Here is a 288,358-nt window from a genome sequence, read left to right as displayed (position 1 = left end):
TTCTATACCGATATTAGTGGGGACATCATATCGGTTTACATCAAACATGTAGGATGGAAAATACATAGAACAGGGTAATGAGGAGGGAGCAAAAAGGAACTCATAGATCATAGGTATGAAGAAGTACATAAGAGTGAGGCTATTCGAGAATAACTGAGCAACTAAAAAAGTTAACATAACAGTATAACATCTGTGACCAAAAAAATGTACAAGGGTTCAGGGTGTGTTGGCTAGAAGGGGAGGGGGGGGGGGAATTATTGCTGATAGGCTTGTTTGAAAAGCCAGGTTTTTAAGTTGGCTCTGAATTTAGAGGTGCAGGTCTCGAGCCGGAGGTTGGGGAGTAGAGTATTCCAGAGTGTGGGACCAGCAATAGAGAGGGCACGGTCCCTTGTGGAGGGTAAGGTATGCTTTTTTTAGTGAGGGCACGTGGAGGGTCCCATTATTGGAGGCTCTGGTGGATTTGTTAGACCGTATGGGGCAGAATGGCTTGACGAGCCAGTTTGAGTTATGAGTGTGTATAGCTTTATGGATCAGTGTTAGGGTTTTATATAAAATGCGAGAGGGGATCGGGAGCCAGTGCAAGTTTCTGAGGAGGGGCGTGATATGGTCATATTTACAGGCGTTAGAAATAGTTCTCACTACTGCATTCTGCAGCATTTGGAGGGGTTTTATTGATGAATAGGGGAGGCCTAGGAAGAGGGCATTGCAATAGTCCATTTTTGCCGAGAGGGTGGCTTGAATGACAATGTGAAAATCACTGGCATGAAGTAAGGGCTTTAGTTTTTTCATGACATTGAGTTTGAAGAAGCCGTCCTTAAGGATTACATTGATATGTTTTTTTAGATTCAGTTGTTGGTCAATCTGAACCCCGAGGTTTCGTGCACAGGGCTGCCTAATGAAGATGTCATATGCAGGATCATTTGCAATGGCAGGTTTAGGGGGTGAGTGTTGTGAAATGAGGAGGAATTCCATTTTAAATGTGTTTAAATCTAGGTGAAGGTCAGAGAGGAGAGCATTGATGGATTCAAGGCAATTTTTCCAGAGATCCAGTGCGTTGGTCAAGGTATCCTGGATGGGTATGATGATTTGCACATCGTCAGCGTATAGGAAGAATTTGAGGCTGAGGTCAGATAGGAATTGGCAGAGGGGGGTAAGGTATATGTTGAAAAGGGTGGAGGAGAGGGAGGAGCCCTGGGGGACTTCCTGGGAGAACTTTCTGTTGGTGAGAATTTTCTGTTGGTGAGATATGATGGGAACCAGAGGAGTGCAGTGCCAGAGAGGCTAATGTAGGCTAGGTGGGTGAGGAGGAGCTTATGGCTTATAGTGTCAAAGGCGGCAGAGATGTCCAAGAGGGCTAGAATGTAGCAGCATCCTTGGTCCATGCCTCTGAGAAGGAAGTCAGTAAGGGAGAGAAGGAGGGTTTCTGTGTTGAAGTGCTTGCGGAAGCCGAATTGGGTAGAGTGCAAGATCTTGTTTTCTTCCAGATAGTCTGTTAGTTGAGTGTTGACTACCTTTTCCATGATTTTTGAGATGAAGGGGAGATTGGAAATAGGACGAAAGTTGGCTGGGTCTTGCGGGTCTAAGGATGTTTTTTAGCAGGGGTTTGACTGCAGCATGCTTGAGTGAGTCAGGGACTATGCCTGAGGATAGGGAGTAGTTGATAATGTCAGCAAATGGTTTGGCTATGGTGTCAGGTATTGTAAGGAGGGCTTTTGTGGGAACGGTGTCGGAGGGGTGGATGGTTGGTCTAGTCTTTTTGAGGATTGAGGCTATTTTGATGGAGGAAGTAAGGTCAAGGGAGTTGAGGGAAGCAGTATTTAGGTGTGGGCCTAGGGATGGGGGTTGAGGGTCTGGGGTGAATCTGAGAAGGATGTTTTCTATTTTGTTATGGAAAGTATAGTGCCAGTTCTTCGCATTTGCTGCCTGCCTCTTTGTCAGGGATGACTGGCAGGGCTGACTTTGTAAGTTCAGTGACGTGGGAGAAAAGGGCTTTTGGGTTGTATATGTAATTGTGAATTTTCTTGGCGTAGAAGTCGCATTTGGCATTGAGAGTGGAGGTTCTGTAATAATGCAAAGCTGATTTGAATGCAGACAAAGCTACATAAATCTGACATTAGAAATGGCAAAGTCTAGAAACCAATAGAAAAAAATTGCAACCTTCCAGGACATTCTCTATCTGACCTTAAGGTTGCCATACTCCTAAAAAGAAACACTCTAGCATGAAACTACTGAACTGGAACTCATCAAAAAATTTAACACTATCACTCTAGGTCTGAACAGAGACAATGGCTTCATGGCACAATACAATTATCTATGAACTTAACTGTTGGCAGATCATTCTGTTTTTCACACTTACCTCAGTTGTCAGTAGGCTGGACTATAATGCTGTTAGCACTCTGTTTCCACACCCTGCCTGCCTAATTCAGTACCTTTTCTTTTCTGTATCCTCACTCTATCCCTATATGTTTAACCCATCTCCTTCACAACACTTTATGCATCTGATGAAGAGGACTCTATCCTCGAAAGATCAATAAATTCATGAGTCTATATCATACCTATAGCAGTAATGAAGAGGCCTCAGACAGTTTTCATGGCAGGCAGGCAGGCAGAGAGAGAAGGCAAAGAGGCAAAGAGGGTTTGTCCTCCCGAGCCTCTTCCTTTTATTGTACATTCATACAAAGGCAGATGATGTGTCATTACATGATTGGCTACTTTCCCATAGCAACAGAAGAGTCATTACACCATTGGCTTTGGCTCAGGGGGTGTGCACGGATCATATCATTGGCTGCTGAAATCTATACCTCCTAACTTTGTCCTGCCTCTGACTAGGGAAAACCCAGCCCCTCCCCCAGGAATTCAGGGCCAACAGGTATCCTTTCCCAGGCAGAGACTTAAGCACAAGTGATGCTTTTATTCAGGCAAAGGTCAGGGAGAAGGGAAGTTAGTGTTTAAACCCTGAAATGGCTTGCTGGCAAGCGCATATTTCCCACAATACCACCCACCTCTTGTCATTTTTGCTATACCAGACTAACACAGCTGAAGATCTAAAGCATAATTAATGAGTTGCTTTGCATGATTTTGCATCACAGAAGCTCATTTTCTGTGAATTAGCATAACATTTTGCAAGAATAAACTTACTGTATGTGAAGACAAAATTTTTTTTCAAAATCTGTTTTGGACATAAAGGGCTTGATTGACAAAGCTACTTAATGCACAAAAAGAACCTTGTTTTATGCATCCAATGGCACTTTGAAGTATATTGGGGGTTGTGCCTGTAAGAAGCATCTACAAAGCTCTATTTTGTGCATACTTTTACCTGCCTTAGAAAGAGGCATTCAGTAGAGGGGGGGAGGGGATGGAATCAGGATGGGGAATGCACTACATGCTTTCACTTTTCAAAAGCATGCCTGTAAGTATGCATGTAGAAAGTTACAGCCACGAAGTAGCAGTTGCATCATTCTGAATATGTGTTGTGCACTAGGGATGTGAATCGTTTTAGGACGATTAAAATTATCGTCCGATAATTTTAATATCGTCTTAAACCGTTATGGAACACAATACAATACAGATTCTAATGATTTATCGTTATAAATCGTTAGAATCGTGAGCCGGCACACTAAAACCCCCTAAAACCCACCCCCGACCCTTTAAATTAAATCCCCCACCCTCCCAAACCCCCCCCAAATAACTTAAATAACCTGCGGGTCCAGCGGTGGTCCGGAACGGCAGCGGTCCGGAACGGGCTCCTGCTCTGAATCTTGTCGTCTTCAGCCGGCGCCATTTTCCAAAATGGCGCCGAAAAATGGCGGCGGCCATAGACGAAAAAGATTGGATGGCAGGAGGTCCTTCCGGACCCCCGCTGGACTTTTGGCAAGTCTCGTGGGGGTCAGGAGGCCCCCCACAAGCTGGCCAAAAGTTCCTGGAGGTCCAGCGGGGGTCAGGGAGCGATTTCCCGCCGCGAATCGTTTTCGTACGGAAAATGGCGCCGGCAGGAGATCGACTGCAGGAGGTCGTTCAGCGAGGGTTCCGGCGCCTCGCTGAACGACCTCCTGCAGTCGATCTCCTGCCGGCGCCATTTTCCGTACGAAAACGATTCGCGGCGGGAAATCGCTCCCTGACCCCCGCTGGACCTCCAGGAACTTTTGGCCAGCTTGTGGGGGGCCTCCTGACCCCCATGAGACTTGCCAAAAGTCCAGCGGGGGTCCGGAAGGACCTCCTGCCGTCCAATCTTTTTCGTCTATGGCCGCCGCCATTTTTCGGCGCCATTTTGGAAAATGGCGCCGGCTGAAGACGACAAGATTCAGAGCAGGAGCCCGTTCCGGACCGCTGCCGTTCCGGACCGCCGCTGGACCCGCAGGTTATTTAAGTTATTTGGGGGGGGGTTCGGGAGGGTGGGGGATTTAATTTAAAGGGTCGGGGGTGGGTTTTAGGGGGTTTTAATGTGCCGGTTTTTCGATTTTTCGATTTTTAACGATTTTTAACGATTTTTCACGATATTTTACCCCCCCAAACGGCAACAATACGATTCCCTCCCCCTCCCAGCCGAAATCGATCGTTAAGACGATCGAGGACACGATTCACATCCCTATTGTGCACCCATATATAATACAGGACAACCTGCAAATTTTCTAAGAAGACTTATGCACTTAGAGGTAGATCTTAAAAACATACTCACGCGCGTACTTCACGCGCGTACTTTTGTTTGCGCCACCGGGGTCGGCGTGCGCAAGGCTGCACAAAATCGGCAGCCTGCACAGCCTGCCTCCGTTCCCTCCGAGGACGCTCCGAAATAGGAGCTGCCTCGGAGGGAACTTTCCTTCTGCGTCCCCCCACCTTCCCCTCCCTTCCCCTATCTACCCCACCCTCCAGCCCTATCTAAATCCCCCCCTACGTTTTGTTGTGCAAGTTACGCCTGCTGGAAGCAGGCGTAACTTGCTTGCGCTGCCTCAGCATCCCCCGGCACAGGCTGCAGTGCTGGGGGACTCGGGATCACCCTCCCGGCCCGCCCCCGAACATCACCACGCTCCCGGACCCGCCCCCGGACCCGCCCCGGACCGCCCCCTGACCACCCGGGACTTACGTGCGTCCCAGGGCTTTTAAAATCTAGCCCTTAGGGTCTGCTTTGAACACTGGGCTAAAGTCAGAGCAGACTTTAGGCCTACATGGGCTGCTATAAAATTATTCTCAAAAATGGATAATTGTGAGCCTAAGCTCAACTTAAATACACAAGTTGCTGTTTTTTATGTGCACAATGGACTTTGCAAAATTCAGTACACTTTAATACATCAGCCCCATAGTGATCTGAATCTTTTATTTTTGTAATTACATGGATCGCAAACACTGGAAAGTGTCTGTAAAAATAATTCTGACTTAACAGTAGATCTGTGGAGAGATGATGGCCAGGTTCTTGAACCAGAATTCTCAATTTCTGGAATGTGGAACAAAATCTTTTGTAGAAAGTCCTCTGAATCCCTTGTTTGTTTAGGAGAAAAAAAACCCCCACTGTAAATGCAGAACTGACTGATGGGTTAAATAATGTATTCCTAGAATTATTGATGCTGTGTTTGCAATAAGAATGTAAGATATATTAATGATTATCAACATACCTCTTTTGATTCTTGCAGAAAAAATATTTTCAGTGCTGTTTGTGAAGTTAAGGGCATGAAAGGCTGGGTAGAAGCCTGTTACCATGAGAGCACTCATCAGTGCAATGGCTATTGATTACTGAGTGGAATCTGATGTTCCACGCTCACAGTTTCTAGCCTGATATACGCAGTGATTATTTTACCTTTTTTTTATGATCTTGAACAAATTATTGTGGAACTGGTTCAGATCCATTCAGCAGATGCTCATTGGTCACACACACACACACACACCTTGAAAAGCTCAAACTGTAACACGCACAATCCAGTCTTATGGAATACATGAAGCCCCTCCATGCCGGAAGCTCAGGTTGACAGGAAACGCTTGATAGCAAAGCCAGCATTTTTATGCTTAATTCTGTTTTGGTATTCATAGATGCCGATGCCAAATGTGCTGCTGAGAATCATGGATTCAAATCTGTTTGCATCATCTGCTCTAAAACCACATTGAACAGAAATAAAAGAGAGAATGAAACTGAACACATTGTGGTTGCTGCTCTAATATTAATTTTTTTTTTCACCCAGGATATACGGTCTCTAGGTAATGAGCGTGACAGAGTGATGATAGGTTGATTATCCTGCTGTTGCCATTGTTGCAGGGGCACTGATGAATCCTTTTGCAGCTTTTTACTGTCTCAGTCCAGTGTCACTGGGGTGGACAAGAGAGGCCCATAAAGATGATATGTTTGCTCTCCAGTTCCCCGATGAGACTTCAATGTGTTACCTGGATCTAATTATCTCATCTCCAGTTGACAGAGAGGTTTCCACGAAATGCTTTCCATCATTGGGAACCTCACCCGGGCTTCCAATGTTTTAAATTGTTTAAAAACACCAGGGAGATTATACTGTGCAACCTATATCCTGGGCTGTCTAATGGCTTGATATATTTTTGAACCTCTTGCTCATTGGATGACCAAGCTAGAGCAAATCATGTATTGACCTCAAAGCATTTATAAACTGTAGAACATTATATTCTCATCAGAGCCATAGGGGCAGTAAACTATAGTTTCTCTGGTGTGAAACATTGCTTTTGTTATGCACTGTGTTACTAGTGTTGTACCTAAACAATAATATATCATTTGTGGCACATGTCGCCTTCTTTATTGAAAGGCAAAACAAAGAGTTGAAGACAAAAATCATTACTTCTTTAGCAATTTTTCACAAAATGCTTTTGTTTTGTACTTGACACACAGAAGGGACGTTGCACCGCAATGGAAATGATGTATAGCAGCGTGACAAATTTAATTTCCTTTATAAAACAAGAACCAGAAGGGTGAGCAAATTTTCACCAAGTTGTCTTACATTTTCCTTTTCTGAAATTTGACTCTAAAACAAAAGTCCTGTGGGATTTTGTGAAAAAAAAAATATGTTTGACCACATTCATTTTCTGAGCAACTATTGATTATGGTGCTTAAATCCCAGTATACAGAACAGGAAAGTAGCTTGTTCTACAGCTTTTGTATCAGAACGAAAACCAAAAGCAGGAAACAGGAATAAGCACATAAAGTCTCTTTCCCTCAAATTAATTACGAACCGAGGACAGAGGGCAATATTCCCGGTTTGCCAAACAGCAACTGTTGCCAAAGCAGATATTCACCAGATATCTGCCACAAGGAAAGATCTTTGTCACCACCAGGGGACTCCCCCCAGATATTCACAGCTTGCAGTAGGTGGATTTACAATATGCTACTACTACTTCTACTGCTAAACATATAGATATACTACACAGCACTGTACGGGATGCACATATGAGATCATCCCTGCTGTGCAGAGTTAAAATTCTAGTCAAGAAAGACAGACAGAAAAAGTAAAATAAGCTTTGATGAAATGAAACTGTCAAAGGTGGGTTAATAGGTGGAGTTTAATTGATGATAGGGATTATTTTATGTAATACGGGAAGGCTGTGAGAAGTGAATCCTTTTCCACAATCAATCTATATTAAAAAAAAAAAAGGAAATAGGGTGGGTGGTTAAGGATTAGGGCAAGAAGGCATATAGAGAAAGATGATCCAGTCAAACACCTGCCTACATGCACCTTCACATTCCTCCGAATACCTCTATATCTTTTGTTTGCCTCCTAATGCATAACTATGTTTAACCCTCTCTTAGGGGCCGATGCAATACAGTGCACTCAGCCGAGCGCACTGTATAACCCACAGTTGGACGCGGATTGAATAGGTGCTAATCAATCTCCTAAAGCAATAAGGGGATTAGCGCCTATTCAACGCAGAGTGAATCTAATAGCGCTCATCACATGCAAATGCATGTGAATGAGACTATTCAGCATTCACTCCGATGCAAAAAAAAAAAATGTGCGTCTCGGACGCACATTTAGCAATCAGCTATTAACACCTGCCTGGAGCAGGCGTTACTAGCTGAGCGCATTTAAAACAAGTACAGAAAAGCAGAAAAAACTGCTTTTCTGTACTTCCTCCTACTTAATATCATTGCAATTTTAAATAGGAGGAAAACCTTTAAGAAACAAGTTTAAAAAAAACAAACACGTGACAGTCTGGTGCAGGAAACAGATGCTCAATTAACAAGTGTCCATTTCCTGAACCCCCGGCATCGGTTTCCCTAACCGGCGGATGGCCGAGTTAGGAAAACTGACACCGTTAAACTCGGCTTCAGTTTTCCTAACCGGCAGACAGCCAAGTTAGGAAAACCGATCGGGTTCTCGTTAGCAAGGAGGCACTAGGGGCATGCAAGTGTCCCTAGTGCCTCCTTGCTAACACGACCCCCTAATTTAAATATTGCAAGGCGCCCCCCTTGGGGGCAGCTGGGGCACGTTAAGAAAGTGGGCGCTGACTGTTCGGTGTCCATTTTCTTCGCACATTTATTGCATCGGCCCCTTAGTCAGGAATAATCCTGGACCGTAACACTGTCTCAGGCACACAGCTCCAATGGGAGTAATTTGGGAATAAATAAATAATTGAGAAAACCTTGCTTTACCATAACACTCTTATTTTGCTCTATCAAATATTTCACAAACAAAAATAGTTGTCTTTTCCCTAATTTGAATAGCAACCTATCCTTTATTTGATGCAAGAGATACTTGTAAAGGAATCATTGTCACTTTTCCCACAGGAGATCACAGAGCTTGCCTTAAGAACTTCTTTGGTCTATCCTAGCACCTACATTACCCTATACCACATTCACACATCCTCTCACATCCAAAATTTGTATTCATTTTATTCCTATCTTTCCTTCCTCTCTCTCATATTTTCTTTCAGTTATATATGACTCATTCATACTTATATTCCTTGTACCTTCTACAGGCATGCAAATTATTCCAGTTAAACGGCAGAGTTAAACATAAGCACACCTGAGGGTTCCTGGAGGCAAACAAAAGACGCAGAGGTGTTTGGAGAAAGAGGTGTTTTTAGGCAAGTTTCTCAGTTGAGTGGAGAGAGGTCAATAGTGGAGTGCCCCAGGGATCTGTGCTGGGTCCAGAGCTGTTTAACATATTCATTAATATCTTAGAAAAGGGAGCAAAAAGTAAGGTAATGATATCTGCAGATGACAGAAAATTACTCAGTGCGCTCAATCTGCGAGGTGATGGTGAGGAACGGTTAGAGGTCCTTGTAAGACTAGGGAACAGAGCACAGAAGTGGTCAGATGACATTTAGAAGGCAATTTTATAAGTGTGCATGTAATTATTGCGCTCACAGTTTAACCTATACTTTCAAAGCAAACATATGCACATAAGTTCGCTTTGAAAATTCTTGGCTAATTGTCCTTCACTGCACAGAAAGGAACCCACACAAAGTTTCATCTGCTGGTTGTAAGGTGTTAACATGAGCAAGTTCACTTATGTGCATGCTTTTGAAAATAAAAATCCGTATGTTTGTAAATCCCATCTCCAAATCCTGGCATGCTTAGCCCCAGTGTGCATAAAAGCATACATGAAATCGGGTTACACGCATACTGTAACACAGGCTGAGCCCAAGGCAATTTTATAAAAGCCAGTTACATGCATGAAACTGTTTTATCTATGTCCCATCTTTCCTAACTTACAACATAAATCCATAGATCCCCAAAAATGTATGGATATGAAAAGTGGCAATATAACAACTAGGCTGAACTGATATATATATATATCTAGCCCCTCTTCTAGTATTATCCAAGAAGGCAGAGGTCACACTTAGTCCTGGGACTAAGTCTCTGTACAGTCCAACAGCCCAGGGGTGTGCATCCTCTGAAATGGAGGGGGGGAAGGACTAGACTTCCAGGGCCTAAGGCAGGGGTGGTGGGGTGGGGGAAGCAGGGAACTCTGCTTTGGATGTTCTTTGCTGTCGGGATATAGGGGACAGAATAAACAAACTGGACAAATCTGTATGGACATTCCAACTTAAACTTTACTGCAGATCTTCCAAGGTAATCATTTGGCAACATACACATTTATCTCTGATTGTATCCATGTCTCAACATTTTTCTTCCAATACCTCTCTATCAATACTGTGGTCCTGAAATGTTTTATCCTACAAGGCATGAAATAGCAAGCATCCCAAATGGGCCAAGTGGTTCTTAGATGTTGTGAACTCCCTTCCCAGATAGTATTATGAGCCAGATCTACTGCAGATTCTTCAAACTCTCAAATCTCCTTTGTTTTCCTGGGCAGAGACTCCGGTGGTGGGTCTCCAGGTGAATAGAACATCTTATTTTCACTTCTCCTCTCCAGATGGTGACTTGGAATATTTTGGATAAAATGTCCAAGGCAGTAGAGAAAAAAAAAATACTCTTCTCCTTTCCCCATATTTGGGAGGGAAGGGCAGCAGAAAATTTCCTCCTGAAACTAAAGGAAAAATCTTCACCATATATACGCAGTCACCCTTTCCATCCACTGGATAAGATGGAACCTAAAAAAACATCTCTCGAGGGATTTTCTCTCCTTGAACAAGGACTAGGGAATACAGAAAAACACCAATAAGTAAAGTCCAGACTTTCTCAAATTACAAATACTGAGGCAACCTCTCCATCCAGATTATGACCTCAAAAGTTGCTTCCTTCCTATTGTGGATACACCACACCGTGAGAAATAGGCAACCCAAAGAAAAATGTAATGCTTCTCCTTCTAGCTCCAACAAAAAATGCCATTTAGAACTCCTACTCTGCCTGCTTTTCAGCAGACAAGAGTCAGATCACTACCACTCCAGAAGACCTCACAAGGGGTGCTGTAGAAAGTGGTATACTCCTCTACCCTATGTCTTAGACAAGGGCCACCAAGTGGAATGGGTCTCAAAATAGACAAAACAGTTATACTATTGCATGAGCAATCTCTACAGAAACCACATGAATTGAGGCTGACCTGACCGTCATTGACAGTACTGCATGCTACTCTGCAGGAGACCTGGGTTTTATTGTCAGGTCAGCCAAGTATGGAGATACTGAGTAGGCAGTGCTCATAGCCATACCAACCACACTGACACCTAGTGGCCAAATTCAGATTTTACAACTACTGAGTTTTTGATGAAGCCATGTTTCATGGACCCTTGTCAAAGACTGTCTCTGTGAGGGCAGTGCTAGATGGAAAGGAAAGAAGGTTACAAAATTGGAAAAATACCCTGGTATTTATAAATGAAAACTCATGGAACCACAGCCCCGAGTGAGGCAATTTCATCTACAATCACAAATGAGCAGGAGGAAACTGCCAGGCTGCAAGGAATAAAGACAGCATATAAATTCACACTTGCAGTCTGACACACATATACATGTCCTAGCATTCAAAATAATGAAAAATTTGTACTCACTAGCCATATGTACATGATGCACCAGAGTCACCTCAGTGGCACAAGACACTCAACTGGGATACCCTGCTATTCAAGCAAATGTTCCAGTGGCATATGATCCAGTTACTCCCCTCAAAACAGGAAGATTGTCTTGGTCTATGCTAGTCTGAAAAACAAATAGAATGGAAAGCCTACTGAGGAGGGCTTTAAACTAGAACTATCGGGGATGGGTGAACAAAACCCCAACGGGTAAATTTTTATTCACCGGCAAGCGCAAATACTGGGAGATATGCAGGGGCTGGGCAGTGCATGTGCCGAGCACATTTTAGAAATGGCCCAGCCACGCGCCATTCAATGGACTGGCACATCTGCATGTATCTTTTGATACACGCTGACTTGCCAGGCCACTAAAAAGGGGCAGGCTGGGGGTGGGGTCTGGGTGGGGCAGGGGCCAACCGGGTCAGTGCCATTTTGCACTGTCCCGGTGACTCATGCACCGGCAGCCGACTGGCACGTGCAACTTACTTCTACTCCGAGGAGGAAGGAAGTTAGAAAACAAAAATAAAAAGGACAGGTAGAGTAGATTTTGGGGTCAGGGTAGAAAGCAGAAAAGGGAAGAAGGTTAGGTAGAGGGGTAGGGAAGTTCCCTCCAGGTCTACTCCTTAATTGGAGTGGACTAGGAGGGAACTGGGAAAAGGCCCGATTGCGTCACCGCGGGTGCTTTACAAAATCCTCCTCCCGTATCAGCACTTGCTCATATGCACGTGCTGATACAAAATCAGGCGCACATGTGCGGGCGGACATCGTATTCTATAACATACACACGGTGACGTGGACGCATGCGCATGTTTAAAATTTACCTCTAAGTAAGGAAAACATTAAATACTCATATAGAAGAGATATAGGAAAAAAAGGGCAATAGTTGGAAAGCTATGCACACTAATGGGGAATAAAGTCCAGATCTAGAGGAAGTCATGGAAGAAGCTGATTTACTTATAATTGCTGTCACGGAGACCTGGTACATGGAAAACCATGACGGGGATATAGTTATGCCCAGCCATGATCTACTCAGAAAGGACTGGGTAGGAAGGAAAGGAGGAGGCAAGATATTATATATAAAGAATAGTATTAAAGCACTGTCAGTTAACCTGGAAAAAGGGAATGGAACATCTATTTATATTGGTGTAATATAAAGCCCTCCATCACAGACAGAAAGATGTATAGAGATTTAATGGAGGATACCCACAGGATTGCTGTGAAAGAGGAAGTGCTGCTGCTAGAGTATCTTCCCAGGTATAGTATCTTCGAGAAGATACTATACCTGGGACATCCCAGGTATATTATCTTCTCGAAGCAGGTAGATCCTGGATTCTATGCAATGAGAACTGTTCTGTCAACTGGCAACAGAACCCACATGGGAGGGGACAATACTGGACTTGGTGCTTACCAACTGGGACAGTATTCTGATTTTATAGTGGATGATCATCTGGGAACCAGTGACTATCAGACAGTGTGGTTTAATATTAGGAAGCAAGAGGTGAAAGTTCATTCTAAGGTGAGGATCCTAGACTTCAGGAAAACTTTCTCAAAATAGAGGAGTACTTCAAGGAGTTGTTAGCTGGATGGAAAATTCTAGGGGAAGTAAAAGGGCAGTGGGCAAAACTAAAAGGAGATATCAAAAGAGTAACAAATCTTTTTGTTAGGAATGTAAATAAAGGGAAGAGGAAAAAGAGACCATTATAGTTTTCTGCAGAAGTAGCTGATATGATAAGGGAGAAAAGATTAGCATTCATAAACTATAGGAGATTGCAGAAAGATGAAGATTAGGCAACAATATCTGGAAAAATTAAGAGAAGCTGGGAAAATAGTCAGGAATGTGAAATTCAAATAGAAGAAAAAATAGAAAATGCGGTAAAATGGAAGGACAAGACTTTTTTTTAGATATATTAATGATAGAATGAAGTGCAAAAGGGGCATTGTGAGACTCAAAGGTGAAGGGGAGGAATATGTAGAAGCTGATAAGGAAAAATATTTCCTTATCAAATATTTCTGTTTGATGTTCACTATGAAAGGGTCTGGAGTATGACCACATAAAACAAATACAAATAAAATTGGAAAGTAAAACTCAATCGATTTTCAAAACAGAGTGTTCTTGAGGAGCTAACTAAATTTAAAGTAGATAAGGAGATGGGGCCAGATGGGATACATCTGAGGATACTAAGGGAACTTAGAGATGTCCTGGTAGTTCCGCTGGCTGACCTTTTCAATGCTTCCTTATTGACTGGAGTAGTTCCATAGGATTGAAAAAGGGCAGATGTGGTTCCTATTCATAAAAGTGGAAGTAAGGAGGAGGTTGGGAACTATAGGCGGTTAGTTTGACCTCTGTGATGAGCAAACTAATGGAATCGCTGCTAAAACTAAGGATAGGATAGTACAATTTTTGGAATTCAATGGATTGCAAGATCCGAGGCAGCATGGTTTTACCAAAGGTAAATTTTGTCAGACGAGTCTGATCAATTTCTTTGATTGGGTGACCAGAGAATTGGATCAAGAAAGAGCACTAGATGTAGTGTAATTGGATTTCAGCAAGTCTTTGACATGGTTCCGCTCAGAAGACTTATATATAAATTGTGCACCCTTGGTATGGATCCTAGAGTGACTGACTGGCTGAGTAGGAGGCAAAAAAGGGAAGTGGTAAATGTAGTTTTCACTGAAGAGGGAGTTGTTACTAGTGGTGTACTTCTGGGATTGGTCCTTGGACCAGTTCCTTTCAACATTTTTGTGAGCTACATAATGGAAGGATTGTCAGGAAAGGTTTGTCTTTTTGCCAATGATACCAAAATCTATAACAGGGTGGATTGCCAGGAAGGAGTGGAAAACATGAGGAATTATCTAGCAAAGCTTGAGGAATGATCTAAGGTCTGGCAGCTAAGATTTAATGCTAAAAAATGCAGATAAATGCATTTAGGATGCAAAAACCCAAGGGAAAGGTACAGTATTTGAGGTGAAATTATTCTAAGCACAAAGGAAAAGTAGGATTTGGGGGTAACTGATGAACTTAAGGTAGGTAAATCAGGCCCTTAGATTGTGACCCCTCTGGGGATAGGAAAATACCTGCATGTAATACAGTTTGAAGTGCCTGCAAAAGCAGAATATAAATCAAATACAAATAAAATATATTTTTATCACCAGTAAAATGTCCAACAAAGTGGACCAAAAATGCATTTTAAACATTTCTTTTAATGTAGTATATTCTACATTAATATATGCAAAACTAAGGCATGACAAACTTTTGGCATTTATAATGTGAAGCAGTGTAATAATCTTTAAAAAAAAATGCAGTTAGTGTTGCATTACTCTAGAAAGACACTGTGGTCAGTATTAAAAAGGATCTAATCTATTTATTTATGTATTTATGTATGTATGTATTTATTTATTTATTTATTTGCTTTGATTTATTTATTGACATTTAGACCCCACATATTCACTTGCAGTAAATGGCAGTTTACATCAATCATATGCATAATCATTGTTACACATAGATGAAAACCCATAATCACAGATTAGAACATTACATAGCTGATGAGAAATCAAGGTGGACCCATGCTATTTTGCATGGGCCTGTATAAAAAGATACATTTTTAAGGCTGACTTGAAGGACTCATATGACGAGGCTGTCCAAAGAGACTCAGATAATAAGTTCCAGAAACATGAGAATGCTGTTTCTAGTAGCTTACAATTGTGCTATTTTTGGTGCTGGGACTCCCAGGAGATTTTTCTCTGCTGAACATAGCTGATGAGAAGTTTTATATAGACAAAGGGATGAAGCCAGCCAGGTGGATGATTCTCATTCAGTAGACTATAGATGAGATTGGTCATTTTGTACTGTGACCGACATGCAATTGGTAACCAGAGTAATTTGAAGAGAGTCGGTGTTATATGTTCTCGGACTTTTGCTCCACATTATAATCTCGCAGTGGCATTTTGTATGACTTATAATGGGCAGATAATATTCATAGGTAAACCTAGATACAAGAAGTTGCAATAACTAAATGCATTTAGAATTAGTGCTTGCAGTACAGGTTGAAAATTCCGAGGTTCTAGTAAAAGTTTCAGATTCCTTTATAGATGCAATTTATAGAATGAGGATTTTACAACCTTAGGCCTAGATTTATCAAAATGCTATAAATATGATGGAAAAAGTGCCCATGTTTAAAAAAAGAGCATGGTTAGGCTAATTACTCTACTCCCGCATCCGCAATTTCCACAAGGCACGATACATTTTTACTTTGCACACTGATATATGAAAAAGAGAGAGAGAAGGAAAGAGAAAGAGAGAAAGAGCCTCTATACAGAGTCAGTATAACACTCTCTCTATGTATGCACCACTGTAGAGGGGCACTTTGAATTGGGGTGGGTTTCAGAAGGGGGGAGGGGTTAGGGTGATAGTGTTACATAAACATTCTGAAGTATTCATAGTAAAATTGACATCACTAAAGAATTGTAGTTATTATAATGGATGACAAGTATAAATAAAGGAGTTTATTTGCATTGTACATTATTATTATCTATTAATCAAGCTGAATTAGGAACATACAATCTGGTAATTTGTTTTTTTTTCTGACGGATTGTACATTCAAAAAGAAAATTGACAAAACAGATAAGAACATAAGAAAATAAGACTTGCTATACTGGGTCAGACCAAAGATCCAAAAAGCCTAGTATCCTGTTTCCAGCAGTGGCCAATCCAGGTCACAAGTACCTGGCAGGATCCCAAGGGGTAGATATATTTCAAAGTTGCTTATCAGAGTGATAGGAAGTGGATTTCTACAACTCCACCTTAATAATGATTTATGGACTTTTCCTTCAGGAACTTGTTCAACCTTTTTTAAATACAGCTACACTAATAGCTTTCACCACATCCTCTGGCAGAGCTTAACTATGCTTTGAGTAAAAAAATATTTACTCTTATTAATTTTAAATGATTCACCTAGTAACTTCATTTTGTGTCCCATATTCTTCGTAATTTTTGAAAGAGTAAACAACCACTGAACTCCACTCCTCCTGCACTCGAATCGTGTTGCCGTATGGCCGGCCATTTTAAGCAAAATGGCGCCGGCCATATTGCCGTACAGCAAAATGGCGCCGGCCGGCAACACGATTCGAGTGCAGGAGGTCATTCCCGGACCCCCGCTGGACTTTTGGCAAGTCTTGTGGGGTCAGGAGGCCCCCCCAAGCTGACCAAAAGTCCCTGGGGGTCCAGCGGGGGTCCGGGAGCGATCTCCTACGCTCGTGACGTCGGGGAACAGGAACCAAAATGGCGCCGGCGCTACCTTTGCCCTGTCATATGACAGGGCAAAGGTAGCGCCGGCACCATTTTCTATCAACGCGCCCGACGCCCGAGAGTGGAAGATCACAACGGGACCCCCCCCACTGGACCCCAGGTAATTTAAGACATTTTGGGGGGGTTCGGGAGGGTGGGGGATTTATTTTAAAGGGTCGGGGTGGGTTTTAGGGATGTTTTAGTGTGCCGGTTTTCCCGCCCTCCCCCGATTTACAATTTACACGATATTTAAAAACACAAAACCGCGACGATCCGATTCCCTCCCCCCCCAGCCGAAATTGATCGTTAAGACGATCGATCACACGATACACATCTCTAGTGATGACCAGTACTGCACATAAAACTCAAGATGAGGATGCACCATGAAGCAATTCAGAGGTATTATGATATTCTCTGTTTTATCCTCCATTTCTTTCCTGATAATTCCTAGCATTCTATTTGTTTTCTTGGCTGCTTGCTGCACACTGAGCAGAAGATTTCAAAGTATTATCAACGATGATGCTTAGATCCTTTTCCTGGATGGTGACTCCTAATGTGGAACCTTGGAGGAGCTAAACTACAACAGGTTTTTCTGGCTGAATTCAACTGCAGAGACTTTACTTTGAAGGGGGATACTTTTTATCAACAACCTTTCGTTCTTTTAATTTTTGAAAAATAGATTTTTTTCCATTGCATTGCATTATATTGCATTTTTTGTTTCTTAGGCATGTTTTCTACTTAGTTTTAGAAAAGAAAAGTAGAAGGGAAGGGATTGCCTTGTTCTAGTGTCTTTTTGTTTTTGCCTTTGGATTTAGTAGTTCAAAGGGACAGCTTTTTCTTTGAAGCTTAGGAGTTGAAAGGAACTCATTGCCAGTGTTAATTGGATCAGGATCTGAGCTCTGTATATAGGTCACCAAGGCTAAGAACTAATCTGCTGTAATTGGAGGAGCTAAACTAAAACAGTAAACTATTGGACATATTCTTTAGTGTGTTTGTGTGTCTGTTCTAAATAGCTAGTCAGAAGGCAGATGGAAGCTAAGAGTCTGTGTGTCTGTATTAAATAGCTAGTCAGAAGGCAGGCAGAAGCCAGGAGTTTGGATGGTTTGATTTCCCTCCCATCCACTCCTACCTCATCCTTTGATTTCACTCCCTCCCACCCACCCCTAGCTCATTCTTTGATTTCACCCCCTCCCACCCACCACTTTGATTTATAGGTAGGAGGCATTTTCAATTAAATTAAAAAAAATCAGCCTTTTAAATTAAACACAGGATTGCCCCCAGGCCTTATCAAGAGTTTAATCATCCCCCTTGTAGGTCTCTATCAGATAAATAGTTAATACACTAATAAATTTAAAGGACTCAAATTATGTGCATTCCTACTCCCATAGCAACCTAAACTTAAGAAGGAACTGAACAAAATTAAGAGGAAGGCAACAGTCCAGCAGCAAGGTGTGTGTGTGTGTGGGGGGGGGGGGGCTTCCAGTCTTTTGCATCTAGTGTCACATGTATGACTTTTAACCCACTGGTGAGAGGTTGTATGTGTGCATCTGGTGTAAAGCGCTCCTGGTGTAAAGAGTCCAATCTCTGGAGGATAGAGTTGCAAACATGGAGGAGCTGAGGCAGACAGAGAGGTATATAGATGAGACCTTCAGGAAGATAGTAGCCAAGACCCAAATCCAGTCTGTCAGTCATGGTGCTGCCTTGGAGGAAGAAGGTCTCCTGGATGGAGATCATCAACCTGGTATGACAGGAAATGACCCTGTAGCAAGGAAATGCTCTCCAGGTGATGCATTGTCCTCTCGCACCAAGGATGTGCCTCCCAGGGCTACAGCCCAGGAGGAAGGGTTAGGTCGGCTGTCATAGTTGGTGATTTGGTTATTAGGAATGTAGATTGCTGGGTGGTTGATGGGCATGAGGATCACTTGGTAACATGCCTACCTGGTGTGAAGGTGGGGGACCTCATGTATCACCTAGATAGGATTTTAAACAGTGCTGGGGAGGAGCCGGCTGTCATTGTACATGTGGGCACCAATGACATAGAAAAATGTGGGAGGAAGGTTCTGGAAGCCAAATTTAGGCTTTTGGAAAGCTGAAAACCAGAACTTCTAGGGTAGTATTCAATGAAATACTCCCTATTCCATGTGCAGGTCCCCAGAGGTAGGCAGAGCTCTGAAATCTCAATGTGTGGATGAAAGGGATTCCATTTTGTAAGAAACTGGGGAACCTTTTGGGGAAGGGGGAGTCTTTCCTGAATGGATGGGCTCCACCTTAATCAGGGTAGAATCAGGCTGCTGGCACTAACTCTTAAAAAGGAGATAGAGCAACTTTTAAACTAGAACAAAGGGGAAAGCCAACAGTCACTCAGTAGCACATGGTTCAGAGGAAGGTATCATCAAGGATACTAATGAAGCATTAGAGTTAGGGCATCCCAACATCCCAAGATACTATATGAACATTCAAATCTTTATGGGTAGAAATCCCTTGTATATGGGGGAAGAGTACAGCAATGAGACAGACAGTGAAATGCTAAGGGAAATTAGGGAAGCTAACCAGATTGGAAGTCCAGTAATAATGGGAAATTTCAATTACACCAATATTGACTGGAAAAATGTAATATCAGGACATACTAGAGAGATAAAGTTACTGGATGGAATAAATGACAGTTTTATGGATCAATTGGCTCAGGAATCAACAAGAGAGACAACAATTTTAGATCTAATTCTCAGTGGAGACCATGATCTGGTGAGAGAGTTAATGGTAGTGGGGCCACTTGGCAATAGGTTTTCGCAGTGGAAAAAGGTAAACAGTGGAGTGCCTCAGGGATCTGTACTAGGACTGGTGCTTTTTAATATATTTATAAATGATCTGGAAAGAGGCACGATGAGTGAGGTGCTTAAATTTGTGGATGACACAAAATTATGCAGAGTAGTTGAATCTCAAGCGGATTGTGATAAATTGCAGGAGGACCTTGTGAGACTGGAAGATTGGGCATCCAAATGGCAGATGCAATTTAATGTGGACAAGTGCAAGGTGATGCACATAGGAAAAAGTAACCCTTGCTGTAGTTACACAATGTTAGGTTCTGTCTTAGGAGAACCACACAAGAAAGAGATCTAAGTGTCATAGTGGATAATACATTGAAACTGTTGTCTCAATTTTACTGTGGCAGTCAAAAAAGCAAACAGAATGTTAGGAATTATTAGGAAGGGAATGGTTAAAAAAATGGTGGATGGCATAATGCCTCTGTATCACTCCATGGTGAGACTGCACCTTGAATACTGTGTGCAATTCTGCTCGCCGCATCTCAAAAAATATATAGTTGCACTGGAGAAAGTTCAGAGAAAGGTGACCAAAATGATAAAGGGGATGGAACTGATCCCTATGAGGAAAAGCTAAAGAGTTTAGGTCTGTTCAGCTTGGAGAAGAAAAGGCTGAAGGGGGACATGACAAAGGTCTACAAAATCATGAAAAGACTTGAATAGGTAAATAATACGAATCGGTTATTTACTCTTTTAGATATTACAGAGACTAGGGGGCACTACATGAATTTAGCAAGTAGCTCATTTAAAACAAATCGGAGAAAATTATTTTTCACTCAATGCATAATTAAGCTCTGGAATTCATTGCCAGAGGATGTGGTTATGACAGTTAGTGTAACTGGGTCTAAAAAAGGTTTGGATAAGTTCATAGAGCAGAAGTCCATAAACTGCTATTAATCAAAAAGGTTTAGTATCTTGAGATCTATTTATTTGGGGATAGATTTTTTAAAGAATACATGCGTACGTCCATGGGCGAGCAGTTCCTGGCGTGCGCACATACACGCACTGATTTTATAACATTTGTGTGGCAACACACATATGTTATGAAATCCGATATCATCCGATATCATCCGGCGCCATCTTAAAAAATAGTGTGGGCCATCTATTGCTCCTACCATGTGATAGGGGCCGGCCAATGGCACCAATAGTCCCTGTCACATGGAAACGGCAAAGGGCCAACGGCACCATTTAGATTAGTGGCAGCCGACAGCCCGAGAGTGGGAGATTGCTCCCGGAACCCCCACTGGACCACCAGGTACTTTAGGAAGGTTTTTGGGGGGTCGGAAGGATGGGAAATTCTAAATAATTAGATTGAAAGGGTCGGGGTGGGTTTGGGGTTTTTTTTTCTGTGTGCCCTCCAGAGATCAGACTCTTTACACCAGGATCTTTACACTAGGTGCACACATACAACCTCTCAACAGTGGGTTAAAAGTCATACATGTGACACTAGATGCAAAAGACTGGAAGCCCCCCTTACTGCTGGACTGCTGCCTTGCTCTTAATTTTGTTCAGTTCCTTCTTAAGTTTAGGTTGCTATGGGAGTAGGAATGCACATAATTTGAGTCCTTTAAATGTATTAGTGTATTAACTATTTATCTGATAGTGACCTACAAGGGGATGATTAAACTCTTGATAAGGCCTGGGGGCAATCCTGTGTTTAATTTAAAAGGCTGATTTTTTTTAAATTTAATTGAAAATGCCTCCTACCTATAAATCAAAGGATGAGCTGGGGTGGGTGGGAGGAAGTGAAATCAAAGGATGAGCTAGGAGTGGGTGGGAGGGAAATCAAACCGTCCAAACTCCTGGCTTGTGCCTGCCTTCTGACTAGCTATTTAATACAGACACACGAACACACTAAAGAATATGTCCAATAGTTTACTGTTTTAGTTTAGCTCCTCCAATTACGGCATATATTTTATGTACAAAATTATCATGACACTGCATGAATAAATACCAAGAGTTAAACATGGAGGCAGGTATTTTATAAAGCATGTGCATTTACCATTTTAAATGTACTTGCACGTGTATTTAAAATCACCAGTTCACCGATAACTTTACCAGTTCACCCAGATCTTTTCCAGTGCACCCAGATCCTCTGGCGCTTTATGATGAACCCCCACCAGTTTATCCTAATCCCCCACCCAAGAACTATAGACAATAAACAAGTCCAATTTCACTTGTGCTTTTTGGATGTCTCAACTGTCAATATGGTAAAGTTGGCTAAGTCAAGGGAGAACTTGTTTGCTGTAGTTGGCCCTATCCTTTGGAAATAGCTGCTGGACACACATCATCTTGAGCATTGTTTTAAAACTTTTAAGAAAGATTATAAAACATTTTAGTTTGGGAAGGCATTTTATCTTCCTGGTTAACCAGTGATCTATGATTTAATTTAGCCATTGGTTACTACTGTTTATAATGGAAAATGGTACCATGGTCTGTTATATGTGTTTTAGTACTGTACGATTATGAATGTTTTTATTGTGAGACATTTTGAATATGAAGAGGCATAAAAATGTGGCAAATTAATAAATAAATTGGCAGGTGTAAAAGTGTACAAATAAGTTTGGTAATGCATATATGTATACATTAGGGATGTGCAGAGCAAAATTTTATGTTCATATTTTTTATGTCCGAAAGGGGGTCCCACTTGCGGCCAATATGGACATAAAAAAAATCCAATGAGTTGGGTATATGTACATATGTGCAAAAAAAAAATTTAAACCCCCTCACCCTCCTTAATCCCCCCCCAGACTTACCACAACTCCCTGGTGATCGAGCGAGGAGTGAGGACGTCATTTCTGCAATCCTTGGCGAGAAGCATGTGACGTCGGTGGCACGTCGAGTGACGCGGCGTCACGTGATTCCCGGCTCGTTCGCGCCGGACGGCTCGTTCGGCCCAAAAACAACTTTTGGCCAGCTTGGGGGGGTCAGGAGGCCCCCCCAAGCTGGCCAAAAGTTCTTTTGGGCCGAACGAGCCGTCCGGTGCGAACGAGCCGGGAATCACGTGGCGCCGCGTCACTCAGACGCGACGTCACGTGATTCCCAGCAAGTTCGCGCCGGACGGCTCGTTCGGCCCAAAAAGAACTTTTGGCCAGCTTGGGGGGGCCTCCTGACCCCCCCAAGCTGGCCAAAAGTTCTTTTTGGGCCGAACGAGCCGTCCGGCGCGAACGAGCCGGGAATCACGTGACGCCGGCGTCACTCGACGTGCCGCCGACGTCACATGCTTCTCGCCAAGGATTGCAGAAATGGCGTCCTCACTCCTCGCTCCATCACCAGGGAGTTGTGGTAAGTCGGGGGGGGGGGGGGATTAAGGAGGGTGAGGGGGTTTATATTTTTATTTTGGCTCAACAATCGCGATTTCCCACATATCGAACATATCTATGTTCGATATGTGGGAAATCCGATCGTTTATGTCGAATCAATTTTTTAAGTAAAAAAAAAATATGAGTTGCGTTTTACTAATGCGGTCAATCCGAATGCACACCCCTAGTATACATTATCTCTTACATTATAGCAGCTACTGCGCATACTTCTGAACCCTGCCCCAGAATGTCCCTAGACTGCTTCTTTTATATATAAGAACATAAGAAATTGCCATACTGGGTCAGACCAAGGGTCCATCAAGCCCAGTATCCTGTTTCCAATAGTGGCCAAGCTAGGTCATAAGTATCTGGCAGTAGGGATGTGAATCGTGTGCCATATCGTCTTAACGATTGAAATAGTCTGGCAGGAGAAGAAAATCATGTTTGGCACGATTTTTTAGTTAAAAAATCGTTAAAAATCGTTTTTTCCGATTAGTGTGCACTAACTCGAGTTAATATGTATTCCTATTGGCTGCCCTCTTATGTATTTATGTTACCAAGGTTCCCACTGACAGTATATGGGGGATGGGAAATGGAAACAGTTGGTAGCTTGACAAAAAAAGTAATGTGATCAGTCAATGTGACTAGAACTTGTGCCCTAACCCTGATACCAGGGGTGTTGTGATCTTCCTGCACACAGTGCCCTAACCCTGGCACCAGGGGTGTTGTGATCTTCCTGCACACAGTGCCCTATCCCTATTAATACCAGGAGTTTTGTGATCTTCCTGCACACAGTGCCCTAACCCTGATACCAGGGGTGTTATGATCTTCCTGCACTCAGTGCCCTATCCCTATTAATACCAGGAGTGTTGTGATCTTCCTGCACACAGTGCCCTAACCCTGACACCAGGGGTGTTGTGATCTTCCTGCACACAGTGCCCTATCCCTAATAATACCAGGAGTGTTGTGATCTTCCTGCACACAGTGCCCTATCCCTATTAATACCAGGAGTGTTGTGATCTTCCTGCACACAGTGCCCTATCCCTATTAATTAATACCAGGAGTGTTGTGATCTTCCTGCACACAGTGCCCTAACCCTGACACCAGGGGTGTTGTGATCTTCCTGCACACAGTGCCCTATCCCTATCAATACCAGGAGTGTTGTGATCTTCCTGCACACAGTGCCCTAACCCTGACACCAGGGGTGTTGTGATATTCCTGCACACAGTGCCCTATCCCTATTAATACCAGGAGTGTTGTGATCTTCCTGCACACAGTGCCCTAACAATGATACCAGGGGTGTTGTGATCTTTCTGCACACAGTGCCCTATCCCTATCAATACCAGGAGTGTTGTGATCTTCCTGCACACAGTGCCCTATACCTATTAATACCAGGAGTGTTGTGATCTCCAGACTGGCTGGGAGCAGGGATGCAGCTCTGCATGGAGTACAGGGACAGGCAGCCCCAGACTGGCTGGGAGCAGGGATGCAGCTCTGCATGGATTACAGGGACAGACAGCCCCAGACTGGCTGGGAGCAGGGATACAGCTCTGCATGGATGACTGGGACAGGCAGCCCCAGACTGGCTGGGAGCAGGGATGCAGCTCTGCATGGATTACAGGGACAGGCAGCCCCAGACTGGCTGGGAGCAGGGTTGCAGCTCTGCATGGATTACTGGGACAGGCAGCCCCAGACTGGCTGGGAGCAGGGATGCAGCTCTGCATGGATTACAGGGACAGACAGCCCCAGACTGGCTGGGAGCAGGGATACAGCTCTGCATGGATGACTGGGACAGGCAGCCCCAGACTGGCTGGGAGCAGGGATGCAGCTCTGCATGGATTACAGGGACAGGCAGCCCCAGACTGGCTGAGAGCAGGGCTGCAGCCCTCCATGGATGACTGGGACAGGCAGCCCCAGACTGGCTGGGAGCAGGGATGCAGCTCTCCGTGATCCGTGATCTGGTGGCCAGTGTGGCTACTTAAAAAATACACTTACCAACAATCAATTACCACATATATTTGAACTGTGTAGTTCCAGCCAGGACCACCTTTCTAAAATGCACAGTGATTGGCAAATTCAACATGCACTAGCATTTCACATGCCTGCTAACAAAAATAATAAACAAACAAGTTCTAGTACATGAGTGATGATCATCACGTTACTTTTTTTGTCAAGCTTCCAACTGTTTCCATTTCACATCCCCCCAACCATTACCTCAGTGGGAACCTTGGTAACATCAATAGATAAGAGCACAGCCAGCCAATAGGAATACATATTCATTCCTAAGTGACCTTTACTGACCTGGGAAGTGTCAACAATTTGTATCATTTTCTGTTGGTGTTCGTGAGTTTCCAGTTCCATTTCCCATCCCCCCAACCATCACCTCAGTGGGAACCTTGGTAACATCAATAGATAAGAGGGCAGCCAGCCAATAGGAATACATATTCATTCCTAACTGACCTTCAGTGACCTGGAAAGTGTCAATTTGTATCATTTTCTGTTAGTGCGCACTAACGGGAGTTAGTGCACACTAACTGGGAGTTAGTGAGCACTAACTCCCGTTAGTGCGCACTAACACGATTTAACGATTTTTAACGATAAATCGTTAGAATTTCTATTGTATTGTGTTCTATAACGATTTAAGATGATATTAACATTATCGGAAGATAATTTTAATCGTTGAAAAACAATTCACATCCCTATCTGGCAGTATCCCAAGGGGTAGACAGATTCCAAGCTGTTTATCCCAGGAATAAGCAGTGGATTTCTGCAACTCTTCCTTAATAATTGTAAATTTGTTACAATCTCTAACCGTGGGGGCCTGATGGTGGCCGCACTCACCTGCTGACGCTGGCCTAGCCTAGCGGTCCCGGGTGCCCTGGTCTTGGCTCCCAGCCATCATTGCCCTCTCACCCTTCAGCCATTGTCTGGCTCACCAGCCGCCACCTCAGACCCCGTGGGAACTGAGTAGCCTTCCCCGCTTTGACATTCCACGCGCGGTCCCTCCAGGAACGCTGCCACCACCGCTGCTGCATCAGGCTGTGCACCCTCATAGGCGCACGTGAGGAATCTCTTCAAATTTAAAGGGCCTGCAGCAGGAAATCCACCCGCAGCCCCTTCTGATGACGTTTCCAGCTCCTCCTTTTATAAGGCAAGCTCCGACTTCCAGAGCTTGCCTCGGCAACAATTCCCTTAGCTCTGTTGAGCTGCATAACTGTTTCCAGTATTCCTGTTACCAACTTCCCTGCTCTCCGTTCCCTTCTTCTGCCCTGCTTTCTCTCTTGGATGGACCTCCTGGCTCCTGACCTCTGGCCTAAACCTTGACTATGAGTATCGCCGTCTGCCCTGACTTCTGGCCTGAACCTTGACTAAAAGCAGCACCTCCTGGCTTCTTACCTCTGTCTTCAACCTTGTCATCGAGAACCATCACCTGTCTCTTTCTTCAGTCAGGACCCAGCCTTTCTGTTCACTGTGCCACCCATCGCGGGATCATCCGCGCAGAGGCCCACTTAAGACCAGCTGGCCCCGGTACCTAAGGGCTCAACCTGCAGAGAATGCAGGCTGGTATTGGCAAAGCTCCAGCTGGCCTCTGCTTCCTATCTGGCCTTGCCTGCTGATGGGAGGAGCCTGAAGGGGCCTCCCTTCAGGCAGAGTCAAATCCTCCCTTGGCCATAGGGTACACTCTTACAACAAAATTAACTTTTCCTCCAAGAACTTGTCCAAACCTATTTTAAATGCAGCTATACTACTAGCTTTCACCACATCCTCTGTCAACAAATTTGAGAACATAATTATATGCTGAGTAAAAAAATATTTTCTCTTATTAGTTTTAAATGTATTATCCAATAATTTCATTGTATGTCCCATAGTCTTTGTACTTTTCAAAAGAGTAGACAACTAACGTTTAATTGTTCCATTGCACTCATTATTTAATAGTCCTCTTTCATATGTCCCCCTCAGCCATCTCTTCTCCAAGCTGAAGAGTCCTAACCTCTTTAGCCTTTCTTCATAGGGGAATTGTTCTATCCCCTTTATCATCTTGGTCACCCTTCCCTGTACCTTTACTAATTCTGCTATATCTTTTTTGAGATGTGGTAACCAAAACTAAACACAATACTCAAGATGAAGTCGCACCATGGAGCGATACAGAGGCATTATGATATAGAGATGTGAATCGGAACCGGAATTGGTTCGGTTCCAGTTCTGATTCAAATCTTATAATTTTTATCGTCCAGCCCAATTGTTTTTTTGTTTATCGGCTGAGCCCGATCCGATAAACAAAAAACCCACCATGACCCTTTAAAACTGACCCCTTAGCCTCCCCCACCCTCCCGACCCCCCCAAAAAAAACATTTTAAAATTACCTGGTGGTCCAGTGGGGGCAAGGGGAGCAATTTCCTGCTCTCAGACCATCGGCTGCGCTAATAAAAATAGCGCTGATGGCCCTTTGCCGGCCATCCAGGAACACTGGATGGCCTGCACCATCTTTAAAAATGGCGCGGGCCATGGCTGGCGCCATCTTTAAAGATGGCGCCAGCCATCCAGTGCTCCTACCATGTGACAGGGGCCGGCCAATGGCATGGATACCCTGTCACATGGTAAGGGCAAAGGGCCATCGGCGCCATTTTTATTAGTGACAACCGTCGGCCCGAGAGTGGGTGATTGGTCCCGGGGCTTCCACTGGAACACCAGGTGATTTTAAAATGTTTTTTGGGGGGGGGGGTTTGGGAGGGTGGGGGAAGGTAAGGGATTAGTTTTAAAGGGTCGGGGTGGGTTTAGGGGTTGTTTTGGTGTGCCGGTTTTCCTGCCCCCCCCCCCAAATAACTCCCGTTAGTGGACACAAACCCGATTAACGATTTTTCAAGATAAATTGGGGAATTTCTATTGTATCGCACTCTTTACCAATTTTTGACGATTTAAAAAATATCAGACGATATTTTAAATCATCAAAAAACAATTCACATCCCTATTATGATATTCTCTGTTTTATTCTCCATTCCTTTCCTAATAATCCCTCGCATTCTATTTGCTTTCTTGGCTGCTGCTCCACACTGAGCTGAAGATTTCAACGTATTTTCACTGATGACAACTAGGTCCTTTTCCTGAGTGGTGACTTCTAATGTGGAACCTTGCATTTTGTAGCTATAATTTGGGTTACTCTTCCCTAAGTGCATCACTTTACACTTGTCTATACTTGCATGCCCAGTCTCTCAGTTTTGCAGTGTCCTCTTGCAATTTCTCACTATTCTCTTGTATTTGACAAATTTGAATTGCTTTGTGTCATTGGCAAATGTGATCACTTGTGGTTCCCATTTTCAGGTCATTTATATATGTATTAAAAAGCATTGGTCCCAGAGCAGATCCCTGGGGCACTCCACTATTCACTTTTTCCTTTTGGAAAATTTACCATTTAGCACTACTCTCTGTTTTCTAACTTTTAACCAGTTGGCAATCCACAATAGAACACTGTCCCCTATCCATGACTTTCTAATTTCCTTAGAAGTCTCTCATGAGGGACTTTGTCAAATGCTTTCTGGAAATCCAGATACACCATATCAACTGGCTCACCTTTATCCACATTGTTTATTTATGCCTTCAAAAAAATGTAGCAAAGTTTTGAGGCAAGACTTCCCTTGGCTAAATCCATGTTGGCTTTGTCCCATTAAACTATTCCTATCTATATGTTCAGCATATACCATTTTATACCATATACCAGTTTATACCATTTTGCCTGGCACAGACATCAGACTCACAGGTCTGTAATTTCCTGGATCACCACTTGATTCCTTTTTAAAAATTGGCATTAAATTGGCAACCTTCCAGTCTTCAGGTACCATAGATGATGTTATTGATAGTTTACAATTTTCCAATAGCAGGTCCACAATTTCATTTCTCAGTTCTTTCAGCACTCTGGGATGTATACCATCTGGTCCAGGTGATTTGCTACTCTTTAGTTTATCAATTTCCCTTAGTACATCTCCCAGGTTCACTGAGATTTGTTTCAGTTCCTCTGAATCATCACCTTTGAATATAATTTCTGGCATGGGTATATCTCTTACATCTTATTTATTTATTTTATTTATTTGTTTGTTTATTTATGTATTTATTTAATGGCTTTATATACCGACATTTATCAGAGATATCACATCGGTTTACAATAAACGAGAAACTGCGCATAAGGTGTGCTTGACAAGTAACATCTTCCTCAGTGAATACTGAAGCAAAGAAGCAAAGAATTCATTTAGTCTCTCTACTATGGCTTTGTCATCCCTAAGTGCTCCTTTTACCCCTTGAACATCTAATCATCCAACTGACTCACTTGCAGGCTTTTTACCTTGAATGTACCTGAAAAGGTTTCCTATTTTCTTCATTCATATCCCTTTTCTTTTTGTGGAAAAATGTTCTTTTAGATACTATAGCCTCTCTCACCTCACATTTTAACCATCGTGGTAAAATTTAGTCTTTTTTCAATCTTTTGTAATGCGTAGAATAAATTTGTTCTGGGCTTCAAAGATGGTATTTTTAAACAACATCCATACCTGAACTAGACTTATAATATTTGCAGTTGCTCCTTTCAGTTTTTTCCTAACCATTTTCCTCATTTTATCATAGTCACCTTTTTGAAAGTTAAATGCTGTCATAGTAGATTTCTTTTTTGTGCTTCCTCCAGTTAAGCCAAATTTTATAATGTTATGATTATTATTACCAAGTGGCCCCAACACTGTTAGCGCTCACACCAAATCCTGTGTTCCACTAAGGACGAGGTATAAAATAGTTTCCTCTCTTGTTGGTTCTTGTACTAGCTGCTCCATGAAGCAGTAATTTATTTCATCTAGGAACTTTACTTCTCTAGAGTGTCCTGATGGAACATTCACCCAGTCAATACTGGGGTAACTGAAATCACCCATTATTACTGTGCTGCTGATTTTGTTAGCTTCCCTAATTTCTTTTACCATTTCAATGTCTGTTAGTTCATTCTGGCCAGGTGGACAGTAAACACCCCTTCATTACTATTTTATTTCTTTTTTCACCTGGAATTTCTATCCATAAAGATTCAGCATTGCATTTTCTCCTGGTAAAACATACGTTTGAAACAAAAAATATGCATGTATTCTCAACATTCATAAATAGCATATACACATGTAAATGTTACTATAGGTTATTTTTACACACAAAACACCTTTGAAAATTCATTGTTATGTGCATAAGTTCATCTGCTCAAGTTTTGTCTTGTATAGAGTAGGTGTAACATTCTATAGGAAAGTTTGTTTGTGTACTGAGGCACTTATGAACAAATTTTCAAAGCAAACTTGTGCACAGATTTTCACATTGAAAATTTGTGTTTTAAGTCTGCACAAAAAATGTACATGCAGACTTTCCCCCCATGCATGCTTATAAAATTACCCTTAATATGGCTAGAATATATGTTGTGAAACCCTGCACATATCTTAACCAGATGGATTGAGGGTATTTTTCAGACAGCAAATCTACATGGTAGATTGCTATTTACCTTGGTAAATAGCTTTGAAAACTCTGAGAGGCATATTTAAATAAGTTTAATTTTCCTGCCAGCTTGAACAATCCAGTGACTAGTTAGAAAAAATATATCCAGGTATAGTATGTTGCGCTGAGACGGAAGAGCGCTAGGGGGTGAGAGGTGTGTGCCCCTGCGGTAGGACATATCTCGTCTGGGAGTGGAGATGGCCAAGCCCCTGCTGACCTGCACACCTTGGTGAGACCAACCACGCAAGGTTGGCCTCTGAGTGGTCCTCCAACTACTCCAAGCCTTTCGGACCTGCCGCAGGGAGAAGCAGAGACAGCAGGCCAGACATGAGGCAGGGAGCAAGGTAGACGAAGGCCAAAGGCACTGGATCTTGGATATTGGAATGAAGATGAAGACTTGGAACTTGCACATGGAGGAGACAGAGGTAAGAGCAAGGAGCTCCGAAGACCCGGACACAGTTCAAGGAAGAAGTTTGGAGACTGGACTCAGAGTCAGGTGCACTGAGGCGGGACTCTGAGCTGGAGCACTGAGGCGGGACTCAGTGGAAGGGAGGTTAAAAGCATCCAAGGAGACAAGGACGTCAGGAACACTTGGAATATGGAACATCAGGACCACTTGGAAGACGAAGCATCAGGACAACTTGGAAGACGAGACATGGATCACTTGGAAAGACGAGAAATGGAATCCAAGAACAGGAACACCAGGCAGGAACAGGAAGCGGAGGAGTCCTAGGGAGGACTAGTCCCAGATGACTAGCTCATTGCCAAGGCCCTGAAGGAATGGCTGAAGGACCCTTATATAGGGCAGAGGCAGCAACTCCCTGTGAGGAGCTACCAGGTGGACCACACCTCCATGTCCCTTTAAGAAGGGGAGAGAGGCACGGCCTCACCCCTTAGGAGGGGGCAGGAACAGGAAGCCCAGGACAATGGACAACGGCGTCCCTGCTGCTGCTGTGTAGGAGAAGAGGAGGAGCTGGAGAAAGGCCGCAGGCAGGCCCCAACGCTGGAGTTGAAGTGTCCTGTGGTTGAAATCAGGCTGGGGGCGGTCCCAGCTGCAGCTGAGGTCAGGGATAAGGCCCTCCCAGGCCGTGGAGTGAGGACAATGTCAGAGGCTCCTGCCACGAAGAAGAGGACTTACTTGGGCAGTCTGGGGGCGGCTCCTGCTGTGGGAAAGGCCCCGGCTTTAGTGGCCTCTGGGCCTTGAAGGTAAGAGGTGGCTCATGGACCCTGCCAAGGGCCAAATCGCAACAGCACCCCCCTCAAAGGGGGTTCCCTCCCCTTCTTCAGGAGGTCGTAAACCAGGCACAAAACAAGAGGGAACAAGCTAGGAATGGAAAGGGCAACACTGGAACAAGGAACCAACAAAGGGACAATGGAACACGGAAACAAGCAAGGAACAAGAGGAACACAGAAACAAGCAAGGAACAAGAGGAGCACAGAAACAAAGGAACAAACAAAGGAACAAGGAAACAAACAAAGGAACAATGGAAAACCCAAGGGAATAGAGCAAGGAAACATGGTAAGGAACAGAACTGCGGAGCAGAAGGAACAGCTGAGCACAAGGAACAGCGGAACACAAGGAACAAGAAACAGCAGAGCAGAGAACAAGGAACAGCAGAGCAGAAAAAAAGGAACAGCAGAGCAGAGAAAAAGGAAAAGCAGAGCAAAGGACAAGGAACAAGGGAACAAGGAAGAATAAAGGAACAGTGGAGAATAAGAAACAAATGGGGAACAAGAAAACAACGGAGAACAAAAATGCAATGGAGAAGACCCAGGAGGGAATCCAGGGTGGGAATAGGCCACACCGGTAACACCAGGTGGGGTGCAGTGCCTCCTGCAGGTCATGAATCCCCAACCTGGAAATGATGTAGAAAGAAGGTCTGGATGCAAGCATCTCCTTCAGGTCGAAGAATCCAGACAGCTGGCACCTCCAGCAGGTCATGAAGGAAGGAAGTCCCAAAAAAACATTCTGGGGTTTGGACATAGGTCCAGGAACAAACCCGGGACAAGGCAGACCCACAGGGCACATGGCTTTGGCAAACTGTTGCACTGGGATGGAAGAGCGCTAGGGAGTGAGAGTTGTGTGCCCCTGCGGTAGGATGTACCTACATAAGAAGAAGAAAATGCCATACTGGGTCAGACCAAGAGTCCATCAAGCCCAGCATCCTGTTTCCAACAGTGGCCAATCCAGGCCATAAGAACCTGGCAAGTATCCAAAAACCAAGTCTATTCCATGTTACCATTGCTAACGGCAGTGGCTATTCTCTAAGTGAACTTAATAGCAGGTAATGGACTTCTCCTCCAATAACTTATCCAATCCTTTTTTAAACACAGCTATACTAACTACACTAACCACATCCTCTGGCAACAAATTCCAGAGTTTAATTGAGCATTGAGTAAAAAAGAACTTTCTCCGATTAGTTTTAAATGTGCCCCATGCTAACTTCATGGAGTGCCGCCTAGTCTTTCTACTATCCAAAAGAGTAAATAACCGATTCACATCTACCCGTTCTAGACCTCTCATGATTTTAAACATCTCTATCATATCCCCCCTCAGCCGTCTCTTCTCCAAGCTGAAAAGTCCTAACTTCTTTAGTCTTTCCTCGTAGGGGAGCTGTTCCATTCCCCTTATCATTTTGGTAGCCCTTCTCTGTACCTTCTCCATCGCAATTATATCTTTTTTGAGATGCGGCGACCAGAATTGTACACAGTATTCAAGGTGCGGTCTCACCATGGAGCGATACAGAGGCATTATGACATTTTCTGTTTTATTCACCATTCCCTTTCTAATAATTCCCAACATTCGGTTTGCTTTTTTGACTGCAGCAGCACACTGAACCGATGATTTCAATGTGTTATCCACTATGACGCCTAGATCTCTTTCTTGGGTTATAGCACCTAATATGGAACCTAACATTGTTTAACTATAGCATGGGTTATTTTTCTCTATATGCATCACCTTGCACTTATCCACATTAAATCTCATCTGCCATTTTGATGCCCAATTTTCCAGTCTCACAAGGTCTTCCTGCAATTTATCACAATCTGCTTGTGATTTAACTACTCTGAACAATTTTGTATCATCTGCAGATTTGATTATCTCACTCGTCGTATTTCTTTCCAGATCATTTATAAATATATTGAAAAGTAAGGGTCCCAATACATGTCCCTGAGGCACTCCACTGCCCACTCCCTTCCACTGAGAAAATTGTCCATTTAATCCTACTCTCTGTTTCCTGTCTTTTAGCCAGTTTGCAATCCATGAAAGGACATTGCCACCTACCCCATGACTTTTTAATTTTCCTAGAAGCCTCTCATGAGGAACTTTGTCAACTGCCTTCTGAAAATCCAAGTATACTACATCTACCGGTTCACCTTTATCCACATGTTTATTAACTCCTTCAAAAAGTGAAGCAGATTTGTGAGGCAAGACTTGCCTTGGGTAAAGCCATGCTTTGTTCCATTAAACCATTTGTTCTGTGATTTTGATGTTTAGAACACGTTCCACTATTTTTCCTGGCACTGAAGTCAGGCTAACTGGTCTATAGTTTCCCGGATCGCCCCTGGAGCCCTTTTTAAAAAATTGGGTTATATTTGCTATCCTCCAGTCTTCAGGTACAAAGGATGATTTTAATTATAGGTTACAAATTTTTACTAATAGGTCTGAAATTTCATTTTTTAGTTCCTTCAGAACTCTGGGTTGTATACCATCCGGTCCAGATGATTTACTTCTCTTCAGTTTGTCAATCAGGTCTATCACATCATCTAGGTTCACCGTGATTTGATTCAGTCCATCTGAATCATTACCCATGAAAACCTTCTCCAGTACAGGTACCTCCCCAACATCCTCTTCAGTAAATACCGAAGCAAAGAAATCATTTAATCTTTCCACAATGGCCTTATCTTCTCTAAGTGCCCCTTTAACCCCTCGATCATCTAACGGTCCAACTGATTCCCTCACAGGCTTTTTGCTTCGGATATATTTTAAAACAATTTTACTGTGAGTTTTTGCCTCTACGGCCAACTTCTTTTCAAATTCTCTCTTAGCCTGTCTTATCAATGTCTTACATTTAACTTGCCAATGTTTATGCATTATCCTATTTTCTTCTGTTGGATCCTTCTTCCAATTTTTGAATGAAGATCTTTTGGCTAAAATAGCTTCTTTCACCTCCCCTTTTAACCATGCCGGTAATTGTTTTGCCTTCTTTCCACCTTTTTTAATGTGTGGAATACATCTGGAATGTGCTTCTAGAATGGTATTTTTTAACAATGACCATGCCTCTTGCACATTTTTTACATTTGTAGCTGCTCCTTTCAGTTTTTTTCTAACACGTTTTCTCATTTTATCAATGGTTTCTCTTATGAATCCCTTAGCACAGAGCTTGCTTATCTGTTGTTTACTTTTCCTTCTCCCATACATGTTTTACAGTCAATTGATGTAGGGTCACTGTGGGAACACTGAAGCCTATTTTCTGAATTCATCCTTGCCAAAGCTTGTCAGGCTAAGCAATCCTCTTATAAGCATGCAGATTGCAGTTGACAATATGCCTACCAGCAATTAATTGCAATAGTCCAAGATGAGCAAAATTAAAGCTTGTACCACAGAGAGAAATTCAGAATACCCAAGCAATGGCTTTAGTGGACTCAATAACCTCAATTTGAAGAAGCTGGCCTTCACCATCAATCTAATTTGGTTACACCTGTTTAAACTCTTATCCAGGAAAACACCTATATTCTTTGCCTGCATAACTACAGGGATCACAAGATTCTCAAAACAGAATGAGGATGGAATGAGAAGATTATTTGTCATCTGCAACACCATCATAACAGTTTTTTTTTCAGATTCTGTGCTAGTCTATTATGTATCATCCACTGTTTTACAGCAGAGAAGCAAATGCATACTGTGTCAAAGGTGGTAGTTCAGGTAGCTAAAACATGTATAAAGAACAGTATATCATCTGTATAAAGGCTGTTTCCAGTACAGAACCCAACCAAAAGTCTGCAGACTGGAATCAGGTAAATATTAAACAATGTTTCAGACTTTGCCAAGCCCTCTGGGATACCCTTTGTCAATGTTTGCCATGCAGAACACTTGTATCCAATATCTGACCCTGTGTATTCTTTCAGTAAGTTAATATTTAAATCATAAGAACATAAGAACATAAGAAATTGCCATGCTGGGTCAGACCAAGGGTCCATCAAGCCCAGCATCCTGTTTCCAACAGTGGCTAATCCAGGCCACAAGAACCTGGCAATTACCCAAACACTAAGAAGATCCCAGGCTACTGATGCAATTAATAGCAGTGGCTATTCTCTAAGTCAACTTGATTAATAGCAGTTAATGGACTTCTCCTCCAAGAACTTATCCAAACCTTTTTTAAACCCAGCTACACTAACTGCACTAACCACATCCTCTGGCACTAAACAACTACTCCAGATATGCCATATTCCCTCAATTGATACAACTGATACAACAAAATGTGGTGATTGAGGGGGATCAAAAGCAGCAAACATATCAGATAGCACTAAAACAAAACTTTGGTCTTCTGAAAACATCGAGACTTGACAAAAGTAATGGCTCAGTGCTCAATGATTTTCTAAATCCAAATTGAAACTGATCAAGCACCTGATGATCTTGTATGTAACAGATAAAAGGTTGTTGACAGAAAGATCTGTTCATTAGTGGTAAAAAAAATTACATGAAATCATATAGATGAACGAAGTCTAAAGAATAATTAGACATAAAGTTGATTGTTAACCCCAAGCAAGTATCATCTGCTATGAGGAATGCTCATCAGAAATTGTGTAGGTGAGATATTGTCATCCCATGTGGCTTCTAACTAGCCAGACACAAATGTCTCAGTAAAGTGATGTTATCTTCTATCTCACTTTTCGTAATAACTAACTGTCTCAGTGCTGACATACACAGTTGTATTGAAAGCTTCAATGTAGTTGTGCCTTTTAATATGCCAGTTTTGGAACACAGAGAGTAAGGTAACAGAGACACAGTGCTCAATATGGGTCACTGAATGGGAAATAATGATCTTTACATACTATACACCAACAGAGCAATAAAAACCCCAAAGCAGGAAGGGGAGGAGGGAACTGGGCAGAAGCTAAAATCTCTGCCATAATACTTTGGCAAAAACCTGACATAGTATTTATATCACAGCAGTGTAATGTGATTAAAATTGCAGTTACTCTTTGTATTGATTCTTTCTGCCCTAGGGAAACTGCTGGTACAGAACAAAATGTTGGCTAATAAAATACCAGTAGTCCTGGCAATAAAATGAACTCCTTTTGAAGGCCGAGAGAAGAAATATACGTTTTAATGGAAATGGGGAGAGGACAGCATAAAGATGTGGAAATACAATGGATAACCTATCTGTCACTAGAAATGTGTCAGATAGTTTTTGGTTACTGGTTCAGTGACTTTGTGTTTTGTTGGTAGACTTTTCATTACCATTCTCACTTATATCATTACCTCTGTTTTATCAAAGATGCAAACGACTATGATATGCTGAAGGAAGAATTTAATGGTCTTACATTTGGAGGGTTTACTAAATTCACTAAAACATGACAGAGTATTATGGTATCATGAGCATTCATCAAGAGATGAATGCTCATGATGCCATAACACCCTGCCATCATCTATGGAACTCCATTCCTCCGGAACTTCGTCAAAAACCGTGCCTTCAAACATTCAGAAAAAGGCTTAAGACGTGGTTGTTCAAACAAGCATTTCCAGACCCTATCTGAATCGTATATTAACGACAACCACAATCAGACATTCTTATAATACTGTAAATAATAGCTCTTACCGTTAAGTTCCTTTAGACTTTCCTCCACCCAGTTTTAGCATCCTGTTTTATTGTAACTTCAGAGTTTTTCTTCATTACACTTGTTACAGTTCTGTTTAGTTATTTATATTACACCCCCTTATTTAATGTAAACCAGCATGATGTGATACTAATCTTGAATGTCGGTATAGAAAAACGCTTAAATAAGTAAATAAATAAGTAAATAAATAAATAAGAGAATAAATCCAAATAGGCCTGATTATCAATGGTTTTCTTCTATTCTCTACCTATGAAAAATATTCCATTGCCAACACTGGGAGATTTCAAGTCTTTCTTTATTTCAAATAAATTATAAGATTAAATATATCCTTGGGTACTCAATGATGGGCATTTTAAAAAAAGAATAGAATTGGCTTAAAAAGTTTCAGATGGCTTGGATTTAGTTACCAGGTTACTTTAATGGTGCTAGCTAGTGTTAGGAAACTTCCCTTCCTCATGGACACCAATCTAGTTGGAATTTGTGATATCCCCAATGAAAAAGCATGAGAAGTCAGAATACAGTGTTCCATGTCGTTTCTTGTTTTATCATGTACTAAATAATTTTGGTATGTGCTTAAATATTTTACCATGTACTAAATGGTTTTAGCATGCGCTAAAACAAATAAAAAACAAAATGAATATTTGTTTTTTGTTTTACATTTAAAATGAAACATAACAAAACAACAAATATTGATGATGCACTCATGTTGTTTCTGCATGAAAAAACATTGCTACAGATTTGTTACATGGGTGGGTGTGCATCAGCTTGAACAGAATCGCATCATGTTATTGATGGAGAAACATCAATTCCTAAAAGCAACATTTTATCTACCTAAAATTTTTTTTAATGTGAGCTGTGTGGTTAAAGAATTGACTTACATTTATACAAGCATAATTGTTAAAGGATCTGTCAATTAACAATTCAGTCCAGATTGCCTTTTTTTATGAATTTTATAAATGTATTGCCTTTGCTTTACTTATAGCCAGTGTACTGTATATGTCAATATATTTGGCTGGTTCTGTCTGTGTGTTTGGGACAGGAACTGCCAGGAGTTGGAGACAGAATCCAGGAAGAGAGGAATGCATTTGGCAGCCCTGCAATCAGTTCTTTACCCTCAAGAGGAAAAAACAGAAGTCTGCACTATGAGGAAATAGAGAGACAGACAGTGCTTTTTGCTTCAAAGCTAAGGTACATGTAAAATCCCGACAAGGAAAAGAAGAGTGGGAGCTGAAAGACCTTTAAACTTCCTTTCCAGAGATATCCAAGCCCAGGAACACATGGCTGGATAACCCTCATAAGAGACTGTTAAGTAATAAATACTTTTCAGAGACAGTATCTTAGCAGAGGAGGGAGAAGGTTTATTTCTTTGCCTTTTACCACAAACTTAGTATCTCATCTTAACTGCTTCAGCCTTTCAGCTGAAGTCAAGCATAAATCCTTTCTGGCAAGTCAAGCCATATGAGATAGGGCTAGGACACAGAAAGTGATAGACCATTGTCTTTCTGTAAGAGGCTGAAACCAGGTGAGCTTTCTGTTTAGTACCAAGTAAACCATTTGGGGAAGCTTCCCAGGAGAGAAAGATCTTTCATATATTGCAGTGCTCATCTATTTGATTTGTCATCTAACCAGTTCCACCATTAACAGAGACTTCTTCATTTTCTTGATTGTTTTTTTCCACACAATATTGTGTTTGGGAAAGGGTGCACCCTTTACAAACTGATTACATTGGGGTGGATCTGTTTCCCCACTCCTCTTTTTGAGTATTCATAGGTAAAGACAATTTTTGAAAGCTGTGTACTTCACTGCTTTTTCCCCCAACCTTTCTCTGTTAGCATTTCTTATTTTTTTTTAATTATCCACATGAGTATGTGGATTGCCCTGGCTAACAGACCATACACAGTGTTATTTATGCATTGCTTGATTTAAAATAAGAAAACTGTAAATTTATATTATAGTTCACTACTGTACTTTTTCCATTTAGACCTGGGTTTATCAAAATGTGAAAAATATTGCATGTGATAGGAAAAGGGGTGTGTTTTGTGGTAATAGGCAGTTTATTACAAAGTGCACTAATACCTATGCAAAGCACTAATTTTTTCACTACATTTCAGAATTGTGTATTTCCTGCATACAACCACTGGGTGGACCATTTTTAGTAGTTTTTAAGTGTGGGGGGGGGGAGAGGGAGAGAGAGAGCCTAGCTGTAATGTCTGCACACTAGATAGTAGAGGTGTGAATCGTGTAATCGATCGTCTTAACGATAGATTTTGGCTGGGGGGGGAGGGAAATCTGATCGTCGAGTTGTTTTTTTTCTAAAAATCATTAAAAATCGAAAATCGGGGGAGGGCGGGAAAACCGGCACACCAAAAAAACCCTAAAACCCACCCGAACCTTTAAAATAAAACCCCCACCCTCCCGAACCCCCCCCCCCAAATGTTTTAAATTACCTGGGGTCCAGTGGGGGGGTCCCGACGTGATCTCCTCCCGCTCTCTGGCCACCGCTGCGTTGAGAAATGACGCCGGTGGCCCTTTGCCCTTATCATGTGACAGGGTAAAGGTAGCGCCGGCAGCATTTTGTTTCCTGGCTCCCGACGTCACGCGTGCGGGAGATCACCCCCGGACCCCCGCTGGACCCCCAGGGACTTTTGGCCAGCTTGGGGGGGCCTCCTAACCCCCACAAGACTTGCCAAAAGTCCAGCGGGGGTCCGGGAGCGACCTCCTGCACATGGGCCGTATTGCCAATCTTCAAAATGGCGCCGGCGCTACCTTTGCCCTCCCTATGTCATACGGGCATACTAGCTTGATGGACTCTCTACCTGGGTAACATCAAGCTAGGTTGAGAGAACATTACACAAATCTCAACTTTGGGTGAGTTTCCTCACTCCGAAGGTCCTCAAATCTTCACAAGAGAGCACTGTGCTGTTCGTACATCTCACTTTGAATGTCAAAGTGGCCCCTAACCCCTACAGTAATACCTAAACCTCACCTCGCATTACTAACTGGGCCTCCAATAGAGATATAAATACCTATCTAGCATTGGGGTATTAGGGCTAGTCTCTCTCTCTCTCTCCCTCTCTTTCTCTCATACACATAGCTAGACTGGTTTTCTGGGAGCTTCAATACTACTAAAACTAGCACCTGGGAACACCCCTCACGCCTCCTCTTTTTCAGATTTGCATTACACCATGCGTTATGGTGCTATCACATGCGTTAAAGGCACTTAACGCATGCAAAACACCATAACGTGATTTGATAAATGACCCCCTTAGTGTTATGGTTGGATTTACTGTCTACTTACACAATATTAGTAAAAGGGTTAATTACTGTTTTATTCTGATGTGATCATTTTATCTGATCTGAGAGATTGTTTGGGAAGGGCATAGAATTGTGGTATCAGAATGACTGGGACCCTGCTCATCCCTACTCAGGCAACACAACTGAAAATGAATCATATTAGTAAATATAATTTCTTATGTGGTACTCCCTACCCCAAGCATAGGGATAAGTCATAGTCTGGACTAAGTTGGGGCTATACTGATATATCTTCCTCTATCTTTTGCAGTGTTCAAGATTTTACCGATTTTGAAGACAATTTTCAAAGCCATTGAACCATGTAAATAATGATTTATCTTGGGAAAACTGTCTGTATGAACTAGCAAACAGGTTAAAGTACACATGTTAATTTACAATGCATGTCTGTTTAGCTACATTTAAATGAGGTCTTCCCTGGGACATGTTTTGGGAACAATTGGAAAATAAAGTGCACAGATTGTATTTTCAAATCAGTGCTCATTATTTTCCATTAAAATTTTACCCACACAAAAAGCAGATGCAAATGTACATGGATATTCTGTACCAATAGCAATTGTCAAAGAAAATGTGTGTGCATACTTTCCCTTGGATTATAGGTACCTGTGGACTTTGCTCCTAACTGGAAACTTTGAAAATTGTCCCATACTATTTGCCTGTTGTCTTGTATACCTATTTTTTGCATGCATTTGTCCTTTTTATCATTCATTTTATTAACAGGGTTTTTTAGTGTATCTGGATTTCCAGAAAGCATTTGACAAAGTCCTTCATGAGAGACTATGGAAATTAGAAAGTCATGGCATAGGGGGCAGTGTCCTATTGTGGATTGGGAACTGGTTAAAAGATTGAAAACAGAGAGAGTGGGACTAAATGGTAAATGTTCCCAAGGGAGAAAGATGAACAGTGAAGAGCCTCAAGGATCTGTTCTGAGACTCCTGCTTTTTAATATATTTATAAATGATCTGGAAATGAGAATAATGAGTGAGGTGATACAATTTTCCGATGACACAATATTATTCAATGTTGTTAAATCACAAAAGTATTGTGAGAAATTGCAAGAGGACCTTGCAAAACTGAAAGGCTGGGCATGCAAATGTCAAATGAAATTTAATGTTGAGAAGTGCAAAGTGATGCACTTAGGGAAGAATAACTCAAATTATAGATACACAATGAAAGATTCCACTTTAGGAGTCACCATTCAGGAAAAGGATCTAAGATTCATCGTTGATAATCTTCTGTGCAGTGTGCAGCCGCAGCCAAAAAAGCAAATACAATGCTAGGAATTATTAGGAAAGGAATGGAGAAGAAAACAGAAATATCAGAATGCCTCTGTATAACTGCATCGTGCGACCTCATATTGAATATTGTGTGCAGTTCTGGTCACTGCAATATAGCAGAAGTTGAAAATGTACAGAGAAGGGTGACTGTCACAAAGCACAAGTGGTTTATGGCTGGCTGGAGGACAGATTACAGTCTGGACTCCAGTTTTCTCTTACACTATTTTATTATACACACTCAAAAGATACATAAGCAGCTTAGCTCAGCAATACTTTTGGGCATGAATTTGCTAGCTCTAATAGTCTGGCTGGCCTCTCAAGCTGCCAAACCTCAAGCCTCAGTTTCTCCATCTCACTCAACCTTTGAAACACAGAAATACATTGCTATGCACTTACTCTAAACCCTCTGGCTTTTGTTTCTTTTTTTCCCCAGGAAATAAAGCCCTACACATTAGGGATGTGAATCGTTTTTTGACGATTTAAAATATCGTCTAATATATTTTAAATCGTCAAAAATCGTTAGAGCCGCGATACAATAACAATTCCCCCGATTTATCGTCAAAAAATCATAAATCGGGGGAAGGGGGAGGGGAAGGGGGAGGGCGGGAAAACCGGCACACTAAAACAACCCTAAAACCCACCCCGACCCTTTAAAATAAATCCCCCACCCTCCCGAACCCCCCCAAAATGCCTTAAATTACCTGGGGTCCAGAGGAAGGGTCCCGGTGTGATCTTTCACTCTCGGACCTCCGTGCGTTGTAGAAATGGTGCCGGCGCTACCTTTGACCTGTCATATGACAGGGCAAAGGTAGCGCCGGCGCCATTTTGTTTTTTTGTCCCCCGGCCGGCGCCATTTTGCGCAAAATGGCGCCGGCCGTACGGCAACCCGATTCGACTGCAGGAGGTCATTCCGGACCCCTGTTGGACTTTTGGCAAGTCTTGTGGGGGTCAGGAGGCCCCCCCCCAAGCTGGCCAAAAGTCCCTGGCCAAAAGTCCCTGGGGGTCCAGCGGGGGTCCGGAACGACCTCCTGCAGTCGAATCGTTTTTCCGTACGGAAAAACGATTCGCGGTAGGAGATCATTCCGGACCCCCGCTGGACTTTTGGCAAGTCTTGTGGGGGTCAGGAGGCCCGCCCAAGCTGGCCAAAAGTCCCTGGGGGTCCGGGAGCGATCTCCTACGCTCCTGCCATTGGGGGACAAAAAAACAAAATGGCGCCAGCGCTACCTTTGCCCTGTCATATGACAGGTCAAAGGTAGCGCCGGCGCCATTTCTACAACGCACGGAGGTCCGAGAGTGAAAGATCACACCGGGACCCTTCCTCTGGACCCCAGGTAATTTAAGGCATTTTGGGGGGGTTCGGGAGGGTGGGGGATTTATTTTAAAGGGTCAGGTGGGTTTTAGGGTTGTTTTAGTGTGCCGGTTTTTCCACCCTCCCCCCCCACTGGACCCCAGGTAATTTAAGGCATTTTGGGGGGGGTTCGGGAGGGTGGGGGATTTATTTTAAAGGGTCTGGGTGGGTTTTAGGGATGTTTTAGTGTGCCGGTTTTCGATTTACACGATTTACACGATATTTAAAAAACCCAAACTGCGACGATCCGATTCCCTCCCACTCCCAGCCGAAATCGATCGTTAAGATGATCGATCACATGATTCACATCTCTACTACACATGTCTCTCCCGGGATAGAAAAACAAAAAAAAAACCTGATGGCCTCTCCAGCCCTTACTCACTGCTGGACCCCTGACTATACAGGCATGGATAGCCCCCTTGGCCTATTGTGCCAAAACTGGGTGTGGAAGTGGGAGGCCCCAGGAAAAGAACAAAAAAAAATCTACAGGGTTTATTTATTTATTTATTTATTTAATTAATTAATTTTATTTAATTTATTTAATAATTTTTATATACCAACTTTTTATGCTTCCTTATGCTTTTTTTGTACTGGTGTTTCTCCTTGAGGTGCTTAGAGCAAACACTTTCTCAAAAAAAAAAATGCTCTGTTCTTTCACTTTGAAGCAGAGTTCCTGCCAGTGCAGACACTTTCTACAAACTCCTCTCTTTTCAGACACTTCTAGGGGGCTTGGACTTCTGCCTGTGCAGTTGCTTAGTGCAGAACATTCCCGACCTGACAGCGTATATCACAGAGCACAAATGGTCTATGGCTGGCTGGATTATAGATTACAGTCTGGAGTCCAGTTTTCTCTTGCACAGTTTTATTACACAAAACTCAAAACATAAGAACAAAAGAAATTACCATACTAGGTCCTTAATTGGAGTGGACTGGGAGGGAACTGGGGAAGGCCCCGATGCGTTGCCGCGTGTATTAGAAAATTTATAGTCCCCTTGCGCGCGCCTACCCGAAATTGTATAACATGCGCTCACCAGCGCACTCATGTTATAAAATCGCTCGTCCTTGTGTGCGCACCGGGAAGCGTGCACACATGAACGCGTGCGTGTAAGTTTGAAAATCTACCCCAAAGCTTTATCATGCACTTTATACTGGGGTCATAAGATGTTAGTATGTGAAAGCTAAAGTTAACATGCCTGCATATGAACATGAAGGCATGCCAAACACATGCACACAGAATAGGGACATTTTCAAAGCTATTTCTGTGGTTAAACAGCTGTTCACTTGTGGGGAATGCCACATTGAACATTTCCTCGCCCCCATTACTGTGAACAAAACTACCCCCAGTGTTGACAAGATGGGCATTTTTACCAGTGTCAGAAGAGGGGGTGGAGGAAAATAGGGGGATGGAAGTCTGTGAGGAATTCCTTTAGGTGCATTTTTACCTGCATCAAAGAAGGTGACACTCCTGGGGGAATTCAGCAGAAAAAAAATGTAAAATTCTGCACACAAAAACTTAAAATTCTTCAAAACTCTGCATACTTTATATTGGTCAAAATAACACAAAATACATGACAATCTTTAAGTAATTAAATTAAAATATAATAAACAAAAATGTTATTACTTAAAAATGCAGAGTTTTAAATATTTTGAGCAAAATTTCTCTAGACGTTCACTGTAAGAGTGTCTCTTCCACCTTCTCTCCCACCTCTCCTGGCCAGTCTCCTTTCACTTTACCATCTCCTCCATCTGCCACTATCTTTCCGCTCCCCCTCTAGGCTCAACCCCTTCCACTCTATATCCACCTTCAGAGTTTGACACCTCTCTCTGTATTGCCCCTCACACAGTGTCCCTCTCTCTCTGTCTCTCACTCACACACACACACACACACACACACACACACACACACACACACACACACACAGGCTTACTCTTTCTATTGCACATACACACCCCCTCATACAGGTTCCCTCTCTCTTTCTTGCACACACAACTACACAGGCTCCCTTTCTCTCTCACGCACCAACCCTCACACAGGTGCCCTATGTCTCTCAATCACACACGCGCATGTTATCAAATCCAGGGTCGGCGTGTGCAAGGGGGTGCACACTTGTTCACCTTACGCACGCCGAGCCCTAGGGGAGCCCCGATGGCTTTCTCTGTTCCGAGGCCGATCCGAAATCGGAGCGGGCCTCGGAGGGAACTTTCCTTCCAGCCCCCTCACCTTCCCCTCACTTCCCCTACCTAAACCGCCCCCCAGCCCTACCTAAATCCCGCCCTAACCTTTGTTTTGAAAGTTGTACCTGCCTTTGGGCAAGCGTAGGTTGCGCATGCCGACCAAGTGCTGGCGCGCGATCCCCTGGCCTAGAGACCCTACGGAGGCCTCTGGCCATGCCCCCATCCCACCCATGCCCCGTCCCTTTTTTCAAGCCCCGGGACATATGCATGTCCCGGGGCTTGCGCGCATCGCTGGGCCTATGCAAAATAGGCTCGGCAAGCATAGGGTTTTTAAAATCTGCCCCTTAGTGTTTAATAGTTAAGATTTATTGCCAGTTCTCCCTGATCCTGGGGAGAGTGTACTACAAGTTGCAAGATGCACTTCTCTCCAAAACACATCTCACCAATAGGTTCCTTTTATTTGGCTATCCTTTGTTACATCCCAATGTCCAGCCTCCACCTGTTCACACCAGTTCGTTATTGCTGACCATATGCTCTCTTCTTTCCGATGTGCTTTAGATTTGCTTTGATCTTCTGGAAAAAAACATTATATCCCTAAAATCCCCCTTTCCTGAGGGCACTCTGGCTGCTAGCTCAAGGCACGTTTTCTTCCAGGGCTGCTCAGGGTTCTATATGTTGATAATACTTTTTTTTTGTACCTGTATGTTCTGTCCATCAATATCCTTCTGTTTAGTGAAACAGAACTGGCCAGGCCCTGCCACCCAAGGACTAATCATTCTTTGAACTCACAGCTGTGCCAGAGCAGTGCATATTTCTACAGGATGTGTTTCGGGACCTCCTCACACAGCATGTAAAGGTCTACCTTGAGAACATCCTTTTTTTTTCCAGACATGACCACTCATTGGCAGCATGTTACAGAAGTCTTCTTTCAACGTTGTGAACACCAATTATTCGCTAAATTTGAACTATTTGTGTTTGAAAATGTGAATCCATTTCTTGGGTTATATAATCTCAGGCCAAGACCTTGAAATGTATCCAGATAAGGTTCTTGCACTACTTAGCTGGCCAGTACCTTCAGGCCTAAAGGCTCTCCAGCACTTTCTGTATTTTGCCAACTACTATCAGCAGTTTATTCAGGATTTCTCAAGCCTTGACCTGTAAAGAGATCCCAGGAAATGCTTAGAACCCTCAAGCCCAGCAAGCCTTCAAGAGATCGAAACAGCTCTTTGTATCAGCTTCAATCGTATATCATCCTGATCCATCCAGAAGTTGACAGCTCTGAAATGGGAGCCAGAGCAATATTGTCTCAAAGACCAGATCCAGGTTCCCAACTCAACCCATGTATCTACCTCTCTAAGAAATTATCTCCACCAGAATGCAATTATCACATTGGAAATTAGGATTCCTTGCATAAAATGGGTTTTGGAAAAGTGGTGACATCTGTTGGAAGGAGCTACCTTTCTAGTCATAATCCTTAAGGATCATAAGAACAGTAAAAATTTACTTTACATTGAGGCTACTAGGCAATTTAATCTTCAGTAGGCTCAATGGGTCATGTTCTTTACCTGATTCCAGATTATTCTTTTTCACCATCCAGGTTCAAAGAATATCAAGGCTGATGTCTTTTGTGACAATTCTCCTCAGGGCAGCCCCCACACCTCAGAATAAGAGCCCTGTTATATCAGTTTCTTAGATTGTTGTAAATACCATAAAGAATGACTTCTTGGAAAAGATTCTTCAAGAATCTGTTACTCAGGAACTTTCAGTATTGATTCTAACTGGCTGTACCTTTGATTTAGATAAATGTCACCCAGATTTTTCAAATGAAGACATGGTTCAAAGGTCTTGGGACATCTGGGAATTAAGAAAACGAATTAATTAATTAATTTCTAGAACATAAGGATTGTAAGACATGCCTTAGCCTGTCCAGTGTGTACCAAAAGCAAGTTTCCCATAAAAGCTCTTATGGTGAATTATAATCACTCCCAGTTCCTTCAGTTCTATGGAATCATCTCTCCATAGACTTTATTACTGATCTTATGACTTTGTCCAAATGTAAATTGATCCTGGTGATGGTGAATCATTTTTTATACATTTTGTTTTCATACTCAAACTGCATCAGCAACACAACTTGCCATGACAACTTACAAATTTCATTGTTTCATATTGAGGGTCTCAAAAACATTACCATTACCATGTTTTTGAAGGCCTTTTGTAAGGACTTAGATATTAAACAGTTCTTTTCAGGATACCATCCTCAGACTAATGGCCTGACAGAGAGGGTCAATAAAGACCTTGAACCATTCCTCCAATTCTTTGTTCTGCTTAACAGAACGAATGGGTGAAGTTACTTCCCTGGGCAGAGTTTCACCACAATAACCATGTAAGTGAATCTAGAGGGATGTCCCAGTTCTTTATGATCTATGGTTAGCATCTTGTTTCTTTCTGGTCCAGTTACTGAAATTTCTGCAGCTGATAATCTCATCTGGTACTCCCAGAGAATCTGGACCCGTGTGTAGCACATGGAGAGAGTGCCATAACTTGGCAAGAAAAATTTGCAGACCATGATCACTGATGAGTACCCTAATACCAGGTGGGTGATAAAGTCTGGTTGTCTAACAAAAACCTATGCTTGAATCTTTCCTGAACCAAGCTAGGTCCTAAATTTATAGGACCTAATGCCATTAATCAACTTTGTGATGATGTATTTCCAGTTTCCTGACTACCTCAAATTTCCTTCCTTATTTCATGTTTCTTTATTGAAACCAGCTATACTACATCCTTTTACTAGACTCTAAATAATTCCAGCTCTAACCTTGATCAAATGTCAATCAGAAAGGTTATAGTTCTGAGGAGAACTTTTGGGTTGATGGTAGCAATTTTCATGTACCTTGTCTTCTAAGACATTTTCTTGCAAGACAGTCAAAGGGATATTTGGAGGCTGTTCTCAAAAGAGGGGAGAGGGCTACTGTGAGGTCTAGATAGACAGTTAGGGGTAGATTTTATAAATTTGCGCGAGGGCGTACTTTTGTTCGCGCACCAGGCGTGAACAAAAGTAAGCTGGATTTTATAAGATACGCGCGTAGCCACTCATATCTTATAAAATCTGGGGTCGGCGCGCGCAAGGGGGTGCACATTTGTGCAACCTGCGTATGCCGAGTCCGGCGCACGTTGCCTGTTCCCTCCGAGGCCGCTCCGAAATCGGAGCAGCCTCGGAGGGAACTTTCCTTCGCCCTTCCCCCACCTTCCACTCCCTTCCCCTACCTAACCCACCCCCCCCAGCCCTATCTAAACCCCCCCTACCTTTGTTGCCAGATTTACGCCTGCTTTCAGCAGGCGTAAATCTGCGCGCACCAGCAGGCTGCTGGCACGCCATCACCCGACCCAGGGGCTGGTCCAGAGGCCTCGACCACGCCCCCGGGCCGGTGCCACGCCTCCGGTCCCGCCCCGAACTGCCCCCTGACCCCGGTCCCACCCCCGGACATGCCCCCTCCCCGCCCCTTTTAGGAAGCCCCAGGACTTACACGCGTCCCAGGGCTGTGCGCACTAGAGATGTGCATTCGTTTTTGCCGAATTGGAAAATTGCAACGAAATTGTCCAATTCGGCATGTTTCAGGGAGCCTGAAAAAAATCAGGTTTTTCCTGTTTTTTCGCAAAAATTCGTTTTTCCGATTAGTGCGCACCTACGGGAGTCAGTGCGCGCTAACTTCCCGTTAGCGCGCACTAACAAAAACTAACAAAAAATAACAAAAAGTAACAAAAAATAACAAAATCTAACGGTTTTTCCGATTAGTGCGCACCAACGGGAGTCAGTGCGCGCTAACTTCCCGTTAGCGCGCACTAACAAAAACTAACAAAAACTAACAAAAAGTAACAAAAAATAACAAAATCTAACGGTTTTTGTTAGTGCGCGCTAACGGGAGTTAGCGCGCGCTAACGGGGAGTTAGCGCGCGCTAACTAAAAATTGATTTTTCGCGAAAAAAAAGACCCGAACCGGAAAAAAACGACAATTTCCATGGCGGCCGAAAAACAAAGAACGACACGAACACAAAAAACGATGCACATCTCTAGTGCGCACGCCGGCGGCCTATGCAAAATAGGCACGCCGGCGCGCAAGGGCCCTGCGCACGTAAATCCGGCCGGATTTACGCGCGCAGGGCATTTAAAATCCGGCCCTTAATATTTCCGACCTCCAGCAGTCTCTGTGAGCTTTGGGGCCTAACTGGACAGTTCTCTAAGCTCCATGGACTACACTTGCTGCAGCAATCTGTTTTTCTATTCTATTGGTTGTCTAACAGTTTTTTTTTTTTTATTACTTTATTTATCATTTTCAATAAATGCAAACTAAGTTTGCATCAGAAACACATGATCTGATTGCGGTTCACAAAAAACAAGAAAACATTTATATTATAAATTCAATGGACTTTCACCTCCATTAAATAAAAAACTACAAACATTTTACCGCAGCCAGTTTCCATTCAGTATTAATCACATTTGAGGGCTCATTGCACTATGGGGCGGATTTTCAGAGCCCTGCTCGCGTAAATCCGCCCAAAACCGGGCGGATTTACGCGAGCAGGGCCCTGCGCGCCGGGAAGCCTATTTTACATAGGCCTACCGGCGCGCGCAGAGCCCCGGGACTCGCGTAAGTCCCGGGGTTTTCGGAGGGGGCGTGTCGGGGGGCGTGTCAGGGGGCGGGCCCGAACAACGCGGCGTTTTCGGGGCGTGTCGGGAGCGTTCCGGGGGCATGGCTATGGCCCGGGGCGGCCCGGGGGCGTGGCCGCGCCCTCCGGACCCGCCCCCAGGTCGCGTCCCGGCGCGCAGGAGGCCCGCTGACGCGCGGGGATTTACGCCTCCCTCTGGGAGGCGTAAATCCCCCGACAAAGGTAAGGGGGGGGGGTTTAGACAGGGCCGGGCGGGTGGGTTAGGTAGGGGAAGGGAGGGGAAGGTGAGGGGAGGGCAAAGGAAAGTTCCCTCCGAGGCCGCTCCGATTTCGGAGCGGCCTTGGAGGGAACGGGGGTAGGCTGCGCGGCTCGGCGCGCGCCGGCTATACGAAATCGATAGCCTTGCGCGCGCCGATCCAGGATTTTAGCGGATACGCGCGGCTCCGCGCGTATCTACTAAAATCCAGCGTACTTTTGTTTGCGCCTGGAGCGCAAACAAAAGTAGGCTATTCGCGCTCGTTTTAAAATCCGCCCCTATATGTGGAAACCATTAGGAGTTTTACATCAAATATAAACAATAAAGGCACATATATACCTGCTTACTTTCTATTTCCTTTATTTCTTAACTCTATATTGGGGATGAGGCTGGAATTTTTCTCTGTTCCAAAAATTCTTTAAGTTGGTCCGGGGAGAAAAAGATAAATAAATCATTTTGTTTTCTCAAGACACACTTACACGGAAATCTTAAAGTGAAGGTAAATCCCATATTAATTACCTCCTGGCCTATAGCCAGAAAGGCTTTCCTACGTAATTGTGTTGAGAGAGCAAGATCGGGAAATATCTTAATCTGTTTTCCATTAAAGTTGACAGGATATTTTTGGAAATAGTTTTTCATTATCAAGTTTATATCCTCTAATATGGAGAAATTAACCAAAAGAGTTCCCCAATCAATTATTTGATTACTAGACTCAAGGAAATTTGTCAAGTCACCCTGAAAGGGCTGTTCTAATCTATCTTCTGGATTACTTTTTTTAGGTATGAAATAACAATTAACTACAGTTATTTTATCTCCAGCAACAGAGCCAAGTATTTCCTTAAGCAAACTTTTTAGAGTAATATAGGGTAATTCCCCTATTACTCTAGGAAAATTCATAATTCTCAAATTATATTTCTTAGCTGTGTTTTCTAGAGATTCTAGTCTCCTAGAGATTATGTCTCTGTCTTTAATGACAGCTACATGAAATTCAATATTTTTCTTTCGGGAGTTCTCCAATTCTTTAGTCCTGTCAGCCAACTCTTTAATTTGTTTCTGTGTTTGTAGTGTGTCTTGTTGAGTTCCTATTATCAAACTATCAACTTTCTTTTCTAACCCTTTAATATTTAGAAGCATTCCTTCCATCATTCCCCAAAGTGAATCAAGAGTTACCACTGCTGGGCGAGTAGGGAGGCCACTACTGCTGCTATTCTGGGACTTTTGATCTAACTTCCCTTCCTCAGGGATTTCCAACTTCAAGTCTCCCGTTCCACTTCTTGAAGTTGTGTCCACAATAGCAGACGCCCCCTCTACGATAGTCTCTACAATAGCCTCATGGCTACTGTCTGCCGGTCTTTGTGCAGGGGGAATGCCGATGTTCGGGCTCAATGAAGCCTCGTCTGTAGGCCCGCTCAGCCCTCCCTGACTGAGAGGCACATCAGAGTCTTTAGACATCCATTCATTTGACGCAGGTGAGAGGAGAAATCTGCTAATTTCTTGTTGAATCAGAGAAGGCAAAGGGAGTGAAGGAAACACTCGTACTTTGCCTTTTCGTTTTGGAGGCATTATCACGTTATTTTAGGTAAAGAGCAGTTTCTCACAATTTATGACGCCGCTAGTCTCTATGTGCAATAGATGGTAAGCAGAGAAGGTAATCATTCAAATAAGCAAAATATCTAACAATACCTTGGTAACATCCAACAGATGTTTGCCGTCGTCCGGCGATTCCGGGCGAAGCCGGGCAAAGCCGTATCGCTGCGCGCCCCTTAAGCGCGCGCGGCTTTAGCAGCGCGCCGGCTCTGCTGCGCGCCGCTAGGTACCTCACTTAAGAAGGGAACTTCGAGACTCCGCCTCTCGGGTCCGCCCCTCCACGTCTCGGCGTCGGTGATTCAGCTGGAGCTCACTTACAGGCGAAAACGCTGTCCTCTGCCCCGTACTCTACAGCTGATCAGGAGAATGTTACCAGCTCTTTCTCTCTGCACCCTCGATTGGGAAACCCGTTCGCTCCGCTTAAGAAGGGAACTTCCAGACTCCGCCTCTCGGGTCCGCCCCTCCACGTCTCGGCGTCGGCGATTCAGCTGGAGCTCACTTACGGGCGAAAACGCTGTCCTCTGCCCCGTACTCTACAGCTGATCAGGAGAATGTTACCAGCTCTTTCTCTCTGCACCCTCCCTAACAGTTTAGAATTAAATCAATTCTTGTGTGGGGAGGAAACATAATAATAGTGTGGATGATTATCTCCCTTGTGTGGGAGATGTGAAATGGTGAGATCCTCTGATATATAATTCTCTGACCACCATTTAATGTTGTGGAGATTTTGTTACCCTTCTGAGGAGCGGCATGTCATGGCTGTCCTCCATTCTGGATATGTTGAAGGGGTAAGGACTCTGGGGTTCTCAAAAGTGAGACCTGGAATGGATGTTGAGTTAGAGAGCCTTCCTTTATTTTGAAGCACCACTTTTAATACCACTTGTTTTTTCCAAGCTAGGAGTTTTTCCACTCACCTGGACTCATGTATTTTTTCTTCTTTTTATAAAAAGTCTTTAACTTTACTTTTTCTGGGTTCCCATCAACTATGGGCTTACTCTTGTGATATGACTTCCAAAAAGGGAGAGATTCCCTTCACTGTGAAGGAACCTTGGATCATCTGCATCAATAGGAGGGGTGACTTACAGTCATCCAGAAGAGAGAAGGAATGAGGAGAAAAGTAGTTCTAATGGACCCCTTCAAAAGCTCACTTACCAGGGATGTGCAGAGCAAAATTTTATGTTCATATTTCTTATGTCCAAAAGGGGGTCCCACTTGCGGCCAATATGGACATAAAAAAAATCCAATGAGTTGGGTATATGTACATATGTGCAAAAAAAAAATTTAAACCCCCTCACCCTCCTTAATCCCCCCCCAGACTTACCACAACTCCCTGGTGATGGAGCGAGGAGTGAGGACGTCATTTCTGCAATCCTTGGCGAGAAGCATGTGACGTCGGCGGCACGTCGAGTGACGCCGGCGTCACGTGATTCCCGGCGAGTTCGCGCCGGACGGCTCGTTCGGCCCAAAAAGAACTTTTGGCCAGCTTGGGGGGGTCAGGAGTGCAACAAGTATCTATTTGATACTATGAGGAGGAAGAGAAAAGTGAAAGAAAACTACTGGAGAAGTAAAAGATGCCTGTGATTATTTGGATACTTAAAAGATTAACTCTACAGGAAGAAAGCTTGCAACTACCTCTTACCATAGGAAAGGAGAGATAAGATACATTTCAAGAATTTGGGTAATTGGCTTTTACATCTATTAATAAATTAAAGACCTGAAGAAGTCCCAAATGTATTAAGGAAATAAATTATAACATGTATATATGAAAATATAGTCAAGAGTATTGCTTTCAGTTGGCTTTTATATAGGTTCTTCTGTTTTATGCATAAGGTATGATTTTTGTTTTGACATGTGTCTTGTACTATGATTATTTTATATTATTTGTCTTGTATTTTATATCTTGTTGTAAACCACTTAGCACAGTTTTTATGAATAGGTGGTATTAAAAAAAATAATTCTGAAAATAAATAAATAAATACATAAAGATAGTTTCATCATTGCACATCAATTCAGTAAAAACATTGTTGGAGACCAAACCTGCTTTCAACGGGTTTCCTAATTCAAACAGATATCAGTGCTCAACTCTGCATATATAAGAACTTTATTATGAGAGATAAGCACATACATCATAGGACCTAGAAGACTTGCCTTCCCCCCACTCAGGGAAATCCTGACCACTCAAATCTTGCAACATCATGGGAAGTTGTAGCATAAAACCTATGTGTGAGATATGGCCTCTCAGACCTTATACTGTATCTGGATCTACCAGCCCAGAGGTTAAATCTAATTTCCAGGCTTCCAGTCAGCAGATTGACAGAGTTTGGTTGTCATTCTCCAGCCCTCTCATTGGAATCCTGCTTCCAGGGCTCATTATGCTGCATTGACTCCAGTGCATTCCTTGTTTTTCCAGATCTGCTGATTTGTCTCATCTGGTCTTTCTGTTTACAGTATTAATTTGTGATTCATACTGTGTTCCTGCTTAGTCCTGGCTCAGGACCTACTATCTGTGCCCTGCAACCAGCAACCAAAGACTCATTCCGAGGGGAAGGTGGCCAATGCAGGCAGAGGATACCTTGCTACTGTTTTGGTTGGAACCCAGCTGACTTGCTTTGCCAGTGTACCGACCACTCCAGCCTTGGGGGTCACATCCCCAGAAGACTACACTGTCACAGTGAGCTGTGGAGGAAGACTGCCATACTTTAAACTGCACTGAATTTAGAATGGGTCCAGTTGGCCTACAGTAGTAGAGTCCTTCGTTTTCAGTTAAAACCTATTTTCACCCAAAAATTCCAGGACTTTTCCAAAAGTAAAAATCAGTTAAAACTGATTTTCACCCTGCAGGCTTCCTGGCTCCACACAAAAGCAGACGTGCAGTACTGCAGAGCATGACAGCCTCAGTATGCTGCTGAAGGAGAGAGAAGCCTGGAGCCACCATTAGTAAGGATGAGTGCTGCTGCTATTGGGAAGGGGGGGAGGGAGGAAGATTCTTGAGGGAATAGGGAAAGGGACATGCTAGGCAGGGAATCGGGATAGGGGAAGGAATGCTGCTGAGTGGGTGAGTGGAAGAATCTGCTTAATGTTGTTTTATTGTCCTGGCTTCTGTCCACCAAAATAAACTCAGATAATTACCCAGAAAAATAATGTCACATTTCTCTACTGATTTTCTCCTGTTTTTGTTCTTGACATAATAAACCCCGATAAATTCCCGTGAAAATTTAAAAATGAAAATGAAGGACCCTAAATATTAGCTTCAGCAGCTTCAAGGAAGCTGCAGAGTTATTTGTGGATGGAGCGCCATATTATGACTTCAAATACTTCTATATCTAATAGCAGCAGCAGCAGCAAAAGCCAGTCTATAGTGCAGGACAACTGGCAGACATATTTGTAGTCCTGTTAAAAAATAAAATATTTAAATACCTGCAACTCAAGGTAGGAATCCCCTAAAAAAACAAGTTTTGCATTATTGGAAAGGGCATAAAAATCCTTTCCAACAATATATTTCTTGAGGGAAGAAGGTTTTGAAATTTTCTCAAAAACTTCCACTGTACTACAATAAACAATAGTAATCTCCTTTCTGGAGGAAATTATTAGATAATTTCATGGGATTCTTTTTCACTTACATCCTTAAGTTGATAAGACTCTGGAGTACAAAATGACATAATTAGCATAATCCTGTTTAGCCTAATTTAAAAAAACCATGATTTCCTGGACTTCCATTAATTCCTATGGGTCTGAGAGAAACTGACAGTTGGCACAAGCTAAATTTTATTCAAAGATTCCTCCTACTCTGTTATTAGTTAACAATTGTATCATAAATGAAAATGTGCAAAATACACTTTTAATATTTGTGTTAAAGCAAATGATTAATACTTAAAGGGAAGCAAGAATTAAAAAATAGATTTTTGAAAGAAATATTAATTCAATTACTTTGAGAATTTACAATTTGTGATTATGATCTTATTTGAATTGATTTCTGTTCTTGACCTTTACTAGTGTTATGGTATTTTGAATTAAAAGTCAAAGAATTCTAAGCTCTGTGTGTTATGGTATTTTAGCACCTCTATTAGCTGGTTTTCTCTCAGCTTCTCCTCCATAAAAATGGAAGATAGCATGTATTCTCATGGTCTACGTGTAGAGAGCAGACCACAACGGAACACAGACATGGAGGATTCAACTGAAGTAAATGAGGTGATTTTTTTTTTTTTTTATGTTTCATGTGCTGTGACTTTATGCACATGAATGTTTATTTTTGTCTTCTAGTTTGAGAGTCAGTGTTTGTCTGTTACGCACAGTCACTGTCAAGTTTTGGCAGTGCGTGTATAATTTAATTTAATTTACAAAATATATAACCTTCCTTCCACTATGAAAGATCTCACCAAAGTTGGATAACAACATATTATATATGCAGGGACTTTCAATTTACTTATATATTTACACCTTCTCAATCGACAATGCTCGGAGGTTTACAATTCTCATAGGTCCCCACTATCTATTTTTGTCCCTCGCTCAATCCCAAAGTTAGGATAGAGGTAGGAGGTAGGAGTTGGCAGACCATCCCTGAGAGGTGCCTCCTGCTAGGTACCTGGATTGGTCCGCTAGCCTGTATAAATGCAGAAAGTGCAGGGAAGAGCTGTGGCACTTTTAGTTACATTTTGAGGAAAGAGGAGAATCTCAGTGGTGCTCCCAACTTAAGACCCCACGGCCTGATACCAAGAAGATAAGGAGGAGGCAGATTCCTGGTCCTCTACTGAATCGGGCAGGGGTTGTCTCCGGGGGAAGTAGAGTTTGAAAGTTTCTTTTTAGCGGGGTCTTTATATTTTTTGGTGTGAATCCTGGTCGAACCTCTGGGAGGATCTTTCCCACCTTCTTGGAGGAGGTCAGGTAAAAAAGCTGTATTGCCCTGCCTGCATTACAGGGGCGGCTCAAGAGAATCTGCTGCCTGAGGCAAGGGATGAGATGGTGCTCCCCCAGTCCCACCTGACCTCACCCCGCCAGGGAATGGCACAGGTCAAATCATCAAGAGGGGAGTTTCTATGCAGTCTGGCCCTTTTAGTGATTTGAAATGTTGCAGATGGGGAAAGAAGGGGGTCAGAGTTCCCAGAGGAGAGGCAGAGTGATAATGTTTCTGGGAAGCTGGCAAACCCACCATATTCCCAGGAACCCTAAGACCTGCCTCCCACTTTTCTCTAGCATTTTCCCCCTGCAGAAGTGGGAGATAGGTAAATGGTGGTGCTCCATGTGTGGCGCACTCTCTCTGAGCCATTGCAAGGGCATAAGGCAGACTAGGCCATGTCACATGCTTGTGCCCACACCCCCCTGCCCACACCCCCCTGCCCTCACCACTCACAATTACAAATTCTGCATTTATAATAATTCATTTTACACGAAAAAGGACATTCAAAATTCAGTCTTCTGAGGTAAAGATATCAAAATAACATCCTGTATATATTATTTTTACATGCATTGCTGTGTGCCAATCAGAAAACCCTGCAAAAAAAGCAAAAAATACACTTGGAATGCATATGGTATTAGGTTATTGTAATACGTGTTGGGTGTGGGCTTTGTCCTTAGAAAGCCATGAGTTAACTCAATTATAATATAGTAAACCCTCCTGACTCAAAACAGCACTAAATGCCAGCACTCAAACATTAAAAACCCTACCTAAGAAAAAGCAACACTGCAAATATTACTCCAGATCCTACACATCAATACACCACCTATTAGAAAAGTTGAACAAGAGAGACTGCCATAGATCCCTACACAGAAATTATTTGCTGGTAAAATACCTCACCTAGGTCATACATGCAGAACACAGACAGAAAAAAAATGATCGTAAAGTATAAATAGAAACGTGAAGTTGGAAATTGCAACAAGTCAGACAGTGTATATTGCTCAAGAATGGAAAAACAGAAATATCACCATTCCTCACAAAACAAAGAATAAAACCATGAAATATAAAACATTATAATAGGAAAACCATGCTAATAAGAATAAATATTTCAGAACAGGAGTCGAATAGAATAACATCCAATAATTAACTCATATAAACATTTATTTGAATTTACCAAACACCAATAAAATATTTCAAAACAGCAGATACATCAAATAAAGTCCAATATTTAAAACAAGGCTAAAAATTATTCTGTGCTCTCCATGCCTGGGAACTTTTGATTTCCATTCACCCTGAGATTTTCATGGACTAGTTGGGGAAAGAGAGAATGCATACTTTATCCTCGGTTTCTCTCTATATATACTAGAGATGTGAATCGGAACCGGAATCGGCTCGGATTCCGGTTCCAATTCACATCGTGGTTTTTTTTTCGTCCGGCCCGATCACGGTTTTGTCTATCGGCTGTGCCCGAGCCGATAAACAAAAAACCCACCCCAACCCTTTAAAACTAACCCCTTAGCTTCCCCCACCCTCCTGACCCCCCCCCCAAAAAAAAAAACATTTTACAGGTACCTGGTGGTCCAGTTGGGGTCCCGGGAGCGATCTCCCGCTCCCAGGCCGTCGGCTGCCACTAATCAAAATGGTGCCGATGGCCCTTTGCCCTTACCATGTGACAGGGTATCCGTGCCATTGGCCGGCCCCTGTCACATGGTAGGAGCACTGGATGGCCCGCACCATTCTTAAAGATGAGGGTAGTGGACCAGCACAAAGGTAAGGGCAATATTTTCCAAGCAAGAAAAGGAAACCCAACCACACCTGTTTCCCCTCTGTGACCCCCTCTGACTGCTTCTTTCCCTTCCTTCAGCTTTGATACCAGCCCCTGTCAAATGCATGCCTTGGGATAAAGGAGGGTCTCACCCACAAAGATATCATCAAACAAACAAAACTGGTATTTCTGGGGTCTCCAGTAGTCAGAATATACAAAATATCAAGGGATGTTAAAAAATACTGATTTAATCAAGACTCACAGGCTTCCATGGCAAGGCTTCTGTATTAGCAACAACACATAAAACATTAACACAATATTTTTCCTTCAACTATACACTTCTTATTCTTCCATAGAGAAATGCACAAATGTATTTCCCTACTATCCATTTCAGTAGGCTCTCCACAGCCCTTTCAGTGTTCACCTCGACATCAGTTACATCAGTTATCACTCATTTGAAACCGTATGTCTCTTCTCACCAAGCTCCAGAATTCTCCTTAAGGAATATGCAAGGAATTCCCTGTCTTCCCAAACTCACACCCCCCTGAACCTCTGCACTCCCAGGATTTCCATGGATGATAGGATCTCAGATCACCTCTCAATCTTCAGGACCAAAATTTGATCCCTTAGTCATCTCCTCTTGAGGGGGAAAGCCCCTGAGGAGACCTCTTCTTAAGGAGAGGCACTCTGGGCACCACAACCTTCTTGTGGGTCCCTCCAATCTCCTCCTACCAAATTCTGAATACCAGTTTGTATAGTTTTCATAATAGGTTCTAGTGGAACCTTTTACCACAGCTACTTAAAGGAGACACACAATAGACACTTGGTTCATAAATTTCCCATTCATTAACATATATGATTTTCTTCTACCATATACTCTGCCATCTAGTAGTTGTTTAAGAAACTGTCTTATCGGTTCTTTACCATGAAGCTCACTTTCCCAGTCAACATTCAATAACATCCTTGATAATTTTTAAGAACCTCAGGAAAGAAGTCATGTGACTTTCTTTCTCAGACTTTCTCTAGATGTTATAATTAAATAGCACAGGGCCTAATCTAAAGCCCTCATAGGGGAATCATTACATCCCCTTTAAAAAGGTACTGTTCTCTCTGTACCTTTTCTAATTCTGCTATATCTTTTATGAGATGTAGTAACCAGTAGGGATGTGAATCATTTTTGAACGATTAAAATTATCGTCCGATAATTTTAAAATCGTTCTAAACCGTTAGAGTACACGATACAATACAAATGCCCATGATTTATCGCCAGGAGTATTTATATTGTATCGTTAAATAGGGCACGGGAATTATTTTGGGGAGGGCGGGAAAACCGGCACACCAAAACAACCCCTAAACCCACCCCGACCTTTTAAAAGAAATTCCTTACCCTCCCGAACCCCCCCAAAATGTTAAGTTACCTGGTGGTCCAGTGGGGGGGGGGGGGGTCCCGGCATGATCTCCCGCTCTCGGGCCATCGGCGCAATTTTGGCTACCACTGATAAAAAGGCGTCGATGGCCCGAAAAAAAACCCCCACCCTGACCCTTTTCAAATTACCCCTTTGCTTCTCCCATCCTCCCGACCCCCCAAAAAACTTTTTACATGTACCTGGTGGTCTAGCCGATCGCCTTTGCCCTTACCTTGTCACAGGGAGCGACCGTCGCTCCCTGTGACAAGGTAAGGGCAAAGGCGATCGGCGCCATTTTGAAACCTCCAGCACCGGCACCGGCACAATTGAAGGGATGGCTCCAGGACCCCCCGCTAGACCACCAGGTACATGTAAAAGGTTTTTGGGGGGGTCGGGAGGGTGGGAGAAGCAAAGGGGTAATTTGAAAAGGGTCGGGGTGGGGTTTTTTTTTGGGCCATCGGCGCCTTTTTATCAGTGGTAGCCAAAATGGCGCCGATGGCCCGAGAGCAGGAGATCGTGCCGGGAACCCCCCCCCCCCCACTGGACCACCAGGTAATTTAACATTTTTTTGGGGGGGGGGGGTTCGGTGGGGTTTTGTTTATCTGCTCAGGCCTCACTAAAAAATTAACAATGTGAATTGGAATCGGAACGATTCCAATTCACAATCTCTAACGATCCAATTTTTCCCTCCCACCATCCGAACCTGATCGTTAAGACGATCGGGCACATGATTCACATCTCTAGTGACCAGTATTGCACACAATACTCAAGATGGAGTGATACAGAGGCATTATGATATTCTCTATTTTATTCTCCTATCTGTAAGTGATGTAAACCCTTGTGGCTGTGGTGAGGTTGACACAGCCTATGGGTCAAACTCCGTAGGCCCTGACCAATATCTGGCAGAGCTTTCTGGCAAGAGACTGGTCACCTATATAAGCCCCTTTCCCTGCAGGCCACAGGAATTTGGCGATGGTCTCTTGTAGGATGCCAGAGGTCCAGGGCCAGAGGTAGATGGCAATCATAATAGTTTGACTCCAGGCAAAGGGCAGTGACAGGTGACAATCAGGATATTCCATGCAAGGCAAAGGGTTCATGGTGGGTGGCAGACAAAAGTAGGCAAAGTCCAGGCAAGGGTTCAAATTCAGTGGTCAATCCAAGCAGGTCATGAGGAACAGACAAGAGGGACTGACACAAAAGGGTGGGATTTGTTGAGGTAGGACAGTCTGTAGAGATGAGACAAGGATGAATGAGGCAGGATAGGCTCGGGGAGAAGAGGTAAGGCTAGATGCAGGATACATGACACTGACAACACACACTGCCAAAGACAGGAAGACTTGTTTCTCAGAGAAGTGGGAAGACTGAGGAGGCCTTTTATAAGGCCACAGATGCTGACGTCATCAACGGGCACCATGGCCTATTCCTGCCATGGGCCCTTTAAATATCAAGGAATCAGCATGCATGTGCGCCTAAGGAAGACAGAAGAAGGAGCTGAGATGGTTGCATTTTGTGCCACAAGAGTGAGACCTAGATGTCAGCAGTATCCTGGCCATGGTACGTTGCTGTAGCCATTGGGATGAGTCTGGCAGCTCATGGGCACAGTCATAACACAGTCATAACACAATTTCTTCCTAATAATTTATAGTATTCTATTTGCTTTCAAATCCACCACTGCAGACTGAGCAGAGGATTTCAATACATTATCCAAAATAGTACCTAGATTCTTTTCCTGGGTGGTGACTCATAATGTGGAACCCTGAATTATCTAGCTATAATATGGGTTACTCTTTCCTATGTTCATCAATTTGCAATTGTTCACATTAAACTTAATCTGCCACTTGGATGCCCAGTCGCCCAGTCTCACAAGGACCTCTTGCAATTTCAAACATTTCTCTTGTGATTTAACAACTATGAATAATTTTGATCACCTCACACATTGTTCCTATTTTCAGGTCATTTATAAATGTAGTAAAAAGCTGTGATCCCAGTAGAGATCCCTGTGACAATCCACTATTCCACTCTCTCCATTAAGAAAATTGACCATTTAGCCCTACTCTCTTTTTTTCTATCTTTTAATCAGCTCCCATTCTACAATAGGACATTGACTCCTATCCCATGAATTTTTTATTTCCTCAGAAGACTCTCATAAAATACATTGTCAAACACATCCAGATACACTATATCAACTGGCTCACCTTTATCCATGTGTTTACTCATGCCTTCAACAAAAGCAGCAGATTGGTGAGGCAAGGCTTTCCTTGGCTAAATCCATGTTGGCTTTGTCTCATTAAACTATGACTATCTATACATTCAGGATACTAGGGGTGTGCATTCGTTTTGAACTTAAATGGAAAACGCAACTTTTTTTTTTTTTTTTGACTTAAAAAAAAGATGAGGCGTAAACGATCGGATTTCCAACTTATTCAACATAGCTATGTTGGATACGTTGGAAATCGCGATTGTTGATCTAAATACAAATTTAAACCCCTCACCCTCCTTAATCCCCCCCCCCCCAAGACTTACCAAAGCTGGCCAAAAGTTCCGTGAGGGTCCGGGAGCGACGCGTGGGGAATCACGTGACGCCGCGTCACTCTGACGTGGCGCCAATGTCACGTGATTCCCCTCGGGTTCGCTCCCGGAACCCTCGTTGGGCTCAAAAGCCACTTTTGGCCAGCTTGGGGGGCGTCAGGAGGCCCCCCCAAGCTGGCCAAAAGTGCCAGCTTGGGGGGGCGTCACGTGATTCCCCTCGGGTTCACTCCCAGGTACCTTCGTTGGGCTCAAAAGAAACTTTTGGCCAGCTTGGGGTGGCCTCCTGACCCCCCCAAGCTGGCCAAAAGTGCCTTTTGGGCCCAACGAGGTTTCCGGGAGCGAACCCGAGGGGAATCACGTGACGCCGCGTCACTCTGACGTGGCGCCGACGTCACGTGATTCCCCTCGGGTTCGCTCCCGGAACCCTCGTTGGGCGCCGCGTCACTCTGACGTGGCGCCGACGTCACGTGCTCCTTGCAAAGGAGTTCAGGAATGGCGTCCTTACCCCGCTGGACCACCAGGGAGTTTTGGTAAGTCTTTGGGGGGGGGGATTAAGGCGGGTGAGGGGTTTAAATTTTTATTTGCACATATGGACATAGACTCAACTTATGGAATTCTCCATAAGTCCATATTGACCGCAAATGGGACCCCCATTCGACTTATGGACTTATGAACTTAAACTTTTGGTCTGCACATCCCTACAGGATACACCATGAAGATATTAAAAGCACATTTAAAACAAATTGGAGAAAATTAACATATAATTAAGCTCTGAAATTCATTGCTGGATAATGTGGAACAGACAATTAGCATAGCTGGATTTTAAAAAGTTTAAACAAGTTCCTGGTGAAAAAATCTATAATCTGTTATTAACCAGGAGATTAGCCAATGCATATGCCTGGGTTTAAGCAGCATGGAATCTATTTACTATTTGGGATCCTGCAAGGTGTTTGTGATCTGAATTGACTACTGTTGGAAAAAGGATAATGGATTTGATGGCTGTTTGTGGATGACACAAAATTATGGAGAGTAGTTAAATCTCAAGCGGATTGTGATAAATTGCAGAAGGAACTTGCAACACTGGAAGATTGGGCTTCCAAATGGTAGATGAAATTTAACATGGACAAGTGCAAAGTGATGCATATAGAGAAAAGTAACTCTTACTGTAGTTACACAATGTTAAGATCTTTCTTAGGAGTTACCACCCAGGAAAGAGATCTAGGAGTCATAGTGGATAATAAATTGAAATTGTCAGCTCAGTGTGATGTGGTGATCAAAAAAACAAGCAAAATGTTAGGAATTATTAGGAAGGGAATGGCAATTCAAACAATGGCTGTCATAATGCCTCTGTATCACTCCATAGTGAGATTGCATCTTGAATACTGTGTGCAATTCTTGTTGATGCATCTCAAAAAAGAGATAGTTGCACTGGAGAAAGTGCAGAGAAGGGCAACCAAAATGATAAGGGGCATGGAACAGCTGCCCTGTGAGGAAAGGCTAAGGCAATTTGGAGAATAGATGATGGAGGGGGAATTTGATAGAGCTCTACAAAATCATGAAAGAACCGTTAGATGATTGAGGGGTTAAAGGGGCACGTAGAGAAGATAAGAACATTGCGGAAAGATTAAATGCTTTATTTGCTTCGGTGTGTACTGAAGAGGATGTTGGGGAGGTACCCATACTGGAGAAGGTTTTCATGGGTAATGATTCAGATGGACTGAACCAAATCGCGATGAACCTAGAAGATGTGGTAGGCCTGATTAACAAACTAAAGAGTAGTAAATCACCTGGACTGGATGGTATACACCCCAGGGTTCTGAAGGAACTAAAAAATGAAATTTCAGACCTATTAGTAAAAATGTGTAACCTATCATTAAAATCATCCATTGTACCTGAAGACTGGAGGGTAGCTAATATAACCCCAATATTTAAAAAGGGCTCCAGGGGCGATCCGGGAAACTACAAACCGGTTAGCCTGATTTCAGTGCCAGGAAAAACAGTAGAAAGTGTTCTAAATATCAAAATCACAGAACATATAGAAATACATGGTTCAATGGAACAAAGTCAGCATGGCTTTACCCAAAGTAAGTCTTGCCTCACAAATCTGATTCACTTTTTTGAAGGAGTTAATAAAAATGTAGATAAAGGTGAACTGGTAGATGTAGTGTATTTGGATATTCAGAAAGCATTTGACAAAGTTCCTCATGGGAGGCTTCTAGGAAAAGTAAAAAGTCATGGGATAGGTGGCGATGTCCTTTTGTGGATTACAAACTGGTTAAAAGACAGGAAACAGAGAGTAGTATTAAATGGACAGTTTTCTCAGTGGAAGGGAGTGGGCAGTGGAGTGCCTAAGGGATCTGCATTGGGACCCATACTTTTCAATATATTTATAAATGATCTGGAAAGAAATACGACGAGTGTGGTAATCAAATTTGCAGATGATACAAAATTGTTCAGAGTAATTAAATCACAAGCAGATTGTGATAAATTGCAAGAAGACCTTGTGAGACTGGAAAATTGGGCATCCAAATGGCAGATGAAATTTAATGTGGATAAGTGCAAAGTGATGCATATATGGAAAAATAACCCATGCAATAGTTACACAATGTTAGCTTCCATATTAGGAGCTAGCACCCAAGAAAGAGATTAAGGCGTCATAATGGATAACACATTGAAAACATTGGTTCAGTGTGCTGCGGCAGTCAAAAAAGCAAACAGAATGTTGGGAATTATTAGAAAGGGAATGGTGAATAAAACGGAAAATGTCATAATGCCTCTGTATCGCTCCATGGTGAGACCGCACCTTGAATATTGCGTACAATTCTGGTCGCCGCATCTCAAAAAAGATATAGTTTTGATGGAGAAGGTACAGAGAAGGGCGACCAAAATGCTAAAGGGAATGGAACAGCTCCCCTATGAGGAAGACTAAAGAGGTTAAGACTTTTCAGCTTGGAGAAGAGATGGCTAAGGGGGGATATGATAGAGGTGTTTAAAATCATGAGAGTCTAGAACAAATAAATGTGAATCAGTTATTTACTCTTTCAGATAATAGAAAGACTAGGGGGCACTCCATGAAGTTAGAATGTGGAACATTTAAAACTAATCAGAGAAAGTTTTTTTTCACTCAACACACAAACTCTGAAATTTGTTGCCAGCGGATGTGGTTAGTGCAGTTAGTGTAGCTGTGTTTAAAAAAGGATTGGATCAGTTCTTGGAGGAGAAGTCCATTACCTGCTATTAATTAAGTTGACTTAGAAAATAGCCACTGCTATTACTAGCAACAGTAGCACTTAGTTTTTGGGTACTTGCCAGGTTCTTATGGCCTGGATTGGCCACTGTTGGAAATAGGAGTCTGGGCTTGATGGACCCTTGGTCTGACCCAGTATGGCATGTTCTTATGTTCTTATGGCTTGAACTGGTTAATGTAAATCGGTTATTTATTCTCTCAGATAATTGAAGGGCTAGGGGTTCATTTAAAACAAATCAAAGACAATTCAAAGCAAGAAGTTCATTTAAAACAAATCAAAGACAATTCTTTTTCACTCAGTGCATAGTTAAGCTCTGGAATTCATTGCCAGAGGATGTGGTTACAGGAGTTAGTGTAACTGGGTTTTAAAATGGTTTGGATAAGTTCCTAGAGGAAAAATCCATAAACTGCTATTAATTAATACGCATTAGTAGCTTGGGATTTATTTAATGTTTGGGTACTTGCGGCTTGGATTGGCTGTTGTTGGAAACAGGATACTGGGCTTGACAGACCCTTGGTCTGACCCAGTACGGCATATCTTATGTTCTTATGTTCATTCTCCCCAATCCATGAATTAACCTCCTCTCTTCTCCCCAACCTGAACTTTGCATTCTCATGATCCACTTCTCCCCCAGGTGCCTTCAAAGATGTTTCTCCTGAATTCTACCTGCTTCCCAGGCCTGTTGACATAGTTTACCTGCTTAGTTTTTTATTTTTTGTTTTTTTAGGGGGGAGGTTTAGATTGGCAGAGGGGGTGTACATTTTCTCTCCCCCTCTCCACTAAAATTGATTATTGGCTTGAATTAGCAGGAATGGGGAGGAGAGGTGCAAACTTTCTTTCTCCCCCCCCCCCCCCCACACACACATACATACACACTCTCTTTCTCTCTTACACACACTTTCACATACTCTCTCTAACCCCTCTGCAGGTTTGACCCCAACACTCTCATTCTTACCCTTGAGATAAGACTTGACCCCATCAACCTCTTCTGCCTCCTTCAGGCCCACACAATGCAATGCTACTCCTCTGGCCCCTTCCGCACCCTCCAGCCTAATGGGTAGGTTTGTCAAATCTAGCTTGTTTCTTTTCTCTTTTACCCCACCTTTCACCGCCAACAGATTAGTCAGGTCCTAGCACAGGCTTGCTGTTTCTTGGGGGCGAGGTATGGAAGAAGTGAAGGTCCGCCTCCTTGAAAGAAATAGTGCAGGAAGCAGCAGCAGGGATGTTGGAAAATCCATGGTTCCCAGCAGCAGAGAGAGACCAGCAGCAGGGGCAGTGAGGAGAAACCCAAACTGCGGTGGCATAAGGAAGTTGTGGGGGGTGGGAAGAAAGAGAAATCTCTATGCTGCAGTGTCAAAAAGATGTCACTGGCTGTGGACGAAGAGGAATCTCTGGGTCCCGGCTGGAGATGGAGGCCATAGAGGCAAGGGATCTCCCCTAGACTATAACAACAGAAAAAGCCTGGAGGGATGGGAAGGAAAAGGAATCCCAGGGCTCCTGCAGAAGAACGAGGTCATGAGGGAACAAATATATTCCTTGGTCCCAAGCCACCCTCCCCAGTCACATCAACTCTTCATGTCAGCAGAGAAAAGCAGTGTCTTGTAAATGGGTTTGGAGCAGTGGCGTAGCCAGAATTGATTTTTTGGGTGGGCACAAGGTTAACATAGGTGGGCACAAGGCATGCAGGTCTACTAGTTGTTTTCTTACTGATAAATAATGCCATATACTGCACCTTAGAATGGCTTTCTAAGTAGTTTGCAACAGCCATTATGTGTCATGTATGAAACTTTAAAATAATTTACTTCAATTATTTCAAGTATAGAAAACAATCAAATCCAATCATATAATAAAACAAAAATTAATGTATTCTTTCATGAACCATCTTTGCAGAAACCCAGAAATCTTCATAAATACAATAAAATATAATTAATCATCAGAACAGGTGCAGCGCAGAGCTAGGGCAATTCACATTACAAGTAACATGAAAAAAAAAAATTCAAATTCTGGTGTAATCTCAGCAAAAAATAACCCTCCACTGCTATTTTGTGAAGTAACAAACTCTTGCAAAGAAAGAGGCATCTGGAACCTTGCCAAACAATCACAGCACTGACTCTCAGGATTCAAACAGCAACCTTATGAAAAAGCAGCAATGCAAATACTACACCAGGCCCTAGAACATTAATACATCACCTACAGGAATAACATTCAATAGCATTTTTTTCATTTTTTGTGTGTCATTTCACCTTAATATAAGTTAACTTCTTTTGTGTCAGTTCACCTTAATAAAACTCATGAATCCTTATAAGTTCTTCAATCGTAGCTTATTTTCATAATATCATATCGCTACTTAGCTTATTCAAATGGCGTGAAGAAACTGTTCGACTCTGTGCCATTTGAATAAGCTAAGTAGCGATATGATATTATGAAAATAAGCTACGATTGAAGAACTTATAAGGATTCATGAGTTTTATTGAGGTGAACTGACACAAAAGAAGTTAACATATTAAGGTGAAATGACACACAAAAAATGAAAAAAATGCTATTGAATGACCAATGATTATACATTGAGTGGTAGTGCGATACATACCATTTGGCATACTCCTTTACATGAAGGCTCCGTTTTATATTTGCCTATATGAGGTCATTTATTTAGAGTAAAACAAATCATCAATGTCTTTTGAATGCATTGAAAAAAGAGGTGTTTTTGGTCTCCTATTTGTGATCGCATCTAATTGACTGAAACCTCGAGAAAAAAATTAGAGAAGCTTTTTCCACCTATATTTAAATTGCTAACATCTCCCTCTCTCTCTCTCTCTCTCTCTATATATATATATTTTTTTTTACCTTTGTTGTCTGATCTTTGTATTTTTCTAATCAGTTGGTCCTGGTCTCTCTTTCCCATTTTTTCCCTTGTCGCTCATTTCCTAATTCCTCTTCAGTGTCTTTTCTACTACTGTCTTCTTCCCTTCCACACACACACACATATATACATAAATGCTTTCTCTCACAGACTCCCTCACACACTCAGGCTCTCACTCTCATATGCTCTCCCCCCCCCCCCCCCCAGCTCACATTCTCTGCAGACACACATACAAGCTCTCACTTTCTCACCCCTCCCCAGGCTTATATTCTTATGCACACACAGACGCACATCCAGGCACACATTCTCATCCACACACACAAACCCATTCTCCCATTCTCACCCACACATACACACATTTAAGGTCCCATTCTCACCCACACATACACACTTTCAAGCACCCATTCTTACCCACATATTCAAGCTTTCATTCTCACCCACACACACAAACCCAGGCTCCCATTCTCACCCATATACATACACATTCAAGCTTCCATCCTCACCCATATATACACACATTCAAGCTTCCAACCTCACCCACATATTCAAGCTTCCATTATCACCCACACACATTCAAGACTCCATTCTCACTCCCATACCCACCCAGGGTCCGATTTTCACCCACACACACACAACAAGGCTCCCATTCTCATCCTCACATACACATTCAAGCCTGTGCACAGTTTCCGCTTCCTCCCCCCAGAGCAGGAAGATCAGCTGGCCTCTCCTGCTGCCACTGGCCTCCTGCTATCTTCGAGCCATACGGCCGACCGATCTTCCTGCTGGGAGGGGGGAGCGGAAGCTGTGCCGGGCGCTTCTGCTCGCCCCCCCCCCAACAGGAAGATCGGTCGGCTGTACGCAGGAGGCCAGTGGCAGCAGGAGAGGCCAGCTGATCTTCCTGCTCTGGGGGAGGAAGCGGAAACTGTGCGCGGCGCTTCCGCTCCCCCCCCTCACCCCGCAAACAGGAAGATCGGTCGGCCATATGGTTGTAGGACCGCTTCCCCACGTGTGCCATGATGGCGTGCCAAGCATGGGTTCTCCTCTTCACTGTCGCGGGGATGGGATCCCGCGACAGCCTTGCAGTTCTGGTGTCAGTTGGGTGGGCCTGGGTCTAAATTGGGTGGGCAGCTGCCCACCCAGGCCCACCCGTGGCTACGCCACTGGTTTGGAGCATACTCAAAAAATCCCCTCTCTTGTCCCTCCTCCACCAGGGTCTTCTTCCAAGAAGGAATCGGGAGGTGGAGGAGAAAGTGGAGCCTGTGTGGGGTTTTACTGACATGTGCTGGGCTCCAAAGTTCGCACTCATTTAGAACACGCCACTTCTGCCGCCTCCGCTCTTGCCTAGTCACCACCGCTAGCCAGAGCTCAACTGAGAAAGTGGAAAACTGGGGAAGTAATATTATTAGTTGGGAACTGGACCAAAGAAGAAAATAGAGAAACACTAGCAGCAAGATGAGCAGGTTAGAAGTGGCAGTCCCACTCTCCTGTTGGGTGAGTAATGGAGGGAGGGAGGGAGGGAAGAGATGGCGTGGAGTTGGGAGATCATGGCTGCATTTACATCATTGGCTCCACTGATGGGGGGGGGGGGGGGGGGGGGGGGAGGAGCAGAGCGATGGCAGGCAGAGACTGCAGCAGCTTTTCTTTCTTCAGCGCAGACCGTATTGGAGGGATGGTAGGTAGAGGAAGAGAAGCAGGGCATCAGTGGCTCTTTTTTTTTTTTTTTCTTCCGCCCTATAGGCCCATCAGGAGGAGGCTTGGGCAGTGGCCTGGTGATGGCCTTTCAGGCACTAGTCCTAATCTCCTCCTCAGTCTCAGTCTGAGTGTCTCCTACGGTGCTGTTCCCCAGATTGTCATGTCTAGGTGACTGCCTAATACACCTCATGCGGGGGAGGCCAACTCCAGTCCTCAGGTGCCACAAACAGGTTTGAGTTTCAGGATATCCACAATGAATTTGCATGAGATAGATTTGCATGCACTGCCTCCATTATCTACAAATATATCTCATGTATATTCATTATGGATATCCTGAAAACCACATTTGTTTGTCGCTCTTGATGATCGGAGTTGCCGACACTTGATTATGGTGTTCTACATAATACATGAACACTATGCATAGCATTAGTTTACTACATTGGTTGCAAAATGAAGGGGTAGTTTTCAAAGCCATAACCTGATTCTGTGCATATTTTTAAGTCATACTAAATAAATGTTCAGGGAGGCAGAGTTGGGGGCAGGACTGGAATTTAGGTACATATTTTCGATTTTCTAACGTATGCATGTAAATCTACATGCATAAAGTTACACCTGCTCCTGAGGTGTAAACTTGTGCGTATATGCCACACACCTGCAAATTTTCACAATGGATTTATGCGCACTAATCCATTTTGAACATTTTGGATAAAGTCCACAGATAAAAAGCACCCTCAGACTTTAGCCTATGAAGGCTGTTTGAAAGTCACCCTTTTAATGACGAATGACTGCAATTAAAAAAATGTACCTTAAATTTTAGTGCATATATTGTAGCTCTGTTTTTCGTTTATCTGCCCCACTGAGTAGTGAGGATGGTTAAAGTCTTTCTAGCATAAACCAGATGTCTGATGCCGCAACTATTAATCATATTTCTTTGTCTCATATTCCCAACCGTTAAATGTACAGCATGCTACACCCATACCTTTTAAGTCTGATGTAACCTTAGTCTTGAAGACTGCAAACCTTGAAGATGTAAACCTTAGTTTTTGTAGATGTAAACCTTTTGAAGATGCAAAGCTTAGATTTTGAAAACTGTAATTTGTAAGCATTTGTATTTATTGTTTAGCTATTTACATTGATCTGTAACCACTTTATGTCTTGTTCTCTCCTTTACCTTAAGTTCTAAGTTCCTACGAAGTTAGCCTTGTTATTTTGTACCCACTTGTTTGATGTAATTTCCAATTTTGGTTCTATGAAAACCGAAGCGGTATGTACTAGTACATGAACTCCGGTATATAAAAGCCTTTAAATAAAATAAATAAATAAATAGCCACATCCATATTTAAGGAGGTTATTTCCATTTGAACTCTCTGTAGAAATCTAACGTTCAAACTAGAAACGCCCACGACATCAGAATTTTGTTGAGGTCTGTGACCTACTTATGTAACCTCTGCAAGAAGGGGAGAATTTTTTTTTTTTTTTAATCATGATCATCAATGTATTCGTATTGTGCTCTTTCCCAATTTTAGAAAAGTTCAAAAGGTGAAGACCAGCCTTTTTTTGGGACAGCATACTCCCAATTCTCTGTTGGAAAATATGTATGGAGGTGACGTGCCCAGCTCCAGGTGGCTTGTTTCTTGGCTGATATTTTCAGAGACATACGTATGGTATATTATGTGTCTCGATATGTAAAGAAAAAAAAAAAAAGGAAAAAAGAAAAAAAATTGTTCTGTTTCAAATAATGAGCATGTGCACCTTTTTGCCTCAGGCCTTCACACACAATTTAGCTAGAGAGCCAGGGGCTGATCATGATTTAGCTTTTGACATCTTCTGCCTTCAGGCCAATAGAGACTAATACAGATTTCTGACTCTCAGCTCACCATGGAAAAAAAAAAAAAGTGAGAGAGGCCTTTTATTGACTAAATGATAAAGAGGTTTGTAATGATAAATAACAGTCATTTTATTGTGGAATTCCCAGAAAAGATACATTTGGTCATGTCCAAAGGATTCTAAAAGCTAGGGCCTGCTCCCTGTGGACACGATCCTGTTAAACTCTAACCTTGGAGGGCAGAAAAAAAAAAAAAAGGCTGCAAATTAGCTGCTGCCACACTAAGAAAGCTGCATAAATATAGCACCTAATCATCCTGGTGTGCTGGCTGGCTAGCACAAACAGAATGAGCTGAGAGGCTGCTGCATGCAGGTTTGACTCTCAAAACCATGCCTGTGCATTGGTAGCAGGGCTGTTTGAGATATATTTGCTAGCTTTGATCGATAGTTTAAATGTAAACTTTGGGAGCAATAATGGATAATTTGACTTGAACCGTCCATTATGAACGCTGATGCCTGGAAAAAGAGGTTTCAAAACTGAACAAGCGCTGGGCAGCATTATTACATTTGTACTACTCACCCACGCTTAAATAAATTCTGTTTACACATGCTGACCTGACAGCATACGGAGATCAGTAAACACAAGCCCAGATGAATTGAAAAAGACGAAAGGAGAGATCACAGGGTCATTTAATTGCCATTATCTATACAAAATATATTTTATTTTGGTTAACATTTTCACATATTATACGCGCATGCTAATGTACATCAGGTTAAGCAAGGCATCCAATCATACAATGTTTGTCTCTACTTTCTGATGATTTATACAACAGTGATTTTTTTCTAAGGAATTCTTATGAGATTGCAATGAAAAATATTATTGCAATTTCTTCGGATACAGAAGAACGCTAAAATAACTTCTTTCTAGAAGGCTGGTCAGAAATCTGAAGAAAAGGGCAGACATAAAAAAGTACAAATGCAGCTTTAATTTCTAATAAGAATCTACAAGCATTGCTAATGTTAAATATGTAGTTAGACTGATATTAAGTCCACAATGATGAACTACAGCTTTCTGCACATGGCAGATCACTAATTCACATACTTCAGGAGTGTTAGAAAGTGATCTTTCAAGAATAAACTGTTCTACAACCAATTCATCAATACGCTAAACCATGATCCCTTTTGAATTAAATTTTCAGAAGGACACCTAATGTGAATATTCTGGAAATGAAACCTTGGGGTGACAGTGCCTGATGATCTGAAGGTGGAAAAATAATGTGACAAGGCAGTGGCTAAGGCCAGAGGGATTCTGGACTGCACAGAGGGAGTCATAACCAGCAGGAAAAAGGAGGTGTTAATGCCACTGATTAGGTCATTGGTGAAGCCTCACCTGGAATATTGGGTTCAGTTCTGGAGACTGTGTCGCACAAAGGATAGAGAAATGATGAAAACGGTCCAGAGAAACACAACCAAAACTGTGTGGGGTCCGCACCAGAAGACTTATGAGATAAGACTGAAGGACCTAAATATATATACCTTGAAGGAGAGAAGAGACAGAGGAAATATGATACAGACTTTTAAATACCCAAGGGGTATTTAAATACCCGAGGGGTATTAATGATATATGGGAATCAGGCCTTGTCTAGTACAAAGAAATCTAAAGAACTAGGGGACATAATATGAACTCCAAGGACTTAGACTTAAGAACACAATCAGGAAATATGATGCAGACTTTTAAATACCCGAGGGGTATTTAAATACCCGAGGGGTATTAATGATATATGGGAATCAGGCCTTGTCTAGTAGAAAGAAATCTAAAGAACTAGGGGACATAATATGAACTCCAAGAATGTAGACTTAAGAACACAATCAAGAAGTATTCACAGCAAGGGTGGTAGATGCATGGGTTGCCCTCCAAGAAGAGGTAGTAAAGTCAAGAATTGTGGGATAAACATAGAAGATCCCTAATAGCTAAATGATGGAAATGAAGAAAAGGGGTAATCTGTGTTAATTTGGGTAATCTGCATGGAGCAGAAATTACTACCCTAAAAAAAAAAACCTTGTTGGGAAAACTGGATGGATCATTGGATCTTGTTCAGCCTCATTTATTATGCTACTATGTGCAATCCTACTGGCTGCTAGACAGCCCCCCTGCCAGCAGGGGCCCTCAATGGGCCACACTCAGTTCTGCTCAAGCTTTCACCTCTCACCTTGTTACAGCAAGGCCAGACCTATAAAGCCCTCACTCACTCACAGCTCCCCATCTCAATATCTCCTTGCTCCTTCATGTAGCAACCGTAGCGTCTTGCCCTTGCCTTGTTCCTAGATCTTGTGTTACCTTGCCTTACCTTGTTTCTATTTCTGTTGCCTTGCTTTGCCTTCGTTCTGTTTTTGGTTACTGCTTGTTTGACCTCCCAGTGTCCTTCTGGTGTTTTCTTGTCCTGCTCCTGCTTTGCCTTGCATTCTGTTCCAGATTTATCTTGCCTTGGTTCTGTTCCTTGTTCCTGCTTGCTTGACCTCCCAGTGGACTTCTGGTATCTTCAAAGTCCATATTCAGACCCAGTTCAATAAGCAAAGTTATCCGGATAAACTTATCCGACTAACTTTGGAGGTATATTCCTCCTTCTCAGGACTGATGACGCTTCTAGTGTGCTAAGACACTTGCAGGCACGCAGGCGCGTGCTAAGCACATGCGAAACAGAGGAATGGCAGTCAGACACCGGCAAAGAAGCAGGTACTGCTGCCTGCCTAAGAGGACCCCGGGCAATCTAGATAGCACCGGCATGCCGATACTGTGTTTCCTGCTGCTAAAAAGGAGCACGTGGCAAGGGACACTCATTCCGCTGACACTTCAGGCTTTGCAGACCTCGGAGAGCGGTGCAGGCAGCCGGCAGGAAAACAGTTGGGGAGGGGCATCCCCTTTTTGGCTTGCGATGGGGATATTGCTTGTGTTAGGGGAAGTGAGACAGGAGGTGTCTGAGGGACAGGAGAGGGATGTTCCTGGGAGGGAGAGGGGGATGTTCGTGGCAGTATGAGGGAGAGGGAAATACTGGTACTGAACTTGAAGAGACAGAGGGACCCTGGGGTTGGGGAGAGAGAAAGGGGGGGGGGGGGTATTGATGCTGGCTTGGAAGAGAATGGGGAGACATGGGGCTACCGGTGCTAGTCTTGGGGGGTGGCAGGAACAGAGAAGAGGGGTCACTGGAGGGTTGATGGAGAGAACAGGTTAGAGTGGGGGATACTGATGCTGACCTGGGCCACTATTAGAAACAGGATGCTGGGCTTGATGGATCCTTGGAGTGACCCAGATGGCAAGCCTTATGTTCTTATGCCAGTGTGAGAGCATATGTGTGTGTGTATGTGTATGTGTGTGCGCACATGCATACATGAGAGATGTGTAGGGGAGAAAAGAGAGAGCATGCGTGAGGGGGGTGGAAGGAATGTGCATGTGTGCGTATCTGGTAGAGGGGGAGCACATGTGTGTGTGTGTGTGTGTCTGTATGGAGGATAAATTTATCACAGAAACACCACTAGACATACACACTAATCTACAACAATTTCTGTTTCAGGGTGACTGGAAATCACAAGTTCCCAGCAGGGCTGGTGCAAGGGGATTAGGTGCCATAGGCACCTTCTACCTTGATCTCACGTCCCCCCCAATCTCGGTCCCAACTCCTACCTCATTCTCGATCATGCTCGCAGAGTGTGTGGTTTTCTGGGCTGTGAGCAGGTTGGGCATTGCTCACGGCCCGCTGAATCTCCACTCATCTTTGCCGCCACTCACGGGCGAACATGGCTTGTGCCCCCTAATGGTAGGCACTAGTTTGCCTAGTGCTTCCGCCGGCCCTGGTTCCCAGGTATGAAGAGCAGGACATTTTTTGAAATCCTTATTAGTTTTACTTATTGGGTATTTGATGTGTCTGGTGTATTGAAATATTTTATTGGTATTTGGGCAATTTTTAAAAGTTATGTAAATGAGCATGTTCTTTTCATCAGCTGTTTTAAAATATACACATTTTATTAGTATGGTTTTACTATTAACAATTCATATTTCTTGATTTTATTGCTTTATGTTTTCTGAGTAATGGTGGTGATTCTGTTTTTCCATTGTTGCATTGTATATAGAATCTGGCTTGTTGCGGTTTCCAGTTCAGTTTGGTCTGCATGTTTCTATTTATTCTGTATTTGGTGAGGGTCTATCTGCACTATGCATTTATGGCCGAGGTGAGGTACTCGGCTAATGTGAACCGCTGAATATCCCGGTTAAGTTAGCTAGCCGGAGTGGTATCCAACTAACTTTAGACCTGCCCTATGGCGTGTCTAGAGTTAGCCGTTAAGTTAACCAGCTAACTCTGCTCCTCACCAGACCTCCCGCCCCAGGAACACCCCCCCAACTTACCCAGCTAAATTCTAGCTGGATAAACCTTTTAAATATGCGGCTAAGCCATTTAGACGGATAACTTTCCCTTTGTCTAAATGGCTTTTGAATAAGTACCCCTAAGAGTTTTCTAGCACCTGGCGTGATGATGTGCAGAGGGTGAGGGAGCACTTTTTCACTTGGCCAAAGGTGCCAAATTGCCTTCTACGGCTCAGCTCAAATCCTCCCAGTTAAGCCCCAGGAACTCCCCTAACTTAGCTTCCTAACTTATTAGGCGGCTAGAATTTAGCTGGATATGTGCCCAAATATTCATTTAACTGGCTAACTTCTGAGTTAGCTGGCTAAATGCTTTTGAATATGGGCCTCTCTTTGACCTGCCCCTGCTTTGCCTTGCATCCTATTCCAGCTTTCCCTTGCCTTATATTCTGTCTCTGCTTTCTTCCAGTTCCTGTCTCCATGTCTGTCTGTTTCCAGCCTTGCTCCACCACTGACTCTTCACCTTTTGCCCTCCATTTCCTTGCTTTCAGACTGTTTTCTTGTCCCTGACCTGGCTTGACTTTCAGCATTGCCTCTGCTAGAAATCTGCCTGCCCTGATTTCGGCCAGCCTTGTCTCTGTCTGAATCCCTGCTCTAAGAACTCTGCCAGAGAATTCCTGCCAGCCACCGAAAATTGCGGGCTCAGCCCAAGGGCGAGGTAGCTGGCCAGGCAGAAGATCCTGCCCAGCCCAGCTCGGGAGTCCTGTACTATTCCTGCCAGGGAATGACTTTCAACCTGCCTGCCCAGCCCTGACAGCAAGATGAGGCCAGACAAATCCCACAGGAATGTTTTCAGGAATCTCTTCCAGCCCAGTGAGTCAGGTGTAATAAGGATTAAAGCTATGAATGCACCTGTCTCTGATTCCTTTAAGACCTGTTTGCTAGCCTAGTCCATGGAATTTGGTTTTGCTGGGTGTGTGATGGCCTAAGTTCCTCTGAGGTTAGTGTGTGGTTTTCTCTGTAAATTCAGCTCTAGCACTAATGAAGGCTACCCTTCCCCCTCCCTGGGAAAATTAGTGCCAGCCTCAGCCAAGCCTACTCCTGCCTTAGCCCAGGACATCCTACGTTCTAAGCCAGCCTTCTGGGAATGCAGAAAGTGCTGTTTGGGGACTAGCCTAGCTGCAGTAACCTGCCCCATCTGTCTTGCACCCAAACTGCCTCCTAAAATGCAAACCCCAGTTCCAAATAGCCTGATAGCTGCCTCACAGAAGTCTCTACCCTGTTCTGAGGCTATTTCAGCATAGCGTGCATTTTAGGTAGTAGAGATCTGCAAACCAATATTACAGGTACTCTGCGAGATAAAGAAGATGTGTAGTTTTGTCCCCACTATAACCGGCATGGAAGCCAAGCCAGCTAAATCACTTTCAGTGCTAGCTTCTGCTAGACCTGTGGTTGTTCCAGCTCTAGTCAATCCTAACTGAATGTCCAAATAATCAGTATCTGCTAAATTGAATCTTGCTCCAGAATCTGGTCCAGCTGCTGATCCAATATTCCTGTTTCAGTTATCAAGGTCCAATTCAACTTTAGGGGGCCCTAATCAGTCAGCTACTCTAAGCTCAGTGTCTGGGAATCCTAGTTACCCAGCTAGTTTCAGCTCAGCGACTGTGATTTATCTATCTATCTATCTATCTATCTATTTATTGAATGGCTTCCAAATACAAAATATACAGCACGGAGAACAGTAACAAATTCATAAAACAAATGTAATACTCATATCACAACACACAAAGCACTAAAACATATAAAACATAACTAGCATCCAAAAGCCTCCCTAAATAACAAAGCCTCTAACTGCTTTCTAAAATCGTTTTCATCTACTTGTGATCGGATTTGCTATGACAATGAATTCCACATTGTTGCAGAGGCATAGGAAAATGCTTGGACCCTTTTGTTTTTAATTGATAATTACAATTAGACAGTCCACGCAATAGCTATTTTTTCAACAGACCGAAGCTAATGTCCTGGTACATACCACTCGAGTTTCTTTTGCACTGAACAGTTATAATTATTAGAGATGTGAATCGTGTCCTCGATCGTCTTAACGATCGATTTCGGCTGGGAGGGGGAGGGAATCGTATTGTTGCCGTTTGGGTGTTTGAAGTATCGTGAAAATCGTGAGCCGGCACACTAAAACCCCCTAAAACCCACCCCCGACCCTTTAAATTAAATCCCCCACCCTCCCGAACCCCCCCCCCAAATGCCTTAAATGACCTGGGGGTCCAGCGGCGGTCCGGAACGGCAGCGGTCCGGAACGGCCTCCTGCAATTGAATTGTGTTGTCTTCAGCCGGCGCCATTTTTCAAAATGGCGGCGCAAAATGGCGGCGGCCATAGACCAACACGATTCGACTGCAGGAGGTCGTTCCGGACCCCCGCTGGACTTTTGGCAAGTCTTGTGGGGGTCAGGAGGCCCCCCCAAGCTGGCCCCCACCCGGCCATTTTGCGCCGCCATTTTGAAAAATGGCGCCGGCTGAAGACAACACAATTCAATTGCAGGAGGCCGTTCCGGACCGCTGCCGTTCCGGACCGCCGCTGGACCCCCAGGTAATTTAAGGCATTTGGAGGGGGTTCAGGAGGGTGGGGGATTTAATTTAAAGGGTCGGGGGTGGGTTTTAGGGGGTTTTAGTGTGCCGGTTTTCCTGCCCTCCCCCTTCCCCCGATTTACGATTTTTTGACGATAAATCGGGGGAATTGGTATTGTATCGTGGCCCTAAAGATTTTTGATGATTTAAAATATATCGGACGATATTTTAAATCGTCAAAAAACGATTCACATCCCTAATAATTATCAGTGTACAACAGCTTATGTATTATGGTGTTTGACTTAAATTGAGATCTAAATTCCCCCGGCTTCCTTCTTAAGCACAGGCCAAATGTGATCACATTTACAGCACAGTCAACTGTTTTCAGATCAGCTCCCATGACTCCATGTCAGCCAGTTGACTTCTGCTTGCAAGCTAAGACTCCTGCCCCACCAGCTGTTTCCACCAGGTGAAAAGAAGGCTAAATGACTACCGGCATAGTTGAAAGGTGAGGTGAGAGAGGCTATAATATCTAAAAGAACATCTTAAAATAAATGGAAAATTGATCCGAATGAAGAAAACAGAAACAGCATAAGCACTGGCAAGTCAGATACAAAGCACTGATAATTCTTTGCTTCAGTATTCCCCAAGGAAGATGTAAAAGATATACCCATGCCAGAAATGATATTCAAAGGTAATGATTCAGAGGAACTGAGAAAATATCTCAGTGAACCAGGAAGAAGTACGAGGGCAAATTGACAAACTGAAGAGTAGCAAATCTCCTGGACCAGAGAGTATAGATCCCAGAATGCTGAAAGAACTAAGAAATTAAATTGTGGACCTGCTACTGGAAATTTGTAAACTATCAGTAATGTTGTCTATAGTACCTGAAGACTGGAAGGTTGCCAATGTAATGCCAATTTTTAAAAAGGGATCAAGGGGTGATCCAGGAAATTACAGACCAGTGAGTCTGAAGTCTGTGCCAGGCAAAATGATAGAAACTATCATAAAGAATAAAATTGCTGAAGATATAGATAAACTTAGTTTAATGGAACAAAGCCAACATGGATTTAGTCAAGGGAAGTCTTGTCTCACCAATTTGCTACATTTTTTTGAGGGCGTAAAATAAACATGTGGATAAAGGTGAGCCAGTTGATATAATGTATCTGGATTTCCAGAAAGCATTTGACAAAGTCCCTCATGAGAGACATTTTAGGAAATTAAAATGTCATGGGAGAGGATGCAGTGTCCTAATGTGGATTGACAATTGGTTAAAAAATAGAAAACAGAGAAGATGGCTGAATGGTTAATTTTCCCAATGGAAAAAGTGAATAGTGGCGTGCCCTAGGGATCTGTTTTGGGATCGATGCTTTTTAATATATTTATAAATGACTTGGAAATGGGAACAAGTGAGGTGATCAAATTTGCCGATGAAACAAATTACTCAAAGTTGTCAAATTACAAGAGGATTTGAGAAATTGCAAAAGGACATTGCAAAACTGGGAGACTGGGCATGCAAATGGCAAATGAAATTTAATGTAGATAAGTGCAATGTAAAGAGTAAACCAAATTATACCGGTAGCTACAAAATGCAAGGTTCCACATTAGGAGTCACCACTTAGGAAAAAGATCTAGGTATCATCATTGAAAATGCATTAAAATCTTCTGCTCAGTATGCAGCAAAATCCAAGACAGCAAATAATGCTAGGGATTATTGAGAGAGGAATGGAGAATAAAACAGAATATCATAATGCCTCTGTATTGTTCCATGGTATGACCTCATCTTGAGTATTGTATGCAGTTCTGGTCACCATTTTTCAAGAAAGATATAGCAGAATTAGAAAAGGTACAGAGAAAGGCGACCAAGAAGATAAAGCGGATGAAACAACTCTCCTATGAAGAAAGGCTAAAGAGGTTAGGAGTCTTCAGCTTGGAGAAGAAACAGCTGAGGGAGGGGAGATATGATAGAGGTCTAAGAACATAAGAACTTAAGATATGCCATACTGGGTCAGACCAAGGATCCATCAAACCCAGTATCCTGTGTCCAACAGTGACAAAACCAAGTCACAAGTACATGGCAAGTACCCAAACATTAAATGATTAGATCCCAAACTACTAATCCTTATTGATTATGATTAATAGCAGTTTATGGACTTCTGATCTAGGAATTTATTCAAACCTTTTTTAAACCCAGCTACACTAATTGCTGTAACAACAACCTCTTGCAATGAATTTCAGAGCTTAATTAGGCATTGAGAGAAAAATTATTTTCTCTGATTTGTTTTTAAATGATCTACTTGCTAACTTCATTGAGTTCCTCCTAGTCCTTGTATTATCTGAAAAAGTAAACAACAGATTCACATTTATCCATTCAAGTCCTTTCATGATTTTGTAGACCTGTATCATATCCCACCTGAGCACCTCAGTCATCTCTTCTCCAAACTGAATAGCCCTAACCTCTTTAGCCTTTCCTGATCAGGTAGCTGTTCCATTCCTTTTATCATTTTGGTCACTCTTCTCTGTACTTTCTCCTGTGCAACTATATCTTTTTTGAGATGTGGCAACCAGAACTGTGGTTTTACCATGGAGCGATACAGAGGCATTATGACATCCACCATTTTATTCACCATTCCCTTCCTAATAATTCCTAACATTCTGTTTGCTTTTTTACTGCCATAGCACACTGAGCCGATGATTTCAATGTATTATCCATTATGATGCCAGGATCTCTTTACTGGGAGGTAACTCCTAATGTGGAACTTAACATTGTGTAACTATAGCATGGGTTATTTTTCCTTATATGCATCAGCTTGCACTTGTCCACATTCAATTTCATCTGCCATTTGGACACCCAATCTTCCAGTCTCACAAGTTCCTCCTGCAATTTATCACAATCCACTTCACATTTAAATACTCTGCATAATTTTGTGTCATCCGCAAATTTAAACACCTCACTCAATGTGCCCTTTTCCAGATCATTTATAAATATATTAAAAAACACTGGTCCTAGTGCAGATCCCTGAGGCACTCCACTGTTCACCTTTTTCCACTGTGAAAACAGAACATTTAATCCTAGTCTCTGTTTCCTGTCTTTTAACTAGTTTGCAATCCACAAAAGAATATCGCCGCCTATCCCATGACTTTTTAGTTTTCTTAAAAGCCTTTTTTTAAATACTTTGTCAAACATCTTCTGAAAGTCCAAATACACTACATTTACTGTTCACCTTTGTCCACATGTTTATTCAGCCCTTCATAAAAAAGTAGGAGATTTGAGAGGCAAGACTTCCCTTGGGTTAATCTATGCTGGAGGTGTCCTATTAAACCATGTCTATCTAAATGTTCTGTGATTTTATTCTTTATAACAGTTTCACAGTTTTTCCCATTACTGAAGTCTGGCTCTCCAGTCTATAGTTTCCCAGATCTCCCCTGGAGCCCTTTTTAAGTATCGGGATTACATTGGCCACCCTCCAGTCTTCAGGTACAATGGATGATTTTAATGATAGGTAAAAATGTTTATTAATAGATCTGAAATTTCATTTTTTAGTTCTTTAAGAACCCTGGGGTATATACCATCCAGTCTAAGTGATGTACTACTCTTCACTTTGTTAGTCTGACCTACTGCATCTCCCAGGTTCACCATAATTTAAGAACATAAGAACATAAGAAAATGCCATACTGGGTCAGACCAAGGGTCCATCAAGCCCAGCATCCTGTTTCCAACAGTGGCCAATCCAGGCCATAAGAACCTGGCAAGTACCCAACAACAAAATTTGGTTCAGTTCATCTGAATCATCACACTTGAAAGTGATCTCCGGAATGGGTATCTCCCGCACATCTTCTTCAGTAAATACTAAAGCAAAGAATTCATTTAGTCTTTCCGCAATGGCCTTATCTTTCCTTTTACCCCTCAATCATCTAACAGACCAATTGACTCCCTTGCAGACTTACTGTTTTGAATATATTTTAAAAAGTTTTTATTAAGAGATTTTGCCTCTATGTCCAACTTCTTTTCAAATTCTTTCTTAGCCTGTCTTATCAACGTCTTACATTTTACTTGCCAATGCTTATGCTTTATCCTATTTTCCTCTGATGGATCCTTCTTCCAGTTTTTGAATGAAGAACTTTTGTTTAAAATATCCTCTTTCACCACACTTTTTAACCATTCTGGCAACTGTTTGGCCTTCCTTCCACTTTTCTTAATGCATGCAATTCATATGGACTGTTTTCTAAGATGGTATTTTTAAGCAGTGTTCATGCATAGTTGCACTTGGAAGTGGACCCTTGTCCTGGAGCCATGAAGAACGGCTCCCTGGTAGGGACCAGGAAGCACCTACCTCCAGGGGGCGGTGCATAGGAGGAGACAGAGGCTAAGATGAGCTTCACCACTGGAAGCCCGCTTGGACTTAGGTGGGCCTCGCAGGGTCTCCCGGAGAGGTAGTAGAGAGGCGTGCCCACGGACAGCAAGGGAGCGCGGTCGGACTCTAGGTTGTAGGGCAAGGAAAGCCAGTAAAGCGTAGGCGATGACAAGGCTAGGGACAAGCCAGGATCAGTCAAGGCAGCCGGGGTCAGAATCCGAGGATCAGTCCGAGGTATAGTCAATGATGCAGGGGTCAGGTTCCAGAGGTCAGATGAGGTCACAAGGCAGGCAGAGGTCAGGATCCAGGCAGAATGGTCAAGGAGCAGGCTGAGGTCAGTACCAGAGAGACAGTCCGAGGGTACTACCTTGGGAGACAGGATAGACAGACGCTGGAACAGAAGGACGCTGGACAAGGCTGGAACAAGACTGGAACAAGGCTGGAAGAAGACTGTGAATGCAGAGGCAAACTAGTACACTTACAGAGCTGACCCGATTGCCAAAGCAAGGAAGTACAGGCAGTGACTTACTTATATCGTACGTTCAATCAGGACGCACCGTAGAGCTAGGACCTGCCCCTGGCCCTACAAGAGGCCGGGCGGTCCCCATGCATGTGCATAGGGCATGGCCAACACCACTGGGGACGCCGAACTCTGGCGTGAGGCCTGATGCACTGTGGAAAGCCTGGCGACCACCGCCGCTGGACGCCGAGGCCTGGAGGAGCTTTTGGCTGACACTGGGGAGGCTGACCCGTGACCTGCAGAGGAGCTAGCGAGGTGACCACGCCCGTGCACGGGCCGGGCACGGACGGGGTGAGCAACACATGCCTGTTGCCCACTCTTTACCTTTGTAAAGAGTGGGCAACAGGCATGAAGTTAGCATGTGGCACATTTAAAACTAATCGGAGAAAGTTCTTTTTTACTCAATGCACAATTAAACGCTGGAATTTGTTGCCAGAGGATGTGGTTAGTGCAGTTAGTATAGCTGTGTTTAAAAAAGGATTGGATAAGTTCTTGGAGGAGAAGTCCATTACCTGCTATTAAGTTCACTTAGAGAATAGCCACTGCCATTAGCAATGGTTACATGGAATAGACTTAGTTTTTGGATACTGGCCAGGTTCTTATGGCCTGGATTGGCCACTGTTGAAAACAGGATGCTGGGCTTGATGGACCATTGGTCTGACCCAGTATGGCATGTTCTTATGTTCTTATGTTCGTAGCTACACCTTTCAGGTTCCTTTTAAACTATTTTCCTCATTTTGTCAAAGTTTCCCTTTTGTAAGTTTAGTGCTAGAGCCATGGGTTTACTTACTGTCTCCCTTCCTTTCATTAATTCATATTTGATCATGTTATGATCACTGTTGCCAAGCAGCCCCACCACCGTTACTTCTCTCACCAAATCCTGCTCTCCACTGAGAATTGAATCTAAAATTGCTCTCTCTCTCATCGTTTCCTGAACCAATTGCTTCATAAAACTGTCAGTTATTTCATCTGGCATGTCCTGATGTTACATTTACCCAGTCAATATTGGGGTAATTGAAATTTCTGATTATTACTTCACTACCAATTTAGTTAGCGTCCCTAATTTCTCTTAGCATTTCACTGTCCATCTCATCATTTTGGCCAGCTGGATATTTTAAAACTACTGATAAATAGAATAATTTTGATTAATTAAAATCATATACATGTTTTAAAAATTTCCCAAGCACCAATAAAAAATTTCAAAACAGCACATATATCAAATAACACCCAATAATTAAAACTAATAAGGATTTTAAAAAGCCCCTGTTGTCCATAATTGGGAACTCTTGATTTCCAGTCACCCTGAGATTGTCCAGGATTAGGAGGTTAGGGGAGTGCACAAACTTTATCCTCTCTCTCTCACACATATTCACATATCCATTCTCTCTCACATATACACTGTCACATACACACACATACATGCTCTTATACCCACCATAACCTCTCTCTCTCTCACAGACACAGACACACTCTGAGGCTATAAGACCCTTTCACCCCCCCATCAAGCTCTTACTCCCCTGGATTCTCTCATACACACACACACACTCTAACTCTCACTGGCTCCCTCACATACACACAAACACACACACCCAGTCAAGCTCCCAGTCATTCTCACACACACACACACACACAGACCCCAGGCAGGCTCAAACATACACATACACATAGACTGACCCCCAGGCAGTCTCCCATTCATTCTCACTCCACTCCCTCCCCACCCACCAGGCATGCACACATTCATTCTCAAACACACACAGACCCCTAGTCAGGCACCAATTGATCCTCACACACACATACAGGCAGGCAGCTATTCTCACATAGACAGATCCCAGGAAGACACCCATTCATTTTCATACACAGACACACCCTCAGGCAGGCACCCATGCATTCACACACATACACCCCCAGGCAGACTCCCATTCATTCACACACATACACCCCCAAGCAGACTCCCATTCATTCTCATACACAGACACACCCTCAGGCAGGCACCCATGCATTCACACACATACACCCCCAGGCAGACTCCCATTCACACACATGCACACACTAAAGGCAGACCCCCTCTCTTTCTTTTGCCAGGAACCTCAGAGCCTCTCTCATTCCTCTGCTGCCACTGTCACTGCTGCCGCGTGGCTATTGGGGAGGCGCTGATTGCTGCTACTGGCACTGAAGCACCTTCTGCTGCCTTCTCTGTGCAGGCCCTGCAGTATTAAACATTTGCAGGCTTCCAGTTCCTCCATGCTGATCTCATACATTGTGAGATCAGCATAGAGAAAGTGCTATTCTTGCACATTCCCAAAGATAACACATAACAAACACTAAAAATTACATTTCTTTTTTTTTTTTTTTTTTAAATCATTTATTTAATATTTTCAATAACCTGTAACAGTAATAAACAGTAGCAAAGAGTCTCCTTCTCGCTTCTTATACATGCCCCCGCTTTCCCCTGCCCACCCCACCCTCCCTCCCATCCCTCCCACACTGCCATAGCAAGAATAAAAGTCCAGCATTCCCATAAGTCTCTCTTGACTACTGTGGCGAGTCCTGATAAGTATACGACGTACTTGTGGTAATTAGGGATCGAGTAGATGGTGATAAGGAATCCCAAAATCTCCTCCAAATGGAGAAACAGTTCCTCCGAGCCTCCACGGACGACGAGCTGGCAGAGATGTATTCGTGCTGCATCAACTGGAGAAGACGACCATGCCATTGCGAGCTCTTTGGCCCGTCTGCCGAAATCCATGCAGACATCACTGTCTGTAGAGCAACGAGTAATGCTTTCCCCAAAAACAAAGATTCAGGTCCCGGAAGGTCCGACAATGGCTCAAGATAAATGCGAAGTAAACATAGTTTAGGGTCCACAGGAATCGTAGTGTTCATAAACCCACCCAACTTGGTCAATACAGATTTCCAGAACACCTCCAAAAATGTACACTCCCACATGCAATGCATATAGGTTCCTCTGCCGCTTTGGCATTTAAGACATCGATCTGTATCACATAATTTGGCAGCAAAGAGACGTGTACATGCAAGATACATACAATGCAAAGTCTTGAAACCCGTTTTTCTCAATACAACATTTTCTGTCAATTTAGGACATAAGGCCAAACAGTTCTCAATATCAGAAAATGACAAATATAAATCAGCCTGATATACCCATTTGTTTTGAACCTCCTGTAATGCCAACTGAGGATGAAGGTCTTGTAACGCCCTAGAAAATGCGGAACATGAATTCCTCCGCATAGTAGGAGGGTCAAAAAATTCTAGCAAGCTGTTCCATATAGGCGCTAACGGCTGTAGTCCGAAGAGGCTCTGTACATAATGCCTCATCTGGAGGTAAGCGAAAAAGTCTTTGGGCCCTAAACAAAATTGGTCCTGTATATCTTTATAACTGCCCACTATTCCCGTACGTCGGTCATAACATTGAATTACAGTAGTAAGCCCCTTTCCATGCCACTTGTGGAATACGGAATAAGCGATGCCTATCGGGAAGTGAGGGTTACCTCTCAAGGTCAGGAGCGGCGTAACACTCTGTCCCAAGTTCAGCGTCTTTAAACATAAGAAGCGCCAGGCTTGTCTCAAAGCTTTTATAATCCAGTGTTTTTTATAGGTGCCCGGTACCGAGTGTGACGGTACCTGTAGAAGATTGCTAAGGGTGTAGGGGCTTACCCAAGCTTGTAAAAATGTGCATGGGGAATACCTACTCACCCCTTCTAACCAGTCCTGAATATGACGGAGGAGACATGCCAGGTTGTACTCCCTCCAATACATTTCTTTTTTTTTTACCTTTGCTGTCTCAGTTTTCTAATCGGTTGGTCACAGGCTTTTTTTTTTCCCACCTTCTCTTTCTTGTTTTTTTGTCAATTCCTTTTTTTCTATTTTTTTTCTCTCCATCTGTCTTCTTCCCACAAACAGACACTCAGGTCCTCATTCTCATATGCTTTCTCTTTCACACACTCCTCTTCTCGGACCACCGTGAGGTGGGATCCACAGCAGCCCTGCTATCAGGCTTCCTCCTCTTCTCGAGCCACCGCGAGGTGGGATCCACAGCGGCCCTGCTATCGGGCCTCCTCCACTTCTTGGGCTGCCACAATGTGGGATCTACGGCGGCCCATAATCGCTGCTCCTCTTCTGTACACATGTGATGCTCCTCCTCTTTCCTGCCTGTGTGGCTCCAGCAAAGTTTTTCTACTGGGGCCGCGCAGGCAGGAAGGAGGAAGAGCACCTGCAGGTTTGGATGTGACCTATTTCTTTGGGCCTTGGTGAGAAGAGCTCCACCACGGCCCCACTGATCTTCCTGCTGTATGCGTCCGGCACACAGTACAGCAGTAGTTCCCTGCTGAGCCGCCGGCGGGTGAGGTCTACCAGCGGCCGTATGGGCCTCCATGTTGGCCATCAGCGCCCCCCTATGTCCCTGCACTTGAGGGCATTGCCCCCACCCCACGCCACTGCCAGTACCATATGTATATACATTTTGCTCCCATTCGAGGTCCCCACAAGCTGGCCCAAAGCTTTAAAATTGGAAAAAGTTTAAAATTTTCAACTGGTAATTGCTGCTGACCCAGGCCTCCCCTTTAAAAATTCTTTAATTGTCCCTCCTCTGCCCCCCCCCCCCACCCACAGTCACTCCCCTCTCCCCACCCCTTGCTGATACTCTGCCATCCACCCATTACCTGCAAAACTTGCCCCTCTGTGCCAGGATTGCTCTTCTCAGTGATCCCGGCCACTTCTAGCGTTACCTAAGTAAAGTTTCCAGCACTGCGCAGGATAATAATGCTGGATGCATGCAGTTTAGTGTAAAACTACACTGGAATCATTACGTAAGTAAGATCCAAACTTACACTAGAAGTGGCTGGGGAGAAGAGATTATATACAAGTGGTAGTTGGGGGGGGGGGGGGGGGGGGGCTGGGGATCATGGCAGGAAGCCAGCGACTTTTTTTTTTTCTAAGAGACGTTACTTACCTGGATTGCTCTGAAGATATCCGGGTCAGTGGCGACTTATCGGGACACGCGAGACCAGCCACTTTTATGCCTGCTCAGAAGCAGTTCTAAAGTTATGCAGCTAACCTAGCCGGATGTATCTGATATTCAGCTGGGTTAGCCAGATATCTCAGCCCCTTCCTGGAACGCCCTCAAAATGCCCCTTTTTTTATCCAGCTAAATTCTAGCCAGGTAAATAATTATCAGGCTGGAATTTAGCCAGATAAGTTTGAATAGAGCCAGATATGCCGTTTAGATGGATAAAATGTTAGGTTACCCATAGGGATGTGAATCGTGTCCTCGATCGTCTTAACGATCGATTTCGGCTGGGAGGGGGAGGGAATCGTATTGTTGCCGTTTGGGGGGGTAAAATATCGTGAAAAATCGTTAAAAATCGTGAAAAATCGAAAAATCGAAAAACCGGCACATTAAAAACCCCCAAAAACCCACCCCCGACCCTTTAAATTAAATCCCCCCCCCTCCCGAACCCCCCCCCAAATAACTTAAATAACCTGCGGGTCCAGCGGCGGTCCGGAACGGCAGCGGTCCGGAACGGGCTCCTGCTCTGAATCTTGTCGTCTTCAGCCGGCGCCATTTTCCAAAATGGCGCCGAAAAATGGCGGCGGCCATAGACGAAAAAGATTGGACGGCAGGAGGTCCTTCTGGACCCCCGCTGGACTTTTGGCAAGTCTCGTGGGGGTCAGGAGGCCCCCCACAAGCTGGCCAAAAGTTCCTGGAGGTCCAGCGGGGGTCAGGGAGCGATTTCCCGCCGCGAATCGTTTTCGTACGGAAAATGGCGCCGGCAGGAGATCGACTGCAGGAGGTCGTTCAGCGAGGCGCCGGAACCCTCGCTGAACGACCTCCTGCAGTCGATCTCCTGCCGGCGCCATTTTCCGTATGAAAACGATTCGCGGCGGGAAATCGCTCCCTGACCCCCGCTGGACCTCCAGGAACTTTTGGCCAGCTTGTGGGGGGCCTCCTGACCCCCACGAGACTTGCCAAAAGTCCAGCGGGGGTCCGGAAGGACCTCCTGCCGTCCAATCTTTTTCGTCTATGGCCGCCGCCATTTTTCGGCGCCATTTTGGAAAATGGCGCCGGCTGAAGACGACAAGATTCAGAGCAGGAGCCCGTTCCGGACCGCTGCCGTTCCGGACCGCCGCTGGACCCGCAGGTTATTTAAGTTATTTGGGGGGGGGTTCGGGAGGGTGGGGGATTTAATTTAAAGGGTCGGGGGTGGGTTTTAGGGGGTTTTAGTGTGCCGGCTCACGATTCTAACGATTTATAACGATAAATCGTTAGAATCTGTATTGTATTGTGTTCCATAACGGTTTAAGACGATATTAAAATTATCGGACGATAATTTTAATTGTCCTAAAACGATTCACATCCCTAGTTACCCATCTAAATGGCTTCTGAATATGGACCCGTGTATTTTCAACTCTGGGTTAATGGACATCTTTATTGTTTTGTGTGTAATCATAATTACATGCATTGTTTTACTTGCAAAATTTACCCATAAAGAAGGCAGGCACAGATCTCTGTACGTATTTTTAAAGGGGCAAGGGTCAAAGCAAAAGTGCTAGAATATTTTTAGTCAAAATATTGGTGCAAACCCTATGGGGTAGATTTTCAGACGAGCGCGAACAGCCTACTTTTGTTTGCGCTCCAGGCGCAAACAAAAGTACGCTGGATTTTAGTAGATACGCGCGTAGTCACGCGTATCTACTAAAATCCTGGATCGGCGCGCGCAAGGCTATCGATTTCGTATAGCCTGCGTGCGCCGAGCCGCGCAGCCTACCCCCGTTCCCTCCTAGGCCGCTCCGAAATCGGAGCGGCCTAGAAGGGAACTTTCCTTTGCCCTCCCCTCACCTTCCCCTCCCTTCCCCTACCTAACCCACCCGCCCGGCCCTGTCTAAACCCCCATCCTACCTTTGTCGGGGGATTTACGCCTCCCGGAGGGAGGCGTAAATCCCCGCGCGCCAGCGGGCCCCCTGCGCGCCGGGCCGCGACCTGGGGGCGGGTACGGAGGGCGCGGCCACGCCCCCGGGCCGTAGCCACGCCCCCGTACCCGCCCCCAAAACGCTGCCGACACGCCCCCGCAACGCCGCGCGCTCCGGCCCCGCCCCCGGACACGCCTCCCGACACGCCCACTCCGAAAACCCCGGGACTTACGCGAGTCCCGGGGTTCTGCGCGCGCCGGGAGGCCTATGTAAAATAGGCTTCCCGGCGCGCAGGGCCCTGCTCGCGTAAATCCGCCCGGTTTTGGGCGGATTTACGCGAGCAGGGCTCTGAAAATCCGCCCCTATGGTTGTAAAGGCACCTGCGACATTGATACTAACATAGGTAGTTTGATTATTGCCCACTAAGAGCAAATGCTTTTAAAATTTAAATGTAGCTGCATAGTTTCAAACCACAACCCTGAAACTTCTCCTAGAATGCCTCTTTTTTCCTCACACAGAGACTGGTCTGATGACTCAGGTAGCAAGTGCTGGGCACTACAATTTGAAAGGTGCCCAGTTCAATGTAAGCTAATGCGCTTCCCAGATGCATTGCAATTGTGGATGCTGTGGAGGCAATATTCACAGCCCCGGGGGGTGGAGAGCCATGGTCATTTCTTAAGGATAACACCTAATGATTTAGGGGCGGATTTTCAGAGCCCTGCTCGCGTAAATCCGCCCAAAACCGGGTGGATTTACGCGAGCAGGGCCCTGCGCGCCGGTGAGCCTATTTTACATAGGCTCACCGGCGCGCGCAGAACCCCGGGACTCGCGTAAGTCCCGGGGTTTTTGGAGTGGGCGTGTCGGGAGGCGTGTCGGGGGGCGGGGCCGGAGCGCGCGGCGTTGCGGGGGCGTGTCGGCAGCGTTTTGGGGGCGGGTACGGGGGCGTGGCCGCGCCCTCCGTTCCCGCCCCCAGGTCGCGGCCCGGCGCGCAGGAGGCCCGCTGGCGCGCGGGGAAATCCCCCGACAAAGGTAGGATGGGGGGTTTAGACAGGGCCGGGCGGGTGGGTTAGGTAGGGGAAGGGAGGGGAAGGTGAGGGGAGGGCAAAGGAAAGTTCCCTTCTAGGCCGCTCCGATTTCGGAGCGGCCTAGAAGGGAACGCGCGTATCTACTAAAATCCAGCGTACTTTTGTTTGCGCCTGGAGCGCAAACAAAAGTAGGCTGTTCGCGCTCGTCTGAAAATCTACCCCTTAATGCCTATGGGGTAGATTTTAAAAAAATGCGCGTTTGCGTACTTTTGTTGGCGCATCAGTCGCAAACAAAAGTACGCTGGATTTTAGTAGATACGCGTGTAGCCGCGTGTATCTGCTAAAATCCAGGATCGGCGCGCGCAAGGCTGCCGATTTTGGGCAGCCGGCGCGCGCCGAGCCGCGCAGCCTGCCTCCGTTCCCTCTGAGGCCGCTCCGAAATCGGAGCGGCCTCGGAGGGAACTCTCTTTCGCCCTCCCCTCACCTTCCCCTCCCTTCCTCTATCTAACCCACCCCCCCGGCCCTATCTAAACCCCCTCCTACCTTTGTCCGCGGATTTACGCCTCCCGGAGGGAGAAGTTAATCCGCGCGCGCCAGCGGGTTGCTGGCGCGCCGAGACGCAATCTGAGGGCAGTTTCGGAGGGCGCGGCCACGCCCCCGGACCGCCCCGGGGCCTGCCCCCGAAACGCCGCGTCCCCGCCCCCAAAACGCCATGTCGATCGGCCCCGCCCCCAATACGCCCCCACAAAAATCCCCGGGACTTACGCGAGTCCCGGGGCTCTGCGCACGCCGGCAGGCCTATGGAAAATAGGCGCGCCGGCGCGCAAGGCCCTGCTCGCGTAAATCTGGGCGGATTTACGCGAGCAGGGCTTTTAAAATCCACCCCTATGAGTATAGTTTCCTGGAAGGAGATCTGGTGCATGGCCTCTAGCCCAGGACTATCACTGCAAGGAGCTTACTAGGTATATGGGGAGAAGACAGAGGGTGGTGATATAAAAAGTATGGGGAAAATCCCTTGGTAGTTGCAATTGAAGGATGATAGCACCAAATTGCAGCCCTGGTTCTGTTTGAGCTGGAAGTACAAATGAGCATGAGGAAGATGTTTGGTAAAAAAAAAAAAGTATATACAGATAGTACTTAATTTTTAAACACATTTACCCATGTAAAATGGGTTTTTGAAAATTGCACAACAAATGTGTGGACAAAACTAAATGTGATTTTTCTAGCCTGTATACTTTTATCAGCAGGGAGAAAGAATATTTCTGGAGATGGCGTGACACAAGAGGAGTGAAAGTACATGTGGAGATCTGATTTTCAGTTGTCATACATACCTTTCCTCACTGGCCTGACATGTAAAAACAGCAGAGGCAAAGTCCATGGTATGCATGAACGTTGCTGGTCAGTTATTATAAGAGAAACTTAATGGGGGAAATTCCTTTTGAAAATGAGCTTTAAGGCCTGTGGGTACAAATTCTGGGGGCTTGCAACACCCCCCCCCCCCCCACACACACACACACACACACACAGGGAATATGTAAATTGCTTCCACCCTGTGAAAATTGCTACAATATATGCTATTGAATTGTCTTTAGATGTTACTCACATTAAGTGCACCAAGGATTTAATCATCATCTTTCCCAGCAAGACCTTCTTACTCACCATCAGATGCAACATTTGTTGTAGGGGTGTGCATTCGGATTGACCGCATTAGTAAAACGCAACTCATATTTTTTTTTTACTTAAAAAATTGATTCGACATAAACGATCGGATTTCCCACATATCGAACATAGATATGTTCGATATGTGGGAAATCGCGATTGTTGAGCCAAAATAAAAATATAAACCCCCTCACCCTCCTTAATCCCCCCCCCCCCCCGACTTACCACAACTCCCTGGTGATGGAGCGAGGAGTGAGGACGCCATTTCTGCAATCCTTGGCGAGAAGCATGTGACGTCGGCGGCACGTCGAGTGACGCCGGCGTCACGTGATTCCCAGCTCGTTCGCGAACTTGCCGGGAATCACGTGACGTCGGCGTCACGTGATTCCCGGCTCGTTCGCGCCGGATGGCTCGTTCGGCCCAAAAAGAACTTTTGGCCAGCTTGGGGGGGTCAGGAGGCCCCCCCAAGCTGGCCAAAAGTTCTTTTTGGGCCGAACGAGCCGTCCGGCGCGAACTTGCCGGGAATCACGTGACGTCGCGTCTGAGTGACGCGGCGCCACGTGATTCCCGGCTCGTTCACGCCGGACGGCTCGTTCGGCCCAAAAAGAACTTTTGGCCAGCTTGGGGGGGCCTCCTGACCCCCCCAAGCTGGCCAAAAGTTCTTTTTGGGCCGAACGAGCCGTCCGGCGCGAACTTGCCGGGAATCACGTGATGCCGCGTCACTCGACGTGCCACCGACGTCACATGCTTCTCGCCAAGGATTGCAGAAATGACGTCCTCACTCCTCGCTCGATCACCAGGGAGTTGTGGTAAGTCTGGGGGGGGGATTAAGGAGGGTGAGGGGGTTTAAATTTTTTTTTTGCACATATGTACATATACCCAACTCATTGGATTTTTTTTATGTCCATATTGGCCACAAGTGGGACCCCCTTTCGGACATAAAAAATATGAACATAAAATTTTGCTCTGCACATCCCTAATTTGTTGTATGCACGCCTTCAGGACTCATCCCGCAGAATGCTGTGAGTATAGTCTAGGAGGAGTATATTCATTTCTGTGTGTTGAGTAAGACTGAGGACAGAATTTACTGGATAAACATGAAGCATCATGAAAGAGTAGCTATCTGCACAGAGAAGAGACTGAGACACTTCCCAGTAGCACTGTAGCCAATCTCTTCATGAAGTTCAGCACTCCTGGGAAGATTGTGTAATCCTACTTTTAAGAGTATCTGAGCATTAAGGACCTGGAATAGTGAGTAAAAGGGAACCATCCCACACATACACACACAGTGTAGTACCTATCTAAAAGGTAAACATTCTGTAATAGGGATGTGCATTCATTTTGAACTAATGCCAAAAATACAAGAAAAATACCCCAAAATTGTTGGATATTTTTGTATCTGTTGTATATCATTTTTTAAAAATTGGCCTCCTGTGGCCCCATCCACCCTCCCACCCTGCCAAAATTTAACCAAGGACTTGGGCTTCCCTGAGCAATTCCAACTCCGACTCCTGCAACAAAATAAATCCAGTCTGGGACTCGGGCCTACTCAGCCCACTCCTCAGGCTCCTCTTGCCCCACTATTCACATATGTTGGGGCTGGGGAAACTCCCACACTGACACTCTCCCTCTTCTTGGGTCCTTTGGAAAAGCTTAAAGGGCAATAGCAAAGCCCACTCACTCCTACTCCTGGTCTGGAAGTTTAAAAATGGTGCCTTCCCTCTGGAGGCTGTCACCAAAGTGATAGAACTTTAGTATTCTCCTTCAGTGCAACCTTGGTAGTCCCTGATTGGTCAAGCATTCTATCTGGAGTTACATCCACTGCATGACTATATTTTGGATGAGCAGTCGTAGTCTGAGCCAAACATAAAGAAAAGCAAGAAAGAGAAAACAGTAGACAGAGGAAACAGGCAAACTCCTTCTCTCTGCCTCATCCTTCCCTCTTTGCCTCCCTTGTAAACTATGGAACCTAAATGAAGCTCCTGGTTTGGAACTTCAAAACTGAGTATTTTGATTGCAAGATGGAAAGTTAAATAAAAACAAGTTGGCAGGGTCATCTATCTCATATTATTATATCACCCCTTGGAGAGTCTGGTATTATACTGATTTTTTCCATTTGAAGTAATTTCAAATATTTTACTGACATGGGAAAGTCAATTTTCAATATGATTTATGTGGGTTAAAAATGTTTACCCACGTTTATCGGCTGTCTAAAAACTTGCCCCTTCCTCAGTGCAGCATTGAGAGGAAGCAAGCCTGTGGTGGGGATGGGGGGGGGGGGTAGATTGAAAGAGGAAAAGTTCTTGCGTAGATCACTTTTTAATAATCTTCACACATACTTTTACAGCAAAATTCTACCGCAGAAGAAAGAGATGCAAGATACTGTGCAGACTTTATACGTGTGGCAAGTTTCAAAGAGAAAGTATGTGCGTGCTTTCACTTTGAGGATTGGTAGAAAGCCTGTGGGTAACAAGCATGCATGTTCTTTGCCCCCACTGTGGACAGTTTGAATACTGACCCCTAAAATAAACAGGTACTTATGCAGAATGTCAAACACTTTCACCCTAACAAAGCAGAAAAACTAAAGGCTTTCTTTAAAGAGGTCTTTTTCTCATTCTATTCCTATGGAAAACTATCTTTATTGAATAGGACCCTATCATTGGCATGCACACTAATGAATAATCTGTGAGAGCTTGATCAATTTAGTGAGCCCATACTAAACTGATACAGTGTAGCAATGCTAAAAATGAGTGCAGCTACACAAGCAAAATATTAAAATGAGAAAAATAATGGATTGTGTAAAGTTTGTTAAATTTCTAATAGCCATGCAGTCATGAGAAAGTTAACATCATCTGAGGGGCGGCAAAAAGGCAAGTGTGTTGATCCTACCATGCAAGATTAGTGTGCTAGTTTCTTCAGCAGCCCTTCTTATCTCCCAACAAAAAAGCAGTGTGGCCTTCTAGTTCACCCACTTCCTAATCAAAAGCTAAGTGGCCTCTTGGCTCCCTAATCCACCCAATATACCCAACACAATGCAGTATAGCCTCCCAACCTGCCCACTTTTTTCATAACAGATATAAAACTACATGACCACATTATCCCCCAATCCATCCCTCAACACTGACACAAACTCAAATGGCCTTTCGGATCCCCAACTTCTCCTTGCCCTGACTCAAAACAACATCAGATCTTTCTAAGAACATAAGAAAATGCCATACTGGGTCAGACCAAGGGTCCATCAAGCCCAGCATCCTGTTTCCAACAGTGGCCAATCCAGGCCATAAGAACCTGGCCAGTACCCAAAAACTAAGTCTATTCCATGTTACCATTGCTAATGGCAGTGGCTATTCTCTAAGTGAACTTAATAGCAGGTAATGGACTTCTCCTCCAAGAACTTATCCAATCCTTTTTTAAACACCGCTATACTAACTGCACTAACCACATCCTAACCACATCCTAACCACATCCTCTCAAGTTCTTCAATCTGCCCCCCAATAATGCTCACCCAAATAGGTTCTGGATGGGAGTCTGAAGGATGTACTCTTTTGTATTTAGGGGGTAGGGTGGATTGGAGCTGGAAGACCATGTTGCTTTCTATTGAAGTAAGAGAAGGTGACACTTACATGTTCAATGTCTTTCTTCACAATAATGCTAGCTTGGCTTGTGATTGATTCATCATCTTCTCTGAGAGGAGATCCAAGCCAATGTCACTGCTCTGTCTAACTTTAAATGGTGTACTTAGTTTTTCATAAAACAAAAATAATATCAATATTCTCTTAATTCTGTTGGTAGTAATTTCACATTGTATGAGATAGGTGGAATTTTTACCTCTACTGACTTTATGATCTTCCCCACCTCCACAATTCACAGTTCATTGCATGACCATCATAATAGGTGTCATCAAAAGGTGTTTTCACACCATTTATCTTCTGCCTTTTATTTAATTATTGGTCACTTGCAACTATTACAATTTTTTAATTTTTGAGAAAATAAAATCAATTCAATTCATTACCATATATCAATGTCTTAATTAGACTTATCTTATTGGTTAACCACCATAGTGAACTTGTCGTCACTGTTATTAATTGTGTTGCTGATAACTGCCTGGGATGCCAATGATTAAATATGAGGCAGAAAACAGATGGTGTAAAAACACCTTTTGATGATGCCTATTAAGATGGTCATTATGATGTGGAGATGGGAAGGATCATAAAGTCAATAGAGGTATTTAGTTTTTCACCATAGAGCCAGATGTACCATAGGGTTTTCTCATGTTGTGTCTATGAAGAAAAGGCGCAGTACATCTGGTCCAAATCATATACACACACGCACATACAGAATCTCACATATACACCCCTCCATGATAATTTATGGGGTTATTGTTGAATATGGAGGCATAGAACACACTTGAGGCAGCTTTCATGGCAGGCAGGAAGAGAGAAGGGGTGAGCCCTCATGAGGCTCTTCCTTTTATTGTACATTCATACAAAGGCAGATGATGTGTCATTACATGATTGGCTACTTCCCCATAGCAACAGACGAGTCCCTACACTATTGGCTTTGGCTCAGGGGGTGTGCACGGATCATCTCATTGGCTGCTGAAATCTATACCTCCTGACTTTGTCCTGCCTCTGACTAGGGAACACCCATCCCTTATTTCAGGCAATCAGGATTAATTATAAGCCAGAGAAATACATGAAGTCAGGTATCCTTTCCTAGGCAGAGAGGCCTAAGCACAAGTGATGCTTTTATTCAGGCAAAGGTCAGGGAAGTTAGTGTTTAAACCCCAAATTGGCCTGCTGGCAAAGCTTATATTTCCCACATCGCACCCTTTCTGTTTTTGTTTAGGTAGCTCAATAAAGCTTTAGACCCTTACTGAAATCTGTTATGTCTTGGTATGGGCTGGAAATAGGGGAAGGGGGATTATGGAGAGAAGAAAGCTGATTCGGCGTGGTGTGCCAGCCACCGATGAGCTCCTGAATCTCCATATCACCCAGAGCTGGTGCAGCGTGGTGTGCCAACGCTGCAGGGCTCATGATTCCCTATTAGGCATCTTACAAGACATCTTTGTATCCGGGCTGAGAGCAAGGTTTCAGTATGGATATGAGGTTGGGTATGCACTGAATACAGCATCACAGGCAGATAATTAAGACAATTACAGTAATTATAATAAAAATCACCCTTTTGAGACCAGAAATAGCAGGGAGCCAGGACCATAGCCAGTCCCATGGAGAAGTAGGTATTCTGCCTGAAAATGGTGCATCAGCAACCATGGTTTCTATCTGCTCTATGGTATGTGTGAGGTTTGCTTTATAGTCTGATATGTACACACAGCAATGAGATCCAATTAATGCACAAACACCACCCTTTAAGGCTAAAATGGTTTCTAAGGTATAGCTGTTCTGTAATGCTACTTCTCTAATCTGAGAAACTTCTGTTGTGAGTAGTTTTAATGCATGGACTGTCTGATTAAATATGGCAGTCGTCCAGTTAGCTAGGATGTGTAAGTCTCTGTAATTCATAGCTGTCCCCATTGGAGGAAACAGGCTTCTAGCTATCTGAGTTTCTGTATACTTTTCTATGGGATTATTTATCGCCTCCCTTTTGTTACGGAGCCTTGCTTTGGGTAAATTTTTGACTGCATAGTATGAGGGGAGGATGTAGCCTAGAGTGCATCCGCCTCTCCATCTTGGGGAAATGTACATATATGCTCTACGCCCACATAACATCCATATGTTTCCTAACAGATTAGTGGACATATCATTGGTATCTTTAAATTGTGTTATCATTTGGGCTATATAACTACAAAGGGTAAATCCTTCATCCCCTCTACACTTTCTGTACTTGCTTGGGTCTCCCACTGCACATCCTGAAATCTGCCAATAGCATACATATGTGGTATAATAATGTAAGTGTTCAGTGATTAATACAAAAGTTCAGTTACAATATGGATATTTCCCACCTGAATTCCCTTCCCATCCCCTGTATCATAGTCCCAACAAAGAGCGGCAGTCTCTTGAAGACAGCTACCAATGTGTAGTATGGTATTATTAACTGGAGAGTTAATGAAAACCTCTCTGTAAAGGATAATGAGTCCATACTGTAAGGTTAAATGGTACAGCATGCATCAGTAGTTCTCCGCAGGCTTGGGTTGGCATGTGTGTGCAGATCCAACAGTCTGTTCGATTCAACAGGTGTGAAAAGTTCTGTGCATAAAGGATGAGGGTACAGAACACAATTGTTAATGAGTTGGCATTCAGGCAAGAAAAAGCGGCTAATAAGTTCTCTGGAGTTTTCTCAAGGCCTTGCTGTTCTAAGAGTTGTGCAGATTGGTTGGATAGGGCCTTGATCTGTCCCCAGGTCATGTGGTGCTGCTTTTTTCAAGGAGTCCGGTCTCTGTCCTTCTGAGGGCTGTGGAGGCTCATGGAGAAGTTGGGGATCGGGTCCTGTAGACCTGGACACCTTTCCATCTCTCCACGGCTTGATATACCTGTGGAAGCAAGCAGAGAAACATATCCTCGTTCCCCATTTTAAGGGAACGGGACCGTACCAGACATTAAATATTCTATACAAAACTGATGGCTGTGGGTGACTAACCCTAGTCCCATAATGATTACTCATGGCTGTGGTCTTATGTAAACCTGATATGTTTAGATGATTTAAACAATACTTTGTTCAGCCAGTCCTTCTTAGGGGAAAATTCAGGGGCAATCCCTCCTTTTTCTTTTTGTTTGGTCCAGAGCTCTTAAGGGTATGATTGGCTCTCTCCACAATGGCTTGCCCTGTGGTGTTGTAGGGGATGCCAAATAAGTATTTAATGTTCAATTATTGACAAAATTCATGCAAAGGAATGGCTGCAGTAAGCAGAGCCATTATTAGTTTTCAGAACAGAGGGTAACCCCATTATCAAGAAAGTTTTTATGCAGTAATCAATTTTCATTCAGTAAAATAGCAATAAGTGTAAATTAATCATTTAAAGGAAAAGTCATTTGCAGTAAGCAGAATCAAATGACAAGTATATTAGACATTATATTAAACATATGTTACACAAGACTGACACATATTCATCCATCCTGCAAATATTCATTCATAGTCTTCTTGACATCAAGACAGACAACGGATAACACATAATATGAGCTAAAAATCTTATCAAAAAGTTATCAAAAACAAAATTAGATCAAGGATCAAAAGTCAAAAGGTGTTAGAAAAATGTTAAAATAAACTGCAAAGTGTTCACCTTCACATCTCCTCATGGCAGGAAGGCTGTCAGTCTGGAAAATATCAAAAACTGGCATACAGCAAAAAATTACTAAGGTAAGGATTAAGGTGAGCTTCTTACTTTTTTAACCTTGAAGAAATCAATTCTATTATTCAATAAAATCAATTTGGATTTGCAAGAAAAGGCTTGGGAGGGATTGCTTTATATGTAGCAACCTCTATCAGTAAAAAATTTAAGGTTCAGAATTCTGTATAAATTTGTGAAAAAGAAAATAAAACTGAAGTGTCCTTAAGACATGAGGACCGCAGATCTGAAAAATAAAAACTAGTATACAACAGAATTATTAAAACAATAATATAATATAACTTGTAGAATAGCATAGCGCCTCCTAGTGGAGACACCATCATTACTTTATAGAATGCAACTATTGTTCCAGGTTGCAATCAATAATACTCTGAGCTTACTTTCAATGTGGAATATCAGAATAGAATTTCTTCTTATAATTATTAGAATAGGAAATTAAACACGCTGTTCGCTCTGCTCTGTCTGCTGCACGCTAAAGTTTGAAAGTATTAAAAGATTAAAGACAGATTGAGAGGAAGGGCTAGTACAGGAATGCTGAGTTATAACATATAGAATCTAGAGAGAGAAACTGCAGTACTAAGTCCAGTTTTTTTTCTTTTCAAAAGTTCTCCCTCCCTCCCCCATGAGTGGCAAGCAAGAGTTAACAGAAAGACAGAAAAGGGGGGGAGGAGCAGTGTTTCTCAAAAGAAAAGAACTGCACCCAAGGAATTAATCCTTCAGTCAATAGGAACTGAAAGATAGCTTTGTTTAACAATTTAGATAACATCGACCACAGACAATGGCTTGGCAAGTACTTGCTGATTCCTTGCAGACAGATACTATTTTAATTTACCTTTGTCCTGAAAGGGAGAATCACAGTAAAAATATAAGTTCTGTACGCTAGCAATTCAAACTATAAACTTAAATCTCAGAGAAAATGGAGTCATTTTAAATGTGAGCCAAATTAATTTTGCAAGAAGTGAACATTTCACATGAAATTCACACAGCAATTGTTCAAATCTCAGTACAGTTTTAACATAAGGCTGTGTATACACTTTGTGGGGGAAAATACTCTCAAAGTATGCAGATTTTTTGTAACTGAATTCAAAGACTAATAGAAACCATTTTTTCCAAGTTTGTACTGTTTGTTAAGAGAAACCATTTTTTCCAAATTTGTACTGTTTGTTAAGAGAAACCATTTATTTATTTTTTTCATAGTGATATTTTCTTTGCTTGTAACGCAGGAGTCTAATTAAATCCTTTTTTTCATATTGATATTTTCTTTGCTTGTAACGCAGGAGTGCAGCTGCTTGGCCCAAGGTCTTACACGCTGATTTCTTTGAAGACCTGGGGGCATAGCCACTGCTCATGGCACTCAACTCTATTGCTGCCACACCCAGTTCTTTGTTTCTTTCTGTAATGGGAAAGGCTTGAATCCCTTTCAATAATTCCTCTCTTGTGAGATTTCCATGTTCTAGGTGAAATCCCATGCTGACCACGGCACATAAATTGTTACCGGGAGCAGCGGTTCGAGATGGTAATTTACCTGGACAAATTGATGATGCAGAATTAATGACTGTCTCAGGCAATGGCAAATGGGGGTACAGGGAGTGGTTGGTGGGGGAAGGGGGTTGCAGGCAAGATGGAGGAAGGCTAGTTTTTCTGACCTCAGTGTTTTCTATTTCCTGGGGCCTTTTCTCTGAGGTGGACGCAGAGGAAGCCACAGGAGCCATGTGAGTGTGTGTCCCCAGATGTTCTATTTCATTTTCTGTCCCCCTTTGTTCATGGTTCTTTTCTGTGATGGGGAAGGCTTGAAGTCCTTCTAATAATTCTTCTTCTGTAAAGTTTTCTTTCTGCGGTTTCTGCTGAATTTCAATGCTAATTGCCCCACCCAGGCCAGGTTGTGGCTCAATTGTTCTCAAGGACTGCTTTTCTAAAGAAGTGGGGAAGGTGTGAATGGGCTTGGGTGTGGGTATGGAGAGCTGATACAAAGAATTTGCTGTCTCTGAGGGAGACTGAGCATAAGATAGGAGAAGGGTATTCTGATTGAGTCTGCCTGCTTCTAAAAGCACATGGTTTGAAACTGCTGTCTTTAAACTTTTTTTTTCTATGTGTTCGATGGCCTCTGTACATTTTTGCCAGATTAATCTTTGCTTTATGGGAGCTCTGGGAGCCATATGAAGACAATTGCCGATTAAAATCCAGTCCTGGGTATTTAGAGTTCCAGCCTGTGAATACCAAGGGCAACGGCAAGCTATTTCACTTATTAATTTTTCTAAGTCCCCCAGGCTGATTTGCGCTATTTTTCTTCTGGTGATGAAATAATGATTATTGATTATTTTCTGCAGCTCCCTGGCATGTAGCCTCTGCTGTACAGTCAAATCATTGCCCATGCTCACGAATGTGGGGAACAAACTTGCTGAGAAATACTTTAAAATTTACTAAGAAGTACTTTTAAAAAAATATTACGATTGCAAATCTGTTGAACGGTACGTACCTTAAGCTATGACCAGCCGAAATAAGCATGGAGTTTATCATCACTGTCGGGCTCACCAGATGTTGAATATGGAGGCATAGAACACACTTGAGGCAGCTTTCATGGCAGGCAGGAAGAGAGAAGGGGTGAGCCCTCATGAGGCTCTTCCTTTTATTGTACATTCATACAAAGGCAGATGATGTGTCATTACATGATTGGCTACTTCCCCATAGCAACAGATGAGTCCCTACACTATTGGCTTTGGCTCAGGGGGTGTGCACGGATCATCTCATTGGCTGCTGAAATCTATACCTCCTGACTTTGTCCTGCCTCTGACTAGGGAACACCCATCCCTTATTTCAGGCAATCAGGATTAATTATAAGCCAGAGAAATACATGAAGTCAGGTATCCTTTCCTAGGCAGAGAGGCCTAAGCACAAGTGATGCTTTTATTCAGGCAAAGGTCAGGGAAGTTAGTGTTTAAACCCCAAATTGGCCTGCTGGCAAAGCTTATATTTCCCACAGGTTATGATAAAAGAACATTAATAACATTATACCTTTTTAGAAGATTTTAACTAATATGTAGTAGAAGTAATGCATGTACCCTTGATAGTGCATTTTTTAACAGATTTTCTAAGGTTCACTAGTCCTTAACATGACAAAATATTATTGGTCCTCTACAGAGCTGTTTGCTTAAAAATAAGGGGAAACTTCAACTTGGCCCAGTTTCAATGGTGACTGACATAAAATTCAATCCATTAAATTGCATTGTTATAGGCTATAAATCAGCTCTCAGCAAACAAGGAGGAATTGGAAAATTTCCTTAAAAATACAGGTAAAAAGATTTTGCTTTATGATTTACTCTAATTTGTTATGAACATTAGATTAATGGCAGCAGTTTTTTAATATAGTAAAATCAGTGTTATCTATAATCTGTAGGTTCTCTGAATAGTTGTAAATAGTAGAATTCCTCCTGCTTGAGGTTACTGATCATGTTAACTCAAAATGAACTGACTGGAGGATACTCAGTCACTTTGATGTTTCCTAAAATTCCATTTTGATGCGAAGCACAACATTAATGTTGACTTGCAAAATCAATCATTCAGAAATAAGCCTGCCTGCATACCCATGCATGTACATCTCATGCATGCTGGAGCTTTATCAGCAATCATCTTGCCTAAAATCTTGACTGCTTTTCGACATACTGTGCTATTCAAATTCATCTCACTCCTTTGTGATATGCTAGTGGATAAGACACAAACTATTTTTATTTGGCATTATTGAGAATCAGCCTGACAAACTGGTGCTCTGTGAGTGAACAGGATGACTTTCTAGTTTCACCCCCTCCTCCCACTCTTTGCATATATGTATACTTTGTGTTATATTTGTAATACAATCCCTTTTTTTAAAGGATTGTATAAATTATCACACACATCTGTAAGAAATATCAATTTGCATAATTAGTCAATAGATTGAATTCATGCCGTATCAGTATAGTGAATAGTCACTGTAATTTTACAAAATGTGTCACATTACACGTAAATCATTTTTGCATTGCTAAAGTTAAAGCCAATACCTGAATTGGGAAAGGTCAAATCTAGCCCCAAAGCAGGAATTATAGTGGTAAAATCCTGTGCACCCCTTTGTGAGTAAAGTAGGTGGTTATTGCCAGAAGAGGATGTACAAGGACATTTACGGACATGTTCTAGTTACATTTTTCCCAGGAGAGGATGGAGAGAGGAGCTAAAGAAGTTATCTTCTTAGGGAGTCTCTAGTAGAATACAGAGAAAGTGAGGAGACTAATAAGAACATAAGAAATTGCCATGCTGGGTCAGACCAAGGGTCCATCAAGCCCAGCATCCTGTTTCCAACAGAGGCCAAACCAGGCCACAAGAACCTGGCAATTACCCAAACACTAAGAAGATCCCATGCTACTGATGCAATTAATAGCAGTGGCTATTCCCTAAGTAAACTTGATTAATAGCCGTTAATGGACTTCTCCTCCAAGGACTTATCGAAACCTTTTTTGAACCCAGCTACACTAACTGCACTAACCACATCCTCTGGCAACACATTCCAGAGCTTTATTGTGCGTTGAGTGAAAATACTTTACCTGGTTAGAGGAGCAGCAGAGAAGCTGAAAGTTTTTCTATGGTCATCATGACTGTGCTACCCATTAATTTTCATTCTGATTTCTGGACAGAGTTCAATAAAATCTTGAAACAGTTAAGAGCTCAGGGGCTGATTTGTAAAAGATTTACCCAGTTAATATTGGGTTTTAGCCAGGTAAATATTTCCTATTGATTATTTGATCCTTTTAACTGACTACATTTCTCTGCTCACATTCACAGACCTCACAAATTTAGCCTGGCAAAAAGTAGGGCAGCTCTAGGGATTCCCAGGAAAAGATTTTCAAATGTAATTAATCAACATCCTCAATGGCTAAGTTTAGATAGAGAAATCTAATGCTGCAATAGCAATCCTAAATCTCTCCAGTCATCACTCAGCTACCTTCTCATGAGCCTTGGTACAAGCCAACCAAAGGTCCTGATCCTTCTTCCTCCCCGCCTTCTAGCATCTAATGCAAAAAAGAGAAATGTGTGCCCCCCATCTCCAGCATTGATCCTCCTATCTCCGTCCCATGTGTAAAAAAGAAGTAGATAGCCAGTCATTAATTCCTCCAAATTTTCCATCTCTCCTGCCCAAACTGAAAACAATGTGCAGGGTAAGAAAGCACCCCTCCCCTTCACAACTTCCCTCCTTCCTGTTTGAACTGAAAGGTACAACAGGGGGCCAGCAACTCCCTGTGATCAACCCTCCCTCTCAAACTAAATGTTAGGATTTGTAGGTATGTGGACCCTGGGCCGAGGTGAGAGATGGAACCGCCCACAGGGAGGAGCCCTGTGAGCCTCACTATTGGGAGGTGAGGTCTCAGCAGAGGTCAGACACAGCTGTGGAATAGAGTCTTTGTTAGAGAAATAGAAGGCACAGCCCGTGAAGCGGGGACTGAAGGAGAAAGTCACAGATTCTGTGCAGTGGGGTATACCCAAGGGGATTACCTCTGTAGAGATGATAATTCAGATCCGTGGAGCAGGGCACACCGATGAAGATTCCTCACTTAGAGATGATACGGTAGTGGTCCGCAGCGCGGGGTACACCGATGAGGTTTCCACAATAGAGAAGTTACAGTAGTGGCCCACAGTGCAGGGTACACCGAAGAGGATTCCACGGTACTGGCCCGCAGCACAAGGTACACCGAAGAGGATTCCATACTAGAGATGGTACGGTAGTGGTCCGTAGAGCAAAGGTACTCACAGTAGAGAAGGTTCCAGGAGAAGCCCCGGGAAACAAGGCAAGCAGTAGTCCAAGGCGAAAGACCCTCCGAGGAGTGGATATCCAGAGACGAGGAAGGGCCCCTGAGGAGAGGTTACCCAGAGCGTCTCACGCCAAAAAGAGCAGGTCTGGAACGGGAAGTTCGTAGTGAGTGAAGTGGATTCAGCAATGAGGGATCTCATTGCCAAGTTGTTAGTAGGCAGGGCCAGCTGGCTTAAATGTCCTGGAAGGATGACATCATCCCTAGGGGATGTCCCCGAGGTTCCCGCCATGATGTGCTTAAAACTGGCCCATGTGTGCGCGCCTAGGGGAGTCCAAGGTCAAGATGGCGGTTGGTAGCGTCCGCAGCATCCAGGGAGGCCTGGGAACGGTAGGCAGGCCGGCAATAGCTGGCGGAGGCTGCAAGTCTTCCCAACGGAGTCAAAGCTGCAAAGAAGGAGGTGAGCAACAGAGGTCGCAGCCGTCTGCAACCAATGGGCGTAACACTAAAAGGTTCTGTGAAGCAACAACAACGCCCTGATCTCCTTCCCTCCTGTCAGATTTGTAAATCAGTTGCCGCTCATCACCCTTCCCAACTTCCTCCCTCAAAATTCCCTTGAAATCTCCCCAAGAGTTGATAACAGGACTCACTTGTCCCTCTTGCCAACTCAGTGTTCAGTGTTGTTCTGACGATGACAATGCACTATATGTGTCACTGTCAGAACCACACGCACACTGAGGCAGTAATAGGAAGGAGTAAGTCCTCCTGCTGAATTGGGTTAGAAAGGTTTTGGGGGTTACTAAGACTGGGATGGGGGTGATGAATTTTTTTCAGAAATCAGATGGAAGGTGGGATCAAGTGGGCAGTTAGCCTCACACTATACTTTTCAGTTTTGGATGGAGGGAAGATTGCAGGGGTAAGTGTATGAGTAATGACTGTTGGCCCCCACATTTTAAATTTAATTTGGATGTATGGGCTGAACTAATTTTAACTGGCTAGATTTAGCTGAATTTTTAGTTGAACACCTAGCTGGATATGTTCACCTAAAAATTCAGCTTGTTTGCTTGTTATTACTATGTAGAATTTCACTAGTAACTGATACGGTTTGTGGAAAAAGTCATACACACATTGAAGTCAATCTATACCCACTCCTTTTTCACATCAGAGAGAACAAAGTGAAGAAAAGTTGATGTTCTACCTGGCCAGAGTCACCACAGCTGTATACATAATACTGCTGTTAAACACAAATCTCTCTCCATATAGCAAGCAAAGACATACTCTTACTCTTGCCTGTTCAATGATACAGTAACTCTGCAACAGACAGATTAAAATGCACACAGGGACAGTGTGACAACAGGCAACAGCCTGGCTCAGCTTGCACAGTTTTTCCTTTTCCAAATCTCTTTTTAAACATTTCCTTTGGCTTTGAGAAAGAGATTCAGAATCATAACCTCACTTTCTGAAATGTGAGGACAAGTTCTTCAAAATGGTGACTGGCTAAAAGGTACTTTCAGTTTCAGGTTTACAAAGAATCATAATGTCATTGACAATCCATGCAGCTGCCAGCTGGGATTGATTGTTAGAAAAGATGCTCCAACTTGATTAGTTCTCCTCTTTCCTTGTCCCTTCCCAACCTGGCTCTGATCTTTCTGGCTTTCCTTGCAGTGAAAACAAATGTAGTTTTCTTGCTGCAAAGACTTGAATGGGATCTCAAAAGGAATGCAAATGAAAATATTCATTGTTTTCAAAGGCACCAGCTATTCATTTCATTTGAAACAAACACAAGAAAGGGCATATTTCGGTTTGGATTACCCATTTGTTTCAAATAAATGCACATCCCTAGTATATTCCCTAGACCAGCACTTCTCAACCAGTATGTCGCGACACACCAGTGTGTCGTCAAACAACGGCAGGTGTATCGCGTCTCCCGGTGTCCCACTGCCCTGTTGTACTTTCCTTCTCCCTTTTTCCAGCCCCCATGGGCCAATTAGAAGCCTCATTTCTTCCTACCCCACTGCCCAATGGGAAGCCTCCTTCATTCTGCCTGCCCAAATGCAGGCCAATAGGAAGCCTCCTCCTTTCTACCTGCCAGTGTGAGTAGGAAGATGGGAGGAAGCCTTTGATTGGCCAGTGAGGCAGGCATGGCATAGCCAGGGGGTGGGGTGGAAGGAATGGCAGTGTTGAACCCCGACGAAGCAAAACCACCACAGGAGCTCATCCCCATGGTTGTGAAGAAGAAAACCCAACCCTGACAAAGCAAGGCTACCACGGGAGCCCATACCCATGGCGGTGAAGAGAAAAACCTGACCCCAACCAAGCGAGGCCACCACGGGAGCCCATCCCCTGGTGGCAAAGAGGAAACCCGACCCTAACCAAGCGAGTTCGCCACAGGAGCCCATCCCCGTGGCAGCGAAGAGGAAACCCAACCCTGACCAAGCGAGGTCGCCCTTCTCTGTACCTTCTCCATTGCAATTATATTTTTTTTGAGATGCGGCGACCAGAATTGTACACAGTATTCAAGGTGGGTGTGACGGGGTCACTATGTTAGGCTATATAGGAACCAAAGATTCAGGGGAAGGGGGGAAGGAAAATACAGCAACACCTGGCTAGAGATGTCCCTTGATTCCTTCCCCCGGATGTTACAAGGACAGAGGAACCACAGGTGTGGGGGATTAAGGCTGGGACCTCCCCAGAGCCAATCAGCTGGCAGCGGAGGAGGAGTTTCCACAGGATAAAAAGGACGCCTTAGTAGAGCAGTCTCAGTCTCCTGCGGGGGACCGAGGAGGAAGGATCGGATTTCCTGGCAGCTCTGGTAGACTTCGAGGCTGGACATTCCCCGACCGTGTGAAGGACTGCAGCAACTATCACAAGGAAGGTGAGCGTGGGGACTTCTGTTTTTGGACATACAACAAGGATATTTTGCTTGGAGAACTGCCGGTGGGTGGCTGTACCTCTGGGGAAGGGTTGAGGTCCCAGAGGTACGGAGGGAGGTGGCAGTTAGGCCCAGTGGGGCCAGACTTTTGAACTATGGACTTTGAGGGACTTCTGAAGCCAGAGACTGGAAAGTGAGTTGCTGGCTTAGTGGGGAAGGCATCTGCCTTCTAGCCAAGTGGTGAGGGTTTAAATCCCACCTGGGGACTTGTAAGATAAATACAGCTAAATTGCTATTTTGAGTTTCCAAGGGACCAGGGAAGCTCATTCAGGGATTGGATCCCGGGAACAGACGCAAGCGGCAGTATACAGACTCACTGTGGAGCGATACAGAGGCATTATGACATTTTACGTTTTATTCACCTTTCCCTTTCTAATAATTCCCAACATTCTGTTTGCTTTTTTGACTGCCGCAGCACACTGAACCAACGATTTCAATGTGTTATCCACTATGACGCCTAGATCTCTTTCTTGGGTGGTAGCACCTAATATGGAACCTAATATTGTGTAACTATAGCATGGATTATTTTTCCCTATATGCATCACCTTGCACTTATCCACATTAAATTTCATCTGCCATTTTGATGCCCAATTTTCCAGTCTCACATGGTCTTCCTGCAATTTATCACAATCTGCTTGTGATTTAACTACTCTGAACAATTTTGTATCATCTGCAAATTTGATTACCTCAGTCGTCATATTTCTTTCCAGATCATTTATAAATATATTGAAAAGTAAGGCTCCCAATACAGATCCCTGAGGAACCTAGGGTAAAGGGGAGGTCTGGATTTGGGTGCAGGTTGGATTTGAAGCAACCAATCCAATTTCTGTTGGTAGAGAAAGAGGGGGATCATTGGTAGGGATGTTATGTAGAAGGATTTTTTAGTATTGGAGGCTGATTTGTGCCTGGAGGTGAGGGAAAATCTTCCCTTAGGGCTAATGCCCTGAGGCAATTGTTTTTGTCAGATGTCTCATAGATATCTCCTTTTTACAATATATGCTATTCAGCAAACTCAAACATTTTCTAATCAACCTTCCATGGCCATAAAGAATTTGACTGAGTCAAACTTAAAATAAGTTATGACAAAAGCGAATTTGCAACAGGAATCTATAAAGATTAATAAACATAAAAATAAAAAGAAATAAAAGTTGTTTCTTAGGCATTATAGCACCTTTGCATGAACAATATAAAAGCAGTACAACATTTAACAGGAGGCTTTTTCTATGCAGTAAATGACAATTCTTTAATTTTGGATGCCTACTTCCAAAGCCTATAATTTCCATTCAGGCATCTACTGTTACCACATTATCAGTCATTTCTGACAATAATAGAATTTACTTTGGAAGAGAATAAAACTTGTAGTGGAATAGAATAGATTTTTCTAACTATACTATTTTTTAATTACCTTTTTTTTTTAGTGAAAGGAAGTAGAGAATGCAAAGTAAACATCTGAGAATTTAAGCAAATGACTGACATGTGCTTGCCATTTATTACACTGAGAAAATCCTCCTCCACACATTCAAAATTTAAACTAATAAACAGCAATTATAGGATTACCTGTTAGCTCAAACATGCATTCTTTAGAAGCAGTTCTTGCTTTGCTTTCTAAGGTTAATAACTGTGTTGCAAAGCTGCCTTTGCTTGTTTCTTTTCTTCTTTTCTTCATGATACATCCGGCAGTAATGTGCTGTTAGAGGATTGTCTCAGAACAGCAGCAATGTTCAACTTTCTGTCCTCCAAAACAAGTCAGAGCAGATGGCTGAACCACATAGAAAAAAAAAAAAAAGGTCTGTTGTGACCTTTCCAAGGAGAAAGAGTTCTGCAAACACCAGCAATGAAGATCTATGTGTTAGTAATAAAAGACCAGCAAGGAAAATATATGACCTGCCATAGGAATTACCACCAGAATCAAGTAAAAGGCATTTCAAGGCATCATCAGTGCAACAGAAGCTAGAATATTTATTATCCATGGAAAGTACAATCTAAAATATTGCTGGCAGTGCACATGTTATTGATCTGCTGGTCACTGGGCTGATTCAGCCCATGTTCTTTCTTTAACCTGGCAAGTGGCAGCCTGCACATTTAGGAACACATAGCCTCTGCTTCTTTTGCCCACTCTTACCCTATTTAACTGGTTGACCTTCAGAAATAAACACATAATTTAAAGAAAAATTGCCTGTTAGCATTTATTCTTGGTCTATAACACAGAGATATTGTAGGTCGCTGAAGAACAAATCAAGATGGACCCAACACCGTATATAAAATGAAGGAAAACAAAGTGTAGCCTAGTCACAATAGCAGGGAGGAATGTGCATTAATTTAAAAGGAATAAGGAATCCAAACCAAAGACATCCATTTTCAGTTGGGTTCATTTTAAACAAAACAAATCCTTGGAGGTGCCAAAACCACCCCAAATTGTTGGGCTGTTTTGGGAAGTAGCATGCACTATTTCTGAATAGTGTATGCTAATTGCAAATAGCATGCATGCAATTTCCTGAAACAAATAAAATCCCCCCCCCAAAAAAAAAAAGGTGAAAAACAAAATTTGTCCATAACCCCTCCCCCTCAAAAAAACAAAAGGAACCAACCTAAAAACTGCGAATACAGGGGTACAGGATAATGTCTACCATCTATTTCAAACTGTAAAATGCATTTATAATACATGAAACTGTGCTTGCTCTTGGAAAAAATAAAAAGTTTAAAAAATGTGCTTCTGTGAACATTCCTAATAATAGCTCTATTATTTGTATTACAATTGTGCATTATACAGATACATTAAGAAAAAAAAATGTTACAGAGTTGCATGTACTGTACGCTTGATAGTTGTTTACTTAGAAATCAGTTAGGCTAAGATTCTCCTCACAGACGTATGTCACTAAAATCTAGCAAAATACCTCCTTAAAGGGAGAAAATATATCGAATAAAAGTTATTTGTTCTGTCATCTGGGATGTGGTATACACTAGATAACTCTTCACTCATACTTTGAATTTCAGTTGAACCTACATGAAGTTGAGTAGAGAGACAGAAATCAGCAAAATATACCACACCCAGAAGAAAGTCCCAATAGTACAAAGACAAGAGCTTTTTTTTATTAGTCATTAAGTGGTTAGTTTCTTCTTATAATATTTGTCTGGTTTCCCAGCCTGAACAACATCAGAATAATTTTAAAGGCCAGGAGTTTCAGCATGGTTTCCATTCAGCATAGTGAGCTTCTCTTGTCCATAGTGATTTTTTTTTTCCTGGCTATGATTTCCTAATTATGGTATGCAAATTAAAGGCTAAAGTAGGAGCTTACCCTGAGGTTCCTACTGTGCCTCCACCTAGAGGGCCATGGATGCACATGTTGTTCATGGCCTGAAGCTGTTGGAAGGTACAGGAGGGGAAGTGGATCACCCATCTCTCCCAGGCTCATCGGCATCGATGGATTCTGCTGTTGTCTATGTACCTGGGCTGCGCCGGGGATCATCGTTGAATGATAAGTCTCTAGCGACAGCCCTGAGTTCAGGGAGTGTAGACAGACACATTTCATGAGAATCATTCAGTCATGTCATTGCTGGGGATTCCGAGTCAATGGAGGAGGTTCGTGTAGCTCAAGTGGCTGATGGACAGATGTCTTCCTCCTTGGTGTTTATTGCTCAGAAGAGTTTTATTCTGGTAAGACTTACACAATTTACCCTTGAAGCTATTTGGGATGTTATTGAGAAACATGGTAACACTATAATGTCTTGTCTTACTCCTTTGGTTCAAAAGAGTCTCAGTTTTGAAGAACATGTATAGGCTTTGGAAAGTTCTAGACTAGAGAAAATACTGATCACTAGATTTTGGAATTACAAACATAGGCCTGGATTCATCATTCCTCACAATGATGAATCTAGTGAAAACGGGAGGGGGGGCCTGCGAACGCCCACAGTCTTTGCACCGTGGTGCAATTTCTTCAGCCGTGGTGTGCTGGCTGCCGACTTTCGCACCGAATAGCACCACCGTGAAAGGTGGTGCTATTGGGCGCTCTACTGGCAATGATCATGTTAGTAAAATTATCACCGCCAGCGAAGATACCGCCGACTCTGCCCCCTCCCCACCCTGACTTCGCCCCTTCCCGCCCCGACTCCGTCCCGAATCAAATTTGCATGTTATCACACATGAAAAGGGCCTTTTTGCATGCGATAGAGGCTTATCGCATGCGATACACCCATGTCGCGTACAATAAGCCTTTAGAAAATAATCCCGATAGGGCCTGATTCACTAAGGCATTTCTCCCATTTTGTGTCTATAGAAAAATGCCTTAATAACATAAGAAATGTCCATGCTGCTCAGACCAAGGGTCATTCAAGACCAGCATCCTGTTTCCAACAGAGGCCAAACCAGGCCACAAGGATCTGGCACGTACCCAAACACTAAGAAGATCCCATGCTACTGATGCCAGTAATAGCAGAGGCCATTCCATAAGCCAACTTGATTAATAGCAGTTAATGGACTTTGCCTCCAAAAACTTATCCAAACCTTTTTTTAAATTCAGCTACACTAACTGCATTAACCATATCCTCTGGCAACAAATTCCAGAGCTTAATTGTGCATTGAGTGAGAGAATGTTCTCCAATTAGTCTTAAATATGCTACTTGCTAACTTCATGGAGTGCCCCCTTGTCCTTCTATTATCCGAAAGTGTAAATAACAGATTCACATCTACTCGTTCAAGACCTCTATCTTATCCCCCTTTAGCCATCTTTTCTCCAAGCTGATCAGCCCTAACCTCTTCAGCCTTTCCTCATATGGGAGCTGTTCCATCCCCTTGATGAATCATGCCTAAGTTGGAACAAGTTAATGTATTATAAGAATCTGTGGTTAAAAGAAATATCTCTATCTCAATGGAAAATATTATTAAAAGTAAGAAGGTTTAATAATTTCCTTAAATTGCCTTTAGTTCTCCTAGGGAAATGTTTAAATGGTATCTTGTTGAGCTATTGAGAGTTCCTGAACAATCTATTCCCCTAGTGACTGATTGACCATCTTCCTTCTTTCAAAAGAAAAGAAATTTCAATAGGTGGTAAACAAGTGCTTACTCCAATTCCTGCAATTGAAGACAATCTATATTTAACTACTATTTTTGAGACTTCAGACAGTGCTTTGGCAAAACCATCTACTTTGTCTCTTTTGCACTTGAACCAGACAGATCTTGGTAATTGAGATGTTATTTTAGAAACCATATAAGGTCAAGGTTTTGCAAAATAGTCAAAAAAGAAGCATAGGCAATTTCTCCTTAGGAGTCCTAGGGTCTTGCAATTAGAAAGGGTCTTTTTTCCTAAATTTCCCTTTAAATGTTGTATTAGATATAATAATGTTTCTTATATAATCAGCTGTCCCACTTCTTAAGTGATAAGGTTCTGCAGCCTGAGTCTTTGTCCTCACCTCTGTCCAGCTCACCTTAAATTGTTGGCTTTGTAAGAATATCGTAAATTTTTTATGGCCACATTGCTCTCTGTTATTTTTCTTGGAGTTGTGCAATTGAACCCCTTCTTCTCTGTTTATTATTGAGAACTTGTTTTTAGGATATGGATATGTTTATTTCTAGTTATTTATATATATATTGTATTTTCCATTCAGTTCCTTTTTTTTTGTCTGTTTTGATATGGTTTGTACTACTGTATGATAAGAGCTCCTACACTTTGACCTTGTTAATGTTCCTCTCTCTTGTTAAACATCTACATGTTGCATTCCTCTCCCTTGTTAACCATTTCCATGTTACAAATGTTCAATGTATTAGACAAAGGAAATGCCCGATTTCCTGCTCTCTTTTGTTAAATGTAAACCGATGTGACATGTAAAATCGAACACCGGTATAGATAAATAAATGAATAAATAGATATTACTGATACATGCATAAATGAAAAGTAAATTAAAAAAAGAATAATTTTAAAAGCCATTTATGCTCATACATTCTCTATTTGAAAATCCTCAATATGGCTAAAAGTATGTTTGGTGTTCCACAGCACACATAACTTTTATCTAGATTTTGAGCAAGGGTTCCAGGGGCATGCTTTGGGAAGGATTGGAAAATAATGCACATAAACTGTATTTTCAAGTCTTATGCATGCTATTTTACATGGAAGATCTACTCACAGAAAAAGAGTGTCCATTCTCTTTAAAACCTGATGCAAAGTCCATGAGTTTAAAGTAGCCAAGACACTGCCTCAGAGTAGATACTTTGAAAATTGTACCCAAGGTACTTTTTTCTAGGGATGTGCAACTCCTGAAATCTTCATTTAGTAGCCCAGGAAGGCTGGAATCAGAAGACCAACCACAAACCAGTGAAAACAGATTGTCTCCAATGTGGCAGAAAAGACCCACCCCGACCCTGGCTGACATAGCTCTGGGAGACGGCCTCTGTAATTGTGAAGGGCCGCTGCCAGGTGGCCACTGTAAGTGCCATTCCCTCCGCCAGAACATCACAGCTGCATCGGGCCTTCGGCGGAGCATGCAAAGCTGGGGCCAACTCAAAAAAAAAACAAACAACACATTCACGAGTCATGTGCATTCCTGTCCAAGGACCCGAGGAGCACCCTTACCATAGACTCACAAATCACAGCAGCAATGGAGACCTGATGCCATTGCTAGCGGCCTTAAGAACAGCCACATGGTAGCTGGGAAAAGGGGATAATATCTGGTCTCTCACTGGAGTCCTCCCCATTCTCTGTCCCTCTCAGGGCCCCAGATGGAAACGCTGATAAATGTCATGCTTTGGAGTACCTTGGTTCCCTTTCTGGCCCCATGGAAGTCACAGCCACAAATAAATATATATATATATATATATATATATATATATATATATATATATATATATATATATATATATATATATATATATATATATATATATATATATATATATATATATATATATATATATATATTTTTTTTTTTTTTTATTTTTTTTTTTTAATAAAGTGTGAGCTCCTGATCTGACCAGCTCTCCTGATCCATTGCATGCGTGCCATTGCTCTTGAGCTGCAAACTTCTGCTGCACCAGATGCGGACGCCGGTCAAAATATACCTTGCTTTTGGAGTCCATACAATCGTGAGGAAGCATTCAGAGACCAAGCAAAGAGTATCCTATGTGCATTCAGGGCCGCAACCAAACATGAGTTGGAGCCAAAGGTGCTGAAAAAGGGAGGATTTGCCCCCACCTTAGCCATGGCAATCCCCCTTTATCTGCCCCTGGCAACAGGGGGTCCTGCTCTGGTGGGTAGTGAGCTGGAAAAAGGATTGCTTGCTGCTCTGGTCACTTTTCCCCTCAGTCCCAGAGCTGCACTTCAACTCTTTATTTTTTTATTCCATTGTCGAGAACAGGGAGAAGAATAGCACAGGCCTGGCCTCATGCATGCCACCAATTGCTGTGAGGAGGAAGGGGCACCTGCAGGCTAGGCCATGAGCCCTCCAATGTGACTCACTCAGGACGTCCCAAAGTATGAAGCTGCAATAGTGAAATAGGGAGGAGAAGGAGCAGGAACTGCACCCAGACGAAGGTAAGGCAGAGTTCACCTGGAAAAAATGCTGAAAGAAGAGGCTGATAGGAAGGAAGGCCCTGATGGAAAGGAAGGCCCTGGCTTAAATTGAGTTCACCATCCCTCCACCAGCTCCTGCAACCCTTCCCAAACCGGAGTCTGAGCACCTCCACCAGGGGCCTTTGGCAAGTTTTGAGGGACCCTCCTGACCCCCACAAGACTTGCCAAAAGTCCAGCGGGGGTCCGGGAGCCATCTCCTGCACTCGGACCGTCGGCTGCCAGTATTCAAAATGGTGCTAATAGCCTTTGCCCTTACTATGTCACAGGGGCTACCGGTGCCATTGGCCAGCCTCTGTCACATGGTAGGAGCACAAGATGGCACCGTCCATTCAGTGCTCCTACCATGTGACAGGGTCCGGCCAATGGCACTGATACCCTGTCACTTGGTAAGGGCAAAGGGCCATCGGCGCCATTTTGATTAGTGGCAGCCAATGACCCGGGAGTGGGAGATCTCTCCAGGGACCCCCACTGGACAACCAGGTACCTGTAAAAAGTTTTTGGAGGGGTCGGGAGGGTGGGAGAAGCTAAGGGATTAGTTTTAAAGGGTCAGTGTGGGTTTAGGGGTTATTTTTGGTGCCACCTAACATGCCTGGTCTTTCAAAGTGTCCCAGGCTTTCAAAAATTGGAGCTTTAGAGCTTCATTCTGCCTATTGATTGAAACATATTACCCTGCAACTACCCACACCTGAAAGAGCTTAAACACTCCGGTAAGACATCAAATCCTGCTAAGTAAAGCACTCACATTTGGTACTCAGGTGCCTAATGTTCTTACTCAGTTTACTGGACAAAACCCTGTTATCAAGCTAGATAAGGATCCAAAGTATTAATTGATTGGATATTTGCATTTCAATATAGCTAACTTACAGGGTCATTCATCAAAGCATGTTAGGCTGTTATCATGGGCATTAGGGCCATAACACCCACGAAAACGCATGAGTTTTTATCGGGTCGCATGATGTGAATGCAAATTTTTGAAATTTATTCAAAAGGGTGGGGTTGTGGAGGGTCTATGAAAATGAGGCGCATGAACACAGTGTGTGATAGCATAATGCACACTATTGCACATTTTTAATGGAGGAATTAACTACACCTTTTTTCCTGGTGTTAAGCTGTGTGATATGCCCAAAATGGAATAATTCCATTGTGGGTGGGTGGGCAGGGAGGAAGATAGAGAGAGACAGCCTGTAGGATAGCACACATAGTAGTCAATTATTTATACCACAATAGGAGGGCAAGCTAGTAACTCAAGGTAAGGTTTTGGTGGTGGTCTAGGGTTTGGGGGCCAGTTTTACATTCACAATGAGCATACGAACAGCACAGTACACATCAGTGAAGATTTAACATGATTTTGAGTGAAGAAAGCATATCTACAATGTTTTCTCGCTCTAGCTTGATACACTCTCTACCAGGGTATTATCAAGTTGCCCTTTGAGGAAAGGCTAAAGAAGTTAGGGCTGTTCAGTTTGGAGAAGAGACTACTGAGGGGGGATATGATAGAAGTCTACAAAATCATGAAAGGACTTGAACAATTTAATGTAAATCGGTTATTTACTCTCTCAGATAATAGAATGGACCAGGGGGCCTCCATGAAGTTAGCAAGTAGCTCATTTAAAACAACTTGAAGAACATTCTTTTTCACTCAGTGCATAGTTAAGCTCTGGAATTCATTGCCAGAGGATGTGGTTACAGCAGTTAGTATAACTGGGTTTAATAAAAGATTTGGGTAAGTTCCTAGAGGATAAATCCATAAACTGCTATTACGATAATTAATAAGCAATAGTAGCTTGTGATCTATCTAATGTTCGGGTACTTGCCAGGTACTTGTGACCTGGATTGGCCACTGTTGGAAAGAGGATGCTGGACTTGATGGACCCTTGGGCTGACCCAGTATGGCATGTTCTTATGCTATTTACTCCAGGGGAGAGGGGAACAAATGTTACCCCCATACTGTTCCCTGGGCTTAAAAAAATAGAAAATTAAGACCTGGCCAAGATTGGAGAGAGCTACTAACCCAGGGCTGGTGCAAGGGTATTAAGCGAACCTTACAACCTTGCACACACTCCTGTCCCAACCTGCCCACAAACAATTAAAAATTATGCATTTATAGTAACATATTTTACATGGAAAAAGAACATTCAGTGTTCCAAAATAAAAATATCATTTACAACAAGTATATTATTTACATGGACTGCTATGGTATCAACCAGAAAACTTTGCAAAAAAAGACACCTGCATCCATATGGTATTAGGACGATGGTAAAGCATGTCAGCCTTCAGAAAGCTTTGAGTAAACTGAATTACAATATAATAAACCTCCAATATGAAAATAGCACTAACTGCCAGCACTCAAATAGTAACAACACTCTGATGAAAAGGCAACATTGCAAATATTACACCATGCCCTAAAACACCAATACACTTGATATTAGGAAAACAGAATAAGCAAAATTGTTGTAGATCCCTACACAGAAACTACACCCTAGCAGAATACCTCACCTCATTCACACATGCAGAACACACAGGCCCTCACCAAATACAGAATAAACAGACAATAAAGTTTACTAGAAATACACAAACAAAAACTGAATTGGAAACCATAATAAGACAGACTCCATGTGCAGTGGAATAATGGAAAAACAGAAACATCACCATTTCTCATTAAATATTAAACAATGACATCAAGCTATATAACTTACCATTAATTATAATAGTAATACCATACTCATAAAAAGAATAAATATTTCAAAGCAGCTGATGAATGATTAAAATTATCCAATGATTAAAAATATATAACTTTTTTTTTTAATTTGCCAATCAATGAAATATTTCAAAATAGAAGAAGCATCAACACCCAATAATTAAGACTAAAGCTAAAATAATTCCCTTGCTCTCCATAATTGGGAGCTTTAGATTCCAGTCACCCTGAGATTGTCATGGATTAGTCAGGGTTAGGAGGTATGCACAATCTTTCTCCTCTCTCTTATATATACATATATGTTCATTCTCACACAAACTCCCTTATATTCGCTGTCACGTACATGCTGGCTCACAAACTCTGGTTCACACATATGCTGGTTTAAATAGTCCTCTTGGATACACATGTTCATTGGCTTGCTCATTCTCTCTCTCACTCACACACAAGCTAATTGACTCTCTCACTCTCACTCACACTCATGCTGTGGAAACCACAGCAACCCTGACTACTATGCAGTGCAACAATGGAAAAACAGAAACATTGTTCCTCATAAATCAGTAAAGGTAGATTTTTAGAGTTGCGTGCAGGCACACAAGTGCGCAGGTTTGCCTTCTCAAGCGCGTAAGGGGGAGGGATTTTAGTAGGTAAGCGCGACCATGCAATAGGTTCATTTCCCAGTTCCTTCCCAGTTTACCCTTGTAAAGAAGTGGACTTCCTAAACCCCCTACCTAACCTGTTTCCCTTTTACCCTACTAACCCTGACCCTAAAACACCACTGACTACCCTAGATTTTTTTTTGTTTTAATACCCGCAGTTTGTAGCAGCAGCAAATTATGCAGTCGTCGGATCCCAGTGCACGCTTGAGCGCGACACTGATTGGATGTCTCAGCCCACCCACACCCCACCCCTGGCTTGCCCCCTTTTCAGCATACCATCTTTATTTGTGTACTGGGAGATACGCGTGTGGCTGCAGGCCTCCTAAAATCCATGCGGCCTGTGTACATCCTGGTCATGTACATATCTCCTGGATTTGCCGTGCATAGGCCTTTTAAAATTATCCCTACAGAGCTTTCAGGCCTTCCCCTTTCTTCTGGCCTTGTTTTAGCCACTGTGGGATGGTAGCGCTGCATCTCAATGCCGGAAGGGAGGTGGAAGATAGCTTCTACCAGCTGCTCCTGCAAGATAGGGAGAGGGGCCAGAGGGCCTCTGCAACGCAAGCCTCTCTTCAGGCTGCAGCAGAAAGGGGTTTGACATGGCCGCACAGACCTCTCTTTGGGCCATAGCAGGATGGTTTCTGCCACGGCCACGCAGGCCTCTCTTCAGGCCATGTCAGCATTAGGTCTGATGCGGCCGCACACAACTATCTTCAGACTGCAGCAGGATGGGTTCCACCATAGCTGCGCAGGCCTCTCTTTGGGCTGTGGCCCTGCTGACCTTTTTTCGGGCCAGGAAGTTAAAAAAAAAAAACATGTGAATGGAGAGACTGTCACACCGGGGGTGTCTGATCTCCCAATAGGCCAAGCCACCCCTGGTTAATTACAATAACAATTTAACTGCTGTATAGCCATGTAGGTGGTAATCACATTTTCAGTTTTTAGACATTTGAAACTTATCAGGCTAAGTGAGAAGCTTTTAGCCAGCCATTTGCTTATTACAATCAATGTAATCACTCATATTTAAATCCTAGCCAGCTAAACAGCAACCTGTTGGGCTCATGAACCCTTGCACTGAGGTGGGGTTGGCACAACCTGCAGGGAGCAGCCCTGCAGGACCCCCACCATCGGCAGGCAGAGTCAGACATGGCAGAGGCCCACTGGAGCTTCACATTTACCAGCCCACATTCCCATTGGGTTCAGCCTTTGGGGGCCGGGGCAGGCAGGTCTTAGGTGTGGGCCTCTGCTGATGGTTGTGAGGTCCATTGAGGTCGCTGGCCCAGAGTAAATGTAGTACAGGTGAATCCGGAAGCAGGCTGGGGTTAGTGGCAGGAAACATTCCAGGATGTCCAGGAGGCAGGCAGTGGTCAGTGACAGGTGGCATTCAGGAATGACTAAGAAGCAGGCTGAGGTCAATACTGGGTATTCATCCAAAGGAACTGATGGGATGGATAGGCAAGAAGAACAGGTGGGCAAACAAGGATGAACCAAAGACTGAGGAACTGGATTACTGACCACTGGAACCGGAGATGAAGACAAAGAACGCTGGAAGTGAAGATGAAGACAAGGTGGTGGAACTGAAGACAAAGAATGCTGAAGCAACTCGCACTACTCAACAGTAGGGAGACCTGTTGCCAAGGCACGGGTGGAGCATCTGCTAAGGCCTTTTATAGGCCAGAGAAGTGATGTCATCAGGAAGCATCTTCAGGTCTTTCCCACCACAAGCCCTTTAATACTGTTGATGTCGAGCACGCATGTGCCCTACGAGAAGTGGTGCCCGGTGGTGTCGGCTGCATTCTGCCACGAGAGTCATCAGCAGCATCCTGCCATGTCGAAGTGTGGCATCCCACCGCTTTTTCTCTGAGCTCTGCAATATGGCTGAAAAAGAAGGAAGTCTTCACAAGGGCAATTTCAGCCAAGCAGAATCTTGACTACTGGTGGAACAGGTGATCCAGCATCAAGACACTGCACTAGAGAGCATTAGTACCATAGAAAAGCCGATAACCTGGTGATCCATAAACATCCACCACCAATATAGGGAGATGGAGGACCTAAAATATAAATGGAGGACACTGCGGCATTAGGTAAAAAAGAAACATGCTTCCAAAGTGTAACAATGATACTAATGCAACAACAAATGCTTCAGTCCGAGGACAGCGTGCCATTAGCATGTTAGCCAACCTAGACACCTCTAGGTGCTGCCATAGCTTAAAATGAATAATACAATGAACTTTACTGATAAGGCTTTAATGTAATATACTGGCCTCAGAAAAGTTGAACTAGGCATTGCACCTAATTGGCAATATGGCCAAGTCAACTGCTAAGGAATTTATACAGACATGGAGAGGTAGCCCTTTTCTCTTATGATGTTAGAAATGTATGGGCATTGTGGTTCCTTATCAGCCCCATCCTTTCCTCCTTTACGGACTCACAACATCTCCCCTGAAAGCATACAGTATGTACCCTATAGGGCCTAGTGGTATTTAAAATGCTACAGCAGACAATATAGCTGTAGCATTTTGTGTGAGTTTGTGTGAGTTACGACGATTAAAATTATCGTCCGATAATTTTAATATCGTCTTAAACCGTTATGAAACACAATACAATAGAGATTCTAACGATTTATCGTTATAAATCGTTAGAATCGTGAGCCGGCACACTAAAACCCGCTAAAACCCACCCCCGACCCTTTAAATTAAATCCCCCACCCTCCCGAATCCCCCCCCAAATAACTTAAATTACCTGGTGGTCCAGCGGCGGTCCGGAACGGCAGCGGTCCGGAACGGGCTCCTGCTATTGAATCTTGTTGTCTTCAGCCGGCGCCATTTTCCAAAATGGCGCCGAAAAATGGCGGCGGCCATAGACCAACAGGATTCGACGGCAGGAGGTCCTTCTGGACCCCCGCTGGACTTTTGGCAAGTCTTGTGGGGGTCAGGAGGCCCCCCCCAAGCTGGCCAAAAGTTCCTGGAGATCCAGCGGGGGTCAGGGAGCGATTTCCCGCCGCAAATCGTTTTCCGTACGGAAAATGGCGCCGGCAGGAGATCGACTGCAGGAGGTCGTTCAGCGAGGCGCCGGAACCCTCGCTGAACGACCTCTTGCAGTCGATCTCCTGCCGGCGCCATTTTCCGTACGGAAAACGATTCGCAGAGGGAAATCGCTCCCTGACCCCCGCTGGACCTCCAGGAACTTTTGGCCAGCTTGGGGGGGGCCTCCTGACCCCCACAAGACTTGCCAAAAGTCCAGCGGGGGTCCAGAAGGACCTCCTGCCGTCGAATCCTGTTGGTCTATGGCCGCCGCCATTTTTCGGCGCCATTTTGGAAAATGGCGCCGGCTGAAGACAACAAGATTCAATAGCAGGAGCCCGTTCCGGACCGCTGCCGTTCCGGACCGCCGCTGGACCACCAGGTAATTTAAGTTATTTGGGGGGGGATTCGGGAGGGTGGGGGATTTAATTTAAAGGGTCGGGGGTGGGTTTTAGCGGGTTTTAGTGTGCCGGCTCACGATTCTAACGATTTATAACGATAAATCGTTAGAATCTCTATTGTATTGTGTTTCATAACGGTTTAAGACGATATTAAAATTATCGGACGATAATTTTAATCGTCGTAAAACAATTCACATCCCTAGTTAATATGTGATAGAACTTGTCTGGACTAAATAGTAAGAAACCCCACCACCACCACCACCACACACGCATACATGCACACACACAGTTTCAGGCAGACATCTAAACAGGGTCTACAGGATGCCAACGGTTTGCTTTATGACTGACCAGGTGTGCTGGTGAGACTTCTTGAAGAGTCTCTTGATATCTAATTGGATTTAACAACCATGTTTTTAGTAGGAAGCCCCAATCACCAGTGAGGAACAGGGGGATAGAAAGGGGAGTTAACAGTAGCGGGCAAGATTAAAGGAGAACAACACGGTGACAAGTATAGTTGCACAAATGAGGGCCCTTATGTGGCACGGGTGCCAGTCTCTAGCAAACTATGGGGCAAATTTTTAGAGGAGCGCGCGCGGGGTACATTTGTGCGCGCAACCTGGCACGCACAAATGCACACCGGATTTTATAACATGCGCGCGCTACCACACGCATGTTATAAAATCCGGGATTGGTGCATGCAAGGTGCCTTAGAGGGCCTCCCCTAGGGCTCGGTGTGCGCAAGGTACACAAGTGTGCACCCCCTTGCATGCGCCGACCCTGGATTTTATAACATGCGCGCAGGTAGCATACGCATGTTATAAAATTGGGTGTACATTTGTGCGTGCCGGGTTGCGCGCACAAATGTACCCTGCACGTGCTCCTCTAAAAATCTGCCCCATAGTTTGCTAGAGACTGACACACATGCCTAGCTTGGAGCGGCCTCGGAGGGAACAGGGAAAGCCATCGGGCCTCCCCTAGGGCTCGGCGTGCACAAGTGTGCACCCCCTCATGCGCGCCGACCCTGGATTTTATAACATGCGCGCAGTAGCGTGCACATGTTATAAAATGGGGTGTACATTTGTGCGTGCCGGGCTGCGCGCACAAATGTACCCCGCGCACGCTCCTCTAAAAATCTGCCCCATAGTTTGCTAGAGACTGACACACGTGCCACATAAGGGCCCGAAATCGGAGTGGCCTCAGAGGGAACTTTCCTTTCACTCCCCCCCCACCCTCCAGCCCTACCTAAATCCCCCCCTATCTTTGTTGTCTAAGTTACGCCTGCCCGAGGCAGGTGTAACTTGCACGTGCCGGCAGGCTGCCGGGGCGCCGACCCCCGGCACAGCCGCTGTGCCGGAAGACTCGGGCTCGGCCCCAGCCCTGCCCTCTTCCCGCCCCTTTTTCAAACCCCCGGGAGATACACACATCCCAGGGCTTGCACGCGCCACCGAGCCTATTCAAAATAGGCTTGGCACACGCAAGAGGGTTTTTAAAGGGTTACACACGTATATTACACAAGTAACCCTTTGAAAATCTACCCCTATGTCTATGTTCTTTAAAGTAGGGATACAGTGCAGATAGCTTATGCTAGAGATGGGAAATAATTATGCCCCTGTCCCAAAGTGCAAACACACCGTTTGTGCATAGTTGATGAACAGGAAGTGCCTAATGGCTAAATGAGAAGGAGTAAGGTGAGAAGCTGGATATTCATCATGGTCTCTACTAAGATCACATCTCTGGTTGTAAAAGGCAAAATCACGCAATAAGCTTTGAAGATAGGACTGTAGGAAGCAGTTACTTACCTAGAAGCTAAGCCCTTGCTGTTTCAACATTATAAAACTCCTCATCCAATCTAGACTGTGAAGAAATGCGTATATCATGGCACAACCCAGGATACATGGCTAGGACGTTCATGATAAACCCCATGTCATTATTAATCTCTGCATATTCATGGAGTAGAACTTTTCCTGTGCTTATAACTTCTTTCATATTGTAATGTGGCCTTAATGCTACATGTGTGCAATCAATAGCATCAAGCACAGAAGGAAACTCTATTATATGACAGAAGTCCTTTGTCATTTCCTCTTTCTGATGCATTTGGCAAAGAGCTGTAATAAACTTCTGCATATAATGGGAATCGGCAGACTGTGTTATACCAATAGCATCACCTATAGAGGTTTGGAACCTGCCTGTGGCTATGTACAAGCAAAGCGTGACTTCCGCGAGTGATATTCTCCAGATCCCCTTTTACGACAACAAAGATCCAATATACTTTGCTCATTGAATCTATATCTAGTAAAGACTTTTTTCTTCTGAGAGGTCACCCTATGTGGCCAGTGTTTATTTCTGGTCTGCTGCCTCTGCTGCTGACTCTGACTCCTTTTCTGCCACTGATGCCAGAACCACCAAATTGGAAACATTTCTCCCCTTTGAAAAGCTCCAAACAGCTCAAAAGTGGCAATGGCAGTGTATTTTATTTGTGTATTTTGCATGGCTTGTTCCTTCAGTTTCCTAAATAGCTGTCCTAAGTTTAGTCAGATACATGAAACTTTGACTTGTCTGGTTAAGTTTTGCTTATGCTCCCCGACATGCCCTGATAAGCTTTTTTTCTTATCTGGTTAAATGTAGCCAAGCAGCACCTATATTCAGTTAAACTGCCATCACTGAAAATCCATTACAGCCAGAAAGGTACTTAACTGTCTAAATTTGGCCTGTTTATCAAGATAAATTGCTATTTAAAATTGTGAATATTGACCTCATAATTTTTCTCTCTATGTAAGTTAATTTCCCAAAATATTACAGTATATATGTAGCAGAGTATATCACAGATATAGTACGTGCATGTAATCTGCTTTGAAGTGCCAAAAAGCGGCTATAGAAATCCAAATAAATAAATAAAAGATACAATTTCCCTAAACATCAGATTAACACTGTATTAAATGACTTCTATTTTCCTTCTATAGATCATCTCAGCATTTTGTCAGGAAAGAGGTTTCTTAAAAAAATAACTGGAAAAATGTGATACTTTCTCTTGCTGTTGTTCTTTTAATTTCTATTTTCATTTCTTTCAGGATCCCAGGATCAACTGACCCAGCAATATCAGATAAGTAACAATTTCTTAACTTCCTTCTTTTAGCAAAAAATATGGGCCAGATTTTAAAAAGGTTACGTGCATAAATCCGGAGAATTTACGCACGTAACTGGTCTTACACTTGCCGGGCCAGAGGCTCCAGGCACCACAGCCATTTTCTGCTGTGCTTGGGATGGCGTGGCAGCAGTTGGCCGGCACGGCCAACTTAATTCAGCCCCAGGACTGAAGTAAATTTAGCAACAAAAAAAAGAACTCAAAAAAGGTAGGGGGGAAAGGGCGGGGGAGGTGGGGAAGGGAAGGGAAGATGGGGAGGGGGGGGGGTAGGGATTTTGGAGCGGCCTGGGAGGGAATGGGGGAAGGTAGCGCAGCTCGGAGTGGGCTCGGCACGTGCAAGGTGCACAATTGTGTACCCCCTTGCACGTGTACCCCCTTGCACGTGCACATACAGATATCTAGGAAGTGCTTTACGGAGATGGGTTTGTGTGTGTGTGTGTGTGTGTGTGTGTTTGGTGGGGGGGGGAGGTGCAGGCTAATGAACCAGGGGTGTTTGGAGGACCTAGCTGTAGACAAGGAAACTGGTGGATGAATTGGTGAAACTGGTCATGGCCTGGACGTGCGCCTGTTATAAAATCCCTTCACTTATGCGGCTCAGACCCAATTTAATGTTGCTGGGCGCATGCAAACTTAAAATTAGGCACACAAATATGCATGCCTAGGCTATTTTAAAGCATGCACATATGTTAAAACTACCGCATATCTGGGTGCGAGCTGACACACGTGTATATGTGCGCCTGTGCACCTCTTTGAAAGTTACAGTCATGTTATTTAAAAATTATCTCTTGGCGCATACATATTTTTCAGTGTGCTGAGAGCTGTCCTTGGTGCTGATGCTGGATTCCTGTTAATTTGAGTGTGCATTTGATGGAAATTTCTGTGAATGAACATTTTTTCAAACTAATTTAAGAATAAAGTTTCTTTACAAGTAAACACATTTAAGTTAAGAAGACAGTAACTTTGGGAAAACAAAATTTGTAAAACTGACTTCTGAGTAGTTTGTGGGACTTTGGTTATAAAACAACTCCACAAAAATGGAAAGTGTCCAAGGGAGGAAAGAGTGAAAGTTTAAATTAAGAAAAATAATATTAAGAATATCAAAGTTAATATTGGCATATTTTTATCCTAAGAAGGTTTAATTTTAAAATTTCAGCTATCTGTAGTATGAAATGTTGAAGCAGGGACAGCCTACTCAGGCTAAGTTATTAGCATAAGAACATGAGAAATTGCCATTCTGGGTCAGACCAAGGGTCCATTAAGCCCAGCATCCTGTTTACAAAGGTGGCCAATCTAGGCTACAAGTACCTGGCAAGTACCCAAACACTAAGTAGATCACATGCTACTGATACCAGTAATAGCAGTGGCTATTCCCTATGGGCCAGATTCTAAAATCTATGCCCAATTTTATAACATGTGTGTGCTGCCGCGCACATGTTATAAAATCTGGGGTCGGTGCACACAAGGGGATACACATATGTGCACCTTAAGAACATAAGAAATTGCCATGCTGGGTCAGACCAAGGGTCCATCAAGCCCAGCATCCTGTTTCCAACAGAGGCCAAACCAGGCCACAAGAACCTGGCAATTTATAGCAGTGGTTATTCCCTAAGTAAACTTGATTAATAGCCATTAATGGACTTCTGCAAGAAATTATCTAAACCTTTCTTGAACCCAGCTACACTAACTGTACCAACCACATCCTCTGGCAACAAATTCCAGAGCTCTACTGGAATTTGTTGCCCGAGGGGAGCCCCGATGGCTTTTCCCGTTCTTTCCATGCCCGCTCTGAAATCGGAGTGGCCTTGGAGGGAATTTTTTTCACCAGCCCCCCCCCCCCCCCCCACCTTCCCCTCACTTCCCCTATCTAATCCACCCCCAGCCTTAACTAAATCCCCCCCCTACCTTTGTTGAAAAAGTTATGCCTGGCTGAGGCAGGTGTAACTTGTGCATGCCGGCCAGCTGCCGGCGTGCCATGCCCCAGCACAGGCCACTGTGCCAGAGCACTCGACCCCGGACCGCGCCCAGACCGCCATCATGCCCCGGCCATGCCCCGATCCACCACCGCATCCCCGGCCACGCCCTGGACCGCCCCTTTTTGCGAGCCCCAGGACATACACGCGTCCCGGGGCTTGAGCGCGCCACCGAGCTTATGCAAAATAGGCTCGGCGTGCGCAGGGGCAGATTTTCTCGGGTAACACGCTTATGTTACTTTTTTGACTGCCGCAGCACACTCAGCTGACAATTTCAATGTATTATCCAGTTTGATACATAGATCTTTTTTCCTGGCTGATAACTCCCAATATGGAACCTAACATCGTGTAACTACAGAATGGGTTATTTTTCCCTATATGCATCACCTTGCACTTGTCCACATTAATTTCATCTGCCATTTGGATGCCCAATCTTCCAGTATCACAAGGTCCTCCTGCAATTTATCACAATCCACTTGTGATTTAACTACTCTGAATAATTTTGTGTCATCTACAAATTTGATATCCTCACTCATCGTATTCCTTTCCAGATCATTTATAAATATATTGTAAAAGCACAGGTCCAAGTACAGATCCCTGAGGCACTCCACTGTTTACCCTTTACCACTGAGAAAATTGACCATTTAATCCTACTTTCTATTTCCTGTCTTTTAACCAGCAGAACTTTGAGTTGTTATGAAAAAAGGTGAGGAAAAGAGGGAAGCAGGGAGCAGGCGTGTACATGTGCAGCGCTATAACCCAAAAGTTGAATGACTTGTAAATCACTTATAAGAAGATAAGATTTGCCGTACTGGGTCAGACCAAAGCTCCATCAAGCCCAGTATCCTGTTTCCAACAGTGGCCAATCCAGGTCACAAGTACCTGGCAGGATCCCAAAAGGTAAATAGTTTCCATGCTGCTTATCCCAGTGATAATCAGTGAATTTCCCAAAGTCCAACTTAATAATGGTTTATGGACTTTCTTCAGGGAACTTGTCCAAACCTTTTATAAACATAGCTATACTATCAACCTTTTACCATGAATTCCAGTTTAATTATTCAATTTAAAAAAATCTCATATTTGTTTTGAATGTATTACTTAGTAACTTTATTGCATGTCCCCAAGTCTTTATAATGTTTAAAAGAGTAAACAACCAATTCACATTTACCCATTCCACTCCACTCACTATTTTATAGACCTCTATCATATCTTCCCTCTCCAAGCTGAAGAGCCCTAACCTCTTTAGCATCTCCTCAAGGGGGAATTGTTCCATCTCCTTTATCATTTTGGCCACCCTTCTCTGTACCCTTTCTAATTCTGCTGTATCTTTTTTGAGATGAGGTGACCAGAATTGCACACAATACTCAAGCTGCTTTCACACCATGGAGCAATACAAAGGCATTATGATATTATCTGTTTTATTCTCCATTGCTTTCCTAATAATTCCTAGCATTCCATTAATTTCTTGGCTGTTGCCACACACAGAACAAAAGATTTCAATTTATTAATCATGATAATGCCTAGGTCCTTTTCCTGGTTGGTGACTACCAATGTGGAAAAGTAATTTGGGTTGCTCTTTCCTATGCCATCTGCCATTTGGATGCCCAGTCTCCCAGTTTCACAAAATCCTCTTGCAAATTCTTATAATCCTCTTGCGATTTGACAATTTTGAATAATTTTGTATCATCAGCAAATTTGATCACCTCACTCATTGTTGCCATCTCTAGGTCATTTATAAATATTTTAGAAAGTAGTGGTTCCAATATAGATCCCTGGAGCATGCCACTATCCACTTTTCTCCATTAACAAAATTCACCCTTTAGCACTAATTTCTCTTTTTCATTTTTTAACCAATTTTCAATCCACAATAGAACATTGCCTGCTATCCCATAACTTTTGAATTTTCTAAAGAGTCTCTCAAGAGGTACTTTGTCAAACACTTTGGGGTAGATTTTCTAACATATGCACTTATGTCCATGTGCACGCCCTACCAGGCTCGTGCACATGGACATGGTTATTTTATAGCTTTCATGCGCACATTTTATAAAAAGAAGGGGCGTGCACAATGGGGCAGATTTTTAAAAAATACGCGAGTGCGTACTTTTGTGCGCACACAAAAGTACACTGGACTATATAAGATACGCGCGTAGCCGCGCATATCTTATAAAATCCGGGGTCGGCGTGCGCAAGGGAGTGCACATTTGTGCAACCTGCGCGCGCCGAGCCCAGCGTGAGCTGCATGTTCCCTCCGAGGCCGTAACTTTGCGCGCGTCGCCGGCAGCCCTGCTCCGTCCTCCGGTCCCGGGGGCTGGTCCGGAGGCCTCGACCACGCCACTGGGCCGGCACCACGCCCCCAGGCCCGCCCCTGTTGTTTCAGGAACGCCCCCGGACACGCCCCCTCCCTCCCCTTTTTGAAAGCCCCGGGACTTACTCGCGTCCCGGGGCTTTACACGCGCCGGCGGCCTATGCAAAATAGGCGCGCCGGCGCGCGCGGGCCTTTTAAAATCCACCCCAATGTGTGGCAGATTTTAACATCAATGCGCACTAGGGATGTGAATCGTTTTCCATATCGTCTTAACGATAGAAATCGTGTGGCAGGGCAAGAAAATCGTCTTAGGCACGATTTTTTAGTTAAAAAATCGTTAAAAATCGTTTTTTTCCGATTAGTGCGCACTAACTCGAGTTAGTGCGCACTAACTGGGAGTTAGTGTGCACTAACTGAAAATGATACAATTTGACACTTTTCAGGTCAGTTAAGGTCAGTTTAGGAATGAATATGTATTCCTATTGGCTGCCCTCTTATTTATTCATGTTACCAAGTTTCCTACTGACAGTATATGGGGGATGGGAAATGGAAACAGTTGGTAGCTTGACAAAACAAGTAATGTGATCAGTCAATGTGACTAGAACTTGTGCCCTAACCCTGATACCAGGGGTATTGTGATCTTCCTGCACACAGTGCCCTATCCCTATTAATACCAGGAGTGTTGTGATCTTCCTGCACACAGTGCCCTATCCCTAATACCAGGGGTGTTGTGATCTTCCTGCACACAGTGCCCTATTCCTGATACTGGGGGTGTTGTGATCTTCCTGCACACAGTGCCCTATTCCTGATACCGGGGGTGTTGTGATCTTCTTGCACACATCCCGATATCAGGGATAGGGCACTGCATGCAGGAAGATCACAACACTCCTGGTATTAATAGGGATAGGGCACTGCATGCAGGAAGATCACAACACTCCTGGTATTAATAGGGATAGGGCACTGCATGCAGGAAGATCACAACACCCCTGGTATCAGGGATAGGGCACTGTGTGCAGGAAGATCACAATACCCCGGAGGAGTGAGGGTCAGGCAGCTCCACCCTGTCTGTGAAGCCAGCCTCTCACTAGTAATGCAGGGAGGGAGCTGTCTCAGACTTCACCATCCTCCCCCCCCCCCCCCCCTTACCCACACACCATTCACTAGCTGGGACATGGGGGAAGTCAGGAGTGAGGGTCAGGCAGCTCCCCCCTGTCTGTGAAGCCAGCCTCTCACTAGTAATGCAGGGAGGGAGCTGTCTCAGACTTCACCATCCACCCCCCCCCTCACCCACACACCATTCACTAGCTGGGACATGGGGGAAGTCAGGAGTGAGGGACAGGCAGCTCCCCCCTGTCTGTGAAGCCAGCCTCTCACTAGTAATGCAGGGAGGGAGCTGTCTCAGACTTCACCATCCTCCCCCCCCCCCCCTCACCCACACACCATTCACTAGCTGGGACATGGGGGAAGTCAGGAGTGAGGGTCAGGCAGCTCCCCCCTGTCTGTGAAGCCAGCCTCTCACTAGTAATGCAGGGAGGGAGCTGTCTCAGACTTCACCATCCTCCCCCCCCCCCCCCTCACCCACACACCATTCACTAGCTGGGACATGGGGGAAGTCAGGAGTGAGGGTCAGGCAGCTCCCCCCTGTCTGCGAAGCCAGCCTCTCACTAGTAATGCAGGGAGGGAGCTGTCTCAGACTTCACCATCCTCCCCCCCCCCCCCCTCACCCACACACCATTCACTAGCTGGGACTTGGGGGAAGTCAGGAGTGAGGGTCAGGCAGCTCCCCCCTGTCTGTGAAGCCAGCCTCTCACTAGTAATGCAGGGAGGGAGCTGTCTCAGACTTCACCATCCTCCCCCCCCCCCTCACCCACACACCATTCACTAGCTGGGACATGGGGGAAGTCAGGAGTGAGGGTCAGGCAGCTCCCCCCTGTCTGTGAAGCCAGCCTCTCACTAGTATGCAGGGAGGGAGCTGTCTCAGACTGGTATCAGGGTTAGGGCACTGTGTGCAGGAAGATCACAACACTCCTGGTATTAATAGGGATAGGGCACTGTAAGAGATGACTGTAGTAGATTGAATAAAGATCTGATGTTTCTGCTCTCCTCACACCAAACAAAAACAACACACAAGCAGAGAAGCCCTTCTTACAAAGCTGAGCTAGTGAGTTAAGTAGGAGGAAAAGTAAACATACTGGTGCCAGTGTGGCTACTTAAAAAATACACTTACCAACAATCAATTACATATATTTGAACTGTGTACAGTTCCAGCCAGGACCACCTTTCTAAAATGCACAGTGATTGGCAAATTCAACATGCACTAGCATTTCAGGTGCCTGCTAACAAAAATAATAAACAAACAAGTTCTAGTCACGTGAGTGCTGATCATTACATTACTTTTTTTGTCAAGCTTCCATTTCACATCCCCCCAACCATATTGGTAACATCAATAGATAAGAGCACAGCCAGCCAATAGGAATACATACATACATATTCATTCCTAAGTGACCTTTACTGACCTGGGAAGTGTGAACACTTTGTTTCATTTTCTGTTGGTGTTCGTTAGTTTCCAGTTCCATTTCCCATCCCCCCAACCATCACCTCAGTGGTAACCTTGGTAACATCAATAGATAAGAGGGCAGCCAGCCAATAGGAACACATATTCATTCCTAACTGACCTTCAGTGACCTGGAAAGTGTTTATTTGTATCATTTTCAGTTAGTGCGCACTAAATCGAGTTAGTGCGCACTAACGGGGAGTTAGTGCGCATTAACTCGAGTTAGTGCGCACTAATACGATTTAACGATTTTTAACGATAAATCGTTAGAATTTCTATTGTATCGTGTTCTATAACGATTTAAGACGATATAAACATTATCGGACGATAATTTTAATCGTTGAAAAACGATTCACATCCCTAATGCGCACATGGGCGTGTGGCCCCGACTTACGCGCACAAGGGGGGTACATTTTTCATGCATGCGCGGTGACATAATCAGCCTTATTCCCAGTTCCCTACCCCCCCCTTCCTAACCTCCCTCCCTCTTCCCCTATCCTCCCCACTCACTCTCCCTATCCTAGCTAACCCCAGAATTTTTAATTTACCATTTGCTCCTCTTCCGGAGCTGCAGCAAGGCTGCCGGCGCGCGATTCCCTGGCACAGTGGCAAATGGCCGCCTCCAGCCCTGCCCCTCCCTGCCCCCCCATACCGCCCCTATCCACCCCCTGGACCGCCCCTTTATCTGGGCCGGGCACTTTGGTGGGTAACAGGCGTTACGCGCATGGCTGGGCCCCTTTGAAAATGCGCACGGCGTGCGCAAGGCCCAGCCACACACATAACCCCCATGTTTTTTGCACGCCGGAGAATAAAAATGTGGCCTTCTGAAAATCCAGATACACTATGGGGCGGATTTTAAGAGCCCTGCTCGCCGGTGAGCCTATTTTACATAGGCTCACCGGCGCGCGCAGAGCCCCGGGACTCGCGTAAGTCCCGGGGTTTTCTGAGGGGGGCGTGTCGGGGGCGTGTCGGTGGCGTGCCCGAACAGCGCGGCATTTTCGGGGTGTGTCGGGAGCATTCCGGGGCGGGCCCGGGGGCGTGGCTGCGCCCTCCGGACCCGTCCCCAGGTCGCGTCCCGGCGCGCTAGCGGCCCGCTGGCGCGTGGGGATTAACGTCTCCCTCCGGGAGGCGTAAATCACTTGACAAAGGTAAGGGGGGGGTTTAGACAGGGCCGGGCGGGTGGGTTAGGGAGGGGAAGGTGAGGGGAGGGGAGGGCAAAAGAAAGTTCCCTCTGAGGCCGCTCCGATTTTGGAGCGGCCTCGGAGGGAACGGGGGTAGGCTGCGCGGCTAGGCGCGCGCCGGCTATACGGAATTGATAGCCTTGCGCGTGCCGATCCAGGATTTTAGCGGATACGCGCGGCTACGCGCGTATCTACTAAAATCCCATGTACTTTTGCTTGCGCCTGATGCGCCAGCAAAAGTACGCCAAATCGCGCGGTTTGAAAATCTACCCCTATATGAGCTATCTCACTTTTTTTTTTTTTTTAAATTTTATCTTTATTGAGATTTCAAATTTTCAAAAAGACATTACACATTTGCAACTCAGAAATATCCATTGCAAAACTTATACCAACTTAACACATTTGCAATCTGTGCAATATTTTTAAAAGATTACAGTAAAAAAATAAAAGAACTAAGAAGATAGCAATTCAGAGCAGCAACAACAGCGTATAACTCAATATTATCTAGTATGCTACCAAACCCCCCTTTTTCATTTCTCTCCTATGGAAATCTTAGGGGCGGGAATCCAGATACGACCTGAGTTGATCAGGCTGATTGAATATATATCTTGAATCTTGGAAAGATATAATGCATCGACATGGGAATCTTAACATAAATTTTGCTCCCAGTTGTATCACTTTTTCCCTTAAAGTAAGGAACTCCCTTCTCCTCAGTTGTGTATCCCTAGCTATGTCAGGGAATATACTAATACATTGCCCATGAAACTTTAATTTCTGATTTTTGAAGTAAAATCTCATAACTGTATCTCTCTCGGAGATAAAAGCAAATTGAACAATCAATACTGCTCTTGTTTTAATATCTAGTTCTGATGATTTCTCCAACAAATCAGAAAGATTTATAGCATTCTCTTTAGATGTATCTTGCTCTTGTTGTACATTTTTCTCAAATCTATGGGATGGATAGTAAATTCTAGATATAACTGGAATAGCATTTTCTGTATACTTTAATACATTGATTAAATAACTCTTGAATAATTCCATGGGGGAAATCAAATGAGTTACTGGGAAGTTTAATATTCTTAAATTTGTTTTCCTTAATTGGTTCTCCATTTGTTCTATTTTACCTGCATATAACCTCTCAGATTTAATCAAGTTAGATTGAACCTTTTCGATGTCATTCACTCTTTTCTCTACATTATTGACAGTAGTTTCCACATTCTCTACTTTTAACTGTAAGGTCTTATTATCATTCAGCGAATCCTGTACTGTTTTAGCTAGACTATTTATTGATTTATGCATTGAAAGTATCATGACACCTATTTCCTCCAGCGTAAATTTCTTTGGTGTAGTTGGAAATAGATCAATCAAAGGTCTTTCCTGTTTTCCCTGCTTCCCCTTTTCCACATGCTCATTACTAGGACTGGTTGGGGATAGGGACAATATGCCTGAGTGTTCTACTGGACTCTGAATTTCAGAGTTCAGAAATCCTGGGACTTCCAAGTCCATATCTTTATGTTCTCCTTCAGGCATTTGTTCCTTTCCCAACTTAGGATCCTCAAACACAAGTTTTCCCCTTACAGTCCCAGTAGGACGCTCTGGTGTCTCGGGGGCACCGGGACTTAAAGATATTTCATCGGTCTGGAGATTATGGCCCTGCTCCTGGCTTTTTTCTCCTGCGACCTCTCCTCCCGGTGTAATTGTGGGGGCTCTTGCAAAGCAGTCCTGTATAGATGGCTGATTTATATCCAGATTTGGTGTTGAGGAGATCTCTCTCAGTTTAGCTTTCCTCTTGGTATGTGGCATTTACCAAGAGGATAACAGCCACTCAATTGAAGGAAATAAATTTAAAAGTACCTTTAATTATGACTTCTTGCGGTAGCACAGCAATCCAATCCTCCTAGTTCTTTAGGTGGCCGCTCAAAAAAGGAACATATGGCAAACACAATAACAAAATGTCAGCTTTTCCGGCCTCTACCGGTCTCTGCCGGGCGAAGCCGGCCAAAGCCGCGCGCCTAAGGGGCGCGCGGCTTTGGCGACGTGCCGACGGCGATACAGCGCCGTAGGGACGCCGATTATGAGGGCGTCTGGCTCAGCTCCTCCCTCCGACGTCAGCTAGGGCAGGCAACGAGGATTGAAGCAAAATTGGCCGGGTAAGCGACCACAGGAAATGGCAGCCGCACTGCTGCGCCGCAGGGACGCCGATTATGAGGGCGTCTGGCTCAGCTCCTCCCTCCGACGTCAGCTCGGGCAGGCAACGAGGATTGAAGCAAAATTGGCCGGGTAAGCGACCACAGGAAATGGCAGCCGCAATGCTGCGCCGCAGGGACGCCGATTATGAGGGCGTCTGGCTCAGCTCCTCCCTCCGACGTCAGCTCGGGCAGGCAACGAGGATTGAAGCAAAATTGGCCGGGTAAGCGACCACAGGAAATGGCAGCCGCACTGCTGCGCTGCAGGGACGCCGATTATGAGGGCGTCTGGCTCAGCTCCTCCCTCCGACGTCAGCTCGGGCAGGCAACGAGGATTGAAGCAAAATTGGCCGGGTAAGCGACCACAGGAAATGGCAGCCGCACTGCTGCGCCGCAGGGACGCCGATTATGAGGGCGTCTGGCTCAGCTCCTCCCTCCGTCAGCTCGGGCAGGCAACGAGGATTGAAGCAAAATTGGCCAGGTAAGCGACCACAGGAAATGGCAGCCGCACTGCTGCGCCGCAGGGACGCCAATTATGAGGGCGTCTGGCTCAGCTCCTCCCTCCGACGTCAGCTCGGGCAGGCAACGAGGATTGAAGCAAAATTGGCTGGGTAAGCGACCACAGGAAATGGCAGCCGCACTGCTGCGCCGCAGGGACGCCGATTATGAGGGCGTCTGGCTCAGCTCCTCCCTCCGTCAGCTCGGGCAGGCAACGAGGATTGAAGCAAAATTGGCCGGGTAAGCGACCACAGGAAATGGCAGCCGCACTGCTGCGCCGCAGGGACGCCGATTATGAGGGCGTCTGGCTCAGCTCCTCCCTCCGACGTCAGCTAGGGCAGGCAACGAGGATTGAAGCAAAATTGGCCGGGTAAGCGACCACAGGAAATGGCAGCCGCACTGCTGCGCCGCAGGGACGCCGATTATGAGGGCGTCTGGCTCAGCTCCTCCCTCCGACGTCAGCTCGGGCAGGCAACGAGGATTGAAGCAAAATTGGCCGGGTAAGCGACCACAGGAAATGGCAGCCGCAATGCTGCGCCGCAGGGACGCCGATTATGAGGGCGTCTGGCTCAGCTCCTCCCTCCGACGTCAGCTCGGGCAGGCAACGAGGATTGAAGCAAAATTGGCCGGGTAAGCGACCACAGGAAATGGCAGCCGCACTGCTGCGCTGCAGGGACGCCGATTATGAGGGCGTCTGGCTCAGCTCCTCCCTCCGACGTCAGCTCGGGCAGGCAACGAGGATTGAAGCAAAATTGGCTGGGTAAGCGACCACAGGAAATGGCAGCCGCACTGCTGCGCCGCAGGGACGCCGATTATGAGGGCGTCTGGCTCAGCTCCTCCCTCCGTCAGCTCGGGCAGGCAACGAGGATTGAAGCAAAATTGGCTGGGTAAGCGACCACAGGAAATGGCAGCCGCACTGCTGCGCCGCAGGGACGCCGATTATGAGGGCGTCTGGCTCAGCTCCTCCCTCCGTCAGCTCGGGCAGGCAACGAGGATTGAAGCAAAATTGGCCAGGTAAGCGACCACAGGAAATGGCAGCCGCACTGCTGCGCCGCAGGGACGCCAATTATGAGGGCGTCTGGCTCAGCTCCTCCCTCCGACGTCAGCTCGGGCAGGCAACGAGGATTGAAGCAAAATTGGCTGGGTAAGCGACCACAGGAAATGGCAGCCGCACTGCTGCGCCGCAGGGACGCCGATTATGAGGGCGTCTGGCTCAGCTCCTCCCTCCGTCAGCTCGGGCAGGCAACGAGGATTGAAGCAAAATTGGCCGGGTAAGCGACCACAGGAAATGGCAGCCGCACTGCTGCGCCGCAGGGATGCCGATTATGAGGGCGTCTGGCTCAGCTCCTCCCTCCGACGTCAGCTCGGGCAGGCAACGAGGATTGAAGCAAAATTGGCCGGGTAAGCGACCACAGGAAATGGCAGCCGCAGTGCTGCGCCGCAGGGACGCCGATTATGAGGGCGTCTGGCTCAGCTCCTCCCTCCGACGTCAGCTCGGGCAGGCAACGAGGATTGAAGCAAAATTGGCCGGGTAAGCGACCACAGGAAATGGCAGCCGCGAGCTATCTCACTTTTAATCCACATGTTTATTCACACCTTCAAAAAATGTAGCAGATTGGTGAGGTAAGACTTCCCTTGGCTAAATCCATGTTGGCTTTGTCCCATTAAATGATGACTACCTATTTGTTAGGTAATTTTGTTCTTTATTATATTTTCAACCATTTTTCCTGGAACTGATGTCAGGTTCATTGGTCTTTAGTTACCCGGATCAGCACTAGAACTCTTTTAAAAATCTGGCAATCTTTGTTCAATTTCAATCTTCAGGTACTGTAGCCAATTTTAATGATAGTTTACAGGTTACTAATAATAAGTCTTCAATTTCATTTTTCAGTTCTTTCAGCATTGTGGAATGTATACCATCTGGTCCAAGTGATTTGCTACTCTTTAGTTTGTCAATTTGCCCTACGGATTTAATTTGATTTATTTGATTTTTATATTCTGCTTTTTGGAACTTCAAAATAGATTACATTCAGGTATGGTAGGTATCATAAAGACATGACCTACTCCCGTTGTATAATGTCACTTGAGATGACATTGTAAATGAACATTTTTTTACATCAGTTAAGACCACTCCACTTCACTATTCATACCACTAAGATATATTTATTTATTTATTTATTTAAAAGCTCTTCTATACTGTCGTTAAGTTAGATAACCATCACAACGGTTTACAGCAAGGCACGATAATGCATAAAGTAAGTGGTATAGGTTACAATTAATCATGTGCCATCATAGTGCGGAAACAATTCACTTCAATAAACTATGTGTGTACATTAAGTTTGTCTGTAGGGAGCATATTAGACGGAAAGATATATGATATATGATGTCTAAAGTGAAAATCTAAAATTGTTCTCTGTAGTTCAATGCCTACTCTCACATGAAACAATACTCTGGGATCTGTTCAATCACTGACCATCGCAATTCAATGAAGACATGATTTTTGGCTACACAATGTGCCACCATAGAGGCTTGAAGATTGTTTGTATGTAGACAACTTTTAAGTTCTGCAAGTTTTATCATCCTTTTTCTCCTTCCCACATAAATCTTAGGCAATGGACACTCTATAAACCACAAAAAATGAATTACAACATGTGTGGCTTCTATGTTTATATGTCTTCCCTATGCCTAGGTGTATCCATTGAAATCCATACACTGTTGTACTGCAATAAAAACAAGAACTATATGGTTGATGATCCTCACTTATAGTATTGATATCTTTCTGCCATAACAAATCTGCTTTAACTATGCAATCCTTAATATTGTGCCCTGAGTTTAAGCAATCAAGGGTCTAACAATTAAAACATTATGCATTGACAGTACATGCCAAAATGTGTTTATAATTTCTGTTACAGATGATGATCTATTATAATGGTGGACAACACATAATTACTGAAGTGTACCTGCTGATTGGTATTACTATAGTAACAAATCATATTTGGAATGCAACATTCTTTGATAGGCTGTCTTCAAATTCATACATGGATACCCAGTTATAAAAATCTTTTATGAGATCTTGAGCTTGGATCTTATATTCATCAATTGATGAACATAAACACCTAATCCGTAAAAACTGGTGAACAGGAAGCCCCACTCACAGTTGAATTGCATATAAATGATCTACCTTTGTCTTAAAATGCACATATAGAATTATGGCCTGAGAATAAAGGCAGTTTTGCTTTACTTAGACAACACAAATTTCTTAGTGGTTTAAAGTAAGATAAAAAATAAAGGTACTCTTTTTCTGTTTGTTATACTAGGTCTTCAAAAGAGAATCTCAAATGTCAAAACTGCACTATAGCTATAGAATCTTCTCAATAAAGTTTTGGGATATTTATTTCTGTATGTATTAATAAATAAGAATAAAAGTATTGATATAATTTCACTTTTCAGAGCACAGAAATACAAAAAATTAGAAGCAAATTTACAGGAAGCAACAAGCAATTCCAAGACATTTAATACAAGCATTGGGTAGGTCATGACAGTAATTATTGTCAACAGAGCATTTCACAAATCAATGAAATTAAACAAAGTGTCTCTTAGGTAAGGCACAGTTACAATTAAATTCCAGTGTAAAATGTTTTATACTAATACTCTTGAGTGAATATAGAAATGATATGCAAAGTGGAACCAGGACTGGCCTTAGGAGTATGTGTCCAGTATAGCCATACAAGGCAGTGCTGTTAGAAAGGGGTGCTGCAGTGACTTTTAGGGAGTGCAGGTCTATATCTCCAAGGAGAACCCCCACCCTGCTCTTTGAATTGGCAGAAGGGGATCTCCTTCTGCTTTCACACAGGATGACCCACCACCACATACTCATACTCACATGGAGCAGCCCTGCTGGAACAATGAATGATATTCAATTCATGGCCTAGCTAAATTAGTGAAATTCTACTGGCTTATTTCCATCACTCTTTATTCAAACCTATTTGCAAAACAAAAATTACATGTTGTTAGTATTTTCTGTGACACCGTCAAAACCATAGTTGTTTAAATGCACAGCACACAAACACTTTGGGGGGGTTTTAATAGCTGGTTGACAAGAGATTAAAGGCAGAAATATGGCATTTTATTAAAGCAAGCATATCAGTATGCCGTCCATGATAAAATGATCTACTTTCCTTTAGACACAAAACTTTCTGTTGAGTGATACCTTTGAAATTCCTTGAGGGCACCCTATTATTCACTTTCCTCAGCACAGAGCAGCTGCAAATGGTCTCCAATTTTCAAAGAGTGTTGCCTGGCCATTCTTTACTGTCAAAATGAAGAAGAGCATAAAAGTTGAGTCAATAAAGTAATATGAAATGCTTAATATAAAAATTCAGGAATGAATGATTAACCATTAAAAACTTACGGCAGCTATTTCAACCAGGGGAAAAAAATTAACATTTCCCCTGAAACCTATTAAAAATCCCTGTAAACAATATTCTTTCATGAAAAATGTGACCTTTTCTAATTCTCTATATACATGCACAATTTTTCTACCAAAAAAAATTGAAGTAGTTATTATTATTATTATTTTAACCCGGCAGTTTTCTTCTGCTTCTTTGGGTTTCTAGGTGGGTGGGAACCAGAGCTTGGATATGGCACCATCAGACTTCATTAGCAACTACCCAGGGAGTTTTCCCTAATGTATATCCCCTCTCAATTTATTTTAGACAAGTCATTGCAGTGACAATTCTCAGCTGGGGGAGCCATCATTCCAGAACCCTAAATCTGGCCACTAGGCATCACCATTGCTCAATGACTACCTCCCTCTCCAGAGGGGTCATGAGTGCTGCCTCTGCAGCATTCCCAGCTCCGGATGACACAGGAAGCAAAAGACCTGCGTTGGGAATCAAATTCCAGGTCTCTCCACATGGCAGAATACAGCACTGCCACTAAGCCACCAGGTTGGTAATGTGTAGCAATTTTATCTACCAATTATCAAATATCAAATGTAGACCGTTGTGATGGTATTTGACTTAGCGATGGTATAGAAAAGATTTTTAAATAAATAAAAATAAATAAATAAATCTGGTGTTTTCTTTCTTTGTCTGAGATTTTGGGCTACTTTTCTTATACCATATAAATGCAATTATGCATACAATAAAAATTCTTAGTTCTATTATCTGATATCTGTTGTGTTATGATATTTTGCATTAACAGATTGCCTTTCATAGACCAAAGAATAACAACCTGTCGCAAATACCATTTTAAGTCCTTTCACTCACATTTGACTGAGGTGACTGAACCTTATTAGAGTTGAGTAAAAACAGAATGTGTCTTGTATATGACCAACAGAATCAATCTTGCAATTTGTGTTGGTGAAATGACAAGTGATAGATCTTCTTACTCAGAATTATCATCAAGCTGCCCCCTCATTCCACATTTGGAGGCCCAAATTTCAACACTCTACACCACCAGCAGAGCACTGCCAGCAGCACCGGCACCAGCATCAGCCCCAGCACCAGCACCATCCCTGCCACCAACAGAGGAGTTGATGCATGAGCAGCTGGACCAGCTGGAAAAGAGGTAAAGGTTACACCTCCACCAGATACAGGCCGAGCAAGTATGCCTAAGGAGGGCTATGAACAGGCCATGAGGAATCAGACTGCCACACAAACACAGGCTCTAATGATGGTGGCCACATCATTCAACATTATGACAAGTGTCCTCATGCAAATCCTTCAAAGGATGCCTGCGCCTCCACCAGTGTCTTCCCTAGCATCACAAGACTCCATGCCCCACATCAGTCCCCAGCCTGATAGATGCCTAAGGGGTAGGTCCCCCAAAGGCCTGACCCACCCAAGTGAAAAACCATGACATGGTAAGGGGCCTTGAGGCAGCAGAGGGGGTGATATTGAATGCCAAATAAGAAGAGTTGTACCAACAAGCCTGGCCAAGCCTCTCCTGCTTCTATGTTGCTATGTCTTCTCATGGGGCTCCTACCTCCATGCTGCTGTGTTTTCACTTGGTCCTCAGCCTCTAGTCCTGATCCTGCTACCTGCTACTTAACCTCTGATGCCTTGGCCCTTAGGCTGTCCCCCCTTTGAGTGTGCTCTTTCAACATGGACCGTCTTGAGCCCTTTTGGTTTATATAACATAGTTGACCTGTTATCAGCTCTAATATTAGATCTGTACTGTAGCTATTGGGGTGCCACTCCTGCTTCCTTTGTTCTTTGCTGTAATCATGATTGTGCAAAAAGATAAGATACTAACACTGTATATGTAAATGTTGCCATTTGTAAAAATGCATGCAGAGGAGTATACTCACTATGTTGTTCATTTTATTTACAATGTGATGTATGATTACTAGGGGTGTGAATCGTGTGATCGATCGTCTTAACGATCAATTTTGGCTGGGGGGGAGGGAAATCTGATCGTCGTGTTTTGTTGTTTTTTTTAAATCGTTAAAAATCGTAAATCAGGGGAGGGCGGGAAAACCGGCATACCAAAACAACCCTAAAACCCACCCTGACCCTTTAAAACAAATCCCCCACCCTCCCGAACCCCCCCCCAAAATGTTGTAAATTACCTGGGGTCCAGTGGGGGGGGGTCCCGGCGCGATCTCCCGCTCTCTGGCCACAGCTGCGTTAAGAGAAATGGCGCCGGTGGCCCTTTGCCCTTATCATGTGACAGGGCAAAGGTAGCGCCGGCGCCATTTTGGTTCCTGGCTCCCGACGTCACGCGTACAGGAGATCACTCCCGGACCCCCGCTGGACCCCCAGGGACTTTTGGCCAGCTTGGGGGGGCCTCCTGACCCCCACAAGACTTGCCAAAAGTCCAGTGGGGGTCCGGGAGCGACCTCCTGCACGCGGGCTGTATTGCCAATATTCAAAATGGCGCCGGCGCTACCTTTGCCCTCACTATGTCATACGGGCGGTCGCCCATATGACATACGGCTCGATACAGTAAGGCCGCGGTAAAAACAGTGCGGCAGTGTCAGGCGCACCCTTCCTCCCTGCACGCACAGTTCTCCTGACCTAACGCCTGATTCTCTCTTCTAATCGCATGCAAATGCATGCCGCGGCTGTGAAGCGTTAGGGAAGGGTTATGCCCGCGCAACCCATTTTACTGTATAGGCGCTGTAACAGTGCCTATACAGTAACCTGGGTGCGCTGGTACCTGTCATTTCAAATGACATTTGAAATGACAGGCACCAGGAAGTGTAAAAAAGTGTAAAAAGTGTAAAAAACAAAAAACCTGTGTGTTATATAAAAAAATTAAAAAATTTTAAATACCTGTCGGAGGGCCGTGGGTCCAGGCGGCCAGTGGGCGGTGGGCAGCCATCAGTGGCATCCGGTAGTCCCTTCTCCCAAAATCGCACGGGCGGGTTGGCAGCGGGGGGGCGGCAGCAGGATCCGGGAGCGGCGGGTAGGCAGCAGCGGGGTCCGGGGGGGCAGCGGCAGCAGGATCCAGGGGTGGCAGCGAGATCTGGGGAGCGAGTAGCGGCAGCGTGTTCGATCGGGCAGGCAGGTAGGTGGCAAAAAAAAGATGGCCGCCTGCATGGGAAAAGCGTGCAATTGGCCGCTGAAGACGTGACGTCACGACGTTTGGCGTCACGGGGTGTGACGTCACGTCTTCAGCGGCCAATTGCAGCTTTCCCCCGTGCAGGTGGCCATCTTTTTTTCCCACCTACCTGCCCGATCGAACACGCTGCCGCTACTCGCCCCCCGGATCTCGCTGCCACTGCCGCCCCTGGATCCTGCTGCCGCTGCCCCCCGGACCCCGCTGCTGCCTACCCGCCGCTCCCGGATCCTGCTGCCGCCCCCCCGCTGCCGCTGCCGCCCCGCCCGTGCGATTTTGGCGCTCATCCAGGCAGGGGGAGCCGGAGGTCGTTCGCCGTCGGCTCCCTCTGCCTGGATGAATGCCCGTGCAAAATCGGGAGGAAGGGAGAAGGGACTACCGGATGCCGCTGATGGCTGCCCGCCGCCCACCGGCCGCCTGGACCCATGGCCCTCCGACAAGTATTTAAAATTGTTTTATTTTTTTATATAACACACAGGTTTTTTGTTTTTTACACTTTTTACACTTTTTACACTTACCGTAGCAGGCCCGAGCCTTGCTACTTTTTCGTTTGTTTTTTTTTTTGCTTCGGGAGGAGGGGACCGGACGGGGCTGCAGGAGACCGGACGGGACCAGGGCGGGTAAGCAATGTTTTTACACTACACTACACTACACTAACTCCTACTAGGGGGAGGCGGTAAACTAGCAGGTTAAGGCCGCGGCAGAACAGCGGGTTACGGAGGAGATAATATCAGCGCCCATTACAGTATCGCAGGGGAATAGCTAATTCCTTCATTATACAGCTTTTTCGTTCATTTACATGCTGGGTGCGGAAAGGGTTTAGGAAAGGGTTTAGGAAGCGCTAAGGACGCGTGAAACTGGAGACTGTATCGCTGGATGGCCTTACTCGTCTGTATTGTGCGATCCCAGCACGTTACAGACGGGGAATCTTTAACTCAACGTTACTGTATCGACCTGATAGTGAGGACCCCCCCCCCACACTGGACCCCAGGTAAGTTAAAACATTTTGGGGGGGTTGGGAGGGTGGGGGATTTGTTTTAAAGGGTCGGGGTGGGTTTTAGGGTTGTTTTGGTGTGCCGGTTTTCCCGCCCTCCCCCAAATAATTCCCGTGCCCTATTTAACGATACAATACAAATGCCTCTGACGATAAATCGGGGGCATTTGTATTGTATCGTGCACTCTAACGATTTTGGACGATTTTTAAATTATCTGACGATAATTTTAATCATTCAAAAACGATTCACATCCCTAATGATTACATCTCTTGTTTTTGCAGAATGTGATTACTAAAGAACTTGACTTACTTTCAATCTGTTGTGTAATAAAGTGGTCATAGGTTTGAAAGAACACTTCCCACTTGTTTGTTTTTATTGTGTGCTTTTTCTCTTAAGTGTTCACTAGGTAAAAGGTTGGGGATCCATATGACCTTGTATGCTAGAGTGCCAGTGGCCATTCCAAGAAGACACTTTTCTGGCAGGCAATATCATATGGCCTATGGCATCCAACCTAAAGATGATTGTATGCTCCCAAGGAAGACAGCAAGAGCTAAATAGGAAGCCTTTTACTGTGAATTTTCAGTATTGGCCCAAGTTGCCTTCTCCAGAGAGCACATTCTTACCTAACTGTTGGGTACATGGGCAGGATTGTGAGATGGCCAGTAGCTAGCTACTGAGCACCGCCATACACAATCTGGTGGAATAGTGTAGAAATGTTTGGATATAGGTGCAGTAGCTATGTCTTCACTCTGTAGAGGAACAATGGGTTGACTAGCTATGCGAAGGTCATAGTGTACCTATTATAAACCATTGGCCTTTAACATAGTGAAAATATATCACCTCTGAACAAACAATGGCCCTTCTCTCTGGCTCTGGCACCAAATGCTATCATGACCTAAGTCTTCAATCAGAGGGCTACTGGAAAAGGACAAAGCCCTAGGTGGATTTTATCTCTACTGAGCCTAAATCTGCAGCTGCAGATGTTCGGGACAGGGAGTTCATAGTGTACATGTAAAGCCTGTGTGATGTTAAGGGCAAGTTATACTAATCACCCCACAAGACTTTACACTGGGACCCTTACTTGGGTCCTCACTCCACCTAAAATACAATCTGGACAAAACCCTATTTAGGTTCTACACTAAATGAAATCTCTTCTACATGCTGGCTGCTCTAACAGCATGTCAGCAGCTGTGAGATAGCTGAGGAGGAATGAGGGAGCTGTGTAGGTTAGACAAACCCTACAGCCCAAGAGCAGACTGCTATGAGACCTGCAGTTGCTTGGGAGCAGGCAGACCTCCAAAGACTGATTGCCTCCCCTGTACTGGCCTAGCATGTGAATCTATATAATATCTGTTAGCTAAGGCTGATAGTGAACAGGTATTATAGCAATCCACTTGCCAGGCAAGTACAGGGGAGGCAGCCAGTCTGTAGAGGTCTGCCTGCTCCAAAGCAACTTCAGTCCACCCCTCTGGGGCTGTGGGCTTTGTCTAACCTTCACAACTCTTTCACTCCTCAGTTGTCACATAGCTGCTGACACACTGTTAAGAGTAGCGAGCAAGTAGACAGAGGTGCTAAATGCACAGGTTGTGCGGCGGACAAGTGATGTGGGGAAAATCAGCTGTTAACCCTGTCCCTTAAAAATGACTACAGAAATCTGCCAACACTTCTATGCATACTCACAAAACATATCAAGCTACATATGGCGGTTTCTTTGTAGGCGTAAACTGGCAGCATATACATATGGCAGAGTAAGGTGCAAAAGATGTGACAGCCTCTATGAGGAGTGTCCAGGATCTGTTCTACAGAGAGGAGGGTAATTAGGGCCACAGTCTGGAAAAAGGAAACCTCTAATTAGCGTTTGGTTCAATGATGTGAACCTTTTCTTAGGAGAGATGTGGGTGCTCTTAGAGTCATTGGAAACTATAATGTGATGGTGAAATTTCAGAGGAGACTTTCAAATACAAGTAAAGGCATGACACTATCTGATTCCCAATCCTGCCTTCATAGAGTTGAACCTGCATCCTTGTCTAGCCTCCCCGAGAAGCTAACCTAAGCAACTTGACATCCGAATGGCCAAAACCCTTACCATCTGCACATGATAGTTGACAATTAGCCGAAGTAGGTGTAGCTGGGTGCATCTGGGTATGAGTGCATGCAACCACAAAAAGGTATGCTAGTTTGGAAGCAACTGTGAGCATTGTGGGACTGGCACCATGTAGCACAGGTGCTTTACCCAAGGCTATAAGTGAAGGTCTGCTAGGTGAGCACTCTGATGTCAGAAGTAGGGTTGCCAACTGCCTTCCAATTTTGAGGAAAAGTTGATCCAGTCCTGGTTTTAACCCATTACATGCTGGGACTTGTTCTGATTTGCCTATTGCATTTCCTAGGAAATGCAAGATTATAAATACCTGCAAGCAGGAGAGTAATACCAGGACTCAATCAACCTGCCCTGTAATTCTGGAGTCAGTTGGTAAAACAAGTCAGCAGTGGCTCTGAAATTGATGAGGCAGTGCTGTCAGCAGTGTCTTTGCATACCCATGTGACACCAAGCCTCCCCAGTATAGGTGCATATCTACATTTTTCAGCTATGGGATGAGTCTTTACAAAGGGAACTCTGTCATTGATACCTTAAACTGTCTACCTGTACCTTTATGTTGTGCCTTTAAGCTTTGAAGCTAATTGTGATTTATAGTATTTCTAGAGCAGTTGCTCTCCATGCTCGAGGCCCAGCTGGAGTCCCATCATACCTATGGCACTATCTCACCCACATGTGAGGGCTAGGACAGGGTCCAATGAGGAGGCCTGCCAAGTCAAATGCCACAAGCTAGGTCAAGCTATGTAAACTGTTTTGGCAGTTGTACACAAACTCTCTCGTGACAAATGCCTCTTTTAGTCTCACTATCAGGCAGAAATCATAATGCCAGCCACATGTATTTCATGCTATCTTTACTCTGACTACTGTTTTCAAGTACAATCTACTGCTATATTATCAAGAGGAATCCTAAGAGAGGAATGTGTGTTTTCTGTTGCACACTGACTCAGACAGAGGAGCAGTGAGTGAAAGAAAGATGATAACTGGCATGGTTAAAAGGGGAGGTGAAAGAAGCTATTTTAGCCAAAAGATCCTCATTCAAAAATTGGAAGAAGGATCCAACAGAAGAAAATAGGATAATGTATAAGCATTGGCAAGTTAAATGTAAGACATTGATAGGACAGGCTAAGAGATAATTTGAAAAGAAGTTGGCCGTAGAGGCAAAAACTCACAGTAAAAACTTTTTAAAATATATCCGAAGCAGAAAGCCTGTGAAGGAGTCAGTTGGACCTTTAGATGATCAAGGGGTTAAAGGGCACTTAGAGAAGATATGGCCATCGCGGAAAGATTAAATGATTTCTTTGCTTTGGTGTTTACTGAAGAGGATGTTGGTGAGGTACCCGTACTGGAAAAGGTTTTTATGGGTAATGATTCAGATGGACTGAACCAAATCACGGTGAACCTAGAAGATGTGGTAGGTTTGACTGACAAACTGAAGAGTAGTAAATCACCTGGACCGGGTGGTATACACCCCAAAGTTCTGAAGGAACTCAAAAATGAAATTTCAGACCTATTAGTAAAAAGATAAAAAAAGATAAAAAAAAAAGATAAAAAATGGTGACAAAACATTTTTCAGATACATCAGCGAAAAGAGAAAGGTCCAAAGTGGTATAGTGAAATTGAAAGGTGGTAATGATCAATGTGTGGAGACAGACGAAGAAATGGCAGAAATATTAAACGAATACTTCAGCTCTGTGTTCACTAAAGAAGACCCTGGAGAAGGACCATCTCTACACAACAAGAAACTGGAGGGAAGTGGAATAGATGAAAATCCTTTTACAGTAGAAAATGTGTGGGAAGAGCTAAAGAACCTGAAAGTGGACAAAGCCATGGGGCTTGATGGGATTCATCCAAGGATATTGAGGGAGCTCAGAGATGTTCTGGCGGGTCCGCTGTGTGACCTGTTCAATAGATCCCTAGAAACGGGAGTGGTGCCGAGAGATTGGAGAAGAGCGGTGGTGGTCCCGCTTCACAAGAGTGGGAACAGGGAGGAGGCTGGCAACTACAGGCCGGTTAGCCTCACTTCGGTGGTGGGAAAAGTAATGGAGTCTCTGCTGAAAGAGAGAATAGTGAACTATCTACAGTCCGGAGAATTGATGGACCAGAGGCAACATAGATTCACCAGGGGAAGATCCTGTCAGACAAATCTGATTGACGTTTTTGACTGGGTAACTAAGGAATTGGATCAAGGAAGAGCGCTCGATGTCATATACTTGGATTTCAGCAAAGCTTTTGATACGGTTCCGCACAGGAGACTGGTGAATAAAACGAGAAGCTTGGGAGTGAGTGACAAGGTGGTGACCTGGATTGCAAATTGGTTGACGGACAGAAGACAATGTGTGATGGTAAACGGAACCTTCTCTGAAGAGAGAGCGGTTTTAAGTGGTGTACCGCAAGGATCGGTGTTGGGACCGGTCCTGTTCAATATCTTTGTGAGCAACATTGCGGACGGGATAGAAGGTAAGGTTTGTCTTTTTGCGGATGACACTAAGATCTGCAACAGAGTGGACACGCCGGAAGGAGTGGAGAGAATGAGACGGGATCTAAGGAAACTGGAAGAGTGGTCGAAGATATGGCAGCTGAGATTCAATGCCAAGAAGTGCAAAGTCATGCATATGGGGAGCGGAAATCCGAATGAACTGTATTTGATGGGGGGGGGGGGGGGAAAGGCTGACGTGCACGGAGCAGGAGAGGGACCTTGGGGTGATAGTGTCTAATGATATGAAGTCTGCGAAACAATGCGACAAGGCGATAGCAAAAGCCAGAAGAATGCTGGGCTGCATAGAGAGAGGAATATCGAGTAAGAAAAGGGAAGTGATTATTCCCTTGTACAGGTCCTTGGTGAGGCCTCACCTGGAGTACTGTGTTCAGTTCTGGAGACCATATCTACAAAAAGACAAAGACAAGATGGAAGCGGTACAGAGAAGGGCAACCAGGAAGGTGGAGGATCTTCATCGCATGACGTACGAGGAGAGATTGAAGAATCTAAATATCTACACCCTGGAGGAAAGGAGGAGCAGAGGTGATATGATACAGACTTTCAGATACTTGAAAGGTTTTAATGATCCAAAGGCAACGACAAACCTTTACCATAAGAAAAAAATCAGCAGAACCAGGGGTCACGATTTGAAGCTCCAGGGAGGAAGATTCAGAACCAATGTCAGGAAGTATTTCTTCACGGAGAGGGTGGTGGATGCCTGGAATGCCCTTCCGGAGGAAGTGGTGAAGACCAGAACTGTGAAGGACTTCAAAGGGGCGTGGGATAAACACTGTGGATCCATAAAGTCAAGAGGCCGCCAATGAAGAGTAGGTGACTCGCCAGAATGATGGCTACTGCCTGGAGACAATACCCTTATTCAATAAACATACACATGGTTACTGTGACTCCAACATCACTCTAAGCTTCAACAGCAAGAGGAAATGTGGAAAAAAGGATTTGCACTCACAAAGACGGGAGTAGCTGGCTTGTTACGGCGGTTACTACCCCAAACCAAATATCCAAATTACTACCTCCACCTTCCTCTATTCCTGATGCCTTTCAACTAGCTTGATCACTCCATTCTTATACTTCACTTTCAATGCATATCCAGCATAGTTCTCTGCTTCAACAGCAGGGGAGAAGAAAAACTGTTACTTCACACATCCAGCAGAGCTCTCTGCTTAAACGGCAGGGGAGAAGAAAAAAGGGTTTGCACTCATAAAGCGGGGAGTAGCTGGCTTGTTACGGCGGTTACTACCCCAAACCAAATGTACCTGATACTTCACTCTCGACGCATATCCAGCATGGCTCTCTGCTTCAACGGCATGGGAGAAAGACTGATACATCACGAATTTCCAGCATAGCTCTCTGCTTCAACGGCAGGGGAAAAGAAAAACTGATACTTCACGCATATCCAGCATAACTTCAACGGCAGGGGAGAAGAAAAAAGGATTCACACTCACAAAGCGGGGAGTAGCTGGCTTGTTACGGCGGTTACTACCCCAAACCAAATGTGCCTGATACTTCACTTTCGATGCATATCCAGCATAGCTCTCTGCTTCAACGGCAGGGGAGAAGAAAAAAAACTGATACCTCACGCATATCCAGCATAGCTCCCTGCTTCAACGGCAGGGGAGAAGATAAACAACCAATAAGGGCTGTATAACATAATCTGGGTAAAAACAAATAAGCATGGGTGTAGCTTGCTTATTGCGGCGGTTACTACCCCTACTACCTCTAACTAATCAAGCTAGATATTTCACTTGGATGCAGCTCCATCACCGCTCTCTACATTAATGGCGGGGGTGGAAGGGAATTAGAACCAAGAGCTAAGAGAAACAGATAAGTATGAGAGAAAAAATGAGGGAAGCTTGCTGGGCAGACTGGATAGGCCATTTGGTCTTCTTCTGCCGTCATTTCTATGTTTCTATGTTTCTATGTTTCTATATATCATTAAAATCATCCATTGTACCTGAAGACTGGAGGATAGCTAATGTAACCCCAATATTTAAAAAGGGCTCCAGGGGTGATCTGGGAAACTACAGACTGGTTAGCCTGACTTCAGTGCCAGGAAAAATAGTGAAAAGTGTTCTAAACATCAAAATCACAGAACATATAGAAAGACATGGTTTAATGGACAAAGTCAGCATGGCTTTACCCAAGGCAAGTCTTGCCTCACAAATCTGCTTCACTTTTTTTGAAGAAGTAAATAAACATGTGGATAAAGGTGAACCAGTTGATGTAGTGTACTTGGATTTTCAGAAGGCATTTGACAAAGTTCCTCATGAGAGGCTTCTAGGAAAAGTAAAAAGTCATGGGATAGGTGGCGATGTCCTTTCGTGGATTACAAACTGGCTAAAAGACAGAAAACAGAGATTAAGATTAAAGGGAGAATTTTCTCATTGGAAGGGAGTGGACAGTGGAGTGCCTCAGGGATCTGTATTGGGACCCTTACTTTTCAATATGTTTATAAATAATCTGGAAAGAAATACGACGAGTGAGGTTATCAAATTTGCAGATGATACAAAATTGTTCAGAGTAGTCAAATCACAAGCAGATGGTGATAAATTGCAGGAAGACCTTGTGAGACTGGAAAATTGGGCATCGAAATCACAGATGAAATTTAATGTGGATAAGTGCAAGGTGATGCATATAGGGAAAAATAACCCATGCTATAGTTACACAATGTTAGGTTCCATATTAGGTGCTACAACCCAAGAAAGAGATCTAGGTGTCATAGTGGATAACACATTGAAATCGTCGGTTCAGTGTGCAGTCAAAAAAGCAAAGAGAATATTGGGAATTATTAGAAAGGGAATGGTGAATAAAACGGAAAATGTCATAATGCCTCTATCGCTCCATTGTGAGACCGCTTTGAAATGCTGAAAAGCAAAATATAAATAAATATATTTAATGTTACTTTGGTAATGACTAGAAGGGAAAAACAGTAAATCTATTGATAAGGCTGTGTTACTCCCTTATTTATCAAATTCCGTAATTTATTCTTGTGAAAAATATTCCTCTTGTCCTCTTAATTGGGATAACAGTCTATAAATCTAAGAATGTGCTTGGGGTGGATAGACGGGGAAGAAGCCATTAAGAGATAACCTAGCTTACTCTATTAGATCTAACACACTCTTCCTCTATTAATGTTCAAAACATTTTATTGAGTGATACACTTAATAGCAGTTCCACCTTAGAAACGGTACATGAAACATATAAACTGAAACAACTTTAGGAAATACAGAAAGCGATGAAACCAAACCGGTGATCACTTCATTTTATAATACAGTAAACACGATCCATCCCTCTTAAGAACTATAACCAATGTGGAATCTCTGAAACCCAAGGGGCATGGTTCCTGTGCCCCTACAGGAATCACAGACCCCTCGCGCAGGACCAAATACCTAACACACTCTAAGAATTTACCTAGCTTTTTATTTGAAATATTCACACACTAAAAGGTTAACTTTCAAATAAATCCATGCAGCCCCATATACATGCATATATATAACCCGTATGTATAGGCCCATATGTTTCAATACACATGAATAGTTTGCAATCAATAAAAGTGCTTATTTAATCTATTTTATAAATATACATACATATATTTTATGTGTGAAAAAAATATAGCATTTACACAGAAGCCCTTGATTTATAAGTGGAAGTAAGTATATTTTCAAATATGCATGCATACTTGAAATAACCAGTTTGCCGATACTTCTGCAAGTTCACCCACTCTAGTTTACCAAGATCCTACTAGTACTGTACTTCACCCTGAACTCCCCAAGCTCACCCAGACCTTCCACCCCAAAATAGCAGACAACAGACAAGTCTGATATCAATTGCACTAGTTAATTAGCAAGTATAAAATACTCCAAAAAGTTGCCTAATATAGTCACACCAAACTTTTATAAAATAGACTCTTCCATGTGTACCTCTTTGCTCCACCCCTGAATGCCCTAGACTGCCTATTTTTGCACGGGTAAATGTGTGTGTTAAATCAAAAATATAAGCATACTTTTAATATTTATAAAATAGCATGTATTTGAATACAAGTTACTTCCTTGAATATATGCAAATTTTACACCGTAACTCCTTTGAAAATTTACTCATAAGAATTAAATTAGCTTTCTCTATTAAATCTAACACACACTAAGAATTTACTTAGCTTACTTTTTTAAATCACCACACAGAATATCATTTTAGCCCACAAAATCTTTTCTGTCCCAGCTTTAAGTCACAAAAAGGCAAAATTTACAAATAATCTTCAATCATCAGCACAAACACCTTCTGCTCTTAATTCTCCCTCCCTCCTGGGTTCCTCCTGCTGCTTTGAAGTACACAGTGGCACACGGGAGTTTTGTTTGCTGGATTACTGTGTGGAAGAACTGGGGACTCTTTTGCCTGATAGGGATGTGCATTTGTTTCAAACACATTTTAAAAATGTGATGAATAAAGCAATTAGTTTCATTCAGGGAGGCCCAGAAATGAATCAGGGGCCTCCCAAATGAAACAAACTTTATTAGTTGCATTTGTTTGAAATGAATCCATCCAGCCTAGGCCTAGGCCCAAGGCTGGGGCTTTGCCTAGGCCCAGTGCAACAGTGGGGTCTTGGCCAAGACCTGGGACGATGCCAGGACCTTGGATGAGATCCTAGCCACACCCACCCATGGGATCAATCACCTGATCCATTGGGTATCCGATGGCCAGGCAAGGTTCTGATACCTATAAACCACACAATTTTAACTTATATAAAGTAATGTGGAAATCTGTGGAAATCCTCCAGTGTTTCTTCTGGTAGTGCTACCGGAGGAGCTGGTGTAGTCAGGCCTAGGAGAAGTCCTCCGGCAGATCCTAGGCCTGGGAGTTTTCCGAGCAGAGTGGACAGGAGGGTACCACATGACCCGGCTGGCCACAGTACATGCAAAGACCTGATCTTTGCCGATGTCGCCTCTCCTTAGCAAATAGATGGCTGTGACCCATTTGCATGGGTTCCTCCTCTTCGATGCTGGGTGCAGGAGTAATCTGGGTCGTAGTAGTTAGACGACTGCGTGAGACACCCGACGATATCTTCTTGGATCCCCTAGCCTCGTGTGACCACTCATGCAGACGACAAACAATGCGACCGGCCAGGTTGATAAGGCAGTGCAAGGATGGAAAAATAATACACTAAGAATTTATCTAGCTTGCTTTTTAAAATCACCACATCACATGCATAACTTTAACTTAACTGGTGATTTTCAAAGAATATCTCTGGTTAAGCATTGATTATGTGGGGGAAAACACCTCTGGAGAAGGCCTTACAATCCGTTCTTCTGACCCCACCCTAGTCATAGATAACCAAAGCCACCCCCAAGCCTCCAAAATGTGAAGATTACATAGAGTTAATTAATGTAATCCAAAGATATACTTCATAAATAAATAAGTTCTTTTATTAATCAGAAAACAGCTGCCATTTGCCATCTTTTGCATATCCCCTGAACAGGGCTTTCAAATGAAATCATAAACCAGTGCATCTGTGACACTGAAAGGACAGACCTCAGAGTGCTAGCATGCCTGAAAGATATAATTTTTGCTGTGTATTTTACTTTTATGAGATAGTCACCAATAATTTATTATATTATTTTATTATATTTCTTAAGGCAGTAGTCAGGGCATCTGCATATCAAGGAAGTTATCATATTTTAAAAAATGCCAAAGGAAGGCTAACTTTTTACACCCGAGAGGCTGATGATGACTGAAACACGTATTTATAGAAAATATGAATCAAATACAAATGTGACTCGGTATCATAAATATAGTCTTTATTCCAAATGTTCTCTTTGTCCCTTTTACTCACTTTTCCCTTTGTAACAGGTTTCCATTATTTGCTGTGGCATCAACAATTAATTATGTACTTAAAATTTTTAAGGACATTAATTCACAATTACTTTTTGACCCCCTGGGTTCACCAGGAGCCAGACACAAGATCCAAGCTCCCAGTTTCCATTAGAGGTTTAGGGGAGTGCAGGTGGGGCACCAGGGAGGAGTGAATTTGGTGGGGGGGGGGGGAAGGGTAACTGAATATTACCAGTTAAGTTAAAGATATCCGAGTATGCATGCCGAGATAAATTTGCAACCTAACCAGTGATATTCAAATCTAGATAGCTATACCCAGATAACTTTATTTGAGGATATTCAGTGGTACATTTTTCCCACTTAAGTTATCTGGATCACTTTAGTTGGCTAATTCATCCATTATACAGTTTATAAAATATTGGCTTCCCAAAGTTGAACGTCTTCAGTGGAAATGATTTGACATGACAATCATTTTTTAGGAGAAGAATGCATGTTCTCAAACTGCAAATTCACTAGCATGCTTTCTGAAGATCCTCGTGGTCTTTCTCTGCCTCATATGCTCCTATTGAATGTACATAAGGACTCCTCACCTGTGAGGGAGACTTCTCATATCTTCTTCAGTGCTCTGATCTGTTCATCTGTTCTGACTTCCTTATGTCTCCTTGTTGTACTGAGCGGGCACAATCTCCTTTGCTCTTCTTCTGGCACTTAAACATTGCCTGGGTGGCACTGGACCATGCTGCTTGAGAAACAGGGGGTGCGCAACTGGATGTCTTCCAGTCTCCTGCATTACAAAAAAAGCTGAATTTCAAAAAAGGACTTACCAGGAAAGGACAAGAAGCCTTAAGGATAAGAACTATCATCCAGAGATGAAAATCATTTCCTCCTTAACAAATCCTAGATTTTAGAACAGTGACACCAAAACAAGAGACAGAAGATTGCAGTTTAATGCCGCCCCTCCAGTCTCATCACCATTATTGCCCTGGGTTAACTCCTTTAGCTAGGGATAGAGAGTTCTGGAAGAGTGGGGAGGTGTCATTCGGTACAGCCCCTCCCTTTGAGAGAGCTGAGATGGATATCCCTTTTTTTAGGATTTATAGGCAGCTCTCTACTGAGAGACTGGGGGCAGTCTTTTTGCTTTTCAGTATAGGGGGCAGTGCAGGAGAGCTATTCCTGTGTTGGTTTTTCAGGCCTACCCTGCCTGGGAAGCCTAAGCAAGGTCAGGAGGCTGCAGTTCTGGTCCATTAGTTGGCCGGTTGGGCACCTCTGGGTTGTTTTGGCGATTAGTATTTTTCTTTGTAGGAGATCTTGTGAGATTCCTGGGTATCACCTGTGTTCGGAGCACGTGGAACCCTGTTCCTGGGGTACACAGGGTACGGAAGTCCTGCCTCTCTGTACCCTCAGTGAGGATAGAGGTACGGTGGTGACCTGATGCAAGGGACACTCTGGTGTCACCTTCCATTTGAGAGAAGGATTTTAGTTAAAAAAAAAAAAAGAACAGGGAAAAAGATTTTGTTGTCCCTCTTCCTGCCCTACAAAGGGACATTGAGAGCTGTGTGTCCCAGAGGGGATCCCTCCCATCAGGGATTTGATTGAGAGAGAAAGAGAAGACGAATCATCAAATAGCAGTGCGTAAGAACTGTTGAGACCTTTGAGGACCCATCTGGAGTCTTTGCCCCTGGGCAGAGAGGGGATTTTGAACTCTCTGTACATTAGATTTTTTGCCAATTTTGGAAGGGGTTTTCTTGCCCAACTAGCCTCTGGCCCACTTAGGAACCTTGCTTAGTCAAGACCTGGAGGGTGAGAGCTTCCCCTGTACTGGAGCAGAGAGACCCATGCATAGATAGAGAGGGAAAAGGCTGTAATTAAAGAGCTCCTGTGGTGTTGAGGACTGATATATTTGTGCCATATTTCACCTGCTTTATCTCCAGTAAAGACTTTAGTTTTGGACACAGGGATGGTAACTTTCAAACCAGTCCATGGATGCACATTTATGCACAAGGGACGTGGCCATTTTATAACAGACACGCCCATGTTATAAAATAGCCTGGCTGTGCGCACGTGTGGCAAATTTTAAGTGGGTGCACGCATGTGTGCACAAATCACTCTTCTACCGCGCAAGTCAGGGGATTTTAAAAGGGTCGCACGCCGATGACATTGTCAGATAAACCAGTTCATCCCCAGTTTGCCCATTTAAGGGGTAGGTACTCCAACCCCCCCTAGTTTAATAGCCCTTATTCCCCCCCCCCCCTCCCAGTTAGCCCTGACCCGTAAAACCCTGCAGATCTGCCTATTTTTCTTTATTATATAACGTTCACCTCCTCTATAGCAGAAATAAACTTACGCGGCAGGGAATCTGGGCGCGTGCCCAGGCTCGTAAGTATTTATGCGCACATCTCTGGTTCATGCCTCGAAATGTCCATGCCCTGCCCAGACCTCGCCCAAAGCCCACCCCTTTTTGAAAACTTTTGAAATGTGAGCACTGCGGGAGATACTCGCGTATCAGGGCGGCTTTTAAAATCCACTTGGCGCACTCGAGCCCGACTTATTCATTTAGGGGTAGATTTTAATAACACAGGGACTCGAGACCTGCGTCCGTCGCTACCCTTCCCCCTCCTTTTCATAAATAACACAACATAACAACTGTCTGGTGATAAACAAAGGCCGCAGTTTATTAAACTTAACCCGAGCCACTCTTAACAACATTCCAAATAACCCCTCCTCCCCTTCTTGCGCCATATCCCCCTCTTCACTTACACCGCGGCCCGGTGATAAGTGATGTTTTCCCCCCTCCCCTACTTACCCCGCCTCTTCATCAGCGAGGGTAAGCTTGCGGCCTGAGCATCGGCCCCCTCTTGCTCTTTAGGCCTTCCCGTGTAGCGGCCCCAAGCTACACGGGCATTCCTCCCCCCCCCTCCGAAACAGTCGATTACATTACAATATACAAACAACATCTGGCTTGGGTTTTCCGCCGCCACTGCGACATACACAACACACCCCACACCTATACACATTGCCAGCTGCAGGGAGGGAGGGTGGGTAGCAAGAACTCCTGCTGTCTCGCTGCCTGGTTCTCAACTGCCTTACTCCCTGCTCTATCCTACTTTTTGCCCTATGCTCTACCAATGGCGAGGCAGCATTTGATTTTGCTGCCTCCCATTGGTGCCCCTCTCCATCTCTCCCCTTCCCCCTCCCCCTGGCCCGCCTACTGCTATCTCCTGGGCTCGAGCCTGCGTTACAGGCGGCGTGCCCGGACACGCCCGGCTCGCCTTCCTTAACACAGGGACTCGAGACCTGCGTCCGTCGCTACCCTTCCCCCTCCTTTTCATAAATAACACAACATAACAACTGTCTGGTGATAAACAAAGGCCGCAGTTTATTAAACTTAACCCGAGCCACTCTTAACAACATTCCAAATAACCCCTCCTCCCCTTCTTGCGCCATATCCCCCTCTTCACTTACACCGCGGCCCGGTGATAAGCGATGTTTTCCCCCCTTCCCCCCCCCCCTACTTACCCCGCCTCTTCATCAGTGAGGGTAGCGAAAACGGGCCCTGGGAGGGCACCCGACCCCAGGCGGGGGCCAAAAACTCCACGTGCGGCGCCCCTTCCACGAGGAGGGGCCGCCGGCGATGCCGCAGCCGAACCCCATCGTGCCGCTCCAGTGCGCCTGCTGGCCGTGCCCGCCCGGGACCTGGGCCGGGCTGCGCCGGCCTTGCCACGTGTCACAGGGGCCACCAGGAGGGTCGAGTCAGTCCGCCCAGCCCAAGAGGGCTGGTAAGAACGCGCCGCTGCCGCGGCTGCAGGGAAGGGGGGAACACGGGGGGGGGGGGGGGTAGTACCGGCGCCGACCCCAGCAGCCCCTGCCATGCGGCAGTGCCGGGACCCTCAAGCACCACGCTGCCAGGCCGCCCCTCACACGCGGACGCAGCGACGTCCCGTGACTCCCCCCCGATCCGCACCGGATTCGCGTTGCTCGAAAAGGCAATACCGAAGTGGGAGCCCGGGCTGCCCGGGAGGGTAGGGCTGTCGGGCTCCGGGCCACTTTCGCCCGATTCCGCCACGTGAGCCGCCGCCCCCTGGACTGCCAGGGAGGGGGGAACTGATACCGGAGGCGCCGACACCGGCGCCGCCAAAAGAATCGGCCCCGCTCACCCCGTGTGCCAGGCCCTGCACCGCAGCCCCGCTTACCCGCTCCCGGGAGACAGCCCGCCTAGCTCCCGACGCCTCCACCACAAACTCTCGCCGTCCTCCCATGCGGCCTCACCGGCTTCCACTCCTTCGACCGCCGCATGCCGCGCCTCACCCGCTGCCACAAATCGTACCGAAAAAACAGGGAATTGCAAACCCGCGGGCCGCAAACGCACGCAGTTGTGAATCAGGCACCGCCAGCAAGAACTCCTGCTGTCTCGCTGCCTGGTTCCCAACTGCCTTACTCCCTGCTCTATCCTACTTTTGGCCCTATGCTCTACCAATGGCGAGGCAGCATTTGATTTCGCTGCCTCCAATTGGTGCCCCTCTCCATCTCTCCCCTTCCCCCCCCCTGGCCCGCCTACTGCTATCTCCTGGGCTCGAGCCTGCGTTACAGGCGGCGTGCCCGGACACGCCCGGCTCGCCTTCCTAAATGTGCGCGATCGCGTACTTTTGTTCGTGCACCAGGCGCGAACAAAAGTACGCTGGATTTTATAAGATACGCGCGTAGCCGCACGTATCTTATAAAATCCAGGGTCGGCGCGCGCAAGGGGGTGCACATTTGTTCAACCTGCACGCGCCGAGCCCAGCGCGCGCTGCCTGTTCCCTCCAAGGCCGAGGCCGCTCCAAAATCGGAGCGGAGGGAACTTTCCTTCGCCCTCCCCCCACCTTCCCCTCCCTTCCCCTACCTAACCCACCGTCCCCGGCCCTATCTAAACCCCCCCTACCTTAACTTTGCACGCGCCGGCCGGAAGCCCCGCTCCGTGTTCCGGTCCCGGGGGCTGGTCCGGAGGCTGCGGCCACGCCCCCGGAACACCCCCGGGCCGAAACCACGCCCACATCGCTGCCCCCAAAATGCCGCGTCACGCGCGACACGCCCCCAAAACGCAGTGTCACGCGTGTCACGCCCCCAAAACGCCCCTTTTACAAAGCCCCTGGACTTACATGCGTCCCGGGGCTCTGCGCGCGCCAGCGGCCTATGCAAAATAGGCACGCCGGCACGCGAAGGCCCTGCGCGCGTAAATCTGGCCGGATTTACACGCGCAGGGCATTTAAAATCCGCCCCTTATCCCCTAATTAATGCACGCGCCGGGCTTTTAAAATTCACCTTACAGTCAGTGGCTCCAGTGCATTTTTTGGCACTTACAGAACACACAGTGAAGGAAACATATACCTCTCTCAGGGAAAGAAAAGTCACCAAAAAGTCACCCTTGTCACTCTGGGCCCTGAAAGATAAATTTTTTCCCCCCAATCAACAAAGAGTCCCGACCCTGGGAGAAAGAGGGATTGTAAAAGAGCTAGCCAGGAGTGGATCCAGCTCTGAAGAGACTATTAAAATCTTTTATAGCCCTATTGGAGTATAATCTGCAGCCGCAGATGGGGTTACAATAGTATCTTCCCTCTTTGAGTGAAACAAAAATAAGGAGAAATAGCTTACTAGCCCCATTTTGTGCCAGTAACTTTTCTCATAAGTATACCACAGACCCTATACTGTTAGTGTTCTTCCTGCAAGCCTATGGAGGGGACAGAGAGAGAAAAAAAAGGACCGTTCCCTCTCTTAAATCCAGCACCAGCTCTCACTGCTTCATAATCTCATTCTCTGTCTCTAGAGAATTCTAGGGGTCACAAATAGGGAGGTGCTTTCATTTGAAATTATATAGACCATGTAAACAATATTTTCAATATTGATTCATGTTGCTCTTTTAAGCAAAATGAAAAAAATGAAGGGTTTTAGATTTTAGTGTGAACTAATTCAAAATAATGTACATTGTACACTAAGTTGAAATAATGCACATTAACTCACATAGTGGTCACTAGGAGGAGGTCCATATTCAGCTGCTGCGTGGCTGAGCTAGTTGGTCGGTTATACATAACGGGCCGGATTTTAAAAGGGTTAGGCACGTAAATCCGGAGGATGTACGCGCATAACCGGCCTTACACGCACTAGGCCTATTTTAAAAAGGCCCGGCGACATGCGTAAAGCCCTGGGACACGTGTAAGTCTCAGGGCTTTACAAAAGGGGTGGTCCGGGGGCGGGGGCGTGGCCAGAGGCCTCCAACATAACGGCCATTGCCGCTGTGTCGGATGATCGCGTGCCGGCAGGGAGCATGTGGCAATGTGTGGGAGAGTGAGACAGAGCATGAGTTTATGTATGTGGGGAAGTGACAGAGAACATGTGAGTGTATGAGAGGGAGCATGTGTGTGCACAACTAATCCAGTTACTCTTTGCCTGCTAATCCGTGACAATTTCAGGGCATCTGGAAATCAAAAGTTCCAAGGTATGGATAACGGGGAATTTTTTAAATCCTTATTTTAATAGTTGGGTGTTATTTGATGTGTCTGTTTTGAAATATTTTATTGATGTTTGGAAAATATTTATATGAGTTTTTAATTATTGAATGTTATTCTATTCATTAACGGGTCGATTTTCAAACAGCCATGTGCGCAAATACCGGCTGTTATTCGCGTGGCCGGGATTTTCTAAAGGGCCCGACTGGCTGCTGGTGTGCGGAATCTACTGCTACTGCAGAGGAGCAGCAAGGTAAGAAATAATAAAAAAAAAAGTAACAGTTAGGTAGGGGTTCGGGGTAGGGATTGGGGAGGAGAGGGAAAGAGGTAGGATGGGGAGGGTTAGGCACAGGAAAGTTCCCTCCCAGTCCGCTCCTTAATTGGAGCGGACTGGGAGGGAACTGGGGGTGGCCCGATTGAGTCGCCGCACATGAGCTTTTAAAATTTGCCGCCCCCCTGCACGCGGAGAAGGCCATCCGCCCGCGCATGTTTGTGTGGATGTTAAAATCTGCCGCGCATGTGTGTGCAGATATCGTATTTTATAACACAGGCGCGCCAAAGCGCACGTTATAAAATAGCCGCGTTCATGTGCGCGCGCCGGGAACCAAAATCGACCCCAAATTGTTTTGAAATATTATTTTTATTGGTATGGTTTTACAATTTTGTTTTATGAGGAAAGGTAATGTTTCTGTTTTTTACAGCAGGTCATACAGAATTTGACTTGTTGTGGTTTCCAGTTCAGTTTTTGTCTGTGTATTTCTACTTATGGTCTCTATTCTGCATTTGAGGGTCTATCTGTGTTTTGTATGTGTGACTGAAGTGAATTATTCCATTAGTGTGTAGTTTCTGTGTAGGGATCTATAGCAGCATGGCTCGTTCTGCTTTCCTAATAGGGGGTGTATTACTATTTTAGGCCTCGTGTAATATTTGTGATGTTAACTTTCATAGGTAGGGTTGTTGCTGTTTGAGTGCTGACAGTTTGTGCTATTCTTATACAGAAATTCTTTTTTCTTGTGGATCTCTGAGGGTCAAGCCCATGCCCAAGACGCAATATAGTAGGACTAATACCATATAGATTCCAAGTGTCTCTTGCTTTTTTGTAGGGTTTTCTGGTTGGCACCTCAGCAGTGCATGTAAATATAATGTACATATTGTGATATTTTTACCTCAGAAGACTGCTTTGAATGTTCTTTGTCATATAAAATATGTTATTATAAATGCATAATTTTTAATTGTGTGTGAGGAAGTGTGATGGGTGGGGGTGGGGGGTGCAAGGTTGTAAAGTCTTCCTAGGGCCCTAATATCCTTGCACCGGCCATGGGCATTGCTGTACTAACATTGAACAGAGCCTCCCAACTCGTGGTTTCATGTGTTGTGTAAAGGGGATGGGAACAGATTTTCACTTGGCCATTGGTGCCAAATTGAATGGCTACAGCTCTGACTGTCTAAATGGCTTTTGAATATGGTCTTCCAAATCAAATAGAGGTCCATATTCAGGAGGATTTAGCTGGATAACTCAGAAGTTATCCAGCTAAATGAATATTTGGGCACTTAACTGGCTAAATTCTAATCAGATAACTTAGGTAAAAATTTGGCCAATAAGTTAGAGGCATTCCAGAGGCGTAACTGAGTTAGTCAGATAAATTATCCAGCTAACTGAAAGCCTGGTTGTTCCATAGACTTGTCCTAAAGTTAGTTGGATAGACTTATCTAGCTAATGTTACATGCTACTGAATATCAAGGTTAAGTTAGTGGGATAGTTTTATCCTGCTTACTTGCCGAGCCGTTCAGCAGCTGAACATGAACCTCTTGAGGTACACTAACTCAAATAGTGCACGCACACTAACTTGAAATAGTGGGGTAGATTTTAAAAGCCCTGCGCGCGTAAATCCTTCCGGATTTACGCGCGCAGGGCACTCGCGCGCCGGCGCACCTATTTTGCATAGGCCGCCGGCACGCGTAAAGCCCCGGGATGCGCGTAAGTCCCGGGGCTTCATAAAAGGGGCGGAAGGGGGCATGTCTGAAGACCGGGGGTGTGTACTGGGGGTGTGCCCGGGGTCAGGGGCGGTCCGAGGCGGGTCCGGGGGCGTGGCAAGGCTTCGGAGGCGGGCCGGGAGGGCGGTCCCAAGTCCCCCGGCACTGCGGCCTGTGCCGGGAGCTGACGAGGCGGCGCACACAAGTTACGCCTGCTTTAAGCAGGCATAACTTGTACAACAAAGGTAGGGGGGGGATTTAGGTAGGGCTGGGGGGTGGGTTAGATAGGGGAAGGGAGGGGAAGGTGGGGGGATGCGGAAGGAAAGTTCTCTCCGAGGCCGCTCCGATTTCGGAGTGTTGGCCTGCCATGCGGAGCGGCCTCAGAGGAAACGGAGGCAGGCTGCGCGGCTCGGCGCGCGCAGGCTGCCGATTTTGCGCAGCCTTGCACACACCAACCCCGGATTTTAAAAGATACGCGCGGCAACGAGCGTATTTTTTTAAATCTGGCTTACTTTTGTTCGCGCCAGTTGCGCGAACAAAAGTACGCGTGCGTATTTTTTTAAGATCTACCCCGGTGTGTACTAACTTGTTAGTATACACTATCTGAGTTAGTATGCACTGATTTGATTTAGTGCACACTAAAAATGAAACTTGCATTTAAAAATGAAAAATGATATGCAACAAAACTTAAAAAATTAAAATAAACCAAAAACAAAATGAAAATAAAATGAAATGAAATTTTTTACCATTCACATCCTAGTTTACACAACTTTGAAATTTTCTGGATGACAATTCAGTATTGGATCATTTGCAATTTGGCTTCAGAAAAAGTCTCAGTACCAAGATTCTTCTACTTTCTCTTCCTGACTCCTTGCAAAGAGGACTTGTTACAGGAAATATTTATGTTTTGATTATGCTAAATATTTCTTTGGCATTTGTACAATCGACCATCAGATTTTCCCGTATCATTTAAGAGAGAATGGAATATCGGGGATGATCCTGGAATGGTTATGATCATATTTATCTGACAGATAGCAGCAAGCAACATCCAAATTCCTCCTCTTGGTAACCACTGCCCATTGGTGTCCCGCAAAACTCAGCATTGTCTGCATTATTATTTAGCATCTATATAGCACCAATCTGCAGATGTTTGGCTGGGCTTGCTGTGACATACCGGTTATATGCAGATGACATGCAATTCTAGATTGAAGCAGATTCATCATGGTATATTACCTCCAAAATGGGTTCTTGCAGTGGGACTGCCATTAGACAATGGTTGACACACAGCAAGTTAGCTTTAAATTTATCTAAAATGAAAGAGCTAGTTTTACAGCATAGCAATTTACTATGTATGTCTTAGTTTATGTACTAATAACTTCTGATAGAAGTTTAGGAGTACTGCTCAGTCATGGGCTGACTTTCAAGGCTAAAATTAAATCAGTAGTTAGCTAGGCCAGGCTTTTATAAGTTACGTATATTGCATTATTGAAAACTATTACTTCCCATGGCTGATATTTGTGATTCTGTGTAAGTCTTGATTCTACCTCTGAATAGTCCTGGGGGAATTCTGCGCTCCCTCAGAATTCCTCTCCTGTGCAGCTGGAGTGTGTATATGTGTGAAAGATTGGGAGCTGGTGTGTGTGAAAAAGGGATTGTATGTATGTGAGGGTGCCTGTATGTTTGTAAGAGAGATTGCCTGTGTGAGAGTGTGTATATGTGTAAGAAAGAGAACCTGTGTTAAGGGATGTGGTGTGAGAGAGAGAGGGAGCCTATATGTAAGGGGGGGTGGGGGTGAGCGAGAGAGGAAGCTAGTGTGCAGGGGTGTGTGTGAGATAAATAGGTGCCTGTGTGGGGGTGTATGTGTAAAAGAGAAAGAGACCCTGTGTTGCTGTGTGTGCAAGAGAGAGAGCCTTATGAGGGTGTGTGTATGTGGTGTGCATGAGAGAAAGGGGGGGAGCCTGTATGAGGGGGGGGGGTGTTTGTGCACTAGAGAGAGAAGCCTATATATGTGTGTGAGAGAGAGAGAGGGACAGAGGGAGCCTGTGTGAGGGGCAGTACTGAAAGAGGAGTCAAACTCTGGGAGTGGAAATAGAGTGGAAGGAATTGAGCCTGGAGGGGGAGGGGAGTGATAGTGGCAGACGGAGGAGTTAGGGTCTGAGAGGGCAAAGTGAAAGGAGACTGACCAGGGGTGTAGTGAGAGAGGATAGAAGAGGCACTCTTACAGTGAACTTCTTGAGAAATTCTGCTCAAAATATTTAAAACTCTGCATCTTTAATAACTTTTTTCTTATTACATTTTAAGTTAATTAGTTAAAGACTGTCATGTACATTGTGTTATTTTGACCAATATAAAGTATGCAGAATTTAAAGTTTTTGTGCGCAGAATTTTACTTTTTTTTTCTGCAGAATTACATTTTTTTTTTGCTTAGAATTCCCCCAAAGGTTAGATTTTTGTAAATTCGAACCAAAAGCCCTATAAATACTGCAAATCTCTGCAGCAAAATTGATCTCTGATCGATCAATGAAAGATCATATTTCTCTAGTGTTGAGGGATCTTCACTGGTTACCAATCTCCTTTATAATTTCTTATACAACTTTGTTATTGGAACATAAAGTGATGTTGATGGATTCACTTCCATGGGCAAATGCCGTGACTTAATTTTTACAGTCCATCACGAGCTTGGCAATTTTCGCAGAGAAGTCTCTTAGACATTCCATCTATTCATCATGCATGGCAGGCCAACACTAGCAAAAAGGCTTTTTCTCTTTCTGCTTGGTACTGTCGAACAATGTCCCTGAAGATCTGCATCTTATGAACTGTATAAAGGCCTTTAAAGTCATGTTGAAGACCTATAACCCAGATTTTAAATGCTCTGCATGTGTAAAATCTGGGTTTTACGCACATGGCCAGGCCTTGCGAGCACCAAGCCAATTTTCGAAGGGGCCTGGTCACGCGCGAAAAGCTAGGTACACGCACAAGTGCCAGGCTTCTTCGAAGGGGCAAGCCAGGGGGCGGGCCAGGACAGCGCCATTGTTCGCTGTCCGGGAGACTCATGTGCCGGCAGCTGGCCGGCGTGCACAATTTACTTCAGTTCGGGAGCTGAAGTAAGTTGCTAAAGAAAGATAACTACAAAAAAAGGTAGGGTTTAGGGGGTGGGGAGTAGAGCGGAAGTATGGGTAGGGGGTTGGGTTCTCTCCCAGTCCGCTCCTTAATTGAAGCGGACTGGGAGGGAATGGGAAAGGCCGGAATGAGTCGCTACGCAGAAATTGCAAAAATGCCCCCCTTGCGCACACCGCCCGCACATACACGCGCGGATTATAAAATCCGAAGCACATGTGTGCACAGCCCATGGATTTTCTACCATGCGTACGCCAGCGTGCGCATAGTAGAAAATTGGTATGTCCATGTGTGCAAGCCGGGAAGTGCGCGCACATGGACGCGCTCGTGTAAAGTGGAAAATAATCTACCCCTATCTTTTTAGGCTTGCATTCGAATGATTAGAGTTTCATACAATGGCCTTGGTGATCCAGTTTAAATTTCTGTATTATTTTATGTCTGTTGGCTACTTTTATGTTTGCTTGATTTGAATTACGTGTGTTATATTGTTATTATACAGCACACTGGGCTTCAGTAGTGGTGGTATATAAATGGATACAAATGTAAAAAATGTAGTCAGAATATTCTTTGATGGAATGATTCATTATGGCAATTGCCATGGGTGTTTTGGAAAATTGATCTGTCCAGTCTTTTTACCTCACATACACCCTTTTAACAAGAGACACGCAAAGGTAGATTTTTAAAGCCATGCACGCACGCACGTGTTCATGTGCTCACGGTTCCCGGCGCACGCACATGGCCACGCTGATTTTATATATCATGCGTACATCGCCATGCACGTTATAAAATACGATATCCACGCACACATGCGTGCCAGATTTTAGCATCCGCGCACGCATGTTTGGGCGGACCGCAACCCACGAATGCAGGGGAGGAAATTTTATAAAGTACGTGTGGCGACACGAACAGGCCTTCCCCATGTCCCTCCCAGTCTGCTCCAATTAGGAAGTGGACTGGGAGGGAACTCCCTAACCCTATCCTTCCTACCTTTTCCCCTCTCCTCCTAGACCCCTTAACCTAACCCTTCCTAGCTCCTAAATTTATATTTTAATTACTTACTGCTCCTCCAGAGCAGAAGTACCTTCTGCATGCCGGCTGGTTCTCAGCGCGTGCTTCCCTTGGATAGCAACTAATGGCACTGTCCTGGCCCACCCCCAGGGTCGCCCCTTTCTGCAGGCCTGGCACTTCGACGTGCAAGGCCCAATCACGCGCGTAACCCCACGAAATATACTCATACGGCCCTTTTAAAATCGGGTCTATTGCTTAGTAAGGAATACAATGGGCCCATATAAATGGCAAAAGAGAATCAAGAATTAGGGCTTTGTCACACAGCAGCACACGGCTATTTGTCAAAATCCCAGTCCACACATCATGGGGCCCTAACTAATGATTGCAACATTGCCTGGTGGATATTACAACATTTTCTGGCATTACTGAAATTCCAGGGTTGCTGGACAAAGCTGCAATAAAACTAAAGCTTAAATGTTAACAATTTTATTTGTTATAAACAATGCCTATTTTTTGTAGCTGTTTGATGCAGGGCATTTTGTAACTGTAATAATACACTGCAAATGTGCAATAATGAAATTCTTGATGCAGGGCATTTTGTAACTATAATAATATACTGCAAATGTGCAACAATGATATTCTGCACACTTTTCAGGTGATGAAAGCCCTCAGTTGTAGAGCAATAAAAAACATTTTAATTCAATCAAATTTGGGGGGATCAATTCACCACTGATCTTCTTGAGCTCTCGAGGGTGAATATCTGAGAAAAATGTGTGGTTTTCTGAATAACAACTGCAGGAAAGAGGTTATTCAGGGGATATATGGGAATGCACAAAAAAGTATTCATTGTCAGCTCAAAAAAAAAAAATGTGTGGCACACAAGAGCCACCACTTTCACAGATATTCCATTAATGCTGTCCACTCCACCCACAGACTGGTCCACACCGAGGTTAATCACACACACACTTGTGCCTTTTTATTTGCCATCCTGAACTAAGAAACCTAACATAGTAACATAGTAAATGATGATAAGAAAAGGTCTGCCCAACAAGCTTATTTTATTTCTGTAGTTTGCAAAATAAACATGAAAAAATAAAACAAACCAGAAAAACAGAGACTCTCTGGGCCCCTGAGAGCTTCATCTCACCCACCCCCAAAATGCTTGGGCTAGGAACGTCCCCAGTCCCCAACTTACCTGATCTGTGGGGATCGCACACGGTCTGGGCCGATCCTTGATGCTGGGGCCAAGTTCAGGGCCTGGTTCCGGCATTGAGGCCTAGGACTAGGGCCAATGCTGGGGCCTAATCTGAGGCCTGGTCCTGGCATTGACACTAGAACCAGGCCTCAGGCTTTTTGGCATTGGGACCTGGCCTCAAGATCTTGGAAGTCAGGCCTAAGCCTTGGACTTTTTTTTCCAAAATAAAACAAAAGTGAAACCAACAAAATCTCCTTGGTTTTTCTTTCATTTCATTTTGAAAATTACATAAAATTTCCTATTTAATTTCATATTAATGCATAACCATAATTCCATTGATGTTTTGTGTTCACTACTTCTTCCAGAAGACCATTCCATGCATCCATCACCCTTTCTGTGAAGAAAAATATACTGACGTTTCCCCTTAGAGTTTATTATCATGACCCCTAGTACTACAGTTTTCTTTCTAATGGAAAAGGCTTGATTCTTTTTCATCATTAATACTTTTCAGATTTTTAAAAGTTTGCATCATACTTCCCCTGTCTCTCCTCCCCTCCAGGGTTTATACATTCAGGTCCTTCTGTCTCATCTCATGTGGTTTTTGAGGCAGTTCTCACACCCTTTTGGATGCCTTTCTCTGAACTGCTTCCATTATGTTTCTATCCTTTTTAAGATATGGCCTCCAGAACTGAAAATAGTACTCCAAGTGAGACCTTACCAAAGACCAGCACAAGAGCATTATTGTTTAAAATCATGAGAGGTCTAGAACAGGTAGATGTGAATTGGTTATTTACTCTTTCGGGTAATAGAAAGACTAGGGGGCACTCCATGAAGTTAGCATGTGGCACATTTAAAACTAATCAGAGAAAGTTCTTTTTTACTCAACGCACAATTAAACTCTGGAATTTGTTGCCAAAAGATGTGGTTAGTGCAGTTAGTATAGCTGGGTTTAAAAAAGGATTGGATAAGTTCTTGGAGGAGAAGTCCATTACCTGCTATTAATTAAGTTGACTAAGAAAATAGCCACTGCTATTACTAGCAATGGTAACATGGAATAGACTTAGTTTTTGGGTACTTGCCAGGTTCTTATGGCCTGGATTGGCCGCTGTTGGAAACAGGATGCTGGGCTTGATGGACCCTTGGTCTGACCCAGTATGGCATGTTCTTATGTTCTTATCACCTCATTTTTACTGCCCATTATGCCTTTCTTTATGCCAGAATCCCTCTGGCCTTAGCAATCGCCTTGTCACATTGATTCTCTGCCTTCAGATTGTCAGACATTTTCACGCCAAGGTCTCTTTTCTGGTATGTGCACATCAGTCTTTTGCCACCCATCACATACAGCTTGTCCCACTGCAGAAATGTGAGCTTTTGGGCCACTGGCAGGTTACCACAGTCTAGTTCAGTGATGGCGAACTCCAGTCATCGAGTGCTACAAACAGACCAGGTTTTCTGGATATTTACAATGAATACGCATGAGAAATATGTGCATGCACTGTCTCCATTGTATGCAACTCTATCTCATGCATATTCATTGTTGATATCCTGAAAACTTGGCCTGCTTGTGACCCTCGAGGACTAGAGTTTGCCATCACTGATCTAGTTCGTGCAAGCACAAACTATACCCCGAAAGGCTGATGTGTAGCAGGCTACGGTCAGGGCAGGCAGAGTCCAGGTAGAGTTCAGGGCTGGTGGAGTTCAGGCAGATATAAGAGGCAGGCAGATGTCAGGCAAAGTTCATTCAGAAATGAGGCGACAAGCTGAGGTCAGAGCAGGCAGCAAGTGAAGCAATGTCAAAGGGCCAGGCTGGGTCAGCAACAAAAAGTCTGTTCGAAGGCAAGGAGATTCAGGGCAATCAAGGAAACAAAGGAGGAGCAAGTGGGAAACAGGCAAGGAATAGAACAGAAGCAAGAACAGGCAGGCAGGCAGGCAAGCAGATAAGCAAGAACAGAAGTCAGGAATCCAGAAGGACCTATTGCTGAGGCACTGGCTACTTGCACTGAGCTTCCTTATATATTCAGGTAGTGATGAAAAGTGATGTCATCATCATCCAGCACCACACAAAGTCCCAGATGCAGGGTCTATTTAAAGGCTCTGGAGCTGCAGTCTCCTTCTAGTTAAGGTCACTAGATGCAGCATGATGCTGGGAGCTATGTCGAAGAAGCCTGTGACCAGTCAACACTGCGGCAGAGGTAAGGGACTTTACAATATCTCTTCTCTTAAGTCCCTGCCCCGGGGCTGCCTGTCCTGGATTTGTGGGGGAACAGGCAATGGAATTTCCTGAGCAGCTTAGGAACATTAACAATAGTTGCTGGTTCCCATGATCTCTCCACCGGATTGTAGCACTTTCAGTCAATGAGTCAACTTAGAGTCCACAATGTCCTGAATTTCAAATTCAGCGTCTGGGTCAGCAGAAATAGTGGTAAGTGTTAAGATCTTCTTTGCATCTTTTCCAAGGATTAATGGTTTCAATAGGGATATGTAGAACAAGTTGTGGATGTGGATACTTGGAGGTAGCCTGATATGATTTGTCACCTGACCAAGTTATTGTAATAATTGATAAGGCCCAATGAATCTGGGTGCACATTTGATTGATGGAACCTTAAGTCTGATGTGTTTGGTACTAAGGCAGACCTTGTTGCCTGCAGAGAACTGCAGGGCTGGTTGGTGTTTCTTATCGGTGTTCCTTTTATAGTACTTGATAGCTTTTCTGAAGAGTACCTGAGTCTTTTTCTAATTTTCTTGCAGATTCAGGGACAGTTGTTCTGATGCTGGGGTACATGAAAATAGCTGAAGAGGCAATGGTACCTTGGGATGCCTGCCAAATACGAAGTAGAATGAGGAGGAACTCAACTGGAGGACTCTGCCCAAAGGAGCAGATGAGTCCAGTCATTCTGTTGGATTCAAACATAAGCCCTGTGAAAGTTTTCAAGGATTTGGTTAACAATTTCAGTCTGGCCATTGATCTGGAAATGGTATGCTGAAAAGAAATCCAAGATTATATCTAGTTTCTTGCAGAGAACCCATCAAAACCTTGTTTGTTTTATTGATGACCTATATTTGTTTGTTTTATTGATGACCTATATTGGTTTGGTTCATTTCAAAGAGAAATATTTTTTTAAATTATATGTTCCATTTGTTTCATCATGTTCTATTAAAGTCAATGGGGGCAGCAATGCAGCCTAGCTTCAAACTTATGGTTTTCTAATCAATTCTAATGAAACTGGGGGGTAGATATCACCAGAAGAGGGAAGAGAACTCCAAGGCACCAACACTGTGGCAAAGTGGCACCCAAAGTAGCATGAATAGCCTAAGGCACCGTAATAGGGTTAAAGTGTATCAGAGGTAGCAGGAGTTCTCCAAGACAATGTCAGAGGAGTAAAGCAGCATCAAGAGTGGCAAGAACATTGCAAGATTTTACAAAGTAGTGCTGCCCAACTCATACATGGAAAAAGTCAACATGAAAGTGCTACACCTTTACTGATATTGCTGCACTGACTGTCAGTAGCCGAGCACATACAATTTAAGTTATCAGTAATGATATTTAAATACAAGAGTGGTGTTCGACCAAAATACTTAAATGATAAATTAAAATGGTGTGTTCCAAAGTGGTTGCTTAGATCCTCCCAGGGCCATCATTTGGAGCTGTCGAATTCTGTTAAAAACCAGCAGATTGCAAAAAGACTTTTTAAAAATATTGGCACAGCATTTCTCGAATAAGTCACACATTCAAATCAGGGCTGAATAAAACTATCAGAAATGTATTTCCAGATGGTGGAGGGATTAATGAGTCATGCACAGCAACAAGTCATGCACAGCAACAGTCATGCACAGCAACAAGATCTATGTACCCACATGCAACAGTCATGCACAGCAACAAGATCTATGTACCCACATATCACAATTTAGACTACCCCTCTAATTATTCAAGATATATACTCATGCCTTAAACATCCTTTGTATTTATCCACGTCCTGTTGACGAGTTATTATTATTATTATTATAGTCTATGTAATATTTAATTTGTATTATTTATTTTTTTATATGATATGTTATATGTTACTCATATGTTAAGAAACGCTGTTTAATGTAACGCCTTTATTGCGACAGTTTTGTTCTTTGTAAACCGACCTGATTCGATACTTGTATTGAGAATGTCGGTATATAAAAATCCGAAATAAATAAATAAATAAATAAATGAGGGTGAGCAGGTCTGATAATTGAGGAAGTTGGTGATAGAGCTTGAGTTCTAAAATCGTGTATGGAGGGGTGATATGAAGATATTTTAATATTTTATGTTTTAATTATGTATGTTAATTTGTATATCACCTTGGTGGTCTAGACTGACTCAAGCAGTATAGAAATTTTTAAATAAATGAATATGGTTTCAGGAGAAGGTGCCAATAAAGTGGCATGAACATCCTAAGGCAGCATGAAGGGGGAACAAAGCAGAAAAGTGGCAGAAAACATCCAAGGAACTGACAGAGGGACAAAGCAGCACAAAGAGTGGTATGAAGACCACAACACAGAACACACCATGAAAGGTGCAATGCCGCTATCCACAGTGGCAAGAACACCCCAAGGTATAAAGTCTGAGTTGCAGCAGCAAGACTGAGTGTTGGAAAGGCTTCCAAGATGTAGAATAAGAGGTACAGCAGCAAGCAGAAGAGCAATAAGATCCTAGAGGTATAGAGTCCAAGGTAGAACTGCAAGGCAGAGTGGCAGCAAGAACCCTAAGGTGTAGTAAAAGGGGCAAATGAACAAGGAAGAGTGGTAGCAAGACTCCCAAGCTGTCACATCAGGAATATATTAACTCCTGGTCAGAGTTGGAATATTTCTGGAAGGTCCTTTGCCAAAATTGCACGACTCCCATTCTAGGTTATGGCATCAATGTTGGCACTTTTCTTCTTCTCTCATGGCAAAAATTAGAAACCTAGATGAAATGAATAATTTACTATATCATATGCCATGAGAAGAAAAGGCAACAAATGCATCTGTTTTCTAAAAATTACTAGCTGAACCTTCTTTTGACAATACTACATTCTCTGCTGCATCAATCCTACTTTCAGTACCATTTACTGGAAGGGGGTTCTTTGGTGATGGCATCACTGGTGACACTACTCATGATTCTCCTCTTGGCAAGGCCTGGCGCTTCCATTAGGTGAACTAGGCAGTTGCCTAGAGCTCCAACCATTAGAGAGCGGCAAAAAGTAGCTGCTTGGAGCCACAATCTGAACCCATCCCACTCATGACTGAAGATAGGCCCAGCACACCACGAGTGGAGCCCATCCCACTTGTGACTGAGATTAGGAGACAGGCCCTGCAGGGCCGCGCGTGGACCACATCCTCCTTGCAGTCAAAGACTAAGAGGCTTGGGAGAACCACGAGCGGAGCCTATCCTGCTCATGGCCAAAGACTAGAAATACAAGGCCACGAGCAGAGCTCATCCTGTCTACAGCAGAAGACAGGAGAGAGGCTTGAGAATGGTGAAAGACAGAGGAGACAGGGCCCAGAAAGAAAGAAGAGTGAGAGATCCAGAATGAGCCTATGTAAATGAGAGAGAGATTGGAATGGTGTGTGGTATATATGTGAGGGTGCCTCTGTTTGCTTGTGTGTATGTCAGTGTGAGGGAAAGAGGGTGCCTCTGTATGTGTGTGTATGTGTGTGTGTGTGTGTGTGTGTGTGAGAGAGAGAGAGAGAGAGAGGAAGTGTGTATGCGAGTGTTTGAAACAGAGAGAGGGAGTGTGTGTGTGTGTGTGTGCAAGAGACAATGAGAGTTTGTGTATAGGGGGTGAGAGAATTGGTAAATGAGGTTAACAATCAAGTGCTGTTGTTGCCATGAATATGGTTGCAGCCCTGTAAGGGCAAGAGCCTAAATGATTGAGCACAAATATTCTGATACTAATTCCCTGAGTTTTGGAGAAATTTTGAAAAATTGAGTGAGAAATTTGGTAGTCCTCATTTGTGAATATTGAGTATTATATTTACATGCCATGCACTGCTGTAAGTGATATTTTAATCTCATAACACTGTACCTTGAATGTCCTTTTTCAGGTAAAATGCATAATTTTCACTTGTATGGGTAGGCCAAAGGGGAGGAGGTCAGGACTGGAGCTGGGGCTGGGGTGCAAGGCTGAAGGTATGCCTAAGGCGCTTAATACCCTTGCACCGGCCCTGATTTTGGCATGGCCCTTTTTAAAGTAATGAGAGCAGCAGCTGATCCCTGTTTTATAGTGTGCAGCAGCACCACCCTAAAAATGGTGCATCATAGCTATTACAAAGGAATATGTCTCTGTTTCCTTACTTGCACCGCTGAAAGACACCCTTTGCTAATTTCTTACTAATTACAAAAGGAAGAAAGAGGATGTGCTCTCTTTTCCACATGACCTGGCTAAGATGGATATGTATTATAGCTGCACTTCAGTGGCTCTAACAATGTAGCAACTCTTTTATGCACTTTGTAAGAGACTCCTGGCCTCCCATAGCAGAATCCATTCATCCAGGGCACATTTAGAGGAGCTGGTTGATATACCGGTATATAAAAAGAGAGTGCACCTTACTAAATTCAGGTTGACCAGATCTCTCATCTTCCAGCGGTGTGATAAACTGAATGGATGACTGGCCTCACTTATAAACCATCCTTATAACTTATCCGTTAAAGGTGAAAGTGATGACAGATTTGCATTATCTAGCTACTGGCTCATTCCAGAGGTTGGTAGGAAATACAAATTTTATTAGGCAATCATCTTTCTGAAGATGTACCTATTCCTTTTCAAATATCATACTGAGTAGGAGAGGATGGCACAACAAATGTGATCCTATAAAGTACCGGTAGTTCATTTTTCTAATATTTTAAGCCTATCACAAAGCAGCAACACAGGCATTTAATGCACATTACATTAACACTTGTATTAGTATTAATGTTTTTCATTAAATAGACCCCATAGCTTTTAAACTAAGAAGCTTATTTACTAAAATGCATTATATGTTTGTATTAGATGTATTAATGCATCATATTTAATTCATTGTTCACTAAAAAGTGTAAGGTCTTTAGTGAACAGCTTAACTACTCCGTAATAACATATGTTATAATCTGTATTACTTTGTGTAGTTAATTGGAATATTTTAACTATACCTGTAGACTGTATTAACACAGTCCAAGAAAAATTTAAATGACCTGATTTTGCATAATTTTCCATATTAGCAAATCATTTTAATATTTACTGCATTAGTATACAGTAAAACTGAAATCCTCATGCTGACAATGCAACGGTATTAATGCTATATTAACATGCATTAAGTGGTAATGCAGCCATTTAACATGCACTAATGATCTTTCATTAATGTTTACGCTATGTAGTAAATAGCCACCCCTACCCCCCACTCCAGTACCAGTGCATGGAAGATCTTATCCTTTTCTAAACATTTAAAATTTCTTGTATCCCAAAATTGAGTTACATTGCTTTTCTATTTTCTTCTATTTTAATTTTATATATTTAAATAATGGTTTTATTATCCTTTTCTCTTGACTCCTTCCCAACAAACACTTGAAATATGCATCTCTCTCTTTCTTCCTTATTCTCTATTTTCCAAAGAAACATCAGTGTTGAAGATTTACACACAGACAATTATTGTAAAACTAGTCCCAGAGAAAAATAGTAAGAAATCAACAACTTATCTCATCGCAATTTACATTTCCCTAGGCTGTATATACTATATTTCAGCACAAATGTTTTGTAGGCTTCAGCTTGTGTGTGTATGTACAGAATATACACAGTATGAGGACAACTTTCAAACAACTCTGTGTTGCCCTATTTGCTCATGTACAGGGCCACACAGAGATCTATTACAGTATTTTATAACTTGCGTGTATCAGGGGCATAGAGATTATAAAATATGCATATGTCCCCTCAAACATGCATGCGTATGTTTGGTTACATGCGATTACCTGCAATGCATAGAAAGCGCATACTTTTCCTACCCATTTTATAAACATATGCACATATATTTTATGCGTGAAGAAAAAGAACTTGCATAAAAAACTAATGTATACGTGGAAGTTGGAATATTTTAAAACATGCGTGAATAAATTAAATCATTGGTTTGATGAAACCTCCACCAATTCACCCATTCTTTCTTCTAGTCATAAAGACCCTCTTAGTTCTTCACTCTGAACTCCCCCCAGATCACCCAAACCTCCCACCCAACCAATGCAAACAGACAAGTCGGATATCAATTGCACTAGATAATTAGCAGGTGTAAAATTGTGCAAATAAGTTGCCTAATGTATTTGCATAAATTCCTTATAAAATAGCAGCTTATGCATGTACTTCTTGTCCACACGCGGGAATGCTCCTAACCTGCCCCTTTATGTGCAGGTAAATGTGTGTGCAAAACCAGAAATATGCGTATACTTATTAGGGATGTGAATCGGTACCAGACTCATTTCCGGTATCGAGTTCGGGTAAAAACGACGGGAAATCTTTGTTCCCGTGATTCTTACCCATTTTAATCGGCAGTGTCATGCCGAAAAATAAACAAAACACCCCGACCCTTTAAATGTAATTATTTAGCATCCCCCACCCTCCCAACCCCCCAAATTTTTTTTTAAAGTACCTGGTGGTCCAGCAGGGGTCCTGGGAGCGATCTCCCACTCTTGGGCTGTCGGCTGCCACTAATCAAAATGGCGCCAATGGCCCTTTGCCCTTAGCATGTGACAGGGTATCCATGCCATTGGCCGGCCCCTGTCACATGGTAGGAGCATAATTCACATCCCTAATACTTATGGGGGTACATTTTCAAAAACAGCGCGCGTGCGAACAAAAGTATGTTGGATTTTATAAGATACGCGCGTATCCACACGTATCTTATAAAAATCCGGGGTCGGCGCGCACAAGGGGGTGCACATTTGTGCAACTTGCGTGTGCCGAGCCCGGAGCGTGCTGCCTGTTCCCTCCGAGGCCGCTCTGAAATCGGAGCGGCCTCGGAGGGAACTTTCCTTCCGCCTCCCCTCACCTTCCCCTCCCTTCCCCTACCTAACCCACCCCCCCAGCCCTATCTAAACCCCCCCCTACCTTTGTCGGCAGATTTACGCCTACCCGAGGCAGGCGTAAATCTGCGCGTGCCAGTGGGCTGCTGGCGCGCCATCACCCGACCCGGGGGCTGGTCCAGAGGCCTCAGCCATGCCCCCGGGCCAGCGCCAAGCCCCCGGACCCACCCAAACCGCCCACTGACCCCTGGACACGCCCCCCGGACATGCCCCCTCCCGCCCCTTTTACGAAGCCCCGGGACTTACGTGCATCCCGGGGCTATGCGTGCGCCGGTGGCCTATGCAAAATAGGCGCACCGGCGCACGAGTGCCCTGCGCGCATACATCCGGCCAGATCTACGCACGCAGGGCTTTTAAAATCCGGCCCATTATGTATATAAAATAGCATGAAAATCACTTAGCAAACTACGGTCACCTACAATTTTTTTAGTTGGACCAATAGGTAAATATGTGATAGTAATATAAGAAGTACCTTGAAGTCCGAAAATCTCATATTATGAACTCAATGAACCAACGTTAGTTTGACCCTCATAATAGGCTTCATTGTATAGTCTTGAAAACAACTTTAAAACTCCGCCTTACATTTAATCATCGGTCAATCACTGTTCAATTTTTTTAAAAGATTTTTTTCATTTCCCATTAATTGTGCAATTAAACTGTAATCCATACAATTTGACATGTGCTGTATCTATAAATAATCGATTGGAACAAAACTGGAAAAATTCTTCAAATAACTTCACCACATCACTTATCTTTAGAACTTAAATTTGCTCCAGTGCTGATATAGAAGCCTTTGGCTCCATAGAAGAAGCCTTCTGCTACGAAGAATCTTAAAAAAAAAATTGAACAGTGATTGACCGATGATTAAATGTAAGGCGGAGTTTTAAAGTTGTTTTCAAGACTATACGATGAAACCTATTATGAGAGTCAAACTAACTTTGGTTCGTTGAGTTCATAATATGAGATTTTCGGACTTCAAGGTACTTCTTATATAACTATAAAATAACATGAACATGAACAGAAGCCTCTTAAGCACATATATGCTAATCTTGCACACATAATGCATATGAAAATTCACTCATATATATATGTATATATACAGTATATATTGTATGCATAGAGAATGGGTGGGGTGAGAGAAGTGAGAGGGAGGGGAAGGAGGACTTGGGGGGGAGAAGAGGAGTAAGGGAAAGGGGAGTTAAGATGGATGAGGAGTGATAGGAGGGAAGAGGGTGAATGATGAAGAAAGGAAAAGGGATGAGGGAAGGAGGAAAGGGGAAGAGGAGACAAGAGGGAATGGGAAAGAGGGAACAGGTAGGGGATCTTTAAAAGAAATACTCATTAGGATACAAATGTTTTGTGGGTTTCAACTAACATACACACACACACACACACACACTCACACACACACACACACACACACACATATATGTATATGCACAGTAAGGGTCCATCTCTCTGTACCTTGATTCACTTCACATCTGGACTTCCAAGAGCAGATTTGTACCGCAGTGTCCTAGGAGCCTTAACTGTACCGCCACAGTTCCAGGTCATAAACACGAAGCAACCACCAGGACAACTGCTCCCACCTACAGTTCAAAAACAATAGGTCAGATCCCTCCAAAGTCTCTAACACCACAAGAAATTCAAACCTCAGTCCCCAGGGCTTTGCTGTCCTTTCCTCCAGCACAGCGGCGGCAACAGACAATTTAAAAGGGGGTTTTATTTCTCCAAGGCACCAAACAGTTTACACGGCTCCAAGCTCAGGTCATAGGGCCTTGTGCTGGGGTGGATTGTCACCACCTGCTAGCAGGAAAATTGGGCTGCAAGCTTCCTCTTAGTTTGCTTGCTCACTGCATCCTGTTCCTGCACCTCCCCCACAGTCCTATGGTCTCCCTGGTTTCAGAAAGAAACGGCTCCACAGAAGCCTTTTACCTTTGGAAGTGGGCTTGCTCACCTCAAATCTCCATCCTCCACCTTCTGCTTTTCCAAGCTCTTTCTTTCTTGAGGATCCTCCTCCCTGATTAGGTTAGAGCCTGAGTTCAGGTTCTCCTGCTTTGCTGCTTCCCTGGGCTCTTTGTGCACTGTCATAGGCTCCTCTCCCAGCCCAGGTTATACCTGATTCTTTTACAGCCTTCCTCCAATCTGGTTTAGAGAATGGGACATACGTCCCATTACTATACATATATCATATATATGTCTCATGCCTCTCTTCCCTTATTCCTCTATCTCCCAACTCTCCCCTCCCCTCCCCCTCCTATCCCCTCTTCCCTCACATCTTTCATCTCTTCTCCAACACACCCTTGTCCCCTTTCTCCATCACCATTACCATAAGGACAACTAGTTTTCTCTACTGTCTCAGTCTCGGATTGTCTGCCTCAGCCACATGTGCAGGCTTCCTGCCTTAGCATCATTCTCTCATTGCGTATAGCCACTTAGCCAGGGCTGACAATATAGACCACTGATGCAGTGTACAGCAGCTACAAATATGTCTACGTCTGTGTCTCTCACTGCAGGCCAATGCTTTCTTCTTGCTCAATTGTTGCAGGCACACTTGTGGCTAGCCTCGCTTCTATCTGGCCATCACTCTCCTCACCTTACGGTAGTAATCTGAGACTACAAAATAAACAATTGTTACCACAGACAGTATTCACTGCAAATATTTCTCTACTATTGCTAGCAAACAGATTCTGGATTATTCTATTATGATAATACTCAAATCTCTCCAGGAAACATGAGAGACAGCAGTGCTATCAACGGCCATAAGGAGACAGTATCATCTGTTATAATAATAGGATACTGCCACCTTATGGCCACTGCTGGAGTGACCCTCCAGGTAGATGGATTTCATGTGTGCTCAAGCATATTATATCTATCTATCTATCTATCTATCTGTATGTATATTTTATTTTAGTTTAGATACTATTGCTCTAGACTAGAAATTTATCCTTCTAACACAACATTTCCTTTTGTTTTGAATATTCATTTAAAAAGGCTTCATTACATTTCTGGTATGGTTCATGGAAAATTCATTCCTTAAACAGGTCTTTTCGTCTCACAGGTATTTAATTAAGGGTTCCTGTATTTTGCTCTTTGCCAGAAGTCATGACTTGCAGTAGAATGTTAGGCGAGGTTCTTACAAAACTCTCCAAAGTCTAGGATACATCTAGTCCTGTGAGAAGGAAGATTGCAGTTCTTGTTGGCATAAATGAAAAGATTTCACACCACACAAGCCTGAATGTAATGCAAAGCCACCTCAGTTTATTCAGTATTTTGTTTGCCATTTTTCTCTTTTATGCATTCAAATTGACAAATGCCCTTGTACATTATTTTTCACCCTCAGCACAGCTAATACATCAGTATCTTGTTATGCTATCTTTGATTTCATTGTTTGCAATGCTAGTATCACTAACACAGAATTGCCAAGGCACTAAGCAGTCCAATTTTTCTTTAATTTCTCAGTAAATTGACAGTTTTATGAACTGTCTCTTTACCTATGCCCCATAAACATGTCAAGCTGTGGAAAACCATTCTAATTAAATCCCAGGAGCACTGCAAAGCAAGATTATAGCTTCTTGGCAGGTTATTAAAAAACAGTTGTTCTTATATACACAAGTATCTGTACTGGGACCTAACACTTGACAGAAGAACGGAAGAATTAACCCCAATGGCAATGCTAAATGGCACCTCTGCAAAAAAAAAAAAAAAAAATGGAATGCAAACTAAAAACTTTCAGGAGCTTTTATGTCCTACAGTGAATGCTCTTTATGAAGCTGTTAATTCATGATGTCAACCTGGATTGTCACCTTTCTCCTTTGGTTAATATCTTAAAGGGAAAAAAGTACACAAATGCTTGCAAGATCTTCCGTCTCCTATTAGTTTGGTCTATACTGCATTCAATTACTATGGTAAAGAGAAGGCATAAAGCACAGCAGGAATTACTTGCTTGTCATGTTAACTGGCTCAGAGGGAACAACATAGGTTTTGCAATATTTATATTAGGGTTTCTGTGCAGAGCAAATGAAATACACCCCCGGTTAAAGATCTCATCCTTCAGAAAGTTTGCAAAAAGAGTATCCATCTCAAGCAGTCCTGAGGTAGTGATTTTGTGCAGGTCTGAGTACGTCTTCTAGTATGTTCCTGTCTTTAGAATTATGTTATAAAGAAGTCACTTATTTCCTTGCATCATTTGCATACATGGACTTAAATGCCATTATCCTTGTAAATAACAGATCAGTAGCATTAACAGCACAGATCTCTAAACATTGCAGATTTTAATTGGAAATGTATGCACAGTCACAAAGCTACTTCCAAACTGTCCACAAATTTCTATAGAAATCAAAGGCATCTAGCCCATTGGTAACTGCTGTGCACTGCTATGTGGAAGGTCCCCATTCAATCCCTGAGTTTGATCTTCCATTCCCTGGTTTGCTGGGGCTGGGGAAACTGTGGATGCAGTGTTTACAGTCCCTGTGAGGAAGAGAGTCAGGATCATTGCCTAAGGGTGACATCTAGTGCCTGGATTCAGGGCCCATGAGTGCAGGATTATGGAACAAGCCATGGTGCGTCATGGTACTTGGCCCAGGATGGTCACTGCAATATATGGACTATATGTAAATTGGGAAGAGATGTAAAATAGCCAAAGGAAAACACTGGGTAGTTGAGAATGAAGGCTCAGGGTCCCAGATCCTGGCCCTGGTTCTGATTGAGCTGGAGATGCAAGGCTGCAGGAGGAAATGGTCTGGTCATTAAAATAAATCAAAAGCATCTTGATCTATAGCCTACCATAGCATTGCAGGCTATGAAATCACATATTTGTATGTGAAAATCAGGAAAAACTAATCATAAGTGAACTGACATTTTTAATTTATGTCAGTGAAGCCAACATTCTTAAACATGTTGACTAGAAAAATAGTTCAACTTGATCTGTGCTTTTAATTGCATTTCTTTGGAACTTATGAAACATCCAGAAGCATTTGCGGCGAGTATCTGTACTGGGTTTTATTTCTAGTCCAGTCTTGTATGTTGCAAGGTCTACATACCTGTATTTAGATACTAAGGAGTCAGCTTTCAAAAAAGGCCAGACAGATTTTGACTGGCTAAGCACATTTTCAGCCAAACTTATGTATCCAGGTCATCTAAATGAGCTTAAATCAATTCATTTTCCCTGTACGTACCAGGATCAGTCCAGACTGCTGGGTTATGCCTCCCTTCCAGCAGATGGAGTCAGAGATAAAACTGAAAAGCACCACCCATATAACCCGGGGTGCCACCTGCGATCCCTCAGTATTTTCTCTGACTCCAGCGGATGAGAGACATAACCTGCGGTCCTGATCTGGGTCGCAGCCGTCTGCGACCGACAGGCGTTACAAAAATCAGCACTGGACAGCCAAATTCGATGATACAATCCCCCCTCCTGATCTCAATTCCTTCCCATACAATTTAAAATAAATATCCTCCTGTTCCCCACAACCTGATCCCCCACTCCCCATCCAGGACTTCACTCACTATATGCTCCCAAAGTTACGGTGGCAGGAAGATGTTGGCTTTCTTCCTCCTGGTTCAGCATCCAGTAATACTCTGAAGCTAGGCCTTGCCAATAGGAGAGAAGCCTGTGCCTTTCGGTTAGCTCAGCAAGGAAAACATTTTGAGAGCTCCCTGAAGCTGGGGTGGAGGGGGGGTAACTTTTTTTTTTATCGCTCAAGAGCAAGGAAGGAGGGATCGGGTTGCCAGGATTTCTTTTATTTTGGCCAGATGGGAGGGGAAATAGGTGAAAGATCAGGGCCCCCTCAATTATTTAGTAGATCAGGTGGGGACACTGTCAGGCCCTGCATTTATGCAACACAAATTGGATGGGAGGGAAAGAAGATCGGGGTGGCAGTCTAAAAGCATGATTTCGTTTTTCAGGCAGGTGGGTGGCAGCAGATCTCTGGCTCCAGACAACTATCCCTGCCCCAGGTTTGGATGGTCAATTTAAATGGTTAGCGCTGAAAATTCGTACTAGCCACCTAACTTTCAGTCTTTGCCCCAAATCTTCCCTGGAGTCACCCACATCTTGAATGTTTCAATTTTTCCACCTAGTGAAAAAAGACTAAATTTAGCTGCGCAGTCAGGTTCAAAACCCATTTGAAAAGGGAATCATTGATTAACATAGTATATCTATAAAGCAATCCAAAAATGGAGTTTATTTTCTGTTCCATTAACATCAAAAAGCATAAAATAGAGTGGAACATGGTCCTTTAAATTATACTATTTTCTCCAGTTCTGTCTAACCTGCAATATTCTCCCATGCTCCAAAAACTATTGACCTTTTCTACAAGCTACTTAGGTTATGTATCAAACCTTGAAAATGGCAATGTAATGTATTGCAGTTTACCTTGTATTACAGTGAAGATTGATACTGTAAATAGATGTTGCTTTAAGGTCTTATAATTACTTAACCAAAGCAAATCAGATTTTAAGTCCTGTGTTCTCTAGCAATACATTTATGCTTGTACTTTAAGATAAAAAAGCTAACAAAAATAAAATGAAAAAAACTACCAAGCATTCAGCATAGTTAATACATTTTCAAAATGTACAGTTCTTTACATCGGGGGAAGAGAGTTACTAAATTAAGTTTATAAAAAAAATAAATCAATGGCATCTCCTGCAAGTTAAAAAAAAAAAAAAGATACTGCAAAGAGATAGAATAAGTACATTGTTATTTAGCGTGAAAATATCCAGCATGGCCAACTTTTCATGTGTACATTAAATAATCTGGAATTAACTGAAATGACAGTACTATTCATGGTAATATTTTCATGAGTGAATTATGCTTGTACTAGTATCACTGTACAGTATGTGCCTTCTGATATTCCTTCTGTAGTGAGGATATAGAATTACATAGCTGTGTCCTGTGAGTTTGTGGAGATGAGAGAGATTATTGAAAGGAGTGGTATGCATGTAGAAAGCGTGCAAAGTGCAAATGTGATGCGTGACTGAATACTGGCACAATTTTCAGACCGTCATGTTGTTATTTTAATTTATTTTTATGTTTTATTATAATTTATATGTATGTTCCCTTGTACTTCAGCTATACCTATTTTTAGTTTTAGGTGATTCATAAATTTTAATAAATGTAAATGTAACTGTAAATGCCCACATGGGCACAAAGTCAGCATGCTCCTTTTACCTGTGAGGTTTGCAGTTTTGAAACCTATGGGTACAAAGTACCTGTAGACATTGGCACCTGCTTATTGTATGAGTACTTTTTCATGGAAAACAGTGCACAGGCATTTGAAAATGCAAGCTGCGCACATTTGCTTCCTCCCTCCCTTGACCTAAACACACTGCCAGAAATGCCTTCTCCTAGCACAACAAAAAGTCTGTGAATTGCAGAGCCCCATGTGCACTTTTACTCTGGTTATGGCTGAGCAATTTTCAGCAGTCCAGCAAATCAGTACTTACCTGAAAAGTTTTGAAAATTGTTCTGTGTGTAAGAGAGAGTGAGAGAGACTGAAAATTCAATGTAAAGCAAACTAGGTTTAGATGAGAGTAAGTGAAATGGTGTGGATGGGACTCTGACGGTCCAAGACACAGTCTGCATGATGAAGAACATCACATTAACTAAAACCTTGGCATGCATGCTACAGTGCACCTAATGCTTTAGTATCTGAATTATAAACTGCATCATCCAGGCTTATGCTAATAAACAAAAAGGGTATTCAAATGAATATATAATGAGCAGGTTAAAGTTATCACTCTGCTCACTAAACTGCTTGCTAATTTTCAAATGTACACGAACACCAAAAATATATAATGCACATCAGACCATAACTTAAGCACAAATTGCACACACTGTGTTAAAGCCATCAATAGACCAGAGGCAGATTGTAAGAGAAAATGGCTATGTTTGGGATGCTGCAGTAAGCAAGGAGAAGAAACTGAGAGAGAAGAGAGAGAAGTGAAGGGGAGAAGAGAAGGGAAGGAGAGAGATAACAAAGGAAAGATATAACTGAAGAGTAAGAAAGCAGCTGCTTCCCTGGATTTTGAGGTCCAGGACACCCTGTTGCCTCGGGTAACAATGCCACCTATCTCCTTCAGAAGACTCAGTCCTGACTGCACACCTTGTATTGGCCCTTTCTAACCCATTAGCTCAATGAGGGGAAGAAGAAGGAGTCGGGCCTGGACCTCAGACAGAAGAGGGAGAGGTCACGCCCACTACAAGTGTTCCATCCAAGGCGTAACTAGGCATGAGGCCAGGTTGGGAGTATGGAGGGAGTGGATGAGCCATGGGGGAGCGCAGTAGCCTAGTAAGCAGCAGGTGGTAGGATCCTGAAACTGTGAGGAGGATGGAAAGAAAGATGGCAATGCTAAAGCGAGAAGAGGGAACTTCCCCTCCTTTTTTCTTCCCCATACATCTCCTCTATTATCCTCCCTCAATCGCCTCTGAGGGAAGGGGAAGGCATAAAAAAGTTTATTTTCCCAACACCCAGACCCACTCAATAAAAACAGGCACAGGATTTATTCCAAAATGAAAAAAGTGTGAAACCATAGAGCAGTATTGTTGGAAATGTTATCAGTAGTACTAATATCAACAGTAAAACAAAAGAAGTACAGTGTATATATATATATATATATATATATATATAGATAGATAGATAGATAGATAGATAGATAGATATGAGAAAACAACATAACTATCATTCTTTTATGTAATAGAAGACAGTACATAAGGAAATCATGTCAAGATCATGCTACTGATGCTGTCCACCAGTCATGGACATGAAGTAGGTACAGAAGTCACAATCCTTCACCAGTAAAGCATCATGGGGAACTCTCATGTTCTGTTAGCTGGTCCCCTGTGAGGTCCTGTAGAAGGCCTCTTCCTCCATAGAATGAAAGTGCAGCTCCAGGCCTTCCACCTTTGATGTCTCATTCTGTTATACATGAGCTCTTGCGGAATATGGTTAGTGTACATATTATTTGCTGGAAGTATTACTTAATAACATAGTAAAAGATGGCAGAAAAAGCTCATCCTGTCCACCTAGTCTTCTCAGATGTTTTGCCCATACTGCCAAGGATGCATCCCATCTGCCAACCACAGAGTTTGACTACCTGCAAGATTTCTCTTTAACCACCATAGTGTTTCTTTTCTTCTGCCTTTGTACTCCACCATCTTGCATGGAAGCACATACAAGATGTCCACTTAGGGCCTGATTTACTAAGACTTTTCTCCCATTCTATATCTATGGGAAAAATGCTTAGTAAATGAGGCCCTTAGTTCTTTCCAGCACCCACCTTTCCCATGTCTAATCCATGCCCTGCCCAGGGTTGTTATTAGGAGGCATTCAAAGCCTTGCAGAAAAATGAGGCTGAGGTCAAAGATGGCTGTTGCTAATCTCTCCATAGACCATTGCTCTTGATCAGGCTGTTCATGCAGCACATTTGTCAAGTTGTTTATGGACTTCAGCAGCACTTGCAGCCAATGGATCTGCAAACCTTTCTTTCCCAGAGTCTTGAAGCCTATGTCGTCAAGATGCTGATGTTCCTACCCTACTGGAGTGTTAAGAAGTGGGAAAGGTGTGATGGCGTGGTCCTCAACAATCAGTGCAGGATGAATCTGCCCAAGTATCAATGGAGTTTGCTGTAGGGGTGGAAGGGTAGTACCTCTGATGGCAAAAACTTGGCTTCCTAATCCATTTCAAAGCCATTTGTGTCCTCAAAGGTTGCCATGCTCCCATCCTCTCCTGATCTCTTCTTCGTATCTATTGGGCCTTAAAACTGGTCTCTGCTTTTTCTCCTTTAGCTGCAAAATTTAGCTATTGTGCTGCTGCCCCTCCCCCTCTCTCTCAGCATGTACTCCATTCTACTAATGTTCCTGAAACTCATGGATTTTAACTTGGATTTGGATTTTTAGATTTAATTACACACCTTTTCCAAATCCAAGCTCCTGATGAGTTATAACTGAGGTATTGTAGTTAATCATGAACTCTCTCCTCCTGTTCTTACCTCACCACTCAGCCGCCTACGCACATTCTCATCACTTACATTTCTAACATGCCCATACACCCAGACAGACAAAAATCCATACTGAGTCACTATCTGGATAAGAAAGTTAGCCGAGTAAACTTATCCAGCTATCTTTCAGGCCGATACAGTAAAGCGCGGCCGCGGTTACCCTGCTTCTAACCCGCTTTGTACCCACAATTTGGCCGTGTAAGTCCAACCCACGATTCACTATCCCTTTTAACCCATCCTTACCGCTTCTTGAAATCAATGGGTAACCCTTTCCACCCGCGGCATGTATATGATATGTAAACGATCGGATTAGCTATTCCCTCCGATACAGTAACGTGCGCCCCGATTATCGCCTTTTTAACCTGCAGTTTTGCTGCGTGTTTAACCTGCTAATTTACCGCCTACCCTTAGCCATGGAGTGTGGAGCGTCAGGCAAGCCCAAGCAGAGAGAGATGAAATTTCACGGGCAAACTTTCCTGTGAGGCTTCAGCTGCCCGGGGTGGATCGGGCGCTCCCCATGCGAGGCGGCTTCCAGCAGCCCCTGCCAACAAAGGTGCATGAACGCACGCCGTGACCTGAGCGCCCGGCTGGCCGTCCGAGGTCATGGCGTGTGCTCATACACCTTCGCCAGCGAGGGCTGCTGGAAGCCGCCTCGCATGGGGAGCGCCCGATCCGCCCCGGGCTGCTGAAGCAGCTCTCGCCGCCGGCTGCCCCCAGGAGGAGGGGAGAGAGGACTGAGGCTGCTCTGGAGCTGTCAGCGCGTCCGCACGGGAGACCGGCACCCATGGACGCGACCAGGGCAGGTGAGCGGGGGCTGGGGGAAAGTTTGCCCGATCCTGAAGTGTGGCTTTCCCGGTGCATTGGATTTTAGGTTGGGCAGGCAAGAGTTTAGTTATGGAGGTTTAGAGGTTATACTTGGAAACAACAGGTCCTTCCTTCCTGCTCCGGAGCTGTCAGCGCGCCCGCACGGGAGATCGGCACCCATGGACGCGACCAGGGCAGGTGAGCGGGGGCTGGGGGAAAGTTTGCCAGATCCTGGCTCCTCTAAAGGTCTTGTCCCGGGGGGTGAGGGGGTCAGGCAGTGAAGCAATCATTTGCACAGGACAACAAAACAAACTGCACCAGCCCTTCTCCTGTATCCACTTCCTGGTACCTGTCATTTCAAATGTCATTTCAAATGTCATTTGAAATGACATTTGAAATGACAGGTACCAGCGCACCCAGGATACTGTATAGGCGCTGTATAGCGCTCTATACAGTAAAATGGATTGCGCTTCATGGACGCTTCATGGACACACTTTGGACGCGGCTCGCATTTGCGTGCCATTTAAATACTGTATCGAGCGGTATGTGATCCGGGCTGTGCATGCGGCAAATGAGGGTGCGCCCAGCACTACCGCACTTCTTCTTCCGCGTCCTTACTGTATCGGCCTGTTTGGAAGTACATTTAATAATGCAGCCACACTATTGAATATTTATTTAATTATTTACAGTAATTTATTACCTGCCCATTACCAGATACCTGTTCTGGACAGTTTACAACTTATATACACAAAATTAAAACACAACAATACATGACAATAACAATCACAATAACAATATAATCAGCTGTCTTAAGTTAGCCAGCTAGAATGTAGCCGGTTAACTTTAGGACAGGTCTATGAGATGACTAGACTTAGGGGGTCATTCTCTAACGCTATCACATAGGAAAAGGGAGCAGGGGGGCAAAGTGGGGGCAGCGGCTGCAATGCGGCCGGCTGCAGCCTTTCACACAAATAGCGCAACCGTAAAAGGTGGTGCTATTCGCCGCACTACTGCTGGCAAGAATGTTCCTAACATTAACGTCGGCAGCGGTGCCGCAGCAAACTCCTTCCCCTCCCTACCCCCAACTTCTCCCCTTCAGGTAATTTGCATTATATTGCATGCAAAAAGGCCCATTTCATGTGCGATATGGCCCTAACGCACTTGATAACGCTTTGAAAAATAACCCCCTTAGCTGGCTAAATCTTATCCAGCTATCTTATTAGCCAGCTAGAATTAGCCAGATAATTTCCCAAATCTTCATTTGGCCAACTAACTTCTGAGTTAGCCGGCTAAATGCTTTTGAATATGGACCTCACTGTGACTCGGCCCCTGCCATTCTCCATGATTTTTACTTCACTCCTCTGTTTACAAATCCTAATACACATGCTGCTAGTACTTGATCCATCTTGCGCTGGCTAAAAATAGCAAGCTATGCAGGATAGCCTAACCATGCATGTTAAAAGGGTTCTAGAAGATATTAGCATAAGAGACTTAAAAAAAAAAACCCAAAACATAAAACAAGGATTATTTGCAGCTATGCCAGGGCAAGCAGAGAAAGGAAGCAGAAGGAGGTCTGTTCTTCCCCCACGCCCCATGGAAAAAAAAAAGGAAAGCAGCCAGAGAGAGAAAGACAGTACCACCAGGTAATTAAAGAGAGAAAGGAGTAGACAGAGACAGAAAACAGCAGGAGACTGATCCATCTCTCTGTTGCTGTTGCTGAAAGTTGGAATTGCTAGGGAAAGCAGCAGGGAGCTGTTTTGAAAGCTTCTGTGGTCACCGCAGCACATGCAGTATGGGATTGCTGATGTCCCTGGGGAACCCGGGTGAACTAGGAAGTAAATTTGCAGCTCTGAGCCTGTGACAGGAAAAAGCTTCAGGGATAGGATAATAAGCAGTGGAGACTCCCTGGGAAGGCCGCCACTGCATAAATAAAAGCTGGACAATTTTAGAAAATTAAAAGTAGAACCTAGGGACTAATTTTTAAATGAAGTCTCACATCAAAAAGTGGCCCACCAGCAACACACAGGGGACACTAGCGATCTGCTGCAAGCAGGAATCCCAGTGAAACAAAAGGTTCTACTCTACCAGGGGGACACATAAAGCTGTAAGACTTGCCAAAGCAGGCTACAGCTGATGAGTGCCCCCTGCTAGCAGATTTCTGCATGTGGAGGTGAGGTTTCAAAGGAATTAGTGGAAGCACACCAGAGGAAAGACAAAGCTCATCCCTGGAAGTAAACTGAGAAAAACATCCAGAAAGGTTTTTATGGGATGCTAAAAGAATTCCTTTATGTGGATTGGAGGTGAGAGTCTAGAACTCTTTTATGGTACCAGCAGAGGTACTGATCCCAAGAAAAACTCTGGCACATGGAAAAAGAAGTAGTTTGGAGCGGACAGAGATAGAGAGAGGACCAGAAGCAGATGGGCTTTGCTGCTGTAGTGATAGAAAAACAAATCTTATTGTCAGAGAGACAAAAAAAAGAAATTGTTTGAAAGAGAAAGACCCTTAATTTTGGCAGATATTACTTGCATTCTAACCATTTTGATGCAGCTCTACCAGAAAAACACAAAGGGGCCGATTTTAAATTTTGCGCGCGCGGGGTACATTTGTGTGCGCTACCCGGAGCGCACAAATGTACACCCGATTTTATAGCATGTGCGCGCTGCCGCACGCATGTTATAAAATATGGGGTCGGCGCGCACAAGGGCACACTTGTGCACCCTGCGCGCACCGAGCCCTAGGGGAGGCCCGATGGCTTTCCCTATTCCCTCCAAGGCCGCTCTGAAAATCGGATTGGCCATGGAGGGAACTTTTTTTTGGTTCCCTCCCACCTTTCCCTCCCTTCCCCTATCTAATCCCCCCCCAGCCCCACCTAACCCCCCCCCCACCTTATTTTGTAGAGTTATGCCTGCCTCACGCGTACCCCTTTGAAAATCTGGCCCTCTATGTTTTAAAGTCTGTGAAAGGAATTTTGAGAGCCTAATGAGATGATTGTAAAAGTGGGGAGTGATATTTCAAAATCGGATAAAAACAAGGAACCTCTGAGATCAAAGGTACATAAACCTTAATAGGAGAATTTCAGGACCCTCTAAATATTTCATTTTAAGAAAATTTGGGAGAAAAGGACTTGAACTTTATTGAGTAGGCATATGAAGTATTTTACCTTACAATGAGAATGTATTATATTTAAAAAAACCCACTTCCAAATCCTTTCCAAACAATTTGGAAGAGAAAATTAAATGTGGTTTCCCAAGCTAATATTCTCAGAAAAATATCAGCCTCCATTTTGTGACTGGAATTCTGAGGAAAGTATGTCTGTGTCTATGTAAATGAGCTAGCAACACCATTTTGTGAGCCAGTGCTGGAAGAAAATGTTGCGAAAGGCTGGCAAACATATACATATAGGGGTAGATTTTATAAAGTTGCGTACACGTGTACTTTTGTTCGCACATCATTAAAATCCGGGGTCGGTGCGCGCAAGGCTGCCCAAAAAACAGCAGCCTGGGCGCACTGAGCTGTGCAGCCTGTCTCCGTTCCCTCCGAGGCCGCTCCGAAATCTACACCCCCCCCTACCTTTGTCGCGAAAGTTACTCCTGCTCGAGGCAGGCGTAACTTGCGCACGCCGGGTCAGCTGCCGGCGCGCCATGTTCTGGTCCAGGGGCTGGTCCGGAGGCCGCAGCCATCCTCCCAGAACGCCCCCGGGGCGGAACCACGCCCACGGCCCCGCCCACGGATGACGTGCCGGCCGCATCACGTTCCCCAACATGCCCCCCCTCCCCCCAGGAAAGCCCCGGGATTTATGCGCGTCCCGGGGCTTTGCGTATGCCGGAAGCCTATGCAAGATAGGCTCGGCACGCGCAGGGGGAGTTTGGGGTAGGTTTTCGGGGGTTACGCGCATAACGTATGCGCGTAACCTTCTGAAAATCTACCCCATAAGTTTTTCACTTATAAAAGAATTCAGATTCCATCTCAGCCTCAAACTGTTTCTCAAAATTCCCAAATTTTATTTTCTACAACTTCATACAAAGTTGGGGGTGTGTCTATAGGTTAAAAGTATATTAAAACTGGTCCTAAAATGCCTCTTAGAACTATTTTTTGCTGAGGTCATCACAGGAGCACTGATCTTTCCAACTGGAAAGATCAACTGGCAGTTGGAGATTTCATTTAGTCTGGGTTTGACTAAGTGAGAGAGCAGAAGGCATCTGGCCAGTTCTCTTCAGAGACTGCTCTGAAATCCCAGAAATACACAACAGTGGAGCAGTAATGAGGATGGAGTGAGTGATTTCCCAATCACTATGCATATGAATCCATATGACTGTACATGCCACTGTTATGGCTTGCTTTTAAAGAATATATAATAAGTTATCTTGGGTTTCTCTAACAAGAAAAGGGCCACAACTCTTATAATATAGGAGAATGCATAAATCTTCTAAAGAAGTACGATTTCTATAATTGAACTGATTTATGAGAACCAGAATCTGACCCAGGAGAAGATCTAGTTTCCTGTAGTGATGTGCTGCGGTGAGAGACAAGCTGGATAGCGAAACTGAGAACAGAACCCACTCAGAAAACTAAAAAAAAAAGAAAGGGGTGTCAAACAGCAGAGCTGCTTCTAAAGTGAGAGGAACTATTTTGTTATTTATCTTGGGTGGAAATAGTCTGACACTGTGAGTCATCACTCAGCACCAGGTTGAGAATGTAGGCAGAGTACGGTACACAGAAGTACAGATAATAGTGCTTTAATACTTGTAACATGCTCGGGCCGATGCAAAAACAAAGTGCAGAAAGCGGGTGCTGAAAAGTCAGCGCCCGCTTTCTTAATGTGCACATGGCGCCCGCAAGGGGGGCACCATGCTATATGCAAATTAGGGGGTCACGCTAGCAAGGATGCGCTAGGGACGCTTGTGCGCCCCTAGAGCCTCCTTGTTAACACAAACCGATGGCGGCTGCCGGTTATGAAAACCGATGCTGGTAAACTGCATTGGTTTTCATAACCAGCCGTCTGCCAGTAATGGGGGTGGATTAGCGCCTATTTAACCCACGTCCGACTGCGGGATCTACAGTGCGCTTGGCTGAGCACACTATATTGCATCGGCCCCTCAGTGAGAATATAATATCGGCCCCTCAGTGAGAAGGGGCTTTACATGGAACTATGGTTCCATGTAAAGCCCCTTCCTCTGTTGGGCAGTTCATTGTTTTATGTAAACCGGAGTGATTTGTAGTTCTTACAAGAACTTCGGTATATAAAAATTAAAAATAAATAAATAAATATACTTGATGGTACTTTTTCAGATTGCCAATATAAATATACAGCCACTAGTCTTGATTCATATCAATGAGCAACTGAACGTTTACTCAGTGCACTGTAGTAATAGTGTGAGAGGGGAGTGAAAAAAAGTGTGAAAATAATCTTCACCATACACAAGCGAACATCTGAATTTAATTCCTCAGTGCTAGCTGTTGGGAAGTGCTACAGAGCGGTTCCACTTTCAGAAAGAGAGTGTGTTCTTGGGCTACGGCTCAACCTCAGAGGAACTCCGAAGAAATGCCGAGGCAGGTGAGGCGTGTCCGAGCATGGGCAGAACAGGAGCAAAGCTGGGCCCAGCCTCCGCTGGACCTACACGCACCAGTGTGACCCAGCAACGCAATGCTGGTCACAAGAGTAGCCCTCCAGCCATTTGGAAGCCCTTTCGGACCCGCTGCTTGAGAATGACGAGAGAGTGAGGCCAGACTGAGGCTGAGAGCAGGAACATGAATACTCAGACGAAGTCTCAGGATACTCAGAGGATTCAGACGAAAACTTGGATACTCAGACGAAGTCTTGGATACTCAGGAAACTCAGACAAAGACTCAGGTTATTCAGAAGACTTGGACAAGGATTCAGGTTGATCAGGAGTCTCAGGCAAGGATTCAGGGGTCAGGTAAAAGTACTAGGTGAGAACTGCATCACAGCGCACCCTACACAGCTGCACATGGCTGATTGCGGACCACACTGAACGCGATGCAGACTCCAGACGAGGTAATGGAACTTGAGACTGGATCATGACGAAGATTTAGTAGAGGTCTGCACCGAGGCGTGCCCTACACAGCGGCCTGTGGCTGGTCATGGACCACGCTGAAGCGGAGCAGGTTCTGGCAGAGTCTTAGGCATGGGCGGAAGCAGGCACAAAGGGACTCCGAAGACCAGGACAAGATTCAGAAGCAAGGCATTAAAAACAGAAGTCTCTCAGAGGCTTGCGCTGCAAATGAGAAGAAGGCCTTGTACCATGAGGCACCCTACACAGCCTCCCAGGGGCTGGTCATGGACCACGACATGGCATGCCAGGAAAGGTGGACGCTAGGAACCTGGAAACTGGTTGCAGAGGTGAAGACAAGGGCATCAGGACCAAGACATCAGGAACACGAAACATCTGGAACATCTGGAACATCAGGGCGTGGAACATCAGGACTTTCAGGAATGTAACCACAGAACAACAGGACATCTGGAACATCGGGACATGGAATATCAGGATTTTCAGGAACGGAACCATAGATGAAGACAAAGGAGCTCCAACAAGGAACACAGGACCTTGAAGAAGCAATGGACCTCAGAAGCCTCCTGGATCGTGAAGTGGAACATCCAGGAGCAGACTGGCTCCTTGCGAAGGCCCTGAGGGACAGACGAAAAGTCCTTTTATAGGGCTGAAGCGTAACAGGTTGATAATGTCATCACCGAGGGCCGCGGGGCTTTTCCCACCGCTGGCCCTTTAAGAGCAAGAGAGAGGCGTGCACCCCCACCTATGCAGAAGCAGGAAGCAGTAGGGATGTGAATCGTGTGATCGATCGTCTTAACTATCGATTTTGGCTTGGGGAGAGGGAAATCTGATCGTCGTGTTTTGTTTTTTTTAAATCGTTAAAAATCGTAAATCAGGGGAGGGCGGGAAAACCGGCACACCAAAACAACCCTAAAACCCACCCCGAACCTTTAAAACAAATCCCCCACCCTCCCGAACCCCCCAAAATGTTTTAAATTACCTGGGATCCAGTGGGGGGGTCCCGGCGCGATCTCCAGCTCTCTGGTCACGGCTGCGTTAAGAGAAATGGTGCCGGTGGCCCTTTGCCCTTATCATGTGACAGGGCAAAGGTAGCGCCGTTGCCATTTTGGTTCCTGGCTCCCTACGTCACGCGTGCAGGAGATTGCTCCCGGACCCCCGCTGGACCCCCAGGGACTTTTAGCCAGCTTGGGGGGGGGGGGGCTCCTGACCCCCACAAGACTTGCCAAAAGTCCAGCGGGAGTCCGGGAGTGACCTCCTGCATGCGGGCCATAAAAACTCCACAATAAAAAGAATGTGTGCAGAGGCCACAAAAATACATGATGGTGGCCCACATCACATGTTGCCGCCAATTTTTAAAGGGACCCCAAAAGTGTCTACCCCCAGATGGATCTTATGAGGCCTATCAAAGTGGCACCAAAAGATTTTAACTCACATGGTGATGCCACACCCTCTTTCCAAACCTCTCCCATTTTGTAAAAAAAATACCCCATTCCAACCAAATCCCCTCTTTTCAGAACTCTCTTACTAGCTGACACCCTCCAGCCTCCCACCCCTGGTTGCCCCTTCCAAAAACAGTCCAGAATACCTGGTGAGTAGTGGGACCCTTCCCCCTCCCCTTACATCAAAATAGGATTTGGTATTCTAGGAAGTCTCCAGCCCCCATTCCCCCCCCCCCCCCCCCGCACCTCAATTAAACTTCATTAGTGGAGTAGTGGAAGCCCGATGTGTCCCATAATTCCATGTCCAGATGACACCATTTTCCACAAAGATGCCGACCGGTCATTGCCCCTATATGCAACAATGACAGATTATTGTCTCCTGAGGGTTGAGCTCCCCTCTCCTGTGCAGTGATAGTGGTATGATTGTGTAGCTTCAGCATGCTTCCAAGTACCCCTGGGGTACACATAACTCTGGAGAAAATCCAGGACTGGGGTAACCTTCATGGAGTGGCCATGGTTTTATCTCTAAGAGCAATGGTGTAACCTGCATAGAGCAGCAGTTATAACCCTAAATACCAGCAGCATGACTTCATCAGGCTTCCAAGAAAATTAGGAAAGTCTGCATGGAATAACTATGGTTGAAACCCAAACATCATTGAGCATTGGGGAGGATGGATGTTTAAGAAAACAGACTTACGGGTCATTGTGGCAGTGTGGATTGACTCAGCACATGATAGTAGGGCATAGAGGGGAACCTTGGTGTTGGATTAGGTGTTGGTCTTGTGGGAATCAAAAAGGAAGATGACAAGGTCTGGCGAGCCTGATGGCATAAGTGGTGAAGGCCAGCACAGTGGTAGAGTTTGGACATATTTGGTAAGAATGGTCAAGGTAGCAGTAGGGGAAGGGTTGGGGTTGGGTTGAGGTACAAAATATGGTGGGAGCTGATGTTGGTTTGGGTATGGGAATCTGTACTCTGCATCGGACAAATTTCCTGAGAGATAGCGGAATATACATTTTATAAACAAACAAATACATAAATAAATAAATATGCTTCTCTAGTCAGGGTGATGGAGAACCAGAGTTAAAGAATCTCTATTGTGAAGATTGAATGGGACAACTGATCTTTATCTACAATCATTTGCTATGTTACTATTTTACAGACCTCCCCCAACAGTGAAATATAGATGTGATGTCAACCATTTAAAAATGATGGACAATCAGGTGTATGTATGTTTATGTTAAGATTTAAAGTTGTTTTTTAGAAGTGGAGAGATCTAAATAATAAATGATAAAAAATGCTGCTATAGCAATAAGCAGACTCAACACTGTTACAGTGGCCCTTATATTATTTTTGCGCCTGTGTCACATAAGGACTGTTTATCTTCTGTGCCTTATTTGCTAGAAGGGCTGATGGTGTCACATGATGGTGTTCACTCATGCTATCATTTTGCTGGGCACTTTAGTGCTTATCTTGAAGTATAAAAGCTAACTCTGTAATTCATTTTATAGAATTGATGGTCATTCATTAGTCAGCCAAAACATTGATCAGTGTGTTTCTTTATTCAGTTTAATTATTCTTTATTCAATCTGGTGTACCTGTATTTTGTCATTTTCAGCCATACTTATGAACCCTTGTCGGTGGGATATGAAAGATGGGGAAGAAAGGGTAGAGCATTAATATAACATGACAGCAAATGCCTATTGGCACTGTATCAAAAATATTGATTAGCTCTGATTGATGGTGTTCATTGATGAACCGAAAAACTGATCATGTGAGTTAGACATATAGAAATGCCTCATTTGAAAAATACTATTATTCCTATACTTTGTTAATATGTTCTCATGTAATTTGTTGTTTTTTTATTCTGAAAAGTAATTTTTAGAATACTTTGAAGTTTTAATAAATACCTCCAGCTTCAGTGAAGATTTTTCAAATGTTTGTGAGTTTATTTCATGCTGATTTTCACTTTAAGACCATTTATTTTAATTGTGCCCATTCAATTCTCTTCATGAACCTGTTAAAACTTGTTTGCAGCATTTTACTGTTTTCTTCTTGATTTGAAAGGGACTGGAATGACAGCAGGTGTCCCCAAACCTGGTCCTCAAGGGCAGCAACTTAGTCTGATTTTCAGGATTTCCACAATGAATATACATGAAATCTGCAAGTATACATGCAGTGCATGAAAATAGATCTCATGCATATCCATTGTGGCAATCCTGAAAACCCAACCTGGTTGCAGCCCTCAAGGAGCCAAGTTGGTGAACCCCTGCTCAATAGCAAACAGAGCAAGAGAGTTCTCTTCTTAAGTAGTTTCAGGTATCTTTGATTAATCAGTGCATATCATTGTAAGCAACGTATTGGGATTTCTGTTCAACCAGGGATAGATTTTTAAACTTACGCACTCGTATCCATGTGCACACGCTTCCCAGTGCGCACACATGGACACAGCTATTTTATAACACGCGCGTATATCGGCGTGCACGTTATAAAATAGGAGGGGCATGCGCAAGTGTGCGGAGATTTTAACATCTGCACACACGTGTGCTTGTGGCCCACAGCTCTCATGTGCAGGGGGGGGGGTAACATTTTTAATTTACGTATGGCGACGCGATGGTCCCTTTTCCCAGTTCACTCCCAGTCCGGGAGCGGACTAGCAGGGAACTTTCAAAACCACCTAACTAACCTTCTTCCCTCTTCTCCTCTCCTCTCCTCCACACCCCCTGTCCCTATCCTATCTGACCCCCAAATTTTTATTTTACCCTTTGCTCCTCTTCCAGAGCAGTAGTAACTTGCATGCACCGGCAGCCTGCCAGCGTACACTTCCCTGCCACAGCAGCAAATGGCTGCTATACTGGCTGCCTCCAGCCCCACCCCTTCCCGCCCCCCCCCCCCAGCCCACCCCCTTTTCAGGACCCGGCACTTGTTCACGTAACGGGGTTTACGCACGTGGCGGGCCCATTTGAAAATTCGCCTAGCGCGCATAAGGCCCGGCCACGGGCATAAACCCCGGGATTTATGCATGCAGGGGTTTTAAAAAATACCTGCCAGTGCCTAGACATGCTACTGTAGTACTAATACAGATCCCAGTCAAACCAAGAAACAGTAAAGGAGAGAATCAGGTATATCAAACACAGATCTTTGGTGCACAAAAAGTTAAACAATGGCATATCAAGCTGGCGAATATCGGTTAATTTATACGAAATTAAACGTAGCCTTGATTTTATTTATTTATTTATTGATAAATAATATAACCCTCTGATCCACAAATCTCTTGACTCTTGAACAAGTGTTTTTTTTCTGGGCCCTCGCAAAAGTTTGAATGTTGTGCCAGCCTTGGTCTGACTGTCTCATTTTGTATGGTCAATATACTGTACACTATAGGGATGTGCAGAGCAAAATTTTATGTTCATATTTCTTATGTCCGAAAGTGGGTCCCACTTGCGGCCAATATGGACATAAAAAAAATCTAATGAGTTGGGTATATGTACATATGTTGCCCATTAAAGTCAATGGGGGAAGGATTTCCAGCCTATTTTTGGCTGCAGAATTGTGGTTTTCTTATCAATTGGCCCAGGAGAGAGTTCCCTTTCCTTTGTGCAGGGAAGTACTCCCTGGAAAGGGTCCACCCCTAGAGTTGTGTGTACCCGGTGTTTACATTGGTGTCCAGTGAATATCGTTGGCGTCTAGTGAATTCCGTTGGCGTCTAGTGAATTCAGACGGTACTTACGCACTTCAGCAGATGACAAAGGAATTGGAGGATCTCTCAGAAATAAGAATACGTGTGGGAACACAAGGTCTGGATGAACAGGCAGGCACAGCAATGGAGTTAAAACAGCAGTAGGAACACAAGGCCTGGATGAACAGGCACTTCCTTCGAGGACAGAGGTCAATCCCAGCTAGGGACACAAGGCCTGCATGAACAGGCACAGGAACTAGGTTAAAACACTGGTAGCTCACCAGCATCTTTCTGATGCATGCTAGAATATTGGCAGCGGTGTGGGCATGGTCCGTCAGGTGGGTGTGCAGTAAAGCCCACCTCCACCCTCATGCTTGTTCAGGGAAGGACTCCCTGGAACGGGTCCACCCCTAGAGTTGTGTGTACCCGGTGTTTACATTGGCGTCCAGTGAATATTGTTGGCGTCTAGTGAATTCCGTTGGCGTCTAGTGAATTCAGACTGTACTTACGCACTTCAGCTGATGACAAACGAATTGGAGCCTAGGATCTCTCACAAATAAGAATACGTGTGGGAACACAAGGCCTGGATGAACAGGTACATCATTCGAGGACAGAGGTCAATTCTAGCTAGGGACACAAGGCCTGCATGAACAGGCACAGCAACCAGGTTAAAACACTTGTGGGAACACAAGGCCTGGATGAACAGGCACAGCCACTGAGTTAAAACACCTGTGGGAACACAAGGCCTGGATGAACAGGCACAGCCACTGAGTTAAAACACCTGTGGGAACACAAGGCCCGGAAGAATGGGTACAGCAACTGAGTTAAAACACCTGTGGGAACACAAGGCCGGGATGAAGAGGCGCAGCAGTCGAGCACAGAGGTCGATCCCAGCTAGGGGCACAAGGCCTGGATGAAGAGGCACATCATTCGAGGACAGAGTTCAATCACAGCTAGGGACACAAGCCGCGGAGGAAAAGACACTAACCAGGATCCTCCAAGCCCTCATTTTCTCCAAATTAGACTACTGCAACTCTACATTTCTTGGACTCCCTTCCTCATACACAAAACCACTCCAAATGGTTCAAAACGCAGCAGCCCGTCTACTAACAAACACTAGGAAAAGAGACCACATTTCCCCAGTCCTAAAAGACCTCCACTGGTTACCAATTCAGTTCAGAGTCATTTACAAATCCATCACCTTGATATACAAAATCTTTCACCAACACACCATAATCGACCTACAAATTCCTCTCCATTTATACAAATGCACAAGACCGACCAGGGAAGCCTACAGAGGATGCCTCCTTGTTCCACCCTCCAAAACCACTTATCACAGCACCTTTAGAGATTGAGCCCTTTCCACAGCAGGTCCACCGTTATGGAACTCCATCCCCCCAGATCTCAGAAATGAACCTTGCCTCCTAACCTTTCGGAAAAGACTCAAGACATGGCTTTTCAGGCAAGCCTTCCCGAACTGCACCTAACACACACCATCAATAAATTCTCAGCTCAGAAGCTGTATATATTGGACGCCATATTTGTAATGTACTCTTGTATATTTTTATATTCTACACATGTATATAATTAACCTCCTCTATCCCTCTTTATTTCTTACACTCCCAGTTCATAGCCCCAGTTAATTGTAACTGCATCTCTTCACCACGTGTATTTATGTTATAGGTTGTTTTCTTTGCACCCCTGTTTTCTGTAAAGCGACATCATGTGAACGATTTCATGAATGCCGGTATAAAAAAACCTTAAATAAATAAAATAAATAAGTAAGTACCGCAAGGGAAAGTTGAAAACAACTTTGAAGAGGGAGTTCAAGAGGGCGTGAAATTGTAAAGAGGTAAATGGGTGGGGTCCGTGCAGTCCGCCCGCAGGATTCAACCCGGCGGGTTTGGTCGGACCGGGGTTTCGGCGGATCCCCCACCCCCACCCCTTTCGCGGGGGGTGGGGGAGGGGCGGGGAACGCCTCCCGGACGGCCCCGGCCCCCGCAGGGCGCATTTCCTCTGCGGCGGTGCGCCGCGACCGGCTACGGTTCGGCTGGGAAGGCCCAGGGGGGGCAGGTGGCCCGCTGCTCCAGCGGCGCGTGTTATAGCCCCCCCTCCCGGCGTTTCCTCCTTCCCCTTTGGCAACTGTTAACTTGTCTTAACCTCATTCACTACATCTATGCAGACGATGTTCAGATTCTTATTCCCATAACAGAATCTATTAACAAACTTGGCTATTCTTACAAGCCTTCCCTGATCCTTCAAACTTTCACTAGATAAGTAAAGCTACTCAGCTTTCAATATGGAACTTCGCCCCTCCAATATTCTCCTCATTTAGCTACCCTACTTATGCACTTCAGAAAATGACAAAGGAATTGGAAGATCTCTCAGAAATAATAATACGTGTGGGAACACAAGGTCTGGATGAACAGGCAGGCACAGCAATGGACTTAAAACACCAGTAGGAACACTAGGCCTGGATGAAGAGGCACATCATTCTAGGACAGAGGTCAATCCCACCTATGGACACAAGCCGCGGAGGAAAAGAAACTAACCAGGATTCCCTCCGTAACGGCGAGTGAAGAGGGAAGAGCCCAGCGCCGAATCCCCGCTCGTCCGGCGGGCGCGGGAAATGTGGCGTACGGAAGATCGCCTCTCTGGCGCCGCTCGGGGCCCCAAGTCCTTCTCATCAAGCCTCAGCCCGCGGACGGTGTTAGGCCGGTAGCGGCCCCCGGCGCTCCGGGACCGGGTTTTCTCGTAGTCTGTTTGTTTGGGAATGCAGGCCAAAGTGGGTGGTAAACTCCATCTAAGGTTAAATACCATTTCCGGCGCGTGTTATTGCCCCCCCCCCCCCCCCCGGCAGCAGCTTTGCCGTTTCCCCCGCCGTTTCCTCCTTCCCCTTTGCCAACTGTTAAGTAGTCAACCTCATTCACTACATCTATGCAGACGATGTTCAGATTCTTATTCCCATAACAGAATCTATTAACAAAGCCATCGCACTTTGGAACAACAGCTTACAAGCCATCACTAATCTCCTCAACAGTCAAAGCATGAGATCTTATTAAGAAACTGACATTATCCTCAACAAATTCTTACTCCTAGCAAAACCTATACCAAGTAAGTACACAGGGGTCTGTATTTTCATACCCCATTGCTTGCTGTTTGAATACCGCTCTTGCCGTACCGAGCCGCAGGGTCCACCTAGGGACACAAGCTGTGGAGGAAAAGAAACTAACCAGGATTCCCTCAGTAACGGCGAGTGAAGAGGGAAGAGCCCAGCGCCGAATCCCCGCCTGTCCGGCGGGCGCGGGAAATGTGGCATACGGAAGACCGGCTCCCCAGCGCCGCTCGGGGGCCCAAGTCCTTCTGATGGAGGATCAGCCGGCGGACGGTGTTAGGCCGGTAGTGGCCCCCCCAATAAAACCACCAAAGACTGCTTCTATAAACTGCAAGTTTAAAAAAGGATAAGACCACTCTTCCACGCCAAACACTTCAGAACCATCCTCCAAGCCCTCATTTTCTACTACTGCAACTCTACATTACTTGGACTCCCTTCCTCATACACGAAACCACTCCAAATGGTTGAAAACGCAGCAGCCCGTCTACTAACAAACACTAGGAAAGGAGGCCACATTTCCCCAGTCCTAAAAGACCTCCACTGGTTACCAATTCAGTTCAGAGTCATTTACAAATCCATCACCTTGATATAAAAAATCATTCACCAACACACCATTATCGACCTACAAATTCCTCTCCGTTTATTCAAATGCACAAGACCGACCAGGGAAGCCTACAGCGGATGCAATGCCGGTATAAATAAATAAAATAAATAAATAAAATCAATAAGTACATAAGGGAAAGTTGAAAATAACTTTCAAGAGCGAGTTCAAAAGGGCGGGAAACCGTTAAGAGTTAAACGGGTGGGGTGCGTGCAGTCCGCCTGGAGGATTCAACCCGGCGGCGGGTTCGGTGGGACCGGGGGGGGTTTCGGCGCATCCCCCACCCCTTTCGCGGGGGGGCGGGGAACGCCTCCCGGACGGCCCCGGCCCCGTCCAGGAATAAAAAAAATAAAGTAAAGCAATAAAATCAATAAGTACGTAAGGGAAAGTTGAAAACAACTTTCAAGAGCGAGTTCAAAAGGGCGGGAAACCGTTAAGAGTTAAACGGGTGAGGTGCGTGCAGTCCACCTGGAGGATTGAACCCGGCGGCGGGTTCGGTGGGACCGGGGGTGGTTTCGGCGCATCCCCCACCCCTTTCGCGGGGGGGCGGGGAACGCCTCCCGGACGGCCCCGGCCCCGTCCAGGAATAAAAAAATAAAGTAAATATATAAAATCAATAAGTACGTAAGGGAAAGTTGAAAACAACTTTCAAGAGCGAGTTCAAAAGGGCGGGAAACCGTTAAGAGTTAAACGGGTGAGGTGCGTGCAGTCCGCCTGGAGGATTCAACCCGGCGGCGGGTTCGGTGGGACCGGGGGGGGGTTTCGGCGCATCCCCCACCCCTTTCGCGGGGGGGCGGGGAACGCCTCCCGGACGGCCGCAGGGCGCATTTCCTCCGCGGCGGAGCGCCGCAACCGGCTCCGTGTCGGCTGGGAAGGCCCAGGGGGGGCAGGTGGCCCGCCGCTCCGGCAGCGCGTGTTATAGCCCCCCCTGGCAGCAGCTTTGCCGTTTCCCCCGCCGTTTCCTCCTTCCCCTTTGCCAACTGTTAAGTAGTCTTAACCTCATTCACTACATCTATGCAGACGATGTTCAGATTCTTATTCCCATAACAGAATCTATTAAGAAAGCCATCGCACTTTGGAACAACAGCTTACAAGCCGAAGCCACCACTAATCTCCTCAACAGTCTAAACCTGGTCCTCAATGCCTCTAAAACTAAACTCCTCTTCATTTCCTACAAGCAAGAAAACCTCCCATCTCAGATCCATCACAAACACCTTCTCACCCACAATCATGTGAGAGACCTGGGAGTAATTATAGACAACCGTCTTCACCTAAAGAATATGATCCAAACCACAACTGTAAGATATAATATTATATCTTAATGGGCCTCGACAAAGGAAACTCTTTCCTATTGATCTTGTTAGACCTTTCCGCAGCGTTTGACACGGTCAACCACGCCATCCTCCTAAACCAGCTTTCGTCCATAGGAATCAGCGGCACCGTCCGATCCTGGTTCAAAACGTTTCTCAATAACAGAGGTTACAAAGTTAAACTCCAAAACAAGGAATCCTCAAGATTTGACTCTGTCATAGGAGTCCCTCAAGGTTCTTGATTATCTCCGACCCTATTTAATATCTATCTTCTTCCTCTCTGCCAACTTCTTACCGACCTCAATCTAAAGTACTTCCTTTACGCAGATGATATTGAAATCATCATCCATATCAAAGACACATACTCTAAAACTCTTGACTACTGGGAAACATGCCACCAGAAAATCAAACAAGTAGTAAACAACCTACACCTCATCTTAAACTCATCCAAGACAGAAATCCTACTCATCTCTCCTGAAAACAATATCTCCAACACTACTCTTCCCACCAACCTACCTACCACACAAGTTACAGACTTAGGAGTGATAATAGACAACCGGCTAAACTTCAAGGCACATATCAACAAAACAACCAAAGACTGCTTCTATAAACTCCAGGTTCGGAAGAGGATAAGACCTCTTTTCCATGCTCAAGACTTCAGAACGATCATCCAAGCAGTCATTTTTGCGAAATTAGACTACTGCAGTTCCCTATTGCTAGGTCTGCCCTCATCCTATTCCAAACCACTACAGATGGTTCAAAATTCAGCAGCCCGATTACTAACAGGCGCAAGAAAGAGAGACCACATATCTCCCATTCTGAAAGAGTTACATTGGCTACCCGTCCACTTCCGTATCATCTATAAAGCCATATGTGTCATCTTCAAAACTATTCATCAACGCATCTTATGCACTTTAGCTGATGACAAAGGAATCGGAAAATCTCTCAGAAATAAGAATACGCGTGGGAACACAAGGTCTGGATGAACAGGCACATCATTTGAGGACAGATGTCAATCCCAGCTAGGGACACAAGCAGCGTAGGAAAAGAAACTAACCAGGATTCCCTCAGTAACGGCGAGTGAAGAGGGAAGAGCCCAGCGCCGAATCTCCGCCACTCCGGGTTCGGGGATCTGAACCCGACTCCCTTTCGATCGGCCGAGGACGACGGAGGCCATCGCCCGTCCCTTCCGAACGGCGCTCGCCTATCTGTTAGGACCGGCTGACCCATGTTGAACTGCTGTTCACATGGAACCCTTCTCCACTTCGGCCTTGAAGAAGAATGCTCAGTCTGTTTAAAAGAACAAAATTAACGGACCCACTCAAGGACTATGCTCAGTCTGTTTAAAAGAACACAATTAACGGACCCACTCTGAAGGTCAATGCTCAGTCTGTTTAAAATAGCAATATCAACAGACCCACTCTGAAGGACAATGCTCAGTCTGTTTAAAATAACCAAATGGAACTGCCCAGCTAGGAACACAATGCCTGGAGGTACAGGCAGGAACAGCAACGGAGTTAAAACACTTGTGGGAACACTAGGGCTGCACAGTAGATGCCGGTCAGACACAGCGATTCATGTCAAGAACATGTGCTGCAGTGCTTACTGCTTACATTATCTTGAGCATAGGAGGCAATTGGAACTGCTGCAAGGCTCCTTTCAATAGCTTTTATTCATCTTGCCATTCACAAGGAAAATCGGGAAAGCCAAGCAATGGCAGGTTTACTTTCAAAAACACTAGCATTTCCATCAAGACCGGTGAAAGCCTTGAGCGGTGAGGGCTCATGATATCCCCTGTCATTGAAAAAACACGTTCACTGGGCACACTTGTTGGTGGACATGACAGATATCCTTCAGCCACTTTGGCTAGGTGTGGCCAGACAGTGGACTTGTGTGCCCAATATGCCAGCGGATCTGTCTGCGTATTCTCTATCGGCTCTGAGAGATACCGTTTCACTGACAGCTCTGCTGCTGTCTCCTCCTGTGCTTGGGAGGGCTGAGAGTCACTCAATCCAGTTACTTTCTCTCTCGCCTGTTGCACTACTGATGTATCTTTATGGCCAACATGCCTTGGGCGTTCTGACGTTGAGGTGGAGGCACTAGTAATAGTATCTGTCACTGACACAGTCCTTCTCCTGCCAGGGCTAGCAGCAGCACAACTCTGTGACGTGCCTGCTGTTTCCACCTGTGCTTCAAGCCTAATCTGTCTCCGCCTATGGTGCTCCTGTTCACGGACCTGTGCTAACAACAGCTCCTTCACAAATGACAGACAATTGGTCTGTAGGGCGATTTTACCTTTCACACGGGGATCACAGACAGAGGCGAGCATGTATGTGCTGTCCTCTGTTAAAGGCCTTAATCTGTCTTTCACCTGCTGCTGCAAAATGTCCACACACTGCAGCACCTCAGCAGTCATTCCCTCTTGCCGTTTAATGCCTTCCAAATGGTCATCCAGGAATTTTACTATAGGGATGATGTCAGCCAAGGTGGAACTTCTGGAACTCAGCTCCTCCGTGACGTCCTTGAAGGGCTGCAGGATTTTTAACAGCTGACTCATGACTAACCAATCGTGATGCCCTAGGGGATTCTGTACACCTATGTCTATTGTACCAGAAAGTTCATGAAGGGGTGTCTGCAGCTCCAATAACCTCTCCAGCATCATAAAGGTGGAATTCCACCGGGTGGGAACGTCTTGAATGAGACGCTTCTCGGGCATATCCAAAGCAGTCTGATTTTCTCGGAGAACCTGCCCCGCCCTGACACTTCTGTGGAAGTGTGCTGCTATGTTCCTGCACTTGTGTATTAACCGACGCAGGTATTCAGTCTCCTTGTCCTTGGACTCCAAGCCCAAACCTGACTTCACTACCAGATGCAGAGTGTGTGCAAAACATCGGATGTTCTTAAACCGCCCATCGCTTATTGCCTTAACCATGTTTGCACCGTTGTCTGTGACAAAAAAGCCTGCCCGCGTTTTACTGTCTCGCTGGTGTACTTTCCAGCTCGCCAGCATCTTTCTGATGCATGCTAGAATATTGGCAGCGGTATGGGAATGGTCCGTCAGGTGGGTGTTCAGTAAAGCCCACCTCCACCCTGATGCTTGTTCAGTAATAGAGCTGCTGGCTGCCCCTGCCTCTGCCATGTCCCACCAGTGTGCTGTCAGAGAGAGGTAAGAGTGTGCAGCATTCATGGCGGTCCAGATATCGCAGGTGAAATGCACTCTTCCGTCTGCCTTACCTAGCAGTGCTTGCACGCGACTGACACAGTGCTTGTACAGGCTGGGGATGACCTTTCTACTAAATGTGGTTCTGGAGGGGACTTTGTAATTTGGAAGTACGACCTTCAAGAAACGTTTGAAACCCACATTCTCAACTAACTGCAGGGGCTGGTCATCAAGGGCAATCATTTCCCCAATGCTCCTGGTTACTACTTTTGCGGCTGCCTGCCTCCTACCCCGGGATAGCGTTACCGCACTCCACCCCATTTCCTCCATGGTGCATTGTCGCTTCTCCCACATGTCAGTGGGTTTCTGGCCTGCCACCTGACTGCTAGAAGGGTATGAGGGCGTGGGCTGACTCTGCTGCTTTCCTACCACTGCACCCTGGTTGGAAGGGGAAGGGGTCCCCTGACGGAAAATGCTACCATCCCCAGATGGCAGTAATCTTGTTGGGTGTTGCCTCTTAACATGATACTCCATGCCAAAATTTGACAGATGTCCCAGTTGCTTGCCTCTGCTAATATCCCTGGCACAGTAATTACACCGAGCATAACGCGGGTCTTCTGTCACTTTAAAATGTGCCCAGATCGCAGATTTCTTTTGTGATCCTCCTCTCTTTCCCGCCCTGGGGGTGGATGGTGGCACTGGAGTTGAGGTACTACTGGGTGTGGGTGGTGCACCCACTGCACCCGGCGAAGCAATGCCAGCGGGGGCAACAGTCACCCTCTGTCTCCCTTCTGACAGCTCTTCCTCCTCCTCGATATCAGTGGAATGTCTCCCCTGCCGCAGATTTCTGGAGGTGGAGGCTAAAACAGGACTAACTGACAATTCTACCGAAGATTGCTCAGGTATTACATCTTCCGTTTCTGATGAGAATCCCATCCAAGAAGATTCTTCTTCTGAATCAGAAGCTAACAGTGCCAGCGCTACCTTGTCACCGCAAAGTTTTGCAGGACACTTCTGTCCCCTGGCTGCTCTTGGGTGTGTAACTTTTGTCTGGCTAGACTCTGCCTCCTCTTCACTCTCCTCCAAAACTACAGTGCCAGAAACAGGTGCTGGCGATTGCAAAGTTTCATGGTCTGATTTCTTTTTTTTTGCCATGGAACTGCCATCCCCTACAAAGACGTTTGATTGCGACAGTTGCCTTTTTACCTGTACTGGTGGTGTTGCGCTGGTGTCTTTTGCGGTGCCTCCGCTGCCATTCCCACTAAGTCGCTTGCATCTCCCTTTCCCTGACATTATGGATTTAATGTCAATGAGTACTAGTGGTAACACTGCCCACTGTCCCACAATAATAATGTTCGGTCAGTTTAAAATAACTAAATTAACAGACCCACTCAAGAAGAATGCTCAGTCTGTTTAAAATAACAAAATGAACGGACCAAGTCAAGGAGAATGCGGTTAAGTCTGTTTAAAAATAGCAGATTGAACAGACTCGCTGAAGGCCAATCTTCACTCTGTGTATGCCCACTGCCTGCCTGGCAATGCACGGAATGTGTCTGTCTGTGTGTGTGCAGTGAGTGCACAGAGAACAAGCTTCCTTTTCAGTAGATATGAGGCAGGGTACTCCCAGCCCTGGAACTGCTGCCCACCCAGCACTGAACCACTCAAGGACAATGCGGTTAAGTCTGTTTAAAAATAGCAAATGTAACAGACTCGCTGAAGGGCAATGTTCACTCTGTTTACAATGCCCACTGCCTCACTGCCTGCCTGGCAATGCACGGAATGTGTCTGTCTGTGTGCACTGCAGTGCACATAGAACTAAAGTATATATGAGCCAGGGTATTCCCAGCCCTGGAACTGCTGCCCAGTGCCCACCCAGCACTGAACCACTCAAGGACAATGCGGTTAAGTCTGTTTAAAAATAGCAAATGTAACAGACTCGCTGAAGGGCAATGTTCACTCTGTTTACAATGCCCACTGCCTCACTGTCTGCCTGGCAATGCACGGAATGTGTCTGTCTGTGTGCACTGCAGTGCACATAGAACTAAAGTAGATATGAGGCAGAGTACTCCCAGCCCTGGAACTGCTGCCCAGCCAGCACTGAACCACTCAAGAAGAATGCTTTTAAGTCTGTTTAAAAATAGCAGATTGAACAGACTCGCTGAAGGCCAATCTTCACTCTGTTTACAATGCCCACTGCCTCACTGCCTGCCTGGCAATGCACGGAATGTGTCTGTCTGTGTGTGTGCAGTGAGTGCACAGAGAACAAGCTTCCTTTTCAGTAGATATGAGGCAGGGTACTCCCAGCCCTGGAACTGCTGCCCACCCAGCACTGAACCACTCAAGGACAATGCGGTTAAGTCTGTTTAAAAATAACAAATTGAACAGACTCGCTTAAGGCCAATCTTCACTCTGTTTATGCCCACTGCCTGCCTGGCAATGCACGGAATGTGTCTGTCTGTGTGTGTGCGTGCAGTGAGTGCACAGAGAACAAGCTTCCTTTTCAGTAGATATGAGGCAGGGTACTCCCAGCCCTGGAACTGCTGCCCACCCAGCACTGAACCACTCAAGGAGAATGCTTTTAAGTCTGTTTAAAAATAGCAGATTGAACAGACTCGCTGAAGGCCAATCTTCACTCTGTTTACAATGCCCACTGCCTCACTGCCTGCCTGGCAATGCACGGAATGTGTCTGTCTGTGTGTGTGCAGTGAGTGCACAGAGAACAAGCTTCCTTTTCAGTAGATATGAGGCAGGGTACTCCCAGCCCTGGAACTGCTGCCCACCCAGCACTGAACCACTCAAGGACAATGCGGTTAAGTCTGTTTAAAAATAGCAAATGTAACAGACTCGCTGAAGGGCAATGTTCACTCTGTTTACAATGCCCACTGCCTCACTGCCTGCCTGGCAATGCACGGAATGTGTCTGTCTGTGTGCACTGCAGTGCACATAGAACTAAAGTATATATGAGGCAGGGTATTCCCAGCCCTGGAACTGCTGCCCAGTGCCCACCCAGCACTGAACCACTCAAGGACAATGCGGTTAAGTCTGTTTAAAAATAGCAAATGTAACAGACTCGCTGAAGGGCAATGTTCACTCTGTTTACAATGCCCACTGCCTCACTGTCTGCCTGGCAATGCACGGAATGTGTCTGTCTGTGTGCACTGCAGTGCACATAGAACTAAAGTATATATGAGGCAGGGTACTCCCAGCCCTGGAACTGCTGCCCAGTGCCCACCCAGCACTGAACCACTCAAGGAGAATGCTTTTAAGTCTGTTTAAAAATAGCAAATGTAACAGACTCGCTGAAGGGCAATGTTCACTCTGTTTACAATGCCCACTGCCTCACTGTCTGCCTGGCAATGCACAGAATGTGTCTGTCTGTGTGCACTGCAGTGCACATAGAACTAAAGTATATATGAGGCAGGGTATTCCCAGCCTTGGAACTGCTGCCCAGTGCCCACCCAGCACTGAACCACTCAAGGAGAATGCTTTTAAGTCTGTGTAAAAATAGCAAATGTAACAGACTCGCTGAAGGGCAATGTTCACTCTGTTTACAATGCCCACTGCCTCACTGTCTGCCTGGCAATGCACGGAATGTGTCTGTCTGTGTGCACTGCAGTGCACATAGAACTAAAGTAGATATGAGGCAGAGTACTCCCAGCCCTGGAACTGCTGCCCAGCCAGCACTGAACCACTCAAGGAGAATGCTTTTAAGTCTGTTTAAAAATAGCAAATATGAGGCAGAGTACTGCCAGCCCTGCCTGGCACTGCCCAGGATAAAATGTACAGACTCACTCAATAAGAATGTTCTTTTTTTTTTTTCCCTAACAAAGAATCTGTTCTGTGTTGTCTATCAAATCTGGTTCTGTTCTGTGTTGTCTATCAAATCGGGTTCTGCTATCTTCTCTGCCTCAGCCTGCCTAAGCCCACCCTGCACGATCCCGATCCCACCTCCCCACTGAATCGCTGACAATGTCCGTCAGTCCTCGTGCTGCTGCTGCTTTTATAGTGCTGCTGGCTCGTCAGGAAATCCTCAGAGAAGCACGGAATGACAGCGCGATTCGCTGCATTCAGTGCTTCTCTGAAAAGGTGAACGCAGATTCGCTGCGTTCCGGTATCCATGCCGACCTGTCCCACCCTTTCCTGTGAGTCACTGAGACTCACAGGACAGGGTCAGACAGGTTGGCATGGTTACCGCAGGGGCGCCGCCATTTTCAGGTAATCCGGGGCTCCGAGCTCGAGTCGCAGGTAATGGCGGCGAGAAAGCGCGCGCATGGCGATTCGCCGTATCCGACATATCTATGTTCATTTATGTCGGAAATCTGCTCGTATACGCCCCATCTTTTTTTTAAGTAAAAAAAAAAAATTGAGTTGCGTTTTCCATATGCGGTCAATCCGAATGCACATCCCTAGTACACTACAAGGTGGAATTTGTCTACAGTGTCAAGGACCCAACTCATGGAAGAGTGTGCCTGCTACAACAAGAAAAAGGTACACTGCTGCACTATTATGGTTGTTTGTTGGATACATATGAAAGAATTTGAACAGTTTTATGTTACTGCATAGAAGAAGGAGTGAGATATAGTCACAAAGGTAGCATAGAAATTTCCCTGTGTTGGTCTTTTCACTTAGGGCTGGCTTCAGGAAGACAACCTCATAAAGCTGTTAGGCGGATCGTTGTCATAAATCATAGACAGAACGGAAATATTCCCCAAGCCAATGGCAAATCATTGGTTACACCCTGAGTGTAAATTGCACATGATCAACAGTGTACCATCTCAGGAACAGAGAAAGAATAGTTTTCCTTTTACCTGAGGTGACTAAACTGTTTTTGAGAGAGGAGACTAGCTCTTCTGTGTTATAAATGTACTAGTATTTTATCTTGCACAGAAATAAGAATATTTGATAACTCAAATAACTTATCAAATATTTTAAAGATCTTATTTAAGCTGGTAAATATACAGTATCATTATGTGTACAGAGGCAAGCATGACTATTTTGGTTCTTTTAATTTAGGTTGTGAGCACAATGTGCAATAGGCTAACTTTTTCTCTAGTTTTTCTATCTATAGTGACTAAATCCAATGTTGAATTAATAATGCAGTGGGTTTCTGATTCAGTTATCAATGCATATTTAGAAATTATTGACAGTTATAGTTGAATTTTAGTATTCCAAATCCAATCTCACGTTAGAAAGGCTATTGAAATAATATTTGGGTTCTATGATCAAAACAAAATCTGACAAAATGAATACAATTCCACTACAATAATAACAATTACAATAATATGAAAATATTATAGGAAATGGCTTAATTATTGAACAATTCAGTAATGTAGACATGCTGAATCCATATTCACATATCAACAATATTAATAAGAAGGATGGAAGAATAAGATGGAGAGGGCGAGAGATGGAAAGATGACCGATAAGAGATGTAAAAGGAGAATGGAATGATGAGAAATAAAGAGGTGACAATAGAAGGAAGTGAAAGATAAAGACAGAGAAGAGAAGATGGAGAGAAAAATATAACACAAGGTGTCAGTAGTAAGAAGGCAAATATATGATTAAAATAGGAAGGTAGAAAATGTTTATTTTCAAATTAAATATCATATTGTGGTGCTTTGAGAGTTTTAATTGTGGGTAAAATTGTCAAACTGGTTTTGGGATAAAGAAGACCATGGATACTTTTTACCATCAGACTTGAAACAATTCTGAAAGTGAAAATATTTTGAAAGTTGCTGTGGGACAAAGTATGCATGATAATTTGCACCTGCTATTTCTGTAGGTAGATTTTTGCTGGAAAAGTAAGAACATAAGAACATAAATAATTGAAATGCTGGGTCAGACCAAGGGACAATCAAGCCCAGCATCCTGTTTCCAACAGAGGCCAAACCAGGCCACATGAACCTGGCAATTACCCAAACACTAAGAAGATCCCATGCTACTGATGCAATTAATAGCAGTGGTTATTCCCAAAAAGCCCATCCAGTCTGCCTAGCAAGCTTTCACATTTATTTTAAAATTGATTAATAGCCGTTAATGGATTTCTCCTCCAAGAACTTATCCAAACCTTTTTTGAACCCAGCTACACTAACTGCACTAACCACATCCTCTGGCAACAAATTCCAGAGCTTAATTGTTTATTGAGTGAAAAAGAATTTTCTCTGATTAGTCTTAAATGTGCTACTTGCTAACTTCATGGAATGCCCCCTAATCTTTCTATTATTTGAAAGTGTAAATAACTGATTCTCATCTACTCCTTCAAGACCTCTCATGACCTTAAAGATCTCTATCATATCCCCCCTCAGCCATCTTTTCTCCAAGCTGCACAGCCCTAACCTCTTCAGTCTTTCCTCATAGGGGAGCTGCCCCTTTATCATTTTGGTTGCCCTTCTTTGTACCTTCTCCATTGCAAATATATCTTTTTTGAGATGCGGCGAACAGAATTGTACACAGAATTCAAGGTGCGGTCTCACCATGGAGCGATACAGAGGCATTATGACATTTTCCGTTTTATTAGCCATTCCCTTCCTAATAATTCCTAACATTCTGTTTGCTTTTTTGACTGCTGCAGCACACTGAGCTGACGATTTCAATGTATTATCCACTATGATGCCTAGATCTTTTTCCTGGGTGGTGGCTCCTAATATGGAACCTAACATTGTGTAACTACAGCCAGGGTTATTTTTCCCTCTAGGCAACACCATGCACTTGTCCACATTAAATTTCATCTGCCATTTGGATGCCCAATCTTCCAGTCTTGCAAGGTCCTCCTGTAATGTTTCACAATCCGCTTGTGATTTAACTATTCTGAATAATTCCGTATCGTCCGCAAATTTGATAACCTCACTCGTCGTATTCTTTTCCAGATCATTTATATATATATTGAAAAGCTCCGATCCAAGTACAGATCCCTGAGGCACTCCACTGTTTACCCTTTTCCACTGAGAAAATTGACCATTTAATCCTACTCTCTGTTTCCTGTCTTTTTTTTTTTAATTTAATCTTTATTAAGTTTCAAACATCAATATATGATTAAAATTTCTTCAATAAATCAAGTAAATAAATTTGCAAACCGTAGTAATACAAAAAAGAATGCATTGCAGAAAGAAAAGGAAAATTCTAAGTTTGCTCTATTTAACCTATAAAGGGAGCCGCAATACAATAATCTCTCAAAACATACATTTCTACAGATATAGGAGGACCCTTTTAATTTATTGACCCACATTTGTTACTGAAGCTTGATTCAATTTATCCAATTTCCTGTCTTTTAACTAGTTTGTAATGCACAAAAGGACATCACCTTCTATCCCATGACTTTTTAGTTTACTTAGAAGTCTCTCATGAGGGACTTTGTCAAATGCCTTCTGAAAATCCAAATACACTGGTTCACCTTTATCCACATGTTTATTAACCCCTTCAAAAAAATGAAGCAGATTTGTTAGGCAAGATTACCCTTGGGTAAATCCATGTTGACTGTGTTCCATTAAACCATTTCTTTCTATATGCTCTACGATTTGGATCTTGAGAATAGTTTCCACTATTTTTTCCGGCGCTGAAGTCAGGCTCACTGGTCTGTAGTTAACCGGCTCACCCCTGGAGCCCTTTTTAAATAGTGGAGTTACACTGGCTACCCTCCAGTCTTCAGGTATAATGGATGATTTTAATGATAGGTTACAATGTTTAACTAATAGATCAGAATTTTCATGTTTGAGTTCCTTCAGTACCCTAGGATGCATACCATCCAGTCCAGGTGATTTGTTACTCTTTAGTTTGTCAATCTGGCCTACTACATCTTCCAGGTTCACAGTGAGTTGGTTCAGTTCATCTGATCCCTCACCCCTGAAAACCATCTCCGGAACTGGTATCTCCCCAACATCCTCATTAGTAAACACGGAAGCAAAGAATTAATTTAGCCTTTCTGCAAGGGCCTTATCTTCCCTAAGAGCCCCTTTAACCCCTCAGTCATCTAATAGTCCAACCGACTCCCTCACAGGTTTCTTCGGATATATTTTAAAATTTTTTATTATGAGTTTTTGCCTCTATGGCCAACTTCATTTCAAATTCTCTCTTTGCCTGTCTTAATTTTTTACACTTAACTTGACAATGCTTATTTTTTATCCTATTTCCTTCAGATGGATCCTTCTTTCAATTTTTGAAGGATTTTTTTTTGGCTAAAATAGCCTCTTTCACCTCACCTTTTAACCATGGCGGTAGTTGTTTTGCCTTCCTTCCACCTTTCTTAATGCGTGGAATACATATGGACTGCACCTCTCGGATTGTATATTTAAACAATATCCATGCCTGTTGAACACTTTTAGCCTTTGCATCTACACCTTTCAGTTGTTTTCTAACTATTTTCCTCATGTTATCAAAGTTTCCCTTTTGAAAGTTTAGTGTTAGAGCTGTATATTTACTTATTGTCCCCCTTCCAGTTAGTTTAAATTTGATCATGTTATGATCACTGTTGCCAAGTGGCCCCCTCCACCATTACCTCTCTCACCAAATCCTGTGTTCCAGTAAGATTTAAATCTAAAATAGCTCCTCGCTTGTTGGTTCCTGAACCAATTGCTCCATGAAGCAGTCATTTTTTTACATCCAGGAACTTTATGTCTCTAGCAATTCCTGATGTTACATATACCCAGTCAATATTGGGGTAATTGAAATCTCCCATTATTATTGCACTGCCAAATTCAATCTTCATGCATAGTTTTCCTCCCTGACCTAAACACTTCCCTGGGAAAGACTCCTCTCAATGTGGCTAAAAGTGTGCATGTTGTGAAATAACATGTAGCCTTTTATTTTTATTGAGGGAGGGAAAGTTGTAAACAATTCATTAAAACAGATAACATATTGCATATACATTAAAAAAAAAAAAAGGATTCTAAAAATGCTCTGTGAAATAACTAACATGCAATACTGTTCTGCTTTTTTATTTAAGTTACCCTCTTTTTAAGTTTGCCCTGGTACAGGGGCACACCTTCAGATGCTACTAAGCCCCTACAAAATTTAACACATCTCAAGTAGGTTAAATGGTTTAGCCATGTGGAAAGTATCACTCAAGAGCCCTGGAGGCACAAGACAGAGTCCTGCAAAAAGATACTCCACACACACAATGGGTTTGTTGTTCTTATTACATGTTTTACTGAAGTAAATATATAGGAGAATTACAAATATTAGCAAAGATTCTTCTGCAAAACAGAAATACATTCTAATAGAATACTCAAAAATAATCAGCACATACAGTTTTTGGAGGTCCCATTGGCCTCTCCCTCTTTTTTGCTGCTAGAAATAAATGTGGGATCCTCTGTCAGAGTATCCTTGAATACCTGTGGTTCTGCAGATATGAATCTGCTCTCCTATGACTAATAGGGATGAGCAGGAGAAAAAAGATAATTTCATTTTGAAATTCATTTCATGGGGATCCCTATTTGTTTCTTTAGTTTCAAAATGGATAAAATATTGGTTTTATTTTTTCATTTGATTCATTTTTTATTTGCCATTAAAGTCAATGGGGAAGCACTGTAGCCTATACTGGGCTCCAGAAATGGGATTTCTAATCAATTGTCATAGAACTTGTGGGAAAAAAATCATAAGAAGGGGAAAAGCACTCCAGAAAGACTATGGAACGTGGCAAAGGCTCCAGAAAGAGGCAAAAAGTGTACCAGCATTGTCAGAAGTTCTCCAAGTCGCGGTGAGAGGAGCAAAGCAGAAAAAGTGGGAAGAACACTCCATGGCTACAAAGAAAGGGCACCAGCCACAGTGACATGAACCCTTGGCATCTCAAGTGGCAAACTGGTTCCAAAAGTGGCATCAGCATCCTAAGGCATCATAAAAAGGAAATGAAGCAGAAAAGGTGACAGAAAATACCCCAAGGCACTGATAAAGGGGCCAAGCAGCACAAAGAGTAGCTTCAAGACACCAAAACAACACGAGAGATGCAAACCAGTGTGTCAGGCTGGAAAGACCATCTCAAGGTGTAAGGTCTGGGGTATGACAGCAAGGCACAGTGGCAAAATGACTTCCAAGGTGTAGCTGAACTCTGGCTGTCCCATTTCCTGCTACTTTCAAAGGTTGTTGGTACCCTTTTTTGGAGCCCAGGGTTGTTCTCCCCAAACTGGGGGCGGAAATGAGGCAGCGAGGGGGCAGACTAGGTGATGACTTCGCTGGCGGTGATAAGGTTAGTAACCTTATCGTCGTCAGTAGCACGCCGAATAGCACCACTTTTCACAGTGGCACTATTCAGTAGGGATGTGAATCGTGTGCCCGATCGTTTTAACGATCGGGTTCGGCTGGGAGGGGGGGGGGGGGGAAATCTGATCGTTAGAGATGTGAATTGGGATCAGTTCCGATTCCAATTCACATCACTAATTTTTTTTAGTGAGGCCCGTGCCGATAAAAAAAACCCCTACCCGACCCTTTAAAATTACCCCCTTAGCCTCCCCCACTCTCCCGACCCCCCGCTGGACCCCCAGGGACTTTTGGCCAGCTTGGGGGGGCCTCCTGACCCCCACAAGACTTGCCAAAAGTCCAGGGGGGTCCGGGAGGCTGGTCGGCCTCTATGACATAGTGACGGCAAAGGTAGCGCCGGCGCCAATTTCAATACTGGCAATACGGCCCGAGTGCAGGAGGTCGCTCCCAGACCCCCCTGGACTTTTGGCAAGTCTTGTGGGGGTCAGGAGGCCCCCCAAGCTGGCCAAAAGTCCCTGGGGGTCCAGCGGGGGTCCGAGAACGATCTCCTGCACTCGGGCCGTATTGCCAATATTCAAAATGGCACTGGCGCTACCTTTGCCCTGTCACATGGTAAGGGCAAAGGGCCATCGGTGCCCTTTTTTTTAGCGCAGCTGATGGCCTGGGAACGGGAGATCGCTGCCCGCAGCTCCCCTGGACCACCAGGTATGTGTAAAAAGTTTTGGGGGGGGGGTCAGGAGAGTGGGGGAGGCTAAGGGGGTAATTTTAAAGGGTCGGGTGGGGTTTTTTTTTATCGGGCCATCGGCGCCATTTATATTAGTGGCAGCCAAAATGGCGCCGATGGCCCGAGAGCGGGAGATCACGCCGGGACCCCACCCCCCCCACTGGACCACCAGGTAATTTAAAATATTTTGGGGGGGTTCGTTTTAAAGGGTCGGGGTGGGTTTAGGGGTTGTTTTGGTGTGCCGGTTTTCCCACCCTCCCCTCCTCCCCTCCTCCCCCGATTTACGATTTTTCACGATAAATCGGGGGAATTTCTATTGTATCGCGACTCTAACGATTTTTGAAGATTTAAAAATTATCTGACAATTTTTTTAAATCGTCAAAAAATGATTCACATCCCTACTATTCAGTGCGAGAGCCGGCAGCGAAGACACCATAGTGGTGTGAAGGTTGCTGGCTTTCACAGGCCTGCCCCCCGCTTTCGCAGGATTCATCATTCTGCAATAGAATGATGAATCCAGGCCTAAATTTGTAATAACTTCTGCATTTGCAAAATTATGTATACTTCAATTTGAAATCTCTGCTAAATCCAGATTACTTTGTTACAGTTTTGCAAGCTTTTAGATTTCCTACTCTAGACTATTGTAATTTACTATATATTGGTCTTCCTGCCAGGAGCCAGTATAAGAGAACATATCACACCAGTACTCGCTGCACTGGCTCCCTTTTCAATGGTGAGTAAAATTCATACTTGCAGTGCTTATACATAAACTTCAAAGTAATGTTTCCACTCCCTGGATCAGTTCCTTTTTATGGATATAAACCCGATTGGCTCACTGGGGCCTGCTAGAGGTACCTTCTTCACAACTTGCTCGCTTTGTTGAAACATGTGACCGGTCTTTCTCATTTGTCAGTCCATTATTCTGGTACTCATTACCTGAAAAGCTATGAATTATGACTGATATACAGGCATTTTAAAAGGCTATAAAAACTTTTCAAAAAAATGCCTTTGATTTAGCTGGTTAACATATATAAGACTAAAAATGACAAAAGGTGGTGGCACCTTTCTAGACTTACCAATTTATTGAGGCATGAAATTTCGAGGACGACTATCCCTCTGAAACATACAGATTAAAGATTACCTTGCTAATGACCTTTATGTTAGTTATTCCTCAGCTCCTGTTATTTCACATATCTTATATCAATTGATGATTATTGGTTGAGAGTTACCAATATGAAATCTCCTTTTGGTCTTTATCACTGTAATTGTTATTTTACTGATAGTCTGGAACACTATTGTTATGTGTTTTTTTTTTTTATATATGCTGTTTTGTCCAAGTGGTTTTGTACTTCAGAGGGTGCAGGCTATATATATATATTTTTAAAATAAATAAAAAGGTGTGATTTAATATTATAATTTTGAAGACAATTTTCAAAATACTCTTGGAGTTTCCTCTTTGAAAATGCAGGATGACAGGAGAATGCTGGTAAATTTTGTAGCATGTACTTTGCATCTGGCATTAAAGTATCCATGGAGATTTCAAAATGAAGCCGCTTGGATGGATTTACCCTTCCCCGACCTACCCCACCCACTTTTCTCTGTACATACTTTGCCCACAGTGAGGAGAGGAACAATTGTTTATCCACATAGGAGGAGGAAGTGGATAAAGATGACAATAAGGATCCAGACCTTCCTGATGCTGCTGCAGCTGAGGCCACCATTCGGGAGTAGCATCCAGTACCATCAGACCGAGCAGTGACAGTCCAGCCCTTAATCCCCATAGGAAGCCCTGGGCCAGCTCAAGAAAATTACTCTTTCTTTCCTGGAAGGGCATCCTCTCCCTTCTGCTCCAGGATCTAGGAATGCTGAGACTTAGGCTGGCCAGCCATTATGGATGAGGAAGGCCAAAATCCTACTTAACCTCTCCTGCCATCATCTGTTGACATGCCAGTAGTTCCTAAGTCTTGCTCAGTGGATGGAGCACCAGCTGCAGGTCATGAGCCAGTATCTGAGGAAGTTTTTGGCCAGGGCATGCAGATGATGGTGGAGGAGTTGAGAGGGATCCAAGCTGACCTCAGCAGTCTGGTTGCTGTGGTGGAGCAATTTGTGGAGACTCAAAAGCTCCTCATGCCAATGAGCTCAAGAGCTCATTGGCATGAGGCCACCACCAAAGCAACCTGACTTCTAGGCATTCAGGACCTGTAATCTATAGGTCCCTGGGCCTTTTTTTTTTTTGACATAATTTAATCCTGATTTAGGACCCTCACCATTTTTCTTTGTTTAATTATTATACATAGATGTTTTTATTAGATATATATAAATAGATAGATAGATAGATAGATATAGATAGATATTTTAATATTGTGATCTGGTTTTGCCTGTTACCAAGTTTTTTTCTCTATTTTTTTAGCATAGTAGGTGGTCAGAAATTTTTGGGGCTCTTCCCTTTGTCTTATCCTCACCTTTTTGTGGGAGGTTTAAGAGGACCATAAAAATCCCCCCCTAGCATGTGATCTGTGTCTTTACCATCCCCCAGGTGGACTGACCAGGAAGAGAGAAGTTTCTCTGCTTTTCAGTAAAGGAGACCAAGGGAGTAGATTTTTGGAGTTTTGAAGACTTTTGCTAATCACCATTTTTACTAATGGGGATAATGTCTTTAATGCCCACTTGAGCACCAGTGATCATCAGATGTTTGATATTGCAAATAAGATTCAGAGAAGTCACAAGAAGACCTGAATTTGAAAAATATGATTTTGTCAAAATGGGGATGTTCCTGGAGTAAGGACTAGAAGACAGAGAAAATGAGTGAGGTAGTACAACAGTGGGTGAAATTAAAATGAGCTATTACAAAGGTAAAAAATCTATATGTTAGAAAAGTAAACAAAAGTAGAAGAAACAGAAACTAATCTGATTCTTAAAGTAGGTGGCTGAAAAAAACAAAGGGAAAAAGAACAGTTTCAAGAAGTATAAAGGATCCCAAAAAGAGGAACACATGTGAGAATACCTGGTGAAACTGAGAAAGAAATTAGAAAAGCAAAAGATCAAGCAGAAGAAAGGATTGCCAAAGAGGTAAAGTGAGGTGAGAAAACAATTTTCAGATATATCAAAGAAAGAAGGGAGCCCTGAAGTGTTATAGTGAAATTGAAAGATGACAAGGAGCAATATCTAGAGAGAAGAAATGGCTAAAATATTAAACACATTCTTTGGTTTGCTATTCACTAAGGAAGAGCCTGCATAAGGACCATTGCTGGTTGAGAAGATGGTAAATGGGGGTGGGATAGACCAAACTCCATATACAGAAGAGAATATATGGGAAGAGCTAGGAAAACTGAAAGTGGACAAGGCCTTGGGGCCAGATGAGTTACATCCCAGGATGCTGAGAGAGCTGAGATGTTCTGGTGGATCTCCTGAAAGACCTGTTCAATAGATCCCTTGACACGGGAGTGGTTCTGTATGACTGGAGAAGAGCTGTGGTGGTCCTGTTTCACAAGAGTGGTGGCAGAGAGGAGGCTGAAACTACAGGCCAGTTAGTCTCACCTTAGGTTTGGGAAAATTAATAGAGACACTGCTGAAGGAAAGGATATTGAACTAGCTACAATTCTGTGGGTTGCAGGATCAAAGGCAGCATGGATTAACCAGGGGAAGGTCCTGTCAGGCAAATCTGATTTATTTTTTTGATTGGGTGACTAGAGAATTATATTAAGGAAGAGCACTTGATGTGATTCACTTAGATTTAAGCAAAGCTTTTGATAATGTCCCACATAGGAGGCTCATGAATAAAATGAGAAGCTTGAGACTCAGCACCAAGCTTGTGGAGTGGACTACAATCTGGTTGACTGACAGGAGATAGCATGTAATGGTAAATGGAACCTACTCTGAAGGGAGAATGGTGTTAGGTGGAGTGATACAGGGATTAGTTTTGGGACCAAATCTGTTCAACATCTTTGTGAACAACATTGCAGAAGGGATACAAGATAAAGGTTGTCTATTTGAAGATGATACTAAGATCTGAAACAGAGTGGACATGCCTGAAGGGGGTAGAGAGAATGAAAAGTGATTTAAGAAAGCTTGGAGAATGGTCAAAGACTTGGCAGCTGAGATTCAATGCCATGAAGTGCAGAGTCATGCATCTGGGATACGTTATCCATAAGAGCTGTATGTGATGAAGGGTGAAAGACTAATATTCACAATTAGGAGAGGGACCTTGGGATAATAGTGTCTGATGATCTGAAGTTGGCAAAGCAGTGTGACAAGGCAATAGCTCAAGGCAAAAGATGATGGGCTGCATAGAGAGAGAAATAAACAGTAAGAAAAAGGATAAGATAATGCTCTTGTACAGGACCTTGGTGAGGCCTCAATTGGAGTATTGTGTTCAGTTCTGGAGACCGTATCTCAAAAAGGATAGGAACAGGACTGTGGCGGTCCAGAAAAGGGCAACCAAAATGGTGTGTGGTCTTATCGGAAGACTTATGAGGAGAGTCTGAAGGATATGAATATCTATACCCTGGAATAGAGGAGGTGCAGGGGAGATATGATACAGGCATTTAGATACCAGAATGGTTTTAATGAAGCATATTCCTCAAACCTTTTCCATTGGAAAGCAAACAGTAGAACTAGGGGTCAGGATATAAAACTCCAGAAGTATGACTCAGAACCAACAAAAGGAAATATTTCTTCTCGAGAGGGTGGTGGATGCTTGGAATGCCCTTACAGAAAAGATGGTGAAGATGAAAGCAGTAAACAAATTCGAAAAGGCATGGGATAAACACTGTAGATCCCTAAAGGCTAGATTTGTAAGTTAAGAAAAGGTGCATGGGAGGTAACCAGCACAGAGTGTCACCTACTACCTCTATTAGAAGACATGTGGATTACTAGCCTTAACCAATTAGCTTACATGATTTTGACACAATTGCGTATATTGAAAGAACCTCTTATTGTGAGAAAAACAATCAATACAAATATATACTTATTTCTCACTGTAAAATGGACTTCTGGAGTACAATTACTGTATGAGTTCAGCATCCATCATACTGCACAAGGTTCCTGGATTGTGTACCGGGTAACCTGAAAGAGCTGAAATGCTTCTATGTGCAAAAGGTTTAATCATCGGTTGCTTTGAAATGTTTTTTTCTCTTCATCAAGCTAGACATTTGCTTAGCTTATTAAGTTAGTGGGGTACTTAACTTATATATGTAGACAGAGAAGGATGCTCTGTATTGACTGTTGCCGAGTGCCACGTTGAACTGTGATCGAGTGAAAATGTCCCTTTCTGGTACGCGTTTGCATTCCCCAACGGGGCTATTAAATGGATGTCCTGTCAACGGGTTCCTTTCAGGTATTCTTTGCTGCTCGCTGTCAAAACGCCCGACACTGCAGGGTTTTGAAATCTCTTCCTTCTTCAGGGGTGCAGCAAGCTTTTTAATGCGGCAGATTCTGTGAACATACGCTGCTCTGAAGTGCCTCTGGCATCATGCTGCATCCAAGGAACATGGCCCTGCAGTGTCGGGCGTTTTGACAGTGAGCAGAAAAGAATACCTGAAAGGAACCCATTGACAGGACATCCATTTAATAGCCCCATTGGGGAATGCAAACGCGTACCAGAAAGGGACCTTTTCACTCGATCACAATTCAACGCGGCACTCGGCAACAGAAAATACAGAGCATCCTTCTCTGTCTATGTATATAAGCTAAGTACCCCACTAACTTATTAAGCTAAGCAAACATCTAGCTTTTTAATGCGGCACATTCTGTGAACATACTCTGCTCTGAAGTGCCTCTGGCATCATGCTGCATCCAAGGAACATGGCCCTGCAGGCAGGCATTAATAGCTGAGCGATAAATGTGCGTCTGAGATGCATATGTACCTTTTTGCATGCGGTGTGAATGAGTAATAGGCTCATTCACATGCATTTGCATGTAATGAGTGCTATTACATTCACTCTGCGTCTAATGTGGGTTAAATAGGCGCCAATCCCCCTATTGCATTAGGGGTGGATTAGCGCCTATTTAACCCGTGTCGGAGTGTATTGCATAGCATTGATTTTCAATACCCGTTTATACTGCAGACAGATGCCTGAGACATAGGGTTAGGGGAAATATTATCCCAATAAATGAGGGATGAGGAACATCCAGTCCTCTATCTCAGCAGAAAGTTAGGGGTGAATGAAAAACGATATGCCACCAGAAAAAAAGAGCATCTGGCGATTAAGTGGGTCATGGAAACAGAAGCGTAGACTTCTTGTCCCGAGATGCAATACCCTCTGAAAATGAGAAGGAACCAGGGATCTGTGAAAAAGCGGGGTGATATGTAATGGGAGGTACTTCCCATTACTCAGATTAAAGGGGAGTGAAGGGAAAGAGGAAGCCAGTTAAGGCAGAACTAGGGATGAGGGAATGGATAACAACACCTCCCAGAGAGCCACAGGGCTGGTAGAAAAAGAGATTGTGCAACACCAGGAACAGGGTAGTAACCTGATTAAGAAGGAGCTACCAGATATACAAAGCTGGTGGGGAAACCAAATAGAGGAGGAAAGAATGGGGAAAGATTGAGGGGAAACTGCTGGTATCTAACAGCAGAGAATGTCCCCAACTAGATTGCAGTGGGAAGAGTAGAAAAAGCTGAAATCCTTAGCATTGAAAAGTAAATAATTAAACTTGTGGGATTCCTACAAAGGGGTAGGTAGCAATCCTCCCCAGCCTCAGAGAAGTAACTGGGCTGGGGGCAGGGCAGCCAGCTTTGAACTGCCTTATATATAAGTCCTTGTGCTGGGGACAATACAGCCAGCACTGAACTGCTAGACACTTAAGTATGTATGCTGGGGCCAAGCCAATCAGCAGTGAACTGCTATCTATAAGTAATGGTACTGGAGGAGAAAACCAGAGCTATTCTAGACTCAGATGTGCTTTTAGCCCATATTCCAGCTCAGTTGGTAGTAGGATACTGCAAGGGAACTCGCCTGGGGAAGCTCAAGCAGCAGAATTTTACCCAGCGGGTCCCTATACTATACAGCTCAGTACCAACACCTGAACCACCATTCGCATATCATCATTTATAATAAAGTGCTTTGGAGACTGATGATTATAAAACATGCTAAACAAATTAATAAATAATAGTCTTCACTTTAAAAAAAAAAAAAGCATTTCAACCTATCAGTTTTACCTGTGTTTGTAAATTCAACTTCTAATCTAATACAACCCCTAAATTCCTTGCTTCAAGTCTAATGGCAATTGCCAAGCATTCACCAGAAATTTCCATCTACATAGTGGCACAGAAACGTAGGTTTTTTGACATTCAGTGACATTCTATTGTCTTTCATCCATTTACTTACATTTAACATTAGGTATTTCGCATGGTAGGGCCGAATAAATTGTACATCATCAACATACAGTCTAACAGCTTAGCCAATGGTAAGAGGTGTATATGAAATAGAATAGCTAATAATGCCGACACTTGAGGCACACCATGGGCCAGTGTTTTTCATGAAGAAAAGTCCCTTCCTTTTCTCACCTCTTGTTGCCAATTTTTCAAATATGAAGTAAATACTTCAGTGCAATGGATGTTATCCCTATATTTCCCAGCCTTTTTACAGGAGTTAAACACAATTTAAGGTGTGGTTCATTGTTTGCAGCACATGAATGTGTTAAAGCACAATGTTTTAATGTGCTATTAATGCATACTGCACTAAAGGCTTTATGTTACGAGCTCGCGCGGGCGTGGTCGTCGTAAGCGGGTGGTGGTGAGCCCTTGGGCCACGGCAGGACTCAAGGAGGAGCCCCAAGCCACACCGTGGGAGGTGAGCTGAGCAGGCATGGTGAGCGAGGCAGGCAGGAACAGAAGCAGGGAGTCCGACCCTCAGCCGGACCTGCATGCCCATGGTAGCCAACAAGGGGAAGTTGACTAATGAACGGTCCTCCGACTGTTCCCGGCCCTTTCGGACCTGCCGCAGGGAACGGCAATGGGCAGCAGGCCGGACAGAGGCGAGGGCAGACAGAGTCCTTAAACAGAAGACATCAGACGGGGCAGAAGCAGGCTGAAGCAAGACGGAGACATCAGGACAAGGGCTGAAGCGAGACACAGGGAGGATCCAGGCGAGCAGGAACTCCGATGCTGGGATACTCACATCCGAAGCCCCCTCGGCTGGCAGAAGCTCAAGAGCCCGTGGGACGAATCCCTCCTGTTGGCCACTCCAGGGCCCAACAGGACAGAAGGCTCAGGAACCAGACGAGGACGTAGGTCAAGGCAGAGACAGGAAGACATCCGGGCAAGGGCTGAAGCAGATACTGTAGACAAGGCTGGACGGAAACATTGCACTGTCCATCAGGGCGCCCTACTCAGCCCACCCGTGGGACTGAGTCACGGACCACCCTGTCCCAGACGCGCCCTACACAGCCCAGGAAGGCTGGTCGCGGACCACGCTGAGAAGGAGGGTGCGGGGAAGACCCAGGCGAACAGGAACTCCGATGCTGGGATACTCACATCCGAAGTCCTTACGGCTGGCAGGAACAGGAGCATACATCTAGGCAGGGACACAGGACAGGAACCCATCAAGGCATAGGCGAAACCGGGGGACCTGGATCGGCAAGGTTACAGACGACTGTAGAGCCCGATCCGGAGGCCCTTTGCAAGTGAACAGAAAGTCCTTAAATACTGGAGGTAGAAGGCAACTCCCTGGGAGGAGCTTGCCAGGACCGCCCACAGTTGGTCCTATAAGTCAGGTGGAGAGCTGCGGGCCAGCCCCTAGGAGAAGGGCGTCGCCAGACAGGATGTCCAAACGCTGGCATGCAAGCCATGGCACAGCTAGGCCTCTCAGGCCCTGGAGCAAGTCCCGGATGGAACACAGGGGAGGCCCAGGCTTCAGAGCGGCCTCCGGAGGAAGGTAAGAGACCTCCTGTAGCGCAGCAGCAGGGGGGATCGCAACACTTTAAGCCCTTTTAGTGAATCATGTTTTGTTGTGCTGCTCATATGTACATCACAATCATGTGTTAGCGTGTGTATTTAGCACACTTTGATAAACAGGCCCCTCTGTTGCCTCGTATACTTTGACATATTTCTCAGCCACTCCATGTGTGCCTGAAATGGAAAGCCTGCAATAAAAGTGACAGAGAAATGAGAATAAATTGTTGAATGTTAAAACATAGTTTACTTCCTCACCTTTTATTATGGTACCGCACATTTCTTTTCTTCCCCTGAAGTTAAATACAATGGTCCCTGGTATCAGATCTTGGACATCCTTTCTCCAGCACTGTAGCCCATAAGTGATTTGAGTTAAGTCATGAAGTGCACTTTGTAAATGGATATATATATTGCTTGTAAGACACATAGTCAAAGTATAACAGATATATTATTATAAAGGGAATACGATATTACAAGCCTACAGAGTCAGTTTTTCATTAAAAAGTGGGGAGCAGCAGTACATGATTTATTTATTCTGAAAATGAAAGCAAACAAGAAAGTAAATATGAGGGGAGAAACCTGAACACATCATGGCCATTGAAAGGAATATGCTGAAGAACTGTTTAATTTTGCTCTGGAAATTAATTAGCATTGAATAAATGCATTGCAAATTATGGGGTGGATTTATCAAAATGCGGTAAGTACCGCATGCGATAGCAAAAGGGGCATGTTTTATGCTAATATAGCATTTATCACTAATTACCTGTGCGAAGAGCTAAGTTAGCGCAAATTGAGATACCATTTCAGATTCTGCAATAAGTGCCAGACCTGTTGTATTTCCTTCATTCAACCATCAGGGGACCATTGTTAATGGTCCTAGACACACAGGAGAGAGAGAGAGAGAGAGAGAGAGAGAGAGAGAGAGAGAGAGAGAGAGAGAGAGAGAGAGAGAGAGAGAGAGAGAGAGAGAGAGAGAGAGAGAGAGAGAGACGGAGACTGACTGGCTATAATATCATGGCCCATAGGTAGGTATTTGTATCTCTATGGTAGGCCCACCTAGTAACTCGAGGTGGGGATTAGGTAAGTGTGTAGGGGGTTAGGGGCCACTTTGACATTCTACGTGACACCTACGAACAGAACAGTGGTCTCTTGTGAAGATTTGCTGGCCTTCGGAGTGAGGAAACTCACTCCAAGATGAGATTTGGGCAGCATGTGAATTTACTAAAGATGTTGTGCATGAGTTTTCAAGACTCCACAGGTACATCTGAAGAAGGGGCCCATTATGGCCTTGGAATCTCGTGAGTAGAATCGTTGGGTAATTTCCTGCACTGGCCCAATAAGTTATTTCATATCCTGCAAAAAGTCCGGTTTTCTCCAAACCAATATGGCCACTAGTACTTTGCACTGTTTTTATTGATGCCATTTATATTAGCAAATGGTTTTCAGAAAATATTGTAATCAAAGTTGAAATTAATTAAAATAATACTGAGTTAAAAGAAAAGCAAAAAAGAGGAGACTGCTTTCCAGTAATGCATTTAATTCAGCAAAATATCTGATACATGGAAATATCTGACACATGGAATTCTTTTTATTCTGCAATTTATGTGACAATGTATAGATAAAGCAACTCAACAAGTCAAAGAGACAGGGCAGCTTACATATTTTGGCAACATGAACCCTATTTTATCCAACATGTATGTTAATGAGCTTAATTTAATATTTAGTATCAAAATACCTTATTTTGAAGCAGCAATGTTCATGAATATTTATTTATTTATTTATTATTTTTTATATGCTGACATTCTATCTGAGATATCACATCGGTTTACATTCAGGTACTGTAGGTATTTCCCTATCCCAGAGGGCTTACAATCTAAGGCCTGGATTTATCAAAATGCGATAAGTATTGCATGCGATAGGAAAAGAGGTGTGGTTTATGCTAATAGTTTATCGCAATTTGTGCTAATTACCTATGGGAAAAGCTGTTAGCACAAATTGCGATAATGTTTTCAGACTTTGCTATAAGTGCCAGACCTGTTGTATTTCCTGCATACAACCACAGAGAGAGAGAGCACCTAGCCATAATGTCCTCTCCCTAGATAGGTACTTGTATCCCTATGGGAGGCCCACCTAGTAACTCGAGGTGAGGTTTAGGTGTTAGTGTAGGGGGTTAGGGGCCACTTTGACATTCAATGTGAGATGTACGAACAGAACAGTGCTCTCTTGTGAAGATTTGATGACCTACAGAGAGAGGAAACTCACCCAAAGATGAGATTTGTGCAAGGTTCTCTCCACTTAGCTCAATGTTACCCAGGTAGAGAGTCCATCAAGCTAGGTGGAGAGAACCTTGCACAAATCTCATCTTGGAGGGAGTTTCCTCACTCTGATGGTCATCAAATCTTCACAAGAGACCACTGTTCTGTCACAAAGAGCAACAGGGGGACTCAAACCCTGGTCTCCTGGTTTGTAACCCACTACTCTAACCACTAGGCTATTCCTCCTCCTTTCAAGCTCACATAATTCCCTCTTTCATCTTACAACATCATCTTTAGCAGCCTGTTTTCTTGGTCCAATTAAAGATGTCACAACCCATAATGAATTAGGGATGTCACCGGGAACTTTTGTTTCATTTTTCATTTTGTTTGGGGGTTTTAAATTCATTTTTAAATGTGTTTGATATTTGTGTATTTTTTTAAGTGAAACAAACTAAACATTAAAAAAAAATAAAAAAAATTAAAGAATAAAAGAATAAAAGGGCCCAGGTTCTTCCTCTCCCCTGCCATAAAAGAACCCCAATACCATCATAGTACAAAAGCTGACCCTCACCATCTTAGCATTTCCCCTTTCCCTCCACACCCCTGGAAACATATTACCCCATCTGTGGTATGAATAAGTCAAAATGGGACAGAAGTGATTACCTAGTCACTCCTGTACCATCCTGTCCCCTGAGGTGAGCACCATTTTGTTATACAACATACATCTGTTAAATAGAATACTATTACAAGAAAGCCAGTCATCACTATTTTGACACGAGAGACTTGGTGAGGCAGGAGTGACTTTGTCTCCCATGGATGGGCTATGATCATGTGTGAAGGGAGGGTGAAATAATATGGGAAGGGCCCAGAGAGGAAAATTAACTTTTGTACTTTGGCAGTACTTGATGGGGAGGGGGTTAATGATGGTTTAAGCTGCAGTGGGTGCATTCTGAAATGAAAAAATAAACCCAATGAATTTAGTTAAGCTTTTCTTTTCATTTTATTTTGAAATGATCATTGAATATGTCATGTTGCTTCAAAGCAAATGCACACCCCTATAATCAGTATGGCTTCTGGAACTCAAACTAGTTTGTGCATCTCTATTTATGTAATGAAAGTGGACGTAGCAATCCAAAATGTCATAGTTTCATGGACAGCCATTAAATGACCTTTGCTTTGTTAAGTTAACTAAATAAATCATATTTGTTTGCAATGTAATAATATTTGTCATCATACATTATTTACAAATACTCTTTTTTTCATCCATCCAGTAAGAGTTGGGACAAGAATCATTTCATATAATTATAGCGGGAAAAGAATAAACTCCAAAGTAACAGAGTAGGATTTGGACAAAACTTGTATCAGTTAATTCCAAATCCAGCACACAGACCTTACTATTAAACAATGCAACAACCAAAAAGAAATGTCCAAAGGAAAAATGAAAAGATGTAAGCACTCACCACAACAATAAAGATTAAACAAACATATACTTTCAAGCAACTGAAAATCCATTTGCCTGCAAATGGGTAACTTATGCAGTTTAACTCTATTTTTACTGGTGTAACTGGTGACTAAATCTGAGAATTTACTCTTGAATGCCTATTCCTGCACATCCAACTTTCTTAATTCATAATCTTTTATTGAATCATTCCAATCTGGCTTTATAATTTTTAATACATAGTTATAGCTTTGAGTAAAGTATGAAATGATGACCTTATAGCCAATTCTCAAGGTCAGACATATATCCTCATCTACTTCTCTCTTTCTACAGCCTTTGGCAATGTTGTCTATCTTTAATTCCTTCTGTCGACTGGATTCTGCAAGCACTGTTCTGTCTTGTTCTCCTATAATATAGCCTTCATTTAACTTTAGTCCTCAATTTAGTTTTAAGCTGCTTTTCATCTCGGACAATGTAGGGCTATTTGCATTTATCTTAGTGTATTTAAAATTGGTTTGAAATGCATTTGGTTCAGTTATATTGTGGGTTATGTTTCATTAGGCATGTGCAGAGTCAAAAAATTAATTTCAGTTCATTCATTCTTTTCCTAGATTGCAGTCAATCATTTGGTTTGTGTCAAACAAAAATATTTCAAGGTCCAGATTCAATCACTGGCCAGATTTCAAAATCAGCCAGATAAAGCAAAAGACAGCTAAGGCAAGACCAAGCATTAGGAAGTACCGTAGGGTGAAGGGATTTAGTAAGAACCAAGAAGATAGCTGGCGCAGAAGAGGGAGCATCCTAATGTATCAAGACTGGCTTGGAGTGGTGACTGCAGCTGTAATGCTGGCAATTAAAGACAGAAATTCTAGGAGCAGAGCAATGCAGCAAGAAGAGTAGCTAAAAACTCCCAAGGTATACTTTGAGGGCTCAGGTGACAAGTTGTCAAAATCCCAAGGCATTGAGTGTCCTCAATTGCAGAAAGCACAAATGAATCAAAACCCCCAAGGTGTAGAGTATTATCAATCATAAACAGCACAGAGATGTCAAAACATCTAAGGTATTGAGTGTGGTCGATCACAAAGTTGTCAACCTCCTTAGGTATAGAGTGTGGTCAAATGCAAACAGCACAAATGCCTATACAGGCCTTGAGAGAATGATGGAAAACCAGAAAATAGGTGGGGTGGGAGGAAAAACTTGTATTTTTTTTATTTTTTTACAATTTTATTTTGGGAAAAATACTGCTCTGTAAAAAAGAAAGAAATGTGAGTGGGAGAATTTGGCTGGGATCCAAACAGTAAACTACATGGAGGTACCAAAATTCTCAGAGGATAACTTGCAAAACTGCTTGTGTGTACCCATATATACACTTATATGGGCAGTAACAAATTTGCTACTGTATTATATAAGCTTTATGCACTTGATCTGTGCAGGTTATAAATTATGAGTACATATGCATGCATATGTGCTTGTATATAAAAAAACCCATGATACGTGCAAATTTAGGCTTATCCAAAAAAGTAGCGGCATTTATCAGGAAAAAATTCTGATTTATATGGCTTCAAAGCAGCACTTAGCTGGATAAGTCTAAAAAGCATTACTTGTCCTTTTCATGCATATCCAAATATGTAATATAGCTGGATAAGTCTAAAAAAGAGCCTTATTTATCTGAATAAGTTCTCATTTGTCTAAGTAGCATTAAAGATGCTACATAGCCAGACAAGTTGGAATTTATCTAGATAAGTGTACAAAAAGGCTAAACACATGTATGTGAAATTTTGAAGGGATATGCAAATACATTTTATACATGTTATTTACACACATTTACCACCTGTAAGTCAACTTTTACATGCATAAGTCAAGGGATTTTATAACCCTCACTCAGCAATGAATTTACCAGTTTTACTAATTAGTCTACCAGTTCAACCAGTCCATCTGTAGGTCATTTAGACACACTTGGCTTTTCAGCTTAAAGTCCCCGTCCCCCCCACCCAGTCATTTTTTCACTTTTGAGATGTTTGCAATCACTTACACCTGATATTGAGCAGGAATAAATATATGTAATTACTTATGCTTGTCATTTTGGCAGGTTTTAAAATAGCAACATATGCGCAAAAGTGTTGGCTCCTCCCCGGTTCATCCATGCCCTGCCCCTTTTTTATAGGTCCATTTTTACTTGCAGTTCCTAATTTACATGCATATGTTGCCAATTTTAATATAGAATATACTCACATGTGTGCCATTGTATGCATGCATATAATTTTTGGGTGTCTCACATCTTTTGAAAATCTAGTTCTCAGTGTGGTACTTCATAGACATGGCAGGTAGGCAGAGTGGCAGCAAGACTTCCAAGGTGCTTTCAATCATCTTGCCACTTACATGGAAATTCTGGAAAGCCCAGCAAAGGCAGATTGATTTTCAAAAACACTGTCTCCACCAACTCTGGCACCAACTTTGAACAATGAGGGCTCATGATGTCCTCTGCCATGGAGAAAACACTTTCACTGGGCATGCTGATTGGTGGGCAGAAAAGATAGTGTTAAGTCACCTTGGCTAGGTCTGGCCAGACTGCAGAATGTTGTACCCAATATGCTAGCACATCTGTGTCCAGGTCCTCAATGGGGTCTATAAGATAATATGTCACATAAATTTCTGCTTTAGTCTCCTTTGCTGGGTGGGTTGAGGGTCTCTCTCACCAGCAGCTTTCTCTATGGCTTGTGTCAGGAGAGATGGTTCTATTGTGGCTTTGGTATATTGGGATGGGGAGGGAGTGGTAGCTGACAGGGTACTGCTCTTGCTTGCACTGCTCTCTGGGGTGGCCACTCTTTTCTGCACAACATTCCCATTGTGTCTCTGCCTTTGGTGTTCTTGTTCACACACCATACTTGCCAGTATCTCCTTCGTGTATGTAAAACAATGGAACTGGAGGATGAGACTCCCTTTCACCCATGGATCATAAATTGTGAAAAGCATGTATATATTGTTTTCTGTCAGTCTCACTTGTACCTGCTGCTGCCATGAGTCCACAAACTGCAACACCTCTACTTCCATTCCTGCTTGCTCATGCAAAACCTTTAACTTTTCCTCCAGAATATTTACTATGGGGATGACCCCAACCAGGGTGGCTCTTTTGGAATTCAGATACTTGAAGGGCTTCAGGATTTGTATCAGCTGCCTTATCACTATCCAGTCATGATACCTCAGGGGGCAATCTATACCTATCTCTGTTTACAGAGACAGATCATAAAGGAGTGTCTGTTGTTCCACTGACCTCAGCAGTATCATATAGGTTGAATTCCAGTGGGTGCCAATATCTTAAATCAGATGCGTATGAGACATCCTGAATTCTTGCTGCTTCTCACTGAGAAGCAGCCCCCTCTCCACTCTTATGGAAATGCCCCTCTAATTCTATCTGGTCCCATAGTCCTTGTGCCCCAGCTCCAGGGCATCCCTCACAGCCAAGTTCAACAAGTTTGCAACGTAATGGAAACCCTGAAAGCCCCAATCATCTATTGCCCTTATCATATGTTCCCCATTGTCTTTCACAAAGAAACTTGCCTGAAGACTCTTGCCTCTCCATTCTAGTTACCAATCCTCCAGCATCTTTCCTATGTATGATAGAATATTGCCTGAGATATATCTATCACCTTGGAGTGCAGAACAGCTCACCTGCAGCTTGATGCTCGGATTCTGCTAGAGCTGCTACATTAATTTCTCTCATAGAAACATAGAAATGACAGCAGAAAAAGTCTGCCCAACAAGCTTCCCATGGTAGTGTCTGCTACCCCATGCATGTTACCCCCAGTATTATCAGTCAGTTTTGCTTGACATGCTTTGCTTATGGACTTGGCCGTAGAAGCAGTCCTTTTTTTTTTTTTTTATTAATGTCTGAGCATCAATACCCCAGACTGTAAAAAGGTCATGGCTCATGTTGGGTGTCCCTGATTCTAAATTTCTCTTTCCTTTCAGCCCCACCCCCTCCTTCAAAGCAGAGAGCAATGTTGCAATTGCATTGAAAGCATTAAGGCTTATTGGTTAAGTGAAGTAATCCCATGTTCTGTTAAGGGTAGTATCTGCTGCACTGTGCTGGTTACCCCCATGCTCATCAGTTCCACAGACTGTAAAAGTTGGGGCCCTCAATGGTTGCTGTCTAAATCTAATTCCCCTTTTCCTCTGTCATTGAAGCAGAGAGCAAAGTTGAAGTTGAACCAAAAGTATCAAGGTTTATTTGGTTAAGGATAATAAATGCTGCACCAGCAAGTTACCCCCATGCATGCTTTCTTCGTTTCTTTTAGGACTTGGCCATAGAAGCAGTCCTGTGCTTTTTCCCTTATGTCCATGTAACAGTGTCTCAGACCATGGAAGTCGGGGACCTCGGTTGTCATCTGAATCAAATTCCTCTTATCCCCTTCCTGTTTAAATGGGGAGCAATGTTGCAGGTGCATTGAAAGTATGAATGCATATTGGGTAAGGGTAGTAATCTCTATGCCTTTTGCTAAGGGTAGTAGCCGCCATACCAGCCATTTACCCCTCTGCATGCTTATCTCATTTCTGTCTTCTAGCCTTTAGAGATCCACAATGTTTATCCCATGCCCTATTGAATTCTTTGATTGTTTCCTTCTTTATCACCTCCTCCGGAAGAGCATTCCAGGCCTCCACCACCCTCTCCATGAAGAAATATTTCCTGACATTGGTTCTGAGTCATTCCCCATGGAGTTTCATTTTGTGACCCCTAGTTCTATTGTTTTCTTTCCAATTGAAAAGGTTTGAAGTCATTGAAACCTTTTAGGTATCTAAAGGTCTGTATAATATCTCCCCTGCATCTCTTCTCTTCCAGGGTGTACATGTTCAGATCCTTCAGCCTCTCCTCATAGATCTTCCAATACAGACCCCACACAATTTTGTTACCCTTCTCTGGACCGCCTTCATCCTGTCTCTATCCTTTTTGAGATATGGGCTCCAGAACTGAACACAATACTCCAGGTGAGACCTCACCTCATCTTTAAACCATACCGGCAGTCAATTGGCCTTCCTTCCATCTTTTTTAATTTGTGGAATACATCTATTCTGGGCTTCTAAGATAATATTCTTGAACAGCATCCATGCCTGATATAAAGTCTTAACCTTTGCAGATGCTCCTTTCAGTTTTTTTCTAACTATTTTTCTCATTTTCTCATAATTTCCCATTTGACAATTAAATGCTATCGCAGTAGAATTTCTTAATGTCCTCCCTCCAGTTATCAAGTCAAATTTAATCATGTTATGATTACTATTGCCATGTGGCCCAAACATTATTGTTAAGAACATGACTTATGGGATGGCCCTACGAGCCGCAGTACTCACCTCAACATTGCTAACATCAGCCCCGGACGCGATCAGCACCATCCAGCAGCTGGGACACTGCCATACTTCTCCTGGCCCAGATGTCCTAAGGAAGGTACTCGTGCACTGTTTCCCCTCTTAAAGGGCCCATGGTGGAAATGTCCCCACGGCGCCCTTTGATAATGTCATTCAGCCCTTGCATATAAGGGCACCTTAGTCTTCTCTCCAGTACCTCATCAATGGGTCTTCTGCCTTGCAGTGCATGTTGCCAGTGTTCCTGATTTCTGCATTCCTGCCACCTGGACCTGACCTCTTGCCTACACCTGACCATTCTTGTTAGCTGTCTGGCCCAATCTCAGCCTGTTCTTGACTCTGTTAGAAGGCTGCCTACCAAGACCCTGGTGCTTTTGGACTTTAGTTACCCTCACTGCCCTAGGGACCCACTTAAGTCCTGCTGGCTAGTAGAACCCAAGGGATCAAACTGTGAGCGAGGTGGCTGCTAAAGTTGGAGCTCCAGACTGTTCCACTTCAGGGCGCATTCACCAGCAATTGGCATAGAACTCTTGGGTTCACCCTTGAGGCTGTATCAAGTACGCTGCAGCACAAAGGGTTCACTCATCCACTAACCTTCACAGTTTGCCGAGGCATTGAGTTTGGTGGACTTGTCTCAAGCCTCCACCATCTCTGAACTAACATTCCAATTGAAGCAGCAGCAAGACCAGCTACAGGATTTGATGAAACTCATGCAAGGCCTGACTTCCTAATCTGAGGTTTATATGATCATGACACCTGCACTGGCTTCTCTTGTCCAGTCCACTTCCGCCATGCTCCATCTTCCTTCCCCATCTCGGTATGGGGGGAATCCCAAGATGTGTCAAAGCTTCCTGAATCAATGTAGGATGCAATTTGAACTACAGCTGCATCTCTTTCCCTCAGAGTGGGTAAAAGTCACTTACATCCTGTCCCTACTAGAAGGATCTGCCCTAGCCTGGGCCTCCCACCTCTCAGAGCTTGGTGACCCACTACTGGAGAACTTGGGCAATTTCCTGAGGGGTTTCAGGCTGATATTTGATGAACCTATATGGATACCCTACATGGCCACTAAACTACTTCAGATATGCAGGCTCCAGGACTGTAGGCGAATATGCCATTTACTTTTGAACACTCACAGCAGAATTTTAATGGGGTTTTGACAGCCTGGTCTCCATCTTTTGGTAAGGGTTATCAGAGAGAATCAAGGATGAGCTAGCTGAATATGATCTACCAAACACCCTGGAGGGCCTGATCAACTCCAATTCAAGGAGAGAGCCCATGAGAGAAGCATGGCTCAATGATCTCTCCTAATGTCTCCCAGCTTCCAGCATCCCAGAATTACCTTGCTGATTCATGAACTCATTACTCTCTATGTGGAGCCCATGCAACTGTATCGCTTCAAGTTGACTACAGAGGAGAAGCAGATGTGTTGAAGCCTTAACCTCTGCTTATATTATGCAGCATTGGGGCACTTTGCAAATTGTTGCCTGGTTAAACCAGGAAACTCCAGGAACTCGGTCTGGTGGGAGACGCTACCCTAGGTCGACTTTGTACCTTCCTCAAATCCTAGTACTATTATGCCTCTCAGTCAAGGCTATCCATGTCTATATGCAAGCCTTCCTAGACACCGGCACTGGAGGCAGCTTCATCCATGAGTCATTGGTACAGCAGTATGGTATTCTGACATTTCGTTGGACACCAAGTTCACTATCTCCTCTGTTCATGGAGAACCATTGCCAGGGAAGGTCATGATGGCTACTGTTTCGCTCACCATGCAGACTGGCCTCCTGCACCAAGAGTACATTAGCTTGTATGTGCTTCCTAAGGCAGTCAAAAAGGTCATTCTGGGCCTAACCTGGTTCATGTTGTGCCAACCCCACATCGACAGCTCACCAGATGGGAATCTCACTGCCATGAGCAATGTCTCACTAAGGTCTCGTCTGTCTTTCATCTCACCAAGATAATCACCCTAGAGTTACTTGGCTGTCACCACAGTATTCAGAATATGTTGATGTCTTTAATAAACAGCAAGTGATGGTCCTGCCTCTATACTGCTCCTATGATTGTGCTATTGAATTGATGCCAGGGAAGGTACTACACAGGGATAGGGTCTATCTGCTTTCTGCACTGGAAACAGAGGCTATATCACAGTATATCAAGGAAAATCTGGACTGAGGTTTCATTCACCCCTCTTCCTCTCCAGCAGAGGCAGGATTTTTTTTCATAGGGAAAAAGGATGGGTCATTACATCCCTGCATTATTGTGGCCATATCTCTATTACTAAGAAGAATTGCTATCCTCCTCCCTTGATCTCTGAGCTCTTTGATCACCTTCAGGGTGCACAAATATTTACTAAGCTGGACCTAGGGGGGGGGGGGTGCATATTACCTGATCAGAATCTGAGAGGCCAACAATGCAAGATTGTCTTTAACACTAGTGATGGGCACTATGAATACCTAGTAATGCCTTTCATTTGTGCAATGCTCCTGCAGTTTTCCAATTCATGGTAAATGAGACATTCTGGGACTTTCTCTACTCCTGTATGGTAGTTTACTTGGATGATATTCTGTCTTCTTGAAGTCTTTGTTGGAGCATTGACATCATGTGAAACAGGTCCTCCAGAGGCTCCATGAACTTCACCTCCATGCCAAGTTAGAGAAGTGTACTTTCAAAAAGGAAGAACTTCCTTTATTGGGATATATTATCTCTCATCAAGGCCTCCATATGAACCCTGACATATTAAAAACCATACTTTGGTGGCCCCGGCCCATGGATGTTAAGGTGCTGCAGTGTTTCCTTGGGTTGCAAATTACTATAGGCAATTTATCTATGATTAGTCCTCCTTGGCAGCCCCACTTACAGCACTAACTTGAAAGGGCTTGGACACCAAGAACTTTACCTCAGATACTATTCAGGCTTTTGAAAATCTCAGGAGGAGTTCACCCTTAATCCGGGCCTACACCACAAAGATCTATCATTAACCAATAAGCCTTGATTCTTTTAATGCAACTGAAACATTGCTCCCCGCTTAGTCAGCTAGACGATGGAAATGATTGCAATGCCCCCTTGACCGCTAACCTTGCAAGGCGTTACTGGGTCTGGGACCGACATGGTAAGAGACCCCCCCTAGGGCCTCGTGTTCTTGGCGCCTGGTGCCTCCACCTGGGGAAGAAGGTATTAGTGGGGGGAATTTCCCTCCCTTCACCCCAGAAAACAAATGGATCTGTGAACAAGGCTGGCAGTATGCACAAATATATAAAGGTTTATTAGTATATAAGTATATACATTTCTACGTGACTAGTAAAGTTTACCATCTCTGCTGCTCTGAGTGGTAGGGTCTTTCTTTTTATACAACTAGTACATTGTCTACAATGTTTTTCCATGTCTTGTGCTTGTTTAGGCCAATAGAACCTTTTCCTCACCAGATGTAGGACCCTCTCTGCCCCCATATGCCCCATGTCATCATGGAGAGACTCTAGCACAGTTGTGTGGAATTTTTGTGGTAAACACAGATGTTTGGGATGACCCAAATTGGTATCTTTCCTTTCTCTGTACAGTACCTGATTCTTCATAAATACTAATAGACAATCCCACTCTCTGATTAGCTCCCGAGTGTCTGGGTGGCTCTGATGGACTGCTTGTGCCCCCAGATTTTTCTTTCCTTTACCCTGAGCACATCATCAATCAAGGATTCAGTCTGTTGTGCTTGTCGAATGTCCTGCAAAGTCAGTCTTGGCATGTTAGTGGAAACCAGAGACACAACATCAAAGAGGGCAGGGGGAATGCTGTCGGGGAGGGGGAGGGGGGAGGGATCTCTAAGCTGTCTGCAGCACTGCATAAGTTCTCAGTATCGCCTTCACTCCCATTCCCCACCTGGTTATACACTGCTGCCACTCCAGTCTCTGATAAAATGTACCAGTCCCTCTGGATAGTGTCACTCCTGTGGGGCCACTGGGTGTTAGGATTCATGGGTTTCATGGACCCTTGGACCGAGATGAGGGTATGTACCACCTGCGAGGAGGAGCCCCACAGATTCTCACCATCAGGAGGCGAGGCCAGCTGCAGCAGGAGATATAGTAGTGTGTAGAGGAACAGAGTGTCCTGTGTCACAGCCATGTGGTCACAGGAGCTTGTAGAGAGAGTGCTGTGGGGATTCCCGAAGAGCGGAGTAAGAGACACAGTCCAGTGGGAACCCGCAGTGTACAAGCTGAACTGGAGATGCAAGAGCCAGAGCAGGAACCTCCAAGAAAGAAGCAACAGGCAGGCCCCGAGGAGCGGGGAGCACGAGGCAGGAACTTCTGGAGGTATGCAGCAGAGACTGTCCCGAGGGGCGGGGCTGCGTAGTGAAAAAGGCTCTGGTGTGATGATGTAAGCTATCCCACAGAGCGGGAAAGCCCGAGTCGAATCTCCGAAGAAGTGACGAAAGCAACCCCGAGGAGCAGGGCTGCGCACGATAGAACCTCTGGTAGAGGAATGGAGGCACTACCCCGAGAAGCGGGGAAGTGCTGAGTACAGTCACTGGTGTAGAACGTAGACACTGCCCTGAGGAGCGGGGAAGCACAGGCACAGTCACTGATATAGAACGTAGGCACTGCCCTGAGGAGCGGGGAAGCCCAGGTACTTTCACTGGTGTAGAACGTAGACACTGTCCCGAGGAACGGGAAGCGCAAAGTGCAGTCACTGGCTTAGGCACTGCCTCGAGGAGTGAGGGAGTGCAGGGTCAAGACTCCAAGCAGTAAGGCAGTTCTGAAAGGCAACCCCGAGGAGAGGTAGGCCGACAGGCAGGACCTCTGGAACACGCAGGGCTAGCCCGAGCAGTGGGGGAAGCCTGGAGACAAGGTCTCCAACTGGAGCACAAGCAGGCCCCCGAGGAGCAGGTACCCAAGCCAGGGTCCAGAGTCGAGATAGAACTGGAGCAGGAACCACGGGTCCGAGGAGACAGGAGCAAGTACCAGTATTGAAAGAACTCGTTGCCAAGTCAGTTAGCAAGGGGCAAAGGCGGTGCTTAAGAACCCCAACCTAGTGATGTCATCAGTCGGGGACACCCTTAGGTTACCGCCATTGGGTCTTCAAAGGAGGGCCCGGTGCCACGTGTGCACACGTCTAGGGGGGCTCAGAGTTGGCGTGGATGGCGGCAGCGTCCCGGCTGCCATGAGGAGGCTTGCAAACCTGGAGATGTGCAGCAGAAGCGGCTAGCCCCAGCCGCGAGTTTACCCAGAGAGGAGAGAAGGGCAGCACATGACGTGAATGAATGAATCGCAACCGTCTGCAACCGACGGTCATAACACTGGGACAGTGCATCTGCATCCCTGTTTGCACTTCCAGATTGGTACTGCAAACTGAATTTGTAAAGGGATAATGCTGCCAACCACCGGTGCCCATTTGCATCCAACTTTGCAGTTGTTAAAATATGTCAGTGGATTATTGTCAGTTTTCACCATAAACTCAACCCCAAATATATAAAATAACTAACATTTGTCCTCAACCGCCCTCTTAAGAGCTAAGAACTCCAGTTTATGGGCAGGGTAGTTTCTCTCAATTTTTCTCAGACTGCAGCTTGCATAGGCCACAGGTGTTAGTCCTTCTGGATGTGGCTGATATAAAACTGCCCCTAAGCTCTCCAGGCAAGCATCTATATGCAGTTCATAGGGTTTGCCTGGGTCATCAAAAGCAAGTACTGGTGCATTACACATACACTGTATGGTCCTTTTAAAGGCAACCTCACATTATGCCAAAGGCAATCTCATCTTATGCCAAAAGGACTCTGATACCTTGTAATATTCCCTCTATGCTTCTGCTTTGTGGATAACCATGCATCAGGGCCAACAATAGATTTACATCTTTGAATAACCTTTCACAAAGACCTTTCACAAAGGTCTGTAATAACCACTAAATCCAAGAAAGGAACATAACTCCCTGAGGTTGGCTGGGCGGGGCCAGGTGTTGAGGGCAGCTATCTTATCAGGGTCTGTGGCCACTCCCTACTTAGAAACAATATGCCCAACATACTTAATCTCAGCTTGACAAAATTTGCATTTGTACAATGATAATTTTAGGCCACACTGTGCCAACCGATCAAGTACCTTGAGTAGCCTTTCTTCATGTTCCTCTAGGGTTTTCCCGAAGACTAGCAGGTCATCCAACTATACTAGAACTTCTAACAGATTTATGTCCCCCACAGTCTTCTCCATTAACCTTTGAAACATAGCTAGGCACCTGAGACCCCCCCTGGGTGTAGAATTCGTGGACCCTTGGACCGATCGGAACCAGATGGTGAGCCGCTGAGTAGGGTGATAGCGGAGGTCCCGATCGGAAGGCGGCAAGGACGGAGCTGTGAGTGGCTGGAAGATGATCCTGGAAGGCCCTATGCGACCAAGGGCCGTGGCAAGGAAAGAAGGAACTGTGGAGCTGGTACAGTGGTGAGGTGGTCTTCGCCCTGGAAGCCGAGCCTCCCCCGAGAGGAGCTCGTAGGAGTTCGGCCGCTGGGACTTAGGAGATTCACCCTGGAAGCCGGCGCTCCCCCAGGAGGAGCCCGTAGGGGCCTGGCCGCTGGGACTTAGGAGAGCCTGCGGGGGCGGAGTCAGACGGAGTCCAAGGTTGTTGCTCACCAGGCCGGAGTCGTGTACCAGGGGATCGTCGCTTGCCAGTCCGGGATCAGAAGCCAAAGGATCGTTGTCAGCCAAACCGGGGTCCGAGAGCCAGGAGACGTCGTAAGCCAGTCCGAGGTCCAGAGCCAGAGGGAACACCGAAAGCCGTACCAGGATCAGAAGCCAAGAGTAGTCGTAAGCCGGTCCAGAGTCAGAAGCCGAGAATCGCCGTAAGCCAGACCAGGGTCAGGAAACACAGGAGATCAGACGGAACAGGAAAACAGCAACTGGAGGCAGGGAACACCTGGGAACCTCGTTGCAAGGCAGGGAATGGCTGCAGCTGCAGGGCTTAAGTAGCCCTGCAGCGTCTGACGTCATCCAGGGCTGATTCGGGCTTTTCGAGCGCTGGGCCCTTTAAGAGTAGGGCAGAGACGCGCGCGCGGGCCTAGGGGGCGGAGCCAGAAGGCCCTGCAGGCCCGGGAGAGCTGGCCACGCGTTGGGGACGCTGCAGTCGGGGACCCTGCAGCCCCGGAGCGTGGGGGACCGGATCGGGACCGCGGCGAAGTAAGTGCCGATCCCGGGGCGGCCCCGGGATCGCAACAGTACCCCCCCCTCCTACGCCCCCTCCCGGGGGGCCGCGGCTTATCCGGATGTGCCACATGAAATTGGTGAAGGAGATCCTTATCCAGAATATGGGCAGAGGGCTCCCACGAGTTCTCTTCAGGACCGTATCCTTCCCAGGAGAGAAGATACTCCCAGCGATGACGACGGAACCGAACGTCCAAGACCTCTTTCACCGTGTACGTGGTCCCAGGATCAGAAGCAATCTCGGAAGGCTCCGGAGGCAGAGGTCGAAAACGAGAGAGGACCACTGGCTTGAGGAGAGAAATGTGGAAGACGTCGTGTATCCGAAGGGTAGATGGAAGACGTAAGCGGTAGGAAACCGCGCCAACCCGTTCGGCTACCCGGAAGGGCCTGATGTAGCGAGGAGCTAGTCTCATGGAGGGAATCCTGAGCTGGATGTTCTTGGTAGAGAGCCACACCCTGGAACCGGGCAGAAATACCGGAGCGGGTCGCCGAGACTTGTCCGCGTAAGCCTTGAAGCGTACGGCGGTGTGGCGGAGCTTCTCTTGCGTGGAGTGCCAAAGCTGCTGAATCTGGCTGGCCATCAGTTGCGCCGCTGGCGAGGAGGTGGAGACCGATAACGGTAGTGGTGGCTTGGGGACCTTTCTATAAACCATCTTGAAGGGAGACTGTTGCGTGGCGGAGTGTTGATGTCGGTTGTAAGAGAACTCGGCCCAGGGGAGGAGAGCCACCCAATTGTCCTGCTGCTCCCCTAGAAAAGCACGGAGAAACGTTTTCAAGGTTTGGTTCGTGCGTTCCACTTGGCCATTGCCCTGGGGGTGGAACGCCGTGGTCAGGTCTACCTGAATCCCAAACTTCTTGCAGAGCGCCCGCCAGTACTTGGCCGTGAACTGGGGCCCACGGTCTGAGGTGATATGCTGAGGCAAACCGTGTAGGCGGAAGACATGATGGACGAAGAGTTCTGCCAACTCAGGAGCCGTGGGTAGTTTGGCTAGTGGCACAAAATGAGCCATCTTAGAAAAGCGGTCAACCGTGACCCAGACCACCGTTTTCCCTTGTGACGGGGGCAACTCGACGATGAAGTCTGTGGAGATGTGGGTCCACGGCTCCGCGGGTACAGGGAGTGGCTGAAGGAGTCCCCAGGGGCGACCAGGCAGAGGTTTTTGCTGCGCACATGTGGGACAGGACTGGACGTAAAGGCGGACATCCTCCTTTACTCTTGGCCACCAATAGAACTCAGTCAGAAGCTGGAGAGTCCGGACTACCCCGGGGTGCCCCGCCGTCAAAGAATCGTGTGCCCATGCTAGGACCCTCCTTCGGGCACGCACAGGAACCACCGTTCTCCCTGCCGGTGCTAGTTCGGTGGCTGCCATTTGGACCTTGGCCAGATCCAGAATGTATTGAGGAGGGTTGGGGCCGTCCTCACTCTCAGAGACACGCGAGAGGGCATCTGCCCTAGTATTCTTGGCTGCTGGCCGATATCGGAGAACAAAATCGAACCTACTGAAAAAGAGGGACCAGCGTGCTTGCCGCGGATTGAGCCTCTGTGCATGGGACAAGTATTCAAGGTTCTTGTGGTCCGTGTAAACCACGATGGGATGTTGGGCCCCCTCTAGCCATTGACGCCAAGCTTCGAAGGCCAGCTTAATGGCCAGTAGCTCCTTGTCTCCAATGCCGTAGTTTTTCTCAGCAGGTGAAAACTTTCGGGAGAAGTAGGAGCATGGCCGGGTTTTCCCGTCTTTGGAGACTTGGGACAGGACGGCTCCCACGGCCACGTTGGAGGCATCCACTTCCACAACGAACGGACGTAGGGGATCCGGGTGTCGGAGGCAAGTGTCCTGCAGAAAGGCCTCTTTAAGATCCTGGAAGGCCTGGACGGCGGTTGAAGACCAATTTCGTGCATCGGCGCCCTTGCGCGTGAGGGCCGTTAATGGCGCCACCAGGGAGGAGTAGTGCGGAATAAAGTGGCGGTAGAAGTTGGCGAAGCCTAAGAACCGTTGGATAGCCTTCACTCCCACAGGCTGGGGCCAGTTCCGGATGGCAGCTACCTTCTCAGGATCCATGCGGAAGCCGGTAGAGGATACAATGTATCCCAGAAAGGGCAGAGATTCTTCCTCAAACTGGCATTTCTCCAATTTCGCATACAGTTGGTTTTCCCTCAGCTTTAGCAAAACCTGTCGTACATGCTGCCGATGTTCCTCGAGGTTCCGGGAGTAAATCAACACATCGTCAAGGTAAACAATGACTGATGTGTACAAGAGGTCACGTAGCACCTCGTTCATTAAGTTTTGGAACACCGCTGGAGCGTTGCAGATACCGAAGGGCATGACGAGGTACTCGTAATGGCCGTCCCTGGTATTAAAGGCGGTCTTCCACTCGTCGCCTGGTCGGATTCGTACGAGGTTGTATGCCCCTCTAAGATCCAGCTTGGTGAAAATGCGAGCTCCTTGCAGGCGATCCAGGAGCTCCGGAATCAGAGGTAATGGATAGCGATCTCGTCGGGTAATCTGGTTCAGGCCCCGGTAATCAATACAGGGCCGAAGAGACCCATCATTTTTGGCCACGAAGAAGAAGCCGGCTCCAGCCGGAGAGTTAGACGGTCTGATGAACCCTCGGTCCAGGTTCTCTTTAATGTAGGCAGACATAGCCTTGGTCTCGGGTAAGGACAGAGGATATACTCTCCCTCGAGGAGGCGTGGTGTCCGGGAGCAAGTCGATTGCGCAATCGAACGGGCGATGCTCTGGGAGTAACTCTGCCTTCTCCTTGGAAAAGACATCCTAGAAAGACTGATACTGGGGTGGCACAGTCAGAGGAGTGGCCAGGAGCGGAAGCATCTTTAGCGGGCGAGCAGGAAGACAATGGCGGGCACAGCCTGGACCCCACGATGTGATCTGGAGAGAGGACCAGTCGATCACCGGAGAATGTTTTCTTAGCCAGGGCAATCCGAGGACGAGTGGGTGAATGGACCTCTCAAGAATGAGGAAAGAGATCTCCTCCTTATGAAGGAGGCCCACCTGAAGCTGAAGCGGAGTCGTACGAGTAGCTATGGTTCCTGGGAGAGGTGTCCCCTGGATGGACGATACTCGCAAGGGTGGTTCCTGAGGCACGACTTTGAGTTGTAGTTGTTGCGCCAGGTCTCGGAGGATAAAATTCCCCCCGGACCCGGAGTCAAGGAGTGCCAGGGTATCGAAACCCCCTCCAGGAAGACAGAGTTTAGCTGGAACAGTACATGGGGAGTCCGGAGAGATATTGCCTAGAGTCAACTCCCCACTAGACCCTAGGTTCGGGCGTTTCCCGGGCACGCTGTGCAGCGAGCCAGAAAGTGTCCTGCACCACCGCAGTAAAGGCATAAGCCCTGAGAGCGCCGACGCCTCCGCTCCTCGGCCGAGAGAGGACCCCGGCCCAACTGCATGGGTTCTTCAGGCGGGGAAGCAACTGCCGCAGGAGGCGAAGCTCGAACCCGAGGTGGCGTGCTTCGACGAGCAGGCTGTCCCTGGGTGGCCCTTCTCTCTCTAAAACGGCGCTGGATGCGCCGATCCACGCGTCCAGCCAGTTCTATCAGCTCCTGAAGGTCGTCTGGGAGGTCCCGAGCTGCAAGTTCATCCTGGAGCCGGGGGAAAGAGCCTCGAGGAATATTCCATGCAAACTATCCTCCCCCAGGCCAGATCAGTGGCCAAGGTCTGGAACTCCATTGCAAATTCCTCGAGGGGGCGATTGCCTTGCTTCAGCTGGAGGAGCTCTGAGGCGGCTGTGGAAGCCCGGGAAGGTTCGTCAAAGATCCGCCGGAAAGCCTTGACGAACTGCACGAGGTTATTCAAGCGGGGGTCTTGGCGCTCCCACAGGGAGGAAGCCCAAGCCAAAGGTTTCCCGTCCAGGAGGGAAATTATCTAAGTCGTCTTAGACCGATCCGTGGTGAACTGCGCCGGCAGAAGGTTGAAGCGAATATAGCAGTGGTTGAGGAATCCCCGACACGCCTTCGGATCTCCCGAGTACCTAGGGGGCGCTGGCATCTGTACCGGAACAGAAGAGCCCGGGTTGACCTGAGACGTGGATGCTGCGGGACGAGCTGCGGAAGTCCCCTCCACGCGATCCGCCAAGCGTTGGACGGCTGACATCAGGGTGTCGAGGCAGGATTGCTGTTGCTGTAGCTTCTGGGCTATGCCTGGGATAGCCTTTAGACCGGCAAGGTCCGCCGGGTCCATGGCCTTGCAATCTGTAGAATTCGTGGACCCTTGGACCGATCGGAACCAGATGGTGAGCCGCTGAGTAGGGTGATAGCGGAGGTCCCGATCGGAAGGCGGCAAGGACGGAGCTGTGAGTGGCTGGAAGATTATCCTGGAAGGCCCTATGCGACCAAGGGCCGTGGCAAGGAAAGAAGGAACTGTGGAGCTGGTACAGTGGTGAGGTGGTCTTCGCCCTGGAAGCTGAGCCTCCCCCGAGAGGAGCTCGTAGGAGTTCAGCCGCTGGGACTTAGGAGATTCACCCTGGAAGCCGGCGCCCCCCCAGGAGGAGCCCGTAGGGGCCCGGCCGCTGGGACTTAGGAGAGCCCGCGGGGGCGGAGTCAGACAGAGTCCAAGGTTGTTGCTCACCAGGCCGGAGTCGTGTACCAGGGGATCGTCGCTTGCCAGTCTGGGATCAGAAGCCAAAGGATCGTTGTCAGCCAAACCGGGGTCCGAGAGCCAGGAGACGTCGTAAGCCAGTCCGAGGTCCAGAGCCAGAGGGAACACCGAAAGCCGTACCAGGATCAGAAGCCAAGAGTAGTCGTAAGCCGGTCCAGAGTCAGAAGCCGAGAATCGCCGTAAGCCAGACCAGGGTCAGGAAACACAGGAGATCAGACGGAACAGGAAAACAGCAACTGGAGGCAGGGAACACCTGGGAACCTCGTTGCAAGGCAGGGAATGGCTGCAGCTGCAGGGCTTAAGTAGCCCTGCAGCGTCTGACGTCATCCAGGGCTGATTCGGGCTTTTCGCGCGCTGGGCCCTTTAAGAGTAGGGCAGAGACGTGCGCGCGGGCCTAGGGGGCGGAGCCAACCGCGGGGAACGCCGGCAGCGAGGGAGAGGCCGAGACGCGGTGCCAGAGGGCCCTGCAGGCCCGGGAGAGCTGGCCACGCGTTGGGGACGCTGCAGTCGGGGACCCTGCAGCCCCGGAGCGTGGGGGACCGGATCGGGACCGCGGCGAAGTAAGTGCCGATCCCGGGGCGGCCCCGGGATCGCAACACTGGGGGAGTCGGCTAAATTGATAAAACCCTAGTGGACATATAAATGCGGTTTTCTCCTTGTCAACCTCTCTCATGGGTATTTGGTAATACCTACTGCTTAGGTCCAGAACAGAGAACCATTGAATTCTAGTCAGAGAGTCAAGGACATCCTCAAATTATGGTGAAGAATACTGGTCAGATGTGGTCCTGGGATTTAGGATACGATAATCAGCAAACAGTCGTACCATCCCATCCTACAATAGGGGAGGCATAAGGACTATGTGATTCAGCAATAATCCCTGCCTGCCTGAGTTCCTCCAGATGTCTTCTCACATCAGCTAAGTTACCCGGGGCTATTCTCCTTAATCTTTTCTGGAATGGGGTGTCATCTGTAAGACATACGTGGTGTTCTACACCCTTTGCACACCCCATATCCCACTCAAATCACGAGAACACACTAGCATGTTGTACCAATTTTTGCTGTAGTCTGGCTTTCCATGATGGGGGAATCAGGGAATCCTCAAACTAGAAAACATTCAGGTCAGTAATCTGAGTACACCTCCCTTTAGGTTCTACTCTCTGCACAGCCTCCACTCAGCTCTCTGTGGCCACTCTGATCCCTGGGGGTAACTGGCCAGGCTGGTTAGACTCATACTTCAGCCTAACCAAACTTTCTGTGTCTGTACCCCATCTAGAGTTAGTATACCATTCTGCACCAGTAACCTTGCAGGCAATTATCACTGTGCTGTGTGCAAAGGTGGCATTGACTGTTAAGTGGTTATTTAACACCTTCACACCTCCTGGGGTTATTTCAATAGGGATTTTGCTCCTTTACCGTATCTCCCCACTAAATCCAGGACCTCATTTCTGTGCTGTCTCCCTACAAAGTACACTTGTAATAGCATTACATCTGGGGAGGGATGCCAGTCTTGGCTTCCCATGGCCTCCTGGCATGCCTGTGCCAATCAGCCAAACATGTGAATTGGTACGTAATAATACTGGGATATGGGTTCCAAACTGGGAATCTGGACACACCAGCTGCTGGGCTCCCTCAGTAAAGAGTTGAGGAAACTCCAATGTCACCACTATATAGCCCTTATAAAGACAACTATGATTATTTATGCCCCTCAGCTCCAGTCCCTGCAATGGTTGGAGTGGGATGTGTGATAACCTAGCATCATAAAAGCACTGCTGACCAATTCAGACAAACCTCTGTAGAGGTGCCTGCAGGGATGGTCTGCAAATACTAAATACTAGCCTAGGGCTTAAGCTAGGGACAGTTTAGCAAGTGAAGACCTAGATGGTTCCCTCATACACTCATACAGACATATATTGATGACACATAATAAAGATGCTCAGCATCAAACCTTGGGACATAGTTGCCTCGATCTTTTGTTACAGAGGCTATCATTCGTGGGTGGGTCTTTATAGCAACAGAATATACTACATAGCTAGAGACTGGCAAGACCATACAAGGAACATATCCATGTTCTCTTAAATCCAAAGAAGAGACTAGCAATGGTATACAATAAAAACATGCCTATTTTATCCAGACAGACTGTATTAATGTCACTGGTTACAAGAGGTGACAGAGTTTCTGATTACCAGCTTTCATGAAATAGAGACAGAATTTCTACTCTTAGGAGGTAATTTTAAAAGGAATGTAAATGCAACTTGCTATCGTAGAAATTTTGAAAAGCCATTTAGATATATAAAAAGGGCACTTACATGTATAAAGTGGATTTCAAAACCTTGGTGCACGCCAAAGCCAGGACATACGCACACACACAAGTCAAGCCGAGGCATGCCGAGAGGATTTTAAAAGCCACCCGGATATGCGTGTACTTGCCGCTGTGCGCACAAAAGAAAAGTTCAAAAAAGCAGCAGGGCAATGGGCATGGTCTGGGTTGGACATGGACGGTCCTGGATTTTAACTTGAAATTAGCATATAAGTACTTATGCGCACGGGCGTGTGCTGGGATCCTCTGCCGCAAAATTTTACTTCTGCTCTGGATGACATTCTAGGCAGACCAGCAGGGTTTTAAAGATCAGGGCTAACGGGGGAGAAGGCAGGTTTTAAACCAATGGGTTTGAAAGTCCTGTTCCTTACCCGAGTGAATTGGGAGCAAACTGGGAATACTGGCAATGGCGTTGACGCACAGGTCTTTTAAATATCCCCCCATTTACGCGATTGAAGCCGCATTTGCATGCGCAGGTGCACATCCACTTAAAACTGTGCACACGTGGGTGCAGTCAGGCTATTTTATAACATGCGCGTGTATATGCATGTATGTCATAAAATGCCTGCGTCCCTGGGCGTGGGCTGACGAACATGCGCACATGTGTGCCCGTGCACCAGTTTAAAAGTTACCATCCCTAAGCCTATGGACAATTCAATGGCATGTATTGTAGCAATTTTCAAAAGCCCACTTACATGGATAAAGTGCATTTCCACGTATAAAATCCAATTTTAAAATCAGAACCCTTAGTATATTGCCCTTAGAGCCAAAGTCCCAGTTTGAGGTTTTTGCTCTCAATCAACTTTTACTCCCTGAAGTGTTTTCCCACAGGCATTCCTGGCTTATTGATGCAGTTAAAGAAAACATTGTTTTCATCCAAGATCTGATTTGGGCAATGGATCAAAGACCATGTCAAAAATATACAGACACTGGAAACTGTCTTCTCGAGCACTCATGTTCCACATCCTCTTTAGTGCATTCTGTATAAATAGATTCTTTCATTTTCCACCTGGCATGAGTTAACATGTTTAGGTTATTTTTCTTCATTAAAACCACTATGCCTTTTTCATTTCTACTCATGTTTAATATTCTCTATTCCATTTAATTTTAAGACTCTGCTTCTTCTTGTCTTCGGGCACCATTGAAGAGACACTGGTTGGTAAGGGAACTTGTTTTCACTCTTGTGCCATATCAAGCCATTGAAGACTTTTTTTTTTTTTCAGTGAGAAAGTTAAGAAACCCAGGGGAAATTCATAAATGTTTTGCTCTATTTTTTCTCTAGTATAAAGATTGCTTCAATTTTGCACCTGCTTTTTCCACTTAAAATACTAACATACTGTATTTGCACTCATATATCATAAACATGTTTTTTCACTAGCAAAACAGGAGTAAATCTTTGATGAGTCAGCTTCCCATTGCAGACTAGTCTAGGAGGAGTAGAGAGAATAATGGCTGATTTTTGAGAAGGAAATGATCATTCTTGATGTATAGTACTGATCACAAAGAAGTGAGGGCAAGCCACTGAGGCCAATGTATTAGATTGTGTGAATGGTAATGCAAGCGCTAATGAGCATTAAATGCCTGCATTATTTAAAGCAAGCACATTAATAGCATTGTTAACTCACATAAACTAGCACACGTTAATGCAAAATGTATGCTGATTTGTTAATGAGATGCAAAAGAATGCTAAATAGTTCATTACCTATTATTGCAGCAAAAAATAAATCATGTTGAAACACGCAAAATGTAACGCAGATGCATTAACGCAAAAAATGTAACTATACCTCAAGGAGGTGTAGTTAACTTTTTGTGTTACTATCTACATTAGCATTCAAACTTTAATGCTTGTACTTTGCCATCTGTGTTATAACATGCCTCGGTTGCATCTCATTAACATTGGCCGTTAATGCACACGTTAAATACCACATTAACACAAGTTAATGGCTAATGTTAGAAACAGAGAAAGCTGACGGCAGGAAAAGAGCACTATGGCCTAGTCTCCCCATCCATACCAACCAATCAGCTTTACAATCCCATTCCACTCCCTCAGAGATCCGCTGTGTTTATCCCATACTTTCTTGAATTCAGATACTGTTTTTGTCTCTATCACCTCTACTATCTTCTCTGTAAAGAAATAATTCCATAGGTTACTTCTGTATTAACCCTCTTTCACCGTCATCCTATGATCCTTTTTTCTAGAGCCTTCTTTCCTTAGAAAGAGACCCACCTCCTCGGCGGTATTTAAATGTCTCTTTCACATCTCTTTTATCCCTTCTTTCCTCTAAGGCAGCGTTTCCCAACTGGTGTGCTGCGGCACACTAGCGTGCAGTGGCTGAAATGCAGGTGTACCATGGCTGCAGTCTCATTTCCTATTTCCCTTCTGGCCTGCAGGATGTCCTCCCACCAGCAGGAGGCATGGGAGAGCATCATTTATCGGCAACTGCTCCTGCTTTCCCCTCTGCTGGCTCTTCCCTCAACAGAAACTGCATGGGGCTCTGTAGGCTTGTGAGACTTGCTGGCTCCCTGCAGTTCAGAATGCAGAGAGAAGCTGGTAAAGGAGGAAGAAACAGCACTCAGTAAGCCTGCTTTCAGACTTTTGCTGTTTAAGGATTAGGGGAGCAGTGGGGAAAGGGACAGATGAATGTGTCTCAGGGTGTGGGGGGGGGGGGGGGAGAGAGAAGAGAAAGCTGATGATGCCAGGAGTTGGAGGAGAAGGGTGGAAGGAGAGGGAAGATAATGATGATTCCAGAAGGTGGGGAGGAAAAGTGGAAGAAGAGGAAAGGTGATAATGATGCCAGAGAGTGAGGGAGACAGAATATTGATGATGTCAGTGGGGTGGAAGAATGGAAAGAGAAGGAAGGTGATTATGCCAGGGGGTGAGGGTGAGGGAGAGAGAAGATGATGATGCCAGGAAGTGAGGGAGAGGGCAAGTGATACCAGGAGGTGAGGAGAAAGGGAAGGAGGAAGGTGATTGGCATGGGGAGTGGAGGGAGAGGAAAGAGAAAGCGATGATGCCAGGGGAAGGAGAGAGAGGGAACTTGATTATGTCGGGGGTGAGGGAGAGGGGTGGAGGAAGAGGGAAGGAAATGATGTCAGGGGAATAGGAAAGGTGATGATGGGGGAAGGTGAAGAGAGAGGGAAGGTGATGATGTTGCGAGAGGGTGGGGAAGAAGTGATGGAAAGTGGTGATGATGCCAGAGAAAGTGGGACAGGAATGGAGGGAGAGGGAATGTGATGATGAGGCAATGGTGGAGGAAGAAGTGGTGGGAGAGGGAAGGTAATGATGATGGGGTTGGTAGGAGAGGGAAGGTGATGAAGACAGGGGGTGGGAGAGAGAAGTAGAAGGAAAGGGAAGGTGGTGATGATGATGATTCCAGGGGTGAGGAAGTGGAGAAAAAAGGTGATGTTGATGCCAGGGAGTGAGGGAGAGGGAAGATGATGATGATGATGATGACAGGAGTGTGAAGGGATAGGGAAGGGAAGAAGAATATGATGCCAGTGGAGAGGCATGATATGATGCTGGGGGTAGAGGGAAGGGAGAAGGTGATGATGCCAAGGGGTAGGGGATAGAGGGAAGAGAAGAGAAAGTGATGATGAGGAAGTGAATGACAACAATGTGACCTCTGCCAGGTGTGCCCAGAAACAAAAATGTTTGGGAACCCATGCTCTAGGGCAGGAGTTCACAACCTTTTTGGGATCATAGACCCCTTGCCAACATCCAAACCTTTTTCAGACCCCACATGCTTCCTTTCATTTTTACCTGCAGTTATGTGCCATATAAAGTATAAATAGATGCATGCCAACAAAAACTGTACTGGAAACCACAAGCCCGACTGTATTAGGCAATGGAACAATAGAAAAACAGAAACATCATCATTTTTTGCAAAACATCAAGCAATAAAATCAAGAGATATTAAACATCATTCATAATATTAAAACATACTAATAAAAAGAATAAATAAGTCAAAACAGCCAAAGATCCAATAATTCAAAAAACTTATTTAAATGTGTTCTAAGATTTCCAAACACCAATAAAATATTTCAAAACATCTGATAAATAAAAAAATCCAATAATTAAAAAAAATGTTCTAATAGTTCCACAAAAGAACAATAAAATATTTCAAAACAGCAGAAATATCAAATTACACCCAATATTTAAAACTAATAAGAATTTAAAAGTCTCCTGCTCTCCATACCTGGGATCTTTCGATTTCCAGTGATTCTGAGACTGTCGTGGGTTGGTGGAAATAGGACCACACAAACATTATCTTCTCTTTCTCACACATACATGCAAAAACACAGTCATTCTCTCACACACTACCTTTTTCATATACATGCCTATGCTGTCACATACATTCCCTCTCTCACATACACAGGCTTTTTCCCTCACAGACACATTTTGTATGTGTGTGTGTGTGTGTGTGTGTGTGTGTTTGTTTGCATGCCTGTGAGAACCTATATGTAACACATAGGCTCTCACAGTCACACTCACAAGTAGGCTCCCAATCTTTCTCTCACAGGGACACAAAAAATCAGGTTCCCAATCACTCTCTCAAAGGTACACACACACAAGCAGGCTCCCAATCTCTCTCAGGCACATACACAAGCAATTTCCCAATCTCTCTCTCTCTCTCACACAGGTACACAGACAAGCAGGCTCCCAATCTCTCTCAATTGTGCTTCTGCTCATTCTTTGCCCCTCTGGCTTCAGCTTCTGCAACAGCCCACCGCCGGGTCTCTATTTTTAACCTTGGACCATGCCAGCCTGGGCTCCAGGGGCAGCCCTCAGCTGGATTGCTTTCCTTTTTTTGTTTTAACTTTGGTATTGCTGGTGCCCTCAGCTGGTTCTCTCTTTTTTTTTTTCATATTTACTTCAGCACCGCCGGCCTGGGATCTGGCGGTGGCCCACAGTCACATCTGTATTTTTTCACTTAGGCCCAGCCGGCTGCTCTCAGCTGGATCTCTTTTCCTACATGCCTGGCTTTCTCTCCCCATACTCAAGAGGTCTACTAATGTTGTGAGGCTCATGCTGTGGGTTGCCAGCCATATCTCAAAGTTATGATGATGTGAATGATGCAGCTATTCTGTCTTGGCCGCAGGAGATTTGTGATATGGTTACAGGACATGGCTTCTCCCCCTGTTGCTATTCCCAACACACCAGCAGAGACGAGGTTCAACGAGTCCTTATGTTCTACCCACTGCGCCATAGAACACACCTTCAGAGTTCTCAAAAGATTTTGCTGTTTAGAAAAAATGGGGGGAGCTTTAATGTATGCCCCACCCAGAGTAGCAGAGATGGTGCTCTCTGCTGTGTATTCCATAATCTCGTTCTACTCCATGCGATATCAGTAGAGATACTTCCCGATCTATCCCAGCATCCCCTATGTGCACCCACAGAAGCCGAGGATACCATGCTGAGTGGCAGCCAACTTCAGCAAAGCCTCATACAAAGCTTCTTTGCCTGATAGGCCTCAAATACTCCTTCCCCTTCCATGGAAGGGAGCCAAGTACAGTCTTTCCAGCTGCTCTCCTCTCTATCATCTTTCTTTTACTCATTGGTCCTTTGTCTGGGTCAGGTTGTATCAGAAACCACGTATGACTAGTTAGGCTTCATCTCGACAATGGAGCACTAGTCTGTAATGGAAACATTGTAGTCAAAGTAAAGATAACACCAAATACATGTAGCTCACCTAATGTTTTCTGACTGATAGTAAATCTAAAACTGGCATGTGTTGCAATAGTGTTCTTGTAGGACTGCCAACACAGTGTACAGAGGTTGGTTTAACTTGCGGCATTTTGCTTGGCAACGTATTTTGTCCTATCCGTTAAATACGTGGGGAGGTGAAACGCATCGCGACTCCCCACGTATTTAACGTATTTTCTGTTTAATTCGGTGCACCCAGCGGTGCGTGCTTTTGTTCGGCCCATTAGCTACTTACTATCTACGATTTGCACAAAATGGCAGCGCCCCTGCGGTAACCATGCCAACCTGTCTGATCCTTTCCTGTGAGTCACAGTGACTCACAGGAAAGGGTCGGACAGGTCGGCATGGATACCGGAATGCAGCGTATCCGAGCTGACATTTTCTGAGCGGCACTGAATGCAGCCAATAGCACTGTCATTCAGTGCTCTCCGTCGATTTTACTGATGAGCCAGCACTATATAAACATCAGCACGAGGAGCCACGCACTTATTTCCAGTGATGCTGTGGGGAGGTGGGCTGGGTGGAAGAGAGAGGAGGCTGAACTAAGAGATAGGCTACTAGTAAAGGAAAGAAAATTATTCTTTGCTGCAGTGCCAGGGTCAGCTACAGCTAGTCCTGTTTCTTTTGGTCATCTCTGACTGAGAAGAGAAGCTGTGCTAGATCAGCTAGCACTGACCACCATTTAGGGTGTTGGGCTGGCTTGGAGAGATATATTATTTTCAATGTCATCCATTTTTCTGGAGTGACAAAAATTCCTGCTTTTTTTTAATTCCAATTACTTAGGGCCTCATTTTCAAAGGGAGTTACCGTGCATGATAAATTCATGCTAAGAGCTGTTAATGTGATTCAGGGGGCAGAGCATATGTAAAGTGAGAAACAGTTATTAGAGAGAGAGAGAGAGAGAGAGAGAGAGAGAGAGAGAGAGAGAGAGAGAGAGAGAGAGAGAGAGAGAGAGAGAGAGAGAGAGAGAGAGAGAGAGAGAGAGAGAGAGACTTCCTATAATGCCTGTGCCCTAGACAGGTATTTGTATCCCTATGGGAGGGCCACCTAGTAACTCGAGGTGGGGATTAGGTATGAGCGTAGGGGGTTGTGGGCCACTTTCACATTCAACATGAGACCTACGGAAAGAACAGTGGTCTCTAGTGAAGATTTGCTGGCCGTCGGAGTGAGGAAACTCACTCCAAGAAGAGATTTGGGCAACGTTCTCTCCACCTAGCTTGTTGTTGCCCAGGTAGAGTGTCCATCAAGCTAGGTGGAGAGAACGTTGTCCAAATCTCATCTTGGAGTGTACTTCCTCACTCTGAAGGCCTTCAAATCTTCACAAGAGACCACTGTTCTGTTCGTACGTCTCACGTGGAATGTGAAAGTGGCCCCAACCCCCTACATTCTTACCTAATCCCCACCTCGAGTTACTAGGTGGGCCTCTCATAGGGATACAAATACCTGTCTAGGGCATAGGCATTATAGCAAGTCTCTCTCTCTCTCTCTCTCTCTCTCTCTCTCTCTCTCTCTCTCTCTCTCTCTCTCTCTCTCTCTCTCTCTCTCGCTCTCTCTCTCTCTCTCTCCTATAACTGTTTCTCACTTTACATATGCTCTGCCCCCTGAATTGCAAATTGTGTTAACGGCTGTTAGTGTGAATTTATTGTGTGTGGTAACTCCCTTTGGAAATGAGGCCCTATGTTAGAAGCATATGCTTCTAGTGTGGCTCCTTATAAGTGCTATGCTAAAAGCCTATACTTCTAACAGACGTTCTTAGCAACTCCAGATGTGCTGAGCCCATGTCGTGATAGGCCACTACAGGGTGAAGAATGAAGAACTTTGAGGTAGTAGGGGGAAGGTTGGGAGCCTACAGTTATTTTTAAATTTCACTGGGAGAAGGGGAAGCAATTCCGAGAATTGCAGTGATTATATTTTACTGTAAAATAGAGGTAGTTTTGGGAGTGCTTCATGCTTGGCTCAGCAGGGCTGAGCACTTGGATTTCGAGTGGAAGAGAGGACGGGGACCTCTTACGGCCAATAGGCCCACAAGCTTTTTTTGTTTTCTTCGATGAGCCACTTAACCAATTATATTCTTTTGAATATAGCCGATTCAGTCTAAAGATATCCAGGAACACGATCCTGGGTAACTATAAAACTGCTCTCGGGCACGTCTAGATTTAGGAATAAAACTTATCTGGCTAACTCCTAATCTCAGAGTTAGCTGATTAAGTTATTTTCCTAACTTTGCCCCTCCCTGGATCGCCCCCAACATGCCCCTTTCTTATTCAGCTAATTCTTAGCCACATACAGCCACATACAGACTTTTATGTTTTGCTGGATAGGAAAGGGAAATTTTCAAAACCAGCTATTTAAATAGATAACTCACATATTATCCATTTAAATGGCTTTGAATATTGACCCCTAGGTATCTTGTTTTTTTTAATCTATGTTTTTTCAAATATTATAACTAGGTGATTAATGTTCATTAGTGAATGACCAGTAACAGGACTAAAATTAGTCAATCACTAAAATCAGTTAATTGAATTGTTATTTTGACTGACTAATTGACTTATTTTGAAGACAGTCCTCCTAGTGGGGGTGATAATCTATATATAAAAAAATGAGAGCGGTGGATGGAAGGGTAGGAATTAAACCATTTACTAAATGCTTAGGAACCATTATTTTCACCTTCTCAGATCAAGTAAGTGCCCTTGCAAACGCACTATTCTAACACTGGGTAACAAAATCTATCTTTTCCTAGTACAGATAATCAAAATCTATTTTCCTACCACACAAACAATTCTAACACTGGCAAACAAATACTATCCTTAAAACATGCAAAGGATATAAACAGCCATTAAATAGTCTAACCCTCCAAAAAATACAAAGATAACATAACCAAAAACAAATCCCTTATTCATTGCATCAATGTCTTTACAGACACAGGAATATGAGGTCAGAAAGTAGGAGTGTAGAGATTATCAGGCACTCCCCAATAAGAGATGACTTTCAGGGAATGTGTTTCTGTAAAACTCATGAGCTCACATTGGCTCTTGTTCTTTTTTACTTTCAATCTTCCATCCTAAGAAGACAGCTGGGACTCAAGGGTGGAGATCCTAGGCCTCCAGGATTTTCGAAGTCTTCTTGAGGTCCAAGAGGATCCTGAGAGTGAATCAGTAGATGGTCTTGCATGAGAATGGAATCAACTCCATAATCCTCATCTGCACTGGGATAATATCCTAGTCGATTGTATTAGTGGTTTCTCATCTACAGGAATTCATCTGTATCTTGCTCGGGAAAATTTTCCAGTTCATCCGCTGGACTACAGAGATCTGTACATCATAAAGCAGATACCATTACAGAGAAAATCCCAGAAAAAGAGCATCTCTAGAGTACATTGTGAGAGATTTTGAATGAAAGGATTATCTCATGTAAATGATTCCGTGAGAATTCCACCAAATGCAAGTGTCCTATCTGCCAAATTATTCAACTGCATCAAATACCCTAGTGTGAGGGATCTTAAGGGACAGGCCACAGCTATCTGGTCAGGTTCCCCTTAAGAAACTAAGCCGCAAGGGATTCTGGGTGAAGGGAGGATCCCTCACCACAGCATAATGAGTCAGGGCCCAGGAGGGATAGGGAGGCCCAGGTTGCAGGCAGGAAGGAAGCATATAGACTGACAACTTATGTTTAACTGCTTTTGGAAATGCATTGAAGAAATGCTGTCGTAAGTAGACTTTAGAAGCTATTATATTCTGCTTTGTAAATAAACCTGTCATGTGTGAACCAGCTGGTGTCTGCCGTTCTCATGACTGGTTCCAAAGCTGTATCCGCTCCCAGTTAGCATATATAGTGATAGCAGTGTGAACTTCTTGACCTAAGTGAGAAGCACAGGCAGGAGCCCACTGCCAGAGAAGAAGAAAAATCAAACACAGAATTTTTCTTTTTTCCTGAGACTTAGCTGCAGGGACAGCCCAGGAGTCCATATAGCAGGACAAGTGGGCTAGCCCTGCCTGTTGCAGATAGGGATATATTCAGTTAGTAATTTCAAGACAGGCCAAAAAAGGGTTGTTGTTTTTTTTTCTTTCTCCTTTCCACGGAGAGACTGCAAACCTAGCTGTGGATGCAATTGGAGAAGCAGAAAAGATGGAACAGGTGCTACAGCAACTCCCTATAGGGTACCATAAACTGCAGAATGCAGTACAAACTCAAATTGGGCAGCAGCAGCAGGTGCTTGAAGAGAAAGTTATGTAGCAAAATATGGTGCTAACTTAGGCCTGGATTCTCTAAGGTCGCAGACCTCAGAAAATCCGGCAGTAATGGGGGGCAGGGGGGCGAAGCGGAGGGCGGTCCTACGATAGCCGGCAGCAATCGCACCTTCGCAGTGAGATCGCTACCTGCTTTCACGCCGAATAACTACCCACAGGGAATATGTGCCAATGGAAGTTAACTTCATTCGGCACGAAACTGGCGGCGATTAGGAATCTTACCTTTCGCCGCCAGTGATGTGTCCACAGCGTCGGCCCCAGTGCCGCCCCGACTCCTCCTCTTCCGGGGCTGACTCCACCCCGAGCTAGCTATCGCACGCGAAAAAGGACTTTTCGCATGCAAAACGTCCCTTTTCGTGTGCGATAGCATTAAAGAATGACCCCCTCAGGTAGCACAGGCCATTCAGGCCTCCATAACCAGATCACCTCCCTTGCATCAGTAGTACTTAAAATATAAATTGAGAGAAGATCACAATTGTTTTTTGAAGAATTTTGAATGGACTGTTCGACGGGTATGATAGCCAGATGATAAATGGACTACCTATCCTGGGAACCTACTTACAGGGAGTAGTCAAGTTGTCTTTCAAACTGCCACTCAGAAGAAAGAGCTACATAAGAAGAAATCAAAGCAGCCATACTAGAGAGAGAAGGTTTTCCCTTGGAAGCCTATCAACAGCAATTTAGGTAAGAAGTGCTTCAGCATGGAGAAAACCCAAGGAACCTTTTCCATAGATTCAAGGGTGTGGCTTGGAAGTGGCTACACTGGGGTGGAGGTAGCCAAAGCAGTTTTGCTGTAACAGTTCTTAGATGGCCTGGAATGGCTTATGTGGCAGTAGAAATACCGACATCCGAACCTTATGCTAGAAACAATCTCAGAAGTTGCAGAGGCCTATTTTCAGGCTCAACCCATGCCTGAGTCACCACTATCCCAGGACAGACCATTCAAGCCAGGTAGAGGATGTTGGAGTCCTGACAACTGGTAGACCAGGCCTGGCTGGATTTCTCCCCTCAATCACAGACCCCAATCAGACCACCATGTTTCAGTTGCAAAGAAAGGGGCCATTTTGACAGAGACTGTCCCCACAGGGAATATGTGCCAATGGACATTAACTTCATGGGTCCACATATTTTTAATTTTGTGGATGTACCCAGCTAGGAAGTTTCTACATTTATGATTACTGTGGAGTTGGAGGGCTCTGCAACCCAGGCATTAGTGGACTCTGGGAAGGTTAAAACACTTATTTGAAGAGAGTGAAGCAGATGCAGATTGATTATGACAAAACCGTGACCTTGGCATGCGTTCATGGGGAACAGCAGCAGTATCCAACAAGCCAAGAACAGATGAAGACTCCGTTTGTCCAGGACCAAATAGAAGTGGGAGTTCTTCCTTGGCTTCCTTACCCTAGGATGGAACTATCTGGATTTCTAAACCCTGTAGAACCAGCTTAGGTCAGGTTTACCCAAACTCAGCAACGAAGAACTGACATTTCCAGAGCTCTTCCCCTTAGAAATCCAGATCTGTGTTGTAAAGACTGTAAGATACCTAAATCCTGGAAGCAACTCTGACAAGGAAAATAAAGTTATGCTGCTAATCCAGGAGCAACCAGGGAGGAAGGGTCAGAGTCAAGGGAAGTATAGCAAACTACCCAGAATAGCATCCCTAACCCCCTTTAAATAGGAACAAGGGGGAAATCTGGGGAATTTCAGATGGGCCCAGAGGAAGAATGAGCCCTTGAAATCTGCACAAGAGCAGATACAGAGGGTGGACAGAAAGCTAGTCCCTTGAGTGAAAGTTAAGAATCCTACTCCTTATTTTATAATGAACCTCCCTTTACTGAGTAACAAAGGGAGGTTTGGAAGGGGAATTGATAGAAAATCTCCTAGTTCCCAAACCATTTCACCAGAAGGTCCTGCAACTAGCAAATAGCCACCATTTAGGGAGTCACCTGGGGAAGGAAAAGACCCGAGAGAAAATATTGGCACAGTTATATTGGCCAGGCACACACTGACAATCCAGTGGGAGTACTGACAGGAGAGGATCACCTTGCTAGTGGCTCGAAAGAAAGTAAGAAATTTTTAAAACTTAAAAGTAGTGGGGAGAAGAAAAACTATTGGGGTATATTATTTTGTGTGTTTGTATGTTTTGTTTTAAATAGGTAATCAGAAAGGCAAAAAACAGAAGTTTGTGTGTTTGTATTTCCCAACCCTTCCACCCCTCTCCAATCCACCCTTAGCTCATCCTTCAGTTTATAGGGGTGTCACTTTCACACTAAAAAAATAAATAAAAAAATAATTCAGCCTTTTAACTTTAGCTCAGAAATTCTCCACACCTTATCAAGAGTTTGATCATTATCTTGTAGGTCACTACCAGATATATACGGGCGGATTTTAAATGCCCTGCTCGTGTAAATCCGCCCGGATTTATGCGAGCAGGGCCCTCGCGCGCCGGCATGCCTATTTTGCATAGGCCGCCGGCGCGCGCAGAGCCCCGGGATGCGCATAAGTCCCGGGGTTTTTTTTTTAAGGGGGCGTGTCAGGGGCGTGTCGGGGGCGGGGCCGAATGACGAGGCGTTTCGGGGTCAGGATGTGGCGTTTCGGGGGCGGGACCGGGGGCATGGCGCCGGCCCGGGGGCGTGAACGAGGCCTCCGGACCAGCCCCCGGGTCGGATGACGGCGCGCCAGCAGTGTGCTGGCGCGCGTAGATTTACGTCTGCTTCTAGCAGGCGTAAATCGAGGAACAAAGGTAAGGGGGGGTTAGATAGGGCCACGGGGGTGGGTTAGGTAGGGGAAGGGAGGGGAAGGTGAGGGAAGGGCGAAAGAAAGTTCCCTCCGAGGTCGCTCCGATTTCGGAGCAGCCTCGGAGGGAACGGAGGCAGGCTGTGCGGCTCGGCGCGCGCAGGCTGCCCAAAATCGGCAGCCTTGCGCGCGCCGATCCAGGATTTTATAAGATATGCATGGCTGTGCGTGTATCTTATAAAATCCAGCGTACATTTGTTTGCGCCTGCTGCGCGAACAAAAGTACGCGATCGCGCTCTTTTTTAAAATCTACCCCATAGTGAATACACTAATACATTTAATGGACCCTACTTGTACACATTCTTACTCACATAGAAACCTAAAACTTAACTAGGAACTGAACAAATTTAAGATGAAGGCAGCAGTCCAGCAGCAAGAGGGGACCTTCCAGTCTTTTGCATAGAGTGTCACATGTATGATTTTTTACTCATTGGTGAGAAGTTGTATATGTGCATCCGATGCAAAGAGCTCCTGTCTCTCAGGAGAAGGAGTCCAATCTCTGAAGGCTAGAGTGGCAGACCTGGAGGAGCTGAAGCAGACAGAGAGGTATATAGATGAGACCTTCAGGGGCATAGTATCCAAGTCCCAACTCCAGTCTAGCAGCACTGGTGCTGCCTTGGAGGAGGAAGTTCACATGATCAGAGAGCATCAACCTGGTGTAGCAGGAAATGATCCTGTAGCAAGGACCTGCTCTTCAAGTGGTGCACTGTCCTCTTGCATCAAGGATGTGTCTCTCAGGGCTACTGCCCAGGAGGGAGGTCAGCCATCATAGTTGGTGATTCAGTTATTAGGAATGTAGACAGATGGGTGGCTAGTGGGCGTGAGGATTGCCTGGTAACATGCCTACCTGTGGCGAAGGTGATGGACTTCATGTGTCACCTAGATAGGATTTTAGAGAGTGCTGGGAAGGAGCCAATTATCATGGTACATGTGGGCACCAATGAAAAAGGAAAATGTGGGAGAGAGGTTCTGGAAGCCAAAATTAGGTTATTAGGTAGAAAGCTGAAATCCAGAACATCCAGTGTAGTATTCTCTGAAATGCTCCCTGTTCCATGCTCAGGTTCCCAGAGGCAGGCAGAGCTCCGGAGTCTCAATGTGTGGACGAGAGATGATGCAAGGAAGAGGGATTCAGCTTTGTAAGGAACTGGGGAACCATTTAGTGAAGGGGGGAGTCTTTTCTGATGGCCTCCACCTTATGATTAATATTTTTATTGAAATTTTCATAATAAACAAATTAAATATAAATACTATTAAGCAATAACATTTTTCTTTAAAAAATTACAATTAAAATATAATTTGTAATTCTCCCAACTATTTTTCCCTTTTTATTACTAATTCCTCCCAACTACTTTACCCAAATACTTTTCCTTATATTTATAATAAAGAATTGGTTCTAAATAAATAACATCAATATATTTTTCTAATCTAAACAATATATCAACTATTCTAAATATTCTCCTTGAAATATATTTAAGTAATACATAGCATAACATTTTTCCATAACTGGAAATATTTTTTCAGCTTTATTTTTTGATGAGGATTTTGAATATCTTTTCTTCTTTGAATTTCATATAATGCAGTATGATGTAATAATTTTATCCATGTTTCATATAATGGTGCTTCTTCTTCTTCTTTCCAAGACATTAATATATTTTTTTAGCCAGTAAAAGTGATAAACATTAAAAAAAAATTTCTACATTGGACTTTGTACTCATTTGTTCACATAAGTGTAATTACAATAATTTACCTGACCATTCAATATTGGTATTTAAATTTTTTTCTAATAATCATTGTACTTAACTCCAATAAATTTGTAATTTATGACATCCTGTAAACATGACAAAAAGTACCATTTAGTATTTTACATTTTAAACATAAATTATTATTCCACAATTTCATATAATAACCTGTTGTTCTAGTAATATAACTTCTATGTTTAATTTTAAATTGAATTTCTCTTAAATTAGCTATCATTCAATACTTATAGATTAAAGAAAATGCTATAATAATTTCATTTTCAGCTATTAATATTCCTAAATCCCTTCCCCATAAAATTGTTAATTTATTTAAATGAGATAATTGTAATTCTTGTTTTAAAGTAATAACCCATTTTGAAATTTTATTAAATTTTGGTGTAATATCAAAAAATATTTCATCATCTAAAGAAAATATTAATTTTTCAACATTAGTTTTACCTTTACTCAAACAATAGTATTTTATATACAAATATGCAAAGAAATATGTTTTTGGTATAAACCAATTATTTTGAATTTCTTGAAAATAAAATAAAAATTTTTTGGTGACATTAGAAAATTCCCCTATACTATATAATCCTCTATTTTTCCAACTTGATAAATTAATACATTTTTATTTAATGGTAATTCTGGATTATTTAAAAACATAAAAAATGGAGAAATACAAGGATCCTTTTTATAAAATGTTCTCCACCACAACCAAGCTTTTCTAAAGCAGGGTGGAACCAGGCTGCTGGCACTAACCTTTAAAAAGCTGACAGTCGCTCAGCAGGACATGGTTCAGAGGGATGTATCTTCGAAGGATGCTAATGAAGCATTAGAGTTAGGTCATCCCAACCGAGAGGTTCCCATAATAAGAAAAGTAGTCCAAGTGCCTATAATTTAAAACTCACCTGAGCTAAAAGATTCTAATTTATCACTGTCAACTGAAAAGCAGAATGTAAATAGAAACAAAAAACATGCTTTGAAATGTTTGTATGTTAATGCCAGAAGCCTAAGAAGTCAGATGAGAGAATAAGGGGTAGATTTTCAGACGAGCGCGAACAGCCTACTTTTGTTTGCGCTCCAGGCGCAAACAAAAGTACGCTGGATTTTAGTAGATACGCGCGTAGTCGCGCGTATCTACTAAAATCCTGGATCGGCGCGCGCAAGGCTATCGATTTCGTATAGCCTGCGCGCGCCGAGCCGCGCAGCCTACCCCCGTTCCCTCCTAGGCCGCTCCGAAATCGGAGCGGCCTAGAAGGGAACTTTCCTTTGCCCTCCCCTCACCTTCCCCTCCCTTCCCCTACCTAACCCACCCGCCCGGCCCTGTCTAAACCCCCATCCTACCTTTGTCGGGGGATTTACGCCTCCCGGAGGGAGGCGTAAATCCCCGCGCGCCAGCGGGCCTCCTGCACGCCGGGCCGCGACCTGGGGGCGGGTACGGAGGGCGCGGCCACGCCCCCGGGCCGTAGCCACGCCCCCGTACCCGCCCCCAAAACGCTGCCGACACGCCCCCGCAACGCCGCGCGCTCCGGCCCCGCCCCCGACACGCCTCCCGACACGCCCACTCCGAAAACCCCTGGACTTACGTGAGTCCCGGGGTTCTGCGCGCGCCGGTGAGCCTATGTAAAATAGGCTCACCGGCGTGCAGGGCCCTGCTCGCGTAAATCCGCCCGGTTTTGGGCGGATTTACGCGAGCAGGGCTCTGAATATCCGCCCCTAAGAGTGTAGCGCATTGAATGATGACATAGACTTAATTGGCATCTCAGAGACATGGTGGAAAGAGGATAACCAATGGGATTGTGCTACACCAGGGTACAAATTATATCGCAATGACAGAGAGAAGCATCTTGGTGGCGGGGTGGCATTTTATGTCCAGGATGTCATAGAGTCAAACAGGATAAAGATCCTGAATGAGACTAATGCACAATCAAATCTTTATGGGTAGAAATCCCTTGTGTGTTGGGGAAGAGTATAGTGAGAGGAATATATTACTGTCCACCTGGCCAAAATGGTGAGATGGACAGTGAAATACTAAGAGAAATCAGGGAAGCTATCCAAACTGGTAGTGCAGTAATAATGGGAGATTTCAATTATTGCACAAAAACACGTTGTACAGAAATCTTAAATTTTTCAATGTGTTGAATTTTTTATATAAGTATATTTGGGACCATCATAACACCCGCGGTCTGCATCCATGTTATGCCTGTATTTTCAGCCGCATTGATGATTAAAAATGACCCGTAGCGGCTGAAAATACAGGCATAATATGCATGCAGACCGCGGGTGTTATGATGGTCCCAAATATACTTATATAAAAAAATTCAACATATTGAAAAATTTAAGATTTCTGTACAACATGTTTATGTGCAGTGTTTGTATAATTCGTTGTATTTTGGATAACTTATACGGATATTATCGGTAGATTTCAATTATTCCAGTATTTACTGGGTAAGTGAAACATCATGGCATGCTAGAGCGATAAAGTTCCTGGATGGAATAAATGACAGTTTTATGGAGCAATTGGTTCAGGAACCAACACGAGAGGGAACAATTTTAGATCTAATTCTCAGTGGAGCACAGGATTTGGTGAGAGAGGTAACGGTGGTGGGGCTGTTTGGCAATAGTGATCATAATATGATCACATTTGAATTAATGTCTGGAAAGGGAACAGTAAATAAATCCACAGCTCTAGCACTAAACTTTCAAAAGAGAAACTTTGATAAAAAGAGAAAAATAATTAGAAAAAAACTGAAAGATATCCAAAGGTAAAAAGTGTGCAACAGGCATGGACATTGTTAAAAAGCACAATCCAGAATCACCACAGATCCAGCAGAGTTTGGAAAAAAAAAACCCAGAAGAGTCCTGTGACTCAATCTCTATAATTTAACAATTCAACAATTCCTTCTCCTGCACCATGAGAAATGCATCTTTTAAAAAATGCAGATGGTCAGCCCTGTATGATTGAAGGAATTGTCTTGGTCCACGAAAGGTTCAGGCTCTAGGAATACCTGCACCGCATACAAATGTTACATCAGGAAACCCAGAGCTCAGTCATTTCATGCTGCCTGTTTGTTTCAAGTTAATGAAAATCTTCCCTGGAGTCATTCTTAGTAAGCAAAACAGCAGACTACAAAGGAAACTATGAATAATCAGCTTTCAGTTAAAAGTAGTGTTTTAGGACTGCCAGGGTTTTACTGATGTGCTCAACTGGTCCAAAACAGCTGGCTACAATCAGTAATGTAACTGGGAGAAATTTTAAAGCTTGTAACCTATTGAAATGCAGTCAGTCTCTATTGCAGGAAGTACTTCTAAAGTGTACTCAGCGGTCAACTGGTTATTTAACTCATGACATCTCTCAGGAAGAAAGAAAAAAAATCAAACAAAAAGTATGTTGCGTTGGGATTTCATAAGCATGACCCAGAGAAAGACTGACATATTTTAGAAGCAAAATCAGGTTTACCAACTTTGATTAAAAAGGCACAATGCCTGAAGGTCTGTACAAACAGACCTTCATCTTACATTGGCATACTGGGAGTCCTATTTGTATTGGCATGAGAGTGCCAACCTAAATATTGCACTGTGTTAGGATACAACCTTATAAAATGTATCTCTCTGGTAGAAACTCTCAAAATGAGGTGCAGCTATTCATTTGTATCATGGGAATGACAAAGGTATGAGAATTATATGATGTATGTCAATATAAAATAAATCATTGAAGATGTCTCAGAGCATGCTGAAAGTTAAATCTGGGAGTATATATGTTGTAAAGTTTGGCAGGCATACACAAAAGAAAATGACAAAGAGTGTTTTCATAAGCAAAAATGAACTTTTAGGAATAATTTAAAACTTGCAAGGTGCTGGCAGCAGACTTTGAAGAGGGTGCAGTGGTTACTAAACTATCTTCTTGACCATTTGGCCTTGGTTCAAAGGGGCATGGGATAAAAACTGTGGCTCCCTTAAGGCTAGAGGATGTGAATATGCATGGGGATAACTTGCTGGTGTGGTGGTTTCTACCCTTAACCAATAAGCCCTTGTGCTGTTGATGCAAGTCCAACTTTGCTCTCTGCTTCAATGGCAGAGGGAACCAACCAATAAGGGCCTGACTGTGACAGTCTGGGAAGCTAATAATTATGTATGGCCATAAGCTTGCTGGGCAGACTGGATGGACCATTTGGTCCTTTTCTGCCATCATTTCTATGTTTCTATATGTGTTTCTATGTTTAATCATCAGGCTGTTCTTTTGTTGCTATTCTTCTCATTTTTTCTGATGTTTTCAGCTTGCTTTGGTGACCCAGAATCAGAGCTGAAGAGCATCATCTCCACGTTCACTCTCTTTCTGCTCTGGAGGTAATGCCAAAGGCTGCCGTCAACTTAAAAGTAAGGGATGGCCGAAGGACATTCTCCATTCGGTTCTTTATGGCTTTCTACCTCTGTGGCTTGCTTTGCCAGCTTGTGTTTATGAATCTGTTTCCTGTTTGTTCACCCGAGCCCTCTTGCTTGGGTTACTTTGGTTAATAAAAGAAAGCATGCAGGACTGCAGAAAAAAAGGAGTTTTTTCCTGCATACACTGTATATTATTTTCTCGGGATGTGCAGTGAAATTGTTTTCATTTCAGTTCATTTATTCATTTTCAGATCATTTTTTATTTTTTTTTTCATTTTGTTGGCAGGGGGGTTGGAGGGGTGGCTGTTGGTTTTATTCACACAGTATTTTCCGAAACGATTGAGCTAGACAATTTTCAGGAGGATTGTGCATTGATTTGGAGGTAAAATGAAACTGCCCACTTTTCTTCGGATTGCCATTCCTTTTAAAACAAAAGCACATTCCTACTATTTTCTATCGGGGACTTTAATGAAAGAGTTGTGTCAGTGCTCTGGCCTTTCTTAGGCTTGTTATCAGAACTTTGTGGAAAGCGCTTCATAGCTTTCTACAGTTCTTCACAGGTACAGGAGGGTTGAAAACAAGGCCTTAATGAAAGAGGAGAGCTGCAAGACATTTCAAAGACAGGCTTTGTGTGACACAACAACAAGCACATAAGACTGCAGGAAAAAGAGTTTAAGGGGAAATTAAGGAAGGGGAATTAGAGAAATTATTTTAGGAACATTTTTGGGGGGAGGGTTGGGGGTTGGAGTGCTTATTACTATAGTCCATTATTTACTGTCAAATTCAGTCTTTAAAACAGAGTTGCAATAGCCAACGAGTCAACAAATGATTGTAATCAAAGAGAGAAAGGAAATCTCCTCCCAAGCACTCATAATGGCTGGAAGATGAAGTGGCATCCAGCACATCATCACCGCTGACTTATCTGCTGCTGGCAGCTCTGGGATCCATGCTGAAGCTGGTCATGCACACAAGATGCTTCCACCAGAAGGAATGTGCTTTCATTAATACTAAATGAGAAATTGGAACAATTCCTATTTTGTATCCTTTCATTTTTAAAATGAAATGAAGGAAAACTGAACAAAATGTTGTTTCATTCCATTTTAAAATCAATTGTCCTATCCCATGCAAAAAAGAAAAAGAAAAACTACCTCCCAGGTCCTAAATGCCCCCAAATTTGCCCATACCCCGTCATCCCATGACATCTTTAAAATCTGATTAAATCTTCATGGGGAGGAGTCTGCCCAGTGCATTTGTACAGAAGAAAGTAATAATGGTATTGGTCTTGGCCTGCTGGCACCATTAAAAAAGCAGCAGCAGTGGGGCAGGAAGAACTGAGGATCGCTCTTGGCCCTTGAAGATTTAAATAGATTTTAAAGTCTTTATAGGGTAAGAGGGTCTAAAAGAAACTGGGGGCAATAGGAAAGGGCCTGAGGGGTTATTTTATTATTTTGCCTTTCATTTTTTTGGTTTTATTTTTAATTCAAATAAACAAAATGAAACAAACAAAAAAATGAACACAAAAACAAAAAACAAAATAATGAAAAACAAAATGATATGAAAAACGTGGATGTGCACATCCCTTCCACACAGACTTTAATCTCAGTTTCCTAGGGATGTGGCATGTCTATTCCAGCCAATGAATGTCAGCCTATGAACTATCCCCAATGTGAGAGATGACTGCTGGTGAAAGCTCTTTCAGAGCTGCACGGGGAAGTAGTCAGGCTGAGGAACATGCAAAAAGTTGAAGATTCTTGTAGCCCTTTAATTCAGGTTGTTGTGTGAAATGTGCAAGGGACACACTCAGTCTCAGGGCTAAGTCCCAATTCACAACCACCAGTTCTTTCACCCCAAGGTGTGGATTCCCTCAAATATGGATGTAACTTGCTTCTCCCGCAGGTCACCGTCAGTAACTTCAGAGGAGATGAGTGACACCTCTGCAGTCCTGGAACAGTTTGCAACACCGAGTCCATCCAATGAGAACCAGATATCTTCTGGGAGGCCCAAGAGGAGACTTATCTAAACAAAGTATCCACACCTCTGTTGTAGTTCCAAAACACAAATAATTTATTGTAAAAAAGGAAATTAATATCCAGTTTAAAAAGGCAAAAAATCTGTTTTGGCAGTTTTCAGTCCACGGAATAACAAAAACAAACTCTTGAAGGTAGAATAGATAATGTGCAAAAAGCAAATAATCACTTACAGATGCCGATCAACTCAACACCCCAAAGGCAGTCTTTCTCTGCTCAACTGCTCCTCCAGAATCTCAATTTCTTTCTACCCCCAGGATCTTCAGGACAATCTCCTCATACCCATGACCACAGGCTTCTCCAGCCCACTGCTTCTGCTTTCAAGGACAGAGACCTTTTGGAAGGACTCAAAATGCTTTGTACAGACTTTTCTCCAAGCCCACGTCTTTACACCTGGCAGGGTGAAAATAATTTTACTCCCTCACTAGAACTCACTGGTTCACCTTGAACCTGCTTGGACTCCTTGGTGAGGAATCCCCTCTTGTTTCTCTTCCCTTAGCTTCACATTCTGTACTTCAGATCTGCTCGGCTCAGCTCTCTCTCTTCCTCATGCTGGAAGCACTATTATTTATACTCCACCCCCAAGAGATGTGTTTTCTTTCCAGGGGTTACATAAGTCAGATCTTGTCTTTTCCCCAGCCATTGGGAAGGAAGGTGGCAGGAAAATCTCCCCCCCCCCCCCCCCCAACTCACAGAAGTGACAGAAAATCTTCTCAAAACGCCAGCAAACAAACTCGTTCTTGTGGCAAGTCACCACTGTCCATCCAAGGATTGTGAGATGAGCACAAGTCTTCTCGACCCCTATCGTCTCAAGGCAAGACCCTTTCCCTCCTCAGGTCATGAACAGAGACTCACAGCAGAAAGAAAAAAGCACTTTCAAAAATGACTTAACAAAACAATTCCCATATTCCAAAAATCAGGGCCAAACTCCTCCATGTATGTGGAGCACTGAACAGTGAAAAAATAGCCTCTCTCTTTTTCCAAGAGTCTCTGTCTATGAGGCCTAGAACTGTAGTCAGAAAAGATACAGCCTCCTACTTCCTCAAATGCTAACCAAAAATGCCACACCAACCTCTATGCTTGCTCTCCTTCATCCCTCCTCATTCAATCAAGAACTCACGATTCCAGCAAGTCTCAGAGGAAGTGCTGTTATGAATGGTAAGCCCCTTTCTTCCTTCTTAACCAGGAGTTTAGGCTAGGGCCATCTAGTGGAGACCTAATGTATCCCCTCATTCGGTTGACATACATGTAGGACATGGTGTCCATGATGAAAATCCAGCTAGAGAGGAATACAGAGGCAGCAAAGGAGAAAGAAGAGAGTAGACACAAATTGGAAAATAGCCACTTATAGCCGGAAAACATTTAGAGAACATATATGCACCACTGTAATCCCTGCAGGATTTATATACTCTGCAACAAACAGGAGAAATCAGAGTATTCCAGAGGCTACAAAAAAGATATTATTGGTTTGTTACCAGTCATCTGCCCCCCTCCCCCCAAATAAGGGGCCTCCCTAGCCTCTCTGCCTCTGCTGGGCCTGACTGGGGCCTCCCCACCCCTATGCTTTCCCCACTCCCAGCTTCCAGCTGAAAAGCAGGGACCTCCCTGAGCCCTACATGCCTACCACTGCCAAACTGACTGGGCCTCTCCTCCCCTTGAAAATAGGTCCCCATTTACCCCTTCCATGGAGGTGGTCAATGAAAAAAAGGGGCAGGAGTCATCCCCAGTTGCTCCTGCCTTACTTGGACCCCCACAGGCCTGAGGCTCGGTGCTATATTGTTTTACAACCATAAACAAAAATGGCTGTAAAGCAATACAGCCAAAAAAACAAGCTTTACAGTCATAACATTTGTTTTACATCCATATTGCTTTATGACTCTAAAGCATTAGAGTGCCAGTTGGCACTGAGGCTGGCACCATTTTGAAAAGGGAGCTGGCAGGACAGGAGTAACTGGGATGTCTCCTTCCTCTTTCATCATTTTAGACCTCAATCAAAGGGATAAGTGGGAGATGAAGTTCGGGAGAGGGAGTGGTACTTTATTTGCAAGGCTTGGTGGGGACAGAGAGTCCTGGTCTGTTTGGCAGTCGTGGGACCGCTCGGAGACTTATTTACAAAAAGAAAATTTTCCCACTGCATGTTCCTAAGGCTCATCTGAAAATTGCCTCTCCTCAAATGTGAAATGTGAACCATTATGCATGGGTCAAATCCTCAAAAAAGACATATTTAAATGCTTACATTTAATTAAATTTAGAAATTGTTTGCAGTTACCAGAGATATTTCTGCCTGTAATAAGAATTTCATAGATATTTTATTATCCTTGACCTTAAAATTCAGCCGTAACAACAGGAAGGGAAGTTCTTTCCTAGATATATATATAGTTTGTGGAACATACTATGTCTTTTGCACAGCTCTGAAGCTGTTGCAGCTGAAAAATATAATAGCCTTAGAACATTTCAGGAAATCTGGAAACATGTAGATGATTATGTATCCCAGGTGCTGTAATTGCAACCTTTTTTGCTGTATCGTTATATAAACTATACTGTAACATATGGTAGTAGAAATGGATGTTATGTTCACTAAATCAAAATTGTACATACAAATGTTTGTGAAAACAATAAAATATATGAAGCTCCCTCCCAAGCAAACATATATTCTTAAATACAAAGGGGGCATCTCTGAAATGTTTTTACACAGGTCAATATGTAATCATCCATATATAAAAATGTGTTTAAAACTTGTCCCTCCCCCCACCCCACCCTGCATGCAGGTAAATGTTGGTCATTTTGCACACATGTAAAAGTGTGCCGCGTTAGGCCAGGGGAGTGAAAGTACAGGCCGAGAATTAATTTTCACGTTTTTGTATGTACTTTCCGGCATTATCCCTTGCACCTGTCCCCGTGCAGGTGCAAAGAACATGGCTGCGGAGGTATCCGCAGTATGTGCCCCCTCCCCCTCAAATTTTCAAGGACAGACCCATGGGAACAAATTGCAATCCAAGAGAACAGTGAGAAGGAGCCTCATTAACTTTGCTCTCCACGAAATTCCTTTAATTGTATTTCTTTGGGAGATTGCCGGCATGGTGGTAATCCATCCAAAGAGTGAAAGACTTAACCATGTGGATAGAGCATGAGGAGAGACTTCTCTGTGGGATTGGGAGACTAATTTACAACTCTCAATAAATAGTGCTGGCATCTGAGCGGCGTTGGCTAGTCTTGGAAGGAAGACGTAGGATCTGTGCATCTACCCTATCAGCAAGAATAGGACAACGATCTACAACTGACAGTTGCTTCTTCCTGTAAATACTTACCCTCAAATCAATGCAGGCCACTGGGGACCCCAGCTTGACATGGATCTTTGTATCATGTTAATTCATGATCCAATTTGGCATCTTCATGATCCCATGCAGGAGACTCATACCCACTACAACTGGAATGAGGGTGATTTCCAAAATGACACGTCTGAATGACAATAGCTCTCTATTTAATCCAGTGCTCAATAACAGCCCTTTTTGTCTTCCAGAGTCATCTAAATTGAAGTACATCTGGAAAATGTAATCTTTTGGGTGTCTGTGGAGACTTGACAAATATGGCACTTTTCTGATATCAGTATATTGCAGTGCATGAAGGCCGTGTGACCCAGATGGGCTCAGTAACCGGTGACTTTGGGGGTGCAGGTTGAGGAAGCCTTCTTGCGTACTTTCTGTACATCATACAGCATTTTCAGATCCATTTTCTAAGAGTTTCTAAGGGAAAATCATGGCAAGATGCAGGAAATGTAAGTTTAAGAATATACAAAAATGTACACCTTTTGCACTCCTCTGAACCTACTTCTTCTAGTTTCATGCACCTACAATGTTGCAGAGTCCACCATGACACTCAAAATCATCCATGCCTTTCAAAATATACACATAAATCTATTGTTCACCCAACAAAACTCTTCTGTTTCTCGGCACATGAATGTTACGGGCTACTCAGTTCCCTTTCGCTTTTCAAGTCTTTCATTCCAAAAGAATAAGTAGCCCCTGCCACATTCTACCATTTGTCTCTTGAGGACTCAGATATTTACTGTTCTAAATTTACATTGATTCACCAGCTTTAAAAACCTCTCCGATTGCCAAGTCATCCAAACATCAACTGAGCAAAGACAAACTTGCATCTGGCCCTGCTCCTCCCCCTCTCCTCCCATGTCTTTTTCTTCATTCTTCCTTCAGTTTGGTTATAAAAAAAGAGCAGGACGATGGGGGGGGTCAGATACTCTACAAGTTGATTTACACATGCTGAGATTCACATGTTCCTTCAGAAAGACAAAAAAAAGAGAGACTTGGGTGTCCAGAGTAACAAACATTGAAGCTGAGAGCAGCTTTTCTCGGCGCAGAAAATGATGCAAAGCATGACTGGCAGATTCTGAGGCTTTAAATTAATGAATAGGGAACGCGTGTTCTCCTTCCTGGCTATGGGAAGGGCAGCAGTCCTGTTTTCCATGGAGCACTCGCAGAGCGGCACCTGTGGTTTGCAGGATTTTTCAAGAACAGGAAACCTGGCTGCATGACAATTCTGTAATTGAGGGTTTGCTTAATAAATGTTTTCCAGTCATAAAGTCATTTCTGTTCAGCTTGTTTCTTATAAGGAGGTTCTGAATGTTTCATCTAACATTCTAATGCTGCCATCTACTGGCTATTTTGTCTTTTTTTTTTCTAATAGCCTTTATGTGAAGAGAAAAAGGCATCCACTGCCTATGTAACAATCGGAGAGAGGACATTTTGCTGTCACACATTGCTCAGACCTTTTGTGCTCTTCCCGATTCTCATAGAGCCTTGATTTTCAGATTAAAGTCTGATGACTCTAAAGATGTGCAGTACCGACTTTGCTCTGAATCTGCCAATGAAATGCACAACTCATCACATCTTTTTAAACATGTTTTAAAGTAAACATGCTTTGTATTAACTAGAAATGTATAGTCGTATTCAGGAAAAAAAAAAAAAAAGGGAGATATCTGAGTAGCTGTTGACCAACAGTACTGAAAGATGTTAATTTAATTGCAAAAAATTTGGCCATCCATTCCAGACTATATGTGAGTGTCCCAGCCGAGCTGAGCATGATAAACCCTGGCAGATAGCAAAGGCTTAATATAATACTGTCAGTATGATGGGATAGACCTGAACAGATGAGCAGTTTACTGTCACAAAGTATCTCTAAGACTGTATTTATTACTTAAAAACACAAAACAACAAGAGCAGAAAGGAAAAAAACACAGATTCATTTCTGGCTTTAGTAACCAGCTTCATGTTTTGTTTTGTTTTTTCACAGTGATCAGGACCATTGCTTCTGCTTAGATCAGCTGGATCTGTGCCAAGCTTTTTCTGACTGGTGTTAGTGTACTTTTAACGTCTCATTCACAAGGATTCCTGCCTTTCAAGGCAAGCAAAGTAAGGCAGCATGTCAGTATTGTACCTTATGCTGGTGTAGGAATGCAATTATCATTTATCAATGCAGTGTGGCTGTAGTGCCGCCCCGCCCCCGATTCCTGAACAGAATGTTCCCAGCCGAGGTTGCAAAATGTTCTCTCTGGCGGCTCGCCTTTCTTGAAGAGCTGAAAATCTCTGCACATTTTTGCGTGCCTTCTTGCCCTCTTCTCCTCGCTCTCCTATGCCACGGCTTGAAATCTGCTGTAAACTGTTTCTCCTCCTTGACCAGCAGCCGCCTGACTCCTCTCCCTTCTCTTCCCTTCCCAGAAGCCCCCAGACCCCCTCTCTATCTCACCCTTTCCTCTCTCTGCTATCAATCCCCACATTCACCCTCCTCTGGCTCCCTCTCAGTCAGCAAAAAAGCATTTAGTTCATGCCCTGCCGCTTCTTTGCCCTCAGCAGTGCATATATCTATGTAAATGTTTTTCTTCTTTAACTTTGCCCTTATTTCTGTAATGTAATTAATCCAAGTTGTTCTTGTATTCATAGTGGAAGTACACATTGTCTATAAATCAAATTAAAAGTGATATGTACAGTAAGGAAGCAACTTTTTACATATGATCATGTCAATGGATATGATGAACTTTTAGTGTGCTTTATATAAAATAAAAATGAGCTCATTTTTGTCTGACTTATCCATTCATCTGTCTGTGATATTGATTTCACAAGCAGACAAATCCAGAACATATGTTGTAATGGAAGAACCGCCAATGGAACTGAGAAGTGGGACTGAAGGAGACCCCAGGCCCAGCCAGCTGAAGAGGAAGAGGCGGATGCTAGGGAGAAGAGAAGAAGGGAGAGAGAAGAGGTAGGGAAGTAGGAAAATAGGAAGTAGAAGAGAGGAAAGGGAGGGGCTCGGAGGGGGAAGGAAAGAGAGAGGAGTGGTAGGGGGAGAACAAGGGGAAATGGAAGAGGGAGAAGTAAAAGAGTATAAGAGGGAAATAGTGCAGTCCTCCTCCCCACATGCACACCCCACAGCCACACAAGGAAACACTCCCTCCAGCCACACATGCATGCACTCAAACACACACATAGCCCCAGCTATCCCCAGCCACATTCCCCCATGACTCACAGCTACACCCCCACCCACTACTCATATCCCCACACACATACATACAAACACAAACCCAGCCTCACACCCACACCCCCCAGATATACACAAACACCCAGCCCTATCCATATATCCACACACCACCACCCTAGATAGAACCGGTGCCCGGTTAAACAAAGACTAAGCAGGACATTAGTATTGTACTCCTGAGGGAATTCTGTGCACAAAAATTTAAAATTCTCCATAATTTAAAATTCTGCGTAATTCTGCATAATTGGTTTAAATAATATAATATACAACATAGTCTTTGAGTACTTAATTTAAAATGTAATACAGAAAAGTTATTACTCATAGATGCAGAGTTTTAAATATTTTCACACTTCAGAAAGACTGAAAGGGGCATCCAGTAAATCCCGATCCATAGGTGAAAGGGTGGGATCAGCCAGATTAGAAAGAAACTTGGAAATCAGCAAGGCATCGTGTGGTGAATCAGAAATATACAAATCCTTATAAAAATCATAAAATTGGCCCAAAATGTCTTCCCTCTTAGTGTCTAAAGTACCAGATTTAGATTTGAGAGCAACAATCCTCTTATGTTCCTTTAGTCCCATACATAGGTAGCTAGGAACCTTCCAGATTTGTCATTTTTTGCATAATAGCAAGAATTTTGAAGGAAAATGGATTTATCTGTGGAAGCACTCAAAAGTTTATTGTATTGATATTTGAATTTATATAGAGAGGTGAGAGTGTTGCTATTCTGGGTGGATTTATGGATAGATTTCAGACGAATAATCTGAGTTTCTAAATGAAGCAATTTGCTACGCCTGACTTTTTTAAGTAGTGCAGAATAGCTAATGATCAAACTTCTAAGAGTGGCCTTGAAGGCCTCCCAAATAATAAGCAAGGGAATTTTAAGGAGCTCATTGATAGAGAGAAATTCAGGAATGGCTTTTGAGATTTGGGAGATAAAAGTTGAATCTTCCAGCAAACTGACATTAAAGTGCCAGCTAGGGGCATCAGGAGCTGGAAGATCCCAATGAAGGAAAATAGAAATCAGAGTTGATCTGAAATCAAGATGGGAAAACCTTTAGCCATGTATGTCGAGTGGAGAAGACTTTTAGAAATTAGGAAATAATCGATGCAGGAATAGGATTGGTGCAGGAGAGAATAGAAAGTAAAATCTTTATTAGTAGGATGTAGCAGCCTCCAAGGATCCACCAAACCATGTGTTCCTGAAAGTATGAATGAAAGTAAAGGAAGGAGAATGTTGACTGGGAAAAATGATTGTTGATCCATAACCAAATCAAGTGGTTGATTAAAGTCATCGCCCAACAGAGCCAGAAAATCAGCATATTTGAATAAAATAGCAGAGACAACATGAAAAAATGCTGAAACATCCGAATTAGGGGCATAAACATTAAATAATACTTCAGTAGTATCCAATATCAGTATACAATATTTTAACAACCATAGCCACCCACCTACCCTCAAGGCCAGCCTCCTGATGGAGAACTACAAGGGGCAATGATTTATGAATTAAAATTGCAACCCCATTACTCTTACCAAGTGTAGAAGGAAATATAACCTGATCAACCCAATTCATAAGAAGTTTAAGGGATTCTTTACTGGACAAGTGCATTTCTTGGAGATAGACGATATCTGGATGGATGGATTTCAAACGAGTGAGAACATTTTTCCATTTAATACAACGGTTGAAGCCATTCACGTTAAGAGAGAAAAGTTTCAGATCAAAAGCCATCATTGCAATAACGAAAAACCAACATAGGTGGAAAAATGCAATAGTATCTCATAAAAGTTCTGAAGTAGACAGAGAAAGATTTAGTATAACACAGCAACCTGTCATCCTAGACTCAAGAAACAAAGAAGAACAAAAAACTAAAAACAAAAAACAAAAAACAAAGGCACGGCAGCAGAGCCACTCCAACCCCCATAAGGGAAGGGAAGGTGAAGGAGTCTATGAGATGGGGAGTAAGCCATTCTGGAAACTCCAACTAAAAGTAACATATGCAGGAAGCGGAGACATTAACCAGGAGAGAAGAAAATCAGCATTGAAAGTCTTGGAAAAAATTGAAAATGACAATGTTTCAAAAAAAGTAACCATAAACAAGTCAAGAATGAGAAACACAGTCAGTGACATCAGTGATCTTCATGTCAAGAAGCCGTCCTAAGGGAAGATCAATCAGCCAACGAGATCAAAGTTCCGAAGAAAGCAAGGAATTCAGCCAACCATGGCTGAAGAAGATGGTAAGGATTCCAAATAAGAGTGAAGATCCTCAGGCGAGTCATAAATCTTGGTGGCGTTGCATGTGATTCTCATCCTGGCCGGATAGAGGAGGCCACATCTGGCACCAGCATCCCATAGTTGAGGCCTAAAAACCAAGAAAGCTTTATTCCATGGCATGGTAGTTTTGGCCAGATCAGGAACGAATAAAAGGCACATTGAATCATGTTGAATTGACAGGCATGCTTTTGCTGCTTGCAAAATTGCCAAGGTATGTTGATATCGCAATAGCTTTAGGATAGTGTGCATGGGGAGACAGACGAGATGGAAACAGATGCTCACGTTCCATCTCCAAAGGTGGATAAAATGAGATCTGCAAGCATGCCAGGATTAAAGCATGTAGAAAAGACAACATATCCACTCCCTCTTTACCCTCAGGTATCCCAAGGATCCGCAAGTTATTCCGGCAATTCTGGTTAGAGAGGTCTTCAATGTCTCTTTGCAGCGCCACCATTTTGTTGGAAGCCAGTTTTAGGTCTGCTATGGCGTCTTCGCATAGGCCCACTCGATGTTCTGAGGAGACCAAGCGCAGCTGCAAAGAGACTACCACCAGAGAGAGATCAGCTAATTCAAGCTTAATAGTGTAGGTTTTTTCAGTATTTTGCCACAGCATTTCTTTTAAATATTGAAGCTCCGTCCACAAGAAGGGAAGTCTGCACTGCACAGTGTTCTCCCAGGAGTCAAATTGGGAAAAAATGGAGAAGTAATTAGTGTAGATATGTAGCTCCCCCATGTGGTGCTTAGAATGGTGTGCTTCCATGCTATATAGAAACATAGAAAAGATGGCAGAAAAGGAACAAATGATCCAACCAGTCTGCCCAGAAAGCTTATGCCAGTATCTGCTGCACTGGCAAGTAACCACCATGCTTATCAGTTTACCAGACCATAAAAGTCAGGGCCCTCGGATGCTGTTTGAATCCAATTTCCCTTAACTGTTGCCGTGAAAGCAGAAAGTAATGTTGGAGCATCAAATGTATCAAGCTTAATGATTAAGGGTAGTAAGCATCTCAACAGCTAGTAGTAGTTACCCCCATGTTTATTTGTTCCCCAAACCGTAAACGTTGGAGCCCTTGTTGGTTGCTGTCTGAATTCAAATCCCCTTTTCTCACTCACTGCTGTTAAAGCAGAGAGCAACAATGGAGTTGCATTAAGCCTTGATACTGTTATTTTTTAAGGGTAGCAACTGCCACACCATCAAGTTACCCCCAGTTACCCCCATCTACTCTTTTCTTTATTTCTAATCTCTAGTCTTTAGGGATCCACAGTGTTTGTCCCATGCCTCTTTGAATTCCTTGACTGTTTTCGTCTTCACCACCTCTTCTGGAAGGACATTCCAGGCATTCACCACCCTCTCCCTGAAGAAATATTTCCTGACAACTTAGGGTATCAACATTTTTTGTTGTCCCTTCCAGGGACAGCATGTCCATGATTGTTCCCTGGTTTGGTTTATATTTAAGGAGGAAGGCCTATGGATTAAGTTTTGCATTTTGGCACTTCAAAGCGGATTATATTCAGGTACTGTAGATATTTCCTTAACTCCAGAGGGTTCACAATCTAAGGACCAGATTAATTAAGGCTTTTTTCCTATTTTATGTCTATAAAAAAAACCCCCTTAGACAGTAACTTTTAAACAGGGGTGTTATAAAATAACCTGAATGTGTGCACATGTGCGAGCAATTTTAAGTGTATGCACACCTATGCGAACAAATGGCTCTTCTACCATGTAAGTGGGGGATTTTAAAACACCTGGGCCAAAGCCATTACCAGTTTTACCAGTTCGCCCTTGTAAGGAATAGGACTTCAACCCCCCCCCCCCCCCCTAGTTTAATAGCCTCCCTTCTCCCCTGTTAGCCCTGACCCTTAAAACCCCATTGATGTGTTTAGATTTTTTTTGTTTTATGACTTAAAGCCATCCATAGCAGAAGTAAAGTTACACAGCATGGGACCCCGGCACACACCTGTGAGCATAAGTATTTCTGCACAAATTTCAAGGTGAAATCCAAGACCACCCCGCCCCTTTTTCATAACTTTTCTTTTGTGCACGGAGCAGGAGATGTACACGTATACGGGTAGCTTTTAAAATCCACTCTGCACACATTGCCTTGACTTGTCCATGCCTCTCCTGGTAAAATTCACCTTTTAGTGAATCAGTTTTTTTATTTAAAAATGTTTATATACCTCTTTACCAACATACATCAGTCAAAACGGTTTACAGGTTGCGTAACATGCATATTTAAAATAACATAAAACATCATAAGGCATATGAGCATTAAATAAAAATCAATAACATAATATGCAGTCACAGTGTCATGAAGTCCGAGAATGGTCAATACGAGTATTGGTTTGTGCTATTTAAGAGCTGAGGACAAGTGTAGAGGGCAATGTTATGTAGAGGTTAGTGAACTGAAAGCAACTGAAAATGAGAATGTCTTAACGTGTTGTTTTTTTTAATTCTTTGTGTGAGGATATCTGCCTCAAATCACCTGGGGTGGAATTCCAGATTGAAAGGCCAACAACTGAAAAGGCACGCCTTCTAGTGATATCGAGCCTGGCTAGGTGAACAGGCAGAACTTGTAATAGGTTAGGTTTTCACGTAGAGATCGTAGGTTCCTCCTAGATTAATAAATGTTACTAAGGTATGTAAAGTGACTTACCCAAGGTCACAAGGAGGGATAGTGGGATTTGATTCCTGGTTTTGCTGGGTTGTAACCCTCTGCTCTAACCATTAGGCCCCTCTTCAACTTTGACTTGGGTTTGGAAAAGAGTCAGACAGCTTTCACCTTTTTGAAGGACTGTTTAGAATATGTGCAGAACCTGTTAATGCTTTATGTTTCCTGAGATAGGAGTTTTTCCACTCTCCTTATCTCTTATTTTGGACCTGAGTCCTCACCAGGAGGCTCAGAGTATGTAAACCAAAGAAGTGGTGTTTCTGAACCAAAGAACATGGGTGAACAGTAAGGAGTTCTGAAGAGGAGTGGGTTTTCATTCATTCTTGGATGTAAGAGTGAAAAGGAGAGATGGAGTCTGTTTGGATCTAGTAGTAGGTTTACCATCACCTCAAGGAAATTCAAGGAGAAGACATATATAAAAGAGTGCTCATAAAGTACTGTGAGAAAGGGGAAGGAAGAAGAACTTCAGGAGAGAGAGGAGATTTTTAAACTGTGTCTATAATATCATCATTTAACTAAAAGGACATTCCCTATCAATTGGGAGGAAGCGTACTAACTGCTCTGTGATTGATTAGTGAGACAAGATAGATTGGATTTACTAATTGGATTGTAGCTTGAGCCATCTGTTAAATTTATTGACAGGAGGAAAGATCACAAATCTACTAAAAGAACTACATTTGTAATATTATTCGTTGCAACAATTAATGATGTAAATAAATAATTTTCATCAGTTTCACCAGACATCAGAAACATGTTACGTTGGAAACCATCCAAAGCTTCCAGCGTGATTATTGCTTCTGTGATCATTAGTGCCATTTACAATGTGACTTTAACTTGGGTTTTATTGAAAGCAATGCACAGGGCCAAGAAGAGAATTCTTCCCCAACCTTCTCAAGGAATCATGGACATTCAGGTGAATTAATAACTTAGGAGGAGAGATCATCAGAGACTGATCTGATAAAGGCCCCCAGGCTGAGTATCAGCCCAGTGGTTACAGATATATCATATGTAGAGAGCCCTGTGAGTTCATACTAAGAAAAATGTCCCATGGGCATAAAGATAATTAGAGTAGTGTTAATGTTGGGGTTTAGCTCTCCCATGTGGGAGATTATATGGCAGCATATAAAGAGCCCATGCTGCCATTTAAGGTGTGAACTCTTTATTTATCCCTGGTTGGAGCAATATATCTTTATGTTGCCCTCTTTTTTTTTTTTTGTAGGAAAGGACTCTTTGATTTCTAATAATGAGGCCTAGGCATGGCCATCAAGAACGTTTATTTTTGCTTAATTTTAGGATGGCTTCTTGGAACCTCTTTGGTTTTAGAGAAGGAAGATATTTCACCCTTCCTATCTCTATTTTTGGTAATCCAGTTCTAAGGAGTGATGTATCTCATCCAGAGTGAACCTGTGGACTACTTTCAGTCCTGCAAAGAATGAATCTACATTCATTCCTGGAGCGAAGAAGACTGAGAAGAAGATCTATGACACCCATCTAGTGTAGACCACATATACATCACCAGGAAGTTGAAGCAAGGAGTGAGTAGGCACCATGCAAGTATCCACTTTTAACAGGTTTACTGTAAACAAATATAAAAAAATTACTTGGGGAAAAAAAGTGTTGTTTGAAGCCATGAAGGAGTTTGAGCACTTAGGCAACGTGGTGGCTTTATATTTATATTTATTTTAAAAAAAAAAAAAAGAAATGAAGCCAAATAAAGGTGTTTTTAATTGTTTTTATATATCCTCTCAAGAGATAAAAAGAAATGTTTTGGGAGTTAACAAAATTTTGTAAAGTTTGGGCAGTCTTTGGGGTAGTATTCACCACACAGAGCAAAAGAAGGCAAATCAAGAGTCTAAACCACAGCTTATTGTTTGGTATAATTCAATAGTATAACTGATAAGTTTGATTTCTGTTTATTCATTGTGATATGTGTTATCAAATGAAATGAAGTATTTTCTGCCAATTGCTACAGTTTATTTTATTAAAACTGCTTCATTTTAAAATAAAAGAAAAATATATTTGAAATGTTATTTTAAGAAATTATCATTTATTCCAAACAAAATTGACGACATTTGTTTTCCCCTCCCTACCTCCTGGAGACTGGATCAGGTGGGTTTTTCAGGCCCCTTTAATCTACAGAACCTAATAGGGAAAAGGAGTTCCTTTTTTGTGGCAGTCATTGAGTGAATATATCTCAGGAAAACCTCTCAAATTAAAAGCCATAACATTTTCCCTCAGTCACCATGGGGCAGGAAGGATTTTCTGTTCCTCTGGTTGTTACACAATAAGGGCCTGATTTTCAAAAGCAATTGAACACTTAAAACTGGGTTTTAATGTGTAAATGCACTTTACCCATGTCAGTGGGCTTTTGAAAATTGATAAAATATATGCCATTGAATTATCAATAGATTTTCACCTACTTTTCATTTTACTTTTGAAAATTGCTATGAAAGTATATGACATTTACATGCACACTCCTTTAAAAATTCACCTGTAAAAAGTGAATTTTCAGAATGTTATGTATGTAAAATATAGCCAATATGAGCGTAAGTAGCCTGTACTTGATTATTCCATATTTTATAAAAGTTGAAAATAAATGTGTATGTTCACATTCGCACATACATATTCAAGTGTAAAATTGAGGTAGTCTAAGAGCGTTCTGGGGCAGGGCTAACAGTTACATGTGTAAATTATTATTTTAAAAGTTTCTTGTAAATTACTATTTTCCAACTTACCTGTGTATTTTTACACCCTCTAATTATCTGGTGTAAGTGACATTAAACATATTTATTGTGTAGTACTCTCAAAAGAGACAAGGTAATAGGGTACCCAATATCATTATAAGCATACACCAGAAGCTAGGGATCTGCATTCGTTTTGAACAAATGCGCAATCCGCAACGTATAGGTCCCTATTCGTTGCATTCGTGGGGTTCTGAAACGTATGGCGAACCTCCACGAATGCAACGTATCATTATCAAATAAACCCCCCACCTTCCTGACCCCCCCAAGACTTGCCAAAAGTCCCTGGTGGTCCAGTGGGGGTCCTAGAGTGATCTCCTGCATTTGGGCCGTCGGTTGCCGGTATTCAAAATGGCGCCGATAGCCTTTGCCTTTACTATGTCACAGGGGCTACCGGTGCCATTAGTCAGCCCCGTCACTTGGTAGGAACACAAGATGGCGCCAGCCGTCCATTGCCCCTGTCACATGGTAGGAGCAATGGATGGCCGGCGCCATCTTGTGCTCATTGGCAGAGGTGATGGCACCCAAGCCATGTAAAGAAGACTGGGGCGACAATCCTGCCACAGAAGAAGGGTCGTGTCGGTGGTAGCTGCCCCGCAGAAGGGAACAACAGCAGTGGCTCCCCTGCCGCGCTGAAAACAAAGGCACCAGCGGCACCTGGACCACAGAGAGGAGCAGCAATGTCGGCAGCTCCACACTGCGAGGAGAAGCAGGCCTCGGCGGCGGTACCCGGGCCACGGGGTACAGTGGCGTTGGTGGCTCCC

The sequence above is a fragment of the Rhinatrema bivittatum genome, chromosome 2 (genome assembly GCF_901001135.1).
Source record: "Rhinatrema bivittatum chromosome 2, aRhiBiv1.1, whole genome shotgun sequence".
Lineage (NCBI taxonomy): Eukaryota > Metazoa > Chordata > Amphibia > Gymnophiona > Rhinatrematidae > Rhinatrema > Rhinatrema bivittatum.
Note: the sequence above shows the minus strand (reverse complement) of the source record.